The 288,358-nt window shown below is 41.5% G+C and overlaps 1 protein-coding gene, 3 long non-coding RNA genes and 1 pseudogene across 8 annotated transcripts; 3 read left to right on the top strand and 2 right to left on the bottom strand.

Moving 5' to 3' along the window:
• Positions 1-41,163: 41,163 nt before the first annotated feature.
• LOC131483920 (small ribosomal subunit protein uS17-like) lies at positions 41,164-43,617 on the bottom strand (annotated as a pseudogene).
• A 27,339-nt stretch (positions 43,618-70,956) lies between these two features.
• On the bottom strand, positions 70,957-258,999 carry PRKCQ (protein kinase C theta). Of its 3 annotated transcripts, none has more exons than XM_058681961.1 (18): positions 258,871-258,999; positions 205,040-205,166; positions 200,996-201,195; positions 197,297-197,357; positions 191,000-191,162; positions 189,599-189,630; positions 189,417-189,502; positions 183,529-183,658; positions 179,528-179,637; positions 178,683-178,800; positions 169,929-170,089; positions 166,525-166,698; positions 110,349-110,440; positions 108,753-108,815; positions 94,377-94,515; positions 82,578-82,766; positions 74,415-74,543; positions 70,957-71,676 (listed from the first exon to the last, which is right to left on the bottom strand). In XM_058681961.1, exons 2-18 carry the CDS (start codon positions 205,155-205,157, stop codon positions 71,521-71,523), a joined length of 2,121 nt encoding a protein of 706 aa, XP_058537944.1. In that variant the 5' UTR covers positions 205,158-205,166; positions 258,871-258,999; the 3' UTR covers positions 70,957-71,520. The 3 variants fall into 3 exon arrangements, with proteins under 3 accessions (XP_058537944.1, XP_058537945.1, XP_058537947.1); XM_058681962.1 differs by lacking the exon at positions 258,871-258,999 and adding an exon at positions 206,051-206,294; XM_058681964.1 differs by lacking the exons at positions 197,297-197,357; positions 205,040-205,166; positions 258,871-258,999 and having other exon boundaries at positions 200,996-201,163.
• On the top strand, positions 181,872-191,498 carry LOC131483621 (uncharacterized). Of its 3 annotated transcripts, none has more exons than XR_009247810.1 (4): positions 181,872-182,073; positions 184,516-184,601; positions 189,440-189,695; positions 191,169-191,498. It is a non-coding gene; the product is annotated as an uncharacterized LOC131483621 (long non-coding RNA). The 3 variants fall into 3 exon arrangements; XR_009247811.1 differs by lacking the exon at positions 191,169-191,498 and adding an exon at positions 189,827-190,138; XR_009247809.1 differs by lacking the exon at positions 191,169-191,498 and having other exon boundaries at positions 189,440-190,138.
• On the top strand, positions 198,600-201,002 carry LOC131483622 (uncharacterized). The gene is made up of 3 exons (XR_009247812.1): positions 198,600-198,687; positions 199,633-199,726; positions 200,880-201,002. It is a non-coding gene; the product is annotated as an uncharacterized LOC131483622 (long non-coding RNA).
• A 1,311-nt stretch (positions 259,000-260,310) lies between the features above and the next one.
• Positions 260,311-262,789, top strand: LOC131483619 (uncharacterized). Its single transcript, XR_009247808.1, has 2 exons — positions 260,311-261,686; positions 261,770-262,789. It is a non-coding gene; the product is annotated as an uncharacterized LOC131483619 (long non-coding RNA).
• Positions 262,790-288,358: the final 25,569 nt, after the last annotated feature.

The raw sequence follows: 288,358 nt of genomic DNA, 5'->3' as shown, positions 1-288,358 counted from the left end.
GTCCAACTTTTTGACATAATTTATTATACCAGTCTCTCTCTCTCTCTCTCTCTCTCTCTCTCTCTTTTAAAGTTTATTTATTGATTTTGAGAGAGAAGGAGAGAGAGTGCACAAGTGGGGAAGGGGCAGATATATATGGAAAGAAAGAATCCCAAGCAGGCTCCAATGAGGGGCTTGAACTCATGAACCACGGGATCATGACCTGAGCCGAAGTTGGATGCTTAACCAACTGAGCCACACAGACACCCCTATTGTAGACTAGTAATTCTTTGTCTTTCTGTGTTTTCAGTTGCAACTTCTCTTTCATTTCTGATTTTATTTATTTCAATTCTCTGCTTAACTTGATGAATCTGACTATATGCTTATAAATTTTGTTTATCTTTTTAAGGAACGAGCTCTTAGCTTTATTGAGCTTTTCTTTTTTTTTTAAGTGTCTATTTCATTTATTTCCTCTCCTCTTTATTATCATTTCTTTCTACTTACTTTGGGATTTTTTGGGTTCCTTTTCTAGTTCCTTTAGGTGTGAGGTTAGAATGTTTTTGAGATTTTTCTTGTTTCTTGTGATAGACTTTTATTACAGTAAACTTCCCCTTTCCCTCAGGTAAGGACTGATTTTGCTGTGTTCCAAAGAGATTGAATTGTAGTGTTTCCATTTTAATTTATCTCTAGGTGCTTTTTAATTTCTTCCTTTGTTTCCTCACTATTCATTGGTTGTTTAGTAGCATGTTGTTTTGCCTTCACATGTTTGTTGTTTCTTCCAGTTCTTTCCTTGTATTTGATTTCTAGAGTCATACCATTGTGATCAGAAAAGATTCTTGGTTTGAAAAATTTTTAAAGTAGGCTTCATTCCCAGCATAGAGCTCAATGAGGGGCTTAATTGAACTCATGACCCTGAAATCAAGACCTGAGCAGATGCTTAATTGACTGAGCCACCCAGGCACCCCTGATTTGATTTTAATCTTAAGTTTATTGAGTCTTGGTATATTGCCTAACATGTTATCTATCCTGGAGAATGTTCCATGTATATTTGGAAAGTATGTGTATTCTGCTGTTACTGGATAGAATGTTCTGTATGTATCTGTTAAGCTTATCTGGTCTAATGTGTCATTCATGGCCACTGTTTTCTTATAATTTTTTGTCTATATTATCTAATCATTGATGTAATTGGGGTATTAAAGTTCTCTACTGTTATTGTATTGCTGTCCATTTCTCCCTTTGCACCTCTTAATACTTGTTTTATATATTTGAGTGCTTTTATGTTGGGTGCACATATATTTCCAATTGTTGTATCCTCTTGTTGGCTTGATCCCTTTATCATTTTGTAATGCTCTTTTCTGCCATCTCTTGTTACAGTCTATGTTTAAAGTCTCTTTTGTCTGGTATAATTATTGCTACCCCACGTTTTTTCCCCACTCCTATTTACATAGAATATCTTTTTCCATCCCTTCACTTTCAGTTTGTATATGTTTTTAGGTCTGAAGTGAGTTTGTTGTAGCATATCTAGCATATAGATAGGTCTTGTTTGTGTATTTGCTTTTAAAATCTGTTCAGGCACCCTGTGTCTTTTGATTGGAATAATTAATCTATTTACATTAAAAGTTTTGTTTTTACACTTATTTATTTTTGAGAGACAGAGACAGTATGAGCAGGGGAGGGAAGAGAGAAAGGGAGACACAGTATCTGAAGCAGGCTCCAGGCTCCGAGCTGTCAGCACAGAGCCCGATGCAGGGCTTGAACCCACGAACCATGAGATCATGATCTGAGCCGAAGTCGGACGCTCAACTGACTGAGCCACCCATGCGCCCCATCATCTGTTTACATTTAAAGTAATTATTGGTAGGTATGGATTTCTTGCCAGTTTTGTTAATTGTTTTCTGGTTGTTTTTCTAGTTCTGTTTCTTTCTTCTCTTACTGTCTTTCCTAATGGTTTGATGACTTTCTTTAGTGTTATGCCTGGAATCCTCTCTCTTTATTTTTGGTTTATGGTTACCATGAGGTTCATATATAGCATCCTATGTACATAGCAGCTTAAATTAAGTTGGTGGTCAGTTATGTTGATGGTCACTAATAGCAGTACATTTTTACTCCCCTCTCCACATTTTATGTATATGTCATATTTTATACCTTTTTATTTTGGTACCCCGTAACTAATTTTTGTAGATATAACTGACTCTACTACTTACGTATTTTTAACCTTCATACTGGACTTTATAAGTGATCATTCTACTACTTTTATGTGTAGTTTGCTTTTTCTGGTGAATTTTTTTCCCTTCACAAGATCCTTACTTCTAGTAATGATCTTTTCTTCATACTTAAAGAATTCTTTTAACATTTCTTATAAGGCTGGTTAGTGGTGATGAACTCCTTTAACTTTTGCTTGTCTGGGAAACTCTTTATTTCCCCTTCAGTTATGAATGATAATCTTGTTGGATACAGTATTCTTGGTTTTAGGTTTCTTCCTTTTAGTACTTTAACATATCCTGTCACTTCCTTTTGGCCTGCAAAGTTTCTGCTGAAAAATCAGCTGATAGCCTTATGGGGTTTCCCTTGTATGTAACTTTCTTTTCTTATGCTACTTTTAAGATTCTCTCTTTATCTTTAGTATTTGCCATTTTAATTATTATGTGTCTTGGTGTGAACCTCCTTGAGTTAAGTTTTTTGGGGCTTTATGTATTCCCTGGACTAGATGTCCATTTCCTTTCCCAGAGTAGGGAAATTTTCAGCTATTATATCTTAAAATAAGTTTTTTGCACCTTTTTCTCATTCTTCTCCTTCTTGGACCCCTATATTGTGAATGTTATACTCTTGATGTTGTTCCTGTGGTCCTTTAACTTATCCCCACTTTTTAAAATGTTTTTTAAATGTTTATTTATTTTTGTGTGTGTGAGAGAGGCAGAGTGTGAATGGAGGAGGGACAGAAAGAGAGAGGGAGACACAGAATCTGAAGTAGGCTTCAGGCTCTGAGCTGTCAGCACATAGCCTGATGTGGGGCTGGAACTCATGGACTGCGAGATCATGACCTGAGCTAAAGTAGGATGCTTAACTGACTGAGCCACCCAGGCCCCCCCTTACTCCTTTTTTTTTTGAGAGAGAGAATGCAAGCAAGGGAGGAGGAGAGGGAGAGAGCATCTTAAGCAGGCTTCATGTCCAGCTCAGAGCCTAATGCAGGTCTCGATCTCATGACGGTGAGATCATGACCTGAGCTGAAATCAAGAGTCAGATGCTTAACTGACTGAGCCACCCAGGTGCCCCTATCCTCACTTTTTAAAATTATTTTTATTCATTGCTCTTTAGCCTGGGTTCTTTTCCTTGCCCTTTTCTAGCTTGCTGAACCATTTTTCTTCATCCTCTATTTGTTGCTGATTCCCTGTGGCGTTTTTTTTAAATTTCAGTTATTGTATTCTGTAGTTCTGATTTTTTTCATATTTTTCTCTCTCTTTGTTGAAGTGTTCATGGAGTTCATCCACTCTGTCCTCTAGTCTGGTGAGTATCTTTATGACCATTATTTCAAACTTTATCAGGTAGATTGCTTCTTTCTCTTTGGTTTATTTCTTTTTCTGTGATTTTGTCTTATTCTTTTGTTTGGAACATATTCCTCTGTGTCCTCTTTTTGTTCAACTCTATGTTTGTTTCTGTGTACTAGGAAGGTAAGCCATGTCTCCAGGTGTTGAAAGTAGTGGCCTTGTGTAGAAGGAATTCGATGGTACCCTGTAGCATAATCCCCCTGGTCACCAGAATCAGGTGCTCCAGGGGTGTCTTCTGTGTGGGCTGTGTGTGCCCTTCTGTTTTGACTGGACTGTAACTGTTGCAGATGCACTGGTGGGCAGGCCTCGTTCCTTACATGGCTGCCTGAGATGCCCTGCTGTAGCCACTCTGAACATGCTGGTGGACAGGGCTGGTCCTCAGTCTGCTGTCTGCAATGATTGGCCACACTGCTGTAAATGTAATGGTGGGAAGGCTCTGCTCCCAGTGCAGCTGGGTAAGAGGCCTGGTTTTGGATACTGTGAGTACACTGGTGTGTAGAGCATTTGCTCCTTTTTGGGTCAGAAGTCTCTTTGGAGGGGCACTGGTCTCAGCTGGGGTTGCCTGAGTATTATGGTGTGGTAGTTTCTTTGGGGGAACGCTGGTCCTGACTGAGGATGCCTGCTGTGTGTGATAACATGGGAGCCATTTGGGACGGGGTGTCTGCTGGGGTGGTAGATTGAGTGGAGTGGCTCTGCAGGGGAATGCCAGGGCGGGGCAAACTGTGTTAGCAACGTAGAGTGTCCAACGGAGAGTGTCGGAACCAATTGTCTCGAGCCTCTAGCTATCTGGGCTGAGGAGGGCAAGAAATATGGTGCCACCAGAACTTCTGTTTCCCGGAAAACTCTGGTAGATCTGTGCTCCTTTGGCACATGTTCAAAAATTAGTTAATAAATCTCTTTCATGTATAACCCAGGCACTTTTCAAATTGCTACTTCTGTGCTGGGTCTCCTACTGAGCGATGTAGCATGCTGACTCTTTAAGAGCAGAGACTGGTTTTCTGCAGCTCTCCTGGAGTTAAGCCCTACTGATGATCAAAGCCAGGTATTATGTGGTCTCATCCTTCCAGTGCAGGTACCCAGAACCTGGGGTGCCTGGTGTGGGACTCGATCCCTTTGTTCTCCCATGCTTGTAATGTACCTTTTGTGTGTGGGGAGCCACACAGCTGGTTTGGTTCCTGACCCCATCTCTGCCCCTCCTACTGTTTTTGATGTGGCCATCTCTTTATGACTTTTGCTGTGGCATATCTGTTCTGCCAGTCTTCAGGTTGTCCTCAGAGTGAGTTGAAGTACATACAGTTGTTGCCTTGGTGTGTCCATGGGAGGTGGTGAACTCAGGTTCCTCCTATTCTGCTATCTTTCCTCTGTCCTGTAATTACTTTTGATTTCTCTCCTTCTCTCCGTGTCTCCCTCTCTCCCTCCCTCCCCACACACACACACACACACACACACACACACACACACACATGACTAAAATATGTATGGATACATCAAAGTGGTCATGTACTTATTTTTTATTATTGTAGAACTTTATTTTCTCGACTACCCTTTTCCTCCTTCTATCAGGACCCCTCATTCCCTGTGTTATCAATTTAATATGTATAGTTTCATATTTTCCCCCACACTCATATCATCCTAAATAGACCTATAAATGAATATAAGTATGTTGTAGTTTTTCTAACCCAAACTGGGAACCTAGAACTTACCAAGAAAATAAATAGAAAAGTGGATAAATGATATGAACAGAAAGTGTCATATAAGATCAAACATAAATGGTCAGGAAATACATGATGTTGTGGTTTGCATGCAGTTAGGGAAATGTAAACTGTACCAGCAACAATGAGGTATCACTGTATACATATCAGACTGGCAAAATTAAAAAGAACCATGTTGCTTGTGGGAACTCAAGGGAACATATTTGCATTCATCATGGTTGGAATTGCAGAGTGCCTTTTTGGAAAGCAAAGTGGCAATAGACATTCAGCGTGGCACTTACTCCCCCGAATATCTGTTTCATGGAAATAAAAGCAAATATACAAGGCTATTTATTACTATATTGTTAGTAGCACTCACTACCTGGAAATAAACTGAATATCCATCAATGGGGAAATGGTTGACAAAATTGTGAATATTTGCTATAGAATATGATGCAGCCGGGGCACCTGGGTGGCTCAGTCAGTTCAGCATCTGACTTCGGCTCAGGTCATGATCTCGTGGTCCGTGAGTTCGAGCCCCGCGTCGGGCTCTGTGCTGACAGCTCATGAGCCTGGAGCCTGTTTCAGATTCTGTGTCTCCCTCACTCTCTGACCCTCCCCCATTCATGCTCTGTCTCTCTCTGTCTCAAAAATAAATAAACGTTTAAAAAAATACAAAAAAAAAAAAAGAATATGATGCAGCCGTTAAAATGAATGAATTAGAAATTTACCAGATGCCTTGGAAGGTTTCCATGAGGAACTATTGATTGAGAAATACATGCATTAAAGCATAATCATTTTGTGTTTATAAAACAAAAAGCGCCAAGCACCTTGAAGCTGCTGTCTGTATCAGTTTCTTTCTCCCGTGTCCCTAGGTATCGTCTACCTTGTCCAATCTGGTGTGTAGCTCCAGCACTCCATGAAGACTGTTTCCAGCAGTCTCCCGTGATCTCAAGGTGTGCCAACTCTACTTGTCACATTTTAGTTTTTAGGTCTTTGCACCCAACCTTGGGTTCTCTTCTCTCCAACACATTCTCTATGGGTAACATAATCCTTCCCTAAACAGTTTCCATATGCTAAGACTACCGAGTTTCAGATTTACACCCCATAGCTTTAATCTCCAAGATCATATGCTAACTGTCTCCTAACATCACCACTTTGTTGTCTCGCTTTTCTCCCCAGATCTTTTTTCTTCCCTATTTAAGTAAAATCCACCCAAACCTCAGCTCATGCCAGAGACTTGGGAATTGTTCTTGAGACCTTCCTTTGCTGCCTTTTCATGTAATCTGTAACCAAACTCCGTAGATTCTATACCTAAAATATAATCCAAAACTTTTTTTTCTCCACCTCTGGAATTGCCTCCCTACTTGCGGCAGCTTCCTGGCTGGTACGCTCTGTTTAGGTCTCTCCACTCCAGACTATTCTTCATATGATCCCACAGAGCAATCTTCTGTATATATAAATCTGATCACGGTACTCCCATGTTTAAAATTCCAGAAGTTTGCGATTGTGGTGAGAAATGGTAAATACTTGTAGCTAAATGCTACCTACAAGCATCTACCTGATATTCCCTACCCATGTCTCTAACTCAGGCTCCAGCCACACCACCCTTCTTCCAAAGTCTTAGATGTACCAACCTCCTTCTACTGCAGTACCTTCAAATTCATGATTTCTTCTGTTAGAAAAGCTGTTTTCCTCTTTTTTAAAAAAATCTGGTAAATGCCTGCTTACCCATCAAGTCTCAGTTTGTTTGTTTGTTTATTTATATCAAGTCTCAGTTTAAATGTCACTTCCTTGGAGCAAGTTTTCCTGATCCTTTTTTTTTTTTATATCTGTTTTTTGTTGGTTTGTTTGTTATTCTTTCTCACAAATCCCTCTTTCTTCTTCTCCCCCTCCCTTCTTCATAAGGCACTTAACATCATCACTAACTATACATTTGTATGTTTACTTTATCAAACTCTAAGCTCATGAGAATAGAGACCTATGTCTGTGTTAAGGTCTGTCCTGAGCATAGTGACTCAGTAGGACTGTGCGTTGGTTAGATCAGTGCCAACGCAGTAGAACTTCGTTTTTTTGCTCATGTGAAGTTCAAGATAGATGTCTGTGATGAATAGATGGGTGGGTGTAGGATTCTGTTCCATGCAGTCCCCAAGGACCACTGCCGTATTCAACACGTGGCTTCTATTGTATCCCTAGCTGTAGATGTGCTGTTGGCGAATAGTAAAAAGAGAATGCACAGCATTATGGGAGGTTTTTGTGGGCCAGGTCTGGAAGTAGCTTACATTATTTTCTCCCACATTTTATTGGCTAGAACTTGGGCTCCGTGGCATTGTCTAACTGCAGGGGAGGCTGTGAAAACCTACCCGGGCTGTGTGTTTAGGGTTAAGAATGAAAATTATATTGGAGAACAGAGGGCAGTCTCTGCCATGGTACTCACTTCACTTTTGTTGAGTAAATTAGTAATAAGAAGTTCACACATAAAGGAATTTCTTTTCTTTTTCTGTTTTTTAAATGAGTTTGGGAACCTACAGTTGGAGGTCATAGCCTTTCAGCTTCAGTGATCCTCAGTGTAGACATAACTTATGATTCCCTTGGAAATATCTTTACTCTAATGCTTGCCCTAAGTCAGTAGGACAAACTGAACACTAATTCAGTGAAATGCATAGTACAACTTATAAATATTCTGTCAAAGCCAATTATAAAGCCTCTTGGTACTTGAATAATTAACTCTCAATTATCAGTAGGACTGTTTTCTGAAGTGAATCATACCCTGAAGGTTTTAAATAAGATATGAATTGTAAAAAAAAAATCTAGGAATGCTAATCTTTAGGAGGCTTTATTTAAATTCAGCAAGCTATACAACTAATTTCCGGTTGATACAGGGTGTTATAAGGTCCCTAAGGTCAGTATTGATGATGGTAACATATTTTGGTTTCTTTAAAATTTTTGAAAAATAGAGTATACATAACACTATAGGAAAAAGTAAATGTGCAGTTTAAATAAAGTAACAAATATCCATATATTCACCCCAAAGGCCAATATGTATAGAGCATAACCGTATCTCAGGAGTTTTCTGTGTTGCTCCCTAATCTCAGAGTTGTCCTCCATCGGAAGTTTGCTTTAATTTCTTTACTTTATGTTTTTTAAATCAATTTTTTGCTTCTTTTTATTTTTGTTTGTGAACTTTACATATATAGAATCAAAGTGTATGTATTCACCTTTGACCTAGTTCTTGTACTCAACTTTGTGTCTTTGCAATTCAAACATGCTAATGCATAAGCTGCATTGTGAATACACAGTTAACTGTTGTATTTACATGTCATTGAATGAATATACGATATATAACTGTCTCTTTTAAAGAATTTTCTTTATTACATGGAGAATTTCAACCGTATACAGATACAGAATAATATAATAAATCTCCATGTACCCATTTCCTAAGTTTAGTAATTACCAATTCTTGTTTCATCCATGTTCCCATTGAATTCATTCTTGCCATTCTTGAGGCAAATCGCATCTCATTTCACTGTATCTCTAAATACATAAAATACTGTATTTCTAAACTTCTCTCAAGAAGTTTTTAAAAAACATAACCACAATACTGTTATTATACCAAGGATATTAGCAATAATTCTTAATATCACCAGCTTTTCAGTGTTTAAATTTCCAATGACTTCCAATTTCCCTTTTACCTTGAAATTTATTGAAGAAAACCTTTGTCTTATGGAAATGCCCAGTTTGGATCTTGTCGACTCCATTCCCTAGGTGTACTTTGACATATTATTCTGTGTTCTTTTTCTATTTCCTATAAATTCATACTTGGAGATAGAGGTTTGGACAGACTCAGGTTTGATTTATTTTTTAATTTTTGGCAAGTATAACAGTGTTCTGTTCTTTGCTGAGGCAAAATGGGGTTGTCTTTCTTTTGGAGATGTTAGAAGCTGTGGGTGCTTTATGCCCAGATCTATTAATTCTTTAGGTGTTACTATTCCTCCATTCAAATGTTGATGGGCATTTGGAATGGTTCCAGGGCTTTGCTGTTACACACACTGTCGCTATACACATTTGCCTGCTGTCTTCTGGTTAATACCTTTAACAATAATTTCTCCATAAATGAAATGGCCGAGTTCGGGGTATATTTAGGTTTAACTACACTAGTCAATGCCACACTGTCTTCCAAAACAATTGTCCGAAGCGACATCTCTACCAGCAGTGGGTGAGAACTCTTACAGCTTCATTTTCTTGTCCAAGTTAAGTTTTGTTCATTTGACAGTTGTGTGATGGTATTTCATTGTGGTTTTCATTTTCAAAGTGATAGAGAGGGCTAAAAGGAAGTTTAGTGTAGAGGTTTTACGTGACCAAGGACGTTTTTCACCATCCAATCTGAGTTGCCTCAGAGGATTTATGGAAAAAAGAACTAAATCCAGATGTTTGCTGCTCCTTGTAACCTCATTTTACAAGACTTAATAGTGGTGTTCCTCCCCCACCCCCCACTTGGAGTATTTATATCTTTTTCATTTTACATATGCTTTCTAGAATTTCTAATTGGAATTCCATTTCAGCTATTCCTGAACGGACTTCCAAACACCACAGTTGGATAACAGTAGTATAATCTCCTTCACTTCGGTTAAAGTGAGTAAGCCTACAGTAGAGTGTCTTTCACTTTGTAGCATAGAGGAGATATTATAGCAGGAATGCCAACATAATGAAAAGCTATCATTTTCATGGAAAGGGAAAAATAGCTAGGATTAAGGTAGCAAACCAAGAGGAACTATCTCTTTTCATGCATTTACTCACAATGGCAAAATTGCAAGTCTTGTAATGTAGAAAGGTTAGTTCATTATGCCTTTGGTGAAATGTGTTATAAGGTTGGTTAATGACATGACAAGCACAAAACGTAAGAGACCTTTTTTAACTCTGGAGTGCCCTCCATCAGAAGAAGTCTGGCAGTATGCTCATTAACTGTGTAGAAAGATGTTGTAGGGACAGAGCACAAGCCAGTCCTTTAAGACTTTTTGGGCACTCACTTGTCAATAAATGTCTTCATTTATTGACTGGGTGATTTTGAGATGATTTGCAATTTGTTCTTATTAAGGGACACTTATGGGATTGTTTAAAGTGTTGCCACGTTGGCAGGATATGTGCTTTTAAAGTTATGTGAATCTTTAAGTAAATGAACAAAGCTAAGTTGTAATTTCAAGTGCCAGGGATCACAGCTGGTTTTCTGTTTGGAACCCTTCATCATCATGGCTGAGTGAGGCTAATGAGAAAATACCTTTTCCTTCCATGGCCTCTGCCTTCTTGGGAGGAAATCTGGGGCAGAAGGTGGAGCTTTATCTCTAGGTCAACAGCTGCCAAGGTTGACCCCAAACAACTTCATAATCCAGGACTTTAAGGAGCAGTGGTGTTTGGAAATGCATAGGGGCATTTTTGGATTTTAAATTGAACCCCCCCCCCCCCCCCCCCCGCACCGCTCCGGGTGGTGGTAGTGGTTGGTAATCATTGGCATTTAGTCCTTGGGGAGCGGGGGGAGGGGCGCAAAGTGTCTTACAGCTCCAACCAGCAAATAATAGTCCTTCCTCTAATGCCAGTATTTCTTTTGAGAAACACTGCAGACTTACTAGAGGGACTTTGATCTTTGGGTTTTATAGAAAACCCAAAGGGTTTTTAGGCAGAAAGTAATTTTTATTTTAGCCTCTAGCTTATAATGAGAGCAGAGTCTGGTGTTCAAAGCCCAACTCAATTCTCTAGTAGTGATGTAACCTTGGCCTAGTTACTTAGCCTTTCTGTTCTTCAAATTTCCCATCAGTTAAGTGAGCATAACTGCTTAGTACCTACTTCATGTATTTATAAAGATTAAATTAATGCATTTGAAGCATGTAGAAAGTTCTCTGCCATGTAATAAGTACTCAAAAGTTAGCTATGATTATTTTCCTCTTGGGAAAACTTGCTATTGCCTGGCAGTTATGGCAGAAACTTCACTCTGACTTGGGAAATCCCCAAGAATCTGACATTATTTACAGTGAGACAAATTCCTATGATGCCGAGTCACTTCAGAAAGACAGAAGGGATCATTAGAAGACATGGGAGCATCATGATCAGATATAAATGACTTCTTGACATTTTCTAGGGATGGGAGAATGCCCAGTCCTTAGACAAAATTCTGTTTTGTAAATAAAGTTGTATTAGTACACACATTTGTTTCCATACTGGCTGTGGCTGTTTTTGTACAGAGGTTTGAGCAGCTGCAGTGAGACTGTATGGCCTGCAAAGCCTAAAATGTTTACTGTCTAGTCCTTTACAGAAAAAGTTTGTTGACTTCTGGTTTAGCATATAATTTACCTTTATGATGTGGCTACTTATCACTGTAACCCAGTGGACATTTATTAACATAGCTCAAAAAGATAAAGGGTTTCGTTAATTTTTTTAAATGTTTTATTTATTTTTGAGAGTGAGAGACAGAGTGTGAGTGGGGGAAGGGCAGAGAGAGAGGGGGACACAGAATCTGAAGCAGGCTCCAGGCTCTGAGCTGTCAGCACAGCGCCCGACGTGGAGCTCTAACTCATGAGCTGTGAGATCATGACCTGAGCCGAAGTCGATGCTTAACTGACTGAGCCACCCAGGTGCCCCAAAGATAAAGGGTTTCTATATTAATTATGATACTGGTTATAATAGCTAGCATGTGTTTGCCTACCATGATGAGACATGGTTCTAAGTATGTTAGAGGTATTAACCCTTTTAAATGAGCACTTATGACAGTGTCTGGTATCTTAGTATGTTCCTCAAGTTTATTCAGTTAGTAATTGGCAAAACCAGCTTATAAACACAGGCAATAGCTGGATGTTGAGGAGAAGCTTTTAAATGTGATAAATTGATGGTAAGAAAAACGTAGGAAGCCGTATTTAGGCAAAGGGGAATTTAGTTATCTTAGAATTTGGTTTAAGATGTAAAAGAAATTCATTATACTAAAATAAGTTTATAAATGGAATAAAAATATTAAGCGGGAGTTTCAAAAGTGAAATTTAAGGTGATTTTAAATTAAATTTGTGATGGTAAATATGTAAGAATGGACAAGAAAACGTGTTTGAAATAGAACAATTGCCTTGCAAGATATCAAAACAGTTGTCGGTAGAAGACTAAACAGCTCAATAGATAATAATGGGGAGTACTCAAAGATGTCTATGGCAAAATGATACACGACAAAGATAAAATCTTAAGTCAGTGGGGAAAGGATACATTATCCAGTCAGTAAGCAGTATTGAGTCAGTTGGTTATCCATTTGAAAAAATCAATAAAGTTACAGCCCTGCCTCACACCATATATTAAATAAAATCCTAATTGATTAGATCAGAACATCCTAACCACTGTGTCTCTGCACACTGGTAGAATATAAGTGGATAACAAGTGGCTTGAGTTACTGATTCCTTCAACAGTTAGGGAAGCTAGGCCCAACTGATACTGTTAGGAGTCCTAGGTTTGTTGCTATCTTCTGCAGCCATTCATGAGTGCAGTTGCTCATGTACCCTAGTTTTCTGTACAAATATTTTAATTTTCTATGTGTTTTCACAACTCTAAAGCGGTTAGGCTTGCATAAAAAAAACAAATACAAATGAACTATAAATATTAAAACTTCCCATCAGTGTCACCAATAAGAAAATGACCTCTCTTGCATTCCTTAGGCCCTCTGTAATCAGGCTAAATATTTTTAATCCTAGGTAGATTTGGATATGAGAAGATCAAAGATTCTCTCTCTCTCTGTGACACACACACACACACACACACACACACACACACACAGACACACCACATGATTAAGAAAAATGTTGAGCATTCCACTTTGGGCCAAGATGGAGTAGCAGGGACTGGATTTACCTACTTGCCTGAAATAACTAAAAAACAACAAAATAAATGAAATAACAGCTCTCAAGTCATTGAGCATCACATAAGAAAGGACAGTGATCTCCAAGAGACAGGAAACAAATGAGCTGAACATTAGCATGGTGCCAGCTGATTCAAGTTGTTGGAAGGGGAACCAAGGCAGACTCTGGCAATTTCCTTGAGTTGAGCTGATGGAACCAGGAGTCCAGAGAATCTAAGGCAACTAGAGTTCACAGGACAGTGCAACAGAAAGGTGGGGATAATTCAGAGAGGGAACCAAGACCTGTAGGGGGCCCCACTCCAGTGTTTACACATGCATAGGAGGAAACTGCCCATGGCTGGTGGAGAAACTACCAGAAAGGACTAGAGAGATGAGTGCCCAGAGCTCACAAAGGGCCAGAGATTGTGCCTGTTTCCAACAGCCAGAGTATAAAACCTCTTCTTCCACAGGCAGTGGCTGAAGTACAAAGAAGGATCTTGCCTCAGTAGTGCAGAAAAACTGAACATTTTTCTGGTCTTTTCTATCAGAGCTCAAAGCAAGATCTGAAGAGAGCAAGCAGTTTCGAAGTAACTTTATGGCATCACAGAAAAAAGCCCAAATATACTTTTAGAGGTACAAACATATCCAGTAACCAAAAAGAAAATTAGCCATGTCTGACATCCATTCAAAAGACTACCAGGCAGGTGCTGGGAAAACTGGACAGTGACATGCAGAAAAATGAACCTGGACCACTTTCTTACACCATACACAAAAACAAACTCAAAATTGATGAAAGATCTCAATGTAAGACAGAAAGCCATCAAAATCCTTGAGGAGAAAGCAGGCAAAAACCTCTTTGATCTTGCTCATAGCAATTTCTTACTCAATACGTCTCCGGAGGCAAGGGAAACAAAAGCAAAAATGAACTACTGGGACCTCATCAAAATAATAAGCTTCTGCACAGTGAAGGAAACAATCAGCAAAACTAAAAGGCATCCAACAGAATGGGAGAAGATATTTGCAAATGATATATCAGATAAAGGGTTAGTATCCAAAATCTACAAAGAACTTATCAAACTCAACACCCAAAAAACAAATAATCCAGTGAAGAAATGGGCAAAAGACATGAATAGACACTTCTCTAAAGAAGACATCCAGATGGCCAACCAACACATGAAAAAATGCTCAACATCACTCATCATCAGGGAAATACAAATCAAAACCACAATGAGATACCACCTTATACCTGTCAGAATGGCTAACATTAACAACTCAGGCAACAACAGATGTTGGTGAGGATGCGGTGAAAGAGGATCTCTTTTGCATTGTTGGTGGGAATGCAAGCTGGTGCAGCCACTCTGGAAAACAGTATGGAGGTTTCTCAAAAAACTAAAAATAGAACTACCCTATGACCCAGCAATTGCACTACTAGGCATTTATCCAAGGGATACAAGTGTGCTGTTTCGAAGAGACACATGCACCCCCATGTTTATAGCAGTACTATCAACAATAGCCATAGTATGGAAAGAGCCCAAATGTCCATCGATGGATGAATGGATAAAGAAGATGTGGTATATATATATACAATGGAGTGTTACTCGGCAATCAAAAAGAATGAAATCCTGCCATTTGCAACTACGTGGATGGAACTGGAGGGTATTATGCTAAGTGAAATTAGTCAGTCAGAGACAAAGACAAAAATCATATGACTTCACTCCTATGAGGACTTTAAGAGACAAAACAGATGAACATAAGGGAAGGGAAACAAAAATAATATAAAAACAAGGAGGGGGACAAAACAAAAGAGACTCATAAATATGGAGAACAAACAGGGTTGCTGGAGGTGTTGTGTGTGTAGGGATGGGCTAAATGGGTAAGGGGCATTAAGGAATCTACTGAAATCATTGCTTCACTATATACTAACTAATTTGGATGTAAATTTTAAAAAATAAAAAATAAAGTTAAATCAGAAAATAAAAAAATAAAAAAGAAAATAAAAAAATGGCAGTCTAAAAAAGACTTAATACAAACTGTGCCTTAAAGGTAAAAGATTTCAGATGCCGTTACCAATCCCCGAAGTCATTTAGTCACCAGTATGAGCTGTAATGGATTATTGATCTCATAGACTATAAAGGCTCTCAAAGATCTATCATAGGCTATTGGGTTAATCTGGAGACTGAACATGCATACTTATTTGTCTATTGTCTGCCTTCATTCTCATGTATAATTCCTCCTTCTGGAGTTAATGGGAGTTAGTGCCTGCTTCCAAGGGGAAAGAAATACTTTTTTAGGTTTCATGCTCCAAATCCCAATGAAATAATAGCTCAGAGAATAAAGCCTCCGAATGTTTAAAAAAAAAAAAAAAGACTACCAGGCAGAAGATAGCACAAAGAAATGGAAAGGCATTCCAAGCCCATGGACTAGATGAGACAGTATTGTTAATATGTCTATACTACTCAAAGCAGTCTACACATTTAATGCAATCCCTATCAAAATACCAACAGTATTTTTCACCGGACTAGAATAAACAATCCCCAAATTTGCATGGAACCACAAAAGACCCCAAATAGTCAAAGTAACTTTGAAAGAAAAGAGTAGAGCTAGAGGCATCACATTTCTGGACCTCAAGTTATATTACAAAGCTGTAGTGATCAAAACAGAATGATACTGGTACAAAAACAGATACATAAATAATAGAACAGAACAGAAAACACAGACGTGAACGCACAATTTTTTTGTCAATTAATTTTCAACAAAGGAGAAAGGAATATCCAATGGGAAAAAGATCGTCTCTTCAACAAATGGCGTTGGGAAAACTGCACAGCAACATGAAAAGCATGAAGCTGGACCACTTTCTTACACCACATGCAAAAATAAACCCCAAATGGATTAAAGACCTAAATGTGAGGACTGAAACCATAAAAATCCTAGAGGTGAGTAGGCAGTAACCTCTCTGACGTCAGCCACAGCAACTTGTTTCTAGATATGTCTTCTGAAACAAGGGAAACAAAAGCAAAAATTAACTTTTGGGACTTCATCAAGGTTAAAAACGTCTGCACAGCAAAGGAAATAATCAAAAAAACTAAAAGAAAACCTATGAAAGGAGAGGAGATATTTGAACTGATGTACCTGATAAAGAGCATCCAAAATCTATTAAGAACTTATAAAACTCAACACCCCAAAATGAATAATCCAATTAAAAAATGGGCAGTAGTCATGAATAGACTTTTTTTTCCAAAAAAGACATACAGATGGCCAGCAGACACATGAAAAGATGCTCAATATCATGGATCATCAGAGAAATAAAAATCAAAACCACAATGAGATATCACCTTATACCTGTCAGAATGTCCAGAGAAATACAAATCAAAACCACAATGACATGTCATCTCATACCTGTCAGAATATCTAAAATCAACAACACAAGAAACAAGTGTTGGCAAGGATGTGGAGAAAGGGGAACCTTCTTGCACTGTTGGTGGGAATGCAAACTGGTGTAACCACTCCAGAAAACAGTATGGAGGTTCCTCAAAAAAATTAAAAATAGAACTACCTAATGATCCAGCAATTGCAGTACTAGGCATTTACCTAAAGAATACAAAAAAATATTAATATAAGGGGATACATGCACCCCTATGTTTATAACAGCATTATCTACAATTACAAATTATGGAAACAGCCTGTGTCCATCGACTGGTATATACATACAATGGAATATTATTCAGCCATAAAAAATGAAATCTTGTCATTTGTAATGACATGGATGGATGTAGAAATTACTGTGCTAAGTAAAATAAGACTCTTAACTATGAGAATAAACTGCTGGTCACCAGAGGGGAGGTAGGTGGGGGAATGGGTGAAATGGGTGATGGGGATTAAGGAAGGTACCAGTTGATGAGCCCCAGTTGATGTATGGAAGTGTTCAGTCACTATATTATACACCTGAAACCAGTCTTACACTGTATGTTAACTAACTAGAATTCAAATAAAAACTTTATTTTATTTTATTTTTTTTTTAAAAATTTACATCCAAATTAGCATATAGTGCAACAGTGATTTCAGGAGTAGATTCCTTAGTTCCCCTTACCCATGTAGCCCATCCCCCTCCCACACCCCCTCCAGTAACCCTCAGTTTGTTCTCCATATTTATGAGTCTCTTTTGTTTTGTCCCCCTCCCTGTTTTTATATTATTTTTGTTTCCCTTCCCTTATGTTCATCTGTTTTGTCTCTTAAAGTCCTCATAGGAGTGAAGTCATATGATTTTTGTCTTTGTCTCTGACTGACTAATTTCACTTAGCATAATACCCTCCAGTTCCATCCACGTAGTTGCAAATGGCAGGATTTCATTCTTTTTGATTGCCGAGTAACACTCCATTGTATATATATATACCACATCTTCTTTATCCATTCATCCATCGATGGACATTTGGGCTCTTTCCATACTTTGGCTATTGTTGATAGTGCTGCTATAAACATGGGGGTGCATGTGTCTCTTGGAAATAGCACACCTGTATCCCTTGGATAAATGCCTAGTAGTGCAATTGCTGGGTCATAGGGTAGTTCTATTTTTAGTTTTTTGAGAAACCTCCATACTGTTTTCCAGAGTGGCTGCACCAGCTTGCATTCCCACAAATAAAAACTTCTTAAAAAGACTGCCGGGCATGAAAGGACATTGTAAAATAAATCCCCTAATAAGGAGGGAAAAATCAATTAGTCAGAACTTACCCAGAAATGGCACAAATAATAAAGTTAATAGTCAAGGGAATTGAATGTGTTATTATAACTGTATTTATAAGTTCAAAAAGCAGCAGAAATATTGAGCATGTTAGTATTGACATGGACGGTATTTAAAACAACAACCTTCTAGAGGTGAAGACTTCAGTGTCTGAGATCAACGAGACACTGATTAGATACTACAGAAGAAAAGATTTGTAAACCTGAAGGTGTAGAAGTAGGAAACATCCAAGATAAAACCCAGAGAGAACAGTGACTCTCATCCCCCCACGAAAACAACAGAACATTGATGAGCTGTGGGAAAAACCTCAGATGGTCAAATATATATGCAGTTGCAGTTCCCAGAGGGAGGAAGAGAAAGGAAAAATATTTAAAGAAATAATGACCCCTAATTTTCCAAATATGATAAAAACTTTAAACCAGCAGATCCAATAAAGTCAATGAGTCCCAAACATAAGAAACATGAAGAAAACTACATCAGGCATATCATAATCTAAAAACAGTAACAAAGAGAAAATTAACGTAAACCCAGAGGGGAAAAATACACACACATACATACATGAATATGTGCACACACAAAATTGGGAAATCTTGGCTCATTGACAAACTCCAGGTTAAGACCTCCCTAGTTTAGATCAGGAGGGTGAAGGCATGAAGACAAACTCATGGTTGGGGAGAGGTAACGATCATACTGAAACCCAGTGGTTAAAGTTTGGTTACCACCATCCACAAAATTCCATTTATGTTGAGAATCCAGAGAGTGTATATATTTCCATGTGTGGTTCTGGGATTGGTGGGCTCAGTGTATGGATGGAGCTCCATTGTTGGCAATCTTTTTTCCCCCCAAAGTTTTTATTTAAATTCCAGTTAGTTAATATATAGTGTAATGTTAGTTTCAGGAATAGATATTAGTGATTCATCACTTAAAACACCTAGTGCTCATCACAAGTGCGATCATTAATATTCATCACCTATTTACCCAACTCCCCACCCCCCTCCACTCTGGTGACCAGAAGTTTGTTCTCTATAGTTCAGAGTCTGTTTTATAGTGGGTCTCTCTCTTTCCCCCTCCCCCCCATATTCATTTGTTTTGTTTCTTAAATTCCACATCTGAGTGAAATCATACGGTATTTTGGCTTTCTCTGACCTGTTTCACTAAGCATAATATTCTCTAGCTCCATCCATGTCATTGCAGTTGGTCAGATTTCATTCTTCTTTTAGGGCTGAGTAATACTACATTGTGTATATCTCCACCACATCTTCTTTATCCATTCATCAGCCGATGGATACCTGGGCTGTTTCCATAATTTGGCTATTGTAGATAATGCTTCAGTAAACATGAAGGTGCAAGTATCCCTTTGAATTAGTATTTTTATATTCTTTGGGTAAATACTGAGTAGTGCAATTGCTGGATCACAGGGTAATTCTGTTTTTAATTTTTTTTGAGGAACCGCCATACTGTTCTCCAGAGTGAGGCAGTTGGCTCTAATGGTTTTTTTGCCTTCTGAAAAAGGATTGGGCCAGTACCTCCCCAGGGAGTCAAATATTCACAGTGACAAAGCAGTTAGGATTCTTCTTATGGTTGAGCAGGCATAATGAGCACAAAATACAAAAGCCCAGGCTTTTGTGCTGACAGGCTGACAGCAGCGAGCCCTGTGTGGGGCTCGAACTCGTTAACCGTGAGATCATGACCTGAGCCAAAGTCGGATGCTCAACTGACTGATCCACCCAGGTGACCCCAAAAGACTATTATTTTTATTTCACTCTGAGATTCAGCCATTTTAGGACCAAACTTGGCTAGTAGGATCAACTTTCCTCTCGATAAATTCTTCATCATAAATACTAATGGTGTGATTTATTCTTGGAGGAAATACAATTTTAGGACACTAGAGGTCTCTGCCTTACCATATCACAAAGACCTCTAAGAGGAAAACCTTAAAAGCACAATTTCCATGGCAACGATGAGTGGGTGTCTTGTGGGAGAGGTTAAAGGGGAGGGGATTGAAGAGAGAGAAATCTTTGTGACCAAGAGGGACAGTTCAAAATGGGTAGTTTCTAGTTTCTCTTGGGTGGATGTCATCTGTTGGTGTTTTGAAATACTGACTGAAATTTGAGTAGGCTTTGTTGGACTTAGATTTTCCACTTGTTTTTCAGATTTCTATCTTTGGTTGGACACCCAGAGCTTCTTAAAGCCTGAAGCACTGGAAAAAAACAATAACCACATGGTCATTACTATAAGTGTTGCGGAGAAATACTCTTTCCCTTTAGATTTAAGCTGACTTTTTCTAAATAACAACATCTTTGTTGTAAAATCAATTCCATGCTGCCATTTGCATTTTAAAGTACCACCTGTGAATTCAGAGGACTTTTGCATTTGTTAAAAAGAGAGGAAAAGATCATATCTAAAATATGTGAGGCAGAATCGGTCTTTGAGTATGAATAATTTTTTGATTGGTGAGATTTCTTGGTATTTGTGTCTTGCCAGAGGACACTGATGAACTAAGAACCTGTAGGAATGCTTAGAACATGGTCTGGTGTAAATCCCCACGTACTCCTTCCTGTGAGAGTCCAGTGTGGGCCGCTTCTGACTTCCCCAAAGACACAGGAAGCAAAGCGAAGCCTGGTTCCTTCTTGTTGTCATCCCTGCCCTTTCTCTCCAGCTGTGGTGGGCTGCCACAGTAAGGGGGGTAGAAAACCTGTCTGCTGTTCCCTTCAGGACTCTTCCCAGCCCTCTCCCCACTCTGGGCACTCAATTCAGGAGCTGTCAGTGCCCCTCCCAATCTAAACTCTGATGGCTGCTTACAAAATCATAGAGGTTAGAGGGGGACTTGATTGATTCCATTATAACCAGAATCTAATGCTTGAAAACCCTCTAAATGCTTCTGACAATGTGGTTATATAGTCTATGTTTGATTAGTCACAGCTCCATGGAACTTTCTCTTTCCCAAGGAGTCAGTCTGTATGTCTTATCTATTTGTCTATCATCTGTCAGTATCTATATCTATATCTAATCTATCAATCCAACCATCCATCCACCAGCTATCTATCTATCATCTATCAATCCAACTATCTATGTATCTATCATCCATCCATCCATCTTCTATCAGCCATCCATAGCTATCTTCTATCAGATGTTTATTGCCTTTCTGCCTGCCTGTCTGTCTGTCTGTCTATCTGAATATCTACCCACCTATCTATCATCACCTGTCTCTCCCTTTACCTATGTAGATGTGTGTGTTCAAAGTAGTGGGTGCACATAATTTAAACACTCTTTGGCTGTTTCTCCTTAATATGTCTCAAGTAGATTTGTGTATTGCCCTTCTGTGATTTGTAAATGTTGAGATTATCTTTTGTTGTCCTGATAATAAAGATGAGAATTTATTTCACCTACTCCTCCTATGCTTGCCCTTCACTTTTCCACTAATCTCCCATTTTGGTTAACTTTGAATTTACATAATTATTGGCGTGTGACTATTATTCACAGTGGATCTATTTAATGTGTTGTCATTATAAATTATTTTATCCAGAATTAATAACTACTTCGTATTAATAAGTTTGGTTTTTCTATGTACCTATCACTAATTTACCTTTAAATCTCTGAGAGAAATGAAGTCTCTTTTTCATGCACTTACACCCACCATATTCTCTTCTCTGTGTTGAGTTGATTTCCCCTCAGGGCGAACCTTCTTGTAACCTGTGTTGCTTGCTGTAGTCTGAACTGGTTTCCCTCTAGGGCCGTACCACAGTGTAGCTACTGTGTCACATTTCATAACTGGGAATTCAGGCTCTTAGTTATAGTTGATCTCATTTTCACTTGTGCCAGTGTTCTGTCTTCTCTAAATGAAATAAGTGTAGTCTCTCCTTCACATACCCGTGGCCTTCAAGTATTTGTCCATGGGACCATAGCTTCTCTTTTCCTTCTATCTTCTCTTGTCTAAGCCCACCACCTCCAGGTCTTTCGACTGTTCTGGTGTGACGTAATCTGGTTTCCCTTTGTCTTCTGGATAATCCCCCTCCATGAGCTGTGTTCTTTGAGGTCCCTTTTAGAATGTGCCACCTAAACTCTTGACATGGCCTGATAATTTCAGAATATGGCACCGTTGTTTCTAGATTCTCTACTTTTAACCCACTACCAGGTCTGTTCTGGGGGAGCAGAGGCCTTGGCATCCAAGGTTGGCACAGAATAAATCTTCCCGACAGAAAGAACACAGTATACTGTAGTAGAGTATTCGTCAAATTGGGACGTTATCAGTTATCTGAAGGGTCTCACTACACATTTGAGACTTGTGTATATACACACATGTATGTATGTTATTTTGGTTTCATGTATGTATACACACATACATTTTTTATTAATGTACATTATGGACCATACAAGTGACTGCCTTATAACCAGGTTCCCTCATGAGGTTTCAGATCTGTGCTGTCAGTATGGTAGCTACTAGATGCATATGACTGTTTAAAATTAAGTTGTTAAACTTGGAGAGCCTGGGTGGCTCAGGTGGTTAAATGTTCGACTTTGGCTCGCTCAGGTCATGATCTCACAGCTCGTGGGTTCAAGCCCTGCGTTGGACTCGGAGCCTGGAGTCTGCTTTGGATTCTGTGTCTCCCCCTCCCTCTGCCCCTCCCCCGTTCTCTCTCTCTTTCTCTCTCTCTCACACACACACACACACACACACACACACACACACACTCTCTCTCTCTCTCTCTCTCACTCTCTCTCTCTCTCTCTCTCTCTCTCACACACACACACACACCCTTTCTCTCAAAAAGAAACATTAAAATGTTTTTCGATAAAATAAAATTAGATTATTGAAAAATTAAAAATTTAATTCATTGTCTTGGTCTAAGCCACATTACAAGCAATAGCCACGTGTGGCTGTTGGCTACCATTTTGTGCGGCACAGACCTAGTACCTTTCTGTCATTGCAGAAAATTCTATCAGATAGTGTCGGAACCCAGAGCTGGCGGTGCATCACAACTGTGTTGGCACCAATGGAATTACTTTGTCACGTGCTGTAAGAAAAGAGCTGAGGTGCGCTTTAGTGTCTGTGACAACGGAAGATCAAATACGAAGACAACTAGCTGATTCTTCTTTGATAGTTCAACAGAGCAAAGCAGTGGATGGACTGAGTCATCACACAGTACATGGTCCCCTAGGCCAAAGCCAAACGAATTTATACGGTGGTAGGACACATTTATACTGAGAGCGGTGGTCTGGGTTCGGCTTCCGGTGCCATCAGCACGTTAAATTAGTATTTGTTCATGTCAGTGTTGTTACTTTTGTGGTTCTATTTGTCTCAACTTCTGCAAACTGTAACCTTATGCTGGTTATAGAGCTGCGTAAGAGCGATAAGGTAGAGTTTACATATATATATACATATACACACACATATATATATATATTATTTATTTATTTGTTTGTTTGTCTATTTATTTATTTATTTATTTACTTGCTTGTTCCTATTAAAGTTTGATCCCCTCCTTTGGTGGTCAGATAGAATTGTTATTCCTCTCAAAGAGATCTCTGAATCATTTGTTACCATATGTCAGTGTAATAACAGTGCAGACATATTAGCGGGTACTTATACCTCAGGAGATCTTCTAAGTGCTTTGCACGCATCACTTCTCACGATGTCCCTGTGGGGTCGGCGTTGTTATTGCCCTCCTTCCAGCAAGGAAGAGACTGAGGCACATGGTGTTTAAGTGACTTGTCCACGGTTCCACATCAGGCGGTAGTAAAGCTGGGACGTGAATCAGGCAGCCTGACCACAGAACTGCTTGCTCAGCCATGATGCCGTCGTGTATCCCCTTACGGTGGTGGGAGACACAGGCACCGTAATCAAGCTTTTTGAAAATTTGTTTTTAATGGAGACTCTGAGTGAGATACCTAACCTTCCCAAATCTCAGTGTCCTTACTTATAAAACGGGGGCGATTCTGCTGTCCTCATAGGGTCTTTTCGAAGAATAAGTGAAATACATAAAGCCTCTAGCACGGTGCCTGGTACTTGGCAAGAGTTCTTCCCATATGGAAATCTTTTACTCCCCACTTGCCGTCTAGAGGCCGACCCAATACCCTCTTTATTAATGAAGTGAGTGCATTCTAGTTAGCAGCAAAGCGATACAGAAGGCAGGTTCCTTTCCTGTCTCCCTGGTGGGATATCTCTCGATCTCCCAGAGGAAGCCCCCTGGGTGTGAGGTGCTCCCACCCTTCCAGGGGCTTGCCTGACAAGTGAGTCGAGAGCTACACAAAAACCACCTACTCCATCCCCAAATATCTTTGGACTCTTGTTTGGGCCTGCTTTTGTGTACTGTCATTTTGTGTTTTTATTTATTTGTTTGTTTATTTATTTAAATGTTTGTTTATTTTTGAAAGAGAGAGAGAGGCACAGCATGAGCAGGGGAGAGGCAGAGAGAGAGACAGAGGGAGACACAGAATCTGAAGCAGGCTCCAGGCTCTGAGCCATCAGCACAGAGCCCGACGTGGGGCTTGAACTCACCGACCGTGAGATCATGACCTGAGTCGAAGTGGGACGTTTAACCGACTGAGCCACCCAGGCGCCCCTCACGTACTGTCATTTTAAAAGACAAAACGAAGGGGAGAACATCCCTGACCGGTGTCCACTGACATGGTCAGCAGAGGCCTCATGCAGGAGGTTGGAGCCTCAGCGGGGCCTTGGGGAGTAAGTTGGTTTTGGGGTTGTTTACAAGATATGGGAGGAACTTTTGGGCTGGTAGGAGGAAATGAGTCAAAGTTCTGGGACAGGAATACACATCAGGTACGTAGGGAACAATGAGTCAACCAGTTTGATACTAATAACTGTGTGGTGTATTTTGCAATCATTAATCAGAGTCACTCTCAGGACTCTTTGGGCTCCAGGCCTCTGAGGAGTCATAGAGAAACAAGGCAGTCAGGACCCCGCTCGTTGCTAGCCTTCATGGAGACTGCACGGGCAGTGCTGAGAGAATGAATGCATCCAGAGACTTGGGTTTCCTCGCTTGCCTTCTGATTGGAGGGCCCTCCCGCATTTGCCAGGAGGGTTCCCTGACTGGGAGTAAACTCAGTGAGTTAGAGAACCAGCACAGGACTGACTTGAGGGTTGCCTACAAAACTCCCCAGCGACCTTGTGGACTCCTCAGTAACTCCAGGATGTGAGGGCAACTCTAGGTGCCCCAGAATTGGTTGGTTCTTGGTCACTATTCTAGTGGTTCCCCATTACGGTGACAGACTATACTCTTTATCACCTTCGATAATTGCTTTCTACTCCTGGCTTTTGCTGTTCATCCCTTTTGATGCCTGGTAGCTTCTGTTTTGATGCCTTCTTTCTTGCTGAGCTGGTTTCTGCCTTTCCTAGAATTCCCCAAGAGAGAGAATCTAATACCAAAATTCTTACAAAGCACTTACCACCAGACCTCATTAACTAGCCCCATACATTGATAGATGGTCATAGTTAGGTGCTCACCTGCAGTCTCATTCATTCATTCATTCATTCACTCACTCACTGATTCATTCACTCATTCATTCACTCACTCATTCATTCAATGTATTGAGCATTTGCCAGGGTCATAGGATTGGTGACAAAAGGGCAGGTGACCTGTATATCCAAAATCTCTCATGAATGCTGTGGCTCCAAGAACAACATAATCTTGGATCTAGTACACGTTTGTGTGTAAGCAAACAGAACTCTTAGGGTAAAACAAAACATAACAAAATAAAACAAAAATTTATTATTTTTGCCTACCATCCATTCAAATCCATTCTGTGATGTCAGTTATTCAGCCTTTGAAATCTTGAAGGCCCCCTGGCATTTCTGGTTATTTTCTTTTAGGTGGTTGAAAGTGTCACTCATTCACTTCTGGCCCTCCCTCAAGTCTCATCTCAGTATTTAAATGTGCAGTGCTATGGAAAAATCCACAGTTTATTTAATGTGGGTCTTCTCCCCTCCTGTAGTTCCAGTGGGCTGCATGCTGGGAGGGAGGGAGGGAAAGAGACATGCAATTTCCTTAGGATTTCTCTTCTCCCCCATGCATCAGTCTTGTCCTTTTCTGGCTCAACAACCCATGGTTTCTGCCCTCCTTCCCTTTCCCAGGTGGGGAGAGGGGATATAAAGAGGAAGGGGAGGAAGGAGAAGTCTTCCTTGATTTGGACTGTTGTGAGTGGATTCTGGCATTTTCTGGGCCTGGTAGGTGATTAAAGCCGACGGTTTCTCTCAGGGGCTTCTTGGTGAGTCTATGCAAGACAGATGCTCTGAATACCAAGATGTCCACCTGCATGTTTTGGACACATGCAAAGGCATCTTTCCTCTGGCTGCTGGCGTCTGACTTCTTCCTTCACACTTAAGCGTTGGTGGGAAAAGCCCAGCAGAGTGGCTGCCCCAGGTGTTCTTGCTAACAGGTTCTGAGAAAAACCTGGGCAGGTGCTGTCTCTATGGCCTGCGTCTTCTATGCAGGAAGTACTCATGCCTCCTTATTTGTCAGCATGTGCAGTAAAGGTTCCATTAGAAGAGCCAAACGCTCAGTCTGTACCTTCCCTAAAGAAACAATGATCTCCCTTTTCTCAGTACCCTTGACTAAGGGGCTCCTGGGTGGCTTGGGATTGATTCTCTCTCCCTATCTCTCTGCCCTTCTCCTGCTCTCTCTCTCTCTCAAAATAAATCAATAAATTAAAAAAAAATAAAGTCTTTAAAAATACCTTTGACTGGGCTCCAAGGAAAAGTTCCCATTTTTTATTGGCAAGATTGAGTTTTAGGCAGAAGTATGATGTGGGAGAGCATTGGGGGAGGTGGTGAGGGCCAGGCTTCCATGAAACTGTCTCCTTGTGCTGATTTCCCTAGAAATGGAACAGGGAAAGCCAGGTGTGAACCTGAATCAGGCAAGTCAATTTAAAGCTCCATGTAGTAAGTTACAAGGATATAACATGATGGATAGATGCGGGAGTAAAGGAGGATCTGATGTTAAGAGATCTGGGTTCAAGTCCCCGCTCGGCAACTTTCTACGTCTCTGAGTCTCAGCTTCCTCACCTATTAAATAGGTGTGTTAATAAGCAATTTCAGAGGGCTCCTGTAAGAATAGAATGAGATGTGTAAACACTTTGTATACTCTGAAATATGAAGTAAATATTGTCATTCATCCAACAAATTCATATTGGCAACATTTATTAAAAGCAAATTATGGATTAAACATTATTTTGGGGTACTGTGGAGGGGATACCAATCTGAACGTGATTATTTCTAGGAGCCAACTCTTTGTAATGTCTCCGGCTGGGGTCTGGGTGGGGGTCTCTGGGAAGGGGGTGTGTAGGGACCCAGACCAAGGGAGAGGTATGCTGAGAGGGAAAGAGGGGCTGAGGCTTCCCTCAGGTCTGCAAAACACAGAATTAGTGAGTTTCTGTATGTGTGGAAAGTATTGTTCATCGACCTTTGCAGACCTCAGCCTTTTGATTCAGATTAGAACCAGGAAATGTTCAAGCTAGAGGGGATCATAGATATCATTTTCGCTGACCCCTTATTTTGAGGCCCCAGGAGATTAAATGACTTGTTCAAGGTTTCACAGTGAGTGAGAAGCAGAGCTGTTTCAGAACAAATGACCCAGACGTTTTGGAACCTCAGTCCATGGCCTTTCACTCCTCACTTCCCTTGTCCACTTTCTTCCTCCTGTGAGTAGGAACGTTTGGTAAACATCTGTGAGCATTTTCTTCTGGGGCAAAGGAAAGAGAAGTATTGATTTTCTGTATAAATAAGAGAACTGTGGTATTCTGTGATATTAATAGCACTTTTGGAACAAAGGACCCAAACACTGGGTGCTTCTGAAGATAGCTACCTGTTTTCACCTCATTAGATGGACTTCTCAGGCTTCATTTCAGCAGAACGTCTATTTTTTAAAAATGCGATAATAGCCTCAATATAGTCATGATAATTTCACAGCTCACCTGTCAGACTATCAGCTTGCTTTTATTGTCACCTCCGGTTACGTGGATTCCGTAGCCCTTTGGCCTACACGATGGTTTATTTTCCTCAACAGGCTTTTCACATCTGGAACAATTCCGTTTCATGTGCATTTATAGATTGCTCTTTGCATAGGTCATCGTGGTACCAAAAATGGGAAAAAAAGGCAAGCAAACAGAGCAGCTCCAAAATGGGTTTAGCTTTATACTTGTGTTTCATTTGAAGCTTGAGATGCTAACCCCACCTGATTGTTCTTTCCCTGTAATCACCTTTAAAATTTTTTTAAATGTTTATTTATTTTTGAGAGAGAGAAAGAGAGACAGACAGACAGACAGAATTGGAAGCAGGCCCCAGGCTCTGAGCTGTCAACACAGAGCCCAATGCAGGGATCAAACTCATAAGCAGTGAGATCGGGACCGGAGCTGAAGTTGGACGCTTTACTCACTGAGCCACCCGGCGCCCCACCTTGTAATCACCTTTTTAGGTGATTTATCCACCCCCACTCCGCCCCATCCACCCACCCCCACCAGCAAACATCTGGCAAGCACTGATATTTATATTGTTTCCATAGTTTTGCCTTTTCCAGAATGTCATATAGTTGGAGCTGTGTATCCTTTTCAGATTAGTGTCTTTCCCTTAGTAATATGCTTTTAAGGTTCCTCATGCCTTTCCATGGCTTGAGAGCTTCTTCATTTATAGTACTGGATAATTGTCTTTGTCTAGATGGACCATAGTTTATTTATCCGTTCACCTACTGAAGGACATCTTGGCCAAGTTTTGGCAATTATGAACGGAACTACTATAAACATCTCTGTGTAGGTGTTTGTGTGGATATGAGTTCTGTGCTCCTTTAGGTAAATATCAAGGAGTACAATTGCTGGATTGTATGGTAAGAGTATATTTAATTTTGTAAGGAAATACCTAACTGTCTTCCACAGTGGCTGCACCATTTTGCATTCCCACCAGTGACAAGTGAGCGTTCCTCTTGATTTACATGCTCATCAGCATTTGGTGTTGTCTCTGTTCCAGATTTTGGTTAGTCTAATAGGGATGTAGTGACATTTCATTATTGTTTTCATTCGAACTCTCCTGATGACATATGATGTGGAAAATCTTTTTGTATACTTATTTGCCATCCATATATCTTCTCTGGTGAGGTCTCTATTAAGGTCTTTGGACAAGTTTTTAATTGGGTGGGTTTTTTTTTTTAATTTTTAAATTTAATTTAAATCCAAGTTAGTTAACATAAAGTGTAATCATGATTTCAGGAGTAGAATTTAGTGATTCATCACTGACACATAGCACCCAGTACTCATCCCAACAAGTGCCTTCCTTAATGTCTATTGTCCATTGAGCCCATCTCCCCACCCAACAACCCTCCAGTAACCCTCTGTTTGTTCTCTGTATTTAAGAGTCTCATATGGTTTGTCTCCCTCTCTGTTTTTATCTTATTTTTCCTTCCTTTCCCGTGTTCATCTGTTTTGTTTCTTAAATTCCACATATGAGTGATATCATATGATATTTTTCTCTGACTTACTTCACTTAGTGTAATACGCTCTAGTTCCATCCATGTTTTTCCAAATGGCAAGATTTCATTCTTTTTCGTTGCTGAGTAATATTCCATTGTCTGTATATACCACAGTTTCTTTTTTTTTTTTTTAATTTTTTTTAACGTTTATTTACTTTTGAGACAGAGAGAGACAGAGCATGAATGGGGGAGGGGCAGAGAGAGAGGGAGACACAGAATACGAAGCAGGCTCCAGGCTCTGAGCCGTCAGCCCAGAGCCCGACGCGGGGCTCGAACTCACAGACCGTGAGATCGTGACCTGAGCCGAAGTCAGACGCTTAACCGACTGAGCCACCCAGGCGCCCCTATACCACAGTTTCTTAATGCAGTCAGTGAACATCTGGGCTCTTTCCATACTTTGGCTATTGTTGATAGTGCTGCTATACACGTTTGGATGCATGTGCCCCTTCAAATCAGCATTTTTGTATCCTTTGGATAAATACCTAGTAGTGCAATTTCTGGGTCATAGGGTAGTTCTATTTTTAATTTTTGAGGAACCTGCCTACAGTTTTCTGGAGTGGCTGTGCCACTTTGCACCAGGAGTGCAGGAGTTCCCCTTTCTCTGCATCCTCACCAATGTCTGTTGCTTCCTGAATTGTTAATTTTAGCCATTCTGACAGGTGTGAAGTTGTGGTTTTGATCTGTATTTCCCTGATGATGAGTTATGTTGAGTATCCTTTCATGTGTCTGTTAGCAATCTGGATGTCTTCTTTTGAAAAGTGTCTGTTCTTGTCTTTTGCCCATTTCTTTTTTTTTTTTTTTTTTTTTTAATTTTTTTTTTTTTCAACATTTTTTATTTATTTTTGGGACAGAGAGAGACAGAGCATGAACAGGGGAGGGGCAGAGAGAGAGGGAGACACAGAATCGGAAACAGGCTCCAGGCTCCGAGCCATCGGCCCAGAGCCTGACGCGGGGCTCGAACTCATGGACCGCGAGATCGTGACCTGGCTGAAGTCGGACGCTTAACCGACTGCGCCACCCAGGCGCCCCTCTTTTGCCCATTTCTTCACTGGATTATTTGTTGTTTGGGTGTTGAGTTTGATAAGTTCTTTATAGATTGTGGATACTAACCCTTTATCTGATATGTCATTTGCAAATATTTTCTCCCATTCTGTCGGTTGCTTTTTAGTTTTGTTGATTATTTCTTTCACTGTGCAGAAGCTTGTTATCTTGATGAGGTCCCAATAGTCATTTTTGCTTTTGTCTCCCTTGCTTTGAGAGACATTTCTTTTTTTTTTTTTTTTTTTAAATTTTTTTTTCAACATTTTTTTATTTATTTTTGGGACAGAGAGAGACAGAGCATGAACGGGGGAGGGGCAGAGAGAGAGGGAGACACAGAATCGGAAACAGGCTCCAGGCTCCGAGCCATCAGCCCAGAGCCTGACGCGGGGCTCGAACTCACGGACCGCGAGATCGTGACCTGGCTGAAGTCGGACGCTTAACCGACTGCGCCACCCAGGCGCCCCAGCTTTGAGAGACATTTCTAGTAAGAAGTTGCTGTAGCCAAGATCAAAGAGGTTGTTGCCAGTGTTGTCCTCTAGGATTTTGATGGTTTCCTTTCTTACATTTAGGTCTTTCATCTATTTGAGTTTATTTTTGTGTATAATGTAAGAAAGTGGTCCAGGTTCATTCTTTTGCATGTCGCTGTCCAGTTTTTCCAACACCATTTCCTGAAGAGACTGTCCTTTTTCCCATTGGATATTCTTTCCTGCTTTGTCAAAGATTAGTTGGCCATACATTTGTGGGTCAATTTCTGGGTTGTCTATCCTATTCCATTGATCTGTGTGTCTGTTTTTGTGCTTATACATACTGTCTTGATGATTATAGCTTTGTAATACAGCTTGAAGTCTGGAACTGTAAGGCCCTGAGCTTTGGTTTTCTTTTTTAACATTACTTTGGCTATTTGGAGTCATTTCTGTTCCATACAAATTTTAGAATTGTTTGTCCTAGCTCTGTGAAGAATGCTGGTATTATTTGATTGGGATTGCATTGACTATGTAGTTTGCTTTGGATCGTATTGACATTTTAACAATATTTGTTCTTCCAATCCATAAGCATGGAATGTTTTTCCATTTCTTTGTGTCTTCTTCAGTTCCTTTCATAAGTTTTCTATAGTTTTCAGCATATAGATTTTTTACCTCTTTGGTTAAGTTTATTCCTAGGTATTTTATGGGTTTTGGTGCAATTATAAATGAGATTGATTCCTTGATATCTTTTTCTGCTGCTTCATTATTGGTGTACAGAAATGCCACAGATTTCTCTACATTGATTTTATATCCTGCGGTTTTGCTGAATTCATGTATCAGTTCTAGCAGTTTTTTGGTGGAATCTTTTGGGTTTTCCATGTAGAATATCATATCATTTGTAAAGAGTGAAAGTTTGACTTCTCCCTTGCCAGTTTGAATGCCTTTTATTTCTTTTTGTTGTCTGATTGCTGAGGCTGGGACTCCCAACACTATGTTGAATAACAGTGGTTAGAATGGACATCCCTGTCATCTTCCTGACCTTAGAGGGAAAGCCCTAAGTTTTTCCCCATTGAGGGTGATATTAGTGGTGGGTATTTTGAATATGGCCTTTATGATCTTGAGGTATGATCCTTCTATCCCCACTTTCTTGATGATTTTTATCAAAAAACTATGCTGTATTTTTTTCAAATGCTTTTTCTGCATCTATTGAGAGGGTCATGTGGTTCTTATCTTTATTAATGTGCTGTATCACATTGTTTGATTTGTGGATATTGAACCAGCCCTGCATCCCAGGAATAAGTCCCACTTGGTCATAGTGAATAATTCTTTTAATGTATTGTTGGATCTGGTTTGCTTAGTATCTTGTTGAGAATTTTTGCATCCATGTTCATCAGAGAAATTAGTGAGCTCTTTGTCTGGTTTTGGAATCAAGGTAATGCTGGTCTTGTAGAATGAGTTTGAAAGTTTTCCTTCCATTTCTATTTTTTTTTTTTTGGAACAGCTTCAAAAGAATAGGTGTTAACTCTTCTTTAAATATTTGGCAAAATTCCCCTGGAAAGCCATCAAGCCTTAGACTCTAGTTTGTTGGGAAATTTTTGATTTCTGATTCAATTTCCATAATGGTTATGGGTCTGTTCAAATTTTCTATTTCTTTTAAAAAAATTTTTTTTTAACGTTTATTTATTTTTGAGACAGAGAGAGAGAGACAGAGCATGAACGGGGGAGGGGGCAGAGAGAGAGGGAGACACAGAATCGGAAGCAGGCTCCAGGCTCTGGGCCATCAGCCCAGAGCCCGACGCGGGGCTCGAACTCACGGACCGCGAGATCGTGACCTGAGCTGAAGTCGGACGCTTAACCGACTGAGCCGCCCAGGCGCCCCTCATATTTTCTATTTCTTTTGTTTCAGTTTTGGTAGTTTATGTGTTTCTAGAAATTTGTCCATTTATTCCAGCTTGCCCAATTTGTTAGCATATAACTGCTTGTAATATTCTCTTATTATTTGTATTTCTGTGGTGCTGGTTGTGATCTATCCTCTTTCATTTGTTATTTTATTTATTTGGGTCCTTTCCTTTTCCTTTTTGATAAATCTGGTTAAAGGTTTATCAATTGTGTTAATTTTTTCAAAGAACCAGCTCCTGGTTTCATTGATCTGTTGTGTTTTTTATTTCAATACCATTGATCTCTTCATTCATAAGTCTTTATTATTTCCCTTCTTCTGCTGGTTTTGGGCTTTAGTTGCTGTCCCCTTTCCAGCGCCTTTAGGTGTAAGGTTAGGTTTTGTATTTGAAACACTTCTTCCTTCTTTAGGAAGCCAGGTTCACTATCTACTTCCCTCTTATGACCACTTTTGCTGCATCCCAGAGGTTGTGATTGTCTTGTTTTCATTTTCATTGGCTTCCATGTACTTTTAAATTTCCTCTTTAATTTCTTGGTTAACCCATTCATTCTTTAGTAGAATGTTCTTTAATCTCCAAGTATTCCTGGTCTTTCCAAATTTTTTCTTGTGGTTGATTTCATGTTTCATAGTGTTGTGGTCTGAAAATATGCATGGTATGATCTCAGTCTTTTTGTACTTGTTGAGGGCAGATTTGTAACCCAGTATATAATCTATTCTGGAGAATGTTCCATGTGCACTCAAGAAGAATGTGTATTATGCTGCTTTAGGATGAAATGTTCTGAATATATCTGTTAAATCCATCTGGTCCAGTGTGTCATTCAAAGCTATTATTTCCTTGTTGATTTTCTGCTTATATGATCTGTCCATTGTTGTAAGTGAGGTATTGAAGTTCCCTACTGTTACGGTATTATTATCAATTATTTCTTTATGTTTGTGATTAATTGATTTATATATCTGTGTGCTTCAATTTGGGGGCATAAATTTTTACAGTTGTTAGATATTCTTCATGGATAGCTTCCTTAATTATAGTATAATGCCCTTCTTCATCTCTTGTTATAGTCTTTGTTTTATTTATTTTTATTTATTTAAAAAATTTTTTTAATGCTTATTTATTTTTGACAGAGAGAGAGAGAGAGTGAGAGCACGTGTGAGCATGAGTGGGGGAGGGGCAGAGAGAGAGGGAGACCCAGAATTCAAAGCAGGTTCCAGGCTCTGAGCTGTCAGCACAGAGCCCGATGTGGGCCCCAAACTCACAGACTGCGAGATCAAGACCTCAGCCGAAGTCAGACGTTCAACCAACTGAGCCACCCAGTGGCCTCTACAGTCTTTGTTTTAAGATCTAGTTTGTCTGGGGCACTAGGGTGGCTCAGTCAGTTAAGCATCCAACTTCGGCTCAGGTCGTGATCTCATGGCTTATGAGTTCAAGCCCTATGTTGGGCTCTGTACTGACAGCTCGGAGCCTGGAGCTTGCTTCAGATTTCAGATTCTGGGTCTCCCTCTCTCTCTGCCCCTCCCCGACTCATGCACATGTGCTCATGCTCTCTCTCTCTCTCTGTCTCTCTCTCAAAAGGAAATAAACATTAAAAAAATAAAATCTAGTTTGATATAAGCGTGGCTACTCAGGCTTTCTTTTGATTGCCATTAGCATGATAGATGGTTTCCATTCCTCTACTTTCAGTCTGTCGGTGTCTCTAGGTCTAAAATGAGTCTCTTGTAAGCAGCATATAGATGGGTCTTGTTGTTTTTTTTTTTTTTAATCCATTCTGATACCCTATGTCTTTTGATTGGAGTATTTAGCCCATTTATATTCCGAGCGATTTTTGAAAGATATGAATTTAGTGCCATTGTGTTACCTGGAGAGTTGATGTTTCTGGTGATGCTCTCTGGTTCTTTCTAGTCTTTTGTTGCTTTTGGTCTTTTTTTTTTTTCCTCCATTCAAAGAGCCTCCTTTAAAATTTCTTGTAGGGTTGGTTAAGTGGTCACAAATTCCTTTAATTTTTGTTTGTCTGGGAAACTCTTTATATTTCCTTCTATTTTGAATGGTAGCCTGCTGGATAAGAGTATTATTATCGGCATATTTTTCCCATTCAGCATGTTGAATATATCCTGCCACTCATTTCTGGCCTGCCAAGTTTTTGTGGACAGATCTGCTGTGAACCTGGTCTGTCTTCCCTTGTAGGTGAAGGGCTTTTTTCTCCCTTGCTGCTTTCAAGATGCTTTCCTTGTCTGTGTATTTTGTGTATTTGACTATGATATGTCTTGGCGATGGACAGCTTTTGTTGAATTTAATGGGAGTTCTCTGTGCTTCTTGCATTTTGATGTCTGTGTCCTTCCCCAGATTGGGGGAGTTTTAGCTATAATTTGCTCACATATACCCTCTGTCCCCTTTTCTCACTCTTCATCTTCTGGGACTCCTGTGATATTATGAATGTTATTATGTTTTAATAATTTGCTGAGTTCCCTGTGTATGCTTTCATGATCTCTAACCTTTATTTCCCTCTTATTTTCAGCCTAATCATTTTGCATAATTTTATCTTCTGTATCACTACTTTGCTTCTCTGCCTTGTCCATCCTCATTTTTATGGCCTCCATTTGGGTTTGCATCTCAGTTATAGCATTTTTACTCTCAGCCTGATTAGATTTTAGTTCTGTGTCTGCAGAATGGGATTTTCTGTTGTCTTCTATACTTTTTTCAAGCCCAGCTAGTACCCTTATAATCATTGTTTTAAATACTAGTTCCGACATCTTACTTATATCTGCGTTGACTAAATACCTGGCCATCATTTCTACCTGTTCTTTCTTATGAGGTGAATACCTCTGCCTTGTCATTTTGGAGAAAGAAAAAACAATAATAGTAATAAAATGAAATAAAAATTTAAAAATTAAAAAAGTCAAGTAAAGGAAGCTATATCCTATGTGTGTTTTGATTTGCTTGTTAAGAGAAGTTTGATGGAAAAAAGAGGAGAGAAAAAAATTTAAAAAAATATTAAAAATTTGTAAAAATTAAAAAATAAATAAATAAACATTGCTCTTTCTGTATCCAAAAAACAAAAGATAAACAACAACAACAAAAACCAGAACAGAAGCAACAACAACAGAAAAACGAACAAGCAAATGAACAAACAAAAAAACCCAAATGAAGTTAAATCCAGTTTCCCCTAGGCCTTAAAACTGCAGCAGTCTGGGTTCAGTAGGCTAAACTCATGGAAGGGATTTGTGCTGGTCTCCTAGGGGAAGAGCCTGCTGTTCTGATTCTCAGGCCTACTTCCCCTAGTGGAGATGTGCGAGAGGGCGCCAGGGTGTGGGGCTTGGTGGAACAGCTCTGTTCTCCACTTGATGGCACTGTTTAGTTCACTGGGGTTGATCACCGTTGGTGGACTAATGGTGAAAGTGGGCCATTTTCAGGCCACTCTCTAGTCTTCAGAGTAGGAAGTTTTTGCCCTCTCAGACTCGGGATCAGTCATCCCTCCTATGTCCCCCACTTCCATTGGCTCCCTGCTTTTCCCCATCTGAGTCTGAGCTGTCTGTCTACCACGTGGCGCCTCTCTCCGGAGTTTTATCCCAGGCCCCACTGTGTTTCAAAACCCCATGCTCACGAGACCCTGCCGTTGGGACCCACAGTGATCTTCTCGGGGAAGGTCTGGCAGTGCTGTGGCCAGGGCTGGCTTGTCTTAGGAAACAGTCATGGTACTCTGTGGTGCAGCAGCTCAGAGTTTATGGTAAACTGCAACACACAGCATGCGTCTTTGTTCCTCTGTGGGTGAATGTGGCAACTTGATGACGCCTGCCATCTTTTTCTTTTAGCATCTTGAGGGTATAATCCTACTGTCTTCTTGCTTTATTTCTGAGGAAATCAGCTATCTATCTAATTGTTGCTCTTTTGAATGTGTGTGTGTGTGTGTGTGTGTGTGTGTGTGTGTACACACACACACACACATCTTTTCTTTGATCAAGATTTCTTTGTCATCTTTGTAAGATATGCCTGGATCTTTTCTTTCTAGTCTTTGAATTTCAAAGGTCAGGAATTTATAGCTTGAAGTCTTTCATTATTTATAAAATTTATCATCTGTTATCTTTTCAAATATTGCTTTTGCCCATTTTTTCTCTTTTTTTTGACCAATAACATACTTTCTTTTCTAGACCCTATATCTTTTACTGTCTCTTCTGTATTTTCTACACTCTTGTCTTTTCATACTTCAATATAGATGGTTCCTTCGGATTTATCGTCAAGTTCATCAATTTCTCTTCTTATTATTACCCACTGGGGTCTTATTTTGATTTTACAAAATTTTTATACTTTTATAGCCAACAGTTCTCTCCTGAAATCTTATTTGTGTCTTTGAAAATATTTAGCATAATTATTGTAAGGTGTATCTGGTGACACCTGTTGTCTGAGTGTCCTGTCAGTCTTTGGTTTTCTTTTATTTTTATAGTGGTTTCTATTTTTGTTATTTTATATTCCCACATGCCTTTTTTTTTTTTAACGGAGCACTGGACATTGTACCTGAAAAACTGCAGAAATAATTTCAACCCTACCATGATACTGTCTTTCTCTAGAGAAGATTTAAGTTTGCTTCTGGCAGTCCTGTAGCAGTGGTAGTAATCTAGGATTATTTTCGTTCAATTCCAGTGACTTAGATTATTGATAGCTGGGCTTTTTTCTTCTTCTTCTTCTTCTAAAACCAGTCTTCATTCACTCTTATTCTGAGGATGTGCTTTCATCTTGGGGTTGCAGCTACAAGTGTTTATGAATTTCCAGTCTTAGCAAATACCAAATTCCCATTTCTAGTCCCTAGCATGATGAGATTATCAAAAACATTGCTCAGGCTCTGAGCCACTTGTTACAGAATCAGCAGTTACCTCCAGGAAGAAAAAGTGGTACAGCACACCGGTTCCCTCGTCTTCCTACTTGTAGCCTTGTAATTAATTCCTCACTGGTCTTTTAGCCCATCAGTCTTCATGCAGTTTGCTTTTATAGGTAAAAAATTTGGTAGGCATCCTCAGGAAGCTTGTCCTGAATTTTTAAGTCTTCATTTTACTTCTGAAATCTATCAATAGGGTGGTTTATTTTATTTTATTTTATTTTATTTTATTATTTATTTATTTATCTATTGAGAGAGAGAGACAGAGAGAGAGAAAAGAGAGAACAGGAGAGGGGCAGAGAGAGAGAGAATCTTAAGTGGGCTCCATGCTGGGCATGGAGCATGACATGGGGCTCAATCTCACAACCATGAGACCGTGACCTAAGCTGAAGTTAAGATCTTGTCAGATGCTTAACCAGCTGAACCCCCCAGGTGCTCAAGGATGGTTCATTTTAGATGGTTTAAGTGAATTAAATAAGTAAGGCTGATATAATCTTTTCTTTTTTATGGGTGTGCTCTGCCTGTAGATTTAGGTATTAGGATTTTGTTCATTTCATGGAATTAAGTTTGGAAGCTTTCTATATTTCTTCACTCAAAAAACTTTTATAACGTATATTATATGCTTGTTAAAGATTTCACAGAATTTATTTATAAAAACATTAGGGCTAGGTAACTTCTTGTAATTGGCTGGGAACTCTGATTCCCTTCTCTATTTTTCTTTCAGTTTTTTTTTTTAATATTAGGATTTAAAAATTTTTTAATTGTGGTAAAAAACACATAACAAAGTTTACCATCTTAACCATTTTTAATTTTTTGAAATTTATTTATTTATTTTGAGAGAAAGAGAGCGTCTGTGTGTTATCATCAGCACGGGAGGGGCAGAGAGAGAGGGAGAGAGAGAATCCCAAGTGATTCCCCATGCACTGTCAGTACAGAACCCAACGTGAGGCTGGACCTCACAAACCATGAGATCATGACCTGAGCTGAAACTAAGAGTTGGACTCTTAACTGATTGAGCCACCCAGGCACCCCTACCATGTTAACCTTTTTAAAGTACACAGTTCAGGGGTGCCTGGGTGGCTCAGTCGGTTAGGTGTCCGACTTCAGCTCAGGTCACGATCTCACGGTACGTGAGTTCGAGCCCCGCGTCGGGCTCTGGGCTGATGGCTCAGAGCCTGGAGCCTGCTTCCGATTCTGTGTCTCCCTCTCTCTCTGCCCCTCCCCAGTTCGTGCTCTGTCTCTCTCTGTCCCAAAAATAAATAAAACGTTAAAAAAAAATTTAAAGTACACAGTTCAGTGATAGTCACATTCTTGTGAAACTATCATCACCATCCATCTCTGGAAGTCTTTTCATCTTGCAGTTTTGAAACTCTATACTCCTTGAATAAGAACTTCCTATTCTTCCCTATGCTTAGGCCATGGCAACCACTCTTCCACTTTCTGTCTGTATGAATTTGATTATTGTAAGTAACTCATGTTTGTTAATCATACTGTATTTGTCTTTTTTGTAATCAGCTTGTTTCACTTAGAGCATAATCCTCTAGGTTCATCTATGTTGTAGCATGCATTAGATTGTCCTTCCTTTTTAAGGCTGAATAATATTCCATTGTATGTTTATAATATATTTTGTTTATTCATCTATCAGTGGAACTTGGCTATTGTGAAAAATGCTGCTGCAAACATGGGTATACAAACATCTCTTAGAGACCTTGTTTTTGATTTTTTTGGATATATACCTAGAACTGGGATTGCTGGTTCATATGATTATTTCATTTTGAACTTTTAAAAATCATTCTACACTTAAGTTTACTTAGGGTAGTTTCAATTAGTTCAGCATATGGCTATTCCCTTATATGTTATTCCCTTATTTTGTAAACTTACGTTTACAAACACTTGTGTCTTAATGAAAGAAGATATTACTTGAAGGAAGCTTCATAAACAGTGTAGCTCCAATCAGTTAAGCATACGGCGATTCCCATAGACAGTAAACCTTGGATTGTGAGTAACTTGTTCTGCAAATGTTCTGCAAGATAAGCGAATGTTCCTAATACATTTTAACTTGATAAATGAGTGACGTTGTGCAATATGAGTAGTTTGTGATGCTGAATGTCACATGATCACAACTGAGCCAATGGTTCTCTCTCTTTCTCTCTCTCTCTCTCGTTGCGGGATTGTAGGTGATGATGGTCTCCCATGCTCAGATGCTGGATCTCAGGCCTCACTGTTTGGCAGGAATCAGTGATATTTCAGAACGCTGGAAGGTGCTTACAACTGGCAATAGTGTATTTTTTGTCACTTCAAAGCACCTATGGATGGTCCTTTGCTTTTCCACCCAAGAATGAGTTTAGGAATGCTTTGCCTCATCCTAGGTCAGGCTGCCTGCAGATATAGACCCTTTCCTCTGCTGCCTTATTACCAGTTACATTAAATACAGTATATGACACAGTCACAGTATATGTACTGCAGTCAACATCCCTGCGAGCGTGTACGATGGCCCTCCTGTGGAAAGCGGTTGAAAGAACGGCGGTAAGAAGGAGACGATGACTGCGGAAGTTAAGAAGGAAATCAGTGAGATGTATAAACGAGGTATGCACCGAAATCGCAAAATTTTACAAGAAGTTTACACCTGCATCTCGTCTGCAGAGGAGGAGGAGGAGAAAAAAGTGGAGGAATCCCTCACTTCAAATGAGATTAGGGAGATGTGTAAAATGTGGGAAACAGTGCAAAGTTTTGTAGAAAAGCACCACCTGAATAAGGCTGTAACAGTGCAAGCAATGAATCTGTTTAATGACAACGCAATGTCCGTTTCTGTGAAATCGTCAAAAGAAGGTGAAAGCAAGTGTCACTGGATAGGTTCCTTGTTAAACTTGCAGGAAGAGAAAAAGAGTCCATTGAGCCAATAGATAGCAGTGATCCTGTTAGTGAAAGTCGTCCTACACAACAGCCCTCCTCTCTCTTGTCACCCTCACACCATCCACAAAGGGTTTTAAAGGTAAGTGTAGGTCAATTTATTCATTTTTCTTTATATTTTGTATTTTCTTTATTGTTTTGTATTATATCACAGAATTTTAATCCTTTTTATGTGGATATTTTTGGGTTGTGGAATGAATCTTTTAAAGTTCCCATGATTTGTTATGGAGAAATTCGCTTTGATACACAAGTGCTTTAGATTACAAGCATGTCTCTGGAACGAATTATGCTCACAACCCGAGGTTTTACTGTACTTCAACACATCAGTTTTTTTTAAGTTTTTATTTTAATTCCAGCAGTTAGCATACAGCATGATGTTGGTTGCAGGTGTACAATATAGGGATTCAACACTCGTGTACATCACCCAGTGCCTCCTTCATCCCCCATCACCTAGTCCCCCCGTCTCCCCACCCTCCCCTTGGGTAACCAGCAGCGTGTTCTCTGTAGTTATGAGCCTGTTTCTTGCCTTGCCTCTCTCTCTCTCTCTCTCTCTCTCTCTCTCTCTCTCTTTCCCTCTTTGCTCTTTTGTTTCTTAAATTCCACATATGAGTGAACTATGGTGTTTGGTTTTCTCTGACTGACTTATTTTGCTTAGCATAACACTCTCTAGGTCTGTCCATGTCATTGCAAATAGCAAGGTTCCATTTTTTGTTTGACTGGGAAAATAACTTTGTTTTCTTCTGGGGTGTGGACAGATGACTAGTCTCAGAACTTCTGGAATTGCCTCTTGGTGCCAGTGACCTTTGTGACTTTGAGCCTGTTGCAGTGCACAGCCTTTTTCAAGAGCCAACACCCACTGTGACAGTGTTGCCAGTCTGGACATCCCCAAAGCAGACAGGTGCACGGACATGTTCTTGTGGCATTTCTCAAAGCAGTTGTACTTTTGGATGCAGTGGAAGTAGTCTCAGCAGGTGACAGTGGTTCTCTGTGTCTTCTTCTTGGACACCACAGCAGGCAGAATCTGCCCTTGGATGGACACATCACCAGGAAAGGGGCATTTCTTGTCAGTGGGCTCCTTGGGCTTCTTGAAGCCTAGAGCAATGTTTCTGCAGTATCATAGCAGCTTTTTTTTGCCAGTTTCTCTAAGCAGGACCCTCTCTTGACTTTGAAAGTTGGTTGTCTGTTTTAAAATTTTTTTTTTCAACATTTTTAATTTATTTTTGGGACAGAGAGAGACAGAGCATGAACGGGGGAGGGGCAGAGAGAGAGGGAGACACAGAATCGGAAACAGGCTCCAGGCTCCGAGCCATCAGCCCAGAGCCTGACGCGGGGCTCGAACTCACGGACCGCGAGATCGTGACCTGGCTGAAGTCGGACGCTTAACCGACTGCGCCACCCAGGCGCCCCTGGTTGTCTGTTTTAGATGGGCATGGTGAGTCTAAAAGTCTGACATCTTCCCGGCCACCTGAAAAAAGGACAAGATTTTATTCTTTCTTATAGCTGAGTAATATTTCATAGTGTGTATATATATATATATATATATATATATATATATATATATATATACACCACATCTTCTTTATCCATTCATTGTCAATGGATACTTGGGCTATGTCTGTAATTGCGCTTGTAGATAATGCTGCTGTAAACATCAGGGTGCAGGTATACCTTTGAATTAGTATTTTTTGGGTAAATACCTAGTAGTGTGATTGCTGGATTGTATGGTAGTTCAATTTTTAACTTTCGGAAGAATCTCCATATTGTTTTCCAGAGTGGCTGTACAATTTGCATTTCCACCAAGAGTGCAAGAGGGTTCCCCTTACTCCATATCCTTACCAACACCTGTTGTTTCTTGTGTTGTTGAGTTTTGCAATTCTGATAGGTGTGAGGTGATATCTCTTTGTACTTTTGATTTGTATTTCCCTGATGATGATGAGTCATCTTGTCATGTGTCTGTTGGCCATCTGTAGGTCTTCTTTGGAAAAATGTCTGTTCATATCTTCTGCCATTTTCAATTGGATTATCCATTTTTGGGGTGTTGAGTTTTATAAACTCTTTATATATTTTGGATACTAATCCTTTATCTGATGTGTCATTTGCAAATATCTTCTCTCATTCTGTAGGTTGTGTTGTGTTTTGCTGATGTTTCCTTTGATGTGCAGAAGCTTTTTATTTTGATTAAATCTCAATAGTTTATTTTGCTTTTGTTTCCCTTGCTCTGGAGACATATCTAGAAAGAAGTTGCACTGCCCAATGTCCACAGGAAAGCAATGCCTGTGTTCTCCTCTAGGATTCTTTATTTTTATTTTTACTTTTTTTTTTTTAAAGTAAGCTTTGCTCTCAGCACCAAGCCCAATGTGGGGCTTGAACTCATGGCCCTTAGATCAAGATCTGAGGTGAGATCAAGAGTCAGATACTTAACCGACTGAGCCACCCAGGCACCCCTCCTCTGAGATTTTTTTGTTTTCAGGTCTCACATTTAGGTCTTTCAACCATTTTGAATTTATTTTTGTGTATGGTGTAAGAAAATGGTCCAGTTTCATTCTTTTGCATATTGCTTTCCAGTTTTACCAACATCATTTGTTGAAGAGACTGTCTTTTTCCTACTGGATATTTTTTCCTGCTTTGTCAAAGATTAATTGAGCATATAGTTGTGGGTTTATTTCTGGGTACTCTGTTCTATTGCATTGATCTGTGTGTCTGTTTTTATGCCAGTACCATACTATTTTGATCACTACAGCTTTGTAACATAACTTGAAGCCCAGAATTGTGATGCCCCCAGCTTTGCTTTTCTTTTTCAAGATTGCTTTGTCAATTTGGGGTCTTTTGTGGTTCCATGCAAATTTTAGGATTGTTTGTTCTAGCTCTGTGAAAAATGCCTTTGGTATTTTGATAGGGATTGCATTAAATGTGCATTGCTTTGGGTAGTATAGACATTTTTACAGTATTTGCTGTTCCAATCCATGGACAAGGGATGTCTTTCCATTTCTTTGGGTCATCTTCACTTACATTAGTGTTTTATGGTTTTCAGAACACAGGTCTTTCACCTCTTTGATTAGGTTTATCCCTAGGTATCTTATTGTTTTTGCTGCAAATGTAAATGAGATTGATTCCTTAATTTCTCTTTCTGCTGCTTCATGTTGGTAAACATGATTTACCAACATGATCTGTTGGTAAACAACAGATTTCTGTACGTTGGTTTTGTGCCGTGACTTTACCAAATTCGTGTATCAGTTCTAGCAGCTTTTTGGTGGAATCTTTCAGATTTTTTACACATAGTATCATGTCACCTGCAAATAGTGAATGTTTTACTTCTTCCTTACCAATTTGGATGCCTTTGCTTTCTTTTTGCTGTCTGATTACTATGGCTAGGACTGCTAGTACTGTGTTAAGTAAGAGTGGTGAGAGTGGACATCCCTATCTGTTCTTGACCATAGAGGAAAAGCTCTCAGTGTTTCCCCACTTAGGATGATGTTAGCTGTGAGTTTTTCAAATATGGCCTTTATTATGTGGAGGTATGTTCCCTCTAAACCTACTTTGTTGACAGTTTTTATCATGAATGGATATTTTACTTTGTCAAATGCTTTTTCTGCATCTATTGAAAGGATCATATAGTTCCTCTCCTTTCTTTTATTAATGTGGTGTATCATGTTGATTAATTTGCAAATATTGAACCATCCTTGCAACCCAGGAATAAATCCCACTTGATTGTGGTGAATGATTCTTTTAGCATATTACTGGATTTTGTTTGCTAGTATTTTATTGAGCATTTTTTGCATTAATGTTCGTCACAGATATTGGCCTGTAGTTCTCTTTTTGAGTGGTGTCTTTGTCTGATTTTGGTTTCAGGGTAATTCTGGCCACACACATTGAATTCAAATAGTTTCCTTGCTTTTCTAATTTTTGGAATTGTTTGAGAAGCATAGGTATTAACTCTTCTTCAAATGTTTTGTAGAATTCACCTGTGAAGCCATCTGGCCCTGGACTTTTTTTTGTTGGGAGCTTTTGATTATTGATTCAGTTTATTTGCTGGTTATTGGTCTGTTCAAGTTTTCTATTTCTTCCTGTTTCTGTTTTGGTAGTTTATATGTTGTTAAGAATTCATCCATTTCTTCCAGGTTGTCCAATTGGTTGGCATATATTTTTTCATAATATTCTCTTAAAACTGTGTTTCTGTGGTGTTGGTGGTTATTTCTCCTCTCTCATTTGTTGTCATAGTCATTTGGGTCCTTTCTTTTTTCTTTTTGATAAGTCTGGCTATAGGTTTATCAATTTTATTAATTTTTTCAAAGAACCAGCTCCTGGTTTCATTGATCTGTTCTATTGGTTTTTAGTTTCTATATCATATATTTTTGTTCTAATCTTTATTATTTACTTCATTTGGCTGCCCTGAGGCATTGTCTGTTACTCTTTTTCTGGCTCTTTTAGGTGTGATGTTAGTTGTTTGAGATTTTTCTTACTTCTTGACTTAGGCCTATATTGCTATGTACTTCTCTCTTATTTATTTATTTATTTATTTATTTATTTATTTATTTATTTATTTATTTTGAGAGAGAGAGCACACGCTCAGGAGGAACAGAGAGAGAGAGAGGGAGAGAGAGAAAATCTCAAGCAGGCTCCACGCTGTCAGTGCAGAGCTTGACGTGGGGCTTAAAGCCATGAACTGTGAGATCATGACTTGAGTTGAAATCAAGAGTCAGACGTTTAACTGACTGAGGCACCCAAGCACCCCTGATCCTCTGTTGATTTTTTTTTAATGTTTTATTTTTGAGACAGAGAAAGATAGAGCATGAGCAGGGGAGGGACAGAGAGAGAGGGAGACACAGAATCCGAAGCAGACTCCAGGCTCTGAGCTGTCAGCACAGAGCCCGACATGGGGATCGAACTCACAAACTGCAAGATCATGACCTAAGCCAAAGTCAGATGCTTAACCGACTGAGCCACCCAGGCACCCCTCCTCTCTTGATTTTTTAAAAAGTTTTTTAACGTTTATTTATTTTTGAGACAGAGACAGAGCATGAACGGGGAGGGTCAGAGAGAGAGGGAGACACAGAATCCGAAGCAGGCTCCAGGCTCCGAGCCATCAGGACAGAGCCCGACATGGGGCTCAAACCCACGAACCATGAGATCATGACCTGAGCCGAAGTTGGACGCTTAACTGACTGAGCCACTCAGGTGCGCCCTGATGTGAGTATTGTCCCTCTTGCTTTCTTTTTATTTCCACCTAAATGGGTTATTTTGTTCCGTCCCTTCACTTTTAGGCTGTGTGTGTCTTTAGATCTAGTCTCTTACAGGCAGCATACAGATGAGTTTTTTAAATTCATTTGGCCACCTTATGTCTTTTGGTTGGAGCTTTATTCCGTTTACATTTTAAATAATTACTGGTAGGTTGGTATTTATTGCCACTTTGCTGATTGTTTTCTGGGTGCATTTGTAGGTCTTCTTTGTTCTTTTGCTTTCTTGTGATTGATGACTTTCTTTCGTGTCATGTTTCTCTCTCTCTCTCTTTTTTTAAATGTATCTATCAAAGGTTTTTGGTTTGTGATTACCGTGAGGTTCATATATCACAACTGATATATATGGCAGTCTGTTTTAGGTTGGTGGTCATTTCACTGTGGGTGGGAATGCGAACGGGGTGCAGCCGCTCTGGAAAAGAGTATGGAGGTTCCCCACAAGTTAAAAAGAAAATAAAAGTTAAAAAATACCCTAAGATTCAGCAGTTGCACTACTAGGTATTTACTTAGAGGATACAAAAATATCAATTCTATGGGATACATGCATCCTGATGACTATAGCAGCATTATAAACAATAGCCAAACTATGGAAAGAGCCCAAATGTCCATTGACTGATGAACAGATTCAAAAGATGTGGTGTATATATACAAGGAAATATTAGTCAGCCATCAAAAAGAATGAAATCTTGCCATTTGCAGTGATGTGGAGAGAGCTAGAGTGTATTATGCTAAGTGGAATAAGTTGATCAGAGAAGGAAAAATACCATAGGATTTTACTCATATTTAAGAAACAAAATGGATGCACACAGATGGGGGTAAAGAGAGGCAAACCATAAAACAGACTCTGAACTGTAGAGAACAAACCCAGGGGAGGTGGGCAGGGGGATGTGTTAAATGGGTGATGGGAATTATGAAGGGCACTTGTTGCGATGATCAGTGGGTGTTGTATGTAAGTGATGAATCACTGGGTTTTACTCTTGAAACTAATGTTACACTATGTTAACTAACTGGAATTTAAATAAAACATGGAAAAAATTATTTGGTGGTCATTTAACTTCAAATGCATTCTGATAGCACTACATTTTACCCCCCTGCTTGTGTTCATATTTTTGATGCCATATTTTACATCTTTTTCCTTAGTTTACTCATTAAGTTACTATTGTAGATTTAGTTGATTTTTACCGCTCTTGTCTTTTAATTCTCTTACTCACTTTATAAGTGGTTGATTGATCCACTGCCCTATTTTTATGTTTGCCTTTACTCATGAAATTTTTTTCTTTCCTATGTTTTTTTTTTATTTCTAGTTATGACCTTTTCTGCTTGAGGAAGTCCCTTATTATTTCTTGTAAAGCCTGTTTGCCTGTTCAGTGATAATAAACTCCTTTAGCTTTTGCTTGTTTGGGATATATTTACCTACCCTTCAATTCTGAATGATAACCTTGCTGGATAGAGTGTTTCTGGTTATAGGTTTTTTTCCCTGCCAGTACTATGAATATATCTTACCACTCCATTCTGGTCTGTTAATTTTTTATTGAAAAATTAGATGAGAGTCTCATGGGGGGGGGGTTCACTATGCATAATTAATTGCTTTTCCCTTGCTGTTTTTATAATTTTCTCTTTCTCTTTAATTTTTGACATTTTATTTCTGATGGATCTTGGTGTGTATTTCTTTGGATTCATCTTGTTGTGAACTGTTGTGAACTGTTGCTTCCTGGACCCGGATTTCTGTTTCCTTCTCCAGGTTAGGAAAGTTTTCACTATTAGTCTTAAAGAACTTTCCTGCCTCTTTCTCCTTTTTCCTTCTGGGGTTCTATAATAAGGATATGAGGATGCTTGATGTCTCAGAGGCCCATTAAACCACCCTCATTTCTTTTAATCCTCTTTTCTTTCTTCCATCTTGAGCCTTCCTCTTCATTATAGTTTTGATTTGCATTTCACTAATGATTAATTATGCTGACCATCTTTTCGTATACTTGCCAGCCATTTCTGTATATTATTTGGTGAAATGTCTATTCAAGTCCTTTGCCCATTTTAAGTCAAGTTACTTGGTTTTTGTTTTTGCTATTGAGTTAGGAGTTCTTTATTATTCTGGATATTAATTCCTTATGGGATGTATGATTTACAGATATTTTCTCCTATTATGTAGGTTGCCTTTTCACTCTGTTGATTGTGTCCTTTGATGCACAGAAGTTTTTAATCTCATTTTAATCCAATATCTATTTTTACTTCTGTTACCTGTTCCTTTGGTTTCATATCCAAGGTATCACTGTCAGACTTAATGTGATGCAGATTTCTCCCTGTGTTTTCTTCTAAGAATTTTATTGTTTTAGGTCTTATATTTAAGTCTTTGATCCATTGAAATTTTTGTATATAGTGTAACATAAGGGTCTAATTTTATTCTTTTGCATGTGGATATCCAGGTTTCCAAGACCATTTGTTGAATTGACTGTCCTTTCTCCATTAAAGATTGTTAGCCCCTTTTTTGAACAAAACAAAACATTAAACCATAGATGTGAGGGCTTATTTCAGGGCTCTTTATTCGATTCCATTGGCTTACATGTCTGTTTAGGCTAGTACCACACTCTTTTGATTACTGTAGCATTTTGTCTTGTTTCGTTTTGTTTTTTGTTTTGTTTTGTTTTTTTTTCGAAAGAGAGAGCAGGGGAGGGGCAGAGGGAGAGGGAGAGAGAGAATTTTAAGCAGGCTCCAAGTGTGGAGCCTGATGTGGGGCTTGATCTCACAACCATGAGACCATAACCTGAGCCAAAATCAAGAGTTGGATGCTTAACCAACTGAGCCATCCAGGCGCCCCTGGTTACTGTAGCTTTTAAATAAGCTTTGCAACCATGATATACCTAAGTTGTTTAACTTTGTTTTTATTTAAGATTTTTTTTTAACATTCAGGGTCCCTTGATCTTCCATATTAGTGTTGTTGGATAATTTTTTTTTCTACTTCTGCAAAAATTGTTCTTGGGATTCTAATAGGGGTTGCAGTAAATCTGTAGGTAATTTTGGGAATGTTAACATCTGAACAATATTAAGCCTTCCAACTTATAAACATGAGATTTTTAAAAAGTAGGATCTGTACCCAATGTGGAGCTTGAACTCACAACCCTGGGATCAAGAGTCAGATGCCCAGGTGCCCCTAAACATGAGATGTTTAATTCATTTATGTCTTTAGTTTCTTTCAGCAGTATCTTGTAGTTTTCAGTGCACATACCTTTCATCTCATTAGTTAAATTTATGCCTAAGTATTCTCCTAGATGCTACTGTAAGTAGAATTGTTTTTTTAATTTCCTTTTTGAATTGTTCATTGTTAGTATATAGAAATGCAGTGGATTTTGTGTGTATTGGTTTTGTATACTGTAATTTTGCTGTATTTGTATTTATTAGTTATAATAGTTTGTGTGTGTGTGTGTTCGGTGGGGGAGTTCTACATATAAGATCACGTTATCTGCAAACAGAGATAATTTTACTTCTTCTTTTCCAATTTTGATGCCTTTTATTTCTTGTCTTGCCTGATTGCTCTGGCTAGGCTTTCTAGTACTATGTTGAATAGAAGTGGTGAAAGCAGGCATCCTTGTCTTGTTTCTGATCTTAGAGGAAAAGCTTTCAGTCTTTTCCTATTAAATATGATATTAGCTTTGGGCTTTTCATATATGGCTTTTATATCTTGAGATAGTTTTCTGCTATATGTAGTTTGTTGAGTATTTTTTATGATAAAAGCGTGTTGGATTTTGTCAGATGATTGTCCTATATTATTGAGATGATCATGTGTTTTCCCCCCTTCATTCTGTTAATATGGTATAATAAATTGAGTTTTATGTATTGAACCATTCTTACATAAATAAATCCAACCTGGTCAGGATTATTAGATTTTTTAAGAAACCCATTTCTTGAAGTCAGTTTTAATGATTTATGCTTTTTTTCTAGGAAATGATCTATTTCATCCAGATTTCCAAATTTATTGAGATATAATTACACATGATAGGTTTTTATAATTTTTAACACCTATAATTGCCTTTTGTTTTTGTAATTATAATAAATGACATCTCAATTATTAACAAGTAGTCAAATAGTTGTTTACTTAAAAAATCAAATTTTGGATTTACCGATGAAGGATACCACGTAATTTTTCTTAATTTTTGTTTTTTATCATTAAAATTTTCTTTTTTCCAATTTTTAAGGTTTCTTTGCTGTTATTTTTGTGACTTGTTTTTGGTCGGTTCATTTTTAAATACTTTTTTTTTTACACATGAAACTAAAATACTTTTAATATGGAAAGTTTCACATACACGGAAGCAGAGAAGATGCTACGAAAACAATCCCTGGGCATCAATCACGTAGTTTCAACAGACATCAAGTTTCTTCTGAATGTGTTTCATCTTCTTTCCTCTACATTTAAACTTGTCCTTCTGGAGTATTTTAAAGCAAGTCCCAGATGTCATATTTTTCAATTGAATACTTGAGTTTGTATTTCTAGCAGATAAGGACTTTTTTTTTTTTTTTTTTTTTTGCTGGTTTGTTTAATAAAACCACGAGTTTCCCTTATTTGTCTTCTTTGTTTTATAATATATAAACTTTACACATTTTTCTTTGAGTACTTTTATGGCCTATCCCAGAGGTATTAACCTCTATATTCTTATTGTCACTCATTTCTAAATAATTTATAAATTTCATTTTGATTTTCTGTTTAATCTAGAGGTCTTTGTAAGTCGGTTCTAAATTCCTCATGTAGATAGAATACTATTGCTATCTTCCTACTGCTACTTTCTAATTGTGGTCAGTGGCTACAGCCTTTTCACTTTTTTCCTTGTAGAATTTGTTGACACTTTCAGTGGCGGGTTTTTAGAACAACAATGGCGTATGCCTATTGAGTATTTACTATGTGCCACACACTAAGTATTTTCCATATGTTAACTCATTTCATTCTCATACCAACTCTGTGAGGCAGGGTACATTTTTCCTTGGAAGGAGTGTATTATCAGTGTTTATGGACTTTAAAGTTCTCTTTTTATTTATTAGGTCAAACTTCTTAATTCTGTTAGTGAAATATTCTTTGTCTTTACCTATTCTTGTTTACTAATGATGAAGGAGCATGAGGCAGGCTGAGGGGCAAAGCATAAGCTAGCACCCCTGCCCCATCCCAGGTGGGATCTGTGTGATGCTCCTCGGACACTCCCAGCTCCCCAAGAACAAAGGCAAGACGCTTAAGTGCTTGCCATGGTAATGTGGGAAACTAAGGCAAATGAAAAATTCAGGGCGCCTGGGTGGCTTAGTCGGTTAAGCGTCCGACTTCAGCTCAGGTCGTGATCTCGCGGTCTGTGAGTTTGAGCCCCGCATCAGGCTCTGTGCTGATGGCTCAGAGACTGGAGCCTGTTTCAGATTTTGTGTCTCCCTCTCTCTGACCCTCCTCCATTCATGCTCTGTCTCTCTCTGTCTCAAAAATAAATAAAGGTTAAAAAAAAAAGAAAAATTAAATTCCCCATTGAGAAGTCCTTGAAACCTGCAGAGTGACCTCTCTCTAGGAGCTCAGCGGCCTCAAGGATGGCACTTTGCTGGGAGCAAAAGAGAACCTTAGCTTAACATTACCCCAACCTCGAGGATCCTGTAAGTCAACTTCCTCTATCTCAGCTGCCCCAAGATATGTGCTGGCCATCATCTTCCAAGCTTATGCCCGCCCCCCCCCCCCCCCGCCCTGATATACTTCTAAAGGGTCTCAGGACTGAGGTTTTATTAAATGGTAGTAAATGGTGTTTATTTAGCAACCACTAGCCCCTCAAGGTCCTGGAAACCTTGCTTCTAAAATTCCTTAGAGACTTACTCTATCCCTGACCCCCTCCCAACCCGAGGGTATGTAATGAGTTACCTGGCAGGACCCCAGTGCAGCTCTTCCTGTCCCTGGGTCCTGTCCCCATGCTTTGATAAAGTCACCTTTTTGCACCAAAGACGTCTTCAAGAATTCTTTCTTGGCCGTCAGCTCCAGACCCTACAAACCCCCATCACCCCAAAACTTCATCACTAACACATGGGTATTTTAATGCTTTCCATTTTGACAATGAATTTATCTTTCTTCTTTTTCTATCAGTTTTGTTTTTTATAGTCTTAAAATCTTTATTTTTACATGTATTTTCATGTTTTTCTTCAATCTGGAATGTATTTGTTTCAATTCTGTTTTATCTGGCATCAGTATTACTATACCTGATGTTTCTTTCCTTCTTCCCTTCCATTTGTTTCCACCTTTTTTTCTTCCTTCCTTTACCTTTCTTTTCTTTTACATTTGACTAGTATGTCTTTTCTTATTTTTTTCTCCAAACTTTCTTGTCATTTGTTATGGGTCTACCCCTCTTAAAAAGCATTTGACAGGCTTTTTTGCCTTACGAATCTGAGACTCTATCTTTTATTATAAAGATTTAACTCATTGGCATATATTATGATTACTGTCATGCTTGAATTTATTTCTCCCTTTTACTCTTCCTTTTTGTAATTGTTTCCTTAAACTTTATTTGTTCTATTTTTCCCTTCTAATTGTTTGTAAGTAAAACAGCCTATTTCTAATCCTCTAGTGTCTACCCTTATATTAAAAGAAAACATTTAAACCTTGTGTGCTTTTTGCCTCTAATTTTTTTTATAGATTTAGGCAAATGATTATCTTTTTTTTTTTGAGTTTACTTATTGTTTCCTACTCTTTGGCCATTTTACTATTTCCATCAAGATCATCTTTATGAGGGATGAACAGGCTGCTGATTTCCTTCACAAAAGCTAATTGTTCCCATGAGTAAACAAGTATTTGGATTTACAGTCTATTGACATTTTAAGTGCCTTGGAATTTCAGGGCAGAGATTCCGACTTGGGTAGACCTATGTTAACCTTTTTAATATGGTCAGTGGGTCTTAAGACGACAACTTATCCTTCTGAATTTACAATGTATTTTCTTTTCGGGACCATCTTTGTCAGAGTATGTGCAGAGGATTAGGAGTTGCAGTATTGATGCCATTTTCCCCATGCTCTGCAAAAATGCTTGAAGGGCAAAGATATTGAGCCAAATGGCTAAGAGGGAATTTTTTGGATCATATCAGCATTCTAGTTATATTGTTCTTCCTGTCTTTATGTCGTCATTGATTATTGGCAGTTGGCCTTTTGGGAGAACAGGAAGAGGAATGAGGTCTTAATAATGCTGCCTCTGCTTCATATTTCATTGGTGCTTTCACCACATATTATTGAGCACCTGTGATGTGCTAGGTATGATTCCGAGGGCTGAAGGTGTGCCCATTGTCCCATCCTCAGAAGTTCAGTCTGGTGGCAGAAAGTCCAGCATAAGAAGAGGCAAGGGAGAGGTGTGCAAGGGTGCTGTGGAACCATAGAGGAAGGCCCTTAATTTGGCCAGATTGAGTCAGGAAATGTTTCCCAGACAAGGCAATTTTGGATGAAAAATTGCAGGATGGTTGGGAATTGGCCAAGCCAAGAAGTGGCAACACTATTCCAGGCATGGTCAACTGGATGTTTAGAGCCAAGAAGTGAGCAACAGGAGGGTTCCATGGACTGTAAGTGGCTGAGATTAGGAAGTGGGTGGAGGGAAGGAGGAAAATGAGGATGGAGAGGGAGGCAGGACCCAGATGTGAAGGAAGATGAGGAACCATAAAACCTGGGTTCTTAATTTAGGCTCAATGGAGAGAATTTAGGGAGCCCCTTTGACAAATTGCATTCAGAAAAGGTCCGAATCATTGCTTTAAAGGAACCTAAGAAGTAGAAGTAGGAATGACACAATCACTAACCTGTTCGAATGATCTTGAGCTGCCCTGAGGATGCATCAGAGGGGTTGTTACTGTGGCTGGGAGACCCTTAGGACACTCTTGCTCTGGTGCAGCCAGGAGGAGATGAGAACTGGACCTGAGTTTATAGCAATGGAGGTGGAGGGAAGAGGACAGAGGGGAGAGACAGACAAGATAAGACTTGGGGTCTGATAAATAGGGGGAGAAGGGGTGACATTTCAGGATGAGTCCAAGGTTTCTACCTTGAACTTCAGGTGGAGCGGTTGTGCTGACCTTCCCTGAAGTTTGTATGACACTCTAGATTTTATGTAGTATCTTTAATTTTAAAATCCTTGCTTCTGAAGTGTGTCTCATTCTCTGCACATTATAAATGTACAAACCATGTTATAAAGACCTTAAATGGCCTTTCCAAAGTCAAAACCATGATTTCTGACATCAAGTCTGGTGTTCTTTCCACCACACCATGGCTACACCATGTCAAGGCAGCATTTGGGGCAAAATAAAAAGGACTCATTGCAACTATTACTAATGATCTATGATTCTGTATAATAGGCAGGATGCTTTTCATTAAAAAATTTTTTTGTATGGAAATAATTTCAAATTTATAAAAAAATGCAAAAACAAAAATAGTGCCAAGAATACCCAAACGCCCATTACTGAATTCGCCTATTTATTAAACTTTTTTGTCCCCTCTGCTTTATTATTTGTTCTCACAGTATTTTTTCCAAGCCATTTGAAAGTAAGTGACATACATTATGGCTCTTTATCTGTGAATACCTCAGTGTATATTTTCTAAGAATGAAGATAATCTCTTATGAAATTCTAGTTCACTGATAAGCTCTAAAAATTTACAGTGATACAATATTTTAGCTAATATACCTTCCATGTTCCAATTTGCCAACCGATGCAGTATTGGTGTATTTTCTCTGCAGTGTGGGATCCAGGCTGGAGGCAGGCATGTCATGAGTCATTAGCCTCCTTTAATATGAACATTTCCAGAGTTCCTTCACCTTTTATGACATTGACTTTTTTTGAACAGTATTCTCCTCTCTTTCTCAACTCTTCTTTTTATTTTTTAAATAGAACATTTCACATCTTGTACTCAACTGATGTTTTCTCCTCAGGATTATATTGAGGTTAGGCATTCATGGCTGGGATACCACATAGGTGATGTGTCCTTCTTAGCGTAGATGGTTTGGAGAATCACGATATCCTCCTGTCCCTCGTTGGTGATGTTACCCTTGGTTACCTGGTTGATGTATTGCCTAGTTTCTATACCACTTAATCACTGTTTTTTTTTGTTTTTTTTTTTACTTTCCTTGCTAAGGAAGTGTCTTCATGGAAAGACACTTTAAGGCAGTGTAAATATTCTGCTCCTCATTACGATTTCCCCCTAGATTTAACATCCATAGATGATTCCTGCCTACTCCAAATGACTTTCCAGTTCTACCAATATCTCCATATTTACCATTCACCCCCAGCTTTCTACTGGAGGCAGACTCCATTCTTTCTCACTTATTTACCTATTTATTATTGGTACAGACTCACAGGTTCCTTGTGTTCAGTGATTTAGAATTCATTACTATACTGAATTATTTTGATGCTCAAACTGTCCCTGATGTGATCATTGATAGCCCCTTCCATCTGGTGCCTTTTGACATGCTGCCATCATTTTTTTGAGCATTTCATTACTTTGTGGTATGACAAGATGTCTTGGCTCATGTCACACCAGCCCTTGAATAAGCCATTTCTATAAGGGATTCTGGTTCCTCTAATGAGGAATAGTATTGCAGACTAAGACGAGGTGCTCATTGCCAGTGGAGCGTCCTTGGCCTTTTCAGCAGAAAGAGTTGGGAATATATGCACATGAGAGACATACTCGTGTATATGTGCATATACACAGACATATGCACACACACATATATATGCACACATGTAGATATATCAGCACAGAGATGTGCTTATACCCAAACGTGTACATAGGTTAGAAATCGTGAGCCCATACCGATTCCTGCAATTCCAGATTACCACCCAGGTTCTTTCTCCTCTCTCCTGCATGTCCCTTCTTCCACGGTGATAACCTTGGCTTCCAACATCAACACATTCAATCATTTGTTCAACCCTGTATCACATCCAAAGCACTGTCACAATTGCTTTGCTGATACTACTATAGTTAAAACAAAATTTTGGAAAGGAATTCAGGACTTGTTTGCAATTCTTCCATCCACTCTTCCTGGACTCAGGATATTTGTTTAAAGACTGTGTTCATGAGTTACTGGGATTAGTTTTCTTTCTTTCCCCCTGTTTTTTCTTCTCCTTACCAAGGTTATGTTGTTCATTTGCAATACAACTGGATTGATTTGTTTTAGTGGGCTGACAGAGATCTTTATCCCCCTTCCTATTTTTCTCTACTCTGATTTTGTTTTTGAATATGTAGAATATCAGCATACTTTTCAAACTCAAAACTATACAAGAAGTGTTCTCAGAGAATGCCACTCTCTCCCAGATATCTTCTGTCACCCTGGCTTATCCTTCCTGTGGTCCTTCCTGCAACGATAAGCAAACGTGTAAAGCTTTTCCCTTTATTTAAAAAAATACTGCATAGGATACACAGTTGACCCTTGGACAACACTGGTTTGAACTGCACAGCTCCACATATATGCAGATTTTTTACAGTACATGCTGTAAATGTATTTTTTCTACCTTATGATTTTCTTAATAACATTCTCTTTTCTCTAGCTTACTTTATTATAAGAATACAGTATATAATACATACAAAGTATGTGTTAATCAACTGTTAATGTCATTGGTAGGGCTTCCAGTCAACAGTAGGCTGTTGTGAAATTTCTGGGGAATCAAAAGTTGTATGCGGGTTTTCTGCTGCAGAGGAGGTGGTTGGTGCCCCAACCATGATGTTGTTAAAGGGTCAATTGGATCTTCTTGCACTTTTTTGTCTCATCTACTGTTGTCTCCTAGAAAGTGCTCCCTATCAGTCTTAGAGATCTTTCTTTTTTTAGAGTAGGCAAATGCTTTTTGAATAAGTTTTTAGTATTAGCTTGACTTCGATCGTGAACTTCATTAACATAATTTTAAGCCACAGATAATAGTGAAATAAAATAATTATACTGGAGAATTTGGTGAGGCACAATACCAGGCACCCAGAGAGCACCCTTTGCCGTCTTCTCAGGACCTCTCCCAGCTCCACCTTCCCCAACTTGAAATCTGATCATGTTGGTTTCCTGCTGCATACTTCCTGTTTTTTGAAGGATCAAGTTCAGCCTCCTGGGCTGTGACACGTTGGCAGGCTTGCCTAATGCCTCCTTCCTCTTCACTTCAGATTGTCTGGACGTTCTTCAGTTCCCCACACCCACCACATTCTCCCTCACCTTCGAGTCTTTGGAACTTTCTTCCCTTTTTGCATCATTCACATGTCTCTTCTCCAGGAAGGCCTCCCTTGACCCACTATTTCATTTACTCCCCAGCATGTGCACCTGCAGCACACCCTGTGTTTCATACTTTATATTTGTTATGATGTAAATGGTATGTTTGTTGCACACTCCATGAAGGTATAAATTGTGAGTCATCCTTGGTGATTCATTCCCTCATATCTAGCATCATGTTTGGCCTATGTTCAGCACCCAGTGAACGCTGTGGGACTGAGCTCCAAAACTGAGAATGTGCTCCAGGTTTTCTGAATAAATGAGTGAATGAATGAATGAGTGAAATGATGCCAAGCACTCATTTAGGGTGATGGGGTGTAGGATGTTATACTTATTAATCAACAAGTAATAATTTGCTGTCATTCCCCATGGCCCCATTGGAAGGGAAGCCTATGGGTTAAATTATGGCAGGAGTTGTCATAACCCGTGGATATCATTATGATGCCTGGAGCCTCATGACAAGCCTCCTGTGGAAGTCTAACTTTGAGGTTGGGTATTTGGAGGTACCAGTTTCCTAAGACAGCATTTCCTGCCCCCTTCTTTGGTCCTAGGGCTCTGTTGTTAACCTAGCGCTGGTAAGGGTTTTCTCCACACATTCCAAGCTAGAAGTACACAAAGGAAAAGGATGGCCAGTCCGTGGTATTCTGTTTTGCCTCCAGTTTCCATAGGAGAAAGAAAAGGGTGGATGTCTGTCTCTTCTTTCCACACACTGCTATGGGTGAAAATACTTCATAAAAGCCGGAAGATCTAGTACTTTTAAAGATCTGCAAAATTGTGATGTCTGAAAAGGTCTCCCCCCCCCCCCCCCTTGCCTCTTTTATGCCTTCTTCCTCCCTTTCAGTGATCATGGGTTATCAGATGTTTCTGGTCACAGAAGAAGACAGGCTGGTTCCTTCCAAGTTCTTAGCAACTGTAACCAGGCATCAGTCCATGGGACCTTATTTTTGATAGGAGTGTTTTGTACCATAAGGAGGGATTTCAGGGTCATACTCCATGGGTAATAACCTACACTCAGGGCAGCCTTGCCTAGGCAGCCTTTCAAGCCCAAGTACCAGTAGCCTGTGAGGGCTCTCGTCTCATCCTTTGGTCTTGGAAGGGAGGGAAGGCATGGCGGTCCGGATTTTTTCTCACAGCCCCATCCTCTGTAAATAGACCGACTTGTCAAGATCATGGGTCAGGAAGCTCGGAGGGAGGATCGAGAGTAACACTGCAGCCCTACACAGTCACCTGCCCACCCCTGCTTTTGTTACTGGGCAGTGATGAAAAATAAAGGAAGGTGCTGGAGAGAGAGAGCTTCCTGGACTATAAGTCCCCTGAGGGCAGTGACAGAGGCTTTTCCGTGCCAACAAGGTGGGATATAGGTTCAAAAAAGGAATGGTGTGGCGTAACGTGGAGGGAATGGCCCCCACATGGAAAAAACAGCTGGTTCTGACTACAGTTTAGTTTGAAAATGGAGAGAATTAGGAAAAGCATGTTGTCAGAATAAAAGTTGGAGCTTCGAAATTAGAGAGACCTGGGTCCAAATTCTGCCTTGGCTAATTGGTTGTAAAATGGGGCAGTGAAATGGGTGTGTAATACGTGACTCATGGGGTTGTGTGGATCTACTCTCTTCCTGATACGTAAGATGCTTAATCAATATTGTTTCTTCACCCAGCTTCCCTTCTCTAATCGAAAGCTGTGGTGTGGAAACTTTGTAATCTTTATCTTCCACACCACTGTTGAGGAAGCAATGGATTGGGTCGTAAAGACCCAAAAGAAGTTTAGGAATGGCATCTACCGTCCGTCCCCCTCCCGCCGTGACTTTATGGATGCCACCTGTCAGCTGGAAGTTTTTGTTTCCTTAAATGCAGATGGAGGGGGTTGGATAGCCAAGTACCCTCCAGTTCTGAAATGTAATGAGGTACCTCTGTATTAGGAGGCCATAGCCATCTCCCTTCGTGCCCCCTTTCTGGGAAGATGATAGATGATCCAAGGAGAGAGTGAGACTAGGCTAGAAGTTTGATCTCTAGAAATCAGAATCTGTATTAAATCAACAGAACGCTTTCATCCCATTTTCAAAAATCAGACCGTCACCCGCTGCTATAAATAGACTATATAAGTATATATAAATGTCTCCAATGTGCTTTTGTCACAGAAGCTGTGACATGAAGTGAACAAAGAAACCAAAGCAGATACAGATTTATTCTCAGAGTTCCCACACACATCTGGAGGGAATGTGTGTAAGGTTTACAGTGATATAAGGCGACGATGTCCGGAAAAAGGAGAGCTTACTTTGAAAGAAATGGTGGGCTTGTGACCCAAAGACCAGGAGTTTGTGAGCGTGAGATTAGAGGTCTTCTTACTTTCCTGCATCGGAAGGAACCTCAGTTCTTCTGAAAAGGCCAGGAGAATTGCATTGACCAAAAATAAAGCTGGTGTCAAGTTCATTCTAAAAATCAACATCACAAATGCACTAAGATCCCGAGAACTAGTTGGAGGGCCTGTCGGGCTGATTGGTCAGCCCGGGCAGACCCACCTGGGTGCAGCCAAGGGACCCATCAGCTTTGGTCTGACGGAAGAAATGAGTACTTGCTCATCTCCTTGTCCCCACAGTGCAAGTGGGGACCTCTTCGGGGGCCGAGATAGATGTCTGTGTTCTCTGCACGCAGGTGGCCTTCTCACCAAGGAATCGCGGAGAGCTCTTTGCGAACAGTTCACCAGAACCACAGGGCCTCCACCCAGATACGGGGACGGGAAGGCCAAGGGACAGGGGGCCAAGTGCTTGAACTGTGATTCTGGCTCAGCTACTCTGTCACTCTATCTTCTGGTCAATGCATTTTTTTCTCTTACCATCTTCCTTCTGTAAAAACTGAATCCATTTTTCTGGCACTGACGCTGATAGGTATCTGTGCAAAGGGCTGAGGAGACGCACACGCTCCCTCATTCATTAAATAGAAGCTCACACGAAATAAACAGCCATGCAAAGCATGTGTAAGACCAGCTTAATATAGAGAGATTATTAACCTCCTTGTGTTTATGTTGGAGGTTCTTTTTAAAATTATTTTATTATTTTTTAAATGTTTATTTTTGAGAGAGAGAGAGATGGAGACAAAGACAGAGAGTGAGCGGGTGAGGGGCAGAGAGAGAGGGGACATAGAATCCGAGGCAGGCTCCAGGCTCTGAGCTGTCAGCACAGAGCAGGACGTGGGGTTTGAACTCACGGACCACGAGATCATGACCTGAGCCGAAGTCGGACGCTTAACCGACTAGGCCACCTAGGCGCCCTGAGGTTCTTTTTTAAAATTAAAAATTTTAAATTTCTTTAATTTTTCCCCAGCTATACTTAAGTGCATAATTGACAAGACTTAAATATGTAAAGTGTACAACTTGATGTTTTGATATATGTATACATTGTGAAATTTTTCCCACAAGATAATTAACATACATTTCCTCACATGCTTACCTTTTTGTGTGTGTGCGCGTGTGTAATGAAAACACTTAAGATCTATTCTTTTGGCAGATTTCAAGTATACAAGACAGTACTGTTAGCTATAATCACATTGCTCTAGATTAGAACTCTGGAATTTACTCATTTTGTGTAACTGCAACTTTGTATCTCTTGACTGGAATCTCCCCATTTCCTCCTTGTCCCAGCCCCCCCCCCGAGCAGCCCTCATTCTACTCACTGCTTCTATGAGTGTGATTATATATGTAAGTGGGGTCATATAGTATTCATCTTTCTCTGGCTTATTTCACTTAGTAATGACGTCCTCCAGATTCATCCATGTTGTTGCAAATGGCGGAATTTTCTTTTTTTAAGGCTGAATAACACTCGTTGTATATACACACCATTCTAGCTTCATCCGTTCATCCATTTGTGGGCATTGAGGTTGTCTCTGTACCCAGACCAGTGTGAATAATGCTGCAGTGAACATAGGATTACAGGTCTCTCCAAGATACTGGTTTCATTTTCTTTGGACGTGTACCCACAAGGGGAATTGCTGGGTTATAGGGTGGTTCTATTTTTAATTTTTTGAGGAACCTCCCTACTGTTTTCCACAGTGGCTGCACCAGTTTGCATTCCCACCAACAGTGCACGAGGGTTCCCCTTTCTCCACATCCTCTCCAGCATCTGTAGTCTCCTGATTTGTTCATTTTGGCCACTCTGACTGGCGTGAGGTGATATCTCAGTGTGGTTTTGATTTGTATTCCCCTGATGATGTAGTGACTCTGAGAACCTTCCATGTCCCTTTTGGCCATCTGGATGTCTACTTTGGAGAAATGTCTAAGTCCTTTGACCATTTCCAGTTTTTATTTTTCTGCTATGGAGTGGTACGAGTTCCTTGTATAGCTTGGGTATGAGCCCCTTAACCCCTTTGTGTCTGCAGCAGCGGAAGGGCTGCTGGGGTCCTTGGTGTGCAGGCTGCTGGAGTCTCCTGCTCCTCTCCTCTTCAGGGAGAAGCCATGTCAGGTGTTTCAAGAGGATCCCTTGCTGCTGAGGGCTGCCAGCGCGAGGAGGCGTGATGGGGATAAAACGCACCGGTACAGCTGACCCTCAAACAACACGGGTTTGGACTGCACAGGTCCACAGATATGCAGAGTTTTGTTTCGTTTTGTTTTGCTTACAAATACAGTACTGTACACGTGTTTTCTCCTCTTCATGATTTTCTGAACACTTTTTCTTCCCCAGCGTACTTTATTGTAAGAATACAGCACACAACACGTTGAACGTACAGAACAGGTGTTAATCCACTGTTTATGTGATTGGTAAGGCTTCTGGTCAACTGTAGGCTATTCATAGGTAAGTTTTGGGGGAGTCAAAAGTTATTCATGGATTTTTGACAGCTCAGGATTTGGTGCCCCTAACTCCCCATGTTGTTGAAGGGTCAGCTCCATCTTTCTATGTGGCCAGTGTTGTTTTTTTGTCCTCCACTGGGTCGTTGGAGCTTCTCAGTGCACTCTGGACCTCTCCCAGAGCTACTTGCCTCCATAAGTATTTGTTCAGTCATTGTTTTTGTGGGGGTGTGAGAGCCGGGACCTCTTATGTCCCTCTGATGTCCTCTAACTCAGATGATATGATCTGATATGTAGGAAATTCTGAGTGGGTCTTCCCTTCAGCAACTTGGCCTCCAGTTTTCCAGAGAAAACTCTTTTTTTAATTAATTTTTTTTTTCACTTATGCTTCTGGTGCTTGTGCTTTGAGAATTTTGTGCTCTGTTGGCATAATTTCAGTGGCTCCACCTTGCTCATGGAAGGACATTCAAACTCTTTATCCAAATTTTTGTAGCACTGGAAATCTGGCTAGAACATACTTTTCTGTCCTTAATCTTCTGTTACTCTACGGGCTTCAGCTCATCTGTTGGTTTGCTTATTCTCCCCTCAAGCCCAAGCCCCATGGGTGCAGTTTTTGCAATAGTGTGGAGGTTGTCACCAGGAAAAGGCCAGCTGGTTCTGAGTACAAACAAAACCACCACCTTGACTTGAATATAGTGGAAGTTCACCTGCTTTCCTCACAACTCAGAGCGAAGGGAACTCTCTGCGAGGAAGCAGCAACACTAGCCCTGAAGACAGCTTCAGGGAATTGCTTAAGGAATAGCGTCACCATTTAAGAAAAAAGCTTTTAGTCTGTGGGAGAAAGATATGCAGATAGAAAAAATCATGTCTGTGACAACTGCAGTTAGCAAATGTTGGCTAAAAATTTTTGAGGAGCACACATCTTGGATGCAATGGGGAGTAGGTAGGAGGATTCGCAGAGTTCCTTGAGAGGTAGGACTTGTCTTGAAGATAAGCTGGGTACTTCTAGGTACATAGCAGGTGCACAATAAATATTTGTTGAATAATTTTCTGATTGGGAAATGAAAAAAAAGAAATAACAGACTGACTCAATGGTTTTCTAATTTCTTATTAGTGTTTTAGGGAGAAACACAAGAATGTGCCTTTAAATAGAATATTAGAATTTTCATGCCATACTATCTTTAGGGTAAATTGGAGGGAGGGTGGGAGGGAAGGAGTCACAGGCAGGGAGTCAAAAAAAAATCCTCCTTGTGTCTTCCCAAATCCCTTCCTTATATTGAACGGTAGGAGAAGCTGGTGTTGGGGAAATATAATTAAAAAAAAAACAAACCAAATCATCTCTCAATCCAGAAAACCTCTCCACAAGAATGGGAGAGAAAAAAACCACAGTTTTGTTACTGAGTAGGCATTCAACCGGATTATAATGTGAATCACAGGCAATCTGCTCAGGGATTGCAAAAACAGGAGGAATCCCGCCCCCTTATACAGCGAAGCAGATACAGCCTCTCATAGATACATGTCCTCAAGATAAGTTAAGAGGATGCTCTAGCATCTTTTGCCACATGTAGTTCATCCTAACATTTCCATGGTAACTGGGGAGACCACCTGTGCTGGTTTTGTCCGGGGGAGAAATTGACTCCTCATCTGTTTAGAACGGGAGGTAGTTCTGCAAATGGAAACAAGGTGCCCAGTGAAGCTAGCCTCTCATCCTCCCAAGAAAGCTCCCAATGGAGTTATCTCCCTTGATGTTTTCACTTCAAAACCATAGCCTCTCAGTCATAGAGGCTGTTTCTGTGCTACTTGGTAGAGACAATCAATAATTATTTCTCTTGTTGACAATTTGACTTATAAGACACACTAGATATATCTCAAATCTACCTAAACATCCATTTAAAGATACAGATTTATCTGTCTGCGTGTCTATCCATCTTTAAACAGGCATATCTCATCTTATTGTGCTTTGCCTCATTGCATATTGCAGATAATGTTTTTGTTTTTACAGATTGAATACTTGTGGCAATCTTGCATCCAACAAGACTATCAGTGCTATTTTTTCCAGCAGCCTTTGCTGACTGTTTCCCATTTTGGTAATTCTTGCAATGTTGCAAACTCTTTCATTATCATTGTATTTGTTATGGTGATCTGTGGTGTTACTATAGTAATTGTTTTGGTTGCCATGAACTGCACCCATATAAAATGGCAAATTTAATCGATAAATGTATAGGTTTTGACTGATGCATCGACGGGCCATTTCTCCATCCCCCCCTCCCTCTCCTTTAGCCTTCCTACTCCATGAGACACCATAATATTGAAATAAGGCCAGTTACTAACCCTACCATTGGTCTCTAAGTGCGCAAGTCAGATGAAGTCACATGTCTCTCACTTAAATAAAAAACTAGATATGAGAAACTTAGTGTGTAAGGCACGTCAAAAGGCAAGATAGGCCAAAAACTAGCCGTCTTGTGCCAAACAGTTAGCTAAGTTGTGAATACAAAGAAGTTCTTGAAGAAAATTAAAAATGCTACTCCAGTGAACACTAATGATAAGAAATCAAAGTGGCCTTACTGTTGATATGGAGAACATTTGAATGGTCTAGATAGAAGATCAAACCAGTCACATCATTCCCTTGTGAGAGAAAGGCCCAATTCTCTTCAATTCTGTGAAGCCTGAGAGAGGTGGGGGAGCTGCTGAAGTAATGTTTGAAGCTAGAAGAGGTTGGTTCATGAATTTTAAGGAAAGAAGCCATCTCCATAACATAAAAGAATAAGTTGAAGCAGCAAGTTATCCAGAAAATCTAGCTAAGATAATGAAGGTAGGTAAACTAAACAACAGATTGCCAATGTAGCTGAAACAGCCTTCTATTGGAAGGGATGCCATCTAGGACTTTCATAGTCAGAAAGGAGAAGTCAATGCCTGGCTTCAAAGCTTCAAAGAACAGGCTCTCTTGTTAGGGGCTAGTGTAGCTGGTGACTTTAAGTTGAAGTCAGTGATCATTGGCCATTCCAAAATCCCTAGCACCCTTGAGAATTATGTTAAATCTATTCTGCCTGTGCTCTATAAATGGAAGAATAAAGCCTGGATGACAGCACATCTGTTTACAACATGGTTTACTGAGTAGTTGGAACCCATGGTTGAGACCTACTGCTCAGGAAGATTCCTTTCAAAATATGACTGCTCATTGACAATGCACCTGGTCACCCAAGAGTTCCAATGGAAATGGATAATGAAATTAATATTGTTTTCATGCCTGCTAACACAACACCCATTCCTGTAGCCCTTGGATCAAGGAGTCATTTCAACTTCCAAGTTTATTATGTAAGAAATACATTGCATAAGGCTATTGCTGCCATAGACAGTGATTCCTCTGATGGATCTGGGCCAAGTAAATTGAAAACCTTCTGGAAAGGATTCACCATTCCAGATGCCATTAAGAACATTTATGATTCATGGGAAGGGGTCAAAATACCAACATTCACAGGATAATTGGAATTGGGAGAAGTTCATTCTAGCCCTCATGGATGACTTTGAGGGGTTCAAGACCTCAGTGTAGGGAGTCACCACAGATGAGGTGGAAACAGAGAGAGGACCAGAATCAGAAGTGGGGCCTGAAGATGGGACTGAATTGCTACAACCTCAGATTGAACAGATAAGAAGTTGCTTCTCAAGAGGAGCAAAGAAGTGATTTCTTGAGAAGGAATCTACTCCTGGTGAAGATGCTGTGAAGATCATTGAAATGATGACAAAGGATTTAGAATATTACAGCGGCGCCTGGGTGGTTCAGTCGGTTGAGTGGTTCAGGTCATGATCTCGCGGTTCACAAGTCTGAGCCCCGCGTCGGGCTCTGTGCTGACAGCTCAGAGCCTGGAGCTTGCTTCATAGTCTGTGTCTCCCTCTCTCTCTGCCCCTCCCTGCTCATGCTCTGTCTCTCGGTCTCTCTCAAAAATAAATAACCATTAAAAAAATCAGAATATTACATAAACTTGATGAAGCAGCAGCAAAGTTTGATAGCATTGACTCCAATTTTGAAAGAAATTCTACTGTGGATATTATCAAATAGCATCACTTGCTACAGATAAATCATTTGCAAAAGGAAGAGTCAGTCACTACAGCAAACTTCATTGTTGTTTTATTTAAGAAGTTTCCACGCCACCCTAACCTTCAGCAATCACCACCCTGATCAGCCAGCAGCCATCACCATCAAGGCAAGACCTTGCATCAGCAAAGATAATGACTCACTGAAAGCTCAAATGATGGTTAGCAATTTTTAGCAGTATTTTTACATTAAGGTATGTATCTTGATTTTTAAAGACATAATGGTATTGCACACTTAACAACTATAATATAGTGTAAAGATAACTTGTATACACTGGGAAACCAAAAACTTCATTTGACTGGCCTTATTGTGATACTTGCTTTATTGTGGTGGTCTGGAACTGAACCCACAATATCTCTGAGATATGCCTGTAGATATCTATCTCTATATGTAGATATCTAACTATCTCTATAGCTATTTATTTAGATAGGTAGGTAGGTAGATATAGATAGATATCTTCTGGTAGGCTCACAATCAACTTGAAAATATCACAGTAACCCTCATTTAGGAAATATCTGCTAAATTCCCCCCACTGTGCGAGAACATCTCTTATTCTCATAACAACCCAATATACCTTGGACAAGGGGCTCCATTTTATAGGTAAGAAAATCCCATCCAGGAAAGTCAGTGACTCCCACGATGGTGCAAAGCTTATCACTGCTAAGTTGGGGCTTGGACTGAGGCCTGTCTGGTTCACCCACCTGCCATCTTTCTACAGTACCCTATGGCCTCACAGATCCAGCTCACCTCAGTGTACACATGAGATCATAGGAACTTCACTTCTTCTCAATGAGTATGATCACATCAGGGAAGACAGTAGCCTTTCAGGACTGTATAGAAGCAGCTGTTCTAGCTAAACTAATTGTAGCCCCAAAGCTGTTGCAATGCTATGACTATGATCTTTGCTGTAAACCCTGACAAATAGTCTCTCCTTGACCAAACTCTGTTCAGGCTCCCTTGAATTATTTGTCAGTGAGGCATGACTTTTGGGCTTCTGTGTTCGTCTCTGCATTGTTCAATTTTAACACAAGTCCTAGCAAATCAGTTTAAGCAGAACCCTCCCCCCCCCCTGCCCTGGCTGCCACCATTCTGGATATCTGATTGAGTTCTTGGTTCTCTAGCATCTCTCAGGTCGTGTCTGATCACCTGGGTGTCTTCAGCAAGAATCCTGGGGTTTGGGCAGAATCCCCCTTATTCCTGATGTTTCCTCTTAGTAACTCCCTCTTTGCCATGATGTATTTGGAGTTGAATCCAATCTCTCTCAGCCCCTGCAAGACCCCATTGCAGGGGTCCCTATACCTATTGTGATGCCCCCTTCATCTTACTAAGGGAGGCAGGAGAGGGCAAAAGCAGGCAAGAGAAAGGAGATAATAGAAAAATGCAAGGAAGAGTGAGAGCAACAGTGGGGAATTCCTACGGACAGAAAGTTGAGTGATATGGGAAGTTACATCATAGGAGAAGTGGTGTGAGAGTCCGGCAGGAACTAGATGTCCCTGTTTGCATGTGTGGTGGCCAGAGTGGGCAGGGATGCACAGAGATCCTTGTAACCTCCTAGTGCACTTCTGGGTTTCATTTAACAGTGTGTATTAATTTCCTGTGGTTGCTAGAATAAATGACCACAAACTGAATGACCTAAAAACAACAGAAATCTATTCTCTCATGATTTTAGAGGCCAAGAGTTCAAACTCAAGTGTTGGTGGGGCCACTCTCCCTCTGAAGGCTCCGTGGGACAGTCGTTCCTTGCCTCTTCCAGCTTCTGGTGGCTCCCAGTGTTCCTTGGCTTGCAGCCATACTACTCCAATCACTGTCTGCCTCTTCACATGTCCTTCTCTTCTCTGCATGTCCCTCCTAAGGACACTTGACACTGGATTTAGTGCCCATCCATACAATCCAGGATTCCAGGTGGACATCTGTTTTGAGGGTCACCATTCAAATGCTCCTCATTGGTCCAGTGACTCTTTTGGAGCTCTAATACACCACTGACCCCTAAACAGTACAGGTTTGAACTGTATGGTACAATTGAACATCCACTTATACGTGGATTTTTACAGTATGGTACTATAAATGTATTTTCTCTTCCTTATAATTTTTTTAATAACATACTCTGTACTCTAGCGTACTTGATTGTAAGAGTACAACGTATAATACATACAACATACAATACGTGTTAATTGACTGCTCACGTTATGGGTAAGGCTTCTGGCCAACAGTAGGCTATTAGTAGTTAAGTTTTGAGGGAGTCAGAAGTTACATGTGGATTTTTGACTGTCTGAGGGGTTGATGTCCCTAACCCTGTGTTGTTCCAGGGCCAACTGTACAAAAAAACTGTAAGAAGTATAAAGACAAATTGGACTGAGATCCTGTCCTTGGGGGCGTACAGCCTACAAAGGGAGGCAAAACACACACTTCCATAACTTGATAGGTGCCATGAGAGAAGGACAGAGAAATACAATCCGATGGGAGCTCAGAGAGGCGGGAGCTACACCAGCTTCGTGGATACACCCGGACGGGGATAGTTCTTGGCAGATGCATCAACTGAACTGGATCTTGAGAGACAGGAAGACATTGAATGTGTGGGAATGGGGCATTCTAGGCAGGCATACTAGTATCAGGAGTCACAGAGGCAGGAAGTAATGGGAGTTTATAGGCAGTACTAAGAAATGTAGATTGACCAGAGCACAGGTGAGTGAAAGGTGGAAATGGAGTCAGGTAGAGAGGTTGGGGACAGGTTGGTGGCCCTGCCTGGGTTTTTGCCAGTGAAGATGACACAGAGTTTTGAACATGAGTATGATGGGATAACAACTTTGATTTGTGAGGATAATAGTTTTATATTTCATAAATAATAAGGATTATTTTAAGCTAAAGACACTTGGGATTCAACAGATGCAGAAAGAGGCTTTCTGGAAACTTTCCTTATCTGACCCAAAGCAGAAATTTCAGAAAAATGAGGACAGCCATAAATCCTTCAGGGTGGGTCTATTCATAGGAGCGAGACCAAGAGTAAACATACTTAACCATAAATCCTCTCTCTGTGGAAATTTTATGGCCCTGACCACTCATAGCTGTGTAGACAAACATTCTTATCTCCTATGTATTTTCCCGAAAACCCATTTACATTTCCTAAAGAAGCATATTTGTCCTTCCTATAGGAGCCTTTCCCCCCACCCCCCACTTCCCTTTCTCCTGCCAAGCTAGGTGTTTAAGCCCCAAATTCTAACTACTCCTTTCAATTACTAATCACTCCTGCATATATGTGTGTAGCATGTGTAAGTAAAAGCCTGCTTCTCTTGCTAATGTCATTTGTCAGTTTAATCAGCACGCCCCAGGTTCTTAACATAAGAGGGCAGAGGAAAAGTTATTCCTACTCTGTAGTTTGTAATGTATGTTATATATATGAATTAAAATGAGGAGAGAGACTTAAGATGGGGAGACGGATCCAGACATGAGTAGCAGAAAGTAGAGGTGTGTATGTCTTTTGGAGAGACTACAGAGGAAGAATCACAAGGATTTAGTTAAAAAAATAGGGAAAGGGGACAGTCAACAATGACTCTGAGGTCCTGAGCCTGGATGACTAGACCTACGATGGTGCCGTTAATGGAAGTAGGAAATACAAGAGAGGTAGAGATTGTAAGAAAATAGAGCTAGTCAGTGGAGACTGTTTAAAGCCTAGAAACCAGGTAGCATTCCATTGTATATATAAACCACATCTTCTTTATCCATTTGCCAGTTGACGGACATTTAGGCTCTTTGCATAATGTGACCATTTGCAGCAACGTGGATGGACCTGGGGGGTATTATGCTAAGTGAAGTAAGTCAGGCAGAGAAAGATACCATGTGTTTTCACTCATATGTGGATCTTGAGAAACTTAACAGAAGACCATGGAAGAGGGGAAGGGGAAAAAAAATTACCGAGAGGGAGGGAGGGAGGCAAACCATAAGAGACTCTCGGATACTGAGAACAAACTGAGGGTGGATGGGGGCCGGGGGAGAGGGGCAGGGAGGAGGGCACTTGTTGGGATGAGCACTGGGTGTTGTATGGAAATCAATTTGGCAATAAATTATATTAAAAAAAAATCAAGCAAGCAAGCCTAGAAGGCACAAGGTGGTGGGAAAGAACCAAGAGAAAAGTGGAAACAAGATGGGCAGAGAGGCCTTGGAAGTGACGGCGGGGGGGGGGGTGGGTAGGAGGAAAGGGGCTCGTCAAGGGAGCACTCGCAGGTGGAGGGGGCGGAAGGGGAAAGTGCTGGGTTGCAGTGATGATGGGCTCAAGATCGAAGGAGGGTCTTTCCCTTGTATAAAAAACTGCAGAAAGGTAGATGAGGACCTAGTGCATTGCACAAGGGCCAGCAGGAAGGTAGTTCTGAGAGGAAGCAGTGCCTGGGGACAGATAGGAGGGCAGAGCTGGATCTGGGTGTTGGAGGAGTAGACGCAACATGTGTAGACCTGTAGCAACATGTGTGGGTCACTCCCAAGAGATCTCGTGGTGAAGGGAAAGAGGAACATAGTAACAGTAACTTAAAAGTTATGAGTCTCTCACTCTTTTGGGGACCTTTAGTGATTCCCCAAATTTCCAACATCAGCTCAACGTGAGTGACACTTTGATGCCAACCATGACAAAACCAAGTTCTTGCGGGGACAAGTAGGGAATTAAACTATTAAGAGGCATCTTTCTTTCTTTCTTTCTTTCTTTTATTCCATTTTTACATATCCACCTCTGTCATTAAGTCACAATATTTTATCAAAATATACAAACAACACAGATCCTTAAAAATAGCTAGAATTGTCATCAAAGAAGATCGACTGCTACAAGTAGCATGCATGGGTCTTTTATTTTGACTAATGCCTAAAGGGAGACTTATGAGTCACGAAATCACCATCAAGGGTGTGATAAGAGATTGGTTTTCTTTTCTCTTGGAAGCACTATGCCCTTCTTGTTACAGCGTGAAAAGGATTGTAGTGAGTGGCTTCCACAATATTGAAATCAGCTGAGAGTGGGTGGATGGGGTGGTTCCACTGGCAGGAGTAAATGAGTCTATCTTTGTTGGACTCTAAGTGTAATATCTATGTTGATAAGATAGCCAGAGTAGGTGTTTTATTAAACCACCTCAGCGACATGATCTCTTTTCACTTTCCGTTTTCTTCTTTCCCGAGAATTCCATGGCTAATCAGAATGAATGGATTTGTAAATCTGAAGTTACAAGCTATGTTTATTGTGAAGAATTCCCATAAAAACCTACCCAGGGCTTCCTCCATCACCATTTACACTTCCCCAGACGTGAACAGAATAAAACGGGTCACTGGCTACTTGTCTGTGGCTGAATGAAGCCCGCTTTCCCACCAGGCGACGCGCTGTTTCAGTCTCCAGAAGCCCGTGCTCACTGTGCCCCCTTCCGTCATCAAGTATTTCACTGATCAGCCGTTAGTGCCCACATGAAGAGCCACAGTTTAGGGCAGTGTTAAGTTTTCAGATCTTTCACAGTGCGGAGGAGAACCCTCGTTCCAGTAAATAACTATGGTTACTGATGACCTAACATCAGGGGTGGCCGCAGGAGAGGACGGGAGAGACACCGAAGGGCGTTGTAATGAGTGGAGCTGGGTTCTGCTGCAGATACAGAGTCAGTGGGGAGCTCGAAGGTCTCAGCCGGTGTTATTGAGTGTTTCTTTTCTTTTCCAAGGTGAAAAGGAATCCAAGGAGTGTCACTTGAATCAGTTCGCAGAGAGAAGGCAAAGTCCCTCATGTGTCAGGGGAAGTGGTTCAGGATATCAACCTCTCCATCCCTGGGTTGATGAAGGAAAAGTTTCTGAACATATTCTGGTCCATACTGTTGATGAGGGTTCTGTCAGCAAATGATAGCCGGGGCTTCTCATTTAAGAACTCTTTGTCGAAATTGCTGCAGTCATACGGTGATTTCTTGATCAGAGTTCAAGGGAGGGAGGAACAAAAGGAAGAAAATCAGCCACTGCATTAATTATCTTTCTGTTATCTAGGCTGTCATGCGTACATGACACTGCATGCTATCCGCATTGCAGATGAACTGAAGTAACATTTATAGATGGTCATAGGTGGATTCATGGAACATTCCTAAGATCCCGAGGCATTAGCTTGTCAATAGTACACTTAGATTCATGTAAAGGAATTTCATTATATACATCCAAGTAGGGTCTCGATTCTGGTTAATAGTTTACCTGAAACAGGATTGGCCACTTCTGAAAAAGAGGCGGGGCCAGATGTGACCTGTATCCTTTTAGTCTTTAGGGGGTAGCTGAGGGGGAAGAGGGGAGGGCTGGAGGATGGGAGTGGAGGGAAGGAGTTTTACAGATTATATATTCCTGTTCTTACATCAATATCCTTCACTACTGCTGGCTTCTCCACCCATGTTAATTTTATCATTAACCATCTTGGACCGTCTTCCATAGATCGATGGGGACAAACTCCCCTCGAGCCACCTAGCTCACCGGTGCCCGTGAGAAAAAAAAAAAAAGAAGGTAAAAACAAACACCTATTTATAAACACTGCTTAGTATGGTGTATAGTTCAGTTTTTTTTTTTTTTTTTAATGATCAAAAGTCACCCTTATATATATGAGCATAACTAATAGTCGGAGACTCTCCCTCCCCTCAAGGGGGCCCCGGGCTGGTGAAGCCAATGGCCTGTGGCCTCTGCCTACAAACAGCTGCTTGGACAACAGGTCAGGGAAATTCCTTCCTACTGGCAGAACTGGGAATTGTCCTGTAGGGAAAGTGTAGATCAAAAGTCTGATTTTTAGATGGACACTATCAAGTCAATTGTAATGTACTGTGAAAGTTGAGGCATGAGTTACATTGTTCTGATGAGTGAAACTAGGTAAAAAAAAAATCATTTTAGCACAAATTATTAACCCACGTATGAGGGATGGTGCTGGTCCAAACAGTAAGTGCTAGAGACCAGCCTGTGGAACCCTTAGCGCGTCCCCAGAGCTTGGGACAATGGTGTGTCCTAGGAACACACTCACTTCGTCCTCCCCGCTCCTGATGAACAGCAGTAGCTGTTTTCTAGAGCGAGGCACTCTGCTTCGGGATCCACGAGCCTGTGCCACTTCCACGCAAGAGACCGTAGAGATCGTTTATATCCATACTGACCAGGGACGGGTAGAGCTGGCATATCTATCATTTGCCTTACCCTTTAAAACAACTATTTATTGAGGGGCGCCTGGGTGGCTGAGGTGGCCACACATCCCACTTCGGCTCAGGTCATGATCTCACGGTGCGTGGGTGCGGGCCCCGTGTCGGAATCTGTGCTGACAGCTCGGAGCCTGGAGCCTGCTTCCGATTCTGGGTCTCCCTCTTTCTGTCCCTCCCCCACTTCCTCTCACAAGCAAATAAAAACATTTAAAAATTAAAACAAAACATTCATGTATTGGCAAAATGTCACCACTGGTAAAAGCCAGGCAAAGTGCTGGGGCGCCTGAGTGGCTCAGTCGGTTGAGATCCAACTTCGGCTCAGGTCATGATCTGGTGGTTCGTGGGTTCAAGCCCTGCGTCGGGGCTCTGTGCTGACAGCTCGGAGCCTGGAGCCTGCTTCGGATTCTGTGCCTCCCTCCCTGTCTGCCCCTCCCCTGCTCACACACTCTCTCTCTCTCTCAAAAACAAATAAACATTAAAAAAATTAAAAAAACCCCAAAAACTATTTATTGTAAAAACTGTAGTAAAATATACCTAACCTAAAAGTGACCATCTGAATGATTTTTAGGAGTACGGTTCAGTGGCTCTGTGCAGTCACGCTTACCAACATCCGTCTGCAGAGCTTTTTCATTTTAACTGCACTTTACTTTTTTGTAAGTTTACTTATTTTTAGAGCGTGTGCGTGCATGTGAGTGGGGGAGGGGCAGCGAGGGAGAGAGAGAATCCCAAGCAGGGTCCGAGCTGTCAGTGCAGAGCCTGACCTGGGGCTTCACACGGGGCTCGATCTCATGAACCGTGAAATCATGACCTGAACCATAATAGAGAGTCGGACGCTTAACCCACTGAGACCCCGGGGCGTCCCTTCTTTACTTTGTCTTCGCTTTATGGTGGTTCTGCACATAGACAGGTCATTGTGCCTTTTCTCATGGAGGTTAGTGACTTTCACTAGTGAGCATACACCTGGGAATTTAGAGACTTGTCTCTTCCTCAGCCCCAATGTACTTTTTCCTTAAACCGAGTAACACTGAACGATTGCCGTTAGGGAATATAGTTAACGTGAACCAGTTGCAAATGTCAGGCAAACTTTAATAAATAGCCACGGAAAAGAGGGTTGCAAGATCCCCCGCATACACGTTTGGGTCACAGAATCTGTGACCGTGGGGCACGGATGCATCCTGTGCAAAAGCGCCGTATCTCATCAGAGAGCCATCTGGCACATGCAGGTTACGTCTGAGGCATGCGCCCAGGAATTCATTTTTCATGCAGGTACATTTTCATCGCACAGGTTAGATATTGCAAAACAAGAGTAACATCCCCCCTGCACCCCATCCCCCCCACTCCCAGCCAGGTAACCTGAATTACGGTTAAGGAAGCACTTTCCTCCGAGAACTGCACCCCGGAGGGAAGGTAGGGGCTCAAGCAGGGGTGAGGGGCAGGCAGGCAGCCCGGGAGCCAAGCTGGAACCAAATGGTCCTGGGAGGGTCCTTACCACTTTAGGCCGGAACGGTGGGTCAATCTCCTTCCTTTCAAGCTCTTCCCAGTTGATCTCCCGGAACAAAGGATGCTGGCGGATGTCTCCCCTCACTCCTAGTCTCTTTTCAGGTTCCCTCACGAAGAGCTGAGAAGCGGCAGAAAGAAAACAGTTACTTCCCAGGGGACCAGCCGGTTAGCCTCAGAGGAGGCTGCATTTCATAGTGTGTGAGGCGCAAGTCATGGGGATTTGACTCCACGAGGTAAAGACTGCTTTTTGAGGCTTTTCTAACCCGGTTTTTCCACTCTCAAGTATCAACTGTTGTCTCCAAACTGGTGACAGCACTCTCCCTCAAATGAGCCTTCTGAATATTCCAGGGTCTGGGTTTTTGCTCCCTTGCTCCTGGCCCTAGAAATGCAGTCTCTTGAGTGATATAGACCGGTTTTGAAATCAGCTTTGCCTTGTATTGTTTACGGGACCTCTGGCAAGTTGCAGGAGTCTGAGTCTGTGTCCTCCCCTGTAAAGTGAATGAGGTATCCTTCCCGAAGGGCGGTTCTGTGTGTGAGATGAAATCACACACACACGCACACACACATGCATGCACACACACGCAAACACATGTGCACATGCACGTATGCAGTGATTCGTGGTCTGTAAAACCCAACAACAGAGAATAAGTGATCAATTTATTTGTTGCTGGGTTGACCGCCCATTAATTGACTTTGATTTCCTACAAAGCTGCCTTCAAAGGATAACAGTGTTGCTTTGATGATATCCTATAAACTAGTCCCTGATGGTCAGCTTTGGATAAGGCGTCTGAGTAGTGAGAATCATTTCTGCTTCCTGCAAACCCGCTGGTAAAGTAATACTTAATTCAAATCCTCTTTAATGACCTCTGGTCTGTTACAGATATATTTTCTTCTTTGCACTGTTCCTTCTCCTGTTACTATGAGGTCACGCTGAACCTTGGCCAGGACAGGAAAGGAGCTTGGCAACTCTTCAAACTCCAACACAACGGGTCAAGGGCAGTACGGAATAGGAGAGTCCAAACACGAGACCTGGGGAGTCACGGGTCCCAAGTGCCTGAAATAGTTACCCCTTTTTATCCCGCAGCTCGATGTTTGTTTATAGAGTAACTTCTAGCTGTAGGGTGTTCATAAGGTCACCGTGGGGTCTCTGAAACAGGGATATTCCACGAGGCTCTGGCAGGACCGGACCTCCGGTAACAACTAAATTACAGAGATCTCTTGCTTTTATCTCTTGTAAGAATAGCCAGTCTATGTGTTTCCAAACACTGCCTTACTTATGTTACCTTCCTACTTGAAAATCTTCAAAGGCTCTACCGAAAGGCCCCCCAAAAACCCAAAACCAAAAGAAGAAAAAAAACACAACGTGCGTGGTAGCAAAGTGGAGATTTTTTTCTTCTTTTTAAAAATCATGGTAATCTTTTTAAAAGTCCAGGTGGAATACCCATGTAACCAGCTAGTGCAGCCACACGGTCAGCTGTCCCACTTTACCATACGGTGGCAGCTGAGGTCTCTCGATGGAAACTTGATGTTCCAAAGCTCCGTTAGAAAACCACCAACATGAGGCTGTCACCCAAGAGACTTCCTACCCACGTGGCCTTGTGCAAGTTTTCTGAGTCTCCATTTCCTCCCCTGGAGAATGCAGGGTGAGGCAAGGTCATCTCTATGCCCTGGTGAGTCCTAACATCCTCTGAGCCTGGCTGGTCATCCCAGGCTTTTTGTGGCCTCTGCAGACACACATCCTTCTGTCCCCACTGTAACCCTCTCTTCTGTCCAGACATGTCTGCTCACTGAATATGCCACCTGCCTTTCCCACCTCTGTCCTTCGCTATGGACATCTCCATCTCGTGAGGAGATACGTCTCCCCACATTTTGCCATTTCCTTTCACCTCAGCTTTCAATCCCAGCCCATCACTCAGGGTTCAGCTTATGCCCCTTCTTCTTTGTGAAGCTTTCTTTGACTCCCTCAACTCCTGGTGAGCCCTCCCTGCCCTTCAACTCATACTCGTCATATGGTCGGTTCCGTGACTTATTCCAACCAGCGTTGAGAGTCAGGAGTAGTGCCAGATGCCTCCGCCATATCGGCCTGACTTTGAAGACAGATTCTAAAAGCAGAGATCACTGTCCCAATCGTCAGTTAAGGACACGGGGGCTCAGAGTAGCTAAATAACTTGCTCAAGATCACAGGTCTAGCCAGGGGTAGAGCCCAAATTATAAACAGCCTCTTTAGTCTCTCCTCTGGGCTCCGTAGGACATCTGAATATCTTCCCTCCATTAAAGAAGGTATCTATCTATCATTTTTAATAGTATTTTGTTAACGTTTTTATTTTTGAGAGAGAGAGAGAGAGAGAGAGAGGCAGGCAGAGAGAGGGAGACACAGAATCCAAAGCAGGTTCCAGGCTCTGAGCTGTGAGCACAGAGCCCGACGCGGGGCTCGAACTCAGGAACGAATGAGATCATGACCTGAGCCAAAGTCAGATGCTCAACCGACTGAGCCACCCAGTTGCCCCAAGAGTATTTTTAAGAGTATTTTTTTTTTTTAGTAGAGTGTAAGCTATGGAGGGCAAACACCACTTATGTTTCTCTTTCTTACAGAACCTAGCACAGTGCTGTGCACAAAGTAGATGCATGATAAATGTTTGTTAAATAAGTGAGCAAGTTGTCTTTCTACTTTATTTACATGCAGACCATAGATCTTCAGTCCTCACCTTCTGCCAGAATCTTGTCTTCAGCATATATAACGGCACACAGAAAAGGCACCAAATTCACAGTAAAATTTTTCTTCTGTAGACTCGAACACCAATGTAGGCCAACAGTTGGAAAAGCAGACTGATTCTTTAGAAGCAGAGGGAATAAGTGACTTCCCTAGAAACGATCATCACACCTTACTGGCCCCTACTTTTTAAGGATGTTTTCATGAAACAAGAGAGAGAAGGTGGGAGTGTCTCTAGCTCACGTAGCTATAATGAAAGGCTTTACTGAATACAGTGAGAAGTAATTGCCCTATGCCAAGTGCAGACCATGCTGTTTCCTGTTGGATTTTTCCAGGACCATGTGTCGTTTGTACCTAGAGCATCCTGACAGAGCCTTCTGAGACCGACCCATGTACCTGCGAAATTTAAAAAAATATACTTTCAAAGATAAAATATGTAATGAGAATATAACATGACCTCATGTTCGAGACTCAGATTTCTTTCCCATCCTGCACAAGAGTGAGTTACTGTCTTCTGTCCCCTGCATCAAAGCACGCCCCCCCCCCCCCTTTCCAGGTCTGGTGACCTTGCGGGAGGCCATCGGCTCTGTGCTGGAGAAGCTGCACCAAGGGACTCCGTGTTCATGAAGAAAGACTTGCTTTTGTTCATAGAAGCTGTCAGAGGGCGGTTTACATTAACAGGAAACAGCACACCTCGTACACGAATGGCCAGGATGTAGCTGTCGTTTGTTTGAATTTACTCGACTGTCTGGGCTGGGGAGCCGTGCTGGGTGGCTGAGGAGGGCCACCAGCGCTTAGCCCCTGTCCCTGGAGAGGGGTCTTCTCCCCTCTTCATTCCCTGCGCAGATACATCTTTCTACAGAAGGGAGAGGTGCTTCTGTTTGGGATCTTTCGTTTTCCGCCCGTTTCCAAACAAATGGACAGGACATCCCGGATGAATACATGAGGGAGAAAGGGGTGTTTCTTTTCAAGACTCAACTGAACAGCGGTGTCCCAGTTGCAATTCATGATGCAGCACAGCCTCTTCTGCGCAGTTGTTCAGTACACTACCTGCATCTATGTGCTGTGAGGACTAAAGGGAATAGAGAGTGATATTGATGCAGCTGTTGTAACAGATTCCTTTTTTTTTTTTTTTTTTTTTTTAGAGGACTCATTACTTCTGGGTTTTACATTATAATTCTCTACAGGAAGTTTCTCAGAAATGATGCTACCTTTGATTTTTGCAGAAAACGGAACTCAAGGATGAGGGGGGCAGTGGGGCCAAAGTTACAGAGCAAACCAGGAGGAGAGAGGAAACTAATTTTTATCAGCCTTACTTCTAGAACATGGCAGAGGACTACCTTCCTTGTGGGGCAAGGAGATGGAATTTTTACCAACACCTATGGGAAGGGATAAGCCCGGTCTCCTCCACGTGGATCTAAGACCTCTTTCGCCAACGAGTCCCACTCTCTCCCACTTTTTATTCTTACTTGTCTTGGTTTCTGCTCTGTTCAGCCAGATTTATTTCCTATTCTTCTAGCAACTCTTTTTCCCGCTATTGAAAGTGCACATGATTTTGGTTTTGGTATTTGCTGGCATTAACCCTTAGATTTTATTTTGTTCTTAAACTTTTTATTTTGAAACAATCACAGCGTCTTAGTCTGCTTGGGCTGCTACAAAATGACACGGACTGAGTGGTGCCTTAAACAACAGACATTTATTTTTCACAGTTCTGGAATCTGGAAGTCCAAGATCAAGGTGCCTGTGTGGGCACTTTCTGGCGAGGACCCTCTTTTTGGCGGGTAGGTGGCCGCCTTCTTGCTGTGTCCTCATATGGCCTTCCTCTGGTGCATGCACTTGGAGGGGGGGATAGCTCTCTCTTCCTCTTTTTATAAGGGCACTCGTCCACTGTGGTGACCCCACCCCGATTGTGTCATCTCTGCCTCATTATGTCCCAGAGGCCTCATCATTTTGGGGGTTAGGGCTTCAACATAGGATTTGGGGCCGGCACATTCAGTCCATACATATCAATTCACAGGATGTTAAAAGCTAGTACAGGTGTCCTGTGTCCCTGTCACCTAGCTTCCCCTAATGCCTACGTCTTTTATAATTATAGAACGACACCAAAAGCAGGAGGCCAGCATTGATACAATGTGTGTGTCTAGTTCTCTGTCATTTTATCCCACGCATAGATTTGGGTAACCGCCGTGCACACAAGGTACAGACCCGTCCTGTCAACAGAAAGCTGTCCCTTGGGATCCCCCTCTACAGTCGCTGTCCTGCCTCCACTCTCCCCAGCCCCCACTGCCACTAATCTGATTTCCATCTCCATGCTGCCCTTTGGAGAAGGTTACACAAGTGGACTCACAGTATGTGACCCTTGGAGACTGGCCTTTTTTCACTCCGCACAACACCCTTGTGATCCACCCAGGTTGTTTTGTAGATCGATAACCGTTCCTTCCTTTTTCTTGCTGAGTAATATTCCTTGTATGTGTCTTGTCATCTTTCCTCTCTACCTGGAACTGATCCTTCTTCCCACGCCGTCTCTCTCTCCTGTGAAAAACCGTCACTTCCAGCATTTACTTCTGATGAACTCCACCTGGCCCCGTGACTCCTTCACCCTCCCTCCTGGCCGTGAGCCCCCCCACATCCTGAGGCGGCACTGGGTTTGGAAGCATAGCTGTTGAGCTTTCGCGGAACATCAGGGGTAAAGGTGGATCGCCTCCAGGCAGCCCCCGAGCTGTTTCCTTATTCCCTTCTGGGGGGTTTCGTTGGCCCAGGCCTTTTCAGTGCACCCCCACACTACGAGACTGAAGCGTGTGCCCTCAAAAGTCACACATCGAAGCCCTACCCCCCATGCGAGTGAACTTGCAGGAAACAAGTAATTACGGTTAAATGAGGTCATGTGGGTGGGAGCCCGATCCCATAGGATTAGAGTCCTTATAAGAGGAAACAGCAGAGAGCTCTTTGCCCGTGTGTGAGTGAAGATGCGGCAAGGAGGCACCTGTCTGCAAGGCAGGAAGAAAGCCTTCGCCAGAAACCGACCTTGCTGGACCTTGCCTTTGGACTCCCAGCCTCCGGAACTGTAAGTAAATTTGTTGGGTGAGCCCCTCAGTCTGTGATATTTTGTTACAGCAGCTGGAGCCAACTAATCATACCTCACCTTGAGTCCACGTGTCCAGTCCGTGTACAACCCAAGCAGCAACTGTAATAATGTCTCAACTTGCCTTTGCGTAAAGCAACACTGCTTCCATCCCAATCCTGATAATTTTTACTGTTGTCATCTTAACTGGTTAATTTTGAAATCAGCTTTCATTTTATAGGTGTGTTGTTCAGTCACTGAAAGTGTGTTTAATGGGTCATTGCGAGAGTTTTCCAGGTTTGTGGTTTCTTTGGGTAACAGAAACAGAAAGCTGAGTTGAGGTGGCTCAGACTTGCAATGTCAGCCTCGGGCGGGGTATCCTGGGGGGGGCTGTCTACGCACTGGACTCCCGAGGGAGGGCTGCAGAGTTGCCTCAGCATCTCAGACTCTGGACAAGTTGCCGGTCGTATTGGAGCAGGAGAAGTGGGTGCCCTTGAAATCCAGGTAGTTCATGAGAAAAAAGTAGACTTGTGAAACAAGATGGGCCTGGTAATTGTTTTTAGATTTAAAATCCACCGGGGCGCCTGGGTGGCTCAGTCAGTTAAGCGTCCAACTTCGGCTTGGGTCATGATCTCACGGTTTGTGGGTTCAAGCCCCGCGTCGGGCTCTGTGCTGCCAGCTCAGAGCCTGGAGCCTGCTCCGGATTCTGTGTCTCCCTCTGTCTCTGCCCCTCCCCTGCTCGCTCGCTCTCTCTCTCTCTCTCTCTCAAAAATAAATAAATGTTAAAAAACAACCCTTAAAATCCACCGAGAGCTTCTAATGTTGAAAGGTCTTACTCTTTGCTCCCCCTTTTCAATATAAAGACAGCAAGACTGAAAATTATTTTCCTAAATGATTTTTAAAGCCAGCTGAGATAGGAGATGCCCAAATTCAACACACCTGTGTTCTTGGTTCACTTCTTTTAGATTTGTTCGCTTCCTGATCACCTCGGTGTATCTCCTTGATCCAAAAAGTTGCTGGGACAGCTCAGTGAGTGCTGGTCGTTGTCATTATATGTAAGAGCACGTTGCACTACCGTGACTTATTTTTTGTACTCACACTGTGGGTGTTAATTTGCGTCCTCAACAGAAGGAAACCAGGACTCTGCCTATAACCCCAATCTTTAATGATGGCTCTCAGGTGCTGCTTAGGTCTCTTCATTGGCTTTCCCTGGGAGCTCCTGGTTCATGGCAAGTGATTCTTAGAGCCCGGTTTCCATCTGTAACACAGTTCTCCCCTGAGCCTGGACCGTCGTGGACCGGGGTGTGTCTTGCTTTGATGGCGAATTCTGCAGGGATGGTGACAGTCTGAATTCCGAGTTACAGGGTGAAAGATGCATCAGTGTTTCCAGTGGACATGGGAAGGGGATGTGATCTGCAGCATTTTAAATACTGCTGAAGGGGCCCTCTCAGGCAGTGAGCAGTGAGGGTCTCTGTGAGATGGAATGCTGTGAAATGGAGTCTGGTATAGAATCTAGGCCAGGGAACGGACTAAACAAATGGCCTGTGTGTCAAGGGCTTTGGCCAAAAACATCCCCGGTGACCAGTTCTTACTTCCAAAAGACCTACTAGGATGTCTCACAGAAGTTCTGGCTTTCACAAACCACCAGACTCCAAGCATGAAGCCACCCAGCCATTAAAGAACAACGGTTTCTCCTTCTTACTCCTCTGTCCTCCCCCTGCTTTTAACCTGGTCTGGTCTGCAGCAGAGACCCAAGAGCTGGAGAGGAAGAGAACAGGACACAGTTGGCCACAACATGACCACATTCCCTTCTCCCAAAGTGAGTGGCCACCAGCCCTGAATCTGACCGGAGAAGAGGGATTAAAAGTCTTGGCTTTAGAGATCTGGTTGACTTGCTGACTTCTTTCACGGGCTGAACAGTTTTACCTTCTCAACTGAGACCGTGTTTTATGGCCTAGGGGTGGTGTGAGGTTTGTGTTTGGCTGAAGAGTTGTGCATTCTGTCCAGGTGGGAAGGGGAAGATGAACTGGCCTGAGTAGGCTTAATGGGCATGATGGGAAACCAAAGGCTGAGTTTTAAGCTACAAACTGGGCTTGTCAGTGGGCCAATTTCCTCTCAAAGTAAGGGTTTCAAGAGTCATGGAACTGGTTCCTGGGCATTTCTTATGTAAACCAGGCACATGAACGTTTATCTTTTCATTTTGGTATCTAACATCCATCCTACTGGTGCCTCAGTTGAGATACATGGTGAGAATCCCATTTAAATCCCGTTCAAGATGACTATTGTTTACCACGTATAAATCAGAACCTAGAAATGAATGGGAGAACGGATCAGAATACCCAATACTAATTCTACAGAGTCTCCTTGGCTTCACTTCTTACCTTCACCAAAAGATCCTTCGCCTCTTTCTCAAGCCATCGGGGGTAAAAGGGATTGTCCATGCGGATGGAGTGGAAAAGCTCCTCTTCATCTTGCCCGTGGAAAGGTGACTGCCCAATCAGCATCTCATAGAGGAGAACACCGAAGGACCACCAGTCAACAGAATGGTTGTATTTCTGGCCCAGCAAGATCTGTGTGACCAAGAGGCGGAGGCATAATTAACAAACACGAGGTGGCTGAGCGAAAACCCTGCTTGAACTTTTCAAGGCCACTTAGTAAATAGTCGATGGCGGTGACAGTATGTGGTTTTAACACCGATCACACTGAAAACTGTAGCTTTTGAGATGCTGACGGCAGAAATGAGTGAACAGTGCCCAAACCGAGCAAACAGTGTTTGGTTTTAATGTCTCCTTCCCCTGTGGCCTCAAGAGCAACCACTGGCCTGTGCCGTTAGCCTTCATTTTCCCACCTGTGATGTGAGGACTTGGGTAGTCGATTCAGACCTAAGAAAGCTGGTGTGTGTGTGTGTGTGTGTGTGTGTGTGTGTGTGTGTGTGTGTGTAAGCTGTTCTGTGACTAAACCAAACCCACGTGTTTTACTGAAGTCTGTCCTGAGACTTTGCATAAACTTTCAGTAGGTAATCACACCTCCAAAGAGGTCATCTCCCTAAATCCATCCCGTAAAGCCTCTCTGGCCACAGTTGTACAACTCAGGTGTCCCATCTGTGGTCGCCATTACAGAGTCAGAATTAGTGAGTGTGCTGAGAGAGACCAGGATAGCAGACTTCAGTTCCAGAAATTCTCTCTCTCAGAGTGATGTGCAGCTTAACAGCAGTGCTTTGAGTAGAACTGGTCTGGTCTGTCCTTTAGGGAAGTGGATTTAAAGTCTGGGATCTCACCTAACTTTTATTTTTCTAAAAAAGATTAAGCAGGGGAGAGGCAGAGAAAGGGGTAGGGTAGAGAATCAAGCAGGCTCTGCACTGTCAGCACAGAGCCTGACCAGGGTGGGGTGGGGGGGCCTCATACTCACAAACCACGAGATCATGACCTAAGTTGAAACCCAGAGTTGGATGCTTAACCAACTGAGCCACCCAGGCGCCCTCCACCTAACATTTTAAAAAGATTTCTACCCTTTCATCCATCTACTCTCCTGGCAGAAAAGACTGTATTCTGGGCTTTCAGTGGCTTCCTTGTTGAATGTTGAAAGGTAGAGAGTGTACCTGTGACTCTTGTCATCCTAGCAAACCAAGCTGTGACATTTTCCAATGCCATGCGTGAGGTCCATCAGTGGCTGAATGGATAAGCAATGTGATCTATACATACAGCGGAATATTATTCAGCCTTAAAACAGAATGAAATCCTGACACGTGATCCAACCTAGATAAACCTTGAGGACATTGTGCTAAATTAAAGAAGCCAGACTTGAAAAGACAAATACTGTATGAATTCACTTGTATGAGGTCCCTAGAGGTGTCTGATTTATAAGGACAGAAAGTGGGACAGTGGTTGCTGAGGGTTTGGGGAAAATGGGTGGTTGTTGAATGGCTATAGAGTTTCAGTTGTGCCTGATTAAAAAAAAAAAATTCCAGAGATTCGTTGCACAACAATGCGAATATACTTAACACGACTGAATAACACTCTTAGAATGGTTAGATAGTATATTTCATGGTATGTATATTTTACAATGAAAACCAGTACCTAGTAGGAACACAATAACAATTTGTTAAATGGCGAAGAGAAGAAAACCCTTGTGTCTCATGCCTGCTGCTCCCAGGATGGGGGTGGGGACAAGATGCTTTATTACCAAAATGGAGAAGTGAGGATAGTATTGAAGCACTAAATTAAAAAGCGAGGCTGGGACCCTCTGGGGATGGCCATCGTTTCCACGCTGGCTGCATTTTAAGACCTAGCTCAGTCCCCTGTGTGTGAGCACATACACATAAACACACAGGTCATTTTACTATTAGAGGTCTCCATTTGAAATGGAATGTCTTCTTACGTGGGCCTGTGGAATATATGGTACAGTTGCAGCAATGGCGGCCTTAGGAAAGAAAAACGATGTTACATTCTAGACATTCTAGCGTTTCTAGTAAAGCTGCATGTCTTGATGCTGGTGATCCTTTGATACAGTGGGCTAGTGTGCATGTCTGCTGTCTCTGAACGCCACCCCACTCCAGGTCTGTCCTTGGGGAATGAGCTACGTGTGGTCTGAGGCTCGGGAATATGGTGGAAGTGTCTCCCAACACAAGAGTTGATAAACCACAACGAACCCGTGATGGCCATACAAAATGTTGTGGGTTCTACTTCTGGCTTAGTCCCCCTAATGTATAGTTTGGGGCGGATTCCTTCACCCTCTCTGGGTCTCATTTGTTAAAAAAAAAAAAAAAAGAGTGGTGATAACATCTGGCTGACTTACTACTGGGTTATCGTGCGAATCCAGTGAAAAGCAGGGAACATGCAGGGCTTTGTCCTATGGAAATGACTGCATGTTCTACGATAACTATCCATCTTGATCAACTGGCACCCGTTGGTGAAAATAAAGATCAAGTTGCAAACAAAATTTTGCAATCTGCCACTGACTTCCAGCATACAACTGCTAGCCAGTATCCTTAATAAAGTTAACTTCAAAGTTTAGAGAAGATGGATTATTCCTTAGGGAAAAGTTTAAAAGTAGATACAGAGAGAGTGATAAAGACGTACACACACACACACCTCAGCTTAGGTGAATTTGCCTCAAATGGGGACTGGTTCACACACAATTCCCAAGTTCTGTCACAAGGGGGAGCCCAAAGCAACCAGAAACTGCTCTGAGCATCCTGTCTTTCTAAACTTCATTTGGAAGGACAGATGAAAAAAAATTTGGAGGACAGGAGACAGCTGTGGTGGAAATTAAGTCTTCTAGTGCTAGGTGATGTTCATAAAGAATTCCTCGTAAGTTAGGAAGAAGCAAAATGCAGAGTGACATTGCCTGAACAGAAAATTTGCAGAAGTATGCTGACACGTGTTAGGTATCTGTGTCTTATTTATAAGAATTCCTGAGGTAGGTCCTGGGACCCCTGTTTAATAAAGGACAGGGATTGGACTTCAGGAGGTTGCTGTCTTATTTAAGATCTAGTTAGGGAGCTGAAGCTATGTTCTGAACCCTGCTCCTTGGGAGATTTTTGCTACATAATGTTCCTTTTATCTTTAATGTCCCATGGATTAAATCTCAACCTAACAAGGTCATGCTCACACTGTCTACATTTCTAAAGAAACTGGTAGGGAAACACTGGCTGAAGCAGCCCCTTTTTCTGTCTCAACCCCTGCTGCCTTTTTAAAAATATTTATTTTGAGAGAGAGAGAATGAGCAGGGGAGAGGCAATGAAACAGAGAGAGAGAGAGAGAGAGAGAGAGAGAGAGAGAGAGAGAGCGCGAGCGAGCGCATGAGCGTCCCAAACAGATTCCATAGCACAGATCCCAACAGGGCTCGATCCCACAAACTGTGAGATCATGACCTGAGCCAAAATCAAGAGTTGGATGCTTAACTGACTGAAGCACCCAGGTGCCCTTGTTTCAGCCCCTGCTGCCTTCATGTGGCCTCATCCTCTTTTGTCCTGGTCCCTCCCCCCGTCTTTACTCAAATAATTCAGATACTAAAGACGTTGCCACTTTATGTCAGAGTCTCTCTCTCTCTCCAACGGTGAAAGTTATCATCAGCAACTGCATCTTCCTGGTACAGCTAGTGAGTCTGTAAAGCTCACCGTGTTGGTGTGTGGTCATAGTTTACTAGGTGACCAGCCAGTCCCTTTATAGTGTTGGTCCCCAAGTGACTCCTGGTCTCTCCAGGGAGCTGCTTCCGTGTATTGGAATCCCACGTGGAATTACTAAGTGGCTTAGCGAGTAGGGTGTTTAACTGTTTCCCTAGTCTTGTCAAAATGGGCTTGGACCTCCGGTTACATGTTAGACCCTTGGTCCTACAACTGGAAGACACAGGGAGCCATTGAGTTTCATGTCTTAGGAGACATGGAGTGGGGACATTCCCCGGCTGTGGGGAGTGCGGTCTGTATTTTTGTGCGTCATTCCTGAGGCCACTCTGAAGTGCATTTACTTCTGTAATTCGGGTTCTCCCATCAAGAGATACTGGCATCTGCCACGTGGGCTCCATGGCCCTTGTCCTGCTCTGTGCTCCTGTGTGTTTCTAATGACTTGCCTGGTCTCACTGGCTTTCTGTTTGCCACAGAGTCCCTTCCCTAGAGATAACAACCGAATACATATAAAACCAGTACTAAGCAGCATATACTTAGAAACACAATAAGGGAAAGTTAAATTATTAAGCCTCGGAGGCAGGAGAGCACAACTTTTTTTTTTTTTTTAATATTTTTTTAGGGGCGCCTGGGTGGCTCAGTCGGTTAAGCGGCCGACTTCGGCTCAGGTCATGATCTCGCGGTCCGTGAGTTTGAGCCCTGCGTCGGGCTCTGTGCTGACAGCTCAGGGCCTGGAGCCTGTTTCGGATTCTGTGTCTCCCTCTTTCTGACCCTCCCCCGTTCATGCTCTGTCTCTCTCTGTCTCAAAAATAAATAAACGTTAAAAAAAATTTAAATATTTTTTAAAGTTTATTTTTGAGAGACAGATGCAAACACATAAGAAAATGGCAGCAGAGAGGTCTCTCTTGCTCTCAGTACAAGTTCTTGGTCACCTACATTATAAGGAAGCTAAAAGAGTGTCATTAGTTATGACAAGAACTTAGCTAAAAAAAGGTCAGATGTATCAAAGACCTTGTTTTGAATTACGGAATGATTTGAATTACAACCTCCATTGTCAACAACGAACCTTGCCTAAAATACGTATTGTAAAGTCTAAGTGATACTGTGCCTTTGTGAGCTATCCTTTCCAGCTATGATGGCCAGTGAAACCAAGAAGTAAAAAGCTAATCAGACCTTTGAATCTGAGTCCTAGAGTGTTCAACCAAGAACTTAAGTTATTTAATCTCATTATTTGAACAAAGCATAAACTATCAATAAACAGAATAAAATTTAGTTACTTAAAATAATTGCAGGGGTGCTGGGTGGCTCAGTCAGTTAAGTGTCTGACTTCGGCTCAGGTCATGATCTCACAGTTCATGAGTTCAAGCCTTGTGTTGGGCTCTGTGCTGGCCGCTCAGAGCCTGGAGCCTGCTTCGGATCCTGTGTCTCCCTCTCTCTCTGCTCCTTCCCTGCTCATGCTCTCTCTCTCTCTTTCAAAAATACTTAAAATTTTTTTTAAAAAATTGTATATTTTGTTTTAATTTCAACTGACTGTATCCTTCTATATGCATATTTTATAATACACAGACTATATTAGTTGCCAATAGTGTGTGAGATTCATATACAATATACATATACTGAGGATGCTTTTTTTTTTTTTTAACTAATGAGGGAGCATCTCTTACAAAAATTTGGAACTATGTGGAAGGTAAACTGGCAGTTGGATGGTGACAGAGAGGAAAGCCAGAGGGTGTCCCCAGCGTCCAGACAAGAGCTGCTCAGGGCCTGGAGTAGGGTAGCGGAGGAAGTGGGGGAAGGAACTGGAGAAGCATTGGGGGTCCAACCAAAGGGACTCACTTAGAGAATCAAGGAATAATCAAAGGTGATTCTTAATGCAGTCACAAGATCGGGGAGGGGAAAGAATAGATGTCTCTGAGGGCTATATCTAGAACTTCTTGGTGTTTGGATAGGGGAAGGGTAAGAAGGAAAGAAAGAAAACTCAATTACTCTGGATTTCTGGTGAGGTTAATAGGTGGATGAGTGTGTGATTTATTAAGAAAGAGATGAAGGGAAAGTGGGTGGTGGGCGGAGCAGGTTCAACAGAGAAAGTGAGTTGGAGACCTGTTACGTTTGAATGGCCTGTGACCGCAGAAGCAAGAAGTTTGGGCTGGCCATATTGATCTTGGAGTTATAACCATAGTCTTAAATTAATTATTGCTCATGGAGAATGTATAGTAAGAAGACAGCATGGTGGAAGGTGAGAGACAGAAGATGCAGAGAGAGAAGTCAGTCGCTAACACTAAATTCTGGAAGATGCAGAAGCAGACAGGAAAGTCAAAGGCCATAATTTCTGGTTGACCAGTGGCCAGTCTTGCATTTAAACAAGGTTCAGTCAGACATAGGGTATCAGAATGGATACAAAAACAAGACCCATCTATTTGCTATCTACAAGAGACTCATTTTAGACCTGAGGACACCTTCAGATTGAAAGTGAGGGGATGGAGAACTATTTATCATGCTACTGGAAGCCAAAAGAAAGCTGGCGTAGCCATACTTATATCAGACAAACTAGACTTTAAATTAAAGGCTGTAACAAGAGATGAAGAAGGGCATTATATAATAATTACAGGGTCTGTCCATCAGGAAGAGCTAACAATTATAAATGTCTATGCGCCGAATATGGGAGCCCCCAAATATATAAAACAATTACTCACAAACATAAGCAACCTTATTGATAAGAATGTGGTAATTGCAGGGGACTTTAACACTCCACTTACAACAATGGATAGATCATCTAGACACACAGTCAATAAAGAAATAAGGGCCCTGAATGATACACTGGATCAGATGGACTTGACAGATATATTTAGAACTCTGCATCCCAAAGCAACAGAATATACTTTCTTCTCGAGTGCACATGGAACATTCTCCAAGATAGATCACATACTGGGTCACAAAACAGCCCTTCATAAGTATACAAGAATTGAGATCATACCATGCATACTCTCAGACCACAATGCTATGAAGCTTGAAATCAACCACAGGAAAATGTCTGGAAAACCTCCAAAAGCATGGAGGTTAAAGAACACCCTACTAAAGAATGAATGGGTCAACCAGGCATTTAGAGAAGAAATTAAAAAATATATGGAAACAAACGAAAATGAAAATACAACAATCCAAACGCTTTGGGATGCAGCGAAGGCAGTCCTGAGAGGAAAATACATTGAAATCCAGGCCTATCTCAAGAAACAAGAAAATCCCAAATACAAAATCTAACAGCACACCTAAAGGAAATAGAAGCAGAACAGCAAAGACAGCCTAAACCCAGCAGAAGAAGAGAAATAATAAAGATCAGACCAGAAATAAACAATATAGAATCTAAAAAAAAACTGTGGAGCAGATCAATGAAACCAAGAGTTGGTTTTTTGAAAAAATAAACAAAATTGATAAACCTCTAGCCAGGCTTCTCAAAAAGAAAAGGGAGATGACCCAAATATATAAAATCATGAATGAAAATGGAATTATTACAACCAATCCCTCAGAGATACAAGCAATTATCAGGGAATACTATGAAAAATTATATGGCAACAAACTGGACAACCTGGAAGAAATGGACAAATTCCTAAACACCCACACGCTTCCAAAACTCAATCGGGAGGAAATCAAAACTTGAACAGACCCATAACGAGTGAAGAAATTGAATTGGTTATCAAAAATCTCCCAACAAATAAGAGTCCAGGACCAGATGGCTTCCCAGGGGAGTTCTACCAGACATTTAAAGCAGAGATAATACCTATCCTTCTCAAGCTATTCCAAGAAATAGAGAGGGAAGGAAAACTTCCAGACTCATTCTATGAAGCCAGTATTACTTTGATTCCTAAACCAGACAGAGACCCAGTAAAAAAAAGAGAACTACAGGCCAATATCCCCGATGAATATGGATGCAAAAATTCTCAATAAGATACTAGCAAATCGAATTCAACAGCATATAAAAATAATTATTCACCATGATCAAGTGGGATTCATTCCTGGGATGCAGGGCTGGTTCAACATTTGCAAATCAATCAACGTGATACATCACATTAATAAAAGAAAAGATAAGAACCATATGATCCTGTCAATCGGTGCAGAAAAGGCCTTTGACAAAATCCAGCACCCTTTCTTAATAAAAACCCTTGAGAAAGTCGGGATAGAAGGAACATACTTAAAGATCATAAAAGCCATTTATGAAAAGCCCACAGCTAACATCATCCTCAATGGGGAAAAACTGAGCTTTTTCCCTGAGATCAGGAACATGACAGGGATGTTCACTCTCACCGCTGTTGTTTAACATAGTGTTGGAAGTTCTAGCATCAGCAATCAGACAACAAAAGGAAATCAAAGGCATCAAAATTGGCAAAGATGAAGTTAAGCTTTCACTTTTTGCAGATGACATATTATACATGGAAAATCCGATAGACTCCACCGGAAGTCTGCTAGAACTGATACATGAATTTAGCAAAGTTGCAGGTTACAAAATCAATGTACAGAAATCAGTTGCATTCTTATACACTAATAATGAAGCAACAGAAAGACAAATAAAGAAACGGATCCCATTCACAATTGCGCCAAGAAGCATAAAATACCTAGGAATAAATCTAACCAAAGATGTAAAAGATCTGTATGCTGAAAACTATAGAAAGCTTATGAAGGAAATTGAAGAAGATATAAAGAAATGGAAAAACATTCCATGCTCATGGATTGGAAGAATAAATATTGTCAAAATGTCAATACTACCCAAAGCTATCTACACATTCAATGCAGTCCCAATCAAAATTGCACCGGCATTCCTCTCGAAGCTAGAACAAGCAATCCTAAAATTCATATGGAACCACAAAAGGCCCTGAGTAGCCAAAGTAATTTTGAAGAAGACCAAAGAAGGAGGCATCATAATCCCAGACTTTAGCCTCTGCTACAAAGCTGTAATCATCAAGACAGCATGGTATTGACACAAAAACAGACACATAGACCAATGGAATAGAATAGGAACCCCAGAACTAGACCCACAAACGTATGGCCAACTAATCTTTGACAAAGCAGGAAAGAACATCCAATGGAAAAAAGACAGTCTCTTTAACAAATGGTGCTGGGACAACTGGACAGCAACATGCAGAAGGTTGAAACCAGACCGCTTTCTCACACCATTCACAAAAATAAACTCAAAATGGACAAAGGACCTGAATGTGAGACAGGAAACCATCAAAACCCTAGAGGAGAAAGCAGGAAAAGACCTCTCTGACCTCAATCGTAGCAATTTCTTACTTGATACATCTCCAAAGGCAAGGGAATTAAAAGCAAAAATGAACTACTGGGACCTCATGAAGATAAAAAGCTTCTGCACAGCAAAGGAAACAACCAACAAAAGTAAAAGGCAACCAATGGAATGGGAAAAGATATTTGCAAATGACATATCGGACAAAGGGCTAGTATCCAAAATCTATAAAGAGCTCCCCAAACTCCACACTGGAAAAACAAATAACCCAGTGAAGAAATGGGCAGAAAACATGAATAGACACTTCTCTAAAGAAGACATCTGGATGGCCAACAGGCATATGAAAAGATGCTCAACGTCGCTCCTCATCAGGGAAATACAAATCAAAACCACACTCAGATATCACCTCACACCAGTCAGAGTGGCCAAAATGAACATATCAGGAGACTATAGATGCTGGTGAGGATGTGGAGAAACGGGAACCCTCTCGCACTGTTGGTGGGAATGCAAATTGGTGCAGCCACTCTGGAAAACAGTGTGGAGGTTCCTCAAAAAATTAAAAATAGACCTACCCTATGATCCAGCAGTAGCACTGCTAGGAATTTACTCAAGGGATACAAGAGTACTGATGCATAGGGGCACTTGTACCCCAATGTTTATAGCAGCACTCTCAACAATAGCCAAATGATGGAAAGAGCCTAAATGCCCATCAACTGATGAATAGATAAAGAAATTGTGGTTTATATACACAATGGAGTACTACGTGGCAATGAGAAAGAATGAAATCTGGCCCTTTGTAGCAACGTGGATGGAACTGGAGAGTGTGATGCTAAGTGAAATAAGCCAATCAGAGAAAGAGAGATACCATATGTTTTCACTCTTTTGTGGATTCTAAGAAACTTAACAGGAACCCGTGGGGGAGGGGAAGGAAAAAAAAAGAGGTTAGAGTGGGAGAGAGCCAAAGCATAAGAGACTCTTAAAAACTGAGAACAGGGGTGCCTGGGTGGCTCGGTCAGTTAAGCGTCCGACTTCGGCTCAGGTCACAATCTCACGGTCTGTGAGTTCGAGCCCCATGTCGGGCTCTGTGCTGACAGCTCAGAGCCTGGAGCCTGCTTCGGATTCTGTGTCTCCCTCTCTCTCTGCTCCTCCCCTGTTCATGCTCTGTCTCTGTCTCAAAAATAAATAAACGTTAAAAAAAAAAAACAAAAAAATACTGAGAACAAACTGAGGGTTGATGGGGGGTGGGAGGGAGAGGTGGGTGGGTGATGGCTATTGAGGAGGGCACCTTTTGGGATGAGCACTGGGTGTTGTATGGAAACCAATTTGACAATAAATTTCATATATTGAAAAAAAAAAAAAGCAAGGTTCAGTCAAAATTAAATACCAAATAAGCACAGGACAAAGCCACATATTTCTTAAACTCAGGGCACCACAATTATGCTCTTGATGATAGATGTGCTAATTTTTCACCCAGGAAATCAGAAGTCCATCCCTATCAAACCACCATCCCCCTTTATGAATTTATTAATAGTCATTCATTCATTCTTCCCACCTGAGGGGAAGTTGTATTAGCAACTTAATGCACTAATCCCTGTGCTCAGTCATTGGATATAAAAGTGAATAAGATTCTACGAAAAGTGAATCTACACATGAGATCACATGGCACAGAACTGGACACACATTGTACCAATATCCATTCCCTGATTTTGGTGTCGTGCCATAATTATAGGAGATGTAGCCACTGGGGGAAATGGGTGGGGGGTATATATCGGTGACACTTCTGTACTATTTTTGCAACTTCTTGTGAATCTATAATGATTTCAAACTAGTACAGAGATTTTATTTTAATTTAAAAAAATTTTTTAATGTTTATTTTTGAGAGAGAGCACAAGTAGGGGAGGGGCAGAGGGAGAGGGAGACACAGAATCTGAAGCAGGCTCCAGGCTTCGAGCTGTCAGCACAGAGCCTGACATGGGGCTCAAACCCGGAGATGGTGAGATCATGAGTTGAGCCAAAGTCAGACACTTAAGTGAGCCATCCAGGTGCCCCATAGTACAGAGATTTAAAAAAGTGGATCGCTTGACTTTAGAGCAATTATCCACTGGTGCGTGGAGATTGAGATAAAAAGCAATGAAGAAGGTCCAGGTGGTAAGGGGGTGTCCAACTTCCCTCAGGTGGGCAGCTGGGGAGGACTCCATAACAAGGGGGGCACATGGGTAGAGTAGGAATGATGAATGCCTTCTGAGCAAATGCCATTCTTCTAAGGGCTCAGAATATGAGAACTATACCTCTCTCTTTTTTTTTTTTTTTAAACGTCCATAGGCTCGCCCATTTTAGACTTACAATAACATGGGACATAAATATGTCATTTGACAGAAGAGGGGTTCCGGGTCACTAGACTCTAGCAATCTCTCCAAGGTCACACAATGGCAGCTTGGAAACCACAGTTCGGGTTTTTCTGGTCCCAAGATGAAACCACTTATTCAGGTGGATACTTCTGAGCCTGTTCAGTGTCCACCTGGTTCTTCCCCATCATCTCCTCTGTTTGGTCTGAGTGGAGTGAATACAGTTTGGGTCTGTGGTGGGGAGGAGTCCTAGCTGAGGAGGACATGTTGAATGGGAGACCACCCCCCCGCCCCTCTGCCATTCAATAACAGTCCCCGTGTGCGGCTGCATTCATGAAATACAAAGAAAAACAGATACAAATACTGAAACAAACTACTTTAACTCTTCTGATTTTTTGGGACAGGAAGAAGTAGTGGCACTTGGCCAGGGATGTGTAGAGCTGGGCAGGCGCCCACGCACTCCCTTCCCACAGCACATCCGTACCTCCGGGGCAATGTAGTCCGGGGTCCCGCAGAAAGTGTTTGTCTTGGCATCTCCTAACATGTTCTCCTTGCACATTCCAAAGTCTGCTATTTTGATGTGTCCATCTTTGTCTAACAGGATATTATCAAGCTTCAGATCTCTGGAAAACACAAGCAAAGCAACATCTCACGGTGATACATACATTTTTTGTTAAAATAGAATTGCCACGTGAGGGGCGGTCACTTGTCACATCGCAGCCTGAGGTCATCAGGGGAACATGCTTGCTGGTCCTCCTCTCCCTTTCAGCCCTGTTCTTCAGTCTCCAGCTCTGCCCATGGGCTCACTGCCGTCTCCTAGGTCTTTCCTCCTTGACAAGCATCTTGTGCTCTGGGACTTCACCAATAGTCCTTCTTGGCCCAGGCCAGTCTTCTTGGGACTGGCACTGACAGACTTTGGTCCCCCCACCCATGCCCAGTAAAGCACTTGGTGCATCTCTGGAGCTATGTGTGGATGGCTGCATGGGTGGTGGAATGGATAATGTAATGGGTAGGTGATGGGGAGTCTCTCCTGTGTAGCATCCTTCAGTTTTAAGGGGCCTTCGAGAAACAATATTGGGATATAAAGGACAGCTAGTTGTGAAATAAATGTCTTTAGGGGTTCGTAGTTGGGAATGTGCCATAAGGTGGTATTTAATACCACACAACGCATACACCTGCCTGCTTGTGTACAAGATAGCAGTAGAGATAGCATTGACTCTTCAAGGGAATTATTGGTTGCTGCTGATTCCTCTGTCTGATTTACCAAGGGGTGCAGTTCAGTATGATCACAAAGGTAAGATACAGACCTGAGGCTCTTTATCCGAGCACCTTACTTTCATGACGAGGGAAGAAAGGCCTGAAAAACTCACTTTATGTGATTTTCCAAGTATATCTGTTTCTTCATGGATAAATTATACTGCATCTAATTCCAGGACTAATTGAAGAAGGCTTCTCTTGACTAAGAATAATTCTAGAACTAGAACCCATCTGATGCCAGAAACCATGTCAATAAATTCCTCTTTTCTTGGAGAACCAATATCCTTGTAAAGTACCCTTCCATTTTTAGGGTAATGTGGCTGATAAGATTTAAAAAAAAAGCCAAATTGTGATTTGCCTCCTTGTGATTATACATAGAACACTTTATATTCTTACCCATGATAACTCTGAGTATTTGAAAAGTGACCTCAACTTTTGTCTTGTCTTTCCTTCACTGAGTTAAGACTTTTGTTCCTCATGTGGCCTGGTTTTCAGAACGCTTCAGCATTCTGGCCCCTGCCCTCCAAATAACCTGAACTTATCAATTTCCTTCTTAAAATTTGGTGCTTAGATTGGAACCAGTATCCTCCAGATGTATAAATGTGTTGGTGCAGATGTCAGGGGTACTGCTGGCTTCTGTCATGACCCCCTTGCCCGTCCCCACTATGGCCCAGCCACTGCCCTGTTAGGTTCTGATACTTGGTCACAGTAGCGGGTAACCGTGAACTTACTATAAACTAAAACCTCCAGGTATCTTTTCTTTTCCTATACAAATTGCCATCATACCCGTTTTTTCTCATTCTGTACCTGTGAAATTGATGTTTTTTAAATTTTTTTTTTTTAATGTTTTTTATTTTATTTTTGGGACAGAGAGAGACAGAGCATGAACGGGGGAGGGGCAGAGAGAGAGGGAGACACAGAATCGGAAACAGGCTCCAGGCTCCGAGCCATCAGCCCAGAGCCTGACGCGGGGCTCGAACCCACGGACCGCGAGATCGTGACCTGGCTGAAGTCGGACGCTTAACCGACTGCGCCACCCAGGCGCCCCGAAATTGATGTTTTTAAAGATCATCCAAGTGTGGGGTGCCTGGGTGGCTCAGTGGGTTAAGCGTCCGACTCTTGGTTTCGGCTCAGGTCACAATCTCACGGTTCATGAGTTCGAGTCCCATGTTGGGCTCTGTGCTGACAGTACATAGCCTGCTTGGGATTCTCTCTCTCTCCCCCTCGCTCTCTGCCTCTCCCCCTCTCACTCTCTCTGTCTCTTTCTCAAAATTAAACTTTAAAAAGATCATCCACATGCTAACATTTGACATCAATGACTTAATTTTTTTTCTAGTTTGTTATAGAATACCCAGTTTTCTTTTTCTTTATGTCCTCTGCCCACGAATTTCTGAACTTTCTGAAACCTACGTCTAGGATGTGTGGTTGGTGATGGCCACCACGGTCTTCCTTCTTAGCGAAGGTGACTTGGGAGAGAATAGGAACAGCTATTGTGCTTACTCTTTTCTGCACCTCCTGTTAGAGAATTGGCTTAAAATTCCCTTCTCAAAGACTCTGCTCCCAAAGGGCCTTGCAGATAGCCCTGTCTCCTTCAGTTCAGGTGACTGGACTCAACTGGATGATTCAGGTTTTCTCTTTGGGGAGGTTGGGATTGTGGGAAGGCGGCCCTAATCTGTCTCGGTGGGTGACCGGTAATCAGGACTGCTGACGGATGTCCTCTAGCATGGCCTTAGTAAAGGAGAAAGCTGAAGGGGCTTGGCCAAGAGCAGAGACAGAGGCTATGTAAACCCAAAGAGACACAGTGATGAGAGAGGTACCTTTGGGCTCTGATGGGTCTGCCTTCTTAATTCCAGTTTCTCAAGGAGGCTGAGATTTCGCTTAAGCCAAACTGTGGGTGATCTTTTATTGCTTGTCATCAATATTCACATCAGCCTAAAGTTCCCATCATGATTTGCTGTGCCTCTTGCTAAACTGTGAGGTTCAGGAGGGTAGAAATGTGTATTGTGTGCTATACTGTGACAGCCTTGGCAGGAGGCGAGCATGTAAAGAGCATTCAGTAAATGTTTGCTGAAGGAACCATCACCCACCAGGGACTGGCTCACCCACCAGGCATTATCCGTTGCAATTAACTCCTGAGGAACTGTTCCCTTCCATTGCTCTCTCCACCTTCTGCTGGAGCAAAGCAGCCAGAGAGAGTGAGCATGGGCTGCAGCTGAGTTTTGGTGGAGTGACACTATTAGCAGATGTCCCCAGAATTGACCTCTTCCATCTGGGCCAGCTTGGTTCATAATCTCCATGACCAGGGCATCCTAGACCGTTCCTGTCTGACTGGGTGGCCAGGGTATCTCCAGGACATGTGAACATGTATCTCATGTTCATATCCATGGCGGTTCTGCTTCTCTCTCCTAACTCAAATGCTGTCATAACTTTCATTATCAGGATGAATATGTCTGTCTAATATGTCTGTCTTTCCTTAGGTCTTCTGCCTTGCTGTTCGTTATTTTAATGAAGTACACTTTCACTGTGACTTACGAATTCCAATAAATCCAGGTCTGGATCATATTTTACTCCTAATGCTTACAGTTGCAGATTCATTTTCTAGTCCCCACTCTATGCAATATTGGTATCATTTTGGGTTTCTGCTACATGAAACCTATTTGCATCATTTATAGCCACATACACATGTTCCTAGAAAGTTGGCTGAAGGATGGTTTGGGGGTCATCACTAGGGAACCAGACATCTAGCTGCAGTGCTATATGCGAATTCTAAGGATGATGAAGATTATATGTAACACTTGCATTGGATTTTGTTGCTCTCACATGCACTTCATCATCTGATTCTCATAGCAGCCCTTTGATATGGAATTACTATCTTTATTCATATTTTTCTGATTGAAAGAACAGGCTCTTAAGGGTTACACAATTTATCCCAGCTCACAGGTGGGGTAAACCAACTTGGTTTGGATGCAAACCAAGGCCTTCTCTCCTACATCCTCATAAACCAAGCTGACCCAGTCTTTCTCATCGAATTGGTCCTGCTGAGAGTCAGAGTCTCCAGTGACTCAGGGTGAATTTTAATCAGTCCTAAAAATAAGTGTTCTCTGAGCCTCAGGCTAGGAAAATGAGCATCATGTTTGATTTTCATTCCACCCTCTAAGGTGAACCAAGTGTTAGGGGTTGGGAGAGAGGTCATTGATGCTTTGAGAGATTAAGTCAGAATGGGAAAAGTCTAAAAGTCGTCCACGCAGAGCCAGACCTCCATGAGGGTAAGGAGTGGAGGCAGAGGAGGGATAACTGCACCTGCCACAGAATCCAATGGCCAGAGTGTTCACAGGCATGTCAGCTAATTACTCCTCACGTACACCTTATAGGATACCAGGGCACCCAGAAAGGAACTTTGGAGTCCAGATCAGCTGGTGTGGCTCTGGTAAGCACCTGTGTGCCCCAGGGGCAGCGCGTCAGGTATAATAGAATTCAGTGGAAGCCTTTCATTCAGTTGTGTGGTCAACATAAGCAAATCTTTTCCATTTGCAAGAGGCAGAGGGTGGGTGTCAGAAGAACTGGATTTCAAATCCCAGCTTTATTGCTAAGTTGCTCAGCCAAGCTACATCCCCTCTGAGCCTCCAGTGGCTTATCTGTAAAGGGGGTACAGTGGTGCCTGCCTTCTTTATCCCACAGGACCTTTGTTAGCATAGAATGAGGTAACCCATGTGAAAGCATTTGTAAATGGCTTCAAAAACATGGGTTGGGCCAGTGCTGTCACTGCTCAGCTATCCTCATATAGCCTTTCAGTTCTAATAGTTCTAAGATCAGAGATTCTAGATTCTTCTCTTTCCATGTCTGGGTATTTTCCAGCTGCTTGTTTTTTACATTTAACCCAAACCAGGGCTGAGGCATCTTTTAAGATGTCACTACTTTTATAACACCAGCAGGTGGTAAATGATGTTGGCACCTGTTTCTCTACATCGCTTGGCCTCATTTCTTGTGGCTGCTTAGCAAAAGCCTTTCCAATAAGGCTGGACCCATTTGTTTAATGTTTACTCCTTGACCTTCTGCTTCTGTGCCTTTTCTGGAATCACTTCCATTTGCAAAGGCTTTCTCCTCCTCTAAAAAAAAACCAAAACTCTTTCTGATAAGAATTTATTTTTTTGGCAAACCCTTTCCCACTTCTGAGGCTACCATTTTCTTTCCTATTGACACCTTTAATTAGAATCTTACTCACTGGGACTGTTTTTGTTAGAGTGTGGTGCCTATGTCTTGTCATGCACTTCTACTTTACCTCCAAAAAAATACACAATAAAAACTCAGAAAGTGTCGTCATTAGGTACCCAGGAATTGGGACTTTGGTAGCTTTTGTGTACACAGCAATGCTTAATGAAGAACTGTACATTCAGGGGTCAGTCTGTCTACATCACCAGCTGTGGAGCATTGAATGGTGGCCCCCAAAAGATAAGTTCATATTCTAACCCCTAGAACCTTGTGGATGAGACCTTCTTTGGGAGAAGGGTCTTTGTAGATGTAACTAAATTAAGGATCTTGGAATGAGATCATCTTGGATTTTCCGGGGGGTCAAGTGTCCTCCTAAGAGACATACAGGGAAGACGAAAGAGGTGCAGGGAGAAGAAAAGGTCATGTGAACACAGAGGCAGACAGGAGGGATGCCCCCCAAAGCCAAGGAGCACCTGGAGCTATGAGATGCTGGAAGGGGCAAGGAAGCATTCTGCTTGAGAGCCTTGGGAAGCAGGCTAACCCTGCTGGCACCTTGACTTTGGACCTCTGACCCCTGAACTATGAGAGAATAAACTCCTGTTGGTTTAAGCCATCAAGTTTGTGGTAATTTCTATAGTTTTATATATATAATATATATATAATTGTGTGTGTGTGTGTGTGTGTGTGTGTGTGTGTGTGTGTGAACAAACCCAGAAATCATAATCCCAAGTGGTCAGAAGAAGGAAATTAATAGAATCCCCTTGTTACTTTGGTTGCCAAATGGACAGTTCAGGTCAGTAAAGTTACAAATGGGGAGTCGAATGGTTTATAATGCAAGACAGTCCCATTCTCCAGTACTTACTAGATGACTTCTCCTTAGCTTTAATTATTTGATGGTGTCTTTCAAGGATTCTCGACAACTTCAGCAAATACACTACTAAATAAACCCAATATTCTTTCTTATTGGTGCATAAAAAGCCATAGAAACCATGATTTCCCATTAAGGGATGTAGTAAGAGCCCTCTACTGGGTACGATTTGTGATATTAAAGGACCCTGTTGGTCCTTTCTGTTCTGTCAACTAACGACGAAATGCTAGAAAAAAAGCATTGTGCTATGGAGAGACAGACTATACTGGGGCATGTGGGCTTTCCTCTCACGAGGTTCCTTTAAGCTCTGATCTCCCTCTCCCTCTCCCTCTCCCCCTCCCCCTCAAATCTTTTTTCTCCCTTCAATCCATCCATCCTGCACAAGCTACTGAGTTCCCCAGTGATATGTGTTTTATATATATTTCAGGCATTACAGATAACAGAAAAAACCGTAGATTCTGATCAGGGTTTTCAGTGTTCTGATGGGTATTTTTCATTTTCCTGGAGATTAAGGAATTGTATAAAACAGTTGTTTAATACATTATTTTGTAGATGGACACCCCCCACCCCAAAGCCCATTGTATCCAAAGGTTGCCAAAGAGACTGCTTAAGATGACTTCCAAGCCTTCCCTAAAGTTGTGTTCTGTGGCTCTAAGTATGGCAACTTTCCCTTGACTGTGCCCTCTGGATGGAGAGGTTTCCCGAAGTGAATTTTCAGCCAACCCTGTAAGCTGCTCAGTATTGGCCATCTCTGATGGGATGCTTCTGGCCTGTATTATACACAGTTTGCTGTCGTCAACACTCAGTGTGGGTCAGCATTTAACCTTTCTTTTAATATTGTATTCAGGTGTACAACACAGTGATTCAACAGTTATATACTTTATGCTATGGTCTCCACAGCGTAGCCACAACCTGTCACATACAACACTATCACGATATTATTCCCTGTGCTGTACTTTTCATCCCTATGACTTACTTACTTTATAACTGGAAGTTTGTACCTCTTACTCTCTATTTCTCCTATCCTTTCACTGTCCTATCCTCTGGCAACCAGCAGTCTGTTCTCAGTATTTAAGAATCTGCTTCTGTTTATGAGTCTTTTTCTGTTTTGTTTTTTAGATTCCACATATAAGTGAAATCATATGCTATTTGTCTTTTTATGTCTGACTTCACTTAGTGTAATACCCTCTGGATCCATTCATGTTGTGAATGGCAAGATTTCATTCTTTTTTATGGCTGAGTAATAATTACATTTTGTGTGTGTGTGTGTGTATGTATATATGTGTGTATACACATATGTATATGTATATATGTATATATATATATATATATATATATATATATATATATATATATATATATGTATATGTATATATATAGATATATGCACCACACCTTTTGTATCCATTCATCTTTTGATGGACACCTGGGTTGCTTCCATAGCTTGACTACTGTGAATAATGCTGCAATAAACATATTAATGCATATGACTTCTCAAATTAGTGCCTTTGTTTTCTTTGGGTAAATACTAAAGTAGTAATACTGGGTGATGGGGTATTTATATTTTTAATTATTTTAGGAACTTTCCTACTGTTTTCCATAGTGGCTGCATCAATTTACATTCCCACCAACAGTGAATAAGGGTTCCCTTTTATTCATATCCTTGCCTATACTTGTTATGTTTTTTCTTTTTGATTCTAGCCATTCTGACAGGTGTGAGGTGATATTTCATTGTGGTTTAGATTTATGTTTCCCTGATGATTAGTGGTGCTGAGCACCATTTTGTGTGTCTCCTGGCCATGTGTTCTTTGTAAAAATGCATATTCATGTCCTCTATTGATTTTTAATCAGACTATATGTTTGGTGTTGTATGAGTTCTTTATATATGTTGGATAGTAACCCCTTATTGCATATATTATTTGTAAATATCTTCCATTCTGTAATCCATTCTGATGAAAGAAATTGAAGACAACACAAAAAATTTTTGTTTGGTTTGGTATGGTTTCCTCGCTGTGAAAAAGCTTCTTAGTTTGATATAGTCCCAAAAGTTTCTTTTTACTTTTATTTCCCCTGCCTTTGGGGTCAGATCTAAAAAACATCATTAAGACTGGGGTCAATGTGCCTTATTACTTCCTATATTTTTGCCTAGGAGACTTACAGCTTCTGGTATTAAATTCAAGTATGTAATCCATTTTTTAGTTTATTTTTGTGTATGGTGTAAGAAAGTGGTCCAATTTCATTCTTTTGCATGTAGCTATTTATCCTAACACCAGTTATTGAAGAGACTGTCCTATGTTCTCACTTTCTTTGTCATAGGTTAATTGGCCATACATACATGGGCTTATTTCTGTGCTCTCTATCCTACTCCAATGATCTGTGTGTCTGCTTTTGTGCTAATACCATACTGTTTTGATTACTATAGCTTTGTAGTAGAGTTTGAAATCAGGAAACTTGATATATCCAACTTTGTTTTTCTTTCTCAAGAATGTTTTGGCCATTCGGGGTCTTTTGTGGTTCCATACAGATTTTGGAATTTTTTGTTCTAGTTTGGTGAAAAATGTCATTGGAATTTTGATAGGGATTGCACCAAATCTACAGATCTTTGTGTAATATGGACATTTTAACAGGGTTCTTCCAAAACATGAGTATCAAATATCTTTCCTTTTATTTGTATTGTCTTCAATTTTTCATCAGTATGTTAGTTTTCAGTGTACATGTCTTTCACACCCTTAGCTAAGTTTTTTCCTAAGTATTTTATTCTTTTTGATGTGATTGCAGATGGGATTGTTTTCTTGGTTTCTCTGATAGTTTAGTATACAGAAACGCAGCAGATTCTGTATATTTTGTATCCTGCAACTTTACTGAATTTATACTTATTCTATTTGGTTTTTTTTTTTCTGGAGTCTTCAAGGTTTTCTATATATAGTATCATGTCAAGTACAAAGAATGACCATTTTAATTATTTCTTACCAATATGGATGTCTTTTTGTTTTCCCTGATTGCTATGGCTGGGACTGCCAGTACTATGTTGCATAAAAGTGGCATGAGTGGATATCATGTCCTGTTCCTGATTTCCAAAGGAAGGCTCTCAGTTTTTCACCATTAAGTATGATGTTAGCTGTGAGTCTGTCATACATGGACTCTATTATGTTGATGTGTATTCCCTCTAAATCCATGTTGAGAGTTTTTATCATGAAGGGCTACTAAATTTACTCAAATGCTTTTGCTACATTTATTGAGATGATAGGATTTAAAAACAATTTTTTTTAACTTTTATTCATTTTTGAGAGACAGAGCACAAGCGGGGGAGGGGCAGAGAGAGGGAGACACAGAATCCGAAGCAGGCTCCAGGCTCTGAGCTGTCAGCACAGAGCCCGAAGCGGGGCTTGAACCCATGAGACATGAGATCATGACCTGAGTTGAAGTCGGATGTGTAACCAACTGAGCCACCCACGTGCCCCAAGATGATATGATTTTTATTTTTCATTTTGTTAATGTGGAGTATCACATTGATGAGCAGCTATTTAGCTGTTCTTGTGTCCTTGGAATAAATCCTACTTGATCATGGTGGATGATCCTTTTAATGCATTGTCAAAATTGATTTGCTAATAATTTGAGGACTTTTGATCTATGTTCATCAGGGATATTGGCCTGTAATTTTTTCTTCTTGTAGTCTTTGTCTGGTTTTGGAATCAGGATAATGCTGGCCACATAGAATGGATTTGGAAGCATTCCTTCTTGTTCATTCTTTCGGAATAGCTTGAGAATGATAGTATTAACTCTTCTTTAAATGGGTTAAACCCAGGGGCACCTGGGTGGCTCAGTCGGTTAAGTGTCTGACTTAAGTTCAGGTCATGATCTCACGGTTCATGAGTTTGAGCCCAGCATCGGGCTCTGTGCTGGCAGCTTGGAGCCTGGAGCCTGCTTTGGACTCTGCGTCTCCCTCTCTCTCTGCCCATCCCTGCTCATACTGTCTCTCTCTCTCAAAAATAAATAAACGGTAAAAAAATTTAAAAGTAAATGGGTTAAACCCTTCTTTAAATGTTTGGTAGAATTTACATTTGAAGTCCTCTGGTTCTGGACTTTTGTTTGTTGGGTGTTTTTGGATTACTGATTCAATTTTGTTACTAGTAATCAGTTCAGATTTTCTGTTTCTTCTTGAGTCAGTTTTGGAAGACTGTAAGTTTGTAGGAATTTATCCACTTCTAGGTTGTTCCAATTTGTTGGCATATGATTTTTTTTAGTAGTCTCTTATAACCTTTATATATTTCTGTGGTGTCAATTGTAACTTCTCTTTCATTTCTGATATTTTTTATTTGGGTCCTCTCCCTCTTTTTTTTTTTTTTGTGATTACTATGCTAAAAGTTTGCCAATTTTGTTTATCTTCTCAAAGATCTCTTAGTTTCATTGATCTTTTCAATACTTTTTCTTTATTTCATTTACTTTTGCTCCAAACTTTATTATTTCCTTTTTTTCTATAACTTTGGGCTTTGTTTATTCTTCTTTTTCTTGTTCTGTTAGGTTTAAGTTCAGATTTTTTTGAAACTTTTCTTTTTTCTTGAAGTAAAAATTATAAATTTTCCCTTAGAACAGTTTCCTGTGTCTCAAAGATTTTTGAATCACTGTGTTTCCAGTTTCATGTGTCTCCAGGTAATGTGAATTTCCTCTTGATTTCATTTACCTATTTTTTTTTTTTTTGGTAGCATGTTGTTTAGCCTCTGTGTTTGTATTTTATCCAGTTTTTTTTCTTCTGAGTTCTAGTTTTATACTGCTGTGGTTGGAAAATATGTCTGATATGATTTTGCTATTCTTACATTTATTGAAACTTGTTTTGTGGCCTAACACATGATCTATCCTGGAAAATGTCCCATATGCACTTGAAAAGAATGTCTTCTGTTTTAGGATGAAATATTTTGAATATATCTGTTATGTTCATCTGGTCCAGCGTGTCATTCAAAGTCACTGTTGCTTTGTTGATTTTTCTGCTTAGATGATCTTCCCATTGCTCTAAGTGGGGTATTAAAGTCCCCTACTGTAATTGAACTACTGTTAATTTCTCCCTTTATGTCTGTTAATATTTGCTTCATATGTTGTTTCTATGTTGGATGCATATTTACAATTGCTCTTTTGTTGGATCAATCCCTTTATGATTATGCCCTCCTTTGTCTCTTGCTACAGACTTTGTTTGAAAGTTGATTTTTGTCTTATATAAATATTGCTACAACTTATTTTTTGCTTCCTTTTGCATGGATTATCTTTTCCATCGCTTTACTTTCTGTCTGTGTGTCTTTTATATCTGAAGTGAGTCTCTTGTAGGCAACATCTTGTAGGGTCTTCTTTAATCTATTTAGTCGTCTGTATCTTTTGACTGGAGCATTTAGTCCATTTACATTTAAAGTAATTATAGATAGGTATGTACTTATCCCTATTTTGTTCATTGTTTTCTGGTTGTTTATGTAGTTCTTCTCTGTTCCTTTCTTCTTCTCTTGCTCTCCTCCCTTGTGATTGATGGCTTTTTAGTGATATGCTTGGATTCTTTTCTCTTTTTTTGTGTGTATCTATTATAGATATATAAATGTGGTTTCCATGAAGTTTATATAACATCATCCTAAGTATATAGCAGTCTCTTGTAAGTTGATGGTCACTTAAATTCAACACATTCTAAAAGCATTGCGTTCTTAGTCCTCCCCACTCCATGTTTTATATTTGTAATGGTCTGTTTTACATACACTTTTATATCGTGAACCCATTGATTGATTTTACCTTTTAACCTTCATACTGGGTTTACAAGTGATTGATTTACTATATGTTTACTTTTACCAGTGAAGTTTTTTCCTTTCATAATTTTCTTCAAGGCATTTTCTTTTCTGCTTGAAGAAGTCCCTTTAACACGTCTTTGTAAGGCTGGTTTGGTGGTGATGAACTCTTTTAACTTTTGTCTGGGAAACTCTTTATGTCTTCTTCAAATCTGAATGATAACCTTGTTGGGTAGAGTATTCTTGGTTGTAGTTTTCTTCCTTTCAGCACTTTGAATATATCATGCCACTCCCTTCTTACCTTCAAAGCATGTGCCAAAAATCTGATAGCCCTGTGGGGTTTCACTTGTACATAACTAGTTGCTTTTCTCTTGCCTCTTTTAAGATCCTCTTTATCTTTAATTTCGTACATTTTAATTATTATGTGTTTTGGTGTGGACCTCTTGAATTCATCTTGTTTGGGACTGTCTGTGCTTCCTGAACCTGGATGTCTGTTCCTTCTCTTTAGCTATTATTTCATCAAATAAGTTTTACTCCTTTGTTTCTCTTCTTTGTCTTCTAATATAAATGTTAGCATACTTGATGTTGTCTCAGAGGTCCTTTAACCTATGCTAACTTTTTAAATTCTCTTTTCTTTTTGCTGTTCAGCTTGGGTGCTTTTTATACCCTATTTTCCAGATGCTGATCTGTTCTTCTACCTCCTCTAATCTGAGTGATTCCCTCTAGTGTATTTGACATTTTTGTTTTTGCATGCTTTAGTTGATTTGTTCTTTTTTTGTATTCTGTTTGTTGAAGTCTCACAGGGTTCATCTGCTTTTCTCTGAAGTCCAGTGGGCGTCTTTATGACTAGTACTTTGAACTCTTTGTCAGGTAGATTGCCATCTCTATTTTAGTTCTTTTTTGAAGTCTTGTCTTCAATTTGGAGCATATCCTTCTGCCTCCTTATTTTGACTTTTTCTGTTTATTTATATGAATTAGGTGAAATAGGCACTTCTCCCAGTCTTGAAGGAGTGACTTTGTGTAGGAATGTCCTCTGTATAGACTATATATGCCAGGAAGCTTTGGCTGGCTGGCTGTTATCACATTGGGGTGCTCTATGCAGAGGGCTTCTTGGATGGCTGGTTGGAGCTGAAGCAGGCATAGACCAAGGGATCCTGGGGCATTCTGCACCAGGGCTATCCTGGCAGGAAGTGAATATAGGCTGGTGGGTCCTGGGGCAATCCACATCAGTTTGCCCTGGTGGGATTGTTGGAACTAGAGTGGGGAAAGGATAGGGGTGTCCGAGAGTACTTTATATTTGTGCTGCCTTGGCTAGATGGCTGGAGTCCTAGGGGGTACTGTCTAGGAGAGCCCTGGTGTGCATCATACTGGGGCAGCCTTAGGGAGATGGCTGGAGCTGTGGCAGGCATGGGTGGGGGGCCGCCTTTAGGGGGATGGATGGATCTGGTGTAGGCTGGCATACTGGGGCTCACTGAAGCAGCAGCCTGGCTACAGTGCCTGGACCCTGCTCCTGTCTGCACTATCAAAGTGGAGGGGGAGCTTAAACAATGGCACCCGCCAGCACCTCTGGCATTGAGGAGAGTTCTACCATCTCCCTCACCATTTGGTGGACATTCAGAGTCTAGTTGTCCCTGAAACTACTTTGCCCCCAGAGGGGCAAGTCTACATGGCCCTCTTCAGTGCCATCCCTCCCCCTGCAGTTGGTAATATTGGGGATGGGGATCTCATCATTACTGTGCCTCTATCCTTTGTTGAGCACAAACTTTCCAGTTGGCCCTCAGTCCTTCAAGAGGAATTGCTCCTTTATATGTTGGAGTAGATTTGTGTGTCCCTGGGAGGAGATGCATTTAGGGTTTTCCTATGCTGCCATCTTGGACCCCCTCTTACCATTGAACCTTACTGATGACTCTGGTCCAGTGTTATGAACACTTGCTACAGAAGGGCACATAATCCCACTCTCCCAGAGCCTTTTGATTGACTTGCATCTTCCCTTTATATTGGATTTAACATGACCCTCTCACTGTGCTCACTGGGCCAGCCTCCAGCAGCTTCACCAGCCTCCTGTCTGGCTCTCTCTTTTTTTTTTTTTTTTTTTTTAAATTTTATCTTTTCCCCCCTAATCTTCAGTGAGTCAGAAACTAGACAACCAAGCTTTTGGTGATTTCTATGTTAAATAAGAGTCAACTATATTTTGAGCAAAGAAGTAAGGAGATTAAAGTACAATAGCTTTCCTCTGAGAAGGATGTGAAAAGATGGTGTATGATAGAGACATTTTGGATGGACATCCACTCATGAAAGAGGGTACACATGGCTTCCTATGCACTTCTACCGGGTGCAGGCAAGTAGGTTTCCACGGGTGTGTATGAGTGTTCAAGGAAGAGCTCCCCTCGTCCCCCACCCAAGAGAACATTCAACAAGCATTCTAGTTGGCCCAAGCAAAAATCAGGAAAAACGAGCTATGAAAGAGACAGAAAGAGAAAGCGATGATTAAGATGCCAAAGGGAAAGCAGGGTAATGGAAGGAGATGAGAAAAGTGGAGGTGAGTGGGGAGAATAACTATATAAGGAAGGACCAGAATAAAGAGCAAAATGAGAGCAGAACCCTACTTCTTCTGAGATGGGAGTTCCTGACTTGACTGTTCTCACCCCGGCCGTGCAACTTCCTGCCACAAAGCACACTGGCCATTTCACATCACCAGAGCAGAATGATTAAATTAACTGGACAGGGAATCAAGATATCTCTGTATGCGTTTCCAAAGAATAAAATTTACCTGTACACAATTCCTTTGGAATGAAGGAACTGCAGACCCAGAATGATTTCAGCAGCATAGAACCTGAGGGAAGGAAAATCAAAGTTCAGTATGGATGCATTGATGGAACAAAGTAAAATCCCCATTTTAAATAGTGGGTACTCGTGCAAGTACTGTCTGAGGTGTACACACACAACTTTGTACACACATAATTTCGTTCAGTCCTAACAAAAGAGCGATGTCCATTCTGTATGTTCAGCCCCACTCCTCATAGCATGAAACAAAGCTTAACATAGCATGAAACTAACCTTAAGTTAGTCTTACCTGCATCTAGTACTTATTCTTCTATTTTAAACTATAATGCTCAAACTCTTTTTTTTTTTTTGCTAATAAAACACACATATACATTAAATGTAATTGTATAACTATTACAGAAAAATAATTTTCCGTTTTATTTTAAACTCTGCTTGGAGCCCTTAGACCTGTGTGCAGGGTCATTCCAAATAGACCTGGCTTGTTTATGGGCAAGAAATGCAGCCCAAGAGGCAGAGGAAGGCAGATGGAAGATGGGAGTGGGATATGCTCTCCATTTGCAGTGATGACAGACACCTGGGAGGCATTGAGGGCACGACAGACAGCATGTGTCTGTGATGGCGTTCATGCCTTCCAGAGGTAGTGAGGAAGGTGGGCGGAGAGAATCCATTAGCACGAAAACTTCCTGATGATTTCTCTGCTGCGGAAATCCCATAAAATTCTCTCTGGGCACGTTGCTGATGGTTCCTGGAGGTGATGAGCTTAGTGGTGTGTGAGCCACTGGCTTTGACAAAAAGCCATTTCAGCCAGAGTTTCTGTGGGAGCTGGTGGGACCCGTCCATCTTTCAACCCAGCTCAGCCTACACCACTTGAAAGTGCTCATTAGGGGTGAATGAAAGATTACTGAGCACCAGGAAAAGGAAGCTAGTGTGTACCCATATTTTTAAGTGGCCCTAGTGGCACAATTTTCTTTTTTCCTGAGTGTCACGGTTTTATTACTGAGGAAACAGGGCCCACGGGAGGAAGAGAGGCAGGGGGTTGTGTGGGACTCAGCTTCATTTCCACCTGGCAACTGCAGTCTGCCTGGTTTCGAAAAAGGTGAAGATTTATTCTCAGAGAGTAAATACCTCTTCTGGTTTCTTAATTCTCATCCCCCCCCCCACCCTTAGCCAGATGTTTTATGCCTTCACCTTGAGCTTCCCAAAGGCCTTAGAGCTTCATCCCCATGACCACCTTTAAGATCTGTGTTTCATTTGACTGCTTCTTTTCAAAGGGCAAATATTTGCTTCTGGGTTTAGATTAATTAGAAGCTTGATGAGCTGAGTGGTTTCTTAAGAGACTAAGTTCTTGATTTCAAAACATGGAGAAATGAAACAAAACAGACTCCAATTTAAGCTTCACAAATGGGGAAAACAGTTGCCTTGTTGGATAGGTCCCCAGGGCATTACCCTGACCTGAGGTTGTGGCATGCTGAGTGAGGAAACAGGAAAAATGCCACAAGGGAGAAGTATCGATGGGCATCGCAGGTGCTCAGTACCTGACAAGAACAGTGGAAAAACCCCAAACCCTTTAGAGGGCTCTTACGTGGCTCTGGAAAGATCAAACTTGTGGCAACTTTGGATGTGGTACATTAAGTCTCCTCCATTGAGATACTCCATCACAAAAAAGAGGTTTTCCTAGGGAAAAACAAAAAACAATTCCAAATTTCAGCTTTTAAAAAAAATAAGGAAACAAGCGCTACTTTCCGAGTGGATTTAGATTATTTCAGGGGAACCAATTCTATCTTGAGATCACTTATAAAAAGACCAAGATAATTTAGCTGATCTACAGCATTTCCGAACACCAAGAAGAAGCTTGGGGCATCTGGGAGGCATATGCGTAACGTTTGCTGGGATACTTACACGCTATGATGCAGCTGATGGGGCACGGCATGAGGAAGGGTCCACCCGGACTTGCCCACCCAACAGTGATGGTGTTCGACCCTTAATGGTATACAATGCTGATTGTATACCTGTGGAAATTGATAGTGTGTAGGATGGTAAGGATAACACAAATCAGGTCTCTGACTCCAGGCACGGGGTTTGGAAGCATGCGTTCAACACAACACTTAGTAAGTAGTTCTGAACATACTCTCCAGGTATGGCCCTGTGGTAGGAGTGAGAGTGGGGATGTGCATTCCTGCCTCACCCATCAGATTTGATGAAACACAGTCCTGCTTTCAGCTGACAATTAAGTGTAGCCTCATCTCTTGCCGGTCCTGATTTCACTTGTTGCAAGACCTTGCTGATGAGCTAGCATGTTGCTTCCACCAGAGTATATCATGCATGTTACTAGAGCTGGCCCCCTTGAATGGCTGCCATCAAAAGTAATGTTGAGTGGTCTTCAGGTTGAAGACCTCTTCAGGTCTACAGGTCTTCAACATTGTAGTGAGAGTATCAGAAGCGGCTACAATTCCAGTGAGCCTGGGCTCCTCCTCCTATGTGAGGCAATGCTTCCTCAATAAGTATATATACGACACTTTGAGCATCTCAATTCTAGAGAGTCCTCATGAACCACAGAATTAGTCATCCTCAAAGTGTGAAGACCTTTAGCATGTCTGCTCATGAATTTGCACCCCAAAGCCTCACTTGGGTGATTTTTAAACAGAATTAACCTTTGAGTTTTCATGTGAGACTAACCGAGGCCCTGGGGCATATGAAGTGACGGTGTTCTGGTCTGATAGTGACCTACATTTCCCACCATTTGTACTGAGGCCAGTTCTCCACAGAACTGGGGAAACCAAGTCTTGTGGTAAATATCTCAATAATTTAGGTAAAGATCAGTGTCGTCCCGCTTTTTCTAAAGTTGACCTCTGATCTAATTTACTGATTTCATGTATCTTTAACTGGAACCCTTTCCCTTATGGACAGGCCAAAATCTCTAGTGATAGATGTGCTAACTGAACATTGATATTTCAAATATAGCTTGAGATTAATCATTTGTTCAGTCCGCACACATCTGCTTCATCAATAGCACACGTTTCCTTTAGCTTTTATTCTTGAAAGTACCGTGTGGACCACTTCTAATCACCTTTTTTTTTTTTTTTTACCTAAAACTATAATGGTCTGTATGTACACAGTAGTGGAATCTCCTACGTGCTCAAAAGAACGAAAGCTATAAAAGCTTAAAGGCCATTTATAACAGTGCTCAGATGAAGGGTTCCTCTTAAGTGTTAGGATGCTTATAAATCCTTATAAAACTTGAAAATTTGGAATTTAAATGTTGTCAGCTAGGACTCGAGGCAAAAGGCCAACCCTAACTTCTACACAACACTGGGCACAGTGGTCCCATCAGTTCTCATGCTTAAGTCAGGTCTGTACCTAGCTATGAAGGGTTGGGGGGTTGAACCTGTGTGGCAAAACACAGACTCTAAGGTACCACAGGGCACAGTCATTGTTTACTCCCTTGGGCATTCGAGGAAGACCACACTACCATAGTGATTATTAATTAAATAGTAATGGAGATTTATAGCATCTTGGATGCCACACTTAATCCCACTAAAAGATCTTCTGTCTCTACGATAAATCTTTTAAAACAATCTCTTCTAATTCTCATCTTTATATTAAGCCAGAGGCACTGAAAAAAGCCAATCGATTGCCTTTGGTTATTTATGATGGCATTTTGCTTCAGTTGAAGTGCTTGGTTTGGGTGAATACCAGATAAATGTGGGCTGCTTATAGGGAATAAGGGCAGTCCATGCCTGGAGGTCCAGCTTGGGTGGGCAGGGTAGGGAAACCTGTTATCCTTCTAGAAGGTGCTGTTCTGAGTGTCCTTGCCTTTTTCTAAGGGGTTCTAGATGCTGTTTGGAAGTCTCGGGAAGATATTCATCCAGGGAACTCTTGGGTCTACACTGGGCCCAAGGAGATGGCTCGGTGATGAAGTCGGAATAAACATACACACACAAACCATGCAGTCCTGGGGTCTGGGTTTCAAGGATAACGTTTTGAAGGATGGATAAATCTTTTAAAATTTGAATCCCAAGCCCCAGTCGTACATACAAACATACATGCATATATGACAGACTCAAACTTTCATAAATGGCAGAAAAATGAGTACTCTGAGCTGAAGGTGACCTGCCACTGACCTGGAACCCTTAAGCACCACTCTCGAGAAGAAAAGCCTGCCCACTGGAAGGATTCCAGATTGACTCAGGTAGAACCAAACCCAGAAGGACAAGACTCAGGGTAATGGTCAAGACCAGGGCTTTGCCCTTACTGAGAACCAAGTTCGTATTTCTTCTATTTGTGACTGTGGAGAAGTTAACCTCCCTTGAGCATTATCTTCTTTATTTGCAAAACAGAGGGATAATATTCCTGTCTCGAGAGGACTGTCATGAGTATTAAATGAGATGATACATGTAGAAAACTGACTCAGGGTTCGCATTCAGCATGCCCTTGATAATTGGTAGCTGTTGTCCTAGGAAAACAATTTAAAAGCTAATCAAAAGACCCCAGCAGATCAGAAGAACTAAATAAACGGAGAGAGATTCCATGTTCATGAATAGGAATATAATATTGTCAAGATGTCAATTCTTTCCAACTTCACTTATAGGTTTAGTGAAATCCTGGTCAAAATCCTATTGAATTATTTGTGGACCTCTATAAACTGATTCTAATGTTTACACAGAGGCAAAAGACCCAGAATAGCCAAAAAAATTTTTGGAAGAACAAAGTTGGAGGTCAGAACTACCCATCTTCAAGACTTACCACGAAGCTATAGTCATCAAGACAGCGTGGTGTTGACAAAAGAATGGACAGATCAAATGGAACAGAGTTTAGAAACAGACCCTCACAAATATAGTCAACTGATCTTTGAAAAAGAAGCAAAAGCAATAATACAGTGAAGCAAAGGTAGTCTCTTCCAGAAATGGTGCTGGACATCTATATGAGTAATTCCGCCTTTAATTTTCATTACATCTTCTGGAAAAAAATTGCATGACGTCAAAAACCAAACTCCAGCAGATCCTTCTCCGCAAAAGGACTCCTCAGAAAAGAGGAAAGCAGACAGCCAGGTCTCCTCCAGTGCTGTCCTATCTTTTCTGGTCATGAGCTGAGAGAAAACGTGAAGCAGGGTAATGAGGAGTGACGGGGTGGGGGGGGTGCTTATGACCCCCACACACCAGTAAGGGCCTCTCTTTACACCGGGAACTACATTAACTAACACACACGATTCTTTTGGCGAGTCAGAACTGAAGTTGTGAGGGTCTGGGGGATAGTGTGCTCCAATCTGCCCTGGACTTAGACTTGCCAGCAGTTCCTGGGATAGCAAGCATGGAGTAGAAATTCTGGTCTCTGTGCCACCACTGACTGGCTGGGTGATCAATAGATCATGCCATCCTTGGGCCTCAGTCTCAACCTCAGGGAAGCAAGAAGTACTGATGAAATTCCCCTTCAGTAGCCTCAACACTCCCTGGTTTTCACCATACATTTAATTTTTTTTTCCCTTGGGGAAAAAGATGACATTAATAAACTATTAAGTACATTATAGGATCCATGCGGTGCTCCTCAGGTGATAAATACCTGTAAGAGGATGTGATGCTTGCAAAATTCTTCAGAGATGTCTTTGAAACAATGCATATCTGAAGTAAAATTAGGGACACCTGGGTGGCTCAGTCGGTTGGGCGTCCAACTTCGGCTCAGGTCATGATCTCACGGTTTGTGAGTTGGAGCTCCGTGTCGGGCTCTGTGCTGACAGCTCAGAGCCTGGAGCCTGCTTCAGATTCTGTTTCCCTCTCTTTCTGCCTCTCTCAAAAATAAACATTAAAAAATTTTTTTTTTAAAAAAAAGGATAGAGATGAGCCTTCCTTTAGAACCCTCCTCAAAGGAGAGGAAGTGTTATGGCCCACCATGCCACCCCAAGGAAGGTCCTACAATAGGGGTCAGATGGCTTCCTCCCATGTAAGTAGTCTCCTGGTTACTTACACTCCTCGAACATGGCGATCGGTTGGGGGCAGATACCCCTGTGTCCCAAGGGTTCTGACTGCTTTAACATTTAAATCAATCCCACCAATGGCTGAAGATCAGAATATGTTAGGGCAGAATTTGCCTTAGCACTGTTTTGAGTAGACCTCAAATGGCAAGAAAATAACTTTGACTGGTCTTTCTATTTTGTTTCTGAATCACGCGTTTTATTCTCTTAGAATTCAAGCAGGCCTGCTTAAAGAAGAACACTTCTGACTTTGGAAAAGAATAGAAACAAAGGAGTAGAGCCTGACAACCTGTAGAGCTATTGTCCCCAGTTTAATCAGTGAGTTTTTTCACTTTGCCTACGTAGGAGGCAAAAACATAGCGTTTTGTCAAGCAGCTCTGTGGAAAAGTGAAATTTGTAAAAGGAAGATTGCCTCTCTTAGCTAGTTCCCTGCAGGACGAAACCCATTGAGGTTCTTGCAATCTCTGTTGCTGTTAACTCAAATGGATGGATTTATAAAATGAATGTTCCAGTAAAGGCCCGTGTCTATACTATTCGTAGTCTTTACAGTGTGAGTTCTCTGAGTGTCCTTCCATCATCCACTGATTTTATTAATGAAATGATAAAACACTGAGCATATTTCCTGACCTATCCTGTCAGGAACGTAAGTTGAGTTGCGGTTTGACAGTACAAGGACATTGAGGCCACTGGAAGAAGTGACTGACTGAATAGTCCTTAAGAACCTCTGACCAACCAGAAAGTATTTGACATACCATTCAATTACATTTATTTATCAACTTTCCCGATTATAACTATGGCATACAGGCTGTTTGTATGCCAGACCACAGAAACAAGAGTCACAGTTATGTATTGCTTTGCTGTGATTTTCTGACAGCTGAGCACAATAATCAATGCTGATATTCTGTAGATAGATGGGTATTCAATGCTCTGTAGTTGTTTTTTTTTTTTTTTGGTGCTTTAAAAAATGGTATTATATTCTTGTAAGATCACTTAAATATTATATATCAACTACTTTCAAAAATTCAAAACAGCCTAGCATTTTTGCGAAGAATTCTGTAGGTATGTGTACAAAGTCCTGGATATTTTCCAGTTTCCACAAATATGTCATTACTTGGCTGACAGAACATTGTAGTTGGCTCTCCTATGTTCTTACAAAAATATGAGCTCACTGTAGGGAGACTCCAATGTCTAAGTACTTTTGTATTCATTTATTTTCTTTATGAAATATCTATATAAAATTTAGCTGTAACAGTAATTTATACTGATAAAAAGGAAAGGAAGTAAACGTTGTACATAAGAATAAAAATATCTAAGTATTTTGCTAATCTAAGAACTAGAAAAAGTCATTAAAAGATTTTTTTTGAATGTTTATTTTTGAGAGAGACAGAGCGTGAGCAGGAGAGGGGCCAAGAGAGAAGGAGACACAGAATCTGAAGCAGGCTCCAGGCTCTGAGGCCCAGTGCAAGGTTCGAACTCATGAACCCTGAGATCATGGCCTGAACTGAGGTCAAATGCTTAACCGACTGAGCCACTCAGGCACCCCAGAAAAGGTCATTTTTTAGATAATATCTTATGTACTCATTTCAGTGGTATTCAAGGCCAAATTCCTTTAATAATTCTCGTCTAAATTTAAGACCTTGCCTTTGAACCTCTCCCTTAGTGACTCCCATCATTTTTACTTAAGACTCAGCACATGGAGAGTGTAACTCGTGTCAGAAGTAGGGGTGGGGTCCCCTTCAGAGTGTGAACTACCTCAGAAGTTTTTACTTCTACTTATTATTGCCCTAAAGCAAGGTTCTGGTTGAGAATTACAACCTGTGAGAGCTGCCTTTTTGACATCCTCAGCTCTGTGGTCGTGCGGAAATGGGGGCGCTTCCTGTCTGGGAGGGCACAGAGCTGGGGGCAGGGCTGCCCAAGCTGTGTGCTCAGAACTCAGCAGGCACAGAGTTTGCATCCGGTGGGTACATGTGTGGGGCACAATGGATGTTGGGCTCACCCGTATAGTTTTACACCCTGTCAGTGTGGTCACACCAGTGCTCAATTTCTTAGATGTGCCTACAGTTTAGAAGGCTGGGGAATTCTGAAATCTGGATCCCTGTATCTATCGCTTTCTTCCATATTGAGCTATAAATTCAAACATCCTATAACAACAGGCTTATTTCCTTTTTCATTAGGGACACGTCCTCAAAAACAAACAAACAAACAAACCAATAGATAATCATTTGTGTACATTTTATGTCTAAATATGGAGTGGGGAGAGTGGGGGAAAGAAATTGCTCTCTGCAGACCTGCAAACTCGTTCATTAGGGGTTGTTTATATTTCTATTATAAACTCTAATTAGTAAAATTCACTGCCTTTAATAGACCTGTTAGTACATTTCAGAAATAATGTGCCTGAATTTCTAGAAGTTTGTACCTTGCAACGGGAACTCCGGCTCAGTAGGTGTTTCCTGGCTTCATTGTCCCACAGGACCTTTTGCATTAACTAACAAATTATTTTCTTTCATAACAAAGTATAAACAGGACTCCATTTCATGCATTTTAAAATGGTTCCCCCTGATATGATAAGGTCTCTACTGAGAAGCAATGTAGCAGTTAGGCCTATGGACTTCACCACTGAACTGCCTGAATCGGAGCCCTGGGTCCCCTGCTTGGCAGGTGTTTGACCTTTGATGGGTTGCTTGTCCCCTTAGGAGCCCCTCAATTTCTTTATCTGTAAAATGGGGATGATAACATGGTCTACTTCGTAGGGTTGCTATAAAGACTAAATGAGCTAAAATACTTAACACACCTACAACCTGGATTGGCACATGGTGAATGCTCTATAAATGTCAGCGGTTACTACATTTACAGCTACAGTTATTGTACATGTATGATATATGTGAAGATGTATGTTGAGACATATATTCACAAGTACAAAATAATCTCAGGAACAGGCTGAGTTTTAACATAAAAGACGAGTTAGGAATATATGGTTTTGATGTAGAAATGGCCTACTTTGCTGAAGATTTTAGTCACCAAATTATTAATACTAGATTTAGTTAATTAAACTAAATTACTTAGTTTCTAAATTAGTTACTAAAAAAAGATGAAAAGGAACATAGAAGTAGAAACTTGAGTACTACCTTTTGAGTGCCTTTGAATATTAGAACTTGGAATGAGTCTCTTCTTTTTATAGTACTTTTACGCATTTTCCAATTTTTAAAGTATGTTTTGGTGTAATTTTATAATTCAGGAACATATTAATGTGATTTAATTATAAGTCAGAGACAAATATGATGTCACTCACATGTAGAACTTAAGAAACAAAACAGATGAACACAGGAGAAGGGAAGGAAAAATAAGACAAAAACAGAGAGGGAGGCAACCCATAAGAGACTCTTAACTACAGAGAACAAATAGGGTTACTGGAGGGGAGGGGTGTGGGGGAATGGGCTGTGTGGGGGATGGGCATTCCGAAGGGCACTTGGGTGTTATATGTAAGGGATGAATCACCGGGTCCTACTCCTGAAACCAATACTACACTGTATGCTAAGTAGAATTTAAATAGCTGGGGACTTGCACTCTGGCCAGTGTATCCATTCCAAAGAGGTCTGGAATAAGTCCGAATCACTGAGAGATCAAAAGTAGTATTGTTGTCTGTAGTGCTGGTGTGGGAATTTAGATTAAGCATCTGATGTAAAGCAAGGTGCTGGCTGGTGTAGATCATCCAAGTTGAAAATGGCAGGTGAAACACTTTGATGAAGGAAGGGCCAGGCACAGGGCAGGAGCGTCTTCTGATTACATACTTTTAACATCGCCTCTAATGAAAATGATACAAATAGAGTCATCCTTTCAAAGAAGACCCAAAGTAACTGAAAAGACCTAAAAGGGGAAGCCCCATGAAAATAAAAATCTCTATTCCTAATAGGAAAGAGAGGATTCTAAAATTACAGAGACAGATTTCAAAAAGGTAGTTGTGTAATCCCCACGGGGCTGCTTGCACACACAAATGTCATTTAGAGAAGTGAAGAGTTCTAGAACTGTCAACACATGTCCCTTAAAAATATTGTTTTCAATATTGATATTTTGTGAATAATTTTTTTTTTGAGAGAGAGAGAGAGAGAGAGAGACAGACATGAGTGGGGGAGGGGCAGAGCGAGAGTCCCAAGCAGGCTCCAGCTGAGCTGCCCAGGTGCCCCTGTGAATGAATATTCTAGAATTCATGAGGGGGGAATTGCAAAGGTAGACTCAAAAGTTATATTAATATAATGTGCCTTCTATACTGCCTTCTCCTTAAGAATGATCATAATCCCTTTTCAAAAAATTTTTCAGTTTTTAAATTTTTGAGAGAGAGAGAGTACAAGCAGGTGAGAGAGAGAGAGAGAGAGAGAGAGAAACTCAAGCAGGCTCCACACTCAGCAAGGAGCCTGATGTGGGGCACGACCCTGGGATCATGACCTGAGCCAAAATTAAGGGTCAGTCACTCCATCAATGGAGCCACCAGGTGCCCGGATTAAAAATCCTTTTTACTAAGAGAATGAAAATAAAGAGCCTGGGACATTATTTAGTGCTAACTGCTATTCAATATAGTCAAACACTGAATAAATAAGGGAACAGTTGCCAAATGTGCACATGTTATTGGATGCATGTGGACTTAATGGCACTAAAGACATTCATAATCTTATCAAACCAGGAGCAATTTTAGAAAAAAAAAATGGAGAACTTGGCAAATAGGCAAATATCATGCAAATGAGGTCAGGAATATACACTCCATCTCTGGAAAAAGGAGGAAATGATCCTAGCTTTCTTTCCTCCAAAGGCTAGTAAGTTAATGTCACAAATCATATATGGAGAAGACCTGCATGGTCTGAAGAAATAAGACTGGAATATTTATTAGAAAGTAGTGCCTCTTTCAGAGTATCCTATGTGAAGCATATTTAATAAATGCTGTAATATCCAATATTATAGGATAAGACAAATTGAAGAGTAGAGTTAGACTCTTTGAGATCTACCCTAACTGAGCCAGTGGAAAGGGTGGGAGGTGCACCCTGGAGAACAAAGAATATCTCATCCAAACTAAAATGAAAATATACACCTATTTAGCTCTGTGCCTGGGATAGTTAAGAACAGATTACATATTAACCTTTCCTATGTAAAGCATTAATCTGTGTTACAGTCAGAGCAAGGCTGGCCCCAATATCTGCAAGGTCTAGAGCAAGAGTACCAGTGGATGCCAATGCCATATGTAAAAACATTTAAATGTGACAAATCAACCATGCCCACTATTGCATTAAATATATTCTATGTTCCTATATATTCATATATACAGAGTGCGAGACAGCTCCCCCTCTGTTGCTTGGTTCCAAGGTTGAGATCACGCAAAGGATACTTCCCTAATGAGTTGTGAGTTGAATTTGGTGTTTAGGCACCTTGAAATCTCAATTTTTCTAATAATTTTGGACAGATGATAGGATTTAGAAAAGAGCATTGATGTGATCAGCTAGGCTGATCTTTGGATCTCCATTTCTTTAAAAAAGTTTTTTTTAAATGTTTATTTATTTTTGACAGGGAGAGAGACAGAGCATGAGCAGGGGAAGGGCAGAGAGAGAGGGAGACACAGAATCCAGAGCAGGCTCCAGGCTCTGAGCTGTCAGCACACAGCCCGTCACGGGGCTCAAACTCACAGACCGTGAGATCATGACCTGAGCCAAAGTAGGACGCTCAACTGACTGAGCCACCCGGGCACCCCATTGATCTCCATTTCTTTAGCTGCAATATGAGGGAAGCTGTTGACCCCCAAAATCGCAACAGCTCCTTCCTACACTTAAACTTCTAAAAATTTATCTAGATAAAATTAACATACAATATTCGTTTCAGGTGTACGACACAGTGATTCAGCACTTGTACACATTGTGAAATGGTCACCTAAGTATAATTACCATCTGTCACTTTATAATACGCTATCATAGACTGCGTTCTCCATACTGTACATTACATCCCCATGACTTATCCATTTCATAGCTAGAAGTTTGTAGTTCTTCATCTCCTTTGCCCATTTCACCCTGCTCATCCCCCTCCCCACTGTCAACTGTCAATCTAGTCTCTGTATCCATGAGTCTGGGTCTTGTATTGTTTTTGTTTTTTAGACTCCACGTAAAAGTGAAATCATGTGGTATTGGTCTTTCTCTAATTATTTTACTTGGCATAATACATTCAAGGTCCATACATGTTGTAAATATCAAGGTTTCATTCTTTTTTTTTTATAGCTGAGTAGTAGTCATTACACACACACACACACACACACCCCACACATACATATACACATCTTCTTTATCCACTCAGCCACTGATGGTCACTTAGGTTATTTCCATATCTTGACTATTATATCTTTTCAAATGAATGTTTTCATTTTCTTTGGATAAATAGCCAGAAGTGACTGGATCCTATGGCAGTGTTATTTTTACATTTCTGAGGAACCACCATACTGTTTGCCGTAATTGCCACACCATTTATATCTCTACCAATAGTACACAAGGGTTCCCCTTTCTCCACATCCTTGCCAACTCTTATTTCTTGACTTTTTGACTTTAGCCATTCTGACAGGTGTTAGGTTTTATCTCATTGTGGTTTTGATTTGCATTTCCCTGATGATGAGTGATGTTGAGCAGCTTTTCATGGGTCTGTTGGCCATCTGTATTTCTTTCTTTCTTTTTTAATGTTTGCTTGTTTTGAGGGAGAGCATGAGTAGGGAAGGGGCAGAGGGGGTGGGGGGAGATAGGAAATCCCAAGCAGGCTCCGTGCTGCCAGTGCTGAGCCCAACGCAGGGCTTGAACCCTTGAACTGTGAGATCATGACCTGAGCCTAAACCAAGAGTTGGATGCTTAACTGACTGAGCCACCCATGCACCCCATCTGTATTTCTGAATTGAAGAAACGTCTTTTCGTGTCTTCTGCCCATTTTTAAAATCAGGTTGTTTTTTGGATATTGAGTTGTATCAGTTCTTTATATATTTTGAATGCTATTCCTTTATCGGTTATCATTTGTAAACATCTTCTCCCATCAGTAGAACCCCTTCAGTAGGTTGCCTTATCTTTTTGTTCATGGTTCCTTTCTGTGAAAAAGGTCTTTAGTTTGAGGGAGTCTCATTTATTTTTGTACTTGTTCCCTCATCTGGGGAGACAGATCTAAACAAATATCACTCAGACTAATGTCTAAGGGCTTACTGCCTATGTTTTCTTCTAGGAGTTTTGTAGTTTAACTTACATTTAAGACTCTATTTTGAGCTTATTTTTGTGTATGGTGTAAGAAAGTGGTCTGGTTTCATTCTTTTGCATGTAGTTGTCCAGTTGTTCCAACACCATGTAATGAAGAAACTCTTTTCTCCGTTGTGTGTTCTAGGCTCCTTTGTCAAAGATTGACTATAAAAGCATGGGTTTATTCCTGTATTCTTTATTTTGTATTCTCTTCTTTTGGTTTATGTGTGTGTTGTGCCAATATCATTCTGTTTTGATGACTATGACTTTGTAGTATAGCTTGAATTTAAGGAGCATGATCACACAAGCTCTGTTGTTCTTTTTCCAAGATGTTTTGGCCATTGAGTTCTTCTGTGATTCCCTACAAAAATTAAAAGTTTTGTTGTTGTTCTGTGGCAAATGCCATTGGTAGTTTGGTAGGAATTGCACTGAATCTGTAGATTGCTTTGGGTAGTATGAATACTTTAACAGTATTAATTCTTTTAACCCATGAGTACTGAATACGTTTCTATTTATTTGTGTCATCTTCAATTTCTTTCATCAATGTCTTGTATTAGTCATAGTATAGGTCTTTTACTTTCTTGGCTAAATTTATTCCTAGGTATTTTATTCTTATCAATGCAATTGTAAGTGGAATTGTTGTCTTAATTCCCCTTTCCACAACTTCATTATTGGTGTATAGAAATCAACAGATTTCTGTATATTAAATTTTTATATCCTACAGCTTTACATGAATTAATTACTTCTAGTAGTTTTCTGGTGGAGTTTTTAGGGTTTTTTGTATGTATAGTATCATGTTATCTGAAAATAGTTTTACTTCTTTTCCAACTTGAATGCCTTTTACATCTTTTCCTTGTCTGATTGTTGTGACTAGGGCTTCCAATATGAGGTTAAATGAAAGTGACGAAAGAGGACACTGTTGTCTTTTTCCCAGTCTCAGAGTCTCAACTTTTCACTGTTGAATATGATGATAGCTGTGGGTTTGTCATACACAACCTTTGTTATATTACGTTCCGTCTGTAACCACTTGGTTGAGTGTTTTAATCATAAACGGATGTTGAAAATTATCAGATTCTCTTTCCGTATTGAGTGATATGATTATTATCCTTTTTGTTAATGTTGATTAATTTGTGGATGTTAACCATCCTGCGTCTCTGGAATAAATCCCACTTTATCATGGTGTATGATTTTTAAAAATGTATTCTTGAATTCAGTTTGCTAATATTTTGCTGAGAATTTTTGCATCAATGTTCATCAGGGACATAGCCTGTAATTTTCTTTCTATCTTTTTTAACAACTTATTGTCAATTGGTTTCCATAAAACACCCAGTGCTCATCCCAACAGGTGCCCTTCCCCTCTTTCACCCTCCCACCCACTTTCCCCTCTCCCCCCACCCCCATCAACGCTCAGTTTGTTCTCAGTAATTCAGGCCTCAGTAATTCTGGCCTCACAAAATGTGTTTGGAAGTGTTCCTTCCTCTTCAGTTTTTTGGAAGGGTTAGAAAAACATAGGTATTAACTCTTCTTGAAATGTTAAAGAGCCTGATGCAGGGCTTAAACCCACAAACCGTGAGGTCATGACCTGAGCTGAAACCAAGAGCCAGATGCTTAACCCACTGAGCCACCCAGGTGCCTCCATTTGTATTTCTGAATTGAAGAAATGTCTATTCAGGTGCTCTGCCCATTTCTGATCAGGACTGATCATGGACTTTAGCCATCTGATCATGGACTTGTGTTTGAATCAGTAATACGAAAGATCCTATTTCATTACTTGTCATCAGTCCGATCAGATATTAGTTCTTCTTGATTCAGTCTCAGAAGATTGTCTGTTTCTAGGAATTTTTCCATTTCTTCTAGGTTGTCCCATTTGTTGGCATATAGTGATTGGTAGTAGTCTTTTATGATCCTTTGTATTTCTGTGGTGTTGGTAACTTCTCTTTCATTTCTGATTTATTTGGGCCTTCTTTTTTCTTGCAGCTGGCCAAAAGTTTATCAATATCAATTTTATCTACCTTTTCAAAGAACTAGTTCTTAGTTTCATTGGGTTTTTTTTGTCTTTATTTCATTATTTCTGCTGTAAGCTTTAGTATTTCCTTCCACTAACCCTGGGCTTTGTTTGTTCTTCTTCTTCTTCAGGTTCTTTTAGGTGTCAGGTTTTATTGTTTGAGATTTTTCTTTCCTTTTGAGGTGGTTCCATATTGTTATCAACTTCCCTCTTAGAACTGCCTTAGGGGTGTCCCATATATTTTGAACTGTTGTGTCCCACTTTCATTATCTCCAGGTATTTTAAAATTTCTTCTTTGATTCCTTCATTGACCCATTGTTTAGAAGCATGTTTAGCCTCTACGTGTTCATGTTTTTTCCAGTTTTCTTCTTGTAATTGATTTTTAGTTCCATATGATTGTGGTCAGAAAAGAAGTTTGGTATGACTTCAGTCATCTTATATTTATTAAATCCTATTTTGTGGCCTCAAACATGTGATCTAGGCTAGAAAATATTCCATGTGCACTTGAAAAGAATGCATATTCCCCTGTTTTGGGGTGGAGTGTTCTGGATATATCTACCAAGTCCATCTGGTCTAACGTGTTGAGGCCAAAGCTTCCTTATTCAGAAAGGCAGTGGGAGATGCCTTGGTTGTACATGACTGTGGGCTTCAGTAACGCAGCAGGAGAGTGCCTTGTCTGTGCACGTGTGCTGGCTTTCGGCAGGTTGTGGGAGGACACTGTGACCGCTGGCATTCAAGGCAGCAGGGGAGTTTTACAACTGCCTGCGCTTGCAGACTTTAGCTGGAGAGCAGGAGAACTCCATGACCATTTGCACAGTCCTGCGCCAGGCAGGGAGCAAAGGACAGCTGCAACCATCTGCACGTTCCAGCCTCAGCATGTACTGTGACTGCTCGCGGCAACCTGTTCCAACAGGTGGTGGAAGGGGGCCATGTTAGAGTCTGCCTGCCCTTGCTAATGGGCCATGTGGAGAGTGCGATAGTGGCCTCTACCAGTGCCTCCATCTGCACGGAGGGTCACAGCTGTCCTCTACTCCTCCGGTTGATGTCCCCAAATCAGCAAATGAATCTGTCTCACATATAGTCTAGGCATTTTTCAAACTGTTGTTTTCCCACTGGATCTTGAGGTGAGTGAGACTGTGTGTGAGCTCTCCAAGAGGGGAGTCTTGGTTTCCCATAGCACTTTGGGACCCTGGATATCAGCCCTGTTGGTTTTCCAAGCCTGATGTTCTGGGGGTTCTTCTCTCCGGTGTAGATTCCAGGGACTAGCGTGTCTGATGTAGGACACCAGTTCCTTGCTCCTTTGTGAGAAGTACCTGTCTGGTGAGATCCCTCCCTTTTATGTGTTGCTGAACTGAGGGTGAGGTTTCTGCAAGACTGTATCTCAACATGGTCCTTTTATCCTTTGCTGTGGAAAGCAATTCATCTAGTTTTCAGATCTCCTGCGGAGGGAAATGATCCATATGTAACTGTGGATTTGGTCTGTCCATGGAAGAACACGAATTCAAGATCTTCATATATTGCCATCTTAGACCCCTTCCCTAATGCCTTATCTATGGAGGCTGTCATTATAAGAAAAAGAAATGAGTATAGCAAATCAAATTAGTGGCTATAAGCAACCAAGATATCCCCCAGTGGGTGAATGTATCAACAAGCTGTGGTATATCCAGACAATGGAATATAATTCAGCAATGAAATAAGCTGGAAAGTCATGCATTTAAAGTTCCTCCATGGCTTTTCATATCATTAAGTGACAGGAGCCAGTATGAAAAGTCATCCATACTGAATGATTCCAACTATGTGACATTTTGCAAAAGGTGAAACTCATGGAGACAGTAAAGAGATCAGTGGTTGCCAGGGGTGGAGGTAAGGGAGGAAAGAATATGCAGGGTACAGAGGATTTTTAGGGCAGTGAAATGGCTCCGAATGATACCATAATAGGGGGATACATGTCATAGATTTATCAGAATCTATATGATGTTCAATACAAGAAGTAATCCTAATGTAAAGTATGGTCTTCAGTGAATAATGTATCAATATTGATTCTTCAGCTGTAACAAATGTACCACAGGAGAAACTCTGGGGGGCTGGCAGGGAGGAAGGGGGACTATCTACTTTCCACTCAGTTTTTCTGTAAACCTAAATCTGCTCTAAAAATTAGTCTATTAATTAAAAAAAAAAAACTGGTAGTTCTAGGCTAGCCATACAAAGTGATGCTAATATAGGACTAGAAAAAAACATGTTTAAGATTCTTCCTCATGTAGAGTTCATACAAAGATTGATAAAATAATTACAGAATAATATGGGGACTAGTAAAGCTCTACTAAGTTCTTATAATGTTTATGTGTCCTATACAGGTAGAAATTTACACAAACAAGGTAGCATTTGGGTTCTATGTGAAATCTTCCTTGAAAATATGTCCAGAAACATTTGTATTTACTTTCCACTTTTATATTTATATTTACACTTAGTAAATGTAAGCTGCCAAAGCGAGCACTATTTATATTTACACTTAATCAAAATATTTGTAACTGCTCTTCTAGAAAAAAATGTAATAGTTTCCTGCAGAATTACTTACTGCTTGTGTCTCTTAGCCTATGGAACACTCAGGCTTTCTAAGAGCTCGTTCACATTCTGGATAAATGCAAATCCTTGTGGATAGAGAATGCATGTGGATGGATTTAGACTTCTTTGTCCAAAGGCTGTTTTCACCTGGCCACCTCCCATCCTGCACCTTTTCCTCAAACTCTGGCTCTGATGATACCTCGCAGTTCATGCTCTGTCTTGTAGGACTCCTTATCGCTGCCCTCACTGCGGACTTTATGGGCCTTTCGATGTCCCTGCACTGTTCATTCCTGTCCCTGTCGTGTCCAGTCTGAGACAGCTTCCTTCTTTCCCATAGTGACACAACCATGATGTGCACTCTCGAATGTTCTCTCCTGCCTCCCACGCTCACTTCGTCACTCAGAAGTGCCCCTCTCTGTACCAGAGTTTGCGCTACACCCTACCCTAACCTTTGCATTTTCTAAAATCTTCCCCCCCTGAATTTCTCCCTTTTGTCTGGCTTCTTCCTCCATCTCAAGGGTTCTCTGCTAACCCTAGAGCCCTGCGATCACACAAACTTCCATTTTCAGAAACATGCTTTCTGGAAGACTCGGATAGAACCCCTGAGTCTACCCACCCGCCACTCACTCAAGACTCTGTAACCTGACCTAGCCCTTCCTCCTTCTGCACAATGCCTCTTTCTGTTCTTCCTGAACAACCAGGCAGCACCCCCCACCACTCGGTATACACAGTCCCCTCTTTCTTGAAAGCCTTCCCTCTCCATTAATTCTACTCCTCTGATCCTTGCCTCCCCTCCCTGAGGGGTCTTTCTCTGCCACTTACCTTTGCTCTTGCACTTCTTAAAGAGGGGGGCAGTGCTTTGCTTTGGTACTTGAACCTCCTCAGGGGGTTGATTACAACTCACATACACTCCTATACTTTCAACTACTGCCTGTTTGCAAAGAGTCCCACACTTCTCCTTTCCTCAGTGTGTGTGTGTAATCTCAAATGCAAAGTGGCCTTTAGTTTTGTTAAAAAAGAGACAGGAGACCCAAAATGGAGTCACTTTTTCTGCGCCCATGTGAGCAAACCAAAACTTAATATCTAGCCTCACTGCAGCGTCAGCCTCTCTCGGGAATGTGACTTCTAACCAGTGAATCTGGAATTACCTGGCCATGCCTCGTGAGGTAATCTGCCTGATAGATTCTCGTCCTTCCTCCAAGGGAAAGTGACTTGCCTGAAACAGTACACTTCCTTTGTCTGGTCTCCTTCCTGCCTGTAACGGGCCTCCATTTCACACAGCTCTTCAGAGCTCCTTCCTATTTGCTAGATGGGACGCTGCCTAATTCGTGAATCCCTGGGTAAAACCAGTTTGATCTTTAGATGTATTCAGTTGAATCTTTAACAGATTTGGTGGCAGCGATGGGATCCAAAGCAAACTTCCGACAGCATTCAGACACACGAAACACAGATGTGGTACCCCTGAACTCTTTGGTGTCCCCCTCCCCCGCCTACTTTTGGAGGGCCCTGGGTAAGTTCCTCCCAGCTCTGCTCTCCTAACAGGGATGTTACCTGTTTGAATGCTTGCCACATAACGCAAAGGCTTCCATGCTGGGATAAAATCTCTGTGCAGGGAGGTGCACTATAAAAACACCACACGACCCCTACCCAGCAGCAGCACATGCCTCTTAGGTGTTAGTTTGGTGCCAAGAGACCCAAAGGCTCACTTGAAAAACAACAACAAAAAAGATCCTTGAATTCTAAAAAGTTAAGCATGCTACCTCTTATGGTTCTGGAAGCTATAAATATCGACAAAAATGACAAAATCTTACACAAAACAACCTAGAATTACGACGGCGACCATTATGGGAAGCATTGCAATTTGTCAAGACAGTTCATTTAAGAAGCGCACTTGAAAGAAAGAACTCCCCGATTCAACAGAATGGAATACCTATTTTCATTTATATGCAGAACCTTCCCAAAGGCCTCAAGATTCCAAAATTGCTTCTTAAAAAAATTATTGCAAAAGACTAATGAAAAAGACACAAGGGGTGCCAGAAATTAAAAAAAAAAAAGATAATAAAACTGATAGGACTCCCCTGACCTCTTTTGCCTGGGTATTCATGGTCCATTGGTCCTCAGTTTGAACTGCTTCTTCACTCTGAAGAGACTATTAAATAGTTACTTGGTTTTTTTCTAAACATATTTATTTTGAGAGAGAAAAAGTACGCATGAGCTGGGGAGAGGCAGAGAGGGAGAATCCCAAGCAGGCTCCACACTGTCGGCACAGAGCCTGACATGGGGCTCGAACTCATGAACTGTGAGATCATGACCTGAGCCAAAGTCAAGAGTCAGATGCTTAACTCACTGAGCCACTCAGGCGCCCCTAAACAGTTACTTTTTAAAATAGAGCTACCCAAGGTGGTAAGAAACCTTCCTCAGGTGTCTTTCATTCCTTGGTCAAAACTGGAATGTCCATAGATGAAGGATTTCCTAAACCCGGGGAGGGTACCCAAAAGTTCCTGAACAATTTAGAGTCATCGGGTCGGGCTTCCAGATCTTCATCCGCTTGTGCACGTGCTGGTCGGAAAAAGTGGATCCAAGAAGTAGGATCATGTAACCCAAGGATGACATCCAAGATGGTCACCTTTCAATATGGTCCCTTCATGGACCAGAAAAAACTGGCAGGGTAGCAACTGATGTCTTAAAAGTCATTCTTGGAATCTTCCAGGCCCACGTTGATTGGTCTATCATTCAAACATGCAAACAAACCAAAGAGGAATCTGGGGCAGACTTTAAAGCCGGTCTGGAAGCTCTCTTCCTATGGCACTCCAGGTTCCAAACAATAAATATGGGCACCCAAACTGCTCTAGCTTCCCTGTTTGTACATGCACTATCTCCTAAGATTAGTAGATTAAACAAAAGGCAGCAAATGGGATGGGGGGACACCAGTTTGAACTTGTGACCATAGCTGAGCACTTTGATAGGACTCTGGAACAAGACCGCAAACAAAAGTCCACCAAGATACTGTCCTTATAGCTACAGAAGCTCCAAGGCCAGGCACCTGACATAACACCTGGGCCCTTCCCACATCACTCCTCTAGGGGTCCTTCATCAAAACAGTGGCCCTAGGTCAATTATCTGGGACACCAGGAAAAACAGTGTTCTCAAAGGTCCTATACAAATTCTTCAACATCAATTCAAATGGAATAGATGTGTCCTGCACAAATATTAGTAAAAATCTTTAGCCATCTGAGCAGATAACTTTAACTTGCTATGTCTACCAGGAAAAACAACTTGGATCCAACTTCTTTATAACTAGTGAGCTTTGTACTGTACCTGATTCATGGATTCATTTAAAATCCAGTCATTTTAGATGGAAGTTATTAAAGTCTCTCTGTTTACGTATGTCTGTATGCTGATGTGTGTCTAAATATATGCTTTGGTAGATGTGTGGAATTTTCTTCCTCAGGATGGTAAGGCTACAACTAATTTGTAAAAGAGCTATTTAATTGGCTTCAAGGAAAATAAGCACTTTTATGAATTAAAGTGTTCCTAAAATTCTCAGAGATATAATAGAAACTAACCTAAATGCTTTTTACGTTCACATGTGCTGGGAAAATACTTATTAAAACTAAGTTTGTGGGTGTAATTAAAATAGACATGTCTTTATGGGGCGCCTGGGTGGCTCAGTCGGTTAAGTGTCTGACTTCGGCTCAGATCATGATCTCGTGGTTCGTGAATTCTCGCCCCATGTCTGGCTCTGTACTGACAGCTCAGAGCCTGGAGCCTGCTCCAGATTCTGTGTCTCCCTCTCTCTCTGCCCCTCCCCTGCTCGCACTCTATTTCTGTTTTTCAAAATAAATAAATGTTTAAAATTTTTTAAAAATAGACATGTCTTTAGCATTGTCAACATTGAATATGACACAGACATACAACTTTTATTCTGCCTGGGTTTACTAGTCAAATAAGTTCATTGCCTTTCTATTAGAAAGCTTGTCAGCAAAAAATATAAAAGCTGGTATGTTGAAATTTTCATAAATGATCTAAATGTAATTATTGAGAACAAGTGAATTAAATACATGTAAGCAAAATAAATGTTTTTAGATGAATTTTAAAAATAGTTTTCCCAATCTTTTTGGTAACATGACATCTTAAAAAGTTTGGTAAGTTAAATTAAATAGTGAATAGTCATTAAATATTGAGATCATTTCCAAATAAGATAAAATACTAGAATAGTAATTGCTGAACATAGGTTTATCTACTTTGGGCTTGCTTTTACAGAGGGACTAGAGATATTTGGGCTTATTAGTAAGTATATTTTGTGCCATGCTGAGATATTAACTTGAGAAAGCATGCATTTCTAGAAATTATAAAAGGTATAAGTCTGCCAATTCACTAAATGCTAGTGTAAAAGACAACACATAATTGTTTATTTGCACTAAAAAGTCAGTTTTTAGGGTTAAAAATTCTAATATATGTAATTAAAGCGTCTAAGTTTTGTGGAAAGGAATTATAGCCGTGGTCAGAACTGGCTAAGATTGGAATGAATTTAATTAAGTTGAATGAGTTTTAATATCAAAAGTAAGCTAGTACAAAATTAGAATTTGCTTTTCTCTTTGTTAAAAAGGGAAAGTTTTCTGGATAAGAGATTGTAAACATTTTTTTTCTTTACCTTTTTAAGTAATATGCCTAGAAAACAAAGATTTTGTGTCTTAAAATAATTTCCTATGTTTCATGTTGTTTTATCAGATGTTTGATTACTTTAAAACAATAGTATTCATCTAACCATAGTGACAAGAGAGTTAAATAGTTGGAAAACACTAACCTTAGGTTTTTTTCATAGGGAAGACTCCATTTTTTTCTCATCTACGATCCTATGTGACCAAGTGTTTTTAAACCCTTTTGAGATTTTTGACCAGCTTTCTTTCTTTTTTTAATTTACAATGTCAATTTATTAAAAGCAGATTAATAGTTTAAGAAAACTTTTAACAAAGAGAAAACAAAAAATTTAACTTTGTATCAGTATATTTTTTCTATTAAAATCATTTACTTACTTAAATTTATTCCACTCTTAGCCAGCACTGACTGCACAGTTCCCTTCTACGGCTTCCCTCACTGCAAACCTACAACTTTATTCTGTACATCCACATTTTGTCCTGAGTGTTCCTTCTCTAAATAACCAGTCTCAGGTTAGGACAAAATTACTTTCTTTTCCTTCAACATAAAATGGATTCCCCTTCCTCATGTTGTTTTTTCAAAAACACAGATGATATTTTTCTTGCATACAGAGTTGTGTTTCTTATTTCAGCGGTCTTAATTACATGTATTAAAATTCCTAAGTCTTAGAATCCTTAGCTTCTAGTGAAAACTAAGTAGTAAGCAATTGTGAACTTTTGTTATCAGTATCTTCAGATTAGCCAGCTTATGAATATAGTTACTGAAATTTAAATAAAAACTTTAAAAATTATACGATTTCTGACAAACTTTCAAAAGTCAAATTCTAAATGAAGACTTTTTGACCCAACTAACTTTGGAAGGGGAATTTTGAAGGGGTCCATAGAAAATCACAAAGAATTTGTTCACACTCTGTTAAAAGTAAGATAGTGAAATATTGATTAGGCTTATTTGGTTACATTGAATTACCTGGGAAGAACTGTCCAACAATAAGCTTAGTTATATTTGTATAAGGATGTGTTGTAAGTCTCCCAAAAGTTATATGAAATTCATAAAAATCAGGTATAATATGACTAGTCATAATTTCATATAGCACAAAATAACCATATATCCTTGTCAATTCTGTTATAATGAATTCTCATCAGGTTTCTAACCATGGACACTAAAAGTGTTCCTGCAAAAATTCTTCATCCTTGAGGAGATTCATGGAAAGGACTTTAAGATCATAAAACTGAACTGGTTAAGGATTTCCAGCACTAATGGAAAAAGCTAGATTCAAGCAGAACAAGAATTAATATCAGGGGACTGAATGAACTCAGGAGGGGGATTATGGTTTTATGACTGCTCGTTTGAAACACTGTTGGTTCATGAATGTTTTATTTTTCCAGATTTGAGAAAACTGTTTCTGCAAAGCTATTTATGACTTACAACAATTTGGTAAAGTGTATCTTTGTTTTTTTTTTCTTCCAACCAGATCCTTCCAGCACTGGGAAACTCTTGAGTATCTATTTCATGACAGTATAGTTAGTTACGTAAGTTCAGTAAGATTCTGCACAATTGAAAACATTGGCTGTATCATAATGGCTTTGATTGGAATGGTTTTGCAGGTAAAATCTGATGGTGAATCCTGGGTTTAGCTTCCTGGCTTCAAAGGTTTTTAAGAGTTCAGTCTGACATTCCATATGAAAAGCTCCAGCACCCATCAACCCTCAGTTTATTCTCAGTTTTTAAGAGTCTCTTATGGTGGGGGGGGGGGGGGTGGGAGGGAGGAGAAGGTGGCCGATGGGTATTGAGGAGGGCACCTGTTGGGATGAGCACTGGGTGTTGTATGGAAACCAATTTGACAATAAATTTCATATTAAATAAGTAAATAAAAATAAATAAAAAAATAAAAAACATGAAATGTGGAAAAAAAAAAAAAAGAAAAGAAAAGCTCCAGCAAAAAGTCTTTAAAAAGAGCTTGTATGCAAACTGGTGCAGCCACTCTGGAAAGCAGTGTGGAGGTTCCTCAGAAAATTAAAAATAGACCTACCCTATGACCCAGCAATAGCACTGCTAGGAATTTACCCAAGGGATACAGGAGTGCTGAGGCATAGGGGCACTTGTACCCCAATGTTTATAGCAGCACTTTCAACAATAGCCAAATTATGGAAAGGGCCTAAATGCCCATCAACTGATGAATGGATAAAGAAATTGTGGTTTATATATACAATAGAATACTACATGGCAATGAGAAAGAATGAAATATGGCTTTTTGTAGCAACGTGGATGGAACTGGAGAATGTTATGCTAAGTGAAATAAGTCCTACAGAGAAAGACAGATACCATATGTTTTCACTCTTATGTGGATCCTGAGAAACTTAATAGAAACCCATGGGGGAGGGGAGGAAAAAAAAGGGAGAGAGCCAAACCATAAGAGACTCTTAAAAACTGAGAACAAACTGAGGGTAGATGGGGGGTGGGAGGGAGGGGAGGGTGGGTGGTGGGCATGGAGGAGGGCACCTGTTGGGATGAGCACTGGGTGTTGTACAGAAACCAATTTGACAATAACTTTCATATTTAAAATAAATAAAAATAAAAAACAAAAAAAGGAGAAAAGAGCTTATATGGTCAATTACCATTCTTCCTGCACTTATGTAAATAACTAGGCCAAATTTAATGCAAACAAATTCATTTCACTGTGATTATCTTTGATGTAAAAATGGGGGTAATTGGAGAAATTGTATCTGGATCTTTGTGGATATTAGATTTTAGTCTTGTTACTTGTATTTGAGATTTTGTTATGTATCTATGAACTAGACTGGGTCCTGAGTTATTCTAGCTTCCTTAAATATCTTTTTAAAATTTTTTTATTAAAAATTTTTTAATGTTTATTTTTGAGAGAGAGACAGAGCATGAGTGGGGGAGGGGCAGAGAGAGAGGGAGACACAGAATCTGAAGCAGGCTCCAAGCTCGGAGCTGTCAGCACAGAGCCTGATGCTTGAACTCACGGACCATGAGATCATGACCCGAGCCAACGTCAGACACTCAGGTGACTGAGCCACCCAGACGCCCAAGCTTCCTTAAATATCTGGCTACGACTCTCAAAACTAACATTTCCAGTTTGCTCCAACCCTTCTTAAGAATTTGGAACCACTAACAACAAAGACTGATCTCGAATCTTTATGGAAGGGATTATATCACCTCCTCCTCCCTACCCAGATAGCAGCCAAATTTCAGGGACTAGAACCTGAAGCATACATTTCACAGCTAAAGAAAACTTTGCCTGACATCTCTTGGTATGTAAATCAAATTAATGAGGAAGAGGAGTAGCTTGACATCCATGTAGACTACTTCATCCCAGACACCTGGCCAAGACTTCATACTTTAAGTAAAATCCTTTCTTCTCTTTTTTTCTTTCACTACAGCACTGCCCTGGAGAGAAAACCCCATCATCCATATCTCCTAGGCCATTGCTAAGGGGTGGAGGTAATCTTTCAGACTGCAGGATTTGGCATCAAAAACTTTGATCATTTCCCTAGCTCTTGGTTAACAACCCCAAACTTGGAGAACTTTGTATTCAGGCTCTAGGCAAAGAAAGGGACACAAGGCAAAGGTAACTAGAATCAAACTGCCTATGTGGTCTATATACCCTGAACATTTTACCCGTCTCTGGTCGTCACCTTTCCAGTCCCAAGCCACATATTCAAACAGGAATTTGCAAGATGCGTTCAGGGTTTGTGTCCTTTGGCAGGGCCCTATTTCCCTGGCCGAAACCACCTGATGCACTTTGGGGGAAGCTGAAACTTAGTTACCCTCAGCTTGAGAAGGCGACTCTGTCAATAGGGTCTTTCTTTGACTTTGATTTTTGGAGTCTTTGATTTTAATTTGTTTCAGTCTTGAGGACCAGGGCTACAAAGGGAATTATTCTGCCTATAATAATCATAGTAGGTTCTCTGGCACTCTGAATCCTCTCCAAGGCTGACATGCATGTTTGCAGCCACTAGCCACCAGTGGTGGCTCCCTAAGACTGGAACATCAAAAAAGGAGCACAGAGAATGACCAACTTAGAAACTGGAACCTAAAGTCATAGCATGGGAACACCACACAAGGGATCAAGAAGCCTCTGAGAACTTCAGGGTGGTCGCTGGCAGTGATGCTAATCCCTTACATTTTGACCACATTTCTCAGCTAAACTGAGAGTCTGATCAAAAAAGGGAGGGTTGTTAAAAAAGAGGCAAAAGGCCCCAAGTAAGAGGCAACCGTGTGCAGCTCACAACAGCAAACCAAGACTTACTATCTAACCTACCTGTAGTTTCAGCCTCTCCCAGGCACGTGACCTTTAAGCAGTCAACCCGGAATTACCTGGTCAGCACTAGCGTCGTAAGGTGCTTGACAGACGCTGGACAAAAGCAACCAGGCCTACAACCATACACTCTTTCTAGGCCTTGCCCCCTTTCTGCCTATAAAAGCCTTTTTTTGGTGGGTTGTTTCACAAGACTCTTTGGACCTCCTTTCTATTTGCTAGATAGGACGCTCCCCAACCCATGAATCGTCGACAAAAGCCCAGGTGAATTTTTACAAACCGATTAATAAGGGCCGTCCAAGTACCCTGTTTTGGGAAATTACTGCTGAGAACAACACATCTTAATCGCCATGTGCTATTTATCGTGTAGTTCCTCTAAGATTGTTAGCTGAGGTCATTGGAAGCAACACACGTTTTAATGTGGAGAGACCAGGAATGATTTGGAGATGAAGGCAGAGAGTTCACAGGGCTGTAGTGGGCACAAGACGAACCCCAGGGGAGGGCGCTTGCTGAGGATGGACCGCCTCTCCCCCGCAGCTATCTCCAGAATCTGGCGGACATGTCACAGCCAGCCGATATAATTTACTCTAGGACATTTCTTTTTCTTGCACTACCCCCACTCAGGACCTTGGCATTCTGTGGGAAAATATAAAAAAGGAAAAGAACAAAACTTGTTTCTCAATGTGAAGGAATCAGAATAAGTACATATGAAAGCAATCACAGAAAAGGCCAAGTGATACAAGACAAACCCTTTCTAGGTCTTGTAAGCTGAGAAGCCTCAGGGGGTGAAAAGATCATGGTAATTAAGAAGGATGCAGTGAATCTGAATGCTGTTAGGGAGGAGAGTCACAGAGCAGGGGCCTTTTCCTACTCTTGAAGGAGATGCACAATGTCCGCGTCTTGAGGGAAGTTGGTGACAATACTTTGGGGGCTTTGAGAGAACAGCTGACAGAAGAATGGACTGACGGTGTGCATATAAGCCCTGAAGAAACATCACAAAAGTCCTACTCGAAGGTGAGAAAATATCTGTGGGCTTACAGAGCAGATGTGCAGAAAGGACCTGACATTTCAGACTCACCAGGCAATGCTCGTAGTCAAAGACTTCTTGAATATTTACTTACTAATTGCTGATGATCTCCAGTGTTTGGTGGAAAGCAGGAATCGAAAACAAACTTTGGGGGTGTTCTACTAATGTAGTATAACTCTATCATCTGCCAAATTAGTTTGGTCGCACAAAAAGAGCATCTGAAGCACATCAAAGTGAGGTGCAGTTTCTGAAATAACAACTTTCAAATATTCTTAGTATCAAAAAACTGCCAAAGTACTTTAAAGAAAGACTTATAAGTCACTATAAATGGGACAGCACAAAGTTAATTCTTACTTCATGGATAAGTGTTTTTGAGGATGTGGTTTGTGTGGCTTTTTCTTTTCTTGCTTACAACTGTGATAATTACCAGCACTGTCAACTGCAAGGCTTATTATGGATTAAAGTTTTACAGCTTCAGATGAGGCAGTTCCTGAGTAAAATGCTTGAAATTAAAGACGTTCTGGCAATCTTAGATGGACTTCGCCTTCAGACCATGGAAATACCAGAATGACCTACTACAAAAATAAAAACAAAAACAAGGTGAAGGGATATTTCTTCTGTCCCAAATAGTAATAATACCTTGTAGTTGGTATGGTACTTTATCCACAAGGCTTCAAACTTCTCTGTAAATGCTATTTTTAAAAACCTGATCCTTTGGGAGGCAAAAAGAGGAAAGCCAAGGATATAAACCTGTTGAAAGGCACACGAAGCATCAGGCATAAACTCCTACCCTGAAATCATAAGCAGAGGGATGTCTACGGTGGGGTTGGCCCGGAAGTTAAGCTTTGTGTGTTCTGTATATGGAAAGTGAAACTCCGTTCTCTTTTTTTTTTTTTTTTTTTTTTTTTATAAAATCCTATTTACAAAGTAATATTGACACGAAGGGCTCAACTGGTTCATGCTGGGAGTATGAAAGTTAATATATATTTGACTATAAATATATGAATTAATACTAGCGTCCTCACTCCTGACATCATGCTGGAGAGGCTGCACACAGAGACCTGCAAAACCACAGTGCTTTCACTCACACTCAACTAGAGGGGCCCAGAGCTGTTCTCGTGCAATCTAACATTACCTGAGTACAGAGAGACCTTTCAAAATTCAAAGGAGAAACAAATGAAGGGAGCCTATCATTTCAATTTCTAAGGAAAGACTATTTCCTGAAACAAAACTGAGTTTCCAACCCACAGGAATACCCCGACTCACCTTCTCTAGGGACACATCAAATCTAGGCCTATTTATAGAGCAATTCCTCCTGAAGAAGAACTAAGGGATGACTAAACAGATTCTGCACAATAAAACATAAAACATATGGAAGACAGGAAAAGAGATGGGAACATGGTAACGAACCCCCACCCTCAAGGCTGGGAACTGCAGTGGGGAGAATAGTACTGAGGGTGCTGGGGGACAGAAAAAAGCTGAGATCTAAAAGGGCAACTAGTGGGGCACCTGGGTGGCTCAGCTGGTTAAGTGCCAGACTTCAGCTCAGACCATGATCTCATGGTTCGTGGGTTCGAGCCCCGTATCGGGCTTGGGCTGACAGCTCAGAGCCTGGAGCCTGCTTCACTTTCTGTGTCTCCCTCTCTTTCTGCTTCTCCCCCACTCGTGCTCTCTCTCTCAAAAATTAACATTAAAAAATTTTTTAAACTGCAATTTCTTTATCATTCATCAGTTGATGGAATACTACTTGGCAATGAGAAAGAATGAAATCTGGCCTTTTGTAGCAACATGGATGGAACTGGAGAGGGTTATGCTAAGTGAAATAAGTCACACAGAGAAAGACAGATACCATATGTTTTCACTCTTATGTGGATCCTGAGAAACTTAACAGAAGACCATACGGGAGGGGAAGGGGAAAAAAAAAAAAGAGGGAGAGAGCCAAACCATAATAGACTCTCAAAAACTGAGAATAAACTGAGGGTTGTTGGGGAGTGGGAGGGGGGGGAGGGAGGGTGATGGGCATGGAGGAGGGCACCTGTTGGGAGGAGCACTGGGTGTTGTATGGAAACCAATTTGACAATAAATTTCATATTAAAAAAAGAAAAACGTCATAAATAAAAAGATTGATACATTTATATCAAAATTAAAATTTCAGCATGAAAGAAAAAAAACTAAAATTAAAAAATTAAAAAATAATAAAAGGGCAACTAGAATATAAAGGAACCAGCCCTAGGACCTTGCCAACCTGGGAGAGCTGCTGGAGTCTCTCTGGACCAGAGGAATAGGCACATACCATGGATTATGTCTCCTCCTCACCCTGACAGCACAGATAATGGCAAGGTCTGGGTGTCCTAACCAGTCTGCCATCTCAGTAAGCCCTAGGCCCCTAGCCCATACAAGCTCTGGATGCTCTAGAACATGGAAAAGGAGCTGTGGCTTAGAAGAGCAATTAGAGGGGCGCCTGGGTGGCGCAGTCGGTTAAGCGTCCGACTTCAGCCAGGTCACGATCTCGCGGTCCGGGAGTTCGAGCCCCGCGTCAGGCTCTGGGCTGATGGCTCGGAGCCTGGAGCCTGTTTCCGATTCTGTGTCTCCCTCTCTCTCTGCCCCTCCCCCGTTCATGCTCTGTCTCTCTCTGTCCCAAAAATAAAAATAAAAAAAAAATGTTGAAAAAAAAAAAAGAGCAATTAGACTATAAAAGATTCAGACCTAGAACTCCACCAAAAGTTGTGGTAGTGGCTAGAACTCTCTCCAGATAGGAGCCATAGTTTACATTTCCCTTCCACTTTAACAGCACAGATAGGAGCACTGAGTACCTGGGTCCCTTAGCCAGTCTACTGCCCCAGCCCTGAACACTCTGAGACCTGTACCATTTCAACTTCAGTCGTCCTACCAGGGTGCTCTCTGCACAGAGAGCCCAGGGACCACCCTAGCCAATGCCCACTTCAGCTTCGGCCATCCCAGCAGGGATGTACTCTTCCAGCACAGAGTGCCCTAGGACCCCATCCCACACCAGGTATAGCTCCAGATAGCCAAAGTCACCAGGTGCATGGTCTACAGAGGGGATGACCACACACATGACCATTCCTTCAAGGTAAGGAGAAGCAGCTCTTCTGTGTAATTCATAGAAACACAGAAAGTCAAGAAAAATGATAGGACTGAGGAATCGACTCCAAATGCAACAGCAAGATATTGGAATGAAAATAATATGCTTGATAAAGAGTTTAATAATCATAATGATCCTCACTGGACTAGAGAGAAAAGTGGATCAACTCCGTGAGATCTTCAACAGAGAATTCAAAAATATAAAGAAACCAATGAAAGCTAAAGAATAAAATAGCTGAAATGAAAAATATACTGGAGAGAATGAAGAACAGATTAGCAGGTACGGAAAGGATCAGCAATCTGGAAGACAGGAGAATGGAAAGCACTCAGGCTGAACAGCAAAAAGAAAAAATTTAAAAAAAGAGACCAGGTTAAGGAATCTCTTGGGAAACTCCAAATGAAGAAATGTTCACATTATAGGGGTCCTAGAAGGAGAAGAGAGAGAGAAAGGGGCAGGAAACAGACATCCAGGTTCACGAAGCACAGACAGTTCCAAATAAGATGAGCCCAAGGAGGTCCACACTACAACATAATAATTAAAATGTCAAATGTTAAACGTAAGAGATAATGTTAATAGCAAGAGAGAAGCAAATAGTTACACACAAGGGAAACACCATAAAGCTACCAGTTGATTTTTCAGCAGAGACACTGAAGGTCAAAAAAGAGTGGTGTAATACACTCAGAGTGCCAAACGATAAAAACCTACAACCAAGAATACTCTACCAGGCAAGATTATCATTCAGAACTGAAGGAGAGATAAGAGTTTTTCAGACAAAACTTAAAGGAATTAATCACCGTTAAATTAGCCTTACCAAAAAAAACAAAAAAAACAAAAAACATTAAAGGGACTTCTTTAAGTGGAAATGAAAAGGCCATAATTAGAAAAAAATTTTTATGAATAAGAAGACGTAAAATATGATAGCGTATATATATATATATATATATATATATATATATATATATATAATGTGGAGGGGAGTAGAAAAGTTCTTTTAAAATATGTATGAACTTAAGTGATCATCAACTTAATATAGGTTCTTATACACTTAGGATGTTATATATGAACCTGATGGTAACCACAAACCTCCCAAAACATAAAGAAAGCCAAGCATAACACTAAAGAAGTCATCAATCACTAGCAAAGAGAGAAAAAGAAGACAGGAGCAGAGGAGAGTTACAAAACAGAAAACAATGAACAAAATGAGAAATATTTACCTATGAATAATTACTTTAAATGGTCTAAATGCTCTAACCAAAAGAAACGATGACACATTGGATAAAAAACCCAAACGCATATATATGCTGCCTGCAACAGACTCACTTGAGACTAAGACACATACAGACTAAAAGTGAAAGGATGGAAAAATGAAACGCAAATGAAGCAAACAAAATGGCAGGGTAGCAATACTTGTATCAGATGAAATTGACTTTAAAGCAAAGACTGTGGTGAGACAAGGATATTAAATAATGATAAGAGAATCAATTCAACAAGAGGATATGACAATTGTAAATATATATGTACAAAACACTGGAGCACCTTAAATACATAAAGCAAATGTTAACAGACATAAAGGGAGAAGTTGACAATAATACAATAATAGTAGGGGAATTTAACATCCCATTTACATCAATGGATGTCACCCAGGCAGAAAATCAATATGGAAACAATGACTTTGAATGATACATTAGAGTAGATGGACTTAACAGATATATACAGAACATTCCATCCAGAAACAGCATAGTACACATTCTTTTAAAGTGCACATGGGGGCGCCTTTTTGGCTCAGTTGGGCGGCTGACTTTGGCTCAGGTCATGATCTCACAGTTTGTGGGTTCAAGCCCTGCATTGGGCTCTGTGCTGACAGCTCAGAGCCTGCAGCCTGCTTCGTATTCTGTGTCTCCCTCTCTCTCTGCTCCTCCCCCACTCACACTCTCTTTCTCAAAAATAAACATTTAAAGAAAAAGAGAAAAAAAATAAAGTGCACATGAACATTCTCCAGGATAGATCACACATTAGGACACAAAACAAGTCTCAATAAACTTAAGAATAGTGAAATCATATCAAACATCTCTTCTGACAAAAGCAGCATGAAACTAGAAATCAATTACAAGTAAAAAATTGGAAAAAAAACCCACACAAGTAATCAATGGCTAAACAATGTGCTGCTAAGGAACAATGAGTCAAGAAATCAAAGAGGAAATAAAAAAACACATGGAAACAAATGAAAATAGTGCAAAATCTTTGGGATGCAGCAAAAGTAGTTCTAAGAGGGAAGTTTATAGCAATCTAGACCTGTCTCAAGAAATAAAAATCTCAATCTAATCTTAAACCTAAAGGAACTAGAGAAGGAAAAATAAAGCCCAGAATTGGTAAGAAGAAGGAAATAATAAAAATCAGATCAGAAATAGAGACTAAAAAAGAAAAAAGCTGGCTCTTTGAAAAGATAAACCTTTAGCTAGACTCTTCAAGAAAAAAGAGAACCTGAATAAAATCAGAAATGAAGTAAGGAATAACCACTGACAACAGAAACAAAAAGATTAGGGGCGCCTGGGTGGCTCAGTCGGTTAAGCGTCTGACTTCCGCTCAGGTCACGATCTCGCGGTCCGTGAGTTCGAGCCCCGCGTCAGGCTCTGGGCTGATGGCTCAGAGCCTGGAGCCTGTTTCCGATTCTATGTCTCCCTCTCTCTCTGCCCCTCCCCCGTTCATGCTCTGTCTCTCTCTGTCTCAAAAATAAATAAACGTTAAAAAACAAACAAACAAAAGATTATAAGACTACTATGAAAGTTGTATGTCAAGAAATTATACCACCTAGAAGAAATGGATAAATTTAGAAACACGCAATCTTCCAAAACTGAATCCAAAAGAAATAGAAAATCTGAACTGACCAATTGCTAGTATGAAATTGAATCAGTAATCAAAAATCTCCTCACAGAGGCGCCTGGGTGGCGCAGTCGGTTAAGCGTCCGACTTCAGCCAGGTCACGATCTCGCGGTCCATGAGTTCGAGCCCCGCGTCGGGCTCTGGGCTGATGGCTCGGAGCCTGGAGCCTGTTTCCGATTCTGTGTCTCCCTCTCTCTCTGCCCCTCCCCCGTTCATGCTCTGTCTCTCTCTGTCCCAAAAATAAATTAAAAAAAAACAAAAAACAAAAACAACAACAACAAAAAAACCCCAAAAATCTCCTCACAAAAAAAAGTATAGGACCAGGGAAGATATTGGGAAGATGGCAGAGTAGGAGGACCCTAAGTTCACCGCATCCCATGTTTACAATCATAGATCACTCATATCCAAGTAAATAAACTAGAGAGCACTCTGTAAAAATCAGTCAAGAGAAGCACAAAATAAAAGGATATAAAACATGGTACCAAATATATGAAATGTGTAGGGAAGAGGAGTAAATAATGGGTTTAAAATTAAGTGACTATGAGTTTAATATAGACTGCTATATGAATAAGATGTTATATATAAAGTGAATGACCACAATTCAAAAAACAGTATTAGATATGCAAAAAATAAATAGTAAGAATCCAAGTCTTTCACTCAAGAAAGCCAACTAATCATGAGAGAAGATATCAAGAGAGGAACCACAAAAACAACCATAAGACAATTAACAAAATGGTGATAAAGACACACATATCAATAATTACTTGGAATATAAATGGGTTAGATGCTCCAATCAAAATACATAGGGTGAAGGAATGGATGAAAAAAAAAATCAGTATGCTGCCTACAAAAGATTCATTTCAGATTTAAAGACAGGTTGACTGAAAGTGAAAGGATGGAGAAACATTTAATAGGCAAATGGAAGTGAAAAGGCCAAAGTAGCAATACTTACGCTGGACAAAAAAAAATAGACTTTATTTATTAAATGTTTATTCATTAAATTTTTTTACATTTATTTATTTATTTTTGAGAGACAGAGACAGAGCACAAGTCGGGGAGGGGCAGAGAGAGAGAGAGGGAGGGAGACACGGAATCCAAAGCAGGCTCCAGGCTCTGAGCTGTCAGCACAGAGCCCGACGCGGGGCTCAAACTCACAAACCGTGAGATCATGACCTGAGCTGAAGTCAGACACTCAACCAACGGAGCCACCCATGTGCCCCCAATGCTCATTAATTTTTAAAAGAGAGGGAGACAGAAGATCTGAAGTGGGCTCTTTGCTGATAGCAGTGAGCCTATTGCGGGGCTTGAACCCATGAACTGCAAGATAATGACCTGAACTGAAGTCTGATATTCTACCAACTGAGCCACCCAGGTGCCCCAGACAAAATAAGACTTTAAGACAATGGCTGTAACAAGGGAGGATACAATATAATCATAAACAGCAAAATCCAACAAGAGGATAAAACAGTAGTAAATATTTATGCACCCAGTATGAAAGCACCCAAATACATAAAGCAGTTATAACAAAAACAAAGGAAATTATTGGTAGTAATACAGTAATAGTAGGGGACCTTAACACCCCACTTACATCAGTGGACAGATCATCCAAACAGGAAACCAACTAGGAAACAGTAGCTTTGAAGTACACATTGGACCAGATGGATCTAACTTATAGTTAGGACATTCTATCCTGAAACAGCAGAATACATATTCTTTTTCAAGTGCATATGGAACATTATCCAGAATAGATCACATATTAAGCCACAAAAGAGGTCTCAACAAATTCAAACAGACAGAAGTCATACCATGGATCTTTTATGACCACAATACTATGAAACTAGGAATCAACCACAAGAAAAAACCTGAAAAGCTCACAAATATATTGAGGTTAAATAACATGTTACTAAACAATGAATGGGTCAATCAGTAAATCAAAGATGAAATAAAAATACAGGGAGACAAATGAAAATGAAAACACAATGGTCCAAATTTTTGAGATATAGCAAAAGCTGTTCTAAGAAGGACATTTATAGTAATACAGGTTTATCTAAAGAAGAAAAATCCTAAACAAACAACCTAAATTTACATCTAATGGGACTATAAAAAGAACAAACAAAACCCCAAACTAATAGAAGGAAGGAAATAATAAAGAGCAAAATATAAAATATTTAGAGCAAAAATAAAATAGAAACTAAAAAGACCATAGAACAGGTACAGATCAATGATATCAGAAGCTGGTTCTTTGAAAAGTTCATCAAAATTGATAAACTTTTAGCCAGGCTCAGAAAAAAAGGAGAGGGAGCACCCAAATAAATAAAATCAGAAATGAGAGGGAAGAAATAACAACCAACACCAGAGAAATACAAAAGATTCTAAGAGAATATTATGAAAAATTATATACCAACAAATTAGACGACCTAGAAGAAATGGATAAATTCCTAGAAGCATATAACCTCTAAAAATTGAATCAGGAAGAAATAGAAAATTTGAGCAGACCAATTACCAGAAGGAAATCAAATCATTAATCAAAAAACTCCCAGCAAACAAAAGTCCAGGACCAGATGGCTTCTCAGGAAAATTCTACCAATTTTTTTTAATGTTATTTATTTTAAGAGAGAGTGAGTGAGCAGGGGAGGGGCAGAGAGAGAGAGAGAGAGAGAGAGAGAATCCCAGTCTCTACGCTGTCAGTGCAGAGCCCAACACGGAGCTTGAACTCATGAACCATGAGATCATGACCTGAGCCAAAATCAAGAGCTGGATGCTTAACTGACTGAGCCACTGGGTGCCCCTCTACCAAACATTTAAAGAAGAATTAATACATATTTTTTCACAAACTGTTCCAAAAAACAGAAAAGGAAGGAAAAATTCCTAATTCATTCTATGAAGCCAGCATTACCTTGATACAAAAACCATGTAAAGACACTACAAAAAAGAAAACTGCAGGCCAGTATTTCTGATGAACACAGATGCAAAAATCCTCACCAAAAATTTTTCGCCAACTATTCCAAAAAACAGAAAAGGAAGGAAAAATTCCCAATTCATTCTATGAAGCCAGCATTACCCTGATACAAAAACCATATAAAGACACTACAAAAAAGAAAACTACAGGCCAGTATTTCTGATGAACACAGATGCAAAAATCCTCAACAAAATATTAGCAAAATAAATTCAACAATACATTTTAAAAAATGATTTACCGCAATCAAGTGGGATTTATCTTTGGGATGCAAGGATGGTTCCATATCTGCAAATCAATCCACATGATATGGCAGACTTACAAGGAGGAGAGAAATCACGATCATCTCAATGCATGCAGAAAAAGCATTTAACAAAACTCAACATCTATTCTTGATAAAAAAAAATACTCTCAACAAAGCGGATCATAATAAGGCCATATATGACAAACCTAACAGGTCACATCTTACTTAATGGTGAAAATCAAAGCTTTTCCTCTAAGATCAGGAACAACACAAGGATGACCACTCATACTATCCTCATTGAGCACAGTACTATAAGTCCTAGCTATAGCCATCAGACATGAATAAATAAATGAAAGCTAAATTGGTTAGGAAGAAGTAAAACTTCTATCTATATTTGCAGATGACATGATCCTATACATAGAAAACCCTAAAGACTCAACCCAAGAACTAAAAGAATAAATGAATTCAGTAAAGTTGCAGAATGCAAAATTCATATACGTAAATCAGTATTTCTGTATGCTAATAACAAAGTAGCAGAGACATTAAGAAAACAATTCCATTTACAATTGCACCAAGATAATAAAATACCTAGAAATAAACTTAACCAAGGAAACCTGTGCTCTGGAAACTAAAACTGTGATGAAAGAAACAGAAAATGGCACAAAGATATTCCGTACTCATGGATCAGAAGAATAATATTGTTAAAATGCCCATATTACTCAAAGCACTCTACAGATTCAATGCAATCTCTATCAAAATACCAACAGCATTTTCCACAGAACTAGAACAAATAATATTAAAATCTGTGTGGAATCACAAATGACCCTGAATAGCCAAAGCAATTTTGAGATAGAATAAAGCTGGAGGTATTACAATCCCAGATTTTAAGATCTACTACAAGGCTGTAGTAATCAAAATAGTATGGTACTAGAACAAAAACAGACATGTAGATCAGAATAGAGAGCCCAGAAATAAACCCACATTTATATGGTCAATTAACCTATAACAAAGGAGGTAGGAATATGCATTGGGGGAAAAGACAGTCTCTTAAGTAAATGGTTCTTGGGAAACTGGACAGCTACATGCAAAAGAATGAAATTAGATCAATTTCTTACACGAAAATAAACTCCCAATGGACTACGGACTTCAGTGTGAGACTTGAAATCAAAATCTACATGAAAACATAGGCAGTAATCTCTTTGACATTGGCCTTAGCAACATGTTTATGGATATATCTCCTCAGGCAAGAGAAACAAAAGCAAAATTTAACTGTTGGGAGAGCTGCAAAATAAAAAGCTTTTGTACAGTGAAGGAATCCACCAACAACATGAGAAGACAACCTTGAATGGGAAGAGATATTTGCAAATGATATCTCATATAAGAGGTTAACATCCAAAATATATAAAGAACTTAAACAACTCAACACCAAAAACCTAAATCTGATTTTAAAGTGGGAAAAGAATCTGAATAGACATTTTTTTTTTTTTGCACAAAAGACATGAACGTGGTCAACATACACATGAAAAAAATGCTCAACATCACTATCAGGGAAATGAAAATCAAACTACAGTGAGATATCACCTTACACATCTCAGAATGGTTAGTGGCCAAAAGACAGACAATAGCAGGTGTTGGCAAGGATGTGGAGTAATAGGAACCCTTGTGCACTGTTTGTAGAAATGTAAATTGGAGAGGTCACTGTGGAAAACAGTATGGAGGTCCTTCACAAAGTAAAAAATAGAACTACCTTATGACCCGGCAAATGTACTACTGGGTGTTTAGTCAAAGAATACAAGAACACTAATTCAATGGGATACATGGAAGCAAAGTACTGTGGATGATGGAACAGATGATGATGGAAGCAGGTAATGCCTGAATGTTCAATGACACCACGGAACTGTCATAGCTGCACTGAAATGCACGTCTGACTCCTTTTAAATGAAGAGAGGAACACTTCCAGCTCATTGAAGCCATGTACCTGTTACTAGCAACCAATGGCAATTTCTAGTTGACACTTATTTCACATTTAGACAATCTTAAAATTTGGAGATAGCTTCTAATATTTGCAATTTTAAAACCATTGTTTTATCAAGAAAATTAATAGTGCATCTAGTTATTAATGATATATTAAGATCAAGAAAGCGCAAAATTTTTCCAAGTGAGCTAGGACTTTGTTTTCTATTTACTAATTAGAATTAGGTGGGAAAGGGAAATAGCTTTGTGATTTAATCCACATACAGTTTAGAGTCTTGCCTCTTTTGGGGAAACCTAGAGAATTCACAAATTAGTAGGTCCACAATAAAAATTTGAAGTAAGTAGTAACCTTTGAAAGTAGATTGTGAAATGGATGTTTTTCAAGGCTTTATGATTAATTTGATTCTGATAATTTTTAATTTACCTGTTAGTACAGAGAAAGGATTTATGACAGTTATTCTTGTAGATAAAACTTTATTATGGGGGTGCCTGGGTGGCGCAGGCGGTTAAGCGTCCGACTTCAGCCAGGTCACGATCTCGCGGTCCGTGAGTTCGAGCCCCGCGTCAGGCTCTGGGCTGACGGCTCGGAGCCTGGAGCCTGTTTCCGAGTCTGTGTCTCCCTCTCTCTCTGCCCCTCCCCTGTTCATGCTCTGTCTCTCTCTGTCCCAAAAATAAATAAATAAATTTAAAAAAAAAAAAACTTTATTATGGATTTTCCTACTTTTTTTTTCTCTCAGTTTTTTTTTAATATTTATTTATTTCTGAGACAGAGACAGAGCATGAGCAGGGGAGGGACAGAGAGAGAGGGAGATACAGAATCAGAAGCAGGCTCCAGGCTCTGAGCTGTCAGCACAGAGCCCGACACAGGGCTCAAACTCACAAACCGTGAGATCATGACCAGAGCCGAAGTCGGTCGCTCAACCGACTGAGCCACCCAGGCGCCCCTGGATTTTCCTACTTTTATGCTTTTTTTTTGGAATGTAGGTGATGGAAAATAGGTACTGAATATACAGGCTTAAAATCAATAGTGTGAAGTTGGCTGGCATACATACTGAAATTGATTCCAAGAGGGACCATGCAATTTTAAGCCCTGTGGACTTTCATATGAGACATGGAAAATAAAAATATTGAGAAATAGAGAACTGTTAGTAAAAATAAGGAATAAGAAGCCATTCCCACCTGCTAAGACAAATTCTCATAATACTGATTTATACTAGATTTTGATAACAATAATTTATGTCATAACCTTAGTGATGTACAAAGTTATCTTGTTGTGCAGAGAAAATTTCAAAAACAATTTTTGAGCCTCACTCAGATTCAGGTTGAGATTCAACTGATACTGTTTTGCACACTTAGGTCCCAAGCCCTGTGATTTCATGTATGGCACCTGGCTCATACTCCACAACCCCTCTGCATGCTAATTCTTACTCTCTACCCGATGCAGGGGAGGAAGGGAGCCTCAGAGCCCTGCTGATAAGTGGTTGAGCTGGGACTAAACTGCTTGAGAACCAAGTCCACAGGTATTTTCATGCTGTGTAGCTTCCTAAATGGCTTTGCCATATTTTTACACTTCAATCGGTCATAGGTCCCTCATGTTGAACTTTAAAAGCCTTTAATGATTTAAACCACTTGCCCAGATAAATAATAAATGAATAGGGTCAGTCCAAGATGGTGGCATAGGAAAACCCTGAACTCACCTTCTCTTGACACAACAAATCTATACCTACATATAAAGCAATCCCTCCAGAAAAAGAACTGAGGGCTAACTGAACACCTTTTGCTCAACAAATGAAAGAGGGACCGCATAGAGAAGGGCAGGAAAGATGGAGATAAGACAATAATGGGAACTCTACCCCTGATACTGTGACCTGCGGTATGTAGTGATATCACGGAGAGGCTGGTGTGCACTCACTTGAACTGGGGCACAGCAGCAAATAATAAAAATCTGAATTAAAGGCAATGAGACTTTAAGTGAAAAATCCTTTTACAAACCCTAGAGTATCTGCCAATGGATGGGGAACTGTTGAAACTCTGTCTAGGGTTGGAGGTGACAGCAAGTGCCATTTTTCATGTTCACTCTCCACCTTGATAGCGCAGACAGGAACAGGGTCTAGGTGCTCTAGCCAGCCTACTAGGGCCACCCCAACAAGCCATTGTCTGCACCAGCTCCAGCAGTCCCCTCAAGGTGGCCCGAGCACAGTGTGCCTCAGGTACCCCTGTCTGTGCCTGCTCCAGCTCAAGCCAGCTCACCAAGGCAGCCCCAGCAAAGTATGCTTCAGGTCCCTCAGCCCATGCCTACTCCATCTCTAACCATCCCTCCAGGGTGACTGCAGTGCATACTGGGAAGTCCCAGCCTGTACTATAACCCTGCTATTGTACCAAGGTGGCCTGGGTGCCATATATCTCAAGACCACTCCCCAGCCTGTGCCCAATCCAGCTGTTTAATCAAGATGGCTATAGTGAAGCTTCCTCTAGTGCCCCTAGCCCACAACTACTTCAGCTCCAGCTGTTCTGCCAAGGCAGCCCGGGGGAAGCAGGCCTCAGGACTTTCTCATCCATGCCAGCTCCAGAACCAGCCATCCCTCAAGGTGCCCCAATGCAACATGCCCTGGGAGCCCCAAGACTGTACCTGCCTCAGCTCTAGCTGGCCTGCCAAAGCTGCTAGACAACTCATCATCAAGGCGATGCTCCTACACAAGGCCACGCCTTCAAGACTGGGAGATGGGGGTGTTCCACTTACCGAAGTTCATAGAAACAAACCTGGACAGTCAAACCAAGTGAGACAGGGGAATATGTTCCAAATGAAAGACATGATAAAAGCCCAGAAAAAAAATCTTAATTAAACGGATACAAATTACCTGATAAAGAATTCAAAGTTGTGATCGTAAAGATGTTTACTGAACTTGGGAGAAGAATGGAGGAACACAGAATTTCAACAAAGAGAAAATATGAGAAAGAACCAGTTCAAGATGAAGAATATAGTAGCTGAAATGAAAAATACAGTAGAGGGAGGCAACAGAAGATTACACAATATTGAAGAATGGATCAGTGATTTTGAACACTGAATAGTGAAAATCACAGAAACAGAATAACAAAAAGAAAAAAAATTAAATGAGGAAAGTTTAAGGGACTTCTGGGACAACGTCAAGCATCCTAAAGTTCACATTATAGAGGACCCAGAAGAAGAAGAAAGAGAGCAAGGGGCAGAAAACTTATGTGAAGAAATAATAGCTGAAAACTTCCCCAACATAGGGAAGGAAATAGACATCCAGGACCAGGAAGCATAGAGAGTCCAAAACAAGATCAACCCAAGGAGATCTACACCAAGACATATTATAATTAAAATGGCAAAACTAAAGATAAATGGAGAATCTTAAAGACAGCAAGAGCAAAACAGTCACACACAAAAGACCTATAAGGCTATCAGCTGATTTTTTTTTCAGCAGAAACTTTGCAGGCTAGAAGGTAATGTCAGGATATATTTAAAGTGCTGAAAAGGAAAAACTTTCAGTTAAAAGGAAAAACTTCAGTTAAGAATACTCTACCCAAAAAGGTTATCGTTCAGACCAAAGGAGAGATAAAGAAGTTCTCAGACAAGAAAAAAGGAGTTCATCACACTATACTAGCACTTACAAGAAGTGTTAAAGGGTTGTTTTTGGTGAAAGAGATCATAACTAGAAATAAGAAACATATAGGAGTAAGCACTGAAGATGGCCAAGTAGGATGATCCTGAGCTCACCTTCTCCCCATGGACACACACACCCAACTTATGTGGTGCAACCCACTCAGAAAGACCTGAAGTCTAACAGAACAGATCCTCCACAACTAAAGACATAAAGAGGAAGCCACATTGAGAAGGGTAGGAGAGGCAGAGATGAGGTCAGGAACTAAACTCTCAGCGTGCAAACTACAAGTGGGATGGATATCACAAGTACTGAGGTTCTCTCTGAGGAGTGAGGGGATTAAGCCCCATACTGGGCACACAGAGTCCCTAGGGACCTGTACTTGGAAGACAAGCCCACATAATGTCTGTCTTTGAAAATCTGCAGGGCTGAACTCCAGGAGCTTTGAAAATTAGTGGGGCTTAACTCTGGGAGAGGTAGAGGGCCATAGGAAACCAAGACCCACTCTTAAATGGCCAGCATGCTACAGGACTCAGTTTGAGACCTAGCACAGAGGTGGCATTTAAAAAGCACCATGTGGGGTGCCTGGGGTGGCTCAGTCAGTAAAGCACCCAACTCTTGATTTCAGCTCAGGTCATGATCTCGTGGTTCATGAGTTTGAGCCCCACATTGGGTTCTGTGCTGATAGTGCAGAACCTGCTTGGTATTCATTCTCCTTCATTCTCTCTCTCTCCCCCCTCTCTCTGCCCCTCCCCTGCTCTCTCTCTCTCAAAATAAATAAATATTAAAATTTTTTAAATAAAAAAAGCACCTCATTGTATGTGAAGGAAGAGATTTATTGACTAATTTTAGAACATGTGCTGGAGGGCGAGGGATCTTTGGGAGCTCTCTCCAGAAGGAGAAATCCCGGCAGGCACCATTTTTCTTGCCCTCCTTCAATCTAACTAGCCAGACACTTTTGGAAGGCCAGTTCTGACACTTTACATCTACCTTGCTAGTGACTGCTCACCCCACTCAGATTATTCCCTGTAGACTTGCCCCATCCAATACACCTGCCCTAGCAGACACCCCATCCAAAGTAGCTCCTACCCAACCACCTTCGGTGGGCAGCCTTTGTCAGGACTGTCATATCCCCAATGTGACTACCTCTTGCCACACCCAGCAGACAGCCTTGGCAAAGATTGATGACTCTACAAGGTGACTTCTTCAGCATGGGGGGCAGACCAGTATGTCTGTAGCAGTTGCAGGAGACCTCTCAACCTGCTGTGGTAGGGCCAGACACACCCATAAGTATACCTGCAGTAGCTACAGCTGGGCTTCTCAGCCTGCCATGCCAACAGTCAGCCCTGCCTACCAGTGCTCCTGCATTAGTCATAGCTTGTCATTGCTGATACCTAGGTTGAGGGCCCCATCAGAGTGCCAGCAGCAGTTGTGGACCAGCCGCAAGAGGAGGGTGCATGTAGCCCACAGAGGGGACACCCTGGACTCCCTGGTTCTAGAGAACAACAAAGGATTGTGCTACTGGGCTTCACAGGATGCCTATGTAAGACCACCACTTTTAAGATCAGGAGACATACCTGACTTGCCTAATCCACAGAAACAAACCCACAGGGTCAGACAAAATGAGAAGACAGAGAAGTTTGTTTTGAGTGAAAGAACAAATCAAATCTCAGAAAAATAACTAAATGAAACAGAGATAAGCAATCTTTTTGATAAAGAGTTCAAAGAAGAATCACAAAGATGCTCACTGGACTAGAGAAGAGAGGAAGAACCAAGAACTTCAACAGAGTTGGAAAATATGAAAAAAAGAACCAAGCAGAGCTGAAGAAAGCAGTAACTAGAATGAAAAATGCACTAGAGGGAATCAGCACTGATTAGATAACATAGAAGAGCAAATCAAGGACCTGGAATACAGGGTAGGGGAAAGCATCCAAACTGAACAGCAAAAAGAAAAAAAATGAAAAATGAGGCTAGGTTAAGAGACTTATTGAAAAACATCAAGTATACTAACAATTATATTATAAGGGACCCAGAAGGAGAAGAGAAAAAGAAGCAGAAAAATGTATTTGAAGAAATAATAGCTACAAAGTGCCATAACCTGGGAAAGGAAACAGATGTCCAGGAAGTACAATAAGACCCAAACAAGAAGAACCTGAGAAGATTCACACCAAGGCAAATCATTAAAATTTCAAAGATTAAAGGTAAAGAGACGATCTTAAAAGCAGCAAGAGAAAAATCAAATAGTTAAAACAAGAGAAGTCACATATCAGCTGATTTTTCAACAGAAACTTCACAGACCAGAAAGAAGTAGCATGATGTATTTAACGTTCTGAAGGTAAAAAGCCGATATTCGAGAATACTCTTCCTTGTAAGGTTATTCAGAATGGAAGAGATAGTTTGCCAGACAAACAAAATTTAAAGGAGTTTACCACCACTAAACCAGCCTTACAGGGAATGTTTCAGGGTGTTCCTTAAGCAGAAAGGTAAAGGCCATAGCTACAAGAAATTTGTGAAAGGAAATTTTTAATGGTAAAAGCAAATACATAGTAAAGGTAGTAGATCAGTCACATAAATCTAGTATGAACATTAAAAGGTAAAATTAATTACACCTTCAGAAATTAGATACATTCACAAAATGAAAAGATGTAAAACATGACATCATATCCGTAAAATGTGTGCGGGGGGAGCAAAAAGGTAGTGCTTTTAAGTATGTTTGAAGTTAAGTGACCACCAACAATATAGACTGCTATATTACGTAATAATGCAGAGTGTTACAGAAGAACCTCATGATATATATACCCAAATGATAAACCTATAATAGAAACACACACACACACACACACACACACACACACACACAAATTAAAACAAAGGAATCCAAGTATAGCACTAAAGAAAGTCAACAAATCAAAAAAAAATGAGAGCAAGAAAAGAGAACTACAAAAAAAGCAAGAAAACATTGAGAAAAGTGGCAATAAGTACACATATCAACAATTTAAATATAAATGGACTAAATACAGCAGTCAAAAGACTGGGTGACTGAATGAATTAAAAACAAAACAAAAAAATAAGACATATCTGTTAGCTGCCTACAAGAGAATTACTTCCACCTAAAGACACATACAGACTGAAAGTGAAAGGATAGAAAGACATCCCATGCAAATGTAAACAAGAGAAAGCTGGGATAGCCATACTTATATCAGATAAAATAGACTTTTATTTTTTTAAATTTATTTTCCTAAATTCAATTTAGTTACCATACAGTGTAGCATTGGTTTCAGGAGAACTCAGTGATTCATCACTTACATATAACACCTAGTGCTCATCCCAACAAGTGCCCTCCTTAATGCCCATCACCCATGTAGCCCACTCCTCTACCTACCTCCTCTCCAGCAACCCTCAGTTTGTTCTTTTTATTTAAGAGTCTCTTATGATTTGCCTCCATCTGTTTTTATATTATTTTTCTTTTCCTTCCCCTATGTTAAAATAGACTTTAAATCAAAGACAAAGAGACAACAAAAGACATTACATGATTATAAAGGTACCAATCCACAAGAGGATATAACCATTGTAAATATTTATACACCCAATATAGAAGCACATAAATAAATATTAACAGACATAAACAAATTGAAATACAATAATAATGCAGGATTTTAATACCCACTTACATAAATGGATAAATCATCCAGACATAAAAAAGGAAATAGTGGCTTTGAATAACACATTTGAGATCAACTTAATAAACAGAACAGTCCATTCAAAAGAGCAGAATACACGGTCTTTTTAAGTGTACATGGAGAATTCTCCAGAATAAATGACATGTAAGTAAGCCCACTGAACAAGTTTCAATAAATTTTGAATACGGAAATTATATCAAACATCTCCCCTGACCACAACAACAGTATGAAACAAACTCAATTACAAGTAAAAAAAAAAAAACTGTAAAAAAAACACATGGAAACTAGACAACATGCTACTAAACAACCAATGGGTAAGTGAGTAAATCAAAGAGGATATTCAAAATAATATATGGAGACAAATGAAAATGGTTTTTGAACAATGGTTCAAAATCTTTGGAACACAGCAAAAGCTTTTCTAAGAGGGAAGTTTACAGTGATACATACATACCTCAAGAAACAAAAAAATCAAATTAACAATATAATTTTACATCTAAGGAAATAAGGATATGGTAAACCAATAAAGCCGAAAGTACTAAGAGGGTACAAATAATAAAGATAAGATTGGCAATAAATGAAATAGAGACTAAAAACACAATAGAAAGGATCAATGAAACTAAGTGATGCTTCTTTGAAAAAATAAACAAAATCAATAAACATTTAGTCAATTGCATCCAGAACAAAAAGGAAAGGACTGAAGTAAAATTAGAACTGAAAGAGAAGTATATCCAACACCACAGAAATAGATAGTATTATGAGACTACTGCACAAAATTATATGCCAATAAATTGGACAACCTAGGAGAGATAGATAAAATTCCTAGAAACATACAATTTTGCAAGACTGAATCATGAAAATACACAAAATCTGAACAGACAAGTTACTAGTAATGAAATTGAATCAGTAATCAAAAAACTTGCAGCAAACAAAATCCAGGACTAGTTGGCTTCACTGGTGAATCTACCAAATATTTATTTATTTTTTTAAGTTTATTTATTTAGTTTGAGAGACACAGAGACAGTATGAGCAGGGGAGGGGAAGAGGTGGGGGGGAGGGAGAGGGAGAGAGAGAATCCCAAGTAGGCTCTGCACTGTCAGCACAGAGCCCGATGTGTGGCATGAACCCACGAAACGTGAGATCATGACCTGAGTAGAAACCAAGAGTCTGATGCTTAACTGACTAAGCCACCCAGGCAACCCTACCAAATATTTAAAGAAGAGTTAATATTTATCTTTCTAAAAATATTTCAAAAAACAGAAGATGGAGGAATGCTTCAAAATTTATTATTCAAGGCCAACATAACTCTTACACAAAACCAAAGAAACCACAAAAAAAGAAATTATAGACCAATATCTTTGGTGAATATAGATCCAAAAATCTTCAACAAAATATTAGCAAATCAAATCCAACAATATAAAAGGGTTATTCAGCAAGATCAAGTGGGGTCTATCTCAGAGATGCAAGATAGTGTGACATCTACAAATCAATGTGATACATCACAATAATAAAGGGTAAAATCATATGATAATCTCAATCGATGCAGAAAAAGCATTTGACAAAACTTAGCATCTGTTCATGATAAAAACTCAACAAAGTGGATTTAGAGGGAACATATCTCAACTAAATAAAAACCATTTATTACAGACACACAGCTCACATCATACTCAGTGGTGATCAGGATTAAGACAAGATCAGGAACAAGACACAAGACATTTTTGCCATTTTTATTCAACATAGTACTGGAAATCATCGCCACAGCGAACAGATAAGAAAAAGAAAGCCATCCAAATTTGTAAGGTACAAGTACAACTGTTAGTATTTGAAGATGAGATGATACTATATATATATAGAAAGCTATGATTAGTCTGCTAGAAACCTATAGAATAAATGAATTCAGTAGTTATAGAATATAAAAATATAAAGAAATCTGTTTCACTTTTATACACTAATAATGAACTAACAGAAAAAAGAATTAAGAAAACAATCCCATTTACAATTGCATCAAAAAGCTAAAATATTTAGGAATAAATTTAACCAAGGAGGAGGAAAACCATGAATTCTGAAAACTTGTAGGACACTGATGAAAGGAATGGAAGATGACATAAACGAAGGGACAGATATTCCATGCTCATGGATTGGAAGAATATTGACGAAATGTCCATACTACCCAAATCAATCTACAATCCAATGTAATCCCTATCAAAATATTAATAGTATTCACAGATCTACAACAAATAGTTGTAAATTTGTATGGCACCACAACAGACCTCAAATAGTCAATGCAATCTTGAGAGAGGAGTAAGGCTAAAAACACAATCCTAGATTTCAAACTATACTACAAAGCTACAGTAATGAAAACAGTATGGTACCAGCACAAAACTGGACACCTATGTCAATGAAACAGAAAAGAAAGACCAGAAATAAATTCATGCTTATCCTGTCAATTATCTATGACAAAGGTCACATGAATATGCAGGGAGAAAATAAAGTGTCTTCAGTAAATGGTTTTTGGAAAACTGAATGACTGTGTGCAGAAAGAAAGAAGGAAAGAAAGAAAGAAAGAAAAAAGAAACAAAGTAGACCACTTTTTAAAAAATATACACACATACAAAATTTTAAATGGATTAAAATCTAACTGCAAGACCTGGAAACAAAGAAGACTTAAAGAAAAAACATAGGCAGTAAAATCTTGGGAAAGCAGCCTTCGCAATATTTTTCTGGATCTGTCTCATTAGGCAAAGGAAACATAAGCAAGAGTAAATATTTAGACATTAAATTATAAAACTTTTGCACAGTGAAAGAAACCAACAACAAGACAAAAAGCAACCCACCAGGTGGAAGAAGATATTTGCAAATGATTATTCAATAAGGGGTTATTATCCAAAATATAGAAAGAACACCAAAACAACAACAACAACAACAACAACAACAACACCATTTGGTTAAACAATGGGCAGAGCACTTGAACAGACATTTTCCAAAGAAAACATACCAATGGCCAACAGACACATGAAAATATGCTCAGAATTGCTACTTATTGGGGAAATGCAAATCAAAACTACAATGAGATATCACCTCACACCTGTCAGAATTGCTAGTATTGAAAAGAAATAACAACTGACTAATGTAACATTGTGTGTCAACTATACTCAGCTTTAAAATAAGAAAGAACAAATGTTGGTGAGAATATGGAAAAAATGGAACCCTCATGTACTGTTGGCAGGAACATAAATTGGTGTAGCCATTATGGAAAAGTATAGAGATTCGCTCCCCACAATGAGATTAAAAATAGAAGTACCATATAATCTTGTAATTCTACTTCTGGGTATTTATCCAAAGAAAACAAAAACACTAATTCAAAAAGATATATGCACCCCATGTTCAATGCTGTGTTATTTACAAGAGCAAAGATGTGGAAGCCACCTAAGTGTCTATCAATAGATAAATGCTAAAGAAGTGGAGAGTGTGTGTGTGTGTGTGTGTGTGTTTGTGTGTGTATTTGGCTGATATTTGGCATACGTATATAACATATTTTTCCATATTCTATAATATATGTTATATATGTATATTCATATATATGTATATAATATATGTTATGTATATGTATATGTATATATGTATGTATATGTTATATATATAACATGCTATATATATGTATATATGTATATATATAACATGGTATATTTATGTATATGTTATATACATATGTGTATGTATATATATATATATATATATATATATATATATATTATATATAGTATATATATAAATTAGATCTTGCCATTTGCAACAACATGGATGGACCTAGAGGGTATTAGGCTAAGTGAAAGAAGTCAGACTTAGAAAGGCAACTACTATATGATTTTACTTTTATGTGGAATACTAAACAGAAAACAAATATATAAACTAACAACAACAGAAAGGGACTTATAAATAAACTGGTAGCTGCCTCAGGTGAAGATTTATATGGATGGGCAAAATAGGAGAAGGAGATTAAGAAGTATAAACTTCCAGTTATAAGTCACAGGGAACAAAAGTTCATTATAGGGAATATAGTTAATAATATTGTAATAGCTTTGTATTTGTGCGCGCACACACACATACACACACACACATCCATCCATCCATCCATCCTGGTACTGAGAAACCAAAAATCTACAGTAGCATAGATATACACAAAGTAAAGAGAAAAGAACCCAAACATAACACTAAATAAAATCATCAAATCACAAGGAAAAATACCAAGAAAAAAAAAAGCTACAAAAACAACCATAAAACAACAAAATAGAAGTACGTATCCATTAACAATTAATTTAAATGTAAATGGTCTAAATGTTCCAATCAATAGACCTAGGATAGCTGAATGGATTAAAAAAAGCACATCTTATGTGCTGCCCCACAAGAAACTCACTTCAGATCTAAAGACAGACAGACTGAAAGTAAAGGGATGGAGCAGTACTTCTATCAGTCAAAACAGGCTTAAACGCTGTTAGAAAACACACATGCACGTGTGTGCACACATACACACACACACCATTACCAAATAATAAAGGGATCCATCTAAGAAGAGTCTATAACATTCATAAATATTTATGTACCCAACATGGAGCACCTGTGTGTAATAAGTAAATATTAACAAAATATAAAGGAGAAATTGATAGCAATACACTTGATAATAATACCATAAGAATAGGAGACTTTAATACACCACCTCTATCAATGGAGACATCATCCTGACAGAAAAGCAATAAGAAAACATTGGCATTAAATGATACACATTAGACCGGATGGACTTAATTGATAATACAGAAAATTTAACCTAAAAGCAACAAAATATACATTATTTTCAAGTGTACATGGAAAATTCCATAGGACAAATCATATGTTTGGCCACAAAAGGAATCTCAACAAATTCAACAACAATGAAATTGTATCAAGTATCTTTTCCAGCACAATAGTATGAAACTAGAAAGCAACTACAGAAGGAAGGTGGAAGACATACAAAACAGGGAGACTAAACAACATGTTATTAAACAACCAATGGGTCAACAAAGAAATAAGGGGAAATACAAAAATACCTGGAAACAAATGAAAATGGAAAAACAACTTTCTAAAATCTCTGGGAGCCCCACCAAAAGAAATTATAAAAGTTTATAGTAATACAGGTCTACCATAAGAAACAAGAAAAATTCCAAAATAAATAATTTAACTTCACACATAAAGGAACTAGAAAAAAAGCAAAACACAAAGTTAGTAGAAAGAAGGAAATTAAATAAAGATCAGAATGTAAATAAATGGAATAGAGACTAAAAAAACACTGTAGAAAAGATTAAAAAAAACTAAAATCTGGTTCTTTGAAAAGATAAAATTGATATCCTCTGGCCAGACTCATCAAGAAAAAGTTGAGGGGCCAAAATAAAATCAGAAATGAGAGAAGTTACAACTGACCACAAGAATATAAAGGATCATAAGAGAGTACTATGAAGAATTGTACACCAACAAATTGAAAAACCTAGAAGAAATGGATAAGTTCCCAGAAACATACAACATTCTGAGACTGAATTAGAAAGATATAGAAAATCTAGATAGACTGATTTTAAGTAATGATGAATCAATAATTTAAAAACTCCCCCAAAGTACCAGTCTAAGACCAGATGGCTGATGAATTTGACCAAATATTAGAGAAGAGTTAGTACCTATCCTTCTCAAATCATTCAAAAACAATCAAAGAACACTTCATTTTACAAGGCCAGCATTACCCTGAAACCAACCCCCCAACACACACACACACACACACACACGAAATTATAGATCAATATCTCTGATGAATATGGATTCAAAAATCTTCAACAAAATTTCATCAAACTGAATTCAATAACACATTTAAAAGATCACTCACCACAATCAACTGGGATTTATTCCAGGATGCAAGCATAGTTCAACATCCATAAATCAATGTGATACATCACATTAACAAAACAAAGGATAAAAATCACATGATTGCCTCAACAGATACAGAAAGAGTATTTAACTAAACTTAACATCCTTTTGGGATAAAAATTATCAACAAAATGGGTATAAAAGTAATGTACCTCCACATAAAAGAGACCATATAAGACAAACCCACAGTTAACATTCTACTCAATGGTAAAAAGCTATAAGCTTTTCCTGTAAGATCAGGAACAAGACAATGATACCAATTTTCACTTCTTTTATTCATCATAGTATTGTAACTTTTAGCCAGAGCAATAAGTCAAGAAGAAGAAACAAAAGGCATCCAAACTGGAAAAGAATAAAACCATGATTTGCAGATGAGATACTATATACACAAAACTCTACAGACTCCACCAGAAAACTATTAGATGTAATAAATGAATTCAGTAAAGTCACAAGATACAAGATTAACACACAGGAACTGGTTGCATTAGTTACTATACACTAATAATGAGCTATCAGAAAGAGAAATTAAGAAAGCAATCCCATTTACAATGCATCAAAAAGAATAAAGTACCTAGGAATACATTTAATCAAGGAGGTGAAATACCTATACTCTAAAAACTATAAAACACCAGTGAAAGAAATTGATGAAAATACAAATAAATGGCAAGATATACCATGCTCATCAATTGGAAGAATTAATATTGCTAAAATGTCCATACTACCTAAAGCTATCTACAGATGCAATACAATCTCAATCAAGATACCAACAGTATTTTTCACAGAACTAAAACCAAAAATTCTGAAATTTGTATGGAAGCACAAAAAACTCCAAATATCGAAAGCAATCTTGAGAAAGAAGAAAAAAGCTGGAGGTATCACAATCCCAGATTTCAAATTATACTACAAAGCTATCATAATCAAAACAGCATGGCACTGGCCAAAAACAGACACATAAATGAACAGAATAGAACAGAGATCCCAGGTATGAACTCACACACTTATGGTCAATTAATCTATGACAAATGAGGGAAAAATATACAAGGGAAAAGATAGTGCCTTCAATAAGTAGTGTTGGGAAAACTGGACCACTATCTTGCACTATATAGAAAAAAAATTCAAAATGGATTAAGGGCTTGAACATAACACCTACAACTATAAAACTCTTACATGAGAACATAGGCAGTAAGCTCTTTGACATCTGTCTTAGCAATATATATATATATATATATATATATATATATATATATATATATATATTTGACCAGTATCAATCAGGCAAGGGCAACAAAAGCTAAAATAAACAGATGGGATTACATCAAACTGAAAAGATTTTGTACTGTGAAGGAAACCATCAAGAAAGTGAAAAAGCAACCTACTGAATGGGAGAAGATATTTTCAAACCATATATCTGATAAGGTGTTAATATACAGAATATATAAAGAGCTTACACAATTTATTATTAAACAACCCCCAAACAATTGTTTTAAAAAATGGGCATAGGACTTGAGTAAATACTTCCCCAAGGAAGACATACAGATGGCCAATAGGTATGTGAAAAGATTTTCAACATCACTAATTGTCAGGGAAATACAAATGAAAATCACAAATCAAAATCACCTCACACCCGTAGATTGGCTACTTGTCAAAAAGACAAGAAACAAGTGTTGGTGAGGATGTGGAAAAAAGGAAAGAACCCTTGTGCACCATTGGTGGGAATGTAAATTGGTGTAGCCACTATGGAAAACAGTATGGAGTTTCCTCAAAAAGTTAAGAATAGAACTACCCTATGACCCAGCAATTGCACTTCTGGATATTTATCCAAAGAAAACAGAAACACCAATTTGAAGAAACATATGCACCCTTATGCTCATTCTGGCATTATTTATAATAACCAAGATATGGAAGCCACCTAAGTGTCCATTGATAGCTGAATGGATAGAGAATATGTGAGATTATCTATCTATCTAGATATCACACACATATACATATAATAGATATCTAGATATCACACACACATATAATAGAACATTGCTCAGCTGTAAAAACAAATGAAATGTTGCTGTCTGTGACAACATGGGTGAACCTAGAGGGTATTATGCTAAGTGAAATAAGTCAGAGAAAGACAAATACTGCGTGATCTCATTTATATATAGAATCTAATAAAATAAAACAAAACAGAAACTGACAAAGATACAGGAAGCAAACTGTGAGTTATCTGAATGGGGAGGGGTTGGGAGAGGTGAGTAGAAATAGGTAAAGGGTATTAAGAGATACAGACTTTCAGTTATAAAGTAAGTCAGTCATGGGGATGTAATGCTTAGCATAGAAAATATAGTTAATGATACTCTAATAACTTTGTATGGTGACGGATGGTAATTAGGCTTATGAGGATCATTTTGTAATGTATAAAAATATTGAATCAGTATGATATACACTTGAAACTAATAGAATATTGCATGTCAATTATACTTCAATAAAAACAATAATAAATAACAAGTGAAAAACTGTCTTCAGAATCTCCTGAATAATTGGCATTCAATGGGCTGGGCTCTTTGTAGGTAGAAAGCCAATGAATAACTTTTCCTAAAAATAACAATTCTCCGGAAGAGTAAATAGTTTATGTATGTTACCTAATATCTACACTAGTGTGCAAAGGTAACTGTCATTTCCTTAAGAAAGGCAATTTCCAAAATGCCCCCCACAGCCAATCATTCATTTCAATTATTGCTTTCTATATTCACCTGTGGTATTTAATTGGTTATTCTGTTTGACACACAAGATCTGAATAATAAATCAGGACATCCCCAAAACAACTCAGTATCCTTGGGAAAGTATCGTGCAAGATTTCTGTCCCTCATCCCTCATTTCTTAGAAATAAGAAAGCACTCCCATTCCTTGAAACCTAAGTAGTGAGCCAGTCACTTTTACATTTGATATACACATTCTCTACCACTTTTCCCCAGGCATTGACTTCTCTGGTTTTGGTAAAACATCACAGCTGCATGGAACCTTAAGAGCATCTCCTATGAGACAAAAAGGAGCAAACACTGCCTGGAGCTCTGATAGACAAGCACAAGAAGGAAAATACTGGTATTTTCTACAAAGCAGCATTCAGAAGAGCTTTTCCTAGAAGACACAAGAACAATTATACATACAGATATATATATATATATATATATATATATATATATATATATATATATGTGTGTGTGTGTGTGTGTACATGTGTATGTGTGTGTATACACATGCACAGCTGGGAGAAAGTACCAGATGAAATGTGATTACATCATGCTTCTAGAAGCCTGGTCTTAGGTGTATTTAGTAGTTTGATACAAGCCTTACAATATTTCTAGAGAAAAAGTAAGATCATGTATCCCATGATGCACAGAAAATTTGGAACGCAGATTAGGAGTGCATGGCAAAGCCCTCACCTTGTGTTTCAGTAACATATTGACAGATATTTGTGATCTCCAGGAGGACATTTCTGGGAGAAAAATCTCTCTAACTCATTATCAGAAATCCCAAATGCCTTCTTGCTGCAGAAAATGAGCCTACCTTATTATTATCCCTTCATTCCTTTATGCTTTCTCTTGAAACCAACCACACCTCTTACTGCCCAAGACCCTTTCTCCCTACTCATATTCTAATTTCTAGTTTCTCTCAGCTCTGGAATGTAGAGTCTGCACTGTGCAGTTTCATACCACTCACCACCGTTAGAAGTATCTCTCTTTCCCCTCTAGTATTACAGTATGAAATTCCTGAGGTCAGGAACTATATTATATATTTCCATATCCTCTGTGGTGCTTTGGATACTATATATGATTATTAAGGTGTATTTAGTTTGATACAAGCCTTACAATATTTTATTGTCCTTTAAAAATACTTACAAAAATAATCTCATTTCTCTTTTTCTTATCTACGTGTATTTATGCATTTATTCCTTCATTAAACATTTGTTGAGCATCTACTGGGGACTGGAGAAGTAGTGATAAAAGGCCTAGTTGCCATCCACATGTTCCGACAGATTCCCATGGTTTCCCCACTACTGCTTTCCGTGACTGGGGCAGCTTACACGCCTTCTGTTACTTATACTTACATCAAGGTAGAACATTATCATGCAGACTTGAAATGGAATAAGAGAATAAAGTCTTCATGCTCTTTGGGTCTTAACCACACAGTCCCACATGGGTCTGCTTATTATTCTAGGCCATGTACAAGGCGGAAGTGTGAAAGAGAGTAAACAAGGAAAAGCAAATCATAATGCTGGTGCATGAAGACCGGTCCACAAGGATGTTCACTTCAGTGTTATTTAAATCAGAACAGAAAGTTAGGAATGTTCTAGTGAGATAAATCACATTGTAGAATATTCATAGATGTGGGGAAATGTATATAAGAGAGTGTTGAAAATACCAGTTGCAGAACAGTAGGTATTTACAATGGGTTTCTTATTTTTTCAAATTTTTTAATTTATTATTTTTGAGAGTGAGCAGAGGAGGAGCAGAGAGAGGGAAGGAGAGAGAGAGGATCCGAGGTGGGCTCTGTGCTGACAGTTGAGAGCCCAATGTGGGGCTCAAACTCATGAACCATGAGATCATGACCTGAGCTGAAGTTGGACACTTAACTCACTGAGCCACCCAGGCACTCCCATTTCTATTTTTAATTTTACAAAATCCACTGAGTGAAAAAGTCTAGAAGGTTAAACTTCAAAGTATTAGTGGTGAGTATACCGAGATGGTGAGATTATAAATGATTTTCTTCATTAATTTTCCAAATTTTCTAAAATGATCCTGAATAGTTTTTGGTCTGAAAAAAGAGGCAATTGAATTTTTCTTTTAATTTTTAACGTTTTTCATTTTTGAGAGACAGAGCACGAGTAGGAGAGGGGCAGAAAGAGAGGGAGACACAGAATCCGAAGCAGACTCCAGGCTTTGAGCTGTCAGCACAGAGCCTGATGTGGGGCTTGAACTCATGAAGCGCAAGATCATGACCTGAGCCAAAGTCGGATGCTTAACCAACTGAGCCACCCAGGTGTCCTGAATTTTTTTTTTTTTAAGGCATAAAGAGAACAGGAAGAGAATCCTCCCAGAATAAGAGCACCTTCTGACAAAATTTACCTTTTTACCTCACTGCTCAGGCCTTGCTCACTGATAGCCCACTGTATGGGCTGTTTCTCTGTGGCCCATATATATGAAAATAACAGTACACACGCATTTTGACCTACTGTCCAACTTTTGTCTCCTCAAGTACACATATGGTAGCTGAACAAACAGTGTCATGTATTTCTCCCTCACAAAGCACTGCTTTGTCAAGCAAGGCACAGGCTGCCTAGAATCCTGGTTGTTACAGAAGTTAAACCAAATTCTAAAAAACAAGCAAAAAGACAAACCCAGAAGGAAAGCCCCTTCTCAACAGACTATGTTAAACAATTCAAAATAGTATTTCACTGGTGTTTGGAGAAGAAGAAGTTTGTTTGGACAGATGGAAGGTGAGCTGAAAGGTAAAGAAAAATATGGGGACAATTCCCCACATGTCCCAAGGGGGGCGCCACCAGAGGCCCCCGGCTTAGACAGGCACATTTGCTGGGCAAGAGGTGGATGAAGTGTTGTCTGAGCAGAAGTCTTACCTTGGTCTGGAATGTACAGAACATGTGCGTTAGGAACGGATGCTCCCAGGCCAAGGAGAGAACTCTCTTCTCTACCATTGTGCACTCAACATCATCGTCCATCAAAACCACATCTTTCTTTAAGGCTTTTATTGCAAAAAATTGATTGGTCTTCTTGAACTCTGCTAGGAAGACCTAGAAGCAAAGGTAAGAAGTAACTTTATTTTAGAATTTGGTCTCACTCATTAAAGAAGAGACCATGTCCTGAGATCTGTGTTGGGCGAAACAAAGAGGATTTCTTCTCCAACCCCCTCCTTCCCCTTGACAGGGACAAAATAGAGCACTCCATTGATCAGGGATATTACCTAGGAGTTTCACACTTGCTGTGTACCTTTCCAAGGCATTCACAAAACTACTGTACAATTGGATGGGTTATTCTCAGGCCCTGAAAATTTCTGTGTAAAAAAGTATGACCTGTCTGCCCAGGGACCTGAGTAAATTTATAATATAAATTCCCAGACACTAAGTGCATATTGAAGAAAGCAGCAGCAAGTAGCAGAGAGGAGGACCTGATTATACTTGAAACATCAGTGCAAATGAGCATAAAACTCAGCTCTGAGTTTTACCCAGTTTTTCAGGGTGAAATTATAATACAAGGGGAATAGAGTTTTCCTCATGTGCCTAAAGAGTATACACCATTTCATCTGATGGCATAGACCTAAGGCCATTTTTCGGACCTACTATGTGTCAGACACTCTGCTACCCTTTACATGTGCAATCTAATTCTTAGCTCAGAACTCTCTGCAAGACAGGTAGTAATAATAAAAAGAACGAACTTCAAAGAGGAATTTCACTTGCTCAAATTCATGGAGCTCCTCAGTGGAAAAATCTAACTCCAAGTTTACTTTTTCTACTGGATTTCATGACTTATATGAAAGGACACCAGATGGCACATAATGGGGAGTTTCTACAACTTGTACTTTTGCAAATGATGCAGCAACAGATGACTGACAGTTGTGAGGACGTGGCATTTGGAAATAGAAAACTCCAGCCTGGGTCTCTTTTCACAGACATTTACTAGCTGTGGGAATGTGGATAAACCAATTAACCTCTCTGGGCTTCAGTTTCCTAATGTGTAAAAGAGATAATTGTCATGACATTCTCTAACTTGCAGGACCATCGTGAATATCAAATGGCTACCACATGGGAAAGTGGTTTAGAAACTATAAAATGCTCTCTAAATGACAGTTATTAAGAATACTTGTCATTTGTTTCTTGACTTTTAGGGAATGTCGAAGTCAATGACACTAAACCAGTACTGAAAATGCACGTGTCTATGTTTAAAAATGATATGGTGCAGATAGCTAGCTTTGGGGTAGCTGGCTTGACAGAGGGCACAGAACTTACGAGAAGGCAGGCAAATGGATGATGTGCATATACCCAGAAAACAATGCTATTTTTTTCTGGACTGCAAAGTACATTGAGATAAGAATATGGAGGCTACCATTTTGTTGAGAAACCATACTTCCTGTATAAAGCCAAAAGAAAGAAGAAAAACAAATTTTGGAGTGTTCTTAATGTTGTGAGAAAGGGAAATATGGTTACTCCATTTTGCTTTTGTGTTTCATTCTCCTTTCCAAGGGCCCCATGGCCCATCCTCTTCAGTCTGTAGGGACTCAGGGTCCTGATGGCAAGAGCATACTGTTTTGGACATAGAACAGAAGACACCCTAAGGCTCTCAGTGTCCTTTGGGATATTTTACGAAGGCTTGTAGGTTTAACTTAATGTCTTTCTTATTAACCTTGTTCAAATATAGAAACCCACATGGGAACAAAGAATGATAAACATTTCATTAACAATTAAAAGTAGTCTTTTGGTAATTGTTTCTTTCCATAAAACATCCCCAAACCAGCCATAGCCAAAGAAGCTGAAAAGGCAATTTCCATCTCTATAATGGGCTTTCAATTTTTGGTAACAGGTTATAATTGCACATTAATTGGTACTAAATTATAATGAAGACTGGCTTTAAAATTGCTTATTACACAGATTAACAGCAAATGAGCCTGCTGTGTTTCATATTATTGTGGAAATGAACTCAGAGAATTAATGGATATCAGCTAGTTTGCAGGGCAGAATGCATTTTGCCAAAAGCAATGCACTGATGTTTAAATCCAACCCAATTGCGGCACAATGTCATTCAGCTGTGGTGATGCTTATTTGCATTCTAGTTTACTATTAAATAAACTGGGTGAATTTCCCAAAGTCTGGCGAGCAGGTGCAGAGCATATTGCTGGCCTTGGATACACAAATTTATAGAATGGTAGTTTCTGGCTAAAATTTTCCTAGGAGTTTCATCCAAGAATGTACAACAATGAAGGGAACAATTAATACAGTAGATACCCTTGGCATCTAGAATAACCTCAAGGCCTATGTTCCATGGTATCCCTCTTTACATTCGCGAACTTGAAAATTATTTTCCATCACTGACGGTTGATGGTTAAATTATGTCATCTTCCTCCTTTTCTTCTCGTCTTCTGTGACTGACAGAGACAGCCCGTAACTTGAGTGTGTGGCAGGAAGAATTTAGAGGAGGGACTTTCCCCCGTGAAACTTTTCTCATGACTCTCCAGCTACAGCTTTGTTATGAACTGAATTGTGCCCCCTCCAAAAAAATGTGTATGCCAAAGCCCTAAACCCTAGTACCTCAGCATGTGACTATATTTGGAGATATGGTCTTTACAAAGGTAATCAACTTAAAATAAGTTCACTGGGGGGCTAGTGTCCTTATAAGCAGAGATTAGGACACAGATACAGGGGGACGACCATGTGAGGACACAGGGAGAAGATGGCCATTTACAAGCCAAGAAGAGAGACCTCAGAAGAAATAACCCTATCAACACCTAGGTCTCAGACTTCCAACCTTCAGAATGATAAGAAAACCAATGTCTGGTGTTTGAATCACTCAGTCTGTGAGACTTTGTTACATTATTCCTAGCAAACTAATCCAAGACTGAAGACATTTCCTAGGAAAAAAATTGCATTCAATGTAAAACAACTCTCCAAGTTTGAGAAAGTAGCAAAAGAGAAATAACAACCAAAAAAAAAACCTGTATGAAATAGAAACTATAGACACTGGCTGAGGCAGCTTCCCGTTTCTTTGATACCCATATACATCACACTCATAAGTGTATGGGATATACACCTTTGAAGCAAAATGGCTTGGGAACAATGATTCCCAGGAAGCAGAGGCCACTATCCCCTAGAGTTCCAGATTTCCTTTTAATCAGACCTCTCTCTACCCAGTCAAAAAATGCACAGGAATGCTCTCTACACACCCACAACCTGCTCTGCTCCAATGAGTTCAGGAGCTTTGCTTTTCAATTCCTGTTAGTTGGTCTGTAGAATTCTACAGCATGGTATCATACCTTGCCAAAACTTCCTTTCCCCAACATTTTGTGCAAGATAAAATCCTCAATTTTTAGCTTCATATGTAGAGATGGTCTTTCTATGTTCGGTTCAGGTTCTGGACGATGGCGTATGTTCTCCATCCCGTCCGAAGGAGACTCCCAAGAGATTCCCTGAGGCTCTGAAAATAGCAAGCCAGTGGTTAAAAGTAAACAAGGAACAATGGAGGGGGCATTTTAGCTACTTTGAGAACACTTTCTCTTCCACTTCCCACTCTGAGGCTCCATCCACAAAAATGGGGGGGAAAGGTCCCCTGCAGGGCAAAGACAGTCTTATCTACTCAACTGACTGGGAGAAATTTCATTTTAAGGAACATTCCAATCAGCAGAAGTCCATACATGCAAAACACATGAGCGCTTTAAATAATGTCAAATCATGGACAAATAGAGATTTTAACCAAATTTGAGGAAAAATGATTCTCAGCTACTTGCATGGCTCACAGGCTCAGTGGCATTGATTCCTGTGGCTTCCATGTGAGGGATCAGGAAATGAAAAGCAGATCACTGAAGATCTGAATCACATCATCTATCCCCGTATTCAAGGTCAGCCAATTTATTCCTCACCCAATGACAGAACAGGTGCAGAAAGCTTTTTGGAACCTTCCTCCTACCCCCTTATAACATTTATTTCCTTTTTTATTGAAATACATTTGACACACCATATTGTGGTAATTTAAGGTGTCCAACATGTTGACTTGGTACATTTATATATTGTGATATGATTGCTATTTTACAGCACCTCTAGCATATCACATAATTTTGTGTCTTCTTTGTGGCTGGAATGACCTTTTTTATTTTCAGTCTCTAAATTTAACTTTCATCTTCTCCTTAAGTCCAAGGAAAATAATTATAGGAACTGCCCGTGTTTTGAAAGCTTGCATTTGTCACTTTGCTTTTGTGAAAGATCTACATCACTACCTGTTTTTGCCAACCAAAAAAACAAACAAACAAGCAAACAAAACTGGACAGGACTTTCTCTTTTACAGAAAAAAGAAAAGTGCAAACAACATTCAACATTGGTGTTGCAGTGAGCAGACAGAGCCAGTGCACCAGAGCAGCGAGAGTGGTGCCATCCAGCCCCTTACCCGGGATCTGCACTCAGCACCTCGGCATCCAGCTGCCAGAGCTTTGAACTGTGTGAGCATCTGGGCCTCCATTAGCAACATGTGTTCTAAGCTATCAGAAAGCCTAAGGTGGTTTTTGGTTCAGGGAATACTCAAAAATTGTTCCATGTAAATTAATGGCAATTTATGCCATTCTGGCTTCCAAAAGAGTTCACAGGGAGTCATGAGGAAGATGGCAAAGTAGAAGGATTACCTCATTCCCTGGGCACACCAAAGTAACAGCTACATCCCTACAACTAACACAGAAAATGACCTGAAGACTGGCAGAACAGACCTTCCACAGTTGACTATAGACAGGAGGCCACACTGAGAAAGATAGAAGGGGCAGAGACGTGGTTGGGAACCCAACCCCTGTGAGTCTAGCCACAAATGGGAAGGGCACCACAAGCACAAGGAAGCCAGAGGATCAGACGCCATAGAAGGCATCCCTGGCATGGGAAACCTGTACTGGGAAGACAAGTCTCAATAACATTTGGCTTTGAAAAACAGTGGGGTTTAAAATTAGGAGCTTTAAAAATCAGCCAGCCTTAACCCTGGAGAGGGCAGGAGGGTGATAGGAAACTGAGTACCTACCATAAAGAACGTAAAGAACCACCATAATACCTTGACCCAAGACAGCACAGAAGCAGCAGTTTAAAAAGTTCCGGGAGGTATAGATGAAGGAGATTTATTGACTACTCTTAGAATGAGTGCTGGAGGGTCAGGGATCTTCCCCTTCCTAAGCCTAGATAGCCATCTATCTTGCAAGTACCATGTGCCCTGCCCTAGCACTCACCTGTGGACCTGCTCCATTCAATCTGTACACCCTCCAAAGCAGATATTGCCCCACCACCCCCAACTGGAAGCCCCAGTAGGGATCAGTACCACTCCAAAGCAATTCTTCCTCTGGGGTTTAGGGGAGATAACTCCACACACCAGGCACCCACAGTGCCAACAGCTCAGTCTCTAAGGGCAATCCCTGCCCCTCAATGTACCTGCAGCAGTGACAGAGATGCTAACTGCAGACAGATAGGCTGACTACTGGCCCCACACACCAACAGCCCCACGACAGCTTCAGACAGGCCTCTCAACAGCATGGGGAATAAATCTTGCCCTGTGTACCCACAGCAGGCAAAGTGGATCAGTGCATCCAGCTGGGCTACAGACAGTTATGGCTCAGCCTCAATAGTAGGATGTCCACAGCCCACCCAGGGACACCTCTAGAGTTCCTAATTCTGGTGGCCAGGGGAATTGAATTACATGACACCAATGGACTTCTTCTGATCAAGGCCACTACCTTCAAGACCAAGAGATGTAGCTGAATTACCTAATACATGGAAACTAACACAGACAGGCAAAATGGGGAGATGGAGGGATACGTCTCAAATGAAAGAATAAGATAAAAATCACAGTTAAAAAGCAAAATGAAATGGCAATAAACAATTTGCTTGATAAAGAATTCAAGGGAGTAGCCATAAAGACACACACTGGGCTTGAGAAAACAGTAGATGAGCTCAGTGAGAACCTCATTAAAGAGGCAGAAAATATAAAAAAGAACCAGTCAGAACTGAAGATGTAACTGAAAGAAAAAAATACACTAGAGGGAATCAACAGCAGGGAATGCAGAAAAACAGGTCAGCAATCTGAAAGAGAGAATAATGGAAGGCAACCAAGCTGAACAGCAGAAAGAAAGAAAGAGCAATAAAAAATAAGAATAAGTTAAGGAACTCAGCAACACCATCAAGCATAACATTTGCATTCTAGAGAATGGGAAGGAGAAGAGAGAGAAAGGGGGGCAGAAAATTTATTTGAAGAAATAATAGCTGGAAACTTCCCTAATCTGCAGAAGGAAACAGCCATTCACATCCAGGATGCACAGAGAGCCCCAAACAAGGTGAACCCAAGGTGGTCCACACTGAAACACATAATAATTACAATGGCCAAAAGTAATGATAAAGAGAATCTTAAAAGTGGCAAAAGTACACAGTTACATACAAGAGAAATCTCATAAGGCTATGAGCTGATTTTTCAGCAGAAACTTTTCAGGCCAGGAGGGAGTGGCATGATATATTCAAAGTGCTGAAAGAAGGCGCACCTGGATGGTTCAGCCAGTTAAACGTCTGACTCATGGTTTCAGATCAGGTCATGATCTCAGAGTCATGTGATGGAGCACCACACTGGGCTGCATGCTGAGCATGGGGTCTGTTTAAGATTCTCTCTCTCCCTCTACCCCTCCCCCATTCTTTCGTTCTCTCTCTAAACACACACACACACACACACACACACAAAACAAAACAAACAAAAAACAACCAAACAAAATCTAAAGTGCTGAAAGAAGAAAACCCGCAACCAAGAATACTCTATCCAGCAAGGCTATCATTCAGAATAAAAGAGAGAGAAAGAGTTTCCCAGACAAACAAAAGTTAAAGGAGTTCATCATCACTAGGCCAGCTTTATAAGAAACTTCGAAGGGAATTCTTTAAGTGAAAATAGAAGGCCATAATTAAAAGAAAATTATGAAAGGATGAAATTTCACTGATAAAAGCAAATGTATATTAAAGGTAGTAGATTAATTACTTATAAAGTGAAAAGGCTGGTTAGAACACAAAAGTAGTAAAATTATATCTACAAACATTAGCCAAGGTATTCACAAAATAAAAAGATGTAAAACATGACATCATATACATAAAAGGTGGGGCAGGGGTAAGAATTTAGTGCTTTTAGAATGTGTTTGAACTTAAGTGTCCATCAACATAGTATAGACTTGTACACATAAGAGGTTATATGAACCCAATAAACACAAATCAAAAACCAATGGTAGATACACAAAAAATAAAGGGAAAGGAATCCAAGCATAACACTAAAGAAAGTAACCAAATCACACTGAAAGAGAGCAATGGGAGAAGGAAAGAAGAAAACTACAAAAATAGCCAGAACAATTAACAAAATGGCAAGAAGTACATACCTATCAATAATTACCCTAAAGGTAAATGTACTTCATACTCTAACCCAAAGACAGACAGTGACTGAATGGATTAAAAACAAAAGACAAACAAAAAAACAAGACCCATCTATATGCTGCCTACAAGGGACTCATAGCCCTAAACACACACACAGACTGAAAGTAAAGGGATGAGAAAACATACTTTGCAGATAGAAGCCAAAAAAAAAAAAAAAAAAAAAAAGCTGGGATAGCAATGCTTGTATCAGAAAAATAGACTTTAAAACAAAGACTGGATCAAGAGACAAAAAAGGGCACTACATAATGATAAAGGGATCAATCCAACAAGAGGACATAAAATTGTAAATATGTATGTACACAGTATTGGAATACTAAATTACATAAAGCAAATATTAGGAATATAAAGGGAGAAATTGACAGTAATACAATGATACCAGGGACTTCAATACCCCACTTACATCAATGGATAAATCACCCAGACAGAACGTCGATAAGGAAACAGTGACTTTGAACATGTTAGACAAGATTGACCTAACAGACATGTATAGAATATTCCATCCCAAAGCAGCAGAATACACATTCTTCTCAAATGCACGTGGAGCATTCTCCAGAATACATCACATGTAGGCAACAAAAAAGTGTCAATAAATTTAGGGAGACTGAAGCTATAGCAAGTCTCCATTCCAACCACAATGGTATGAAACTAGAAACCAACTACAAGAAAAAAATCTAAAAAGCCCCACAAACACACAGAGCTAAATAACATGCTCCTAAACAATGCACGGGTCAACAAATCAAAGAAAAAAATCAGAAAATACATGGAGACAAATAAAAATGAAAAAACAATGATCTATAATCTTTGGGACACAAAGTAGTTCTAAAAAGAAACTTCAGAGCAATACAGGCCTACCTCAGAAAACAAGAAAAATCTGAAATAAATAACCTAACCTTACACCTAAATGAGCTGGAAAAAAAAAAAAAAAACAACCCAAAGATAGTGGAAGGAAGGAAATAATAAAGAGTACAAGAGAGGTTGCCTGGGTGGCTCAGTCTGACTTCGGCTCAGGTCACGATCTCACAGTTTGTGAGTTTGAGCCCCACGTCAGGCTCTGTGCTGACAGCTCAGAGCCTGGAGCCTGCTTCCGACTCTGTGTCTCCCTCTCTCTGCCCCTCCCCTGCTCGTGCACTCGCTCTCTCTCTCGCTCTCTCTCTCTCTTAAAAATAAATAAATAAATAAAGAGTTAATACCTATTCTTCTCAAACTATACCAAAAACAGAAGAGGAAGGAAAACTTCCAAATTCATTCAGTGAGGCCAGGATTACCCTGATACCAAAACTACAAAAAAAAAAAAAAAAAAAAAAAAGAAAAAAAAGAAAACTGTAGGCTAATATCTCTGATTAACACAGATGCAAATATCTTTAAAAAATATTAGCAAACTGAACTCAGCAATACATTAAAAAAAGTCATTCACCACAATCAAGTGAGTTTTATTGCAGGGATATAAGAGTAGTTCAGTATTTGCAAATCAATCAACGTGATATACCATATTAAAAAGAGGAAAGATAAAAAACACATGGTCATCTCAATAGATGCAGAGAAACCATTTGACAAAATACAATGTACCTTAATGATAAAAACTCTCAACAGTGGGTTTAGAGGGAATACCCCAACGTAATAAAGACCATACATAACAAACCCACAGCTAACACCATACTCAATAGTGAAAAACTAAAAGTTTTTCTCTAAGATAAGGACAAGATAAAGATGTCCACTCAAGCCACTTTAATTCCACACAGTGCTAGAAATCCTAGCTGCAGCCATCACATAAGAAAAAGGAATAAAAGCCATCAGAACTGATAAGGGAAAAGTAAAACTGTTACATTTGCAAATGACATATATTTGGAAAAACCTAAAGACTGCACCAAAAAACCTATTAGAACTGAAAATGCAAAGTCAAAGAATACAAAATTAATATACAGAAATGTGTTGCATTTCTGTACACTAATAACAGAGTAGCAGAAAGAAAAAGTAAGAAAACAATCTGAATTACAATTGCATCAAGAAGAATAAAGTAAAAGAAGAAACTTAACCAAGGAGGTGAAACCTGTACTTTGAAAACTATAAAACATTGACTAAAGAAACTGAAGTGACAGAAACAAATGGAAAGATATTCTGTGCTCAGGGATTGGAAGAATTAACATTGTTAAAATGTCCATACTACCCAAAGCACTCTACAGATACAGTGTAATCCCTATCGATATACCAACAGCATTCTTCACAGAACTAGAATAATATTAAAATTTGTATGGAATCACAAAGACCTTGAATAGCCAAAGTGATCTTGAAGAAGAAGAACAAAGCTGGAAGTATCATAATCACAGATTTTAAGATATACTACAAAGCTATAATAATCAAAACAGTATGGTACCAGCACAAAAGCAGACATATATATCAGTGAAACAGAATAGAGCTCCCCTAAATAAACCCACACCCATATGGTCAGTGAATCTATGAGAAAGGAGACAAGAATACACAGTGGGGAAAAAGTTTTTTTTTAACAGTCCTTTCAACAAATCGTGTTGGGAAAACTGAACAGCTATATGCAAAAGAACAAAACTGGACCTCTTTCTTAAACCACACACAAAACTAAATTTACAGTGGATTAAGACCTATGTATGAGACCTTAAACCATAAAACTTCTAAAGGAAGACACAGGTAGTAATATCTTAGACATCAGTCTTAGCAACGTATTTATGGATGTGTCTCCTAGGCAAGCGAAAGGAAAGCAAAAATAAACTATTGGGACTATACCAAAATAAAAAACTTTTGCACAGCAAAGGAAACCATAAACAAAACAAAAAGGCAAGGTAGTGAATGGGAGGAGATATTTGCAAATGCTATATCTGATGAGGGATTTATATGCAAAATATATAAAGAACTTGTACAACTCAACACCGAAAAAAAAAAACAGATTAAAAAATGGCCAGAGGATCTGAACAGACAATTTTCCAAAGAAGACATACTAATGGCCAACAGACACATGAAAAGATGCTGAACATCATCAATCATCAGGGAAATGCAAATAAAGATCGCAATGAGGTATCATCTTATGCCAATCAGAATGGCTAGTATCAAAAAGACAAGTAATAGCAACAGTTGGTGAGGATGTGGAGAAAAAGAAACAGTATGGTGGCAGTGGGAAAGCAAACTGGTCCAGCCACTGTGGAAAACAGTAGGAGGTTCCGCAAAAAATTAAAAATAGAACTACCATGCGATCCAGTAATTGCACTACTGGGTATTTACCTAAAGAAAATGAAAACACTAGTTCAAAAAGATATACGCATTCCTATGTTTATCGCAGCATTATTTACAATAGCCAAGATATGGAAGCAACCCAAGTGTCCATCAACAGATGAACGGATAAAGAAGCTATGATATATATACAAGGGAATATTACTCAGCCATAAATAGGAATGAGATCTTGCCACTGTGACAATGTGGATGGATGTGGAGGGTATCATGGTAAATGAAATAAGACAGAGAAAGACAAATACCATACAATTTCACTTATATGTGGAATCTAAAAAACAAAACAAAACCAAACATTCTTTTTTTTTTTTTTAACGTTTATTTATTTTTGAGACAGAGAGAGACAGAGCATGAACGGGGGAGGGTCAGAGAGAGGGAGACACAGACTCTGAAACAGGCTCCAGGCTCTGAGCCATCAGCACAGAGCCCGATGCGGGGCCTGAACTCGAGGACCGTGAGATCATGACCTGAGCCGAAGTCGACGCTTAACCGACCAAGCCACCCAGGCGCCCCCCAAACATTCTTAAATATAGAGAATAAACTGGTGGTTGCCACAGGGGAGGTGGGTGGAGGAGCGCGTGAAATAAAGGGGATTAAGAGGTATAAAATTCCAGTTACAAAAAAATAAGTCACAGAGATGAAAAGCACAACATAAGGGATACAGTCAATAACAATATAATAACATCATTATGGTGACAGAAAAACTTGGAGTAATGTACAGAATTATTGAATCAATATGTTGTACACCTGAAACTAAGTCACACTGTATGTTAACTATACTTCAATTAAAAAAAAAAAGGTTTCACAGGAATAGTCTACTTTAGGATAGTGGGGAAAACCTATATTTTATAATGTATGTTGAAACTATTCATCTCCCGGATTCATGTGGGCATATCTTCTCATGAACTACTTTCAGAAAGTAGGCTGGGGAACTTCCATGATGTCATGTATGTTGCACTAGTCTTCCCTTTTCTACTTTTAACCTTCCCCAAAAAGGCTCAAAGGTATAGAATAGGATGGCCTACTGTGACATTCCCACCATTGAAATTCATGGTAGATTTATTTTGCAAAACCTTTTAACAGTGACAGGAAGTAACATTCTAAAAATAAGGAAACATTTGCAGCCCTACTGTAGACCTATATCCCATTCTCTCCCTGCCCTCACCTCCCACCCTCTTACAAAGGTTTCCTAATGGGGCATATTTTGGTTTCACTTCCAAGAAGTAGGAGCCTCCCACCTATCAGACCAGGTAAATGGAGAGTTGAAATCTAGAGGACTCCATTAGGGCTGACCAAGATTAATTGCTGACAATGATTCTACCGAGGATCAGGATAGCTACCTTTTTTCCCAGATGCTGGTACACATGGCAGCCTTGCTTCACCTTTTATGGAGCACGGGAGACCAATTTCAACGGGACCTTCTCTGAAGATGTGTTCACTATCTCTTAAGCAGCGAGCCTAGATTATAAACAAAGAGTCAGACCACCCACCTATCCACCCGCTACAGCCCCATCAGCTCAGCCTGCTGCCCTCGGGGATGAGATCCGTTTAAGAATCCTAAATGCATAGATATCCAACATCCTTCTTTCCCTCAGCATTCTTTTAGGATCTCATATGCTGTAAGAGTCTACCTATTATATTTTATACACGAACAGGCACATATTCACTTCCTTCATACTTTTCCAGGGGCTAACTGGTTTCTCCTGTACTATCTATATCATTTGGTCACAATTAAGAATGGAAGGTTAATGGATGGAAAGAGAGCTTACAAAGGCAACACCAAGAGCGTTTGTTCTTAGATACAAAAAATTCAATTCTAGTCCTAGTGCATGTGAGTAAACGGCAAGGCAAAAGTTGCCCTCGACTCAGTGTTCCGTGCACATTTTAGGGATGATTCTAGCCAGTAGATAGGTACAAAGCTGGTAATGAATCCTCAATGATTTCAATAAATTTGTTTCTTCCCCTGCTCATGCCACAAATAATTTAAGATCCTAAAAATATAATACAAATGCATGAAGTAAATCAGTATCTCCGAGTGTGGATATGGGCATAAGGATGAAAGTCAGAGGCATGGCAAATGCTCAGAAACAGACTCCATATTGCTTCACAGATCAAAGGGAAGGAAGACTCGAGTAGTCCTTGCTGAGTTGAAACTGGAGGAACTTAACCTAAAAGCCTTTCCTACCTGTTGAGTGCTCTCAATCATTGCCAGTGCTTCGGCCATCAGCTTCTGATTTATGCCACAAAGGTTGGCCACCTTTGTCTGGCATCTGTGATGTACGTTCATACCACATGCTGCAAAGGAGAAAGAGACACTGTGAGCCAGAGGAACAGAACTCACTGAGCGGACTTTGCACAGGTCTGCTTCAGGTACACATACATTGAAGAACGATTGGCAAATCCCTAGAGCCATCTTCCCAGCAGCAGGAGACACTGAATACAAATAAATGAGGGCAGTGCTTCTACAATGCCACCACGTGTCCACCTCCCCTTCCCAAGTCTACACACACAGACCAGAGGCTCCTGGATGTGGTGCTGGGGAAGGACTCCCACCGGAAGCAGAAGCAGAGCCTTGCTGACAGAGGAGGAAGGCTGCTGTCGGTATGCATTTAGACTATGCCATTGCTGAGAGAAGAGCACCGATGCTGGCTCTCTCTGGTGGAAATGTGCCATGCCAGGATAGAAGGTGGTTCACTTCCACTCTAGATTGGAGTCCAAGTATCCCCTTCCCCACATGGGGTGCAAGGAGCTTCCCTCCCCTCTAGGCTGAAGCCTCAGCCTGCATGCATGGTGGGTGTGGTCTGTGCTTCGGGATGGGAGTGGGGAGAGGGGAAGTGGCCTGGAGGCCATTTTCCCCATATGGGAGAGTTGGGCTGGTTGAACCAAATGATCTAGCTCTAAGTCCTATGATTCTCGGGGAATATTCCAATTTATGAGTCTTGAAAAAAGTGCAGTGAAGGTCCACCCTCCACTTTCTGTGATCCCGTGAGCCTTCCTGGATTGGGATATGTGTGGACCAGGGCGTCTGTAGAAAGACAGCTACTACTTCAAGTCATTGGTTTAGAAAAATGAAATTCTGCTTATGAAACACTACTATTACAATAAAAAAAAATCTAATGTAAGATTTTCAAACTCTAGCTGATAGAATTCTGTCTTCAAGTCCTATTTCATTCTGTCAAGTCCATCAGTAGCATTTGTTATAATGGCATTAGGCAAGAGAGGCTATAAAACAACGCACTTTTACTCTGACCTGCTTTTTTTTATTTTAATGTTTGTTTATTTTTGAGAGAGACAGAGACAGAATGGGAGTGGGTTGGGGCAGAGAGAGGGGGAGACACAGAATCTGAAGCAGGCTCCAGGCTCCGAGCTGTCAACATAGAGCCTGATGCGGGGCTCGAACTCACGAGCCTTGAGATCATGACCTGAACTGAAGTCGGATGCTCAACCGACTGAGCCACCCAGGTGCCCCATACTCTTACCTGCTTATTAACCAGTTTGTGTGCAAAGAGCTTAGTACAGTGATTGGCATCAAACAGATGCTCAACAACTAGTCTTTTATCTTCATTATCTATTCCAAAGAGATACACATTAAACTATTGAAGTGGAATTTGAGCAGGCTTCAGCCTTTAGTTTTAACTGGCTGACTCTTCCTCCGACAGTTCATAATAAAATAGCATTTTCTATGTAAATATAAACCAGTACTTGTCCCGGTATATTGCATGATAGAACCCAAATCCATTCTAAGTGAAATCTTTTATGTATGACTAAAGCCCTTAATGTAGTCACTATGCTGTTTATAATGGCTTTCTGCCCTTGTGAATTTCAGCACGACTCCTACTGGATGTGTTTCTGCGGGTTGCACACTGGGAAGTCCCAGCTGCATTTCCTTAGTACCGCAAGGCAAAGGGAGGCAGTTGGCAAGGACTCAGCATGAAGCAGTGGGAAGTTTCACTTTGCTTTTTAACATGGTAGCCAGATCTAAGCTTGTCTTGGATGCTCTGGCATGAAGGCAGGCCCCACCCCCACTATGGTAATGTCCTATGTCTCTGTTACTAACCTATGAGGTGACAACTTGATCTCTTTGAGTGCAAACAGGCCCTTTGGATGATGATTTTCATGGGAATTAAAGTGGACAGAGGAAAGGAGACAGAATCAAGACAAAGGGAGGCCCTACTTAAGAAGGTGGCTTAGAAAAGAACAAGATAGAAAGAGCAGGGCCAAGGCAGAGGAACAGAGTCCAGAGAGTAGAGAGGGAGGAGAGGTGAAGTGAAGGGCATGGGGGGGTGAGGACACAGGGATGTCTGTAGGTATCGGCCAGATACCTACAGAGGGTGCTGGGGAGGAAGGGAGGGGAGAAGAGGGAAGAGGAAAGGAAGGGAGAGTGGAGAGGGGCTGCCTGGCATGCAGGAGGTGGGGGGAGACAGGGAAAGAGAAGGGAACAGGGGAGAAAGAACGTTAGGGAGGACGGAACAGAAACAATGGCTGTGAAACAATGGCGAGGAACCCTCGTAGAGGGTTCTAAGCTCAGAGGCAGAGACAGGCTGTTGGTACCACTGGGCAGCTGAGGCGCTCAGGCTCCAGGGAGGGGAAACCTGAGCTGTGAGAGAGACCATCAGAGGACCAGGGGAGCCATCACTCATGCCCCGTTTGTTCCATTCGGGAATTACTTCTTGCCTATGAACTCCTAAAGATCCTCCAGACTACTAGGCCCACCTGTGTGCTCTCAAGCAGGTATAAACAGCAAGGTGCTCAGTGGCACTTCTGGGCTACGGGGGGTATTGAGATGAATTTTCACTACATCTGGGTTTTTCCTTCAGTGATGGTTTGAAAGCCTAACCTTCCTCCTGCCTCCACTAACATGTCACTCCAGACTCCACCGGGCGTGTAAACACAACAGGATTGAGGAAGAGAAGGCTGTTGAAGGGGATCCTTGCCTTTATTACTAGAACAGATGAACACAGGGGAAGGGAAGGGAAAATAAGATCAATACAGACAGTGAGGCAAACCATAGCGCCTCTCAACTACAGAGAACAAACTGAGGGTTGCTGGAGGGGAGGGAATGGACTAGACGGGGGATGGGCATTCAGGAGGGCACTTGTTGGGATGAGCCCTGGATGTTATATGGAAAGGACAAATCACTGGGTGCTACTCCAGAAACCAAACTACACTGTAGGTTAGCTAACATGAATTTAAAGAAGTTTAAAAAAAAAAAAGATAAGAATTGCAGAAGATTTAACCAGTGGCATAAAACAAAATGGGGTGACCAAGAAAAAGTAAAGTGGCTTCTACCTTTAATCATTCAAAACAGAAAGGCCTCTGCCGCAGAACTCCCTCCTTTTCGAAAGTCTATCTGGCCCTGTTCCACCCCCAGCCCCACTCAAAAGGCAGAAGTGGCTTGTGGGAATCTTTCCCTCCTTCCGGCCTAATCCTGATGTGACAGCATCTCGGTGTCTAGAGGTTATCGCCTTAGCCATTTGAACTTTTAGAGCATTGCGGTGCTGTTTACTCTTTCTCAGGGCAGGTCTAAAAATCTTGACGAGTGCAGAGCTGTAGGCTCAGTCCGGCTGTATTGCCAGCTGAATGCCAGCCTTCAAGGGGAGATCAGAGGAGGGAGAATGGTAAGAGGGGTGGGCCGCTTACTGGGCACTGTGAGTTTGCAGCACGCTTAGGGCCCAGAGCCTACGGTCTCAGTCACAGAATTCTCATGTGCAGGACCATCCATCAGCCAAGCAGATGAGCTGGGCTTGCTCCCTGATGGGCTACACAGAGAATCTGTAGGGCTGGTGTGAGGGAGAGAGGCAGGGTCAGAAGGGGCAGGCTCCGAACACTGAGACACGGCAGGGCAGGTCCCAGCCGGGGGGCCAGTCAGGGAAAATACTATCTTCCTTTCTCCCCAGCACAACAGGGAACAAGAGAAGGGGGACAGGTCAGGAGACTTGACATTTAGACTCAACGGGCTTGCACTTCTCTGGGCTACAAGGATTAAGGTGTTGGGGGTGGAAAGGAAGGAACAGCACTGGTGTCTCATCTTGGGCACTTCACATTCAAGACGTCGGGGTCATCCGGGCCAGCTGGAGAAGTCCAGCCTCTCTCCTCCCCCCTTCCCTCATGCTCTCCATCAAGGCTGCAGAGCCACCCCTTAGGGGGCCCTCAACGGGGCCCACGCTCCTTTCCCATTGGACTCACCGTCGCACTTGAGTCCTTGCCTCGCCAGGCCCCACAGCAGGGTCCCACAGTGCTCACAGAAGGTCGGGCTTTTGTAATTGTAGACTTTGAATCTATGTGGCATGTCAATTTTGAATCTCTCCTTGTGGAACTGAAAAAAGGAAGAACGTGTGACCAAACGCGCGTCCCCGCTTTTCAACTTTGGGTGTCTTGGCAGGCACTCGAGTCCAACAGAGCACTGAAAACACTGGAACAATGTGCACTTCAGGGCATAAGTGTTACTTGTCAACCCTTCTGGCCATGGCCAAAGAAGGCAGGCAGCCATTAGCTCTTCCAGGCAAGGGCCAAGTGCGTAATATGCAGATGTCGGGTAACCTGGAGTAAGCTGAACGTGTGGGGCGTTCCCACAGAGAGGCTGACAGCTTCAGGAAGAGGGGACTGGGGTAACTTATCTAAATGGGATCTAAGTAAACGTTGCACTGCCCTTCCTATTTTCGTACAAATACTTCCTTTTCTTTTTCAACCCAGAGCGAGTATGCTAACCTTTGGAAGATGTTTACGTAATACTTCCTCTAGGGGAAACACTGCTATGGGCTTAACAGTATAAAAGCCTATGTGTGAAGCATGTCACAGCTCTTGCATGTGGATGGAGGGGGTGACAGGCAGGGAAAGGGGCCTGCCAGGTGCTGGGGACAAGTATGCCGCACATATTACCTCTCACACACGTGATATTGCAAATACCCCCTTGGAAGTCGCCTCTATTAGAATCCTCACTTGATACATGGGGAGGTTAAGCACAGAGAGGGCAAGACTCTTGTCTAGGTCGCACACGAGCGAGTGGGCTAGGACGTCTACAAGTCGAAAGTCAGAATCAGCCTATACCCTTTCACTGTTACCCTTTCTCCAACAAAATGAACCTGATGATTTAGGGGATGGGGAGAGGGGAGATGAGAGAGGGATGCTGGTGGTAGATATACAGCAGGATTTTTTTTTTTTTTTTGTTTTTAGTTTTCTGGAGTTGAAATTATCTCTGTTAGCCAGCCGTATCACATGAACAGCATCAGCAGCCACAGCATCAGGAGGTTTGATTCCTGGTAAGAATACCGATATTCTTTGTGTAAGAAAGAAAGTTTTACCTAAGACTTATCATCTCTCCAGAAGTTCTTAATTAGACAATTCCCTTGGGGATTTGCACAGCAAAGACGACCTATTCATTCACGGTGATGTATCTAATATTACCACCGAGGATGTTAGCCACCATCGGGTCATTAGAATGGCTGTTCGAAATTATTTAAAAGTTGCCTAGAACCTCTTCTACTCATTTTCTTTTTTTTTTTTTTAATTTTTTTTCAACGTTTTTTATTTATTTTTGGGACAGAGAGAGACAGAGCATGAACGGGGGAGGGGCAGAGAGAGAGGGAGACACAGAATCGGAAACAGGCTCCAGGCTCCGAGCCATCAGCCCAGAGCCTGACGTGGAGCTCGAACTCACGGACCGCGAGATCGTGACCTGGCTGAAGTCGGACGCTTAACCGACTGCGCCACCCAGGCGCCCCTCTTCTACTCATTTTCAACCAAGAAAAAATAATTTTCAGATCTCAGTTTGTATAAACATTCCCATGTAAATATGAACAATTAATGACAAGGTCCAGGCTGGGAGTCTTCTCCCTCAAATCTAAACCCCAAGCTCCAATAGTTCAAGATATGTCTGGGAAAGACTATAGATTTGTACTTTCCAATATGATATTCATTGAGCCATGTGGGCCAAGTGAGCACCTGCAAGGCGGTAAAACGATACACTATCAGTATAAAATACACACTGCATTTTGAAGATTTTGTAAGAGAAAAAGAACGTAAACTATCTCATTAATTTTCACGTGAGGATACCTGAAAATTTAAAATTATACTCGTGGCTTTCATTCTATTTCCAGTGGACATTAGCCATTGAGGTTAAGAGACATTCTTATAATTTGTGATTTTTCCAGGAAAGCTGAAGGCATCAGGTAGAGAGAGCAGAAAGGCAGGTTGCGAGGTGGTGATTTGGTTTAAACAAACAAAACACTGGTCTGGCAGAGAAAGACAAATACCGTATCATCTCACTTATATGTGGAATCAAAACCAAAACCAAAAACAACCCCCCCCCAAACTCATAGAAAGAGATCAGACTTGTGGTTCTCAGAGGCAGGGGGTTGGGGGGCAGGGGTAAGTGGAGGAAGGTGGTCAAAAGGTACAAACTTCCATTTATAAGATAGATAAATCCTGGGGATGGAACCTACAGCATGGTGACCACAACCAACATGGCTGGGTGATGTACAAGGAACAGAGTAGATCCTAAGAGTTTTCATCACAAGGAGAAATCCTGTTTTCTATTTTTATTCTATCTATTTATTATTATTATTTTTTAAGATGAAATTTATTGTCAAATTGGTTTCCATACAACACCCAGGGCTCATCCCAGCAGGTGCCCTCCTCAATGCCCGTCACCCACTCTCCCCTCCCTCCCACTCCCCATCAATCCTCAGTTTATTCTCAGTTTTTAAGAGTCTCTTATGGTTTGCCTCCTTCCCTCTCTGTAACTTTTTTCCCCCCTCCCCCATGGTCTTCTGTTAAGTTTCTCAGGATCCATATAAGAGTGAAAACATATGGTATCTGTCTTTCTCTGTAGGACTTATTTCACTTAGCATAACACTCTCCAGTTCCATCCACGTTGCCACAAAAGGCCAGATTTCATTCTTTCTCATTGCTGAGTAGTATTCCATTGTATGTATAAACCACAACTTCTTTATCCATTCGTCAGTTGATGGACATTTAGGCTCTTTCCATAATTTGGCTATTGTTGAAAGTGCTGCTATAAACACTGGGGTACCAGTACCCCTATACATCAGCACTCCTGTATGTATCCCTTGGGTAAATTCCTAGCAGTGCTATTGCTGGGTCATAGGGTAGATCTATTTTTTTTTTTTTTTAAATTTTTTTTTTCAACGTTTTTTATTTATTTTTGGGACAGAGAGAGACATAGCATGAACGGGGGAGGGGCAGAGAGAGAGGGAGACACAGAGGGTAGATCTATTTTTAATTTTTTGAGGAACCTCCACACTGTTTTCCAGAAAGGTGATGGATGTTAGCTGAACCCATCGTGGTAATGATTTCATAGTATATGTAAATCAAACCATCATGCTGTATGCCTTAAACTTATACAATGATGTATGTCAATTACTTCTCAATAAAACTGGGGCAGGGGGAACCCCCAACACCACTGCTCTGGGAGACTGAGACCTGAAATTTAGTCCCAGCCTGGCTACTTATATTATAGATGGTTGACTATGGAGGAACTACTTTAACCTCTTTAGGCCTTAGGAGAGTCACCTGTAATAGGAGACTGTCCCCTTTCCAACTCTAAATTTTAGGAGATGTTCTGCTCTGCAAAAATTCAATCAATTTGCCTTCTCTGTGCCTGCCCCATGACTGGAGAAAATCCCACACCTGGCAGGCTGGCCCTTCAAACTCAGATGGACTTTTCACTGTCCTTGGCACTCCTACTGCCCTTCTCTAACCACCTTGCTTTCCCAAGAAAATTCTCTCACAGATCCTTTCTCCTCAAAGCCACTTGCTGCTTTCTCTTCTTCCTTCCCCCCATCTCCAGACTGCACTGAAGTAGTAAGCTAAGGGAAGCTCTCTCACCTTCCTGCCCCCAAATCTACAACCCACTGTCATCTGCAGCCATCTTCTCCTCCCTTTCTGCTACAATTGATGAACCATCGGTCTGTCCATCACAGACTCATCTCCACATGTGCTTTGGACATCTTCCCCTCTTGCCAAGGGTGGACTTCTTCCCTCCTGACTGCTCTGGTTTTCCTTCTCTCTAGCTTCATCCATCTCTCATCTTTCTCCAGCTATGGGAGTACTGCCATCCTTTGGGTCACACCTCTTTTCAGCTACTGTTCCACTTCAATGAGCTTCAGGTTAGTCTTCTTGATAGTACTAGCACATAAATTGTGTCCATGTCGTCAACTTCCAGGAACCTTCAGTGCTGGTCAATGAAGCGAACACTCTACAATTCTTTGAAATGTCTTGGATCAAGGACCCCAGATATCTCCATGTGGTCCTTATTTTAGTGGCAATGACCACAATTGACCCCTTTGCTTTCTGGTTTCTGTAACCTCATTTACTGTTAATATATGGAGAGCCTTTTCTGAACTCTTATTCTCAGTCATTATCCCAAGCTCCTTCTCTTCTACCTAATGCAGTTTTAGATTCCTTTGGGGAATTTATATATTCGGTCTATGGGCTCATATAAATTCCAAGTGCATATAAAATTGTCCACTGATATCTCTACTTGGATGTCTACAGGCATCTCAGGTTGGACTTACTAAAAAATGAAATAGTAATTTCTCCTCTAGTCTTACATTGTTCTGGTTCTGCCTCTACCCCACTGCTCAAGACAAAAACCTGGGCATCATCTTTATTTCCCTCTCTTTTATTTTTCACATCCAATCCACTGGCAAATCCAGTCATTTCTAACATGGCAATCACCTGAAAATCTGCTCACTTTGCTCCGCCTCCATTGTTACCATACTGGTAACACCAACCGTCCCCCTTAGGGGAACTTCTGTAGTCACCTCTGGTTTTTTTTTTTTTTTTTTTTCAACGTTTTTTATTTATTTTTGGGACAGAGAGAGACATAGCATGAACGGGGGAGGGGCAGAGAGAGAGGGAGACACAGAATCGGAAACAGGCTCCAGGCTCTGAGCCATCAGCCCAGAGCCTGACGCGGGGCTCGAACTCACGGACCGCGAGATCGTGACCTGGCTGAAGTCGGACGCTTAACCGACTGCGCCACCCAGGCGCCCCTCACCTCTGGTTTTTTATGTTCACACCGCAACCCACCATTTCCCTACAGCAGTCACCAAGTGGGCTTCCCACTATAGGTCAAATAAAATCCAACCACTTCACTGGGGTCTAAAAACCTCCATCCAATCTAGGTCCTGCCAAGTTCCCCAAATTCGTGTTCTATTTGTTCTCTTGCCCTTGCTGTTTCAGCCTCATGGTCTCATTTCAGGTCCTAGAACATGCGGACTCTTTCCCCCTTGGGGCCTTTTCTGTCTGGAGGCTCTCAGCTTAAATGCTCCCTCCCTGGGAGATTCCCTGACCTTTGGTTTAAGTAGGTCACTCAGTTATTTTCCACCATCACACCCTGTTGGCTATTTTCTTAGCACTTAATATAAATGGAAACAATACATTGTTGTTAATTACGTAGTTCCCTAATTTTATGGTAAGGTCCATAAAGGCAGGACCGGGTCTGTTTTGGCTCTGCTGTGCATTGTCTATAGTAGAGTATCTTGCATGTATTAGATACACACTAAATACCTGTTGAATGAAGAAGGAAATACAGGAAAAGGAAGTGTGCCTGACTTTCCGGGTCTGCTTCCCTTTCCTAGGGGGTAACTTGTTTCCACGCCATATGCCTCAAAGTTCGTTATGAAAGAAACACTTGCCTCTCCACATAAGAATTACATTTCTGTTACATCTCATACAAACTGTGTAAATGCTTACAGGCATTTTATAATTGTTTTCCTCTATTCTTTAACTGTCCCTTCTAGCTCTAGATGCCACGAGAGTCGTTCTCATATAATTGCCCCAAACTGTGTTTTTTGGCCACTTTCTATCATGCTTTTCCGGAAAAGGTAGAGTCATCGATATTCTTATTAATCTTTTCTTATTCATCCTCTAGTTTTGGATCTCAGTAACAATCATTATTGAAGAGGAAAGGGTTTTAGGGAGATTGACGTTCATTGATATGCGTAAGGATTCAAGCTCAGGCAGTGCTAAAAATTAGTGGGTTGTAAAATTTAATGTCAGGATAAAGAGTTCTCATATTTCAGACAAAAAAGAGGAACTTAAACACATACCATGGTTTCTCTGCTATTGATAGCTGATCCTGTGCACTTAGCTATAACTTTATCGATACACTTCTTGTGGATTGCCGCATTACACTCTGGAAAGAAATGATTGCCGCTTAAGATTTTCAGAAGTGAAGGAACAATTAAATACAAAGAATGACAGTAATACAACAGAGACCCTTCTTACTTACGTCGACACTGGTAGCCTTGTTTGTTCAGACCCCTGCAATAAAGCAGATGTTTGATTTATTTGGATGTTCGAGTCAACAGCATCACAAACATTAAAAGGTAAGCAAGATCTCATAGCTTCCTACTATCAGAGCATTTACTGATCAGCAGCCCTGGTCTATCACTGGCCAAGAGTGTTAATATATTTGTTTGTTTGTTTGTTTTTTAACGTTTATTTATTTTTGAGACAGAGAGAGACACAGCATGAACGGGGGAGGGGCAGAGAGAGAGGGGAACACAGAATCGGAAGCAGGCTCCAGGCTCTGAGCCATCAGCCCAGAGCCCAACGCGGGGCTCAAACCCGCGGACCGCGAGATCGTGACCTGAGCCGAAGTCGGACGCCCAACCGACTGAGCCACCCAGGCGCCCCTGTTTGTTTGTTTTTTAAGCTGCTTTGTTAAAAGTCTGATAGTTAAATAAACGAGGAGCTTTTGTTTTCCCCCTCACTTGTGAATTTTCCAAACCAACACGTAGAGATGAAAATGACTGACTGAAAATGCATCACAGGCACCTAGCAGCAAATTTCTATGTCCTACATGTAAAAAGTCATTGTCTCTCTAAGCTCAGTACGGATGGGTAAAGACACCTGTACGATGGTTTATTTTTTCTGAGTGTCTGATAATATTTGCAATTACTAAATTCTTAAGCTTAAGACCCATTCCCGTGTAACACTATTAGAAAGGAAGGTGATTCTAGTCATTCAGTGAAAACAGTTGGTGGAAATACACCAAAACACTATTTGACCTTTGGTTACCCTAGCTAGGCTGAGGTTGTGTGTTGATGAATGCTCAAAGAAAAGAACACCCCCACCAAGAGGTGAGGAGGCTAAAACCTGAGACAAGAGTCATTTCAGGTCTCTGCTGTCCCATCGCCTTTGCTATGTGCCTACTGAGGCTTGAACTGATCTCTGTCTGAAGACTGCTAAGACACCCGAGAGCCCTGTAAACATCTAAACCTATTAGCTCCAATGCAGAAGTGTTTCCTTTTGCACACATTAGTACCAGCACAGTTGGGCTATCAAGGTGGTAGAACTTTCGACTGTAAAACTGTGCCAGCAGTAAAGAAGTCTCCCTCTTCTGTCCTTCCCTCTTACCCCCAGTAGCCCCCATTTAATCAGAAGCTAAAGTTCTTGGAAATTATTCCTGCTAGAGCTGGCTTCCTTGCTCTATAGGGGTCACATTATGAAAATACTGTATAGAATCACACTTTCGGCTTCATCCATCCAGGTGAGGCCAGTGAAAAGGCTCACGTAGTATTTATGCCAGCACATCCCACTGAGGTAGAGCCTGCCAGCCCTGGCAGGTTAGGAGGATGGAACAAAATGCGTAACGGGAAGCTTGGAGTAAAATGCCAAGTTACCATACCAGACAAACTCATGGCAGACAGAGCAAAATGTGGGTTGTGGGAAAAAGGTGGCGGTAAACTCATGGCACTTGACGTGGTGGACTTTGGCCTGTTTGATGGCTCCTCGGCGGTGATGCAAAGCAAAGAAGCCTTCAGACTCGAATTCACTCATATCCTTTGTGTCTGCAGGAACAGGAAGGACAGAGAACAAAGTGAAGTTCTGCGATATGGCTGTCACAACTGGGTGGGGAGGATGGGGAGATGGGGAAGGGGTAGAGACAGACAAGGATTAGGCAAGCATCAACACCAGTAAAATTCCAAGTACTTATTAAGGTTGGTATAGCACTAAGCTTCTTTCTTCAATTATATGATACAGAATTATCACAGGGTGTATTACTATAGGGTTGAAACAATGAGGTTGCATTACTGGCTCAATCCTTCACTCCTCTCTGACTGAGCTGAGCTATCCTCTTTCCATTTTTAAAACCAGAGGTCAGAACTTTCAAGGTATTTATCAACCTCTCCTATTCGCTGTCAATGATGAGTCAGCCAGAAAAAGCAGGAAGTGGCAAATACTTTTCTGCCTGTAATTCTAGAGAATACTGTGGTTACTGACAGCAACTTAGAAATAGCACTTTTTTTTCAATCTCCCAGAATGCTTTACATCTGGTTGTTTATGGGCAGGGTCCAATAGACTGAGAGGAGGTAGCTAGACTTGTGTGTGAGGGCAAAACCTCTTTCGAAAGTTGTTTATGCTCTGGTTCCTGACGTCTATAGTAATCAGGTGCACCAGCTACAGACTATGCTGGTCAGTGTAGACAAAGCCAGAAATTAATAGATCACTGCAATCATTTGTTAATGTCTAGGTAATCCTGGATGTAACCTAGTCATTTATATCAAATCATCACATTAATTTCTTCAGTTCACCCTGGGTTCTGGCTATTGGTGAAGGTACTATGGTAGTCACTGTCTATAGTGCCCTATGCCCTGATGACATCTTCCCAAAAGGCTAGAATACTAGTGATTTCCTGGCTGAAGCCCAGACTCAAAGGAAACACACAATAGCAAGGCAGTCATGGCTCAACAGTGTGATGAAAACCCCAGCATGCAAGAAACAATAAAATAGTAAATAAGAAAGGATTAAAAAAGATAATCATCATTATTGAAATAAGGATAATGAATTTAATGATTATAAGTTCTAAAATTATAATTTTAGGGGTGCCTGGGTGGCTGTCAGTTAAACATAGGACTTCAGCTCAGGTCATGATCTCACAGCTTGTGAGTTTAAACCCCACGTCAGGCTCTGTGCAGAGCCTGGAGTCTGCTTTGGATTCTGTGTCTCCCTCTCTCTCTTGCACTCTCTCTTTCAAAAAATGAGTGAACATTTAAAAAAATTAAAAAAAAATTAAAATTATAATTTTAAATACCTTGGAAGATTCTTAGATTATTTATTCTATTTCTTGTGTTTATACAAGCATAAAACATGGAAGTTTAGCAAGAGTAAGAGGCTCATATTTCACAAATAGAAAGAATTGACAATATTTAAACCAGATTACTTCCATTCTGGCTAAGTAGTGGCAGGGTCTGACAACACGTTTGATACAAATGTCCCTGACATGATACCTTATTTTCCACATCCCTAATAGTGGCCAGGCGAGAAACCTATTGGTAGATAATGAGCAGGGGGCATATGGATGGAGACCTCTCCCCTAGGAATCCACCCAAGTCCTAGGCTACATTTTATGACTAAAGTCTTCTCTACGGTGGTCCACAGGTCTGTTTTATGGCAACTTCAAATTCCCCGATAAAGAGCATTCCCTGTAACTCTCTAAAAAGTTCCACAGATGAGACATAATACTTTGCCTAATACTTTAAGGTTAGGTCATGTAAGTTTTCTTATTTGGAACTGAGCTATAAATAATTGGGTTTGGCGAATGAGGGGTTGAATTCAGGGTCACTGAGGCAACTGCCATTTTCCACAAGTTCTGATGTAAGCAGATCTATTTACAACTTGTGACTGGCGGAGTAGGTGGTTTGTCAGTAAGATTTGACTCATTTCTATTTTGGTCCAGATGAAATGCAATAAAGTATAAAATTACTTTTGAATTCAGGCAATGGAAGTGAGTTATTCTGGGAACCCTACTGTATTACTGTAAAAAATTATATGTACACACACACACACACAGTCTGAGTGTCAAACTAGAATACTGTAAATTTTTTTTAAAGGTCAGAAAGTACTAGAAATAAGTTGACTCCCTTGGTCCTTTCTCTGATTTTCTTTATCCTCTAACCATTTTGGTCATTACAAGAGAGCAACTGTGTAAAAGCTCAGAATTTCTTGAATTCTTCTGGCATTTATGTTTTTTTTTTCTGAAGTAAGTTGTTCCTCTGTTTAAGTTTATTTATTTTTGAGAGTGAGAGAGAACATGAGCAGGGGAGGGGCAGAGAGAGGAGAGAGAGAATCCCAAGCAGCACTCTGCACTCTGCACTAGCAGCGTGGAGCCTGACACAGGGCTTGATCCCATGGACCATGAGATCATGACCTGAGCCAAAATCAAGAGCGAGATGGTAACTGACAGAGCCCCAATGAATGAGGATTTTAAAAGAGAATGGAGTGATTTGTGTGTGGAGAGCAATGAACAACTCGTTTCCCTGTAGAGTAGAAAACGATTGATGCTTCCATTAAAGAGGGTGTGGGAGGCATGACATTATCTTTTTATTTAAAAAAAAATTTTTTTTAATGTTTATTCATTTTTGAAAGACAGAGAGAGACGGAGCACAAGCAGAAGTGGGGCAGAGAGAGGGGGGGACACAGAATCTGAAGCAGCTCCAGGCTCTGAGCTGTCAGCACAGAGCCTGACGCGGGGCTTGAACTCACAAGCCGTGGATGAAGCCGGACGCTCAACCGACTGAGCCATTCAGGCGCCCCGACATGACATTATCTTAAACTTTATCCAAGACTGAATTCTGTGTCCTCCCCCAATTGCTTTCTCTTCCCATATCCCCCACTCCTACCACTCCTATTATCATTTTCCTACTCTACTTATTTTAATAAATACGGTCAATGTTTTCCCCTTCATTCAACTCTCATTTTTAAAGAAGTATAAAGCACTTCAATCATGCGCTTATAATGGGCATACCCTTTCATCTAAACTGCCTTGAAATCTTATTTTCTTTTGGGCTCTTTATTTCATTCCTATACGATGCCCCTAGACCAGATTCTCATCACCTCTCCACTGAAAAAATGAAATTGTGTAGGCTCTCTCCCTATCTAGTCTATCTCCTTTTACAGATCTGTCCCACATTCTGACACAAGCAATTTCCCCCAAATACTTTCAACATAACATGGCCTGCTTGTTATGGGACTGTGACTCCTTGTTGGTGACTTTCCTAGGTCTGCACACTCTTCTTGCCTGATTCAAGTCCTCCAAGATCTATCTTGGATTCTTCATTCTGATTTCAGCAAGGGCCCTCTGATCTGTCCAGACTGGTCTTCCCACAGTTCTGCAATGCATTAATATTTGTGCTTAAACCTGCATGTTTTCCTTCTAGAAAACAATCCCTCTTCTTTGCAATTTCAACTCTGCCTATCTTTCAATGTCCACTCCTATGGAATTTTCTGGAATGAAGGCAACCCATACTGACCTCTTGCTTAATCAGTATTTATGTGGCCTAGGACTAAATTCTTCTCTAATTGTTCAGTCTCTACCACCTCTTTGATCTAGGCTTAAGCTCTTGAGTATGAGAACTCGTGTCTTGGTTTTTTGAATCCTTCTGAAAACTATTTTTTTTATATATAGTAATAAACATTCTTACAATGGAATGAAATTGTATACTTCTGGTCATCAATAAGGAATTTCCTAGTTGGGTTATTCCTTAATAGTGTTTGCTAAAAATCGAGCTTTGGGATATATTAAAATTTAGAAATGGAGTCTCAGTGTGGGTCTAGGTATAAAAAATTTTAAATATGACAAAATTATACTCTTAAAAAAAAAACCCTTCCTGGACTTGAGTAATCACAATCTGTGAAATATCATTGTTTTCACCTTATCTGAATATTCTCTCTCATTCTTTTTTTAGATCTTTTAAAAAAATTTTTAATATTTATTTATTTTTGAGAGAGAAAGAGAGAGACAGAACATGAGCAGGGGAGGGGCAGAGAGAGAGGGAGACACAGAATCAGAAGCAGGCTCTAGGCTCTGAGGTGTTAACACAGAGCCCGATGCGGGGCTCGAACTCACAAACTGTGAGATCATGACCTGAGCTGAAGTCAGATGTTTAACCGACCGAGCCACCCAGGTGCCCCATACTCTCTCTCATTCTAACAGAAAATTGAAGTTCTATAGCCATAGGATGAGTAACCATGAACTATTTCTCAAAGCAGCAGTCTTTAAATCATTTACCCCAAATACTTGGCATTCTCATAGGAGACTTCTTTCAGTTTACATTAGATCATGTTTTGAACTAATGGGAAGAACACACTTCCTCTACCTGAGGGAACTGAACACCACTGGAATTATCATTTGGGCCAGCACTTTTGCTTTTTAGGCAGGCCTGGTTATTCAGCTTCCTACAACCACTCTGTATCATTTGGCCAACTCAGAAATAGTCCGATGCCAAGTATTATGTTTCTAGAGCCTCTACAAGATAAAAGAAGAAAAGTTCAGATTGTATTGCTGCCTCTTTAGGAATTCACTTCTTTACCAAAAAAAAAAAAAAAGGCATTATTATGGAAAATTTTGAATCCATACCAAAGTTGAACAAATACCGTAATCAATTTCCCAGCACTGATCATCCAGCTTCAATAATTACAAGTCCATGACCACCACTCTTTTTCAATATACCCTATCTACTATCCATACCTGCATACCAATGGGTTGTGTTGAAGCAAATTCCTGGTATGATATTATCCATAAGTATCTTGGTATGTATGTTAAAGATGACTACCTGTTTTAAGAAATAAAACCAGGGGCGCCTGGGTGGCTCAGTCGGTTAAGCGTCCGACTTCAGTTCAGGTCACGATCTCGCGGTCCGTGAGTTCGAGCCCTGCGTTGGGCTCTGTGCTGATGGCTCAGAGCCTGGAGCCTGTTTCAATTCTGTGTCTCCCTCTCTCTGACCCTCCCCCGTTCATGCTCTGTCTCTCTCTGTGTCAAAAATAAATAAACGTTAAAAAAAAAAAAAAAGAAATAAAACCATAATACCATCTTCGCACCTGAAAAATGTATAACAATGTCTCAATATCACCAAATGTCTGGTGAGGGTTTAAGTTTCCCCGATTATCTCATCATATATATATTTTTAATGCATTTGCTTGAATCTGGAGCCAGAGACATTGTATATGTTAAGCCCAGACCCAGAAAGCACCATAAATCTACACTAAAACTTGTTTCTTGGTAGTAAAAGTAATTCAGGAAAAAACAAAATCAATTTGTAATCCATAAGTACACAGATCCACCCTGAGGTTTAGGGTTTTATGAGTAGCAGCATTTGATTTATTTACACAGACCTTTGGTGACAGTACAAATGCAACAGAAGGAAGAGACAGGCTGTCACAGGCACCAAGCATGAGGGCTTGGAAATGTAAACTCTCTGATCCACGTCTGTGTGTCACGTGGGAATGAAACTCTTTAGCTTTCCTTCCTGTTCCTAAAAGGATTTGAGGTGATGAACTTGAAGCATTATTATTTTGCTACTAGCATTATAGAAAATACTTACGAGTGTCCCATTTATTTTGTATTTTACTGAGATTGTGATTGCCTAGTTTATCTGTCTATCTATCGATCTATCTATCTATAAATGTTTATTTACTTATTTTGAAGGGAGAGCCAGAGAGAGGGGGAGAGAGAGAATCCAAAGCAGGATTCTCTTGAGCCCCAATGCCAGGCTCAATCCCACGAACCGTGAGATCATGACCTGATCAAAAATCAAGAGTCAGATGCTTAACTGAGCCAGCCAGGTATCCCTGATTTATTAATTTATATACAATGTATATACACATAGTGACACATAAACAGAGCCTTTTATATTTACGTTACATTCCCAAACTGAAATAAAGACAGACTATAAAAGCACTGAGCACTGAGTTCACACCTTTTGGAAACTAACGCTGTATGTGCTTTACAATTCTATGTGTATCTGGCCCAGATAGTATATTTTCAACTAATATTTGAGCACCACTGAAAACTTTTAAGAAAACTCACTGTGTTTCCTTTTCTCCCAATTCTCTTCTGTATTATTGCAAAAGTCAAATAAATTGCACGCGAGGAAAAGGCCCACGCCCTCCGCACCCCCAAAGGAGAAGACAAAATATCACTTGCCACTCATTTCCAGAAAGTATCTTGCATTCATTAGCATTCGGCCCTCAGGTTTTAGCTCTAACTGATGGAGAGAGAGAGAAAAAAAAGAAATATCAGTCAGAATGTGAAATAATCAGGAATTTAATGACATAGTAACTGGCGAGTGTAGTGATGGCCAGAGATTTCCAATGTAGAGCCCGAGCACCGCCTCCTTCTTTCGTTTTACTCATATAGGTTGTCATCAGAGTAGCACAGCCTCCGTGGACACAGCCTTTCTCTCATTAAAACACCCCAGAAACTCATTAATTTTGCTTGGAGATCCAAATTTCCAATAGGAAGCAACACAATTCTCAGTTTCTATTTGATTTTCTTGCCCCGTGCTGCTTCCTATCTGTATACTTGCCATAGGGCAGATTCAGATCGCCACCATGACAAAAGAATCAGAGACATCAGGGCCAGCTAATTGGGGGAGCAGTAGGTCTTTTGGAAGGAAAGATGGATCCTGGCTTGAGGGTGCCTACTCAGTGTCCCTAGGTTAACCAGGGCATTGGGTGGAAACAGTGTTTTCCTTTCGGTAGGAGCGACTGTTTCCTTGGGAAAGTGCTGGATAATCTACCAAGGGAAACTTCAACTAGATGAGTCTAAGAATGGATAAAAATGCATATTTTAATATCGTCATGTAGAAGAGACCAGAACAGAGTGACATTAAAGGGATGATGCAGGATACCATGTGATGTGACGTGGGGGGAAATGACAAATCCAAGAAAACTTGAGTACTATTGCTCACATCTGAAGCCACTGCACTAGGTCGTTAGTATATGGAAAAGACTCAGAAGGTGAGCTGAAGGTCAATATTGGTCATTGCATCCGTGGGTTAACCAGAATCACTGAGAAATAGTAAGAAATGTGTGGCTGAACCCAGGACTGAGTTGAACCGTGGTTAAATAACTTACTGTCTGTGTGACCTCGTGCGTGTCACTAAGCCTTTCAAGATCTCTGCAAAGCTGACATAATAATGAGAGTTACGTCACAGCATCATAACTATTTGAATTTTACGAGAACATAAGCATCTACTGCTTGGTCAACTATAAATCTTCACGCAAGCTTAAAACAGATCAGGGAGAACAGAAGTGCTTTTAACATCAAGTATATACACCTTGTGCTCTGGTTTGTGGTATAAATAATAAAGATGCTGGCAAAAAGGCACCAGGAAGAGCAAGAAATAAGGGGCTCGTTCCCAAGTGAAGTGGGGACAGTTGGTCCCAGGTGACCACCAAGTTTTGGGAATTAGTGATGACGGAGGAAGTTGAACCAGTTGGCTGCTGGAAAACCAGTGTCCATAGGAAGTCCTGTTTGCATCATGCCTTTGAGAGCGAACCACACAAACAGCTGAAACCTTGGGAAAGTGGAAGGTAAGTCTGAGTGCGGTGTGGAGAAACTGGATGGAGTCTGGGGAGGTGAAGGGGCAACTTTCAGACAATAGATATTTTTTAAGTAGAGACATTTTTAAGGAAGTGGATTTCAACAGAGCGAGGGGAAAATCTAAGCCCAAAGCACCCTGTTGGCCCTTAAACACTATGAGTGAAAGCAAACTAAGAAATGACCTTGAAAAAAAGAGCTGGACAATGTAAAAAGGTTGCTAGATAAATGAGGATCTGAGGGCCACCAAGTGCTTGTGTCTAAATAACCTTAGAATGCAAAAGAAGTGAAAAGTCTGACAGGAATAAAACCAGAAACAGCCAAGGCAAGAAGGCAAATGCAACTTTAAGATATAGATATAATAGAAAAGTGACCTGCTCATCAGCGAAGTCTAAATAAATAATTTAAAAATTAGTTGTCTTTTCGTTACCTGAAAAGGAAATCAAATAGCATGCTATTTAAAAAAATTGGGGATTTGGTGACTTTAAAAAATGAGGCAGGGGGTGCCTAGGTGGCTCAGTCAGTTGAGTGTCCGACTTTGGCTGAGGTCATGATCTCGCAGTCCATGAGTTCGAGCCCCACATCAGGCTCTGTGCTGACAGCTCGGAGCCTGGAGCCTGCTTCAGATTCTGTGCCTCCCTCTCTCTCTGCCCCGACCTACTCGCATTCTGTCTCTGTCTCTCTCAAAAATAAATAAACATTAAAAAAATTTTTTTTTAAATGAGGCAGAAGACAGAAAATAAATGGGAATGAGCAGAATATGGAGGGAGACTTGGTCGAATGAATGTCTTCTCCCAGCCGAGCTAAATACTGCCCTGCCTTAAGCTACAGACAGTCTCAGGGTCTCACATTCTCTGGTTTGTGTAAATCCTTTCATGCCAACTCACACATCTGTGATGTCATTAGATTATTTTACCTCTTCTTACCTGCCTCCGCAGTCCCTCAAGAGGAGATCTGTTTCCATGATCCTTTCTCCAAGTGGACACGGAATTCCTCCAACAGATATTGCTGGACTACCTTTTCTAAACATACGTAAGCATGGGAACTAAAAAACAATCTTGGTATATGTCTATCTTCAAAGATTACTTTAGTGTCACCAGCAAAGATGTGTATGAATATATATTCTTTTAAAAAGTACTGATTTTTTTTGAGGTCAAATGTAGAACACTGACACAAAAATCTAGTTGGTAGGTTTCTAGCATTTCCATTTTGAAACCAGTGACTTCAAAACCTTCTGGGTGGAGTTCGGGGCGCCTGGGTGGCGCAGTCGGTTAAGCGTCCGACTTCAGCCAGGTCACGATCTCACGGTCCGTGGGTTCGAGCCCCGCGTCAGGCTCTGGGCTGATGGCTCGGAGCCTGGAGCCTGTTTCCGATTCTGTGTCTCCCTCTCTCTCTGCCCCTCCCCCGTTCATGCTCTGTCTCTCTCTGTCCCAAAAATAAATTAAAAACGTTGGAAAAAAAAAAAAAAAAAAAAAAACCTTCTGGGTGGAGTTCTTAAAAATCTGAGCTACAGGAAATAAAAAGCAGAAAGATAAGATTCTCTCCTTTAGCATAAATAAAAAAGCATTTGAAAACATTTTCTGGGATTCAGGTAATTTAAAATCAGTATTTACCGGTGGGTTTTTTTTTTTTTTCATCATTTTGTAGACCCAAGAAATTTTCATTGGAATTTTTTTATGCATCCATATTTTACTCTTTTCTTTAACATTTCTAAGCATTTGCTACCCAAGCAGTTATAACCTAAGGTTTCCAAAACTTGCGGTAACATGGATTGTTTATGACGTACTTTTTACTGCAGAGTGAGCCTTACAAGTGAATAGGGAATTTTTTTGGGGGGGAGCTAAAAAAATTGATAGGGATAGGCAAAGTATGGAGAGGGCAGACCAAATATCACATGGGTCTTTGCTGTTCCTCTCATCTATCTGTATGTTTCTCTAATCTTCGAAGATATCAAGAGATCACACAGATATGATACCTCCATAAATAGGGAGCAGTTAGGTTCCCAAGTTAAGGGGGATCTGTGATATTTCTGAGCTTAGTTTTGCACTTATAAATCAATAAGTGTTCTTCACAGCCTAAGAGACCTTCTTCACCTTAACATAGGAATCAAGATAGAGTGTGTTGATAAGTTTTATAGTCCACAACGAATAGTCACTGTCGTTAGCAGAGAATCTGTTTTCTCAAGGCTAGCGTGTCATAAATTCAGGATGACACCGGAACTACGCTCTTGTCTTTGGTGAACGTGGTGCTGACCACTGAATGGTGTGACCTTTCAAAGAAGCCTGCAGCCTGGATACTTACCCATATCTCCGCCTTGCCGTTGTTCTTCCTGCATCGCTCAGCCAGAGAGGAGAGCTCGACAGTAGTTTCGGAAATTAGGTCCACGTTCTTGCCCTTCACAATGATCTGCATGACTCTTCCTTTGTTGATGTGGGCATCGAAAGTGCTGTCCCAGGGTGGGTACATAGTTGGCTTTTTCTGGATATACATCTGCCCATTCTCTGGGAATAGAAAGATATATTCTCGTTACTCCTTTAGCCAACTCTGGGAAATAATTCCACTTGACGTTGGCACCCATTCTCTCTGTTCTCTAGGATCTATAATTCCCGTTGGAAGGTCAAAAACAACACACACAACACTAGAGACAGGATGAGACAGTCCCAAGGTCTACATGCAAGGTAATGTATTGAAACTTTAAAGTCAATCTAGTAATTTAGGCAACAAAAATTGGATCATGTCTTGGACTAGCAGTGTTCTTTCTCTATTCAACAGTTAGTTTCTTCACTTTGAGGGTGAACACCTGAGCAGATAAAAAGACATCAGGGCCTCGGCTTGTTGTATTTGGGAGGGTAGAGTGACCTAGGTCCCATTCTCTACATGTTATATACTTTTATGCCTTTGGGGGTCTTCCTTTGTTAATCTGCAAAGGGTGGACACACTAATTAATTTCACTGTCATCTGGTAAAAAAAAAAAAAACAACTGCTGTGTGTTTATCTGAAAGACTCTGTGGCAAAATTTAAGGTTATGGTGAGTGCTTCTTTAAAAAGATATTTAGAAGTTTTCTATTTGACATACATGCACTATGAGGTAAAACTTTTGTTCTTTTCCATTCTTTATTTTTTTGGGGGGAAGAGAAAGAGCATGGTGGGAGGGGCGGAGAGAGAAGGAGAAAGAGAGAATCCCAGGCAGGCTCCACACTGTCAGTGCGGAGCCCGATGCAGGGCTCGAACCCACAAACCGTGAGATCATGACCTGAGTCGAAATCAAGAGTTGGACGCCTAACCAAATTGGCCACCCAGGTGCCCCAAGATAAAACCTTCAAAACATAAGGAGCCATTATTTGCTTCTCTAACTCTCAAGAAAGGATACATTTTACATGTATCATGCACCCTAAGCAAAAACTAACAGGTGACTCAGAGAGGTGGTGGTCTTAATCCATGGGGTCAGGGAAGCAGGCTATAGACCTTCAGGTGAGGAAAGGCAGGCAGCCAGGAGACCCGGACGTGGTTGCTGAGAACCATGGTCAGGGTGATAAAGAGTAAATAAAACCTTCCCAGAACCACCAAGGTGACTGGGAAAGAGTTTGCTGGTGGAATTAAGTAGTGTTGGTATAGATTTCATCCCCACTGGATTTTCTACAGTATTTATACTTTAATCATTTCAAAAGCAGCAAACTGCAGCTGTATCTGAACCTCGGTTTCTTGTTATCACAAGATTTAAATGCAGTCATGTTGGTAAAGCAAAAGGGAAAAATCCATCTAAGCACGGAAACAAAGCAGTTCTGACTCCCGATAGCCCCTTCTCTCTCACACACAATGCCAAAGCGGGACACATGCCTAGCATTTGCTAAATGATTTGGGAAGTATATAAGCACTTGAATAAGTGGAAACTTCTAATTCTAGATAAACCTGGCTATGAAAGGGATAAATTCTGACAATGGTGAGGGTGGAAGAGGAAGGGGAAGATTTTTATGGCTTGCTTAAAAAAAATTTAACCGGAGATGGGACTTTTGAAAAATGCCAATGGCAATTCTATAACGACCGGAGTAACATGTTGCTTCCACGGACTGGAAGCCCTTCTTTCTCAGAACTCCTCAGCTGCAACCATTCTCCACGCCCTGCATGGGACAGAGATACCTGCACAATGGCGCTTCTCATGCTCTCTCACTAGGTTTGTAAGCACCCAAAAAGAGGACCAGAGCTCAGGATCCTCTCTATTTATGGTACGTTTTTATCATTTTCAAAGGCTCCCAGAATGACAACACTCTGCCCTGTTGACTCATTATGGAAAGTGCAGCCTGACACCCTCAAGATTGATAGGGTTTTAAAAATTGGTGCAGGCACTATGGAAAACAATATGGAGGGCTCTCAAAGCTTAAACATAGAACTATCATATGATCCCGTATTTCCACTGCCGGGTATTTACCCAAAGAGAACAAAAACACCAGTTTGAAAAGATACATGCACCCCTATGTTTCTTAATGCAGCATTATTTATATAATAGCCAAGATACGGAAATGACCTAAGAGTCCACCAATAGATGAATGGATAAGGAAGATCTACGTGCAATGGAATATTACACAGCCATAAAAAAGGATGAGCGCGTGCCGTTTGTAACAACATAGACAATCTAGAGGGTGGTAGGCTTTAGAGAGAAAGAGAAACACTATACAATTTTACTCACATGTGGAATATTTTTTTAAAAAACCAAATGAGTAAATAAACAAAAAGCAGAATCAGGCCCATAAATAGGGAGCACCGATGGTTTCTAGAGGGGTGGAGTGGGGTGGGGGATGGGCAAAATGGGTAAAGGAGAAAGGGAAGTCTAGGCTTCCATTTCTGGAATAGGTCACGAGGATAAAAGGTACAGCATGGGGAGTGTAGTCAGTGGTAATAGTGTCCTAGGCCGACAGATGGCAGTTACCCTGGTGGTGAGCATAGCAGAAGGTATAGATTTGTCTAATCACTACACTGAACACCTGAAACTAGTAAGACATTTGAGCGTCAACGATACTCAAATCAAAAAATCTAAAAAACCCAAACCCCACAAATTGTACAAAAATAATATTTGAATTGTGACGGGCAGGGTGATTTCTCGTCAGAACAAAACCAAAGACAAAATCAAAAACCAAACTCTCCAGATGCCACAGGCTAACCTTTTGGAAAAAAACGAAGTCGTCGTCTTTTCTGACAAGGTCTCTTGATCCCCACGGCCGATCCGACCACGTTCAAAGGCAAGGCCAAAAGAAGAAATGAGAAAGAGGCTCTCAGGAGGCAAATGTCAGTGAGGCCCGTGCTTAGAGAGAACGAGCTCCCGGAGACCCATTAAGTGGAAAGCGGCTTTGAGAAACTCAGACATTCTACACTTCAAAGGTTTCTGTGACATTTGAAAGGTTTTAGATCCGGAGCAAGTGCCATTCTCACTTGCAACCAAACAGGAGAGGAATCCGGGCAGAAGGGAAATCAGGATGATTTGGACCTTCTCCTCAGCTTGGTGCACACTCCCGGTGGCTGCAAGGGTGGAGTCCGTCACGAAGCATAGATCTCTAAGGGAGGGAAAGGCCAGCCTGGTGGGAGCTGGAAACCCACGATTTGGAGCTGGAAACACCTTGCTGGGGGTTCTCAGCTGCCGAATCGGGTTCCTCCCGCATCCGCCAACGCCACTCCCTGAGATGCCTTTTCACTACCACCCCATGGGAAATAACACACACTTCTCTGTCCCCAAGTCTCTCTCCCCCCACTTCACCCTGCTTCGGTTTTCTGCCCAGCACTCTTCATCATTATTCCTTATATTTTAGTTTGTTCCATACCTTTCTCCCTCTGCTAGAGTAGAAGCTCTAAAGGAAAGGCACTTTTTCCGCCCACTGGACACTAGGCGCTCCATAAATACGTTCTGTGTGAACCACCCAGGATGGCTCCCCTCAATAACCATCTTTAGAGTTCATTGTAAGATTGTGCAGACTTAATCTGTCTGTATTCACTGGAAATAGCCAGGGTTAGCACTGCAGGTGCCATGTTCGACTTGAGCTCACCAGTCGATTTTATCACCCCCATTAAGTCCTCACATCACATCTTCAACCCATTTCTCCTTTTCTTTGTTCCTTTCGCGTATGTGAGAAAATGGCGCAGTGAAATGGACTACGAGGGAGGAGACCTGGGTCTCCACCTGAGTCGGTCACTAAGCTCATACGCCCCTGAGGAAGTCCTTGGCTTGGCTGGCCATCAGTTTCCTGAACTGTAAAATCAGGTTGAACCAGATGACTCTGACGTTTCTGGAAGGACTTGCTTCCTAGTTCACACAAGCACTTTCCTCCTCCCCCACCTCGAATACCCACTCAAGCTTACCTGATTCAACATATTCTTTGACCAGCACAGCGCAGTAAGGGTTAACAGCCTCTCCCTGACATGGCTGGCAGGACCCACAGTCGAAGTTGGACAAACCAATGCGAAGAAATGGTGACATGGTTGCTCCCTGCAAAGTGACAAAGACACATGCTGTTGGGGGCTATAAAATACGTTATTTTGGGTGTCCCGTTCCCACTTAACCAGCGCTTTATCACTGATAGCTCAGAGGCTCAAATGGCTCAAGGATCCATTTAAGCAAATACTTTTACTTCCCCTTCTGCAAAGGACATTATTGGGCTCACCCCAAACCCCAGACTGACTAGCCAAGGAAAGAGGCTTCCTGATGCCTGCATTACTCAACCTTGTCAGTTAGAACTATAATTCCACTCCTAATTTAAGGGGGTTACACTTAATAGTTGCAGAAAGAGGCCAGGAAAATTTCCAACATTTTACTTCTTCTGTTATGCAAGGAGGTACCCAAGAAACAACGCACAATAATAAGAAAATGAGTTTAGAAAGGGTGAGTCTATTTTAGTCACAAAAATATGACACCACAAAATTCTTACGTGGGCTATTTATGTGTGTGATGCACTTGGCTCTGGGCATTTAGCAGCTGAACTCTATTTACTTCAGACATTTCAAAAAGGTCTACTTTCTTCACAGTCATATATGCATATGTGTACATATATGTGTATATGTACATATATATGCACACGTATATACCTCCATATAAAATAAACCTTTGAACATTCCAAAGCACTTACAAAAATCCCAAATCATTGCCCACCGTAAAAGAATGTCTTATCATCTAAGGATAAATGACAAAAGCCAAATTACCAATAATTATGCATACCTAGGGATATGAGGGGAAAGGCATCATAATGTTGGCGAACAAATTCCAGGATTCTAGTCTGGTTCCTCGTCTGCTATTCCTTCTATTCCTGCTGTCCTTGTTTGGACACTTACCTCAAGTAACCACCCACTGCCCCCACTTTTCTTTCTTTTGCCTACTTTTCCATGAGGTCCCAATAATCTGAAACTACCATCTGGTATTCAGTGGAAAAGTTACGTCTTTGCTTCTTCTCTCTTCTTGAACTGTTCTCTCCTCAGTCTCTTAAGTAAGCCAAAGATAAGGACAACGAAGCATTAGCTGTCCTTTCTACCTTTGTAGAAAGAAAGACAAGTCCTCAGAATGAAAGGACCCCACATGTGAGCGCCAATGGCATAATCCCAAATCTGGCAGGGCCATTCAAGACTGCTGGTTCTCTGAAGTGCTGGGTGGTCTTTGAGTGTTTTCTGAACCTACAGAGAGAGATTAGGGGCTCTTGACAACTGCTGTGAACTTCATGGATTCTAAGAAAGTCTCAATCACCCACAATTTAGCAGGGTTTAACTAAAGGACACGGTTGTAAAATCATCATATTTTTCAGGTGTCCTTAGTCTCTGAAATACATTCAATATAAGTCACACTGTTGAAATGGTCACCAGATGACTTCTAGATGTGTCTTCAGGGGCCCCCTTTACCCTCTGACAGCCTCTGAGGTTAGTATTCTTGGACGGGAGCCAGGCTAATGACTGAGAGCTCTCTGGAGAAAACTTCCTTGACAACAGCCCCTTTCCTGGGTCACGTAGGTCTTCTGGACAAATCTATATTTTTCTGCACTAATAGGAAAGATCGCCAAGACTGTCCTCATTTACAAGTGTTTACCACACGTGGACCCTCTGAAGATTTCCTCAACACGAGCAAAGTTAAGTAATTAATTCTGAGTCTGGAGGGATCACTGACTCATAAAGCCTGAGTTACAACCACTGTGACCTTTAGTGACGGATGTGTCACTTTGCTATTTCCAGGCTGGGCTCAGAATTCACAGTAGCAACTCAACATGCACCTGGAAAAGTCTGTCCGGGGAGCAGACAGAAACCTCTAGGGTGACGAGGGTTTCCGGATGCAGTAGGGGAGGGAATCATAGCGGAACCCCCTTCTCCTCCAGCACGCCCTGCTTAGCTGATTTCCTAGCCCACCAGCCACCCAGATTTGCTAGCCCTAGCCCCTCACCCGTGAGCATCTTGGCATTTTACCCCAGGCATGCATCTGTTTGCTGGCCAGGCCACTGCCTCACTTTTTAAAGGTCTAGTCACGGGGACAGGACCTGACATTTTCACATCTAGAAGACGGAACGGGCATCTGTGTGCTGAACCTGACATGTTGTTTGCTCAGGGGTGCATGGTTTGTTTTTTAACATTTTTTTTAATGTTTATTCACCTTTTGAGAGACAGAGACAGTGTGTGAGTTACAAAGATCGGTCTCAGGGGTGCATGGTTTGTTTTTTAACATTTTTTTTAATGTTTATTCACCTTTTGAGAGACAGAGACAGTGTGTGAGCAGGGCAGGGGCAGAGAGAGAGGGAGACACAGGCTCCCGGCTCTGAGCTGTCAGTACAGAGCCTGATATGGGGCTTGAACTCACAAACCATGAGATCGTGACCTGAGTGGAAGTCAGATGCTCAACCGACAGAGCCACCCAGGCACCCCTAGGGGTGCATTTTTTTTTTTTAAGGTAAAAGGCAGCATTTCATTCCTGAGCTACTCAGAGTTTTTCCCCTCCTGTAGCTTCAATGTGAAATGTGATCATTATGAAAAATAAAGAAAATACACAAATTGTAAAATATCTTCTCATAGTTCCACAGCGGAAGCAAGTCACTACTACTCTTTTGATGTATTTTTCTTTCGTCTTTTTTTAATGAACAGGTTTTGTGGTTTTGTTTTACATGCTTTGCTCATAACTGTGTTTACGGGATTATATTTGGCTTTTTAATTTCACATCTTGCCAGGGGCGCCTGGGGGGCTCCGTCGGTTGAGCGTCCGACTTCAGCTCAGGTCACGATTCACAGTCTGTGGGTTCGAGCCCCGCGTCGGGCTCTGTGCTGACAGCTCGGAGCCTGGAGCCTGCTTCGGATTCTGGGTCTCCCTCTCTCTGTGTCCCTCCCCCCCTCTCAAAAATAAACATTAAAAAAACCCAAATGCTTTAATTTAACATTTTGCCATAAAAATTGTCCAAGGTAGTATGTTATCTTTGTCAACATCCTTTAACTTCTTGCACCATCTTCTAATGACCTGTTTTACTAAAGTCTTGTAGGTAAATGTTTAGACACATGTTTTTTTCATAATAGAAATAATGCCGTAATAAGCACCTTTTTATAATTTTTTTAAATTTAGGAATACTGCATCAGTGTAGATCACTAGTGTTCTCAATATGACCAGATCAAGTGGTATTACTATTTGTAAGTCTTACACATTTGAAGACAATAATAAAACAAAGTCAAAGAAAATATCTAGAGTAACTACAACAGACAATAACTGTCATTCTTTATAATAAGCATACACAAATTTGAAAAAGCCAAACAAAATAAAAACCACCTATGACCCAAGGAATTAAGTGGCAATAACACAAACTATACCAAATATTAAAAAAACAAACAAACATAGTTTCAATTAGTTATGTGGGAAGATGTTCAGCCTGTGAGCACTTTAAGAAATGCAAAATGGGGGTGCCTGGGTGGCTCAGTCGGTTGAGCCTCCCGCTTCGGCACAGGTCGTGATCTTGGGGTTCATGAGTTCGAGCCCTGCATCAGGCTCTGTGCTGACAGCTTGGAGCCTGGGACCTGCTTTGGATGCTGTGTCTCCTTCTCTCTCTGCCCCTCCCCTGCTCACGCTGTCTCTTTCTCTCTCTCAAAAATAGGTAACCATTAAAATATATATATATATATATATATATATATATATATATATGCAAAATAAAACAAGATACTATATAATTGCATTTACAGGACATTCTTGAAAAGACAAAACCGTATGGAGACAACAGTGGTTAGCAGTGGTTTGGACAGAGGACAGGGGGTTATAAAGATAGAGCATGAGCAAGCTTTGGGCGTGGGGAGGTGACCCTGTACTATAGCCTGGTCACAGTGATGGCCACAGAAATCTAGATTTAAATTCACAGAATTATATAGCAAGAACAACCGTCAATTTTACCACGTGACCATTTCAAGACCAAAATTTAAAAATATGCTATTGGCATTTCAAGGCATGGACTATAAATTCAGAGGTTATATAGATAAAATGCACACTTGTATGGACAAAAGAATATACATCAGGAAACTAAGAATTCATACAATAAAACATTGAATTAAAATCTAAAGTAATCATGAGTAGCTTCGATTTATTAGAGGGAAAATGTCAGAGGCTTAAAAAAAATAAATGGCCTTTACTCTGCTATTGAAGCTCTCTTGAAAGTTTTTGCCTTTTGGAGCAAATAACTGAGAAAGGATAATATTGGAATTTGATAATGCATATTCTTTGGGGATCTATTAATATTCAACTCTTCACAAAACTCTAACAATAAAAAGAGTTAAACTATTTAAATATAAAACACGACACAATAGCATTTTTTTTTAAGCCATTGCAACTAGCAAATATTTTTGAAATGCTCCTACCTAACACTGGCAAGGGCAACACGAATCGCACCCTTGTAAACAATGCTGTTGTGAGTGTAAATGTCCGCAATCCTGTTGAAGGCTTGCACACGTGTGTGTGTGCACAGGAGCACCAAGATGGTATGTTTATAAGCATTCAAGGATGAAATTAACATGCAAGATTTTTGTTGGTCAGACCCTCAACCTGCCGGGTCCAAGCAGAACTCAGGGTCCTGCCTTTCGAATGGGCCCCGTCTATTTCACCAGCTCGGTGACGGGTACCGTGGTGCTCTGCCCAGCACTCGGATGTCACCTTTCCCCTCCTGGACCAGAGCTGGTTTGCCTTGCCCCTTCCTTCCCCTTCCCGCCCCACTTGCCTCAGCGTGACTCCAAGTCACCACAACTTACCTGTTGCCCTACCCAGTCCCGACACCTGTCTCTCCCAGTCAGATCTCCACGCTGCAGCCCGAAGGAGCTTAGTTAGGACCATGTGGAGCTACTGCCATTTGTCCAACGTGTCAAGCTGTTTCACGGCTCTGGGCTTGTAGCAATACCGTTCCCTCTCCCTGGAATGCTTTCCTATTTCGTTCCATCCTCCCTCGGCACCCCATCCCTACTTCCTTCATCTTTCAAGTTCCTGCTCAGTCCCTACCTCCTCTTTGAAGCCTTTCTTCCCTCCGCCTCCATCATCCACCCTCCTCCCTCTGGCACTTCCTGGTGGAATCCACTCAGTCCTCCAGGCCCCCCGCCCCCCCCCCCCCAGCTCCTGGGACATGGCTGTTAGACAGTGCCTGCCATATTTATTTGCCGTGGCTCTGTCACTTCCCATTTCCCAGTGGGGTAGATGCTGTCGCTCCCATGCTCTTTCTCTTGAGCCTCCAAATTTGGGGGGCACAGCAGAGCCCCACCAGGATTTCTCCTGCTTCATCTTTGAGGTACCGTGTTTGTCACTCAAACCATAGAAGTCCTTCTGGTTTCATCTAGCAAGACCCCTCCAGAGTCAGTGCATGTGGGTGCCTTACTACTAGACCCAAGTTGTGATAAAGGGTTTTCTCTATTGCCACATTCCTTTGGACATTCCAGTCAGCTTCGTGGGACTGGGGAGGAGATCTGGTGCTCACATTGCCAGATTTCCCTTTAACACTTTATTAGACATATTGGTTCACACTGGTCTTCCCAAATAAGCAGACTGCGGGCTCTGAGAGCAGGGACCAAGTCTTAGTCATTCACCCACCTCCAGGGCTGATCCCTCTGTCTGATAAGTAGTAGATGCTCAACGCATTTTTGCTAAGGAACTTGATTTTCAAAAGCAATGCTTTATATAATCTCTTAATCTTCATGCTTATATGTATATATTTTAACCTGCAAGGGTATGGTGTGGTCCAATCAAGCAGAGGGCAGTAGTAGAGGAAGTCGATACAAGAGAAATAGCCCAGGCATCGTTACAAAGACCCGACACCATTATGGACTCAACCGCAGGAGTTATTTAGTGTCCCTAAGCCTGTCTTCTCATTTGGAAAGGGGTAATAATACCATCACTCATTTCAAAGGGCTACACGGATGGAATGGGCAAATGCACGGAGGTGCTTATAACGGGGCTGGCACAGAGTAAACTCAAAAATGTTAGCTGTTATGATTATTATTGCAACTCTGATATATTTTCCAAGGGACTCTACCGACTTTATTAGTTTGTACCAAAAATGGGCAGGAAGAAAAGTAGAGACCGTCTGTTAGAAGCACATCTTGGCTGAATTATATGGCCTCCCTCTGCACTCTGCCACCGAACTCCCATAAAAACCCACATGTATCTCTCCTAGAGCACTTATTACCCTGTGATAGAGTCATCCCGACGCGAGCACTTATCATGATGGACAGTCAGGATGCCTATCCAATCTTCTGTGCTTTTGCTATCTCAGCTGCGAAATCTCATAATATGTACTTTAAATTTGCAGAGAATCTTTACTCTTATGACTCAATGTTTTCCCCTTTAAGCATGATCTCATCTGTCTTTAGCAGGCAGCTTCGAAGCCAGCAGATGGACAATATCATTGCTCAGCGGCATGGTTAAGGTCATAGACCTCAAGTGCTGAACTGAGAATTCCGGACTCCCTGGGTGCTGACTCACCTACTTACCCACACTGACTCACCTACCACAACTCAAACCTGCCAAATGCTTTCACAGTGATGTTAAGGATTGCCACCACATAACAAAAGCTGAGGAGGAGAAGTTCCACAGAAATAGAAAGCAACAGAAGTTCTATATAGTCTCATCAGCAAAAAAAAAAAAAAAAAAAAAAAAAAAGAAAAGAAAAAAAACAAAAACAAAAACAAAAAACAAAACACAAAACCAAAAAATAAGACTTCTCTTTCTTTTCAGCATGTGAAATAGGAATGAGCATACATATCTTTATGTAAATGTTTTTAATTTTTGGTGGGGTGGGGAGAGAGACACAGCTTGAGCAGGGGAGGGGCAGAGAGAGAGAGAGAGGGAGACACAGAATGTGAAGCAGGCTCCAGGCTCCCAGCTGTTAGCACAGAGTCGGACGTGGGGCTTGAACCCATGAACTGTGAGATCGTGACCTGAGCTGAAGTCAGATGTTCAATTGACCAAGCCAGTCAGGTGCCCCTATACTTCTTTATTTAAAAACAAAACTGTGGACAGCATCTGTATTGTTATAACCTAGCAGGAGGTATCTCGGTGACAGAGGGAGAGTCCCACAGAAACAGTAAAACCTCAAACATGTAGAAGAGAGAACACAACCGAATCTGTAGTCAACCCAGGAATAGGACAAAAAACACTCAATAGTTTCCAAGTGGGTCACCTAAGCCCAAGTTTGGGGAATTAAACAGGCAGATGTCGGCAAATGAAGTGACATCTGTAGCTTTTACATCTCTTTACAGATAGAAAGGTTTCTCGGGTAAAAGTGATTGCTGTAGAAAATAACCTACAAATTAAGAATTACTTGCCTGGAAATGGGCAGAGAAGAAAGGTGGTAATAAGAGAACCATCAAATGAAAAGCATTTTACCCTGGTACTAAGACTTCTACAAAGTAGTACAATATAATAAAAAGAGTCAGAATACATATTAGCCTTGTGGGGCATCTGAGTGGTTCAGTTGATTGAGCATCCGACTTCAACTCAGGTCATGATCTCATGGTTTGTGAGGTCAAGCTCCCCATCTGGCTCACTGCTGTCAGCTCAGAGCCCGCTTCGAATCCTCTGTCCCCTCTCTCTCTGCCGCTCCCCTGCTCACATACTCTCTCTCAAAAAATGCATAAACATTTTTTAAAAAAAGGAAGAAAAAATAAATATTAGCCTCTTGGCCACACATGTGGTCTCAAAAGTGAATTAGAATAAGAAGCATGACCTGAAGATAATATTTTAAAATAATCCCTAGAGCATGAGCTGCAAAGACCAAAGAATGTAAGCCTAACATTCCACCAGCTGTTAGAAATGGTCAGGAAGGGGATTTGTTAACAGAGCTGGTACTGCCCGCCTACCTAAAAGCATTAACAAGACACCCCCTCCTTCAAGTGCTAGCGACTGAACTGTGTCCCCCACAAATTCACATGTTGAGACCCTAATTAATTTACCTAAGGTTAAATGAGATTGTGAGGGCAGGACCCTAATCCAATAGGATAATGTCCTTGTAAGAAGAGACACCAGAGATTTCTTTCTCTTCATGGTGTAAAGACACAGTGGGAAGGTGAAGAGAGCTCTCATCAGACACCAACTTTGAGGACACCGCGATCTTGGATGTCCAGCCACCAGAAACATGACAGCTCCCCCCCATCTGTGGTATTCTATTGTGACATCCCCAGGAGAATATAACTAACATAACCAAAAATAATGTAGAAACAAAACAAAGATCGAAATATAGAAAATGAGCCACCTGGGATGTCATTGTGCATATTCTGACACTAATTTTATTTTATTTTTTAAATTTTTCTTAGTATTTACAATTTTTTAATGTTTATTTAGTTTTGAGAGTGAGAGAGAGTGAGCGAGCATGAATGGGGGAGAAGCAGCGAGATAGAGGGAGACACAGAATTCAAAAGACGCTCCAGGCTCGGAGCTGTCAGCACAGAGCCCAATGCGGGACTTGAACCCATGAACCATGAGATCATGACCTGAGCTGAAGTCGGATGCTTAACTGACTGAGCCACCCAGGTGCCCCCTGACACTAATTTTAATGTGTGACATGAACGTTGTCCACTAAAGCTTAGCTCTGATCAAATTATACCGATACTCAAGAAAACTGTCCCAGTCCCTGCTGAATTAAATCATGGCTTCTTAACCCATTATTTCAGAGCCTCTACATGTTGGCTCCCACTGCCCCCTTGCCACCACCTCCCAGTCCCCACAGCATGCCTCTTAGTCATATCCTGACTTCTCTGTTTGCTGGGTACATCGCAACCATCCATCTTGGTGGCTATGTAAACTAGTCCCTCTGTTTGGAATGCTGTGTCTTCTCCCCCCCTTAAAAAACTGCCATCCCCTAATCCTTCTCATTTTTTCGAGGACCTCACTTACACACTGCTTCATTCAGAAACCCTTCCCTGCTCCCCACAGAAAGAGGAGTGGTTTATCCGATGGGTAAGTTTTAGACAAGTAAATGGCACCTGCCCAGCCCAGCCTCTTCTCTCGCTTGGGGGGAATCTGTGGACTTTCATAGAACATGTTTCTCCACTCTTTTCTGCCATAAGCAGGGTGGGACCCATCTGCCTCAGTCCTGGGAGATTGGCCATTGTCCAGCGTGGCCTCTGACACCATGAACAAAGACCAACCTATCACTTGAATACTTTAGCCCATATCCACCAAATCCAGCCTCAAGTTGACTTTTTTTTTTTTTTTGATTTCCCTGACTTCTGATTGCTCTCTCCATTTGTTCCAAACACAGCAGTCTAGTGGAGGTATTTATTGGCTCCCCCTACAATTCACATGTATGTGAAGAGTCCATAGTGTATATATGATAGCTCATATTATTCAGTTTTCTCAACAAATCTACAAGGTGGGTATAATCAACTCCATTCTACGGCTAAGAAACTGAGGCTTCAGTGCGTGAGTAGCTTGCTGAAGGTCATAGAGCTAGCACATAGCAGAGTCTGGATTTCAGCCTTGGTTGCTAAGCACCTCCACCCAAACTAGCACATTATTTCTTGTTAGAAAATGCCTTTTAAGGTTAGGTCAGGAAGGAAGTGAGAGCATGGAGATTTCCCCATAGAATGGTCTCCATCTGTTCTCCCAGCCTCTAATTAGGAAGGACGATTACAACCACCCACATGGGCTCTCTCAGCAGGCCTCCATGCTGCCCTACTTGCTTAATTATCTTAGGTACCAATCAGATGCTTCTCCTTGTCAGTACCTGCGGTTGAAGGATCTTTCTACCCCATAGCTGTGAAAAAAAAAAACCAACAAAAAACAGGTAATATAATTGGAGTTGAAGTTCCTTGGAACAACGTAAGCTCACATCCAGAAATGAGGTCAACGCTGCAGATCTGAGTAACTTCCCCAGGATGTCACCAGTGTGTGCTCTCCCATCTCCTTGAATCTCCCTTTATTCACACTGTCAGAGATGGCAGATTGGGATGAGTGAGGAATTCCAGGGCCGGGGTCTAGAACAAAGCTAGCTGACTGCTTCATGTAACGTTGGGAGGGACTTGGTCTCCTTGGCAGGATTTTCTAGCCACAGTTAGGTAATCACTTACTGAGTCTAAAGATGCTGCCTCATATAGGAGGCACACTGAATTTATGGCTCTGTCCCTGTGTCAAGATTTACTCTTAAAAGACAGTCTTCAGCACACACACACACCCCACACACGCACACACTCACACACACACGCAAAGTAACTATATGAAGTGAGGGGTATGTTAATTAGCTTGACAGCGGTCATATTTCACAATGTACAGGTACCTCAAATCACCAAGTTGTATACCTTAAATATATCCGATTTTAGATGGTCAGTTACCTCTCAAGTTGGGGGGGAGCGCGGAGACAATCGTTTCTGTGACTGTCCCTTCTTGGCAACCCACTAGCTCTGAAGAGACACGGGATACTTTGTAATCTTCCTAAGACACTAGAGTAAGAGGGCTTCCTGCCAGGTAGGTGGTCAGTGAGGAAAAGTACACCACCTCAACTCGGGGTGCCAAATCGGAGCCAGGGCCCAGGGCACTCGGGTCAATGGGCACCTTGACTGAGAAGGTGAGTGTGAAATTCTTGGACACACAGTCCATCTTCCTCTGGCCTTTACGTGCCAGTGGACACAGAGGATGGAGACACACGGATGGGCAAATGACACTGCCATGGCATGAAAGCCAGCTTTTCCAACCGCACCGTCTTCAACAAATGACCGAACCTCTTTGTGTCTCTGTTTCCGTATCTGTAACGTGGGGAAAATAATAGACGTACTTCATAGAGTTGTTACGGGGATTACATGAGTGGATTTATGGGAAATGCTTGCGATAGTGTTTGGTGGAATCACATAGGATGTTCCCAAGAGATCCTGAGAAAGTCTCCCTGATAAAAATTAGCTGCCAGTGACGGTGACTTGTTCAATGGACTATGTCCTACACCTAAACTACTGGCTAAGTAACGAAGCGACATACACCATCTTATGTTTTACCATTACTCAGTAAGCATTTGCTAAACCTGCCTGCTCTGTACAAAGCATTGTTCTGGATCCAAGGAGGTTTTGAGAGCTGGGGCTCCACCTGCTTGCCCTTCTATCCTGTTAATAAAGTGATGTGGCCAGTTAACATGGGCTTGGCGTTAGAGACTCAGAAGACAAGAAATGGCAACATAGGCTCCCACTCCTGGGAGCACCAGTAGCAAAACACCCCTGCCCTCCCAGGGCTGCTCTGATACCACACCCCACTTCCTCCTCAGGGTGTGTGACACTTTTCAAAGAAAATACAGTATCTGGTAGTATGACCACAGCAAGCGGAAATGTCAACGTGCAGTCCACAGATGAACTAAGAGTTCTGCACAGAATAAACATACAGGGAACCCTCCAACAACAGGCAATGCTGCTTTGCATTACTGCCCATCACATGAAGAGTTTCCCAGAGAAGGGGATGGGGTGGACCGGGGATGGGGACCACAAGAAGGAGAAGAAAGAGGCAGAGTGGGGTCAGATGATCTTGGGTGGATGTGTGCGTGTGGATCTAAGGGAGTCGCCCACATCTTGTTGCACAGAGAAATGTCCCCAACTTAGGAATGAGTGGGTTGTCAAAGCACGTTTGTAGTTAGAGCTGAGAATTCATGGGAACAGCAAAATGATTAGGTTCCTCCACTAGCTCACTAACTGACCTATTTATCTGCTCACTCGGAGCCAAGTCAAAATTAATTTATAAAATCGACTACCATTTGTCACTGTTCGAGCTTATGAGATCCTCTACTTGGTTTTCTTCTTGACACATGTCAAATTGATTGTGGGTTTATAGCCCACATAGGGTCTATTTTCTCATTTTGACTTTTTAATTTTTTAAGTTTATTTATTTTTGAGAGAGACAGACAGAGTAGGGGAGGGGCAGAGAGAGAGAATCCCAAGCAGACTCCACACTCTCAGCACTGAGCCCGACGTGGGGCTCGAACTCATGAACCGTGAGATCATGACCTGAGCTGAGATCAACAGTCAGACGCTTAACTGACTCTTCCCTATTTTCCCGTTCTAAAAGCCACAGATTGGGGCGCCTGGGTGGCGCAGTCGGTTGAGCGTCCGACTTCAGCCAGGTCACGATCTCGCGGTCCGTGAGTTCGAGCCCCGCGTCAGGCTCTGGGCTGATGGCTCGGAGCCTGGAGCCTGTTTCCGATTCTGCGTCTCCCTCTCTCTCTGCCCCTCCCCCGTTCATGCTCTGTCTCTCTCTGTACCAAAAATAAATAAAAAAACGTTGAAAAAAAAAAAAAACTAAAAGCCACAGATCACTTTGACTCTCAGGGAACACTAGTTTTACTGTGTGAGCAGAGTACATTCGTAGTGTTAGCCATAACTGCAGTGGACACACACCTACCAGGCAAGATAGGAAAGCACTGGCTCAGAGGTTCTCAAGGGTGGTCCTGAGGACCAGGAGCATGGGCACCAATGAGGGAACTCTAGAAATGCAAACCCTGCAGCCCCACCCAGACCCACTTGAGTTAGAAGCTCCGTGGGCAGAGCTCAGCAAACCAAGGGTTCCACTTAGGAGGTGCACACTGAAGTCTGAGGAAGGGTGTACTCACGTAAACTCCATAAGGCTGGGCCTGGGTCCTTTTCATCTCACTTGCCCAGGATCTGGGCACCTAGATAGTTCTATATAACTGGTTCTCAACCAGGGCAATCTGCCTCCAGGGGGCATCTGGCAATGTCTGGAGACATCTTCGGTGGTCACCAACGTCGGGGAGAGGGTACGACTCACATCAGGTGAGTTGAGGCCAGAGATACCGCCAAACAACCTACAATGTGCAGGGCAGCCCCGCCCCCCAACAAATGCATGCACAGTGCTGGGGTTCAGGATCCTTGGTCTAACCAAAAGCACCAAATGTGGTGAAGCCAAGAGGATTTCCCTCCTCCATCTCTCACCATCTCTCATCGCTCCCCCAAGGTCAGCGATTCCAGCCCCACAGAAAGAAGGGAGTGCGTAGGCGTGGGGCAACGTATCTCTCCGCTGCCTTCTGCCTTCCCATTTGGGGACCACAAGTAGCATGGTAACGGACCTATAACACGCTCGCAAGAAGTGTCTTTTGAATAAGTAAGTGGATAAATCAATTAGGAATGAATAAATCAGTGAACAAATTCACTGATCTGTTCATTTTTCTGAGAGCTGAAAGGGCTCTTAGTGATCAAATGGTCTGCTCTCATACCAGATAAGGGGATTAAGGTTCAGAGAAATTAAGGCAAGAGATCAAAGTTACTGTCTAATTAGTGGAAGGAGTGTTACCATGCCCGAGGTCCACCTAGATCCTTCTTCATTTATTTGCACAAAGTATTAGTACTGCTCACACAGAAAGACAATTTAACGCACCAGATGTGAGACCCTTTCACCCGCTCAGGTTTATTTGTGATATAGGCACTCTGGCGAATTTTGACCAGCCCCAACAACCTCATATACTCACTGAGCCAGGCACTCGGTGAGTGAATGAATCTGGCAGACTGCTCATTCCGCACCCCCCAAAGGGCTCTTCTGTATCCCTCATCCACACACGAAATGTGAAGAGATTAATACCCTTGCTTCTCTGAAGAAAGAACAATGGCAAAGAGAAAAAAGAACTATTCGATTATGGGATATATCTCTTGCAAATGCCAAGCTTTGACTTCCCTTAGTGAATTTTTAGCGAGCTCTTAAGATTATTGTGTGATCAGAGCCATTGTGTGAAAGGTACTTCAGCATCTTCTTATGAGACAACAATCTCTGAAAAGGACAGCACTGCATTTCGTAACGGCAATTTCATTGTTCTCCAGAGGAGAACAATGGAGGGAAGGTGGAGGGAAGAAGGATCTTCATTTTAACAAGGAATCCATTACGGATTAGCGGCAAATAACTAATATGCATCGAGCACCTGACAGCTTACAAATAGCTTTGCAAAAATGAAGGTAATGAACATGTTCCTAGTTTTGATAGATACTGGAACTTGCTTTTGTTTTTCAAAACTGGCTCTTCATCACAGAGTTTGAGCAGCGCTGGTCTATGGCACCCATTTGTATCACAATACTCGCTAAGTTGCAATCTACTCTAATTTTCTATTTATCTTTTTGTATAACGCCCCCCCCCCCCCGCCCCTTGAATGTAAGCTCTACGATTTCAGAAGCAATGTTTAGGTTTGGGGTTGGGTTTTTTTTTTTTTTTTTTATAGACTTCATTTCTTAGAGCAGTTTTAAATTTATAGCAAACTTCAGCAGAAGGTACAGAGATTTCCCACACCCTTCCTGTCCCCTCCCCCAATTCTCCCCCACTATTAACACCCCACCCCAGATGGCATACCAATTACAATCCACAAACCCACACTGACAGCACTATCACTCAGAGTCCATAGTTTAGTTTAGGGGTCGTTCTTGGTGTTGGGCATTCATTGGGTTTGGTCAGAAGTATAATGATAGGTATCCCATCATTATAGTATCACACAAAATAGTTTCACTGTCCTAACGATCCTGTGCTCAGCCTATTCATTCTTCCTTCTTCCCCAGACCTAATAGATATTAAAATGGGGGCAACTGGGTGGCTCAGTCGGCTAAGCATCCGCTTTGGGTTCAGGTCATGATCTCGCAGTTGGTGAGTTCGACCCCTGCGTCGGGCTCTGCACTGACAGTGCGGAGCCTACTTGGGATTCTCTCTCTCCCTCTCTCTCTGCTCCTCCCCTGCTCGTGCTCTCTCTCAAAATAAACAAACATTAAAAAAAATAAAGATGTGATAATAGACATCATCTGGTGCTGGCAGAATAGTTGGACAGATTGTCAGAACAAAATGGAATGTCCTGAAACGAGCCAAATATTAATGAAAGTTTTGTGTGCAGTGAAGACGGCAGGTGATGTCAGTGGGGAGAGTTAGGATTGCTTAATAAATGGGGTGGTAGTCATTGGCTAAAACCTACATTAAAGCTAACATCAAAATAAAATTCAGATAGATTGACGATATTAATGTAGAAATAAAACCTCTACACAACCAGAAGTACTAGATATGTAGATTATAATTATGTAATCTTTTGTAATCAGGGAAGACTTATCAAATATCGTACCTTGTCTGTGGAGACAAGGTCCATAAAGGAATCCATTTCTATACCGTGTGTGTGTTAAACGTTAAAGTATAAGACAAACAACAAAATGGGAGGTATAATTGTAAAGTATGTGGCAAAATATTTGATAAATATGTGAAAAGCTATTAAACATCAATAAAAGGGGACGCACCTAATAGTGAAATCTTATTTGCCTAATAAAACAATTGGCGAAGATCGAGAACAGGCATTTTACAGAACAAATGTTATAAAGGGCCAGTAAGATACATAAAAAGTTCAATTTCACTAGAAATAAAAGAAATGTAAATTAGCCAGCTTCATAATCCCCTCTCTGCCATTCCAAAATCCAAAATGCTCTGAACACAGAAAAAAAAAATTCTGTAGTGCAAACTAATGTAGTAGCAAAACCTGATATGGGCTATTTATGGTCTATTTATTATGCTGAACATAACCGTTAGTGTCCTCCCCCACAACATGCAGTTTATTGGGAATATTTTGTAATATACAGTGTATAACTATTACTTTTAGAGAGTATAAATTCGGAAACAGATCTGGCCATAATGGCCTGGATAAGGAACCTGTACAATCTTTATGGAAGAAAACGTGTATTAAATGACTTTAAGATAAGTATTTGAAGGTCTACATACAAGAATGCCCAGTCAGGCATCGCTTAACAATGGCCTAACTGGCAACAGCCTCAACGTCCAAAAATAAGATATTGTTGAAAAAAATGATGGCAAACGACTACAGTGGAATATTTTATAACCAGTAGATCGTTATTCCCTAAAATAAAGATATTTACAGGATATAGTTAAGCTGAAGAAGGGATGTACTAACCATAACGTGTGGGTGTGTATATAAAAAAGGAGCTCATTTAAAGAGATCTACAGTCACATGCATAAATCTTGGCGGGAAAGATTTAAATCAAAATGCCATCGCTGGGTGGACTGGGTTTTAGGTCATTTTAAATAGTTACTTGTGAAGAGTTTACCATTCTGATTTTTGAAAATGATCTTGCATTAGCAAAAAGGGAAAAATGCTGCACCTAGTGACTCAATTTTTCCCTCCTAACCATTATGTAAAGCAGGATGGATGGTTCCCATTACAGAGAGGAGAGAGGCGGATGCTTGCGGAAGTTAGGGCTTTCTTCAGGTTTGCAGAGAGTGTAAGTGATGGGGCCTACCTCCTCTGATTTCGTATCTAGTCTCTTTCCATGGCAAGGCCTCTGTGGGCCTGGCCCTGGGTATCACCTGGCACCCATTCAGATCCCTGGCCCTGATAACATCTGGCAACTGAACAAGTCTTTCTTTCATTTAGTACCAGCTGACTGGGAGTGTCCTCTACAGGAGGTGTCTTGGGGCAGCGCTTAGACAACAAAGCCATAGCTCTTGACTTCAAGACCACTCCAGTTCTTCTCATAGGGATTCCTAATTTAGCAGAGAGCAGTGGCCCACAAGTCCATGAATAAGTAGCTTGTTCAGATCACACAGTATACTTTTTCCCACAGAAATGTTACCCGTGACGCTGGATCCACACGTGCATGTTTCCTGAAGCACAAAATGGTGCCATGAAACCACCTACGATGGATTTAGAACAGATTTACTAGGAACTGTGTCCCGACCTCCCATTTGGGGTTTTATGAACACACACTAAGACAGCTGGGGCAGTCCAATCAGAGACTCCTCTTTGTTTTTACTGAGCAGTGGGATCCGGCCCTTGCCCAGCTCCAGGACACCTGAGGGGCCCCCACGGCCCAAGGGTGGAGAGAAGAAGGGCCTGGGGAAGGACTCTGGGGAGAGAAGCAGGAGTGGGGGGAGACGGGCCAGGCAGGTGATGCCGAGCATGGAGAGCAGGGGTGGAGTGGGAAAAGATGACTGTAGCTGGGGGTGGGACTGAAGATGGGGCAGTGGAGAGGGAAGCAGGGAAGGTGAGCCAGGAGGAGAAGGAGGATGAGGTCAAGAAGGGGACCATGTGCTGGGGCGCCTGGGTGGCTCGGTCAGTTAAGCGTCCGACATCGGCTCAGGTCATGATCTCGCTGTTCGTGGGTTTGAGCCCCGCGTCGGGCTCTGTGCTGACAGCTCAGAGCCTGGAGCCTGCTTCGGATTCTGTGTCTCCCTCTCTCTCTGCCCCTCCCCCAACTCACATTCTGTCTCTGTTAAAAATAAACATTAAAAAAAAAAAAAGACAGGGAACATATGCCACTGGTGGTCTCCAAAAGAGGGCATCTGAAGGTCAGGGCAGCCGATGGTACAGACCTTACAAGTAGCACAGAGACTGAGAGCTGCCCCCACATCCATCCCCTTCGATTCCCCTGCCCCTGGCTAGAATACACAAGGGGTGGTGTTGAATCACCTTGGCAATGCCCTTGATCGCTGGGGCCTGGATTCTCAGGTCGGGGAGAAGTCAACCATCAAGCTTAGACCGCTGTTAATTTGGAGCCTCTGTGACAGCAGCCAAGCATACAGATAAAGAATACCTCACCTCGCAAGACTTCAGGAAGAAACAAGAATATGGCTGCAAGCCTTGGCTGAACGACAGAGAACCGTCCTGATCACAAAAGAGAATTTTATTATTCTACTCTACAAAGTCCTTCTCCTCCCTCTCTGCTTCTTCCTCTTCCCCGCCTTCAGGCTGACCAGCCAGTCCTCCCCGTCCCGCTCATGAGAAAAGAAAGAGGATGTGACAATGGCAACCAAACAGGGCATCTGGCACCGACGTCCTGTTCCCGTCCCAGAGCTGATGGCGCAAAACGAAGTGAACCATCTCCTGGGCGCAGGTATTTTCCTGAGGTTTCAACGTTTGGAATTCAGATTTGCCTGGGGAGGCTTCCTCTGTCTGGGAGACAGAGCAGAAAGAAACACATTGCATACTTAGTAGGGTCACGCTCTTGGGCTGCAAGAAACACAAGTCTGAGCTCCGGGCCATGGCCCTTTCCTCCTTGAAACACACAACCAACCCCTACAACATCTTGAAAACACCCCCGCCCCTAATTCTCAACATCTCCCATCCCGGGGGCTCAGAGTGGAGTGAGCACTGATCAAGCTGCCACTGCCTGACGATGTTTACGGGACAGAGAGGCAGGTCCTGAGGTACACGGGGTGCAGGAGCCTGGGTCAGCGGGTGCGGAGAAGGGAGGGGCTGAGTATTCCGGGGCCCTTCACCAGGGACATTCGTGAACAGCTCTCGGCAGTGGGGGATTCTGTTTCCCTTTTGTTTGTTTTTAAAACCACCATTTCATTTTGTTCTAAAAAGAATGGAAAAGCGGTAAGCTGTTGCATTAATCTCTGCTTCAGTCCGCCCCTTAAGGAAATGAATGGGAAAGGGAAAACAGAACCTGCCATTTACTCAAAACGATTTCGCAGACGTTTCCTCCATTTGAATGCTGAGGTCTCCTGACACAGTCCAGTTGGTATTCTCATCCCTGTGTCACACAGAGGGAAACAGGCTCAGAGAGGTGAGGACATTTGTCCACGGTCGCACAGCTGATCGTGGTGGAGCGCTTTTAGGACAGCACACACGGTCGTTCGATCTCCTGTAAGCTCAGCGCTGCCCTGGAGGTAATTATTTCTAACTCCATCTGACCGCATTACATTGACATCTTGGTCAAACCTCTGGGTTCCCCCTGAGTCCTCCGTGGCTGATCTTTGCTGCTGCAGACACAGGGGTGATTAAAAGGTATTATTCATCTAACGCTTCTCACGGGCCGTCAGGAGGCACCTTGGCCTGAGTGGATCCCAGTAATGAAGCCACACTTCCTGTCTTTGCAACATCGGTCAGGGAAGCAGATCAGGACTGCCCTTTACTGGGTGCACTACCCTGGTGCCACTCGCCCCACGCGCTTTCCTGTGGGGCTTCCGCAGTCCTGTGCTTCCTCCCTGCTGATGGCATGGCATAAAAGTTGCACAAACAGAACATCTGGTCTTCGTGCAAATAGGAAGGCAGAGAGGAAGGAGGGAGATTGGCTCCCCGGCACGCCCTCTCCCCAGGAGGACTGTACACGTCACCTCGAAGAGCAGTGAGAACGGGACCATGGCTCCGGCCAGTGTCCCCCGCCATCTGCCTTCAGTTCCCGGCCGAAATGCCCCTCATCTGGCTGAGCTGCTTAGACTCTGAAGCAAGAGCAGCTTGTCTAGGGAGGACGTCTACTGTGCCTATTCTGGTGTCCACCTCTGGGGCCCAGGGACAGCTGGCTTCGGGGGCAGCCAGGACATCGGTCTGCAAGTCCTGCCCAACCTGTCTACACCACTTGTGGTTCTTTCCTTGCTGGGCCTACAGTAAGCTAGGAAAGCGAGCTAGATTCTGATTAAGATGGCATTCTGACAGAAATGACCTCGTCACAGAGAGACCAGAAGCATCTTACAGAAGCTGTTTCTTTGGGAAATGTTAAATCCTCGGTTTCAAAACTACGGTTGGCATGACTGGGTTCGAAGGGCATGGGGAATGGCCCTCTACAGCCAGGACTCCTCCCCAGGGGCTGCCTCTGTTTCAGAGAACCCAGGCAGCACTAAAACTGAGAATTTCCTTGCTTGGCTGTGATGCCACATCGCTGACACCGAGGTGACGCACGTCTGACCGAGCAGTTTCCTCACCGCTGCTCGCTGCTCGGAGGGAAGTCTGAGCTGGAGTCAGACCCAACCTCCTACTTCCGATTCTAGGCTGCCTGTCACCTTGTAACTGAACGGTTTCCAAATACCTCGTAAAGGAAGTGCTTTTAATTTACTTTTAATAATCGAAAGTGACATGGCGGGGCATCAAGTTATAGTTCTTCGCATGAGGGGAGAAATATTGGTGCATTTGATAATTAGAGCCTCCGGTTTTCCCTTCTGTTGATCCTAATACTTTGTTTTCCCAGGATTCCAGGACTCGTCAGTGAATGACAGTAACACGTTAGAGCTTGGAGGACTTTGTCTAAAGTTATATACCCTGACCTTGGGGACACTCGCTCAAGTTCAGCACTCTGAATCACAAATTGCTTCAAAGTTCTTTCCAGAGAAGACTGTGAACCCTCAAATATGAATTTAATTTTATTTTTTTTAAATATATGAAATTTATTGTCAAATTGGTTTCCATACAACACCCAGTGCTCATCCCAACAGGTGCCCTCCTCCGTGCCCATCACCCACCCTCCCCTCCCTCCCACCCCCCATCAACCTTCAGTTAGTTCTCAGTTTTTAACAGTCTCTTATGCTTTGGCTCTCTTCCACTCTAACCTCTTTTTTTTTTTTCCTTCCCCTCCCCCATGGGTTTCTGTTAAGTTTCTCAGGATCCACATAAGAGTGAAAACATATGGTATCTGTCTTTCTCTGTATGGCTTATTTCGCTTAGCATCACACTCTCCAGTTCCATCCACGTAGCTACAAAGGGCCAGATTTCATTCTTTCTCATTGCCACGTAGTATTCCATTGTGTATATAAACCACAATTTCTTTATCCATTCATCAGTTGATGGACATTTCGGCTCTTTCCATAATTTGGCTATTGTTGAGAGTGCTGCTATAAACATTGGGGTACAAGTGCCCCTGTGCATCAGCACTCCTGTATCCCTTGGGTAAATTCCTAGCAGTGCTACTGCTGGGTCATAGGGTAGGTCTATTTTTAATTTTCTGAGGAACCTCCACACTGTTTTCCAGAGTGGCTGCACCAATTTGCATTCCCACCAACAGTGCGAGAGGGTTCCCGTTTCTCCACATCCTCACCAGCATCTATAGTCTCCTGATTTGTTCATTTTAGCCACTCTGACTGACGTGAGGTGATATCTGAGTGTGGTTTTGATTTGTATTTCCCTGATGAGGAGCGACGTTGAGCATCTTTTCATGTGCGTGTTGGCCATCTGGATGTCTTCTTTAGAAAAGTGTCTATTCATGTCTTCTGCCCATTTCTTCACTGGATTATTTGTTTTTCGGGTGTGGAGTTCGGGGAGCTCTTTATAGATTTTGGATACTAGCCCTTTGTCCGATTCAAATACGCATTTAGCTATCACAGTCCTTTAAATATATCACAGTCCTTTATATATATACATATATATGCATATGTATATGTATGTGTATGTATACATATATGTATATGGGGCTCCTGAGTGGCTTAGTCAGTTAAGTGTCCAACGTCAGTGCAGGTCATGATCTCGCGGTTCGTGGGTTCGAGCCCCGCATTCAGCTCCGCGCTGACAGCTCAGAGCCTGGAGTCTGCTTCACATTCTGTGCCTCCTTCTCTCTCTGTCCCTCTCCCATTCACACTCTGTCTCTATCTCTCAAATATAAATAAACATCAAAAAATTATAATATATATATATATATATATATATATATATATATATATATAATGGACAGATTATATGTACAATGTAGTTTAAATTTGGTTGGAGATTCTTTCCTATACTGAAATTTACCCCCGAGGTAGCACTTCCTCCCCAGTCCTGGAATTGTCACTCCTTGGCACGAGCTGCGACATTTCTGTACATTCAGAAGTAGGATTATAAGACATTCTGGCTAAACCTCTCACTGAAATCAAAATGCTCCCTTGCTGGCTTAGTACTTCACTAGTCTGGGAACCCTATGAAAATGGAAATTAGGTGAGTTTGGCATGAAGTTTAGTAAGTCTGGGCTGAGTTCTGCTGATTATCACTTTTATTTTTTTTAACAACTAAACAGAAAACTTTCTGCTCTATTAAAAGCCTATTTCTCAGGGTGCCTGGGTGGCTCAGTTGGTTAAGCATCCGACTTCAGTGCAGGTCATGATCTCACGGTCCGTGAGTTCGAGCCCTGCGTCGGGCTCTGTGCTGATGGCTCAGGGCCTGGAACCTGCTTCGGATTCTGTATCTCCGTCTCTCTCTGCCCCTCCCCCACTCACGCTCTGTCTCTATCAAAAAATGAATAAACGTTAAAAAAATTTTTTTTAAAAAGCCGATTTCTCCCTTTTAAGTGAAGATCAGAAACCTCCTGGTTCACACTCTCTTTTCAATTATCCTGCTTATGGTGATGCTACATATTAAAGTCATCCCCAAGCCTCTATTTCCCATATGAAGTAGTATCCATTCTTTATTCTTTTCTCCAAAAAGTATTCACATTCAAATTTCAAATGATTTTTTTCCCTTACTCACTGGAGTGTATCTGATATGTTCATATGGATACGGACTTATAAATATGCCGAGCCCAAGGGCATTTCTGTGATATGAAATTCAAGGTCTAGGAAAGCAACCACATTTTGACAGTCACCGTGTTCCCTGATCCTCTGCCAGAGGCAGGGGCCTGCGCAACGCAAAGGGGCCGAGTTTCTAACTGGGACTGGTGCTTGTGTTTGCACTAAGAATGAGAGGCCAAGACAAAGCTCAGTGAAGAGCTGGCAAACCTGGGAAAATCACTCCATCTCTGGGGGTCTCAGCTTCTTTGCCGATAAGACGGGGGAGTAGAGATCAAGCTCTCTAGTCTATTTGAGCCCCAACACCCTCCGGTGCAGAATCGTTTCCAAGTTTGCTGGCTATGCTCACATTCTGCTATTCTAATGTATTTAATAGACAGAAACCTGCCATCCTGGAGAGACATCCTGCATTCAGGTGTTACAGGAATAACATATAAATGATCTGTTCAATAATATTCACACCATAAATAGTCACTGAGCATGCATTATAGGTCTTTCCTCCTTGAACCACTTGCATTTTACTGGAAGCCACAAAACCTGAAGACGACAGCACTAATAGAAACGACAGAGATGTGAATAACTAGCATCTGTAATTTTAGACCTAAGCAGCTCTGGTTCTAAGCCTGGAGCAGGACTTGAGTAGAATTCAGCAGCTTGACTGTCAGGTGAGCTATGCCACCCAGTTTGCAATGTTAGATTGCAGCCCACGGGGGCATATAGGAAGTCGGAAGACCAGCTCCATGTTGCCTTGGATTTCCTAGGCCACTGGTCTGCATTTCAAATTCCTTATTTAAAAAGAATGGTGGTAATAAAGGTTACCTACATCATAATTTCCTTAGGTATTCCTAAGAACACACTGGACACATATACAATCCGTAAGGCATAAGGTATTTCAAAGTCAAGTTCACATCCTTTCCTTGTTTCTGCCAAATAAACTTCTAAAAAGGGTTCTTTTCTGCTTGGGTTCAGAAGGTCCAAGAACTAGAGGGAATCCCCAGCGCCAAGCTGTCCTTTCCCTACAACAGAGGTCTTTCCGCAGGCTCTAAGAAAAGTCCGGGAGTGGGAAGTAAAGCCTTCTTCCTTCCTGGGACGGCACAGCTCTTTAACCGCCTGGCAGGGAGGCAGTCAGTCCTTTGAAGCCAGTCCCTTATTTCCACGTGCTCCGTAATTGATGCACTGTGTTTACTTTTAAAAAGAAAAGAAGAAAAAGCCACCCAGGTGGAGCCCAGGCATCTGCAAATGCTGTCAGCATGGCGCACGCTTCCTGACATTTTCTTCTGAGGCCACTCTCGTTTCTTTGCGTCTCCAAAGGAAGGAGAAAACAGAGTGGGGTTGGGTGGCATTGGGAAAAAGGAGAGGGGAAGAAGTAAGAACTAGGTCTGTCATGACTAAACTCACTAAGTTCATTCTCAGAATTAGAGTTCATACATCATTTTCAAGCCAACAGCAACTCCTGTCACCCTTATCTATTAGAGAGAAACCAACCGCTATTTTGTGGTTACATAAGAAAAGCAAACACACACCTCCAGACACTTCTGTCATTGAGGATGACAAACTCACACCAGCGAAGTACATTTTCCGACAAGGCTGCTCTGTGCCCAGTGGAGCTGCTCTTCAGGGAAAGCCATGCTGGTGCTGGAATGAACACTAGCGGGGGGGAAACCTGGGCACTGGCCATGCTGTTTCTACCCAAACCCTTCTTGGCATTCATTCTTCAAGCGCATCCTTCCTGGTTGAGATGAGAGTGATCTTGTCTGACTTATGCTGTGTGTAGGCAGCTGTCAGGACTGGGAACCAGCATGTGAACCCTCCTCATTAGGGGAAAAAAAGAAGTCATCTCTAGACCCATATTGCTGAGAGGGTTACACTTTTTTTTCAGATGGTGTACACGTAGCTACAAAGCAGGTTACCTTCTTTCCCTCGGGTAAGTAAAACCTATTGTATCACCTAACCTTACGGCAATAAACAGAATCTCATTAATTCAGTCTACACCTCACCCCTGATGAATTTGGAACATGTGTCAAATTTCACAAGGAAGTGATAGATTGAAAGTTAACCTCTGGAAAACATATTTTGGTAAATGTTTGCTAAGCACTAAGACCTTTCTGAGTCTTATGTGGATATGTGTAAGTGCGTAACTTACAGGTATTTCCAATGGAAATGCAAGTCAGAAACGATATGGTTGGCTACCATTGCCTGAGCACATACTATGTGCTGGACTGCTCTATACCCATCTCAAAGAATGCCCAAAAGAGCTCCACAAGGTGGAAATCATCATCCCTGCTTCACAGATGAAGAAACCGTGCATAGAGGTTAAACATCTCACACAAGGATGGACAGTGAAAAAGAAAATGAGCCAGGATTTAGCATGTGGGGCCCTTTCCACCATACCAGGCAGCCGGTTTCTATCTTTAAAGGTGCCTGCTCCTGTCAACCTGTGTCTAAGTATTTAAATTACTTTACATACCCCCAAACTGATTAACTAGAATTGAAACAGTTCAACTATTTATTCTGAAATTTCGTTAATTCACGCTTAGTTTTCTTGCAGTGTGTCTGTAATGAAGGAGTCACCATATCTCTATATTCAGGGGGAAAGGGAAGACGGCAAATGTATGAGTGCACGTTAATTTTTATTTTATCATTATGGGCAGGACGGATCTAAGGATCTGAGCCCCTTCTGTACCCCCACCTGCACTGCTCATGACCAACAGTCAGGCACAGCTGTATCTTCTCCAGAGCAACTTCTGCCTAATTGCTAAGATACCCTGTCCTTCAGCCATGTGTGACCCTTAAGGATGGGATCCTGGGAAGGAAAGGCAAGATAGGAAATTTGTACAATATTACGTTTTGCCTTTTCTTTATTTTTAGACAGACCTTCAACTCTGTAAGACCTACACATTATTATGGTCTCTAGTTTTAGAGACTTCATTTTATTACACTTCACTTTACTATGCTTTGCAGATAACTGCATTTTTTTTAACAAATTAAAGGTTTGTAGCATTCCTGCCTCAAACAGGTGTGTTGGCACCATTTTCTAAAAGCATTTGCTCACTTCATGTCTCTGTGTCACATCTTGGTAATTCTTGCAATATTTCAGACTTTGTCATTGTTATTATATTCATTATGGTGATATGTGATCAGTGATCTTTGGTGTTACCATTGTAATTGTTTAGGGACACCATAAGTAACACCCATATATGACAGTGAGCTTAATTGATAAATGTTGTATGTGTTCTGACTGCTCCATCAGTTGGCTGTTCCCCCATCTCTCTCCTTCTCCTTGGGTCTCCCTGTTTCCTGAGACACAATATTGAAATCAGGCCAGTGAATAACCTTATGGTCGCCTCTAAGTGTTCAAGTGAAAGGGAGGGTCACACGTGTCTCTCTTTAAATCAAAAGCTAGATATGATTAAACTGAGTTAGGACTATTGTGCCATACAGTTAGCCAAGTTGTAAATGCCAAGGAAAAGCTCTTTAAGGAATTAAAGGTGCTACTCTAGTGAACACTAGAAAAGCAAAACAGCCTTCTTGTTGATATGGAGAAAGTTTGAGTGGTCTGGATAGAAGATAAAACCAGCCACAACACTCTCTTAAGCCAAAGCCTCACCCAGAGCAAGGTCCTAACTCTCCTCAATTTTATGAAGGCTGAAAAAGGGAAGGAAGCTTCAGCAGAAAAATGTGAAGCTAGCAAAGGTTGGATCATGAAGTTCAAGGAAAGAAGCCACCTCCATGACATACACGTGCAAGGTGAAGCAGCAAGTTCTCCAGAAGATCTAACTAAGATAATTAATGAAGGTGGCTACACTAAACAACAGATTGTCAACATAAATGAACCAGCCTTGTGTTGGAAGAAGACACCGAATAGGACTTTCATAGCTAGAGAGGAAAAGTCAATGCCTGGCTTCAAAGTGTGAAAGGACAGGCTGACTCTCACATTAGGGGCTAATGCAGCTGGTGACTTGAAGGTGAAGCCTGTGCCCATTTGCCATTCCAAACATCTAGGACCTTTAAGAATTATGCTAACTCTATTCTGCCTGTGCTCTATAAGTGGAACAACAAAGCCTGGATAATAGGATATCTGCTTAGAACATGTTTACTGAGTATTGTGAGCCCACTGTTGAGACCTAGAGCTCAGGAAGATTCCTTTCAAAATATGACGGCTCACTGACAATGTGCCTGGTCATCCAAGAGTTCTGATGGAGAGGTACAAGGAGAATAATGTTTTCATGCCTGCTATCACAACATCCAATCTGCAGCCCATGGATCAAGGAGTCATTTTGACTTTCAACTCTTATTGTTTAAGGAATACATTTCATAAGACTATAGATGCCATAATTGTGAATCTTCTGGGCAAATCCATCCATAGTGATGTGTCTAGGGAAAGAAAATTGAAAACCTTCGGGAAAGGATTCACCTTTCTAGATGCCATTAAGAACATTCATGACTTATGGGAAGCGGTCAAAATACCAACATTCACAGGAGTTTGGAAGACATTGATTCCAACCCTTATGGATGACTTTGAGGATTTCAAGACTTCAGTGAAGCAAGTAACTGAGGATGAGGTGGAAACAGCGAGAGGACCAGAGTCAGAAGTGTGGCTTTAGGTGGGACTGAATGGCTGCAATCTCATGATAAAATGAACAGATGAAGAGTTGCTTTTCATGGAGGAGCAAACAAAGTGGTTTCTTGAAATCGAATCTACTCCTGGGTGAAGATGCTATGAAGATTACTGAAATGATTGCCAAGGATTTAGAATATCACATAAACCTGACAAAGAAACAGCAAGGTTTGAAAGGATTGACTCCAATTTTGCAAGAAGTTCTGCTGTGGGTCAAATGCTGTCAAACAGCCCCACCTGCTACAGACGAATCGTTCATGAAAGGAAGAGTCAATCGATGTGGCTAACTTCATTGTTCTCTTGTTTTAAGGAATCACCATGGCCACCCCAACCTTCGGCAACCACCACCCTGATTAGTCAGCAGCCATCACCATTGAGGCAAGACCCTCCACCAGCAAAAGGATTACAACTTGCTGAAAGCTCAAATAATAGTTAGCATTTTTTTAGCAATAAAGTAATTTTTAATTAAGGCATGTACATTGTTTTTTATAGACATAATGCTATTGCACACTTAATAGACTACAGTGTCGTATAAACATAACTTTTATATGCACTTAAAACCAAAAAACTTCATTTGATCTTCTTTAGTGTGATATTTGCTTTCTTGTGATGGTCTGGAACCAAACCCATAATATCTCCAAGGCATGCCTATAGTGCAAATAAAGCACCTTGTTTTCCAATCAATTAAGGTTGGCCTTCCTGAGATATGTAGTGTATTGTTTCTAAAACATTCAGAAACCTATTCTTTTTTAATGTTTATTTATTTTTGACAGAGAGAGAGAGAGAGAGAGCGAGCACGCATGCACAAGCAGGGGAGGGGCAGAGAGAGAGGGAGACACAGAATCTGAGGCAGGCTCCAGGCTCTGAGCTGTCGGCATAGAGCCCGATGCGGGGCTCAAACTCACAAACCACGAGATCACGACCTGAGCTGAAATCAGAGGCTTAACTGACTGAGCCACCCAAATACCCTGGAAGCCTATTTTTAAACAAAGATGACACATTTACTTTCAACAAATTGGAAAGCTGTATTATTTCAGGTGCCTAATAAAATATTCACCAACTCAACCAGTCTAATTTTCCTTAAGACAAAATATTTTCTACATATTAAACTTATACACTCATGGCTGTCCTAGTCTAGACAGACAAGATTCATTAATTGAATATAGGATTTCAAAAAACTTGACTTTTCTCCCTGAGCATAATCCTACCATCAATTTGGGGGCAGAGCCATTCATTCATAGTGAAGAAAAAAGAAATTCTCAAGGCAAAAAAAAAAGTATGCATTAAATTAATATTTTAGGGAGCTCTAGAAAGAGAGGTTTGGGGAAAACAATGTTTTAAGAAATCAAAAGAGAATGTCAAGCAATTTTTTTTTCACAGTAATTTTACCAATGGGGAAAATCAATCGGAAAGGAGTTAAACTGTCACAGTTAGGTTTTTAGTTTTCATTCCTGCAACTTGACATCCATTCTGGAAAGTTCCTTGAAGTTTCTGTTCCTACCAAAATCAACACTCAAGGTTCTTCATCAGATTTTCCTCTTTAATGACCCAGATACACTGTCAACATAAGTATCCATCTGCCCATTTTAATGGAAAGGCCACAGAAACTACTGGTCACAGCAAGGAGTGATATGATAATTAGCCCCACAGTGATTAAGTCTAATTGACTTGGGCCAAAGGATGACCACAAATTAAGGTAACTGAAAACAGGATCTTTACTTGTGGTTTGATTCTCTCAGCTTGTCCTCACTGTCTGAATTTATCAGATAACCGTTCAAACGTGGTTTCTTACCTAAGCTATTAGAGATCCAAATCCCATGGTGGATTACATCAACTTTGCCTTCCTGAGTGATGGGGGTCTGATATTATTATCCTCATGACGTTGATTTATAGGTAGGGGTGAGGAGGAGGAGCAGGAAGGAGTGAAACAGTCACTTTTATGATGCTGGGACCCTGCTGGAGGATCTCTAATTTATTAAATCAGGGGGTTCTCCAATTCAATTACACATGATCATATCTGGGCACTCACTAACGTGTGACAGAAAGAACTAGGGAATTGAGAAAAGCATCTTTCTTGCACCTGGCCCTATGAAATTTATAATTTATAAAGGGAAAGAGGAAACTAAATCATTATCTCTCATACATCAAAGCACTGTGCTGGGCACCGTCCACCATTTTTCATGATCTTGGGAAGTCCTCACAGCTATTCGGCAATAGCCCACTGAAGAATGGGCTACTGATCCCATTTTACAGAGTGGGCAACTGAAGTCCAAGAAGTTTAAAGTAGAATATTATTCGGCCCCCAAAGGAACAAAATGCTGATGCACGCTACAGTGTTCCTGATGCATGCATACGACATACGTACTACAATGTTCCTCCTCAAGGATGAACCTTGAGGACATTAGGGTAAATGAAATAGGCAAAACACACAAGGACAAATATTATGATTCTACTTATATGAGGTTCAGAGAACAGCCAAAAGACAGAAAGTAAAATAGAAGTTACCAAAGGCTGGGGAGAGAGGGAATAGGAGTTAGTCTTTAGTGGGGACAGAGTTTCTGTTTGGGAAGTTGAAAAACTCTGGAGATGGATGGTGGCCATTCACTGCACAACAGTGTGAATGTGCTTCATGTCCCAGAACTGTACACTTTAAAATGGTGAAGAGGGCAAATTTTATGCTATGTATATTTTGCCACAATTTTAAAAAGAGATAAATTGTCACAGCTTGTAAGTAGAATAGTAAGGAATTGAGATCAGAGATATCAAACACCAAATATCAGTCATTCCTCTTATGCTGTACAAACCCTGATATTTATTATTTCTGCTACCTGCCGTCTTTTTATGTGTGTGTCAGTTAACAGTAAGCCCCTTAAAACAGAAAGGGCCATAAAAACGGGGTGGCAGGGGTGCCAGGGGGAGCAGGATAGGGGAATAAAGACAACCTTACTCACTCTCCATCCAGGCTTGGGGTAGAATTGCCTCTCCAGATAAGGCAAGATGTGGCTGTTGAGAGGAAAATTGGGGTTTGGGGCAAGGAATATAAGGAAAGCAGAGGGAAACCAGGGCTATAGTAGTTCTGAGAAGACGTTATACTTAATTTTTACCATATTCAGCTCAGGTACATCTTTAAAATCCCAGGGATACATCCATCCATTCCTTTGATCATTCATTCATTCATTCATTCTCTGGTCTTATTGTGTGCTAGTCACATGCAAAGTTCATTGACAGGCAAACATAAGCGTGACAAAAGCATTATTTGTCCCTGTCTTCCAATGGCCTAAATTCTAATTGGGGTGATCAAACATCTCTGAAAATTAACAATCAATATATAGAGGAAATGAGTAATGGACAATAGGTTGTATACAAATTAAGTGCACCGAGTCCCTCAAGGCAACAGGGATCCATAGGACTTAGAATGGCCCCTGATTGTATCAAGGAGAAAGCAGAACTTAGTCGGGCATCCTCCAGTGGGATCCATCAGAATTCCTGCAGGTAGGACTGAGGTAGGGGAGAGGAAATAGAGTGTATTCTGGAAGGGCAGAATGCTCAATACGAGCCCAAATCAGACTAGATACAGGGAGTCTGAGCAAGAAATATAATTAGATCATTCAGATTTAATTAATTTACTGTTTTTATTTTTATTTATTTATTTATTTTTTCAATATATGAAATTTGTTTTTAACAATGACTGGAGGGACAGCAAGGAAACCGAAAATCCCTAGGTCAGACAAACTCTTGCTATAACTATTAATCTGCTTATTGTGGTAAAAACTATAACATATAAAAGGTACCATCTCGGGGCACCTGGGGGGCTCAGTGGGTTAAGCATCTGACTCTTGATTTTGACTCAGGTCATGATCTCATGGTTTGTGAGTTTGAGCCCCACGTTGGGATCACCCTGAGTGTACAGCCTGCTTGGGATTCTCTCTCTTTCTCTCTCTCTCTTTTTTTCTGTCTCTCTCTCAACCCCACCCCTGCTCGTGCTTTCTCTCTCACGCAAAATAAACTTAAAAAAAAAAAGGTACCATTGTAACCATTTTTAAGTATCCAGTTCAGTAGTTTTAAATATATGCACACTGTTGTGCAATAGATCTCCAGAACTTTCCATCATGCAGAACTGAAACTCCGTCCCCATTAAACAATTGCCCATTTTGCCTCCCCCTGGCCCCTGTGAACCACCATCTTATTTTCTGTTTCTATGACTGACTTATTTTGATACTGCATGTGAGTGGAATGAACCAGCTTTTGTCTGTCCTGTGCCTGGCTTATTTCACTTAGATAATGTCCTCAAGTTCATGCGTGTGACAGAATATATCGGAATTTTCCTCCTTTTTAAGGCCAAATAAAATTCCGATGTACGTACATACCACGTTTTGTTTATCCGTTCATCTAGCAATGGTTGTACAGCCCGAACAATCTTTGGGTTGGCTATTGTGGATGATGCTGCTGTGAACAGAGATGTGCTGTATACCCACAAGTGGGCCTGTTGGATCATACTATGACTGTATTTTTGATTTTTTGAGTACTTGCCATCTGGTTTTCCATAGCAGATGTACCATTTTACATTCCCAACAACAGTGCACAAGGGCTCCAATTTCTCCACATCCTCACTGACGCGAGGTTTTTGGAGAGAAGCCATCTAATAGGTATGAGGCGACATCTCACTGTGCATTTTTCTAACAGTTAGTGATGTTGAGCGTCGTACACACTTCTCGGCCATTCGTATCATGTCTTTGGAGAAGTGTCTGTTCAAGTCCTTTGCCTACTTTTAAATTGGGCTTTTTTTTTTTTGTCGTTATTGTTGAGTTGTGTAGCTATTAGTTTTGAAATTGTATTATAAAACATTCCAGGCATACAAAAACATTAAATAAAATAACTGAAGGAACACCCTGTACGTAGCATCCAACCTAAACAGGAAAAGCTAACCAATCTATTTCAGGTTTCCAATGTCCTTCCACTGACTGCATTCTCTTTCATATTCCCACTGCCCACAAAGAGAATTACTATCCAGACTTTGGAGTTTATTATTTCCACCAGTTTTTGAGACATGTAGTATATACCTATATATATATCTTCTTTTTTATAAGTTTACTTATTTTGAAAGAGAGAGAGAGCAAGCACAGGAGTAGGGGAGGGGCAGAGAGAAGGGGAGAGAGAGAATCCCAAGCAGGCTCCATGTTGTCATTTCAGAGCCTGATGCTGTCCTCGATCCCACAAACTGTGAGATCAATACTTGGGCTGAAATCAAGAGTAGCCACCCTATAGGCGTCCCTATAGATAGAATATATATCTATATTCTACAGGTAACATATTTTACTGGCTTTGAAATGCAGCAGAAATTGTTTATATTCTTCTGGAACTCCATTTATCATGTTTGATAAAGACATTCATTCTTGCTGATATGTACAGTCTCGATTTATTCACTCTGCTTACTTTGTAGCAGTGGCTCTAAAAGTCTTTGGTCTTACGGGAGCCTTGGTAGCTCAGTCAGTTAAGTGTCCGACTTCGGCTCAGGTCACGATCTCACGGTTCATGGGTTTGAGCCCTGCGTCGGGCTCTGTGCTGACAGCTCAGAGCCTGGAGCCTGCTTCAGATTCTGTGTCTCCCTCTCTCTCTGTCCCTCCCCACTCATGCTGTCTCTCTCTCTCTCTCTCAAAAGTAAATAAGCATTACAAAAATTTAAAAAAGAAAACAAAGTCTTTGGTCTTAGGATTCCTTTACCTTGTTGAGAGTTGTCAAGGCTGCCTAAGAGCTTTGGTTTACGTGGATTAAATCTATTTGCTGTATCAGAAAATAACACCGAGAGGGGTGCCTGGGTGGCTCAGTCGGTTAAGCGGCCGACTTCGGCTCAGGTCATGATCTCGCGGTCCGTGAGTTCGAGCCCTGCGTCGGGCTCTGTGCTGACAGCTCAGAGCCTGGAGCCTGTTTCAGATTCTGTGTCTCCCTCTCTCTGACCCTCCCCCGTTCATGCTCTGTCTCTCTCTGTCTCAAAAATAAATAAACGTTAAAAAAATTAAAAAAAAAAAAGAAAATAACACCGAGAAAATGTAAAAATAATTATTAACTGGAAATAACAATAAAAGTCCATTATATATGTTAACATAACAATAGTTTCAGATAGGTAATATTTTTTAAGACAAACGAATGAGAAATGTGGCACTCTTTTATGTTTTTGCAAATCTTTTTAATGTCTTGCTTCACAAAAGACAGCTGGATTCTCGTATCTATGTCTGCACCCAGTCTGTTGCTATCACAACATGCAGCTTCTGGAAAACTCCACTGGACAGACTAAAAATGAAAAGGTAAAAATGGGGCACCTGGGTGGCTCAGTCACTTAAGCCTCTGACTCTTGATTTTGGCTCAGGTCATGATCTCACGGTTCGTGAGCTCCAGCCCTGCATCAGGCTCCGCACTGACAGCCCAGACCCTGCTTGGGATTCTCTCTCTCCCTCTCTCTCTGCCTCTCCCCTGCATGCTCTCTCTCAAATAAATATTCAAAAAATTTTTTAAAAATGACCATTTCATCTACAGAACATTAAAGTAAGAATTACTACCTTTGTGATATTCCCTTTTCTCTTACTTTATGGAATCGTGCTTTAAAAGCAACAAATACAAGATATCTAAAACGGGCAAATAAATCCACAGGGACAGAGAGTGTGACGGTGGCTTCCAGGGGTTGGGGGAGGGGCTAGTAATGGGGAGTTACTGCTTAGCGGGGTCCCAGAGTTTCTGTTTGGGATGATGAAAAAGTTCTGGAAATCGATCGCAGCGGTGAGTGCACGACCAACAAATCTAATGCCACTGCGCTATTGGCTTAAAAATAGTTACAAAGGTAAATTTTGTGCTATGTGTATCTTTACTGTAAAAAAGGCAACAAATAATATAAGTATTTGATTCATTACTGAATTTGCCAACAATCTGTATTTTTTTTCTCTCTTACTCCTGGGCCACTTCCCTTCCCCTTTCCTGAACAGACTGTTGCCTCCTTGTTCCCCTGAAGTCTCCAGAAATGCAGGAATGCCTTCTATCCACCCTTGGCAGATGAACTAGTCCATTTCAATGAGAAAACAGAAGCCACGAGGCACATATCTGCTGAGCTTCCTTCCCTCTATTTCCACTCTTTTCTTAAAAAAAAATTTTTTTAATGTTTATTTACTTTTGAGAGAGACAGAGTGAAAGCAGGGGAGGGGCAGAGAGAGGGAGACAGAATCCGAAGCAGGTTCCAGGCTCTGAGCCATCAGCACAGAGCCCGATGCTGGGCTCAAACCCACAAACCACGAGATCATGACCTGAGCTGAGGTTGGACACTTCACCGACTGAGCAGCCCAGGCACCCCTGCAACTATTCTGTTCCTTCCCCGCTTGTCACTCTTGTGGCCCCTCTCCCACTCCCATTTGCAAACATTCACGCCTCCTCCCCCTGGCCTCTCTCCCACTCCCATTTGCAAACATTCACACCTTCTCCCCCGACAACATTGGACACTGCCTCTCCTGCATGTGGTTCTGCCTTTTTCCTTCACAAGGAGCTTCCCCAACCATCATCTCCACGCCTTCTAGTGGCTTCCCCACCCGCTGGCTTCTGCCGCCCACCAACCTGCTAATCTTGCTGTTGCAAAGGCAGCGATGATGCCCACCTCCAGATCCACTGGCTCACTCTTGCTCTGCCTCCTCGATATTACATGTCACATGCCAACTGCCCCTCTTCCCTCCTGTGTCCCTTCCATCCCTTCGGCCACTCTTCGTCTATTGTGTTGGCCCAGACTGCTTTGCCTGGATATTATGGAATACATCCAGGTTTGGACTTGACTTTGTTTTCTGACCAATCTCATCCATGCCGATGGCCTCAGTGATCTTCTACTCAGTGATAACCTCACAAGGTATGTTTTTCTTGAACTATACTCGCACGTCCTTCAATGCTACGCTTTAGCTATGTTTGGGACCTCTCTAAGGGGTGTTCCACCAGCTCTCCACACACAACCAAAATAACTACGAATTCTATCTTTTCCTCAGTGCCTACGCCTCTCCTCTCTCCTCTGTTTTGATCAAGGCAATGGCCATCTATCGAGTCTCAAATACTGGACTGAACGCTGAGTTCTTTACCTCACCATTGTATCCAACTACGCAACAAGTCCTGTGAATCCTATCTGGTTATTTTGTACTTGGTCCCAACTCTTCAGTATTTTAGCTTGAGAATTTCAGATATTTTCTGTCAATTATTACAGTAGATTCCTAATTATTACCACCCTCTCATTTTTGCATGCTGCCTATTCTCCTCCACAGCAGCTATGAAAGATGCCTTCCAAAATCTCTTCCATGTTGAAAAACATGAAACAGCGTCTCTCCTTTTAAGCATAAAGTCCAGGCTCAAAAGCCACATGATCTCTTCATTACAGTCAAACTTCAAAACTTTAAGGGAATTCAACTGGGGCTAAAATTATAGTTTTGAAAAGCGTTTCGGTTTCTTAAAGTATGTTCTTCTAAACAGTTTTGAATTTGTTTAAAAAAAAACCTTAAGGAAAACAAATCTCCCCTCATACAACAATAAAGATGAAATCATAGAATGCTATTTTTTTTAAAGGCTTCATAAACACATGGAGATCTATGCAGAAACCCACAACTGATTTAATTTGCAAAACCACAGGTTTAGCTCAACTAAAGTAAAGATGACTTAGATAAAATACAACCAGAAAACTGAGATAAAAGATATGGGGTAAAGAAATGAAGATCATGGTTCAGCAAGGAAGCATCATGGGCACAGCATGAAGGTCTGGGAAACTGCTGTGTCCCGGGAAGCTGGTGGACTGACTCCATAGAGTGCCTGGGAGCCAAATGTTCTCAGCAGAGTCCCTGCTTGCTGGAATAGTGTCATTTATAGGATCACGCCCCTTTCACTTGTGAAGATAGGGTCACCTTGATACAGGAGGAGAAGCAAGATGTTTAGGTTGAAGTTGAATTTTTGAGGCTGGCACGGGAGATCCCCGGTATTTATTAAGGTTGGTGTAGAGTCAGAGTTAAAAACAGTGGGAGTGAAGAGGTCTACAGCGTGATCTTGACCTGACCCCCAAACAGCTGCGACACTCGGAATGTCTTGCTTGGCTCCTTTGAGTCCCACTCTCCTTGCCTTTAAAATGAAGAGTCTCTTAAAAAATGAGAACAATCTGAGGGCTGATGGGGAGTGGGAGGGAGGGGGGGATGGGTGATGGGTATTGAAGAGGGCATCTTTTGGGACGAGCACTGGGTGTTGTATGGAAACCAATTTGACAATAAATTTCATATATTTAAAAAAATAAAAATAAAAAAATAAAATGAAGAGTCTGGGGAGAATGACTCTTATTTATACAGGCTAACATTCCATATTGGCTATGTTCATCTCAGTATTATCATTTGGGGAAAATTCTAAGAGACGGTTTTATCCTTAGGATTTAAGAAAGTTGGGGGGGGGGCAGTAAAAGACCCTATTTAAAAATGAAGAAGCGTCCTTCCCTTCCCAAGGAAGCATTTAGAGTACTGAGCGTGCTCTCAAGCACAGCAAGGCACACCCCTTCAGATGTGGCGTATGTGGAAGTTATGAAGAAGATAGGAAGTGAAAGCTTTGGGGCTGGCAACACACGAGTGGGAATTAATTAGGTCACCTTTTAATTTCCTTCTGCTCACGTGCTAACCTGCAGAAGTTGTAGCAATAGGCAGAACAAAATTAAGATTTTTTTTAGGGGTGCCCGGTGGCTCAGTTGGTTAAGCGTCCGACTCATGATCTCAGCTCAGGTCATGATCTCACAGTTTGGGGGTTCGCACCCTATTTTGGGGTCTGTGCTGACAGTGTGGAGCCGGCTTGGGATTCTCTCTCTCTCCCTCTCTCTCTCTCTCTCTCTCTCTGCTCCTCTCCCACTTGCATGAGCGCTGTCTCTCTCTCAAAATAAATAAATAAGCTTAAAACATATATATATATTTTAAGGTATTGCTCCTCATTGCTAACAGGAACCATAATAATCTGATTCTAAATATTGGTTGACCACCAACTATGTCCCAGGCATGTACCAACAAAGGAACACAGTGATGGAAAAGTAGCCATGGCCCCAGGCTTCAGAGAGGGATGCAGAAAATGAGAATTATACATTACTTGGGACCAGGGAAGGGCAGAATATGGTCTTCTGTCATCTCATGACTTGTCTGCACTCCCTTTTTTTTTTTTAGTCATAATTTTGTAGAAAAAAAAAATACCAGCTATTTTTCCTCTCCCTCACTCTCCATAAAAACAAAGCATTTAGTAGTCTAAGAGCAGGCCATGTTCCAGAAAGTTGTCTGCTTAGTTCTTCCCTTTTCTTCAGCGATTAATAGCTCCCTCACAATCTAAATTATCTCATTTAGGTACTGTTTACCTTTTTTTTTTTTTATTGTCTTTATCCTCCAAAAGAGAGTAGGTTTCATGCGGGCCAGGATCTGGGCCCCCTTCTCTCCCCTGCACCCCCAACACTTAGATCAATCCCTGACCAATGACCAATTACATGCTTGATCAATTAACATTTGTGGACTGAATAAATTCCAGCCTTCCTTCTCAAAAAGATTCCTATCTTGTCTAAGTTACTGATTAAGCCCCTCTCGTGTGGGAAGGAAACTTCATCAGGGCGGGCATTTCTAAGACGATCTCTGTTCCCTAAACTTCTAGTTGACAGAATTTCAGGTACTGGAGTAAAGTGAAGTGAGAACTTTCTGGCAGTGCAACGGAAGGTATTGTGAGATCAGGGAGGAAGTCGCATTCCAAAAGAGGTCACCCTTTGATTTGCTGGGAAGTCCATGCCAAGGGGGAAAAAAAATCCTCTGTCCTGTTCACGGCTCCTTTCCCTTCTCTGTGGCTGAATTTCCCTCCAAATGTACTGACACATCAGGGGTCCAGGAAAGATGGAAGGATAAGTTTAAAACAGAAGTCATACAAAACATAGACACTTGGTTTCTGCCTCTGAGATAATGGATCACGATGTCCTGTGCCTTGGCGGTTATTGTGACTTAACTACTTAGATATTCTCAGGGATATAACTTATTTATACTGAGTGAATTGCTCAGCCTCTGAAAATTGTCGTTTGGCTCAACAATGAAGCATCTATTGTATTCCTGATTTTATTCTGCAGACCAACAACAAGAAAATAATAAAGTACACATTTCTTGGGATTGAAAAAAATTAATCTTTGGAAAGCATCAGCAAAAGTAAGGCCTCTGAACTTTTTGGAATCTTGTGCTTCAGGAACTTGTCAAGTAATAACAATTAACAAATAATAGACATAAAAAGATCAGAAACTTAACGTGAACCTTCTTAGTGGTTCCTGACCAAAAAGCAAATTACAAAGTTACACCAGGCATATGCTAAAAAAACAACTTGAGTATACCTCACAGTATAACAATATACCCTTCACCTAATTTCTAGAACAATCCCATAAAGCTAAAGCTCAGACTTCAACGTTATTATTACAGAAAGGTTCATCTGGCTGCATTCCTCACTCATTTTTAATTAAACAAACTTTCTTCTCATGGATCTTTTACAAGTCATAGCGGCCAGGATACAGGTACACGTGTGTGTCCATCTATGATAGAATTTGCCATTTTTCAATGTGCCCCAAACAGTAATTGAGATATAAAGAGGGGAGGAACTCTCAAAACTCACATCTCAGAATTCATACCGATGTCAAGGAGCATTTTTTAAAAAACGAGTCCGTGACTACAGTATATCGCGGAATTCAGGTTTCGCCAAGCATGGTGGCACAAAGTAGAGACTAGAGCATCAAACTGTCTGTGTTCAAGTTCCAGCTCCTACATCCAGCAGCTCTGTGACTTCGAACAAGCTGCTTCACCTGTCTCCTCGCCTGCAAAGTGAGGCCAATAAGAGAACCTACCTCAGATGAGCTAATGGACAGAAGTTGACCAGCGCAGAATCTGGTATCCGGAAAAAGACTTTCGCACGATGATTTCTTCCTATACACTTCAGCCAGAAAATGACTCTGGGCTCTTTGAAGGCGGGGCTTCTTGGTCAGGGCTTAGCTGCCAGCTCACCTGTCCCCAGACACACCATGTCCCCTGTGCCTCGACACCAGAGCCCAGCACATCACTGTCAGTGTCACATTCACGTGATCCAGTCAACTGAGGGACGAGGTATTCCCCCCAGTGACACAATAGATGTCTCGGCTTTGGGAATGACTGTCCCACACGCTTTCCCTTCTGTCTGCACAGCTTCTCCTCTGCCCTATCAGGACGGGTGGTCACTGGCTGAGAGCCACACACAGTGCTTGAATCGGGTGTCCCGGCGGGTCCTTTCGGGTCCGGGACGCCCCAGAGGGAGGTTCCTTGAACATTCCTGCAGGGGCCACGGGGCTGGTGTGACAGAAGGCTGTGTGGTGCTGCCTTCACCATGACGTGCCTTGCCCTTGCCACATCTCACTGAATTTTCTGTTCTACCTGCTGTGCTTGTGTCTCGTCTCGGGTTTATCCAGTGCCTTCTCTCCCTGCACTTCGTGCTGCACCCGCCACGCGGGCTCCGTCACACAGCTCACCTTCCCCCTCATCACACCCCCCCTTCCTCCTGCCTGGGGTTGTCTGGATTCCCCGGCCATCGCCCTGGGACACTGACATCAGTAAATGGTACACAGCACTCGATGGCGGTGGGGGCTGTCTGCTGAAGGCGACGGCTGGACGGCAGAGAGAGAGACAGATGCCCGCTCCGTGGGCACTGGCAGCGGGGATGGGAGGGGACAGTGCCATCGCTGCAGGACCCCAGGCACACGGGGGATGTGTCCGTGTGTGCGGGGGGGATTCGGGTGGGGCGGGGAGTGCGTGCCAGCACACGGTCCCACATGGACCAGCTGAAGACCTAAGGCGCTCAGGCCCTTGAGCAGGGACGCTGCAGGAGTGGGGGGGACAGGGTGGGAAGGGCCCGGCAAGCCATGCCAAGGCTCTGACTCACGTTCCGCGGGCGATGCGGAGTCACCGTGGACTTGTGAAGTGGAGAGCTGCCTTCAGATTGCGCGTTAGCACCTCTGTCAGCAGAGCCCGGCATGCGTGGGAACTTGAACATGAACACGAACGTGAGGTCCCCTCTGTGACATGGTTTACCAGATGGCCTAATGACTTGTGCTAGACCGTGTCTCCAAAGAGGGCCGTGACCACACTGTGCCCTGCGCAGCTCTTCTGCAATGCTGCTCAGCCTTGCCCCGCAGGAGCGCAGCCTAACGCCCCTGCCCGTGACCTTGGCTGGCCCTGACCTGCTGAGCAGGCAAGCGCAGCAGTGCTGATGCTCAGTGTGGCCCCTGAGAGACCTCGGCTTTGGCCTCTGGGTGCTCAGAACACTCACTCTTAGGCTCTAATCACCACGGAAACAAGTTCAAGGAGATCTCATCTCCTATCTGTCCGCAGTCCCATGAGAGACTTCAGGTGAGGCCCAGAGGAGCAGAGCCAGCCCAAATCCCACATCCGGGGAATCATGAGCAAATAAAACGATGCCGTTTGAAGCCACTGAGTTTTGGGGGACGTTCATTACGCAGCGATTGACATCCAAAGCAACACTCTGGGTCAAATAAATAATAAACTGCAGCCTTGACAATTTCAGGGTAATAGCACCAGCCCACTGTCAATATGTGTTAGGTTGTACTTCACCCTCGATTATTTATTCCCAAATCTCATTTCAAGCCTATGTCACACTTAACTGATTAGTGCTCAAGCTTTTTCAAAGGCAGCTCTTAGAAAATGTAATCCTCTGATTCCATCTTGCAAAAGGCTAAGAAAATGCGGCGTGCGGATTAAAATTCCCCAGAGTTCCGTCTAACCTTTCCTGTTGCTGGTTTCTAGACAAATATCCAAACAAATATATGTTTCACTTGTTAGACCTGCAGGATGTTTGAGGATTCTTTACAGTTTGCTTTCATAGCTGTATTGCAAAGTGTCTTGAGATAGGACAGTACTTAAATAGTGTGATCTCTCTCTAGGTCTAGATATTTAGACCCAAGAGACTAGATTATTTTTCCATGAGAAAATATCTATAATTTTTCTCCAGGAGAAAATCAATTTTATATATTTAAATGAACATATATGCTCTCTGTTCTGAATACTTAATAGTCTGCTCTCTGGACGGGAGGGACTCCTTCCTTTCATTTCCATTGAAGAAACAAAATTCAAATATGATGTCATGTGTTGACATTTCTCTCCACCAGCTCCACCCAGGAGAAACGACTAATGGATGAGTTTTACTTAATTAATTTCAAAAATCATGTGCTAATTTACGCTTAGCAACATTGGCAACTATTTTTTTGTGTGTGTCAAATATGTCACATTTATTTTAATAGGTGACAAAAAGCCTTTTCCTCCTGTGCATGTGGCTTACTCTCCTAAAGCACTTTCCCTCTCAGATCTCAAGTGTACTGTAAATATTAACAAATCTCAGTGCCCGGGAACTAGGAAAGAATCCCACTAGTCAAATCCTTCTTTTCATTGGAACAGAGGAAGGAAGGTTCAAGTACCTTGTGCTGTGCCTTTGGCAAATACTTCAGCTGCCTCTGCTCCAGAACTTGGAACTATGCAGGCTATTTGTCACTGAATTATTTCATCAACATGAAAAGGATTTTTATAAAACTCGGTTATATGTGAGGGGCAGGGAGATTCAAGTCCCTCTTATGAAAGAGTTTATTTATGGCTGCTATGAATATCACCCCTTCCAAAGAGCCTATGTATAAAAATCCATGCTAATTTATTCTTTCTGAGTAACTAACGCAGAGGAAATTTTTTAAAAATTCCCTTCTTAGAGGAGGGAAGATCCTCTCTGGCTGCTGCTCCTCATTCACTTATCTTCCAGGAACAAAAACCGCTGGGCAAGGTAGGTTGCTCCTCTTGGAGGACCAGTACTTGGAAAAAACTCGGTTGTTACGGTATCTGAGAGAATTCGGCATGTTACAAGCATCACTGACATTGAAGGAAAGATGTTTTGTTGCTACAAAGCCAACTAGAGCTGGATGGCTTTGGTGTTCAGGTGACGACGGTTCCATGTGTGGGTGAAGGGACACACATTCTTCTCTTGGTGACGTTGGCTCATCACCCAGACTGTTCACCAATGCGTGCACATGGGCTAGCCAGAGCCTGGGAACCTTGACACTTACCTAATACCGTACCACCCCAGTGAATATGTGGACATCAAAAGAATTCCCAGAAAACAGCTACAAAATATTAGGATCACCAGGAATCCTAGAGACCCCTCATCCAACTTGTGCACCTTTTGGTCAATATGGAAAACTGGAATGGGGAACAGCTCCTTCTCTCCTCGCCCCCACGTCTATGACCCTCCCATTCGCCTTCATAGCTAGATGGCCATGAAAGACTGGTATGGCCATGGAAAAGCAGGACAAAAGCAGGGCCAGGACGTGAGGCCACAAGACCCCAGAGCATCTCTGCAATCTCTTCCGCTGAAAATGACTAATTCGGATTCGTAATACCCTGCGTACCAACTACCATATGCCCCCACTTAGCAAGGAGCCTGGGAGTGTTGGGCAGAGAAGGCACCAGAGAACTACAGAGGCAGATGTCAAGGTAGGGGCTGGCTACCAGAAGTCAGCACAGCAAATTGCAACCATCTACTTGGGGCTCTAGGAACCACTTTTCACTTAGATCCCTAAAGCCAACCTTGCAAATACGGACAAAAATTGCAGAGCTTAGGGCTCTTAAATACTAACGATCAGGCCCTGAGAAATGTCATATTCATAGAATCCTTCACACTGGCATTTGGAGGAAAGTAAAATAGATTCCCCGACTCCCTGAGGCTTCCTGATCCCCTTCAGGACCAGATGCAGCCTGAGCTCGGTGCCACGAGCTAAAGAAAAAGAAGGACGCGGAAGACGTGACATGTGCCCTTAGGTGAGCCTTCTCAGGAGATACGAGCTGAATTAAAGTATCACTACTGAGCTCTGGTTATGAGCTGGATAGAAACTGCAAGGCCCCAGAGACTCAAGAAAGTATGAGAGAGAGGATAAACACGTTATAAGCTACACAGCAAAGGTAGATCGCGAAAGGACACCGATTTTGTAATTGCCCAAAGGGACTCTGGTTGAGAAGAGCTTTTCACGAACAGAGGCAGGAATGCACTTAGAGTTTAGGGGGCTTCCTTATTTTATTTCCCAAAGGAACAGTCGATACTTGGGATGGTGAAGTCACTGCGAATGCAGTGGAGGCTAAGTCTTGCACAGTGAGAAGCGTCTCCCTGATTCTACAGGCAAAGGTCAGTGTAACTACTGGGTGGTCCTTAGCTGACCACATGCTGACACTCCACTTGAGGGAAAGGCCACAGTGGAACCCACAGTGCTTGTTTTCCCTGAAACACAAGGCTATCCATGCAACCAAGTATGCTTGGAAATCTGCTTCTGAAATCTCATAAAGGTTAGGTGGGTTTTTTTTTTGGTTACACTCCACTTTTAATGTTGTCTTAGCTGTGGCTTACTTATGGTTAGGAACTTATGCATGTGCCTGTTTCGTTGTTTTATTGCTGGGATTTATTTTTTATCTTCTTTAAAAGATTATGGTATTTTTCCCCCTTTGGTTTCATATTTTTGGCTTAGTCTACCTTTAAGTGAGCTCCCTGAAGTACTTTATTATTCTTTACTTTTCAAACATTTTTCTTTGAGGGGCACCTGGGTGGCTCAGTTAGTTAAACATCTGACCCTTAATTTCGGCTCAGGTCAGGATCTCACAGTTCATGAGATCGAGTCCTGCATTGGGCTCTGCTCTGGCACCAAGGACCCTGCTTGGGATTCTCTCTCTGTCCCTCTCTCTCTGCCCCTCCCCATGCTCATGTTCTCTCTTTCGCTTTCAAAGTAAATAAATAAACTTTAAAAAAAGAAGAGGGGCACCTGGGTGGCTCAGTTGGTTAGGCATTTGACTTTGGCCCAGGTCATGATCTCGTGGTTCATGAGTTTGAGCTCCGCATTGGGTCATGATCTCGCAGTTCATGAGTTTGAGCCTCGCCCTGGGGGCTCTGTGCTGACAGCTCAGACCCTGGAGCCTGCTTTCACATTCTGTGCCTTCCTCTCTCTCTGCCCCTGCCCTGCTCACGATCCATGTCTCTCTCTCTCTCTCTCTCTCAAAAATAAACATGAAAAAAACTGACCAAAGAGAAGATAAAATTTATTTTTAAAAGTTTGAAAAATAAAACATTTTTCTTTGAATGCTTTCAATGATTTTATCTTTGACATGCTTTTATCATCCTTGTTCTTGAATTTAGTCCTTTACTTTTTACCTTTCCAGCTGTTACCTGCCTTAATGAATTTCCAAGATGATTATTTTTTTTTCCTGAAGATTCTGTAACACCTTTTATCATTTCATTAAAGTCCTTTTACCTCTTTTATTCTTTTATATTTTCTTTTCATTAAAATAGTTTTTGAGTTCTTGGTATATCTGCATTTAATGTTTACCTACTGCCTCATCCTTTTGCTTGTAGGGTATTTCAGAATATTGTAAATGTTTTTTTAATGTTTATTTTTGAGAGAGAGAGAGAGAGAGAGAGCGAGCGGGGGAGGGGCAGAGAGAGAGAAGGAGACACAGGATCCAAAGCAGGCTCCAGACTCTGAGCCATCAGCACAGAGCCCGATGTAGGGCTCGAACTCACAGACCGTGAGATCATGACCTGAGCTGAAGTCAGACGCCCAACCAACTGAGCCCCCTAGGCGCCCCTCAGAATATTTTAAGATGACTTTGTATTCCCTGATCATTCTCGGTTTAATCTTTCTTCCTTTTATTGTTGGCATTATAATGGTCATCAAAGTGAAAGACTGAGGGTGACAGAGGGAGAAAATCACACCATAAGTAGGGGAGATGGGAGTTTTTACCTTGTAGCAAATTGCCTTTAGCATCTTTGAATATTTCCCATTACCTCCGGCTCTTACTTTCTAGAATGTATTCAGACTCAGAGGACTGGGGCCAAGATGATAATGATTCTACTTGTGCAAATATTTAAACCCCTAGTTTGGGATTCCTTTCTCCTGTCACTTAGCACATAGTCTCTTACACACAACATGTTCTAAAACGTATGGCTCATTTATTTACTCCGCTAATAGTTATTGAGAACCTCCCGTATATGTCAGATACGGTGACGGATGCTGGCAGTTCCACAAAGAATAAGTAGGAATGTGCTGTCTGCCTTCTGAGAGCTTGTAATCTATTGGGGGAATCTAAAAGGAAACAAACAATAGCAATACATTTTAGGTGCTGTGGTTGCTAACATTTACTGATTGGTTACTAAATGCTATACAAGGTACTAAGCACTTTATATGGATGATCTCATATGCCCTCTAAGAACATGTAGAAGGAAATGAAATCCAAATTTGTAGGATGAGGAAAAGCTTTCTAGCTTATCTAAGTGAGGCTCTGAAGATGTACAGGAATTCACCAAAGGAAGGAGGGGTTTGAGGCTGAGCATAAAGTTCCATGAAGGCAGGGGGTGCCTGGGTGGCTTAGTCAGTTGAGTGTCCGACTTCAGCTCAGGTCATGGTCTCATGGCTCATGAGTTCAAGCCCCATGTCAGGCTCTATGCTGACAGCTCAGAGCCTGGAGCCTGCTTCAGATTTTGTGCCCCCCCCCCACTCCTCCCTTGCCCATGCACTGTTTCTCTCTCTCTCTCTCTCTCTCTCTCTCTCTCTTTCTCTCAAAAACAAATAGACATTAAAAAAAAAGTTCTATGAGGGCAACAGGATGCATGGGACCACTAAGGAACACAAAAGAGGCTTGGACTTATAGGAATGGGATGTATGTGTTGCTGGAGAAATGAGTCTTGAGAGGACAGGGGAGTGTAGATCAACCAGAACACTCTGATTCATGTGATAAAGTCTGGGTTTCATTCCAAGTGTACTGGGTCACCACTGGAGAATTTAATACTAGGAGTGACACTCTGAGATCTGGGTTCTAGAAGGGTGCCTCCAGCTGCAACATGGAGAACTTTCTGTAGTCACAGACCACGTAGGAAGTTCTGGCAGTAACACAGAGGAGAAACAGTGGTGGCCTCTACACAGAGCAGGAAAGGAAGGTGGGAAAGGGTGGATGGAATGAAGAGGTGCAGAGGACGGAACTCACAGAATGTGGTTTGGGGTGAGGAGTAAAGGAAAACCATCTAGAGGACCTCTGCTTGTGTGAGAAGAGGTGAAGCCAGTGCCAGGTACAGAAAAGAGCGGTAGGGAAATATTTGCAGCAAGAGAAAGGGGAAGGTGATGTGTTCAGTTTGGGGCGTTCGGTACCGAATGCATCCATCAAGTAGCGGCAAAAGATTGGTAGAACTTTGCATTGGTGAGTTTTGGGTAGCGGCGAGCGAGGACACGGCTCGGAAGATGAATGAGGGATGGCGTGGCCACGGGAATAGAGAAGTGAGGATCATCAGCCTCCCAGGGGACAGAAAGGAGAGAAGATTGCAAAGGAGAGGAGAAGAAAGAGGAAGAATAAGAGAGGGGATGGAAGGGAAACATTGCTCCAAGATTGCAGGAGTGCTCAGTGCACGGGTCCGCTGAGGAGAAATCAACTCAGAGAGGAGTGGGATTTAGTCAGAGTTGGCAACAGGGAGTGTGAGTTTCCCAAGACACAGTAGAGGCAAAGCCAGATGTCTGTGGCAAGACATGTGGAGCGAGAAAACAGTAGCAGGCGGAAAGGACAATTTAAGGAGTGTGGCACGGAGGAGGAGGAGGAAAGAGAAAAAAGTAGCTAGAACAAGGAAGGGATTTAGGCGTGTTTGATGCAGTGAGAATGGGGCCAGTGAGGAGGGAGGGAAGGAATACACAGATGAGAGAGGACAGAATAAAGAGAACAACATGCCCGAGAATGGGGAAGGCATGGGTCCCGGAGCACCAAAGGAGGAGGAAGATTATTAGCCAGGAGAATGAGGCATCTTTTTTTCTTTTTCTTTTCATTGTGAAAAGGAAGGAAGGATGGGAGGGTAGATCCAGCTGAAGTTAGGCTGTAGCTCTGTGATCACAAATTCAGTCTGTTCTCATCAGGAAAACTTCCATTTTGCTCAGTGAAGGGGGAAGCAAGGCAACAGGCTGAGGGTAGGGGGCTGGGCTGGCAGGTGATGGTCACAAGTGGCCGCTGTGGAAAGCAAGGAGGCTTGGCCAGGGAAAGCCTGAGAGCCTGGCTGATGTTAGAAATCGCAGAATTAGAGCGTCATGAATTTGCATAGTTGCACAATTTTGCTCAGTATAACTCATCAACCTCTGTACACAAACTGAGAGAAGTAGACAGTGGCCCCAGGGTCCCCGGCTTTAGGACGGAAAGTATGTCATCTCACATGGCACCACTCATGCTCGTCCGGGGGACAGCTTTGGGGGAGGTAGCTGTTTTCATCTTTGTCAACTTCAGGTTGAATGATTCCCAGTCTATATAATCAACACTATTTCCACCTCACTGATCTAGTCCTTTAAGAAGCTGATGTGATACCTCTCAAAGTTTCCGTTCTTCCTAACAAATGTGAATACGGTTACACCACTTTCCTCAAGAAAATATCTTCCCCAAGCAGCCAACTGATGAACACACTTGGGGAAGACAACCCACAGAGGCATAAAAAAGAATATTAAATTAGGAGCCAAGAGATCAGGGTTCACGGTTAACAATTTGTTGTGTGATCCCTGATCAAGTTTCTTCACGTCTTCACGATTCAGCATTTCCTCCGTAAACCATGAAAGACCCATCTGACACACAGGGCTTTAGAGTAAGTGATCCCATGTATCCCAGCACTTGGCACACCGCACGCTTAACAAATGTCACTTTCCTTTCCATTTCTCCTTCTTCCCTCCAGCCTTGAGCTTGTGTGATCCCATGACTTACCAGGAAGGGTACAGAAAACTAAATGCCGTGAGTCTATAATTTTCAAACAGGTGAGAAAGAGACTATGTCCTAAATTCCATGATAGAAAACTTCATGAAATCATTACTTTTGCTACATGAAATGGGTGCTAGCGTTTTCTGCTCTATTTCATTTTGAAAGAGAAGCTTGTCACAAAGCAATACATTAATTTCATAATCCACTAATGGATTGTGTCTTGCAGGTTAAAAAAACATGGTGCAAGAGGCCTGTTTTTGCACCACTGAAATCAGTCCATGAATGAGCCATGGAATAGAGACGGTTCAAGACCACTGCTCTAAACATGCAACACATACAACTGAAATGCATTTCTCCCAAAATTGCAAGAAGGGCATTTCGTCTTATGTTCATGAAAGATTTGGCTTCTTGGCCACCTGGGCTACGAAGAGGCATCTTATCTGACCATGAACTCAGCATGTGGTCTGCTCTGGAAACAGCCGTGTCTTGGCAGCACTCTACTTACGGGTTATTTTAGTGCTCACTCAGGGTGAACAGCTCAGAGGGCAGGGGATGAGCAGGAGGATAAGAGAGGCAAGGGCAATGAAGGATCAGCCTTTTGTCCTTTTTTTAGAGAAAAATGCTTACTTATTTTTGACAGAGAGCATGCGAGCAGTGGAGGGGCAGAGAGAGAGAGAGAGAAGGACAGAGGATTCGAAGCAGGCTCCAGGCTCCGAGCTGTCAGCACAGAGCCCGATTCAGGGCTCAAACCCACGAACCGTGAGATCTTGACCTGAGCCCAAATTGGACGCTCAACCGACTTAGCCACCCAGGTGCCCCTGCTCTTTGTACTTTTAACTGAAGAGTGGCAGTGGATGCCACAAACACACTTTGAGGGGAAGCCACCGGGCTCACCCCGTTCTCCTGTACTCACCTGCTGCGCTCCAGCCAGACTCTTCCTTTCCTTTGCTGGGATGTCACGATCACAAGCTGCCAGGCCATTCTACAAACGCCATCCCCACTTCTGGAACACCCTCACCGGGCTCACTGCCACCTGCCATCACTTCCGCTGAGATATCTTCTCAGACACTCCAAATCTAAGTGCTCCCATAGCACCATGTACCTCCCCAGGACGGCACTTGCCTAGTCACCACACGCTTATGTATTGCAGGCCTACTATGTGCCAGGCCCTGCTATAGCAGCCAGGGATACAGCTATGGATGAAACACTAGCCCTCACAGGGTTTACCCTCCAGAGGAGGAAACAGGCAGGAAATAAACAAATATATAATACAGTTGCACACCATCATAGTATAAACTGACACATAACAATATACATGCATGATGAAATTATCACACTGCCTTGTAATTTCCTCTTTACTCGTCTGCCTCTCCCCTACAAGTTAGACAGTACAGTGTGTGGCTCTGGGGCTCATAACAAAAGCTTGATGAACTAAAGTACAGCCATCAACCTTTTGGCTCTCTGCGATGTCCCAAGAATTTGCCTTGTTTTGGTTGCCTACAAGCGATAATCTAGCCTTTAATCTGCAAAAGGTCTGTCCTATACATTTAAGGTTATTAGCACTAACACCATGCTTCCTTTATTCTTGATAACCATTTCTTTTTTTTTTTTAATTTTTAATGTTTACTTATTTTTGAGAGAGAGACAGAGAGACAGGGAGTGAGGGGGGGGGGAAGGGGCAGAGACTGAAAGAGAGAGGGAGAGGGGAGACACAGAATCCGAAGCAGGCTCCAGGCTCTGAGCTGTCAGCACAGAGCCTGACACGGGGCTCGAACTCATGGACTGCGAGATCATGATCTGAGCCAAAGTTGGACGCTCAACTGACTGAGCCACCCAGGTGCCCCGAACAACCATTTATTTCTACATCACGAGGTCCTTCACGTAGGTTGGGGCAACCCTTCCTAGAAGGACCTTTTATCTTTCAAGAGCCCCCCTGCCCTGGTTTCCCTGGTCCTTCAGGGGATGCTCGAATAGTGGTTGCTTTAGTGATTCTGCACTAGAAAAACGTACATAAACAAGGAGAGAGAGGAAAGACCAATGAACGCAGGAGACTCATAGACCCCTGAGTCTAGCATCAAACAATTTAGTGAAAAGCTCATTGCTTACCACCTCACAACACATGAGGATGACCACTATCAAAACAAACAAAATCCAGAAAATATCAAGTGTCGCCGAGGATGTGGAGAAACGGAAACCTTTACACACTAGTGGGAATGTGAAATGATGCAGCCACCGCGGGAAACAGGATGATGTATCCTCAAAATATGATATACCGAACTGCCATTTAATCCAGTCAAAAGCATTTAAAGCAGAGACCTAAAGAGATATTTATACACCCATGTTCAAAGTGTTATATATAAACCAAAACGTGGAAGCAACCCAGGCGTCCATGAATAGATGAGTAGATAAGCAGAACAGGATATACACACACAATGGAATATTATTCAGCCTTTAAAAGGAAGGAAATTCGGACAAATGCTACAACACATATGCATCTGCAGGACCTTATGGTGAGGTAAGCAAGTCTCACAAAGACAAATACTGTATGTTTCATGTATATGGGGTGCCCAGAGTAGTCAAATTCAGAAAGACAAAACGAAGAATGGAGGTTGCCAGGGGCTGGCGGGAGGGTGAACAGGGAGTGTTAAATGGGGACAGAGTTTCAGTTTTGCAGGATGAAGGAGCTCTGTTGATAGGTGGTGGCGATGGCTGCCCACCAGTGTGAAGGTACCTAATGCCACTGAAAGGTACCTTTCGAAATGGTTACGATGATGAGTTTTGTGGTATGTGTACCATTTTGTCATGATTGAAAACACTTGTGGCGCTCAGTTGGTTAAGCATCCGACTCTTGATTTCGGCTCAGGTCATGATCTCGTACTTGGTGAGTTCGAGCCTGGTGTTGGGCTCTGGGCTGACAGTGCAAAGCCTGCTTGGGATTCTCTGTATCTCCCTCTCTCTCTCTCTCTCTCTGCCCCTCCCCTGCTTGCACTCTCTCTCACACAAAATAAATAAACATTAAGGGAAAAACAAAAACCCAAAACCTTTAACTGGTAGGTTGTCCAGCTCTGTGTCAGAGTCAGACATACGAGCTGTTAAGACCTGGGCAAGCGATATAACTTCCTTGAGACTCAGGTTCTTCACCTGCAAAATGAAAGTGGTGATGATGATAATAATATGCAATTTATAAAAGCGTTGCAAAGATTACATGAAATAGGAATGTTTGTCAAATATAAAATTCTGGGCTTCATACCTGGCACGCAAATGATAAGTAATACTGCATCAATCAAACCATTATTTTATTGCTTTTGTTGGCTCTGATTATTATCATCAATATTACTAGCTTAAAGTTAACATCAAGCATGTCCGGCCAAAGAGAGTACTTTAAAAATGGGCTAATTTAATCGTGGAACAGAAACTAATTTCTGAAATTCTGATTCTCCCTTTGCCCCAAGGGTTATGTTTAGATGACAGGGAAATGTGGATTTGTGTATAAATGCTTGATGTGTTAGGATATTGAAAGATGTTTCCTTTATTGCAAGAAAATATCTTTTAATTCAACTTTCTGCCTCGATATGTTTCTGAGTGTCTCATGATCTCTTCCTTAACAGCCAGAATAGGCATGAACAGGCAAAATTAGATGCACTGCTGTTTGAAAATGAGATCCTGGAAGTTTTACGATAATGGACAGACATGAAGAAGTCAAATGCTGTGCATGACACCATGAGACCATTCTCTCTGCTTTCAATTACACATATGATTTGGGACAAAATTACGTAAATATGAAATCACATGATCCATGTGTGTTCCCTGGGATTTTTCATCATACAATAATTTTTTTAAAATTTTAAACAATTTAGGAAAATTACTTTAAAGAAAAAAGAGAAAAGGGTGAAGACTCTAAAAAGGAAACCACCTGAGAGGAAAATATTATTAACCCTTATTAACAGTCACATGCAATTATTCTATCCGCAATATTTTGGGGAGCAAACAACATAATCTGCAAATCTAAAATATGACATGCATTAAAAACAGGAAGTACTAATTCTAATTCCTATTTTAAAGGAAGGCAAATGTCCTATCATGAAATCCTGCATCTTCCCCCCAGAAGAGAGAGAATATATTACAACCAAATGAGGGACCTTCATAGAAATGACCAAAGACAAATGGGCAATTCAGGGGAGCCTCCAGAACCTGCTCTGAACAAGGGAAATGGAGTCTTAGAGTTGAAAGGGATCTTTGAGATGCTAAGGAGGACGAAGGTGTAAATAATTGTACAATATCCTTGTGTATCTAAAGAGAAATGCCAACAGCAGAAGAAATGAAAGTTCTAGTAGCTGACCCAGGGATATTCAGAGCTGACTCAAGGGTGTTTCCATCCTAGGGAGGTGGACCCAGCCGGAGGACCCACAAAGAAGCTTGCCCAAGCGCTTCTTGCCATTCTGAGCCACCATGGCACAAGACGGTGGCGGAAGTGAGCATGACACATTGAAGGGTGGCGATGAGAAGTCCTCCCTGGAACTTCACATTTTAAGAATTTACAAGAAAATCACAGGAGTGAAACAAAGGCTGGTGAGGCTGAACAGGTTACTCTTGAAACCAGAGATAAAAGTTTATGAGAGCGAGAAGAAAAAACAACAACAACAACAACAACCAACAAGATGACTTAATTTAGTCTTAATCACTAACGGGGAGGAATTTCACAGCTGAGGCTTTGGAGGTTTTAGAAGGTCTTCTTCCTATGCCTTAGGCTTTAAATATACGTACATGCAATCAGCAGAAAAGGGACTAACAACATCAATCTGTGACAGACACCTGCCTCAAACAATGGCACTGATCTCAGAGGGATTTTAAACAGCTGTGCATAAACTTCAAAAGTAATTTGCAACCAAATTGGTAAACGTCACCCTCCTTTGTCACCCTCCTTCCCACTAGACACAGCATTTTTTAAAGAGATTAAGCATCCGCCCCTAAGCCTGCCATTTTACAAGAGTTACCAGAGATAAAGTTAGGTGGAAAAACGAAGTTGGTGATTCACAAGGTTGGGGTGTGGGGTGGGAGAGGGGGGACCTTGGAGCTTAGGAGCAGGGCACCTTCACCAAACATCCCTGCCAGGGAAGGGGGGCTGTGCTGGTCACCGCTTCTACAGAAGGCTGGGTCCAAGGGGGAAGGTCTAGAGAACCAGTGCAGGGGGTCAGGTGGGCACCTGGCCCTGGCCAGACCTGCACCTTTCCTACAGGCTTCACCCTCATGGCTGAATAACCTTTTCTTACACAACCTCAAAGGACAAGGCAGCTCAGTGGCAGACTCCAGGCGGAAAGAATCTGAATCTCCAGCGGGGCCAGACCTTTGGGCCTCTCCTCACTCATGCCTATAGGGAGTGCCCAAGCCTTTAGCGTGAACAGTCAATTTCACACAGATAACTGGGGCTCTTAAAATTCAATAAAATAAAGATATTTACCTCTACTTTCTTAACATGTGGCTCTGAATGCCGAAATACAGAGAATCTCACTAGAGGTTACAGGATTGAGCACCACACTTTTTTTTCCCCCGTATCTATCACAGAGCCGCCTCACTCTGCCCCAGGACCTTGAAAAGAAATTTGGTTTTGTTTAGAAGTGAGTCTTGGCAGCCCTGCCTGCTGCTCTCGCAAACCCTAAGGAAACAAGACCTGTGGGCAGGTCACCATCTGCATCAAACCATCTCTCCTTATAGCATTTGCCAAGGATAAAAAACTTTCCACCTTCTTCCCTCCTTCCCACCCCAGTAAGTCCAGGCGAGAGGGGAGAAAACGAGAAGTGAAGGCGCCCCCCAGCCCCAGCCTCGGTGGCCTCCACAAGGCCAAGGTCAGCTGCGCCCTACGCCACCCGCGCGTAAGATGCCACCGGAGGCAAGTGGCCCAAAGTTTGCTGCGCTCTAGTCCCCTGGCGGCCGGGCAGGCGTCCCGCGCCCCCTTCCCCGTTCGTCTCGCAGCGGGACCCGGGCCGGCCTACCCCCGACTCCGCATCCCGCCCCGCCGGGTCGCGGCCCCGGCCCCCCGCGCAGACCCCCTGCCCTCCCCGGGGCCGACGCCCCCACCCCAGCTCACCTACCTGCAGACGGGGCGCCCGGGGTCCCAGGCGTTGCTGCTCGGCGGCGGCGCGGGCACTGGCGGCGTCCCGGCGCCTGCCAGGGGGCGCTCGTGAGCCCGCGGCCCGAGCGCCCGAGCCGGCCCAGCGGACGCCCGCCCAGGAGCCCGCGCCCCGCTCCGCGTCCCCTCCCACCGCGCCCGCCCCTCGCCCGCGCTCCTCCCCCGCGCCGCCCGCCCGGGCCCCGGGGACGATGCGGGAGGTCGCGGCCAGGGGCGCCCGGCACCTGCCGCCGGCTGAGCTCGAGCGGACTCCACGCCTCGCCCAACTGAAAATCGAAAACCACCCTTCCGAAGGGAAGGATCAAGGTCATTTGGTGAACAGAACTTCACGGGTTTCTCTTTTTACACTACAAAAGGGCTCATCGACATGGTTCCTGAAGTTCTCTTTTAAAGTTACCTCCCCAGGACTGTGGGTGCTTTTCTGTTTGGAGGATGCTCTTTTCTACGTTGTGTGCCCTAGCTGCCACCGTATTTTATTTTTGGTTTTTATTTTTGCACCCTGTGGCTTCATGTATAGTTTCCGAAGTTGCATTGCTTTAAAACTTTGACAGCCTCCAAGCTACAGTATAATGTCCTTACAGGTGCATGTCATTTGAAGCCTTTGCACCTTGTTGGTGATGCTGATGGTAATCCTGATGAGGATGACTGGGGTTAATTTTTCAATCAGGTTAGAAAACTATATGTCTGGTTACCAAAACTGTTACAGAGCGATTCTCTCACGATCATGACACTAAATGTTTAAAGTGTACTTGCTTCAGGCTTTTGTTGCTATAATGTTCTAACACCACATTAGTCTGAGAAATATATTTTTTTTTGAGAGAGAGAGAGAGAGAGAGAGATTTAAAAGGTAAAAACGAGCAAAATCTTGGATTAACAGGCTTCTGATCGTGGATGTATATATAGTGTCAGTTGCAAAGGATCTCTGATGGCAGCTAGTTCCCAACTTTTAATTTAAAGATGAAAAATGTAGGCGCAAGTGGGTGTGTTGACTTGAGAAATTCACATTGCTGCTTTGTGGCAGGGAAGCTAGATAGGGCCACTCTTTCCTCTAATCTCTATGAACTCAGCAAAACAAACACACACTCCTTTTGAGGATAAAGATGCAATCCGTGAAAACTAGCCCCTCTCCCACACTTGTTAATCTCTAGCCATATTGAACTGATACTCAGGCCAGAATCACCCAACAGAGAGGCTGCCTCTTGGAAGATCCTAGCCAGGAAGGAGGTGCGAGGGTAGATGGACTCTCAGAGTGCCGCTCACCATGGCGTCATGAGAGCCTGGCGCATAGTAGGCACTGACTGTACATTTGCTATTGAAATCTGGTGGCGAAAGGTAAGTATGGCTGGGAACAAGGCTGGAAGAATTCGCCCCAGTGAGAAGCCCAGCTTCTCTCTGCAGAAGAGAAACTTCTAGTTCGAAATGCCTTCCTCCTGGTTCTTCTCCAGCCATCCCTAAACAGAGCCTGTCACTTGGAGAAGAAGAGATGGCCAGCTGTGAGCGTCTGCAGTGCCCCCAGGAACCCCACTCATTCCTGACGGCTGGGATTTTCACTGACCATTTGAGAAGGAGCTTACGCACGTATAGAAGCTCAAGGAAAGTTTGTGTGTGTTTTTAATTTAGTCTGTGGTCAATGGCTTTTAAAAAGTTCCAAATAATGATGATCATGTACTGAGTGCCCATATACGAGGCAATGTAAAGTGTGCATTGCACTTTTGGTGCACTGTTCATTTACTCTTTGTAAACGTTATGGGGTAGAAATTATATCATCATCATCATCATCATCATCATCATCTGTTTTAGAGATGAGACTAATGAGGCTTACAAGGGTAATGCAGCTTGCTCCAAACCTTACAGTTAATAAAGTCCCAGAACCAGGATTCAAACCCAGGCCAGTGTGGAGCAGTTCGATCAGGCACTGTTGATTAGTGCCTGCATGCTACAGCCATTCCCTCTGTTTTATGCTTGGCTTGTCTTTGGACAGCTGGTCTCTGGGGACCTGTGCCACTCTACTGTGCTACAACTATGCAGTCTTACCACTGAAAACCCATTAATCTAAAGACCGATTCTTCTAAAACCATATTCACCGTATATCTAAAAAGAGCATTTTGTTTTTGTTTTGCGTTGGTGTTTGTTTATTTGTCTTGACTCTCCCGTAAGAGCAAAACATCTAAATCTGTTCTTGTTACATGTTAGGTGTTAGGGATACCTCCACGTCTTTTTCATCCCGGCGTCTTGTAGAGCCAGCCTTCTCCTTCCCCAGGCCACTAGGTATTTCTGCTTTATGACCAGACATTGTCTCGTTTTATAAACACGGCTGCTGCTCAGAAGTTCTCCACACCTTTGTTTCCTGGAAGAGGAAATGACATTTCCTGGAGCGGACTACATGTGGGCGGTGAGGTTCTACTCATTGTGTGAAACACACTCAGACTTTTGGTTGTGTACTTCAGTGTCTGCCCTAAAGTTTCCTGGAATGATGCTCAGGACAGACTGTGGTGTGGTTTCACCTTAGCCGGAAGAGGTATGATCCCTGCTTTGGATCCAGAGCGAAGAAATAAACGACATCAAGAATCCTATCGCTGGAGAGATCACAGTCCATCTTCCTTCAACTTGGAATCTGCAAAAGGGAGCCTGAGACACCACCTCGCTTTTATTTTGGACCCAGCTGGCGATTATCTTCTACTTCCCGAAGAGGCCACTTCCTGCACCTTCCATCACGGATTTAGGATAGAAACTAAAGAGACGATGTCCTCATTATGAGCCTCGATTCAGAGAAAGAAGGTATTTGGGGGAGTAGTAGGACATGACAAACACAGGCAATTTGAACAGAGGACTATTTAACAAGGCCACTTCTGTCTCTGCAGAAAGTCACCACTCAGAGGGACACCAGTTTGGATAATTTCATGAGGGGTTTGGCTGCCCAGCTGTCACTTTGCCAAAGGCCTGGCCGAGATTGGTTTTAAAGTGGTCTTCCTGAATCTCCAGAAGAATCAGCGTGGTGTTAGACGACCATGATCTTCCCTACCCAGAGGCCTGAGAAACATGTTGAGTCTTGCATAAATTTATTCAGAAAATGTCAAAATTATTCTAGAAGCTGTAGGTGAAAGTGACAGAGGCAAGATGAAAAACAGGTATTTTAAATTCACAGCTTGGACAAGGGAAAGGGAGATTTCTTGTTTCCCCTAGTCAATCTAACTTTATGCATTCAGACGGGGAAAAAGGATAATTAGAAGCTAGAAATTGTTATTGCATGAAGGGAGCTGTAAACATGGAAGCCGAAATTGGCTCTCCCCCAGGGGAGCAAATAAACCTTGATTCCTACTCATAATAAGATTGACACCAACTCTTCCAAATCAGGAAGGGGAAGGGTCAATACAGATTTTATCCTGAGCTTAAAAGGCAGCAGTGTTCATAATGTATTTTTTTTAAAGGTCCTATGTTGTTATGTATGCCTGGTGATGTTAAGCTAGTTTTTAGATCTCACACAAGGTATGGGAGTAGGTATTATGTCTTCATTTAAGAAAGAGATGATGAGTGACCCAATTTTAGGTGGCTAATATTTTTTGTGCATTTATGACACGTGCCATGGCATGGTGTTGAATACTTTAATTATTTCATTTGACTGTGACAATGAATCCCCCAAGATGGGGAATATCCCCTTCACTTGGCAGATGTGACATCTGAGGCTTAGCGATCAAACAAATGACTTGCCAGGCTGTCACAATGAGTGGTGGGGTGTGGCTTGACCCCCGGTCTGTTGACCCCAGATTCAGGACCTTTGCCATTATATACACGGAAACAAGACAAGAGCTGAAATTACAGCCTGCCTCTTGGAACAGTAAAGTCAGTTGTGTGTGTTTATGGATATCCCAACTAACAAGGTATTCTAAGAAGAGTTAACAGATGTATACATGGCCGATTTATAAGTCATAATGTATCAAAATGCCCACTTACCAATTCAGCCATAGAAAATAAAGTAAAATTTAATCTTTAATGATTAGAACATTTAGAGGTCATTTTTCAACTATTATTATATTATCAAAGAATGAATTTGACCATTATAGTGTCTCCCCTCCATCACCCCCAACGCCATTTTTTTAAGGTAGTGGAGTTTTAAAAACACAATGTTGCTGTCTTGTTTTACTTGTGGCTTCTGAAATCTTATAGCGCTGATTTTTTTTTTTAAGTTATCAAGGACAACAGAGAGAATCTAATTGTAACATAAGTATCTGAATCAGATAGCGAATGGTAACATTTTCAGTGTTGTTTTAGCATAGATATACCTTAACACAATAAAGTTTCATTGTGTTTGTAAGTCAAACCACTTTATTCTCTCAGTCCCTTTTGTGAAAAAGCAAATACCACACCCATCCCTCACTACTCCCTTCTTCAACCTGTATCCCTCAGACACACACCATTTATGGGTTTATGTTGACATTAACATGCACACACGACGCACACACGCAGAATTTATGTTAGACTTCGTAGGTTCCTTCCAGCTTTAAAATTCTGAAGATAAATGCCAACTAAAAGAAAGTTCTAATTGTCAGTGATGGGGAATGTAATATAATTTGCTTCTAGTACTCATTGCTATTTAAATATATTCACTGGTATAAAAAAATTCAAATACTCTCAAGGAAGTCATACACGGATAGCACAGGAAACACAGAAAATCATTACTTTCTTCTTTGTGTACACTTTCCTGCCTACACCACAGTCTCAACCATTCACTCTGAAGTACAAATTTTGTGGACCAAAAATACAGGTAACTTGCTTTTTCTCAGTAGTCAGAACGGAGGCCTACTGAGGCTAAATTGATCATATTTGACCGTTGTGTGAGTCAGTTAGATGTACTCTGTTGCACGGTTACCCTTCGTCCCCCAACTCAAGCATCTCACCCCTGAAATGTTTGTTGTTAGCCCCAAATGGCAACCCTTGAGACGGGTTATTTCTTTAAACTTATCTTGGCTCATAAAGTTGTAAGTAGATCCAAGTTGGCATTTTCTTTTCTCCTCCTCCTCCTCTTCCTCCTCCTTCTTCTCCTTCTTTTCTGCTTGTTACTCTGCAGAGTCAGCACAGAAAAGAAGTAAAGCACTACATTTGGGGGTTAGCATCTCTTTTGAGAATAGACTATTTTTTCTAAGTTTATTTATTCATTTTGAGAGAGAGAGAGACAGAGAGACAGAGAGACAGAGAGACGGAGAGAGTGAATGGGGCCGGGGGGGGGGGGGGGAGAGAATCGCAAGTAAGCTCCATGGATGGCATCAGCACACAGCCAGACATGGGGCTCAAACCCACCAACTGTGAGATCATGACCTGAGCCCAAACCAGGAGAGTTGGAGGCTTGACCGACTGAGCCACAGAGGTGCCCTTTGGAGAACAGACGCTTAATCTCAATTTTATACATTAAACACACACACACACATACACAAATTACCCAGTACTTAAATACATGTGTTCTGATGATTTAAAAAAACCCTCTGTAATATTTAAATAATTCTTTTTAAGTAATCCTATCAATAGCTTTTATTTGTACATTTATGCAACATTTACAATAATGGAAAGCTAATGTTTTCACACCTCCTGTTTGAACTTGGTGGAGATACACTCAAGGACCAAAGCTATACGTCACTGCATAATATAATCATTGTGTTGTGCACCCCAACCTGATGTATCATTCATTGTATTGTTAGCTATACTTCAATAATAAAATGGTTTTAAAAAAATCAAAGATGTGTGTTATCTCAGATTAGAGGACGTGCTTATTTTTCTAAATCGACCATAAATATCACACATTATTTCAAAAATTCTGTCCTATGTTTGTTGTAGTCTAAGGGGAGATATTCACGTGACATCCTGCAGATTTCATAGGGAGAATCGAGTAGATAAAACGTCTAAAGTGCTTCGATCCCTGGAAAACCTTAAGAAGAGAATGCTGTACTTTGAATAGTGGTATTTTACATATATCAGCTTGTTAAACCACTGTGACAATCCCATAATATGCGTGTTGTTATTCACACTTTACAGATGAGAACATTGAGGTTCAGAGAGGGTAAGTTGCTTACACAGTATCACACAGCAAAGGAGAGGCAGAGCTATGATCAGAATCCAGGCGAGGCTCATTGGGACCTCACTAAAACTGCCTCTCCAGAATTCTGGCCAGCATCCACAAGGCTAAAAATGGGCAAGCAGATTTTGAAAAGTAATGGTTATTATTTTTCCTATGAGAAAAGCTCCACATTTACTTGTATGCACACATACACATCTAGAAATTAGGGAAAAGTAAAAAGAGAAAAAAGGTTATTCATAATTCCCCCATCCAAGGCAATGAACATTTTGGTGTATTTTCTCACTATCTTTTAACTACGTGTAATTTGGGGGAACTTCCTGCCTGATTATAAAGTGCTGAATATTCATCACAGAAAATTTGAAAAGCATAAACATGTATATAAAAGAAACTTTAATTCGCTTCTAATCCCTAAATATTTTGTCAAGGAATTACAAATATGTTTTCTAGGCAGATGATTGAAATTCTCTGGTTGCTCTAAATAGGACTAGCTACTTTGCCTTTTACTAAATGACAAAAATTATGCCCCTCTCCCCCCCACAGTGAATAACGCTACTGTTTAAATCTGCCCTTATAATTCTTCAGAATGGCTTTTTTCTTCTTCTTTTCCTTCAATGTAACTTGTTTTAAGAAGTATCCTGTTCAGGGTGAAAAAAACCCACCAACTCCCTGTTTACTAATTGGATCATGCAGTTTTAACTAGAGGGAAAAGCTTTTGGTCAGGGAAAAGCATCTGATCCTGCTTGCCAGATTAAGTAAATACATTTGGGTGTTACGTAAATCTGGGAGGGCTGCGGAAATGTGGATTAGTTTTAATCACGCTAAGAAAGTTTGTCTCCAGGCAAAAGACAAGAAAGCCGTTGCTTGAGAACCTCTCGTGTCTTGTGACTTGACCAGCCAAGGGAACTTAAAAAGACTTAAAACCTTAAGAACTTAAAAAGGCTTCTGGATGAAACACAGCAAGGTGCAGCAAATTCTAGCCATTACAGCTTGTTATGCGGCTTCCCCTCTCCCTAGGAACGCAGTTAGAAACTTCACTAAAGAAACCAAACAAGAAATCAGGTTCTTGAGGTTATGATGACCTTTGGCACGTTTTGTGGCCTGTCGAAGAATTTAAAAGAACTAACAAACTCTTGTAGGTGGATTTGTTTTTCCAAATCTCTCTCTGTTTCCTTGCTGCAGATTCACACTCTGTCTTTTCCTTACTATTTCATTTGGGCGGAACAGAGACCTCTCCCGTGGTTCTACACTTAAATTCTTCCTTTTATTCCTTAGCTAAAAAAGAAAATTCCAAGAATTCCACGATCTGTTTTGTGACTCCCTGGATGTAGTGAGTCCCTGATGTACCATGGGGAGGATGTGGAGAAAGTGGACTTCTCAAGCAGATTAGCGCCACTTGGGGAAACTCTTTGGAAGCTACTAAAGCTGATTTATGCATATCCAGTGACCCAGGCTTTCCACGCAATCTACAGAAATGTGCACACGATATGCACTAAAAGGTGTATACAACATATTCATTGCAGTACCGTTCATAAGCACCCCACACTGGAAACAGCTCAAGCACCCATCAACTGTCGAATGCACAATTAAACTGTGTTATGTCACCCAATGGACACGATGCAGCAATGACAATTAACACATCACTGCCACAGCATGAACATGTCTCATAATTGTAACGTTGAGTGGAAGAAGCGGGTCTGAAATATATATATTCTATGGGATTTCCTATACATAGAGTTCAAAAATGGGTAAAATCCATTTATACTAAGAGAAGTCAGGATAGCAGTTATTATTTCTGGGCAGGTGGGTGGTGTCGTGTCTGGGAAGGGAGATCAGGAGGGCTTCTGCTGTGGGGGGGGGATTTTAATCACTTGATGTAGGAAGTGGTTACATAAATATGTCCACTGTGTAAAAATTCATCTAGCTGCACATCTGTGGCTTCTGTACCTTTCTTTGTATATCAACCCCAATAAAAAGGTTATGGAAGAGACTAGAAATCACAAGTGTTGGCGAGGATGTGGAGAAAAGGAAAGGACCCTTGTGCTCTGGGTGGTGGGAACCACTTTGGAAAAACAGTTTGGGACTTCCTCAAAACGTTACATAAAGAGCTACCATATGATTCAGCAATTTAATCTCTGGGTATTTATCCAAAGAAAATGAAAACAGCATTTCGAAAAGGTATCTGTGCCCCCACGTCCATTGCAGGATTATTTACGATAGCCAACGTATGGAAGCAATCTAAGTATCCACCAGTGGATGGATGGATAAAGAAAACCCCTCTCTCTCTCTCTCTCTCTCTCTCTCACACACACACACACACACACACACACACGCACACACACACAAACTGGAATACTATCTAGCCATTAAAAAGAAGAATGAAATCTTGCCATTTGCAACAACATGGATAGACCTCAAGGGCGTTACACTTAGTGCAATAAGTCAGACAGAAAGACAAATTAGTATATGATCTCTCTTATATATGGAATCTAAAACCAACAAATGAACAGCTAAGCTATAGAAACAGAGAACAGACTCATGGTTACCAGAGGTGGGAGAAGTGGGTGAACTGTCTGCTGGTTCGGTTTGGTTTAAATCAGTTGCATTTTTTAAAAACGGTTATTGGAAAACGGAAGGCAATATTATCATATTCATAAAGCCCTTTCTGTATAGCCAGAAACAAGGTTGGCGTCTCAGATAATGGAGAGTTGATTAATTCAGTGAGTGCAGATGTATTCATTCTCTCCCCTTCTCTGTCTCTTTGTGATTCTCTGTCTCACTCTCTTTCTCTTTCTCTGTTTCTCTCTGCTTCTTCCTATTTCTTGCTGTTTCTTTCTTTCTCTGTCTCTATCTTCCTCTCTGTGCTTTTTAGCAAGCCAGCAAATTAAGTTTAATGGCAGGGTGACCTCAAACAAATCATTAATACTTCCTGAGTCCTTTTTTTCTTGCTTAATGAGTAAAGGAGTTAGACAAGATGTGTTTTCAGTCCTTCTGACCGCCCCACCCCACCCCCACCTTGCTAGAATTCTAGGTTCCTGCTCCTCCCCACCTCTTGTTTCTTGCTTTCAATTTTTTTTTTTTAAAGGCAAACAAAATATTTTTCAACTTCGGCAAAAGGCAGTTTGTGCCCGTTTCTAAGTGTGATCCAATAAGGAGCGTAAAGTACAAACGTGAGTAATTACGACCCCTCCCCATGGAGGTAGCATGTCTGTGAGATTCAAGCATCTTCCATGAAATATAAACAAAGGCAATAGAGACTCGTCTGGAAAATTACTTGAATTAATTAGAGATAAGGTTTACAAAGATATAAAAACCAAGGATTGATAAAGAATAGTAAAAAGGAGGGCTGGCTGATGAGAATTTGTCTGCTTGTCTTTTGAATTGTTCGACTGCACTTAATTGTACTTCTTTACGGCAGGAGCTGAAAATATTTATTTCAAAAGAAGAGTGGCTACACTGCAGATAAACCTCTGTTAGCTTGATATAAATACCCGTTTGGGAACCCTCACTCTTGTTTATTATGGCTTTTTCAAACATTTCTTTGCTCACGAGGAAGCGATCGGATCTGTGGCTAGCCTCCTGAGCGATTGGTAAAATCCTGGTTGCTCGAGAGGCAACCCCCCGGCCCCGCTACAGAGAGTACATATTTTCTCATCAGGTGTGGATTAACCAGACAACACTGAGTTTCTAAAACTACCAAATCCAGGGTCAGGCACCGGGATAGGAATCGTTCAAGGAGGAGGTTCAAGCTGGAGAGGCCAGCTGGCCAGAGAGAAGAGAGGGGCATCGCAGGAGGAAAGGGACTGGATGGGGGAAGGTCCTTGCCGTCCAGGGTGAAAGGGACCACAGGCTCCCACGGACCGGCTCCCTTCTCCTCCCCATCACGTAACCCTGCGAGCAAGATGTTCTCCGGTACAGGGGTGGGCGTCTGTTCATGACGTGGTCCTGGGGGTGTTTCTGGTGTTGCTGAGGAACTCAGAGAGACAGAGGGAATTTTCAAGCTATGCTTTTAGGAAAATATAAACGTCAACTGATTTGGTTTCTGACTCTCAGCCTTCGACAAGTGGCATCACCTATTTTGTTACCTTCAACCACAACTGCGTCTTGATTATAAGAGGCTCCCTGTGACATTTGACGTTCTTGCTTGCGTGGCGGATGCTCAACACATTGAAAACACTTCTTTGCTCCCGTTTACCTACCTCACAGGTAAGAATTAGTTTGAGTAAGACACGTGGAAGTTGGCGAAGCACTCCAGATATCGCCCGCCTTTCTAATGTTTTCCGCTGCGTTAAGAATACAGGCAGCTGGTCTGGTGGAAAGTGTATGGACTTAAGAGCAGGAGAAGTCCAGATTCATGACTGGGCTTCACCGCCGACCAGCCATCTGGATATTGGGGGGGGGGGGTCCCATCTCCCTGGGCCTCAGTTTCCTCAGCTGTAAAATGAAGCAATGGACTACATAACGTTCCTCGCAATTCAAAACAATCCATAAGGTGGGGCACCTGGGTGGCATAGTCGGGTAAGCATCCGACTCTTGGTTTCAGCTCAGGTCGTAATCTCCCAGATCGTGAGTTCAAGCCCCCACGTTGGGCTCTGGCTGATGGTGCGGGGCTTGCTTGGGATTCTGTCTCTCCTTCTCTCTGCCTCTCCCCTGCTGTGTTCTCTGTCTCTCTGTCTCTGTCTCTCTCTCAAAGATTAAAAAAAAAAAAAAAACTTAAAAATCCATAAGGTATCAGATAACCTTACTTTTTTTTTTACTCCAGATAATTACATCGATATCGATCAGATAATCGATTTGTATGCATTGAGAAGGACTCAAAGTTACATGTCAACTGACTCGAGTTTTTGCAGCAAAGGAAGTCATAAGTAAGACATTTCCATTTCCAGTGACAGCTACCTGGTATTTTAAATTCTTCCATTTCATTATTCACCCTAATGTTTTCACTAAAACACATGTGGTTTTCAAACACAGGAAAGAAAACATGGTAACCTGTGGTTATAATTTCCACTAGAAATTAGAAAAAAAGTATAGCTCAGAAAGAGTGTTTGTGGGGAGTTCCTTTAAACATGAAAGCCTCTGCTAGAAGCGTTTTTTTTTTCTTTTTTTTCTTGAGAAGAACGCTGTTAATTGTTGCACGTTTCAAAAGTTGTTGAAAATAGGGCTCAACTGCCTCAGTGCCATAGCTCCAGTGGACCCGTGGCCACACGGCCGTGAGGGCTTCAGGACCTCGGGTTTGCAATCCTCCAGTGTATTTGTAGGCAGCTACTTGTTTCTTCTTTCAATTGAAGTTCTGGAAAATTTGGAGAGAATGTCTTCCCGGGAAACCTTACCCACTTCCCAAACAGCTCCACGTGTCCTCAGCAGACCCCATCTTGAAGCAAATCGGTCCACTGGCACTCGCTTTTCTGCTTGCATTTGACCTTCATGGTTATTCTCACGACTGGCTCTGTCCTCCGCTGTGATCAGTTGACTTTATAGCACAATCAGTTAATTTTTCAAGAAGTATTTAAGGAGCACCAGCTAAGTTTATGACGGATTTCACAGGGAATCAGAAGGAAATGCGAAAGACCAAACCAGACAAAAATCCGTTGCATTTTCTGAAACGTAACCATCGAAGACAGTTAGAGGTGCAGAGTAAGTTTTATGGAGATTCTGTTTTCACAAGACTATTATTTTAACTTTGGGAGTCCTCCCTTCAGGTGGCCGGGCTACCTTGCCATGAGGGCGAGACCCCTTGACTGAATCGTTGGTTCGAGAAGCCGTCTGCTCAAGCTGCCAGAGAAGAACGCATAAGCGGAGGAATAAATACACGATAATTAAATGTTTTTCTCACTATCACGATGGCGAGTCGCCTTCCTGAGTAGGTAAAGCTCCTTAGTGTGTCAGGAGGAGCAGACACAGGTGATCTTCACATGTGGGTTCAGTTGTAGAGGGCAACAGTGACGTAGGTGTAACAAGAAAGCCAGAGTGACTGTTGTACGTCTGTCAAGCTCTTATCTGCCACAGAGCGAGATGCCATCGGCAGGTGTGTGTTGGTACACAAGCACAGATGTGTGTGGTAAATACGTCTTCGTGTCAATGCAGGATGGCGACGGCCAGGTCCTCCTCGGCGGTGTTCCCCTTGCTCCATTGCAGTCTGTCCTCAGCGCAGTGGCCGGAGTGGTTCTGCCTACACCCCAGGCACCCCCCCAAGCCCCAGGCATGGGTGCCACTCCCCTGCCCCAGCCCTGCAGGGGCTCCCTTCTCACCCACACTGCAGCCCAGCCCCGCCCGATGCACCCACCACACTCAGCTCCCCACACTGGCCCCGTCACGCTCCTCAACCTGCCGGGGAAGCCTCACCCCCTCTGGGTCTTAGCGTGGACATCCGTGTCTCGGTGGGTATTTCCACAATCACGCTGCAGCCCCTAAGACCTCCTATCCATCCATCCACACTCTTCCCTCTATGCCCCCCTTCCCACTTTGGCCCATGGGCTCCATGTAAGCAAGAGTATTTGTTTTGTTTCCTTTTCTATCATATCCCCAACAATCTGGCACATTAGAGTCACCCAAACAGTATTTGTTATATGGATGGATTACTCAAAGGCAGCTAATCACAATACATTTATACATAAACGAAATGCACTCACTTGTATATTTATGTGAACGAGTTGGATGGCTGTAGATTTACTTCATTCTTTCACAAGTTAACACATTTACAAGCAAAAACAGGGGCGCCTGGGTGGCTCAGTCGGTTGAGCATCCGGCTTCGGCTCAGGTCATGATCTCCCAGTCTGTGAGTTCGAGCCCCGCGTCGGGCTCTGTGCTGACAGCTCAGAGCCTGGAGCCTGCTTCGGATTCTGGGTCTCCCTCTCTGCTCCTCCCCTGCTCATTCTCTGTCTCTCTCTCTCCTTCAAAAATAAATAAAAACACTAAAAGAATTTTTTTTAAAAAAAGCAAAAACAAAGAACAAATGCTTTACTTGATTTTTACAATATTTATTTTCTTCTCCCCCCCCCCCAATTTTATTGAGGTATAGTTGACAATTCAAAAACTTACGTGTATTTAAAGTGTGCAACAGGACAATTTGATGTGCATACAATACAAGGCTGTTAACTATAGTCACAGTATTGTACATTAGGTCTTGAAGAAGTGTGGAATTAGCTTTCACGCCGTAAGAAATATTTGCTATATTATTTGTGAAAACAAAGAGAAGGGGCGCCTGGGGGGCTCAGTCGGTTAAGCGTCCGACTTCGGCTCAGGTCATGATCTCACAGTCGGTGAGTTCAAGCCCCACGTCAGGCTCTGTGCTGATGGCTCAGAGCCTGGAGCCTGCTTCAGATTCTGTGTCTCCCTCTCTCTCTACCCCTCCCCGCCTTGTGCTCTCTCTCTCTCTCTCTCTTTCTCTCAAAAAGAAACATTAAAATTTTTTTAAAAAGAAAAAAACCATAATTTTTTTTTTTCTTTCAGCACAGAGCCCAATGCAGGGCTCAAACTCAGGGACCATGAGATCATGACCTGAGCGGAAGGCAGAAGCTTAACTGACTGAGCCACCCAGAGGCCCCTAAAAAATTTTTTTGTCAACAAAGAGCAAAGTCTTTACTTTAAATGGGATTTCTTCCTTCGGAAAATTGGGGTCAAATTACCTCCATAAAAATGAGTAATAAGTCAATGAATATATTTCTTCATTGACAATTACCCAATAATGCTGGGTCAAGAAATTACTATTTTCGAATAGTTTGCTGCATTTGTTTGCTGTGGCTGCTGTCACAAGTTAGTATGCACTTAGCAGTTTGAAACAAAACTAATGGGTGATCTCGTAGTTTGCAGAGTGGACTCTCCAGAGAGGGACTCAGCTGGTTTCTCTGAAATTGGGGTGTTGGGAGGCTCTGGAAGATTCTACTCCTGGGCTCCTTCGGGCTAGTGGAAGAATCTGGTCCCTCACAGACGTAGCACTGAAGCCTTATCTTCTTATGGCTGTTAACAGGGGCTACCCTGAAGTTTCTCTCTGGTCCTCCCACGAGGCCCCACATCAAAGATCAGCAATGTCCATGCCTTCTCTGTCCTGGAATCTCCTTGACTATTCCCCTTCTGCATCATCTCTAGCTCCAGCCAGAGAAGATTCTCTGCCTTTAATGGCTCATTAGGTCAGGTTGGGTTCACCCGGATAATTTAGGATTATACCTCTTAATACCTGCCATGTTAGTCATACCTGGGAGTCAGGGAACGGACGTCTTTGGGGGGCACCGTTCTGTCTTATGCAGGGGTGCATTCTTTAACTTTTGTTGATGTTTATCCATTTTTGACAGAGAGAGACAGAGCATGAGCAGGGGAGGGGCAGAGGGAGAGGGAGACACAGAATAGGAAGCAGGCTCCAGGCTCCGAGCTGTCAGCACAGAGCCCAACGCGGGGCTCGAACTCATGAGCCATGAGGTCATGACCTGAGCCAGAGTCAGACGCTTAACTGCCTGAGCCACCCAGGCGCCCCTACAGGTGTGCATTCTTGAAGATAGTTTTAGAAAAATATTACCTCCTAGAATGAAAGGCTTTGTTCCCAGAAATGTAACTGCCAATGAAGGATCCTAAAACAAGGTTGCTGTTGAGAAGAGAGGGCTACTTCTCGACTTTCATCAAGTTACCGGTCTGGATGGAAAGACAGACAGGCACACTTCTTAGACTTAGAGGACCCCTTAGACTTTTTGTGTTCATGGTTTTGATAGAAACAAAATCTGTCAGGAAAGATCAGCTCCGGAGATACCAATTCATATTAAAGAAGCATATAGGAGACTGATTCATAAACCAGAAAGTCAACTGATAACTTTTTTTTGGTGCCTTCATTCACGAATATCTATTCAAGCCTTTTTGGTGTCAGATACTATTTCAAGTAATGCTTCCATTCTAGGAGAAGAAGGGAACACGGTCGAGTAAACAATTAAAGGAAAAAGATCACTTCAAAGAATCATAAATGTTTCAAAGGCCGTGCTACGGGTGAGGTGATAGAGATAAGGTGCCAGAGTGGGGGACAAGGTGTGGTATTGAAGCAAGATCTGAGTGAGGGAATGCGTCAGCAGTTTGGATGCCTAGAGGGGAAGCACAGAACAATAGTTTTCCAAGGCAGAGGGAACAGCAAACTCTAACCTAAGGTACAGAGCCCCTGACTTCCACTATTAAAATGGCAGAGGAAAAACAGTGCTGCTCTCTTCTATCAGAAATTGCCTCAAAGCAACAAGGCCAATAGCAACAACACGAAATCTCAGCTACATCAAACCATAGCACACAGAGAAGCATTGTCAAAGGCTTGTCGGCAGACAGGAAGCCTGTAAGTGTGGACTTCAGTTGGGAGAAGCCACGTTTAAATTGATCATACATAGGATGTGATGGTATAGACGATTCCCACCAGCCTGGAGCATGGCTTTGGTGCTGTCACCAGCAAAGCCTCCCACCTAGAGTTAGTCCAGGAACAATGCCTTCCATGTTATACCGATTGGGAGAAGCCTGACACAGAAGAGAAGCAGGTGTATGGCTCCATTTACATGAACAGCTAGAGCAGGCAAAACTTATCTAGGTGATGGGTCGGTGGTTTCCTGGGGCAGGGGCTGGGGCTGGAAATTGACAGCCTAGACACAAGAGACCTTTCTGGAGAGATGGAAATGCTCTGTATCTCCATTAGGTGTATTCGATAGACATTTGGCAAAAGTCATTGACTTGTATAATTAAAATGTACGAATTTTGCGGTAGGTAGATTGTTCCTTAATACATGTGTTATAAATAATAAAATTAATAAAATACACCTTATACCCGTTCTTGAATAGAAAAAAAGGTGGGAGACATTATTCCAGCAAATTGCATGAGACTGGTGCCATGTTTTTAGTTTTTTGAGTTCTTATTGCAGTAAGAACACTTAGCATGAAATCGATCCTCATAACAAATTTCGAAGCACATAATACACATTGTTAATTGTGGGCAAAGTGTTGTACAGCAGATTTCTAGATCTTCTTCATCTTGCATAATTGAAGCTTTAACCTGTTGAACAGGAGCCCCCCATCCCTGGCAACCATCATTCTATTCTCTGTTTCTATGAGTTGGACTATTTTGGATTCCTTGTGTAAGTGGAATCCTCATGTACTATTTGCCATTCTCTGACTGGTTTATTTCACTTACCATTATGTCCCCCAGGTTCATATACATTGTCACATATGCCTGGCTTTCCTGTTTTTCAAGACTGACTCATATTCTGCTGTATGTATACACCACATTTTCTTTATCAGTTCGTCTGTCCAATTTGAGAAGGACAAACAGAAAAGTATAATCCAATCTTCCTCATATAGACAGATGCAAATTATGAGCAAAATAAATCCAGTAATATTTAAAAACTAATCTATCATGCCTGATTGCAAGATTAGTTGAACATTAGAAAATCAGTACGTCACCACAATAACTGATTAAAAGAGAGACTTTACCCTCGTTTTAAGAAACGAGGTTTGCAGAAAACCAAATGGTATAATTTGACATCCAGCCATGATAAAACTCTTAGCTTGGTTATGGAAAAGTACCTTCTTCGATAAAGAGCACCTAAAAAAAAAAACAAAAAAACAAAAAACAAAACCTGGAGTCAATTTAATGTTCAAACATTGAAAACTTCACCATGTGATATCAAGACCAAGGCAAAAGTGTTTGCTTTCACCATATTTCAACATTAAACTGGAAATTCTAGGCAGCAGAGTGAGATAAGAAAAGAAGTAAACATATGAGAATTGGATAGGAAAAAAAAAAGTAATCGTTATCTGCAGATGAGGTCATTGTGCACTTAGAAAACTGAAAAGAATCTATAAATAGGTTATGAGGTTGCGTGTTTATGCACAAAGTTAATGTATAAAATTTGTGGATATTAATATAGCAATAAATAAATTATAGCTAAAAAGTTATCATGAAAATAATAGAGTAGATGGGGAAGAGACTGACAAACATTTTTCTAGTTTTTTGAGGTATAACTGACAGATAAAATTGTAATGTATTTAGAGAGTACAACACGATGATTTGCTATACATATACACTTGTGAAATGTGTATGACTTCTACAGTCAAGTTAATTAACATATCCATCACCTCACAAAATTCCATTCTTGTTCTGTTTTGTTTTGTTTTTTGGTGAGAATGCTTAAAATCTAGCCTGTGCGCAAATTTACAGCATACAATATGGTGTGATTAACTATAGTCACCGTGCTGTGCCTTAGATCCCAGAAGTTATTCATCTTATGCTGGAAGATTATGTCCTTTGACCAACCTCTTCCCCTTTCCCTCCATCCTCTGACCCCCGGTGGCCAGTTTTCTACTCTCTGTTTCTATAACTTTGAGGTTTTGTTATGTTTTTTGCCCTTTCTAGATTCCCATATAAGTTTGTCTTTCTCTGTGACTGGTTTATCTCACTTAGCACAAATGCCCCCCAGGCTCATGCATATTATTGCACGTGGCAGGCTTTCCTTCTTTTCTAAAGCTGAATAATATTCCATATTGTATATATAACATATTCTCTTTATCCGTTCACCATTGACAAGATCTTGGCTCTTGTGAACAACGCCATTTTAAAGGCAATTATTTCAGGGTTTTCCCCAATCCTGCTCGAGGACTGGTATTTTCAGAGCGTGAGATGGAAACATTGATCAGTACAAGTAATGCTAACTACAACTCACCATTTAGGGTGACAGGATGGCTTGCTGAAGTCAGCTATTCAGTATTGACAGACGTCCTTTGGCCTTTGCCTGAACACCGGATAGCAGAGCGAGAGCAACTGTGTTCAGCAGCTGTTTCTTTTTTTCATCTTGGAGTCCTTGCTTTTGAAAAAATCAGATTTGCAGTTAATAAAAAGTAAGGAGACTGTTTCTAAACCTTTTGATTAGAAGAGGGTGAACATCTCTATCAACGGGACAAGTAACTCCTTTACTCCTTTCTTACATCCATTCCTCTGTTCTGTCTCTTCAGCCTTTTTTCCACTCAGGAGGTACCTACTGGGCACATATTGTGGGACTGAGGCATCGTCCCAATCTTGGGGACTCATATTCTAGTGGGAGGGGCTGGAGAAATGGATTAGCTTGCTAGGGCTGTGTAATAAATGGAGGGTTAAATAACAGAACAGATGGGGGGTTAAATAACAGAAAGTTATTTGTTCACAGTTCTGGAGGCTGGAGGCATGAGAGCAAGGCATTGGCTTGTAGACTAGCTGCTTTTTCTGTGTCTTTCTATGGGTTTCCCTCTGTGTATGTCTATGTCGTAACCTTCTCTTTGTGTAAGGACATCAGCCATATTGCTTTGGAGCCCACCCCTATGACCTCATTTAACATTAATCACCTCCATAAAGACCCTATTTCTGAATACGATCACATTCTGAGGTACTAAGAGTTAGGACTTCAACATATGAATTTTGGAGGGTGGGATACAATTAAGCCCATAGCAAAAGGTAGATGACTTAACTGTCCTGTAACATACCTCTGGGACCTAGGGTGTCTAGAAAGCCTTCCGAGGGTAGGTAATGTGAACGAGATCTGGAAGAATGAGTCTGCTTTCTCCAAGGGAAGAAGTAAGCAGAGGACATTCTAGAAAGAGGGAATAGCATGGGCAAAGATCAGAAGCTGTGAGTTCATAGCGGGTTTGGAAAACATGGAGCTGGGTGGTAGGAAGTAGAGGACGTTCACACTGAGGTGGTTACAGCAGCAGCCATAATAGTTGGCGTTATGTTTGGAGAAGAAAATTGCAAACTCAGTGGGACAGCCTGAGTAATTTGATTGCATCAACCCCCACAGCCCATCCTATATAAAGGCGTTCTCTGCAGAGCCATTTACTTTGCTTATTTGGTTGTTAAATTACCGCCTGTTCCTGCTGATGGGTTTGCAGAGAAATTCACAGATGTTGCTGATATTTTCAACCTAGCCATGTTGGTTTTGAACAGTGACTGGTTTTGTCTTTTGTGAAAAAAAAATACCTGCTTGCACAGCATCCTTGGAAAGAGACACTATAAGGTCAATATATTTTTGTTAGACGCCTCAAGCTACTGATTGAAATCGCATTTTGCTATATACCTTTGCCCTCCTTTCTAACAGATGGAGACATGTCAACTCTGGGTAAATATGGTAGGGTTTTTTTTCCCCCTTGTCAGACAAAAGCAGCTCTTGAAACTAAGACTATTTGATGTGCTTTTTTGTTGTTATTTTTCTACAGGTTAAAAAAACAGATTAAGAGTGACCTGATCATGTCACTTTTCAGTGTTTTTCCAACTTGAACAAAGCTTTTCATTCCATAGAAACACCACCACAATACTATCAGAGACAACAGGCTTATTAATGAATATTAGGGAGTTGGCTAATTTCTGGGATTTTTATCCATTGTGTTATCTTAGCCTAAGGAAATTTAAGTATTAAAATGCGTTTTCAATGATTAGTTGTAGAAAATCTACAGGCTGAGTTTCTGATGCAATGAAAATCCTAACGATCATTTACCAAAAGCTTAAATAACAGAATCTTGATGAATTAAACTCAAAGCAGAAGGGGAAGAACAATATAAGAGAGTTATTGCACATTTCAAGATTGTTTGAGAGAATTTTTGAATGAGAAGATAGGAAGTGGACATCCCAAGTGACTTGAGTAGAATCATGCGAAACAAATAAAAAACTCTTTCAGTTTGTTATTTTCTTCTTAAGTCAGGGGAAAGCGGTGGAGAACCCACATCCGTGGACATGGATTTGGCCATTCCTAGATGATATGAGTTAGAATTTCCTACAGAAATGTAAAAATTTCATGGAGACATTTAAGTTCTAAGCAGCTGCTACAACTGTAGCTAGGAAATTAGCTGATGCTCAAGGGTGTGGTCATAGATTTTTTAATATTTTTTTGATAATCTGGAAAATAAAACTAAACAAATTTTAAGCTTCATTTAATTGGCCACTTATTAGAGGGATTTTTGTAAATACAATTCCTACAATAGACTATGAAGTCGGTATCGTTTCTCCCATTTTACATAAAAGGAAATTGACAGCTGGAAACTATACACAATTTGCTAAAATGGTAGAATGTGGGTTTGGATGCAGATTTGACTCCAGCTCTGTGTTCTGATGCCCTTCCCATGGTACACAGTAAGCATACAAAGAATATTTGTTGAGTGAATATTTTTATAGTATTAAATATATAAAATAAAAAGGAAAAAATAAAATAGCTCAGTCCATCCTCCCATTGCAGATTGTAAAGGCTTTTTCCTGCTCCGTCCTTACCTGCTGAATTATTTTAACTCTTTAATATATTAGGTGGCTAAGCCTTCAATGCTTCATAAGCATCTTAGAAGATCTTCTGAGTCTTGGGATCTAGAGGTGATTTCTGTAAAGAACAGTGACTTTTTTTTTTCCCCAGAAAAATCAGTGGTGGAGGACATGACTGATTCAGTTGGTAAAACATGCGACTCTTGATTTCGGGATTGTGAGGTCGAGCCCCACGTTGGGTGTGGTTTATTTAAAACTAAAATCTTTAAAATAAAGAACATCGGAGGACTGATGGAGGGATGTGGGTAGGGGTGGGCTAGATGGGTGGTGGCATTAAGGAGGGCACTTGTAATGATGAGCACTGGGTGTTATATGTAGGTGATGAACCACTGAATTCTACTCCTGAAACAAATATCACATTGTATGTTAACTAACTGGAATTTAAATAAAAATTGGAAAAGAAAAAAAGAAAAAAGAAAGAAAAAAATCCACGGAGGCTGCAGCCTTTTGCTTTTCCTGCATTCCAGAATTATTTAAAGTTCCCATATTCACGTTCTACTCTACCCAAGGTATGGGGGCAGCAGCTGTGTGGTTTAAGAGCAGACTGTGTTCTTCTTTGTGTCTCCTATATGCCCTGAGTTATTTTCTTACTGCCTCTGATCTGAAAAATTCAAGCATCATCATCATCATCATCATTATTTAGACAGAGAGGGAGAGAGAACACAAGGAGGGGAGGGGCAGAGAGAGAATCCCAAGCTGGCCTCACGCTGCCAACACACGGTCGACTGTGGGGATCAGATCTACAAACCATGAGACCATGACCTGAACCGAGATCAAGAGTTGGACATTTAAGCGACTGAGTCATCCAGGTGCCCCTCAAGCATTACTGACAGCAGTTAGAGTTAATAAATAAGTTTGAGTAAGACCTTACTGCTTGTGGATTTCTAATTCCAATCTTTATATTCCTCTAGTGTCTAGTCCCACCCTGTCTCCCCAAGTTTATCTCCTTCTATTTCCATAAATGTCCTCTCCTACACCTGCTGACTAGTTACTTTTTGGCCGCGCTATGTACATTCCCATGCCACACTTGGCCCAAGACAGTCCTCAGCCTGGAATCTTCTGTCTACTTCTCTGCCTGTGCAATCCTGCTTTGTACCTCCAGTCAAGTTCCACCTCTTCCCTGGAGGGTCACTCTGAAGATAATGAGGCTTTCTTCACATCATTTATTTAGCTTTTAGAATATGCTGTTTTGTGGTATTATTTTAACTTTTGCCCTTGGGTCTTCTCTTTATCGGTTTAGTCCTGTAAGCAGGTGTTATTGTTGTTCCTGCTTAATCTTCCCCAACATTTAGATCGCATTTTGAAAAAGTACACACCCAGAAAAAACATGCAGATAAGGTTATTGATATTGTGGGTGATGCTGGGAATGAACAATTTGTCTCAGTTTTTTAAAGATAATGAACCAAAGATTGAACTTGAAGTTAAAACAATCTGTTGGTTCTAAAACCTAATGAAAACAACCTCCAGCTGACCAACCATCTGGGTAGAGTCAGTCGCTCTGTTATTAGAATTTAAGTCATTATAAAGGATGGATGAGACTCCCCACGGCAACTATGTAGCTTAGAGTTGTAACTCCTCATGGGCCCTTCGCTCATGGCTAACCCCAATAATTTAGTGTGGCATTTTTCTTAGCTTGGATTTCCCGATAAAAGCAGAACTAGAGATAAGAATTTTTTCTATTTTTAATTCAAGTTAGTTAACATACAGTGTCTCTTGGTTTCAGGAGAAATAAGAATTTTTATGGCAATAATTTACTTTGAGAAGAGGTTTCAGAGGATAGGAATGGAGGGTTGAGGGGGTGAAAGAGGGAATCCATGAAAGCGTTGTTGAGCTATGGGCTCTGGACAACTGAGGCTCAACCCCAAGGGTCATCTGAGGAACAGTGTAGGATGTTCTTCAGAGTTGCCTGTGCAAGACAGAAATGGAGTACTTAACCACTGGCTCCCAGCCCAAGGTCAAGGGTGGCCCCAGCAGTTTGCCCACTGGAAGAAGGGCTAGTCCAGTTCCCGCAGACACCCCTCATGACAGAAGCAAAGATGCCCCTGGACAGAAGACCAAAGATGCACAATGCAGGTGAGGTGAGGCGCGGACAGACCCCACTTGTGCACAGGTAGTTGCAGGGAAAAAGGCCAGAGCAAAAGACGTGAGGTGAGATAAGGCAAAAATGACGTCTGACTTGTGTTCTTTCCTATTCAACTCATATATGACCTCAGAATCCTCTCAGTGCAGCGTTCCAGAAAGCTTATATCAGTCCACTGGAGTCGGCACGTGAATAAACCAAGGTGCCCTCTCCAGAACAGATGATTGAAAACAGTGTGGAAGCAAGGTCTTGTGTGTGCCCGTGTGCAGGTTACTAAACATGGCTGATTAACCTGGTACTGAAACACGTGTGGATTTCCTACGTGGGTTCTCATGGGAGTCAGCACTTATTCTGGGATGATAGGGAAATTTTGGCCTCCTTAGAGGACCAGGCAAGGAAGCCAGGCCAAAGAAGACAGACGCTACTGGCAGCAGAAACCATAGACGTTTCCAACACTGCTCGGGAGTCCTCGGCTACGTATCCGGGGCGGGAGTGGGGGGCACTGAATGGTAACATCTGAATGCTTCTGAACAGTCTATGAGAATCGGTAAAGCCAGTTTACCGAGTCAGTTACAATCTGTTTCAACCCCTCCTGGTCTCAGGAAATCTTTTCCCCCAATTACCATACACCACAAGCGTCTGTGACTAATTTCTGGATTATTAAGATGGATTATCCAAGTTGATAAATATTATCTGTGAAAGATGCTAAGAGAAGAGAGAGGCATATGAATACGAAAATTGATTAGTCAGAATTCCCATCTGGTCTCCAAGAAACCGTTAAGGTGCGCAATTGTACTTTGAATCATCGTTGACGAGGTGTTTCGCAAAGAACCCCTCCCTGGAACCGTGTCTTAGGTAATAAACGTAAGAAGATGTGCCAGCAGATTACCAATTAATCAATAGTGCAACACTGACAAAAGAAGCCTTTAATTGGAGACAGGGCTACCTAGGCAGCCACATACGCTAATCCTGTAACTCTAGGAAAAGGTCTGATGCCAATCACCCAGTGTTTAAGACCCAGAGGAACTCTGTGGTTTGTGGCTAGACTTGAATAACGGAGAGAAAAATTGGATGCCATTTCCTCACTGAATTCCTCATTGGATTTGTAGAAATATCCAAGTATTTCTAGGAAGCATATTGGCTTCTAGACCGAGTAACTGGGGGAGAAAGGGGTATTATCTAAGATTTGAGTCTGGGGGCTTAGAGGTAGCTTCTCTGTAAAGGAATACAAATCTCCAATATACATCTGAATAAATGACACAGACTAGTCATTCTTGGTGTGAGTGGGCCGAAGGAGCAAAGGTTTCTGTTTGCAGAGAGCACGGGAGATGTTAAAACAGCTCAGGGACCCCTGTTACAAGCAACGACGAAGTAAGAACACTTCTCTTGCCTTATTGTAAAATTCTGAGGTAATTTGGTGAGTTCAGTGTAAAACAACAGCACAACATGTAAAACTGCTTATGAATTATGTTTTCACTCATATGTGGATCCTGAGAAACTTAACAGGAGACCGGGGGGAGGGGAAGGGGGAAAAAGTTACAGAGAGGGAGGAAGGCAAACCATAAGAGACTCTTAAATACTGAGGGTTGATGGGGGGTAAGGGGTGATGGGCATGGAGGAGGGCACCTGTGGGGATGAGCCTTGGGTGTTGTCTGGAAGCCAATTTGACAATAAATGATACATAAACAAACAATAAATAATAAAAAAAATGAAACTGCTTATGGAAAAATCAAAAAAGGTATAGAGGGGAAAGAAAAGTCTTCGTCACTAGAGAATCTGTGCCAACGTGGGCCACTGGGGGCTCACAGGGACCATTGGTCTTACATAAATCACAAGGCTCCATATGTTCGATTTGTCAGAAGCACGCCTGTTCGCCAACGTCTTCACATGTGTGCTTCCCGATTTAAATGTCGTCTTATTTGATTTGATATTAAATAATTATTCTTCACAAGTTCTCTTAGGGATTTGTCGTACGATTCTCGGAGTTAAAGGTAGACATAAATGAAAGTCAAATTTGTTCGTTTGCAAATGCTAATGAATTCAGCATAACTAAGCATTATCCTGTGAAGATTGATGGAAACTTCATAAACCAGACATTTTTTTTTCACGCAGCTGCAACGAGTGAGTTTCCAGTGGCAGAGAAAAACACAATTTGCATATGCAAACCAGGACAGCCTGAACAATGTCTTAATTGTTGTTATTTAAATGAGGCGTGATGAATTAGCATTCGAGGGGCATGCTAGCTTTTGCTCAGTTAATTGTATGGATACAAACTTCCAAATAAAAACAGTGCCTATTTGCCAACTTTAACATAAACTGAGAATTCTTAAATCCAGAAGCTAGTCTGAGGGAATTTCCCTCTGGTAGGAACCATTTCTCTGTCCCCGTTGGTCCCACTGCCTATCTTGAATAGAGGGCAGAAACTTTGTTCGCCTTTCTTTCTGGAATAGAACTGGAGGGCTCAAAAAAAAATAAGATAAAAGTTACTGTGAAGGAATATCTAAAACACACAAAGGTGACAATGGAACACAATTCAAAGTTCAAGTTTCTGACCGAGGAACCTGGGCCCTGAGGCTGAGTTGTTTTTCCTCACTTACCTTCCTCACTTGCAAGGCAGCTGGTCTACCTCTCTCTCAGGACTGTTCCTTCCTTCTCCCAGCTCACTGCCAGGAAGAGATTCCTGGCGTGTCCCCAACTCACCAGTGCAGCCATTTGGCTCAGGTTACTGGCACCACAGTTTTCCAGACAGGTCCTTGATGGTACTCTTCATTCAGGAATCCTCAAGGGACAGGAGCCAACCCTGGGCATTGGTTTCTTTCCCACATACTTCCCAGAGAAAATGCTGGGGTGGTAAGAATTACATCTCCTGGAACCCCTTTGCTGTTTTTTGTTTGTTTTGTTTTGTTGGATATGATTTAGATCCACTGAGCAGAAACATTTTCTTAGGGTCTGAATTTGCGGTGGGCAACGAACCCCCTTTCTGTTTGTGTGGATCCTGGCCACAGCGTGGTTCTGGAACCAGTACGGCCATGTAAAGGCAGCTATTTTCTTGCGGTCAGCAGCCTCTTGATGTGTGACTGCGGCAGAAAACAGGAGCTCTCCCGACTGCCAGGTCCTGCAGTGTAATTTAAAAGTTGTTCTTAGAAGCACAGCCCAGAATTTGTTTCTGCAGTTTCCCTAATGATCCCGAAATGTGTTTAATAGCCTGTGATAAGAGTCTTTCTTACTTAAACCAGCTAGCGTGGAGTCTATCTTCTGTAACTGAACTTTTACCCTAATAGTAATTAGGATCAGTATTCCCAAGAAAACGAGGGCATCTGGGGATGGTGATCTTATCTGGTTGGATGTGAAAGCAATAAAGATACGGTACCCTCAGAATATGGGCGACCTGTTTTTCACTGTGCCGGAAAGCTTCATGAAAACAATATCTGCTAAGTGCAAGGTTTAAAATCTATTTTTAATAAACAGAGAACCTTAAAAAGCGTTTCTTATGGGGCGATACCTCTAAAAATCGGAGGCACAGGCTACCTTTGTGCGCTGCTGAATTACAGCAGAGGCTGTGCATTTCCAGCCTCACACCGTCATTTTGTGTGTGTGAAAATAGAACCACGTTAGGAAAGAGAAGATGGGAGGGAGGATGATTGGGTAGAGTCAAACTCTAACAGAGCTTCTTCACCAGCAAGGGCAGAGCCTCCTTCTGTGAGGTGACGATCTAACAAGGGGATGCCTATTTGCTCCGGGATTTCTCCATTCCTTCAGTGGTGGAGTCAGGGTCCCGGTAAAGCTCAGGGAATAACCACAGAGTCTTACCTGAAGGGAACAGGCTCACACACTTAACACATCGCCGGATTTTGCTAGTTTGTATCGACAGAAACCAGGCAAGAACGGGAACGAGATCCTAAAGGTCATGGAAGAAAAGAACATAATTCTAGTTTAGGCTGAGTTTATCAAATAGGGGCCCTTCCTGAGATTCTGGATTCAGTGTGTTAGCTTGAATAATGGAGAATGGTTCTCAACGTTTGCTCGGAGGGCTGACTGAAACTTGGACTTGGGAAGTTGTAGCCCACGCTAACGGACTTAGCAATGTCAGAATTGCCTTGGCTTAAGGCACACAAAGGAACCAAAATACTTAAGGAGATAAACATGCTAGAGTGGATTTATCATGTTGAACTCATTCACCCCTTGCATTGATTACCTATGGTGCTGTAACAAATTGCCACAAATTTAGTGGTTGTAACAGCACAAATATATTAGGTTATGGTTCTAGAAGTCAGAAGTACACAAATCAAGGTATTGGCAGGGCTGTGTTCTTTCGGGATGCTCTGGGGGAGTGTCTGTCCCTTGTTTTTCCAGCTTCTAGGCACCACTGCGTTCTTTGACCCATGTCTCCCCTCTCCCTCTTCAAGACCTGCCATGGAGAGTCTTCAGATCTCTCTCTCCGTCCCCTACCAACACACACACATATCTGTGTTTTCAGAGTCCTGTCTCCTTCTCCAACCTTGAGCCTCCTGGTTCCCTCTTACAAGGACCCTCGTGATCACATTGGGTTCACCTACTAATCCAGCATAATCCCCCCATTTCCATAATCTTAACCTAATCGCATCTGCAAAGTCCCTTTGCAAAGAGGACCGTTAGGTCCTTCTGTACAACGTTCAACAATTTCACCACATTTCACCCAATAAACACATCCCATGTCTGCCTCAGACCTGTGCAGCTTGTAGGAATCAATTTATACTCTATGTGGAAACTGAGGCTCAGGAAGGTGAAATCACTTGCCCAAGGTCATGCAAGCTCTTATTAAGAACTGGGACAAGAATCTGGGGTCCTGACTTCCAGCCTGGTGTTCTGGCAACAATATCCTATCCAATCATAGAGCCACTCAAGCCATATACAAGGCTCATGAAATAAGGCAAGCCGTCTCCGCATGTGATAAGATACACCTCAGATACGCCCAGCCCCGTGACGCACCCAGACACCCCAAGATGAGAAGAGGCAGATCCCCGTGTGTAGCATGCCCTCTGCTTTTACACCCTTGCCTCACGTACCACGTGCAGGGCATCCTGAACCGGCACCTGTCACATTCGATAGTCACCCAAGGGAGGTGACACTACCCGGGGGAATGCCACTACACATCGTGAATGAACCAGAGCTGCAAATGTGCATGTGGATAAATTCTACAATATGACATTGCAAAGACACAGCAAGTCGAAGCAAATTAAAGGTGAAGACACATACAACATGGCATAACACATAAAGTTTAAAAAAATATAAAGCAATACTATACAGTTTTAAGAGTAGTTGCATGTATAATCTAAGTACAAAGATGTGTCTAGGAACAACAGCCCTTAAATTGAACAAAGTGGTTCCCTTGGGCGGCAGCTGGGTCAGGAGAACGAAAGCACAAAGGGAAAGTGGGTTAGGGTAACAGTGCCTCGAATTCATGGCTGCAAATCCAATTAAGAGTTTGGCTCTTTGTAGGCAGTTTTATCCAGTGCTCCAAGAGCCGTTTCCAGTGCTGGGATCAGTCCGGGTGGGGAGAGGGGTGGAAAATCCTGGCTTCAGCTCAGCTCTGTCTAGATAAACTGGAAAGTTGCCCTGACCAGTTTTTTTTTTCCTCTATTGTGCAAGGCAGGGCCAAGTGATGTCATCGGGACGTGCAGATGTCTCTGTCCTCTTCTTTGACAAGTGCCAAGAAAAACGATCTTTGCAATCAAGTGATGCTCCCTCCCCCAACCCAGATCTGCCATTTCGATACATGTGGCCACAGGCCAGATTCCTGAAAGCTCTAGAACCCCCTTCTATCAAGAGAAAAGAGGTCTTGCTGATTTCAGCTTCAGGAGGGAGTGCTGGTGTATCTCCAGGCTATTAGAGAGGCTGGTTCACACCTCAGTTCTGTGACTAGGGCACATGCGCGCACGCGCACACACACACACACACACACACACAGCAAATTAATTCATTCCTTCCCGCCTTCTTTTATTCATTGATGTATTTGTTCATTTGGGAGCAAATATTTGCTGAGCATCCATTCAGAGACTACAGAAGCAGAGATTAAAGACAACAGAGATGACAGACCAGAGAACAGACGGCTGTCGTGCGACCTTGAGCAGCCGTGGAGATGAGAAGGGAGGGAGACGGGACCCCCGCGAAGGATCACCTCACGCAGATGGAAGAGGGCCGTCTGGGGAAAGTTCCAGCAAAGGGAACCCCCGAGATAGTGTTCAGGGATGAGTGGGAGACAGATGGCAAAGTGTCAGCAGCAATGCCTGAAGGAGCGGCAGGTGCAAAGCCGAAGGGCTACAGGAGAGTGCGGTGCACTCTGGGAACTGCAGACCCAGGTCTGGGTCGCAATGACCAGAGCAGATGGGTTCGAATCGGGACAGTGCTCTTCCTCAGTTTCCCCGAGAAAGCATGCACACCACTACCGCTCCCGTATGTAGAGTACCTATGACATGCTGGGCATTGCATTTTACACACCTTCCCATTTAATCTCTCAAAAACCCCATTTTACAGACAAGAAAGCCGTCTAGCCAAGATCTGACCTTGATTTACCTGCCTTCTTTCCACTCTCTGTCCCTGACAGCAGGCCCACGGGGGATTGTAAGATCCGCCCTGCCTGCGGCACAGTTACTGCGATAATCAAAGCATGCAACGTAGGTAAACACACTTGGAGAACTAGCAAATGCTTTATATATAAAGTTTGGTTTTTACCACACAAACCGTTAAGACGAAACCTAGGGTTGGTTATAACGCACTGATAATTCACACTTTGTTTTCAGCTGTTATGAGGCCAGGGATCAGAGGGATCAGAGAAAGGAGGGAGGAAGTTTACATTAAATCCCATACACTTTAATATCCCCAAAGCATGGGCTGCCCCTGCCCTCGTTTATGAGGCACGAGATCATCTGTAGAGGATCTATTGGTTTGTGAACTTTATCTCAGGGAATTCAAGCTGGAACGAATTCCCATCCGTGCTTATCGTATAACAGTAATGATGTCTCTGGTGGTAGGGGGCAGGGAGGAGAC

This window comes from Neofelis nebulosa, chromosome 8 (assembly GCF_028018385.1).
Source record: "Neofelis nebulosa isolate mNeoNeb1 chromosome 8, mNeoNeb1.pri, whole genome shotgun sequence".
Classification (NCBI taxonomy): Eukaryota; Metazoa; Chordata; class Mammalia; order Carnivora; family Felidae; genus Neofelis; species Neofelis nebulosa.
Note: the sequence above shows the minus strand (reverse complement) of the source record. Positions and strands in the feature narration are given on the sequence as shown.

What these genes read in the sequence shown, in the direction of transcription:
- PRKCQ (XM_058681961.1), bottom strand. Translation starts at nt 205,157, where the DNA reads ATGTCACCATTTCTTCGCATTGGTTTGTCCAACTTCGACTGTGGGTCC. An exon ending in GCAAGGACTCAAGTGCGACG is followed by an intron (nt 179,638 to 183,528) that starts GTGAGTCCAATG and finishes TCTCCTTTGCAG; the next exon opens with CATGTGGTATGAACGTACAT. An exon ending in GGAAAGGAAGTTTTGGCAAG is followed by an intron (nt 166,699 to 169,928) that starts GTATGATACCAT and finishes CTTTGCTTCTAG; the next exon opens with GTCTTCCTAGCAGAGTTCAA.